Genomic DNA, 276095 nt, shown 5'->3' with positions numbered 1-276095 from the left:
GTTACTTTGAATGGTACCAAAAGGGCTGATCTAACAAGTTTAGAAACTGAACTACTATAACAGACTAGTGTAATTTTTTTTCCACCAAAAGTGAAGCACCACCATTGGTCAGATTATTCTCTTAAAAGCATCAGCTTGTCCCAAGGTCCAGTTCAGCAGATCAAATTTACAGAGGAAAATTTAGCTGAGCAATCAATTAAAACAGTGCATGACTGTCAAAGCAGCCCGGCCTCTAATTTTATCCATCTGAGTTAGAAAAATCCACCTATTTAGTTGGGCATTGTTTGCCTTACTTTTAGAGGCAGCAAGTGGCCTGTAGGGGCACTACAGCTTCTAATTTTCAGTGGCAATTCCAGTTTTCAAGTTGGAACTAACTCACTTCCTTGTTCACCCATTTCAAATTTCCTGAACTCAAAAGTTTCAAACACAGGATGGAACAATGAACTTCAATGAAAACATGGTAAATCCCCCCCAATATACCTGCAAACATGGCAACTCAGGGTTCAACATGCAGACTAGAGAAGCTGGGGATCTAACTACAGACAATCTGATCCGCTGATGACTCCTAAACCACCCCTCAGGAAAAATGATGGAGGACATAAAAAGTTATTTAGGCTTTTTCCCTGCGCAGCAGTGATAAAGCTTCTGTCCATAAAAAGCATCGTAAAATGCCCCTTCCTCTTTGTGAAATTTTGTCTGGGGGAATATTGACGTCTTTAAATAGACAGTCTATGTTAAATAAATATGCTAGACATCTTTGTGCCAGCGTTGCAGGCAAACATGTCCTGTCACATTTGTTTTCTGTGTTGAATAGTTTTTCTTTCATTTGTGACTTGCAGGTCACGCAGCTACCCGTGATTGTCTGATCATACAACAACTATTTCTTGTACCAACAAGCTTGAGGACAAAATGAAATCTGTTGCCACACATGCAACAGATTTCTTTTTTCAATTCTGTCTGACACTACCATCAACTTTTTTCCAACAGACCTTGTGCAGAGTATAAAGACTGAGATATGTTATATGGACAAAATTACTGGACCTCGTTCCCCAAAATCTTTAAATTCAGGTGTTTTCAGTCCCATTGCCACAGCTCAAGCACTGAGACAGGCAGTCTACCTTTAAAAACATTTGTGAAAGAATGGGTTGTTCTAAAGAGCTCGCTGAATTCGAGTGTTGTAACAGCAACAATTCAGTTTGTGAAATATTTTCCCTCTTAGATATTCCACCATTAACTGCAAAATGTAACACACTGCAAAGTGGGCCAAATTAGGCCAGACACAACAGGCTTATAGTTTACTGGTAGAAATATGCATGCTTGAGCTCTAAAAGGATATTCTGAGTCAGGAATACACCTGTATGCTATGAATCAGCTTTAAGGAAATACTGCTTACTGTCAGAGAGCTGCTGCACTAGTTTTTTCTGTTTTGTCAGTAAAACTGTGATTACCGTTTACTACAGATATGACAAAGGTTTGGGTAAAAGTTAAAGCAGCCTCTTATGAAATCTGTCATGAAATGGCTGTGCTGCAGGCAGGATAAGGATCCAGATGCATAACTTGTGAGACAAGAACTCAAAAAAGCTTTAACGCTGGAGTCTTTACATTAAAAAAAAACACAAAAATACTAAACTTCTGGTCTCAGATTTGCTTAAAAACCTTTCATCTAATTAGAAATCCCAGTCTTCAATTAATTCAATACAAAATATTACATAGAGTGCACTATACAGGTCATCGGATGTTCAAGATGGGCTTTACGTCTACCAACAACTGCTCACACTGCCAAACCAATTCACCGGACAATTATATCCACGCTCTTTGGTTCTGTCCACCAGTTCAGAAGTTTTGGCGCGAGATATGTGAAGACTTATCGAAGTGTCTGAAATGTAACATTCCAACTTCCCCCTTAGTGTGTTTGTTGGGCAGCTTAGATAATGTCACTTCAGAAAAGAATATCGCCCATATGGTTTTCACTGCCCTATGCATAGCCAAGAAAACAGTCCTCATGAACTGGAAAAATAAAAATAATCTTAATTCTAACCAATATAGAAATTATCTATTAGATTACATTAGTCTTGATACAGCCTCTGCCACCACATCAGATCAATTGCTCTGGGCTCCTTTGATCAGCTCCATCACCTAGTGGGGGTGGGGGGTCATAGTTTGGTCCCGCCTTCACTGTTGTGATTGGTGTGGGGGTAGGGACAGGCTTAGGGCGTCGGGGGGTTCCCCGGAGGCATCTTCCTTGGGGGGCTCAACCCGGGGTAGCGGTCATGTCCGGTTAGGGGCTCTGTTGGCTCTCCGGTGACTGTTTCCTCGCGGCTGCGTGCAGCGGGGCTAGGGGAGGGTCTGTGCTGACGGACGTGGGTTACTGACCTGGTAGCCTGGCTGCCCCTGGGTGGGTCCGGGATGGGCGTGAGGTTCTGGGGGCGCTCCGTCTCTGGGCTGGGACCCGGACCGGGCCTCGGGGGCTTGGGTCCTGGTTGGTGTGTTGCCGGGGTTGTGGGCGGGTGGGTGCATGGGGGCCCAGCCCTGGAGCAGGGTGCCGCCGGTGCGTCGAACCGCCTGGGGGGCTCTTCAACTGGTGGGGGAGATTGTCACATCTTGCAGGAGCTTTCCTCTCCTCAGGAGCTGCCTCTGTAGGAGGGGGAGATACAGGAGAGGTGGAGGAAGATCTCAGCCTGGGTGTTTATTGTCTTATGTAGTCTGGAAGATGAGTGGATGGTGGGGTGGGTGCAGTTTTCTCTGTGGTGGGGTTGGGTGGACTGTCCCGGGCTCTGTGGGGCCGGGCGGCGCTGCTGCACTGGGCCCCGGTCTGGATGGGCCTGGGCCCCCTTTCCCTGGCGGGTCGCGGAGTATGGGGGTGCCTACTGGGGTCAGCGGGGGAGCTGGCCCCAGGGAGGGGTCACTTGCCCCTCCCTTCCTTCCCTCCCCATCTCCAGCTGCCTCCCTCTTCCCACTCCACCACAACCACCCACACATGCAGGGCCTTGGAGTAGGGGTATGTCACCAGGGTGCAGAGGAGGCTACCCCCCCTCTGTCCCCTTCTGGCTGCCTCTGCCTCAATTTTATCCCACAACTTAGACATTCACATTACTCACACTCTCATTACACATACATATAGGATCTTGGGGGTGGGCACGATACACGGAGTCCAAAGTACCATCAGGGTGTACACCCCACCCCTGGCATCGTTGCCCACCTCTCAATTTTAAATACACGTAGACATTGAGGGCTAGCAGGAGGGACCATGCGCTTACCTGCTGCTCTCTGGCAGGTAGCTCCAAGCCCTCCTGGGTTTTAAATGCACCTTAGAACACACATGCATCAACACTACAATGAGCGGGTGGAGGGAGGTTCGGAGTCTTCTCTCACCCCCGTTCTCTGCGACCTGCTGGAGCAGGGGGGCTAGGACTAGGAGGAGGAGTTGACCGTCCGACTGCGGTCTGGAGTGTGGAGCCTTCCTGCTGCTGCGGAGTCGGGGCGGTCTGCCTCCCCCCACCGCAGGGAAAAGGGAAACACCACCTGGGTCTGGGTGCAGTTCCCCCCTCCAGGGGCGGGGGCACCTAGACCCGGTTTGTAGAGTACGCTTGGGGAGTGTGATCGTGTGTACAACGTCTCTTTATGTCTGTCTCCACGTTGGTTGAGTGTGGAGTAAGTGCATATGAGAGCATGAGGGTGGGAATGGATGTTTGTATCTGTGTGTGCCTGTATGTCTGTGTCTATATGTCAGGTTGGGTGTCAGGCGCCACCTCTCTGGGGACATCTCAGGCCCTCCAGGGTTTGGAGGCCTATCTCCCCCTACCACCACTTTCCCTGCCAGTGGCGGACCCCCTCAGACATCGGTGCGTTGGTGGTTCTTTGTGTCCGGGGATGGGCGTCCAGGTACACACCGGCTCACTCCTTGGCGGCCGCTTATCGGGGCCTGGAGCCTGGGGCTCGCTCGGGCCACTTCGGAGGTGGGGTGCCCCCGGCCTCTCGGCCTGGGGCTCGGTCACTCAGGCACAGCTGGCTGCCGGCGGAGCTCACGGGCGCGTCACTGCAACTCCCCCTGGCTTCTGCTCCGCGGCTGCTGAGTGAGCCCTCATCTGGGACTCTCCTCAGCTCTTTCCGGGACAGTGGCGCAGCTGCCCCTCTGTTGGTCTTCCTTGGTCTCTTGTGTTCTGGGGGCCTCTGGATGTCTGGAGTTTTGATCGCCTCCACACCTGCTTCACGCCCTGGAGGACGGGGCTGTGGCCCCCCCACACCCTCTAGCAGATTATTACATGAAGGAACCTTTTAAAAAAAACAAAAAACAAGCGCGTCCATGCTTACAGGTGTACACACTGGTGATCACACCCACAAACTACACCCTTTTTGGCTCCTACCTCAAAGCACACTGTGTTCTGTTGATCTTATGTGCTGCACAATAATGTTTAACATTTAGTATTTACTGTCATATTCCCATATATCATTGTGATGTTGTTTATTCTATTACTCTTGTTCTCTTCTGCTTGCTTTCTTTTTTCTTTCTCAGCAGGTGATCCAGGTGATTGATATATGCATTTTTTTTTCTCTGCCCGTTCTGTTGGTTTTTGTCTTTTGCCCTTCTCCCCCGTCCCTCTTCTCAGCTGTTTCTCTTTCCCTCTTTCTTTCTCCCCTTCTTTCCCCCAGTCAAGTCTGTCCCGTATTCAGTAAGTGAAAATAAAATAAACAATAAAAGGTGAATCAAATGGACCATTACGGCAAGGCTGGGATGGTCAGTTTGGTAAAGTAAATCCGTTGGGCATCTTTCTTTGCCTTTAGACAACAATTCTGATGGCAAAAGAGCCAAACGGGACAGGCCAAAAAAAACCAAAAAAACCAAAAAAAAAAAAACACAAAAATAAAACGCAAAACAAGGCAGGGCTAGAGCCAGGAATACAAAACTAGGAGGGGGGAGACACAAGGAACAAGGGAGCACACAGCAGAGAGGGAGGGCACAACAATAAACAGAGAGAGAGTCAGACAATAAATACACACCAGATAATTAGGGAAATGAGAAACCCTGGCTGAAACTGCTCAAGGAAAACAAGAAAAAGGAAGCAATACAAAACACGTGACACAAGAGACTATCAAAATGAAACAGGAAATAACACTGAGACAGAGACTCAAAATTACAAACAATCTAATTTCTCTCTTTCTTTTTTTTTACTTCAAGCTTTGGGCTCTAAAATATATCAGCTGATCACGACACTTAAAGGTAGCAGTACAATATATATTCACTTACTTATTTTCACTTACGTGTTCAAAAAAGATTACACAACAGTTAGATCCAGTTGACACACTGGGTGTGGCTGAGCCACGGCTTAGATCAGTCATATCCAGTGTGGCAAACAAATTCTTTAATCAATGCATGTTGAACAGAACTCATGTTATGTTTGTGATTGTGGTTGTTTTGCATAATTATACCATACAAAGCTTGACAGTGAATTGAAATCTGTGTGCTGTCAGCTTAGTGACACCGAAATCAGCTGAAACATTTGATGTCACCTGGTTTGAGGAGGAGTTGGATTGATTTGCCAAACAGGTTATAAGGTACATGACTGGAATGAGTGGCATTCATACATGATTGGTGCAGGGCCATGAAAACGCAACACAGGAAGTCAGGAAAGCATTAGTAACTAAACTCTCTTGCGTTTTGTCTTAATGCAGCTGTGGAAAAATGACATCCAAGAAGAGGGTTCTCCTGAAAGTCGTCCTCCTGGGAGATTCATTGTGAGGTTTTGATATTAATGTATTTTAAATGTAATTTTAAAGTGTGTTACTTCGTCGTTGGCACGAGTTGTTGTTGTTGTGCAATAAGCTGTCGCCAGTCAGAATATTAGCTATGTATCTTGCATGTAAGACTTAGTTAATCCTATTGTTTTATGCACAATTATACCTTAGTTTCTGAAATACTGTTTAAGGGAATGTTTAAAACTACTTAATAAAGGTGGTTTAAGTGTGCATAACAACACAAAGCTGTTTATCAGATATCCACAACTGAGAGCGAAACAAACATTTTTCTTGATTGTCAGAGTTGCTTCCTCGTACCAATCACCGCTCTCTCACTCACGTGGATTATTACGTATTTGCACTGATCAAAGATGAAAATGAATTTACTGAATCTATTCTCTTATTATGGATGGATAATATTACCCTACTCTTGTTTTATTTTCCTTTACCACATGAATACAGACAATATAACCAGCTATACTGCTATACAGACCACATGTTAAAATGGTTGGTGATATGCTTGAAGCAGTCATATTTCAACCTGTCTATACTACATGCTGCTTTTATTTAAACTCAACTTGGAATAGAAATTTAAAAAAGCTTTAACCACATTCATAAATCTGTTGTGCTGCTGTTTCTTTTCTCAGTGTTGGGAAGACCTCCTTAATGAACCAGTATGCCATCAAGAAGTTTAGTAACCAGTACAAAGCCACAATAGGAGCAGACTTCATGACGAAGGAGGTGATGGTTGGAGACCAGGTTGTTGTATTGCAGGTGTGGCATAAAATGTAGATGGACTCTTTGATCATATGAGGACAAATGAAGATTTAATGTTTAAGGCTTCAAGCACAGCTTTATTGAGAAAAGACATTTCCAGGTCCTTAGTAGGACGTTGTTGTTCTGCATTATCTCTAGTCTTGGTGTCCTGGTGCTAACTGCGTTTCTCTTTCATTGCCTAGATCTGGGACACAGCTGGCCAGGAAAGGTATCAGTCTTTGAATGCTGCCTTCTATCGTGGAGCAGACTGCTGTGTGCTGGTTTTTGACTTGACAGCGCAAAAAACCTTCAAATCGCTTGACAACTGGAAGGAAGAGTTTCTGTTCCAGGCCAGCCCTCGAAATCCTGAGAACTTCCCATTTGTGGTGCTAGGCAACAAGATTGACTTGGAAAACAGAGAGGTTGGTATGAGATTCCTGAGACAAAAAGGTCCGGGTTCAGTATGTTTGTTAGAAGGCTGTCTCTGCCATAGCATAGATAACTTTACTTCCCAGTACTGGTATTGAATTTCCTATCAGAAAGAATGCAGGTGCTTTCCAGCTCATGATGGTAAACGAAGTGCTCGTGTTTTAAAAGATTAGCTGATAGATGTATGTTGACTAAAATGAAGACTGATGGGAGTGTTTGTGTTTCTATTAAATTACTGCCTCAAGTGTTATTGACCGACTGTCTAAATCACACTTGATATTATTTAAAAACACTGATGAATGTACCTGAATGAGCAGACATCAGGGGACAGAAATCAACTGACCAGGTAAAACTGTATAACATAACATTTGCCTGTTTTTATATAAGAAAGCAATTAGGATGATCTTTTAGGAAATACTGCTAAATATTATAGTAAGACGGCTGGAGCAGTAAACTTTCTGTTGTGTTAGTAACAATGTGATGACTGTTTACATGCCACAGATATGACTAAGGTAAGGGAAAAGATAAAGCAGCCTCTTATGAAATCAAGGTTGATTTTGTCTCTCAAGTCTATTTATAAATGGATAAGATTTAAAGATAAACTTTCAAGACTCTCACATATTTTTTGTGAAAAAACACTATTTTTTTCTGATATGTTTCATAAATGAAAGCAGAGTAAAACCTTTTCTAGTGTCTGTCAATCAAAGCAAGGAAGGAAAGTCCAAAGCACTGAGTGCGGTAGGGTTGGAAGAGCCAGATCTTCTCATTCAATTTAATTATTTCTCTGTTAAACCTTCTCTTAGTTTTAAAATGTATGCTAAGCTGTAGGTCCATCTTGCATGCCATGTCAGCCTGAGCAGGGACAATAGAGCGAGTTCCAGCATTGGTGGGAGTTTAAACTAAAGAAACTGAGGCTGACACAGATATTAGGTTGCAGTGATTGGAGCTGATAAGCTCTCGTTCTGCTACTGTAGGTGCACAGGTGTCTCCTGTGGAAATATTCACCCAGTTCGAGTGTTTTCTGAGAACAGAACTCAAACCTTTTTCACTGAATTCAAGTGCATAGAGGTTTCGCTGCACTGGCCTCAGCATGTGTGAGCCATAATGCTGCAGTGTGAATTTACAGATAAGTCCCCGGAAGCTTGTTCTGCCTTTTCTGCTGAGTACGGTCTGGTTTATAAAAAGCTCAGACACCATCCTTCTGCCTGACGCCTACTGATGGTGTTTTAGAAGTCTCAGATAAACAGCTGGTCAAAGCTACGATCATTTTACCAGAGAGAAGAGAAACTTGAACTGCTGGTGCTCTGCATCTAACGCTACTGACGTGTGATGTTTATTTGGCTGCCACTTTGGATGTGTGACAATAATTGTGACTACATAATGTCAAGGGTCAAGATTTCAACATCCTAGTCACACAGCCCTAAAGACTGGTTAGTGACCCTCTGGCAACTTCTGGTCCTGAGGGCTACATGTACATCCTTCAGGACATGGAGCTACATGTGTATCCGCTGACCAAAAACCTCCTTGAAATTGTTTCAGTTGCTAACAGATTGCAAATACTAGGAAGCTCTCCAAAGGACAACAAAAAACTGGAAATGGGCATGGCAACATGTTGGTTAAACTTTAGTGAATACAAAGGACCTATAGAAATTCTGCATCTTTAAACTAAGATAAAAGCCCAAAGATAAACAATACAGCTGGTTTGTGGAGATTACTGCACAAAGTTTTTGTGGGATAGGAACCTCCCATCACATGGTGCCTCTTGCTGTTTGCAGTCTTGCGTCACAAATCCAGTCAGTGTATATTGGTTTTTCAGCTGCTGCTGAAGAAAAAGCTCAGGGAGCTCTTTACTCATACTCTCTGGAGAGGAGGGTGTGTTTGATCATTTTACATCTCTCATTCTTTTGTATAGTAATCAACTGCTAAGTTTTATTTTGTTTATTTATTTTGTTTTTATTTTGATAGCAGTTTGTCCATCTTTTAGTTTAATTAACAATTAAAAGAAAATATATTTCTGCTCTTAAAAGTGCCTCCTTCACTATTTTTCTGCCTCAACACTTCTTCTTGCTTTTTCCGTGTCCGCTGGACGTCTCAGGGGACATAACAGATGTGTGAGAAAGGAGAAATTACAATACTGAGCAGAGGGAGTAAAGGCTATGGCTATTGGCTAAAGGCTATTGTATGGGATAAATAAAGATGTTTGTTTCTTGCTATTTGTACATAGCTTAATAAACTAGTGTTTTAAACATAGCTGATGTCCATAAAGTGTCACAAAGTAATCTCAAAGTTTAGAAATTTGTCAGTCTATTGGTAGACAAATTGTCTATAAAGGCAGATAGTTTAGCACTTAGGCTAACTGACCTAGTTGTGGGCCCACAACTAAAGATAAGAAGATAAGAATAGTGAGTGATGTAGTTTCTATCTGTACTTTTGACTTAAACATTGGATCATACTTTATGATCAGTTAATACAGAAAACGGAGCATTTACAAAGTGTCCACACTGTTCTGACAAATCTGCAGCAACCGTGTGATTGTGTCAAATCAGAATGAGCCAGAATCTCGGAGGAATATTTCCAGCACTTTGTTGTTATAAAGAGATAAGGCAGTTCTGAAAGCAAACAGGGGTCCAGCCTGACACCATCCAGTGAGTATAATTTAGATGATTATTAATGATATTCTATATCCACAGGTGACCACCAAAAGGGCTCAAGCCTGGTGCCAAAGTAAGAACAACATCCCCTACTTTGAGACCAGTGCGAAAGACGCCACAAATCTAGAACAGGCATTCCAGACAATTGCAAGTAACACACTCAAACAGGTGAGTTACAGTTTTATGGAATTAGGGGAAAAAATGTTGGTTTTGGAATATATTGTGGCATTGTGTGACCATTGACTTTTCAAAACTCTGTTGGCTTTTTTTTTCAGGTCTCACAGGGGACAGATGTGGAGTTGTATCATGACTTCCCAGAGCCCATAGTATTTGGAGAGAATGATGAATCTAAGTCTTCAGCAAAAAGATGCAGCTGCTAAGGGAAAACTTTAACCATCTTCTCTCTTAACTTTTTGGAAACACACTGTCACCTTGGTTACATCACCTCCAGGGAATGGAAACAGCCTACTGTTCTCCCTCCTCCATGCCATTGTTTATTCCATCAACACTACCCTTCACACAATGTGCTGCACATGGAAGGGCCCCCTCTATCTTTATAGACAAATTAATACACATTTCTAGCATCTCTCGCAGGAATCTTGGGGTAACCTTTGACCGATTTTTCACTTTGAATGCTTGCATTAAATCTCTGGTTCATCTTTGCTTCTATCACTTTAAATCGATTAAGAAATTGAGTTAAACTCCACTGTGTCATGCTCTGAACTGGACTGAATATTTTTCATGTCTTTACTTCATTGGGTTTAAGTTTCTCATTTGTTTTGATGGTTATTATCTTAACAAGACTTCCTTGGAACTTTGAAGCTTGCACGACTGACAAACTCTTGTAAATACTCACATATCACACTGTTGCTAATTCAGCTGAACTGACTCCCGATGAACTTCCATGTACATTTTAAGATTTTTATTTTATTTGATTCGTTTTGATTTATTTTGATAATAAACAAGCATCAGTGTACATCAGTGAACTTTTGCATCCATATATCTCCAGCATGTCCCAGAGGTCATGTGATCAGGGCTTGCTGGCTCTGCAGCATACAAAGATAGAGATAGAGTACAAAAGACATCTCTCCCTCTGAGCCTGAGATCTGTGGACTTGGTGGATTAGTTTTTAAAACTTAGATTTATAAACTTGTTTTGGAGTAATTTTTTTGCTCTCATGTTTTAGTATTTTGTTGTTAAAATTTTTGATATTTATCTTAAAAGATCCTATATACATTTTTTTTTTTTGCTATATTTTAAACATGGTCTTTAACGCTATTTAGCATTGTTTTAACATGGGAGACTGTCAGGTTTGACTTGCTTTACAAGACACCATCTAGTGGCTATTAGAGGAACTGCAATTTTGGCACTTCTGCTTTAGCTAGAGGTGTTTAGCGTTCATCCTTCCACAAAAACCACTACTACTCTTCCTGCTTAAACTTTTTTTTGATAACTCAAAATACAATTTTGCCACACTTTTTCGTATATCACTTAAACGTATATCACGTATCATATTAAAACGTGATGATCATGATCTTATCATTAATGATCATGCTGTGAGTGGTTCTATTTGTTGACTCCCACATTAAGGGTGGTGGGACTGGATATCGGGGCCTTTCTATCACCGTGTTAACAAAAGTAATATAGTCAGTCCAGTGACACACTGATACATATATTTTCATGCTTTTTATTTCAGTGTAGTCATAATACTCCTGAACTCAAACTCTTTCATTTGCCGGTGAATAATAGGAATTTGCACTATTAATGACTGTTTTTGAGCCTCCTTGACCTTAGGATGGATTTTAATGTAATGTACTTGCATTTGGAGTTTTTCTACTGACCACTCAGAGCACTTTAGACTAAAAGTCACATTTTAACCAAACATTTCTGCAGTGTTTTATTCTATACAATTCAAGCACTTCTCACATCCACAGCCACTTTAGAATCACCAACTAACCTAAAAAGCATGTCTTTGGACTGTGGGAGGAAGCCGGTACAGGCACAGTGAGCACATGCAAACTCCACACAAGTAATATTGCCACCACCTGTGAATTGTGATGGATAGTGAGATAGATGAGCTACTACGTCACTTACGTTCTCGCTTTTTAGTGGCAGATGTGGCCACTTGGGATAAATTCACTTCTGGCAAAAAACTCCAATTCACACACCTACGGTCATTTTAGAGTTGAACATTAGCCTAATCCCACACATGTCTTTGGACTGTATGCAGTTACCTGGAAAGAATACTGAAACTCAACAGAGAAAGGCTCTAGGCCCTTCTTGTTATGAGGCAACAGTGCTAATCACTGCATCACCAAGCCTGTGAAGATGAATTTTCTGTCTCTATTTAGCTCAGTGACAGATTGGTAACCTGTCCCTCCTGCCACCATGAATTGGATAATCAGATGAAATTGGATGGATGGGTGCAAAACACTAAAAAGTTAGAAAAATAGCAATAGCTATTCCTCCTAACTTTATAGAAAAAATGGAAATCACCCAGAATAACTGCTAACATGTTGGAATGGCCTTATACAACAGAACAATGCATCCTGTTGCAGACAGGCCTCGCTCACATAAAAGCATTTCTTTTTATCCATGTTCAAAATAAGCATAGGGCTTACTAAAGTGTGTGTCACTGAGCAGTACCATGCAGTACTGTGTATTACCAGAACTCTCAAACTCTGAAAAAATAGAATTGGAAAGGAATCAAATGAGCATCTGGTATTCTTGTTCTGCTTTCCAGGCAAAGCAAGAATACCGGAAAAAGCAGTAATAGCCGCAGGCTCTTCAGGCGTTACTGACAACTGCAAAAGCTGCATTCCAGTTAGGTAAGCAATTATAGCTGCTTTACTGGAATGACTTACCATTTAAGGAAACTAAAATACTAGCTGGGATTAAATTCTAATTTGTCAAAGGTTTGACAGCGTTTCTAGTAGATAATGGCAGATGGTGTGAGCATAAATTGAGGCAATTTAGGATTTGAACAAACAGCTTGTAGTACAAGGGGTCAGACAGAGAACCGGAAGGGGCATGTATGGAGGTGTGGTCCCACTCCTGAAGATATATCATCTCCATTTCCATTTCACATTACGGTGCATTATAATGTTGGTAGACGTTAATTAGCTACAACAGACACTCACTTTGCTTTCCTTTTTAACGTAATAGTTTCGATATACACGAAAACCTGAAAGGTGTGGTTTGTTGTGTTAACTAATTATCGTGGAATGTTCAGATTTGCAAATTGATGATGATTACTCTCAAGTCATGACAAACAGCTCATGATACACTTCTACATAAGTAATGCTACACTTCCTTTATAAATTATAAGTATTATTATCGATACTGGTATCAGCCATACTGGCCCTGTATTTGCTTGGTTACAGATCGACAGTATCATCACAGCGGCGGCAGCAGCGGATAATTTCCGGAATATTCACAGAAGAGACTCCGTTAGTGCAGCTACTTCCGCCTTTAGCCGCCTCTCCTGACACTGAGAAATGGTAAGAGAAATTAGACATATGTGCTTATGAAACGACATAACTGAATAGTCGTACATATTCGGCGTTGTGGGTTTTGGGTTTGTAGCCGTTCGTTAACGGAAAATGCACCCATAAACGGATTTTGTTACTCCCCATTTGTGACACTTAGAGTAGCTAGGTGACCGGGATTGCTAACAGGCTAATTTTAGCCAGCTAGTTTTCTTGCTAAAAGAAAAGGCAGATTGCTGTTTGGTTATAGCTCATGCTGATGGTGTGAACAGATAGGTCCTTACTCTGTAGTAATATTAATTGTTAAATAGCGTACAGTGCTGTCTGCGGTGTTGAAAAGGGAGGGTTGCATCTGGCGAGCTAGTTGTCACAGCTGACCTGATGTAATGTTTGATAAGGAGAGATTTAGGGTGGAGGTGCTGCACCCTCTGGAGCTTATGTAAAAAAAAAAATAATTCTATTGCTAAGCCATGTTGCATATTTGAATAAAAGCTTTTAACATTTTTATTTGTCTTACTGACTTTTGTAGGGCATGTGGCAACACTCACCGAACACTTTTTAGGCACACTTTGCTAGTACGTTTTGCTTCAGGTGTGCCTTGAATGTTAATAGCACAGATTGAACAAGGTGCATTCATCACAGATTTTGGGCCATTTTGGCACGATGGCATCACACAGTTGCTGCAGGTTTGTTGATTGCATGTTCTTGATCCAAGCCTTCTATTACACCGCATCAGAAAGGTGCTCTACTGGATTCATATCTGATCTCTCATCATGTTCACAAAACCAGTTTGAGATGTTTTGAGCTAGGAAACATGGTGTCTTATCCTGCTCGAAGCAGTCATCAGAAGATGGGTACAATGTATACAACAATACCTGGGTACTCTCTGTGGGATTTAAATGGTGCTCAGTTGGTGACAAGAGAATATTCTCATGCCATCACGCCACCAATGACACCAGGCTGGATGGATCCATGCTCTCATGTAGTTTACCTCAAATGTTGATGTTACCATCTGACTGTTGAAACTGTCAGCAGCAATTGAGACTGATCAGACGGTAAAGCTTTTCCAGTCTACCGTTGTCCAATTTTGGAGAAGGTTTTTTGTTTTGTTTCCTTTTTTTTGTTTTGTTTTTTTAGTTGTTGCCTTCCTATTAGCTTGAAGCACTGTGGCCAGTCACCTGACCTGTGGCATCAGCAAAGCATTTTCACCCAGAGAACTGCGGCTCACTGTATATTTCTTTTCCTTTTTTTTTTTTTTTTTTTGGGACCATTTTCTGTAAACCCTAGAGATGGATGTGTGGGGAAATCTCAGTCAGTCAGCAGTTTCTGAAATACTCACTTAAAACCTCCTTTCTTCCCCACTCAGATGCTCAGTTTGAACTTGAGCAAATTGCTCGACCAGGTCCACATGACTAAATGCACTGAGTTGCTGCCATGGGACTTGCTAATTAAATATTTCCATTAACAAGGAGCTAAACAGGTGTACCTAATAAAGTGACCAATGAGTGTATGCTGCATTGTGATATTGATGACTTTGATTTATGGATGTGATCAGAGGATAAAGTGAACAAAGTCATTACCATTTTTTGGCAGTTAAAAAATATACAATATAAAATAAAATAAAAACATGTTTGATGAGGATCCCTTAAGTGTCATCAAACAGTATGTATCTCATTATGGGCTAACTCGCCAACTGAAAATCCTACTTTGGTTTTCAACTGGGTTTAGATCTGGTGAGTGCAAATGCCATAACATATGACTCACATCATTTTTAATACTGAGCAAACAATTCAGCCCTTTCATGCTCTTTGGATGGAGCCACAGTCATCCCCGAAAACCCCGACCATGTTAGGAATGTTTTCTTGGTGTACACATACATATGGTTAAAGATGACTCGCTTGACCACATCCATTCTAATCTCTCACAATTTATTTCTAATAAGGGGTGAAATTCTCATTAACCCTACTATAACATCTGTCTGTCACATCACATTGTCATCCCCAACAGGAAGTTGCTAAATTGCAGTTGCTGACAACTTCCTTTTGGGGATGTTTTTACAGTAGATTTAAATAAATCTCCTGTCGTCCATGTGCCAAAAATGAATCAGTGTCACTCAGAGCTACCTGCGTTACAACAGCTGCATGTATTATGTTGGTTTCCCCCTTATTGATTGAGATTTTATATATCTTCTACACCAGCATCAGTAGTGGGTTTCTTGGTGGTTTCTTTCTCCTGTTATGGATACCTTTATCTTGGTGTTAATGACAGGACTGTATTTTGACTTGACATACCTTTTGAACATAAGCAAGTATTGCAAGCAGGAGAAATTGTATGAAACACTCATGACCTCTCATTGTCCAGTCACACTTGGCTGTACCTGGGAATAGACAGACATGGTTAAGAAAATATTCTCTTGTTTTTTTTTTTCTTCGATTTTCACTCTCAGACAGCAACGTTGCGCCCGTATCTCAACGCTGTGCGTGCCACACTGCAGGCCGCCCTCTGCCTGGAGAATTTCTCCTCACAAGTGGTGGAGAGACACAACAAGCCAGAAGTGGAAGTGAGGTGAGCCTAGCAACAGCGTAAAACTTGAAGGAGTTTAACATCACAATGCCTACGGATCTATAGTGTTTATAGTCTGCGTGTGTGTTTCTCTGGTTCTTTTTAGGAGCAGTAAAGAGTTGCTCCTCCAGCCTGTAATCATCAGCCGTAATGACAAGGAGAAGGTTTTGATCGAAGGCTCCATCAACTCTGTCAGAGTCAGCATCGCTGTCAAGCAGGTGAGTGCAGACCCTGACTTACACCAGATGTTAGTAATTAACACACTCATGTAAACGTCACAGCTGTTTGTAATTCCCATTATTATTTTTAATTAATTAACTAATTTGTTCTAGGCCGATGAGATTGAGAAGATTCTGTGCCACAAGTTCATGCGCTTCATGATGATGAGAGCAGAGAACTTCTTCATCCTGAGGAGGAAACCAGTGGAGGTAAGTGGCCTTGGAAAATGCATCAGTCACACTTAGATGGTTCCTATTAGAGGTGTTGGGCATTTTGTTGCCATTGACAATAATTATAATATTTAAAAAATGAAAAAAACTGTTTTAAATTCTGCAGCTTTCTACACATATTTTATTATAATTCATTTGCCAAAAGAAACCAAAGACAACATCAAATTTAACCCGCATCGTTATTATTGTTATTATTACTAATAATGATATTATCATCAGTACATACAGTACATCAGTATTGTTTAGTCAGAGGATTTTAGTCAGTTGGTAGGTGGTTGCTGGGCAACATGGTGCCATTATGTCATTCATAATTTTGTGTATATAAATGAGATGTTAGTATTGTGAAATTAAACTGATGCAATGCCTATAACATGTTATAGGTGCATAAATGCCACAAATGGGTCATTTAGCACATGATAAATGTGCAAAAATACAGAAAATCGTATGATAGGTCATTGCACAGACTGTCCTGTAATTATGAAAGATAATGTTTTCTTAATTTACTGTGAGCTTTCCTGTCATTTAATTGTTTATCTTTTCGTTAAGTATTTTTATGTAGTATGTAAGGGGTGGGCAGTGTTCAAGAGGAAAATTAAAAATAAAAACTTTTATGAACCTTCAACATTATTAAACACAAAAACTTTATATAGTTATGTAGGTAGCGACATGTTCTTAAAAGTTGTTTTAGGTTAAAATAGCAGCTGCCCTTTTACCTCCAGTGTTTTCCACAAATAAAAGATAAAGTTTAGTTGCAAATAACAAGCTCATTGATTCAAGTATTGAGAGTTATATTACTTTTTGAACTCAACAGCATTCAGTTCAAGTGAATGTGGTGATGAGATCACCGTTAACATTACTGTTCTCTTTAATTTCACAGGGCTATGACATCAGCTTTCTCATCACCAATTTCCACACAGAACAGATGTACAAGCACAAGCTAGTGGACTTTGTCATTCATTTCATGGAGGAAATTGACAAGGAGATTAGTGAAATGAAGCTGTCTGTCAACGCCAGGGCTCGCATCGTCGCTGAGGAGTTCCTCAAAAATGTGAGTTTCAGTAATTCTTTCACGTGCAAAACTTTAAATAAAGATGACCAAGAGTTAAAATATGATTTTCATTGCTTTTTGTTCTTCTGTTGCAGTTCTGAGACCGAAGAAACTCGGAAAAATGCATTCCTTTTGCAATCTTGGCCGTCACTGTGGAGCGTTCACATCAGAGGAGACAAACTATGATCAGCCAATAAAAGCTGAGCTACATAAGACGTACAGTAATGATGTACAGGCCAATGAGCTTTTAGCCTTTAAACTTTAATTCCCTCTGTGCTCAGAAATGTTGGTGGTTGTACATAATGAAGATTTACGTGTGAAACATTCATTTCTGCCTTGAACATAACGAGTCAGGGCAGGTCCTTAAAAAGAGTTATCAATATTCATGAGCACAGGCTAATATGGATCTTTTTTTTTTCCAGATAATTTAATTTTTTTAAATATATAGACAATATATATATATACTATATGCATATTAATTTCCTGTTTTGTTACAACAGACTTCAACCCATGAATGCAATCAATTGGATAATGATTCTTGCTGTAGTTCACAAGTACACAGACGAGTCTGTCGTCGATGAAACAAGAATACATTTGCTGGCAATGAAGACGAATAAAAAACCCAGTCTGCTTTGTATTTTCTGTGATTTCTGTTCAGTCTTTAAACACAACTCCAGTTTTCTTTACAAGAAACATTCAAATTTATTGAGGTCTAACAGCTGGAAACACAAAAGGCATTTTGGGTTATTTTTCCCCCCAGTATAGTAATATAAGCCATTACCCCACAAAAAGTATAATACACATGTTTTTACACACAAATTTAACAAACATGCACCTACAGTTTTCACAGTTTTATGTTATAATCTTTTTCATTTGTGAAGGTTGGAGTGATTTAAAATGCTTTATGTAACAGCCTTTGAACGTTTAGTCTTATATACAAAGCTATTTGTATATAAGATTACAACAATGGAAGCGCTTCATTTCGTATTTTTAGCATATCAGCTTACGTTTTTGAGAAAACACGCTGCATGCATTTAATATCTCAACCCCCCCATAATGTTTTTTCAGGAGGGGGGGGTTGCTCGCTGTTAAATCTCTGGAATGATTTCATTTATAACACAGCGCGGTCACGGCACGTTTTTCCATTTAGTTAAAAAAAAAAAAAAAAGAAACGTTAACAGCCAAGAAAAGGAAAACACTTAAGAAGCAATTTGTGATTAGTGTCCTCGATCTTTTTCTGGTGTTTTTTTTCCTTCTCTTTCTTCATATAAAAACACCTTCAGAAACGAACAACAGGCCCATATGGCAGTATACAATGCCCACTATACAGTAAATATTAATATAATCATGGAGACAATGATTAAAGTTAATATTTTTGCACCTTTAACAAGGTCCACATATAAAACAAAAATCACATCTGCCTTTTGTTGCCCCCCAAAGAGAGTCAAGCTCTTTGCGATTAAAATAAATGTATAAAATGGAGGACATTTAAAGAAAGTGCTTTACAGTGAGAGTGTAAAAAGATGTCTCTGAGACAGGCAAAAAGCTGCCTCATTCAGCAGCTGAGCAGCACCGTGAAGGCTGTTCAGAAATCCTAAAAAAAAACAGTCAGATGAGGTCTCGGCTGGAACAGGAAGTGGAGGAGGTTAGAAGTGAGCAGGGACTGTCTGCAGAGCGTCTTCAGTGCTGCGCTGCACATTCACATTCTGGAAGAGGGACGAGAGGAAAAAACTGAGTTACATTTAGTTTTACATTAATTCACCTGTTCATTAATTACCTGATTTCCATATTCAGTATAAGAATGAGCCATTGTCTCATGAGGTGGTACTAGCAGACCTTGTGAGTGCAGCTACAGTGATTCTTAATGATGACATTAAAGAAAAAGAAAAAAAAAATCTGTTTAAACTGTTGATTTCAAATAATTAAAACATATTCCAGAGGCCTTTAGCGGTACGAAAGTCAAACAGATTTTTAATGTGTGTTAAAAGGGCATTACAGAAGCTAGCATTTAATTTTCAAGTATTGATACACAGCTTAATTATTGATAACTTATTCCGTTTCACACTCGAGCACGACTGATGTCAGATTTGTTAATACTGATATTTGGTTATTTAAAAACCTAATATTCATGTACACTGACAGATACTTTTGTAATGTGTAGTTATTTATTCAGCCCGGCTACTCAGATCCGCTGGTTGTTATTTGTGGCCTTCCAAATGTGTGTTGCTAACTGGGAAGCTGCAGAGTGCCCTCTGGTGGAGAAACCATGCATAAATTATACCACAGCAACACTCAATTTTAATTTTTCAGCTGTTATAAACATCAGTGTTAACACATCGCCAAACGGCTAATATCAGCCGCTGATCAGACATCTACCCACACCCCACTGACATGTATGACTTGAAGTCAGTTTTCTGCGTTAAGTGTAATCACTTTGTGTAATTTAGCTTTGACAAAATAAACACTTTGACCAAAATAGTGTGAGAAACAAACATATTTATTTTTATCTAGATTTTTATGTGTACAATGTGCAAGACTCAACACAGTTGAGAAGAAATGATGTTACATTCAATTACCGTAATTGTCGGGCTATAAGCCGCTACTTTTTGCACAAGCTTTGAACCCTGCGGCTTTTAGTCAGGTGCGGCTTTTCTATAGATTGTCCATGATTTTTGTGATATCGTAAGACGATTTGTTTTGTTTGTTCCGCTGTTGTACGGCACTACGTTGCCTGGCGGAAGGATCGGGGTTCAAGAGTGGTATGTTGGTCACATGTCCATCCGCCAGGCAACATAGTGCCGTACAAGTAGCGCGAAAAACAAACTTCAAAGTAGCGCTACGCGTTCAGCGGGAGTCGTGGATGACGAGCGGCGATAAACTTGCGAAAAGCAAGTTGTGCTCAACTCCACCGGTGGATTCTGACAGCGTGGAAAAGTGTGAAAACATCCACGATCACCAACGGATTTCGAAGGGCTGGACTGCTGCATGATGAAGAGGAGGACACCGCCACGGCCCTTCAGAGGGTGTTCAACTCTGACACTGACAATGACAATGAGGATTTCTTTGGTTTTGAAAGTGACAACGAAGGAAAGAAGCTGAGAGTGGATGACGAAGCCATCCTGATCCTGTTCGTATCCGACACTGGAGAAGAGGACTTTGGTGGTTTTAGAGCGCAGGAAGATGGTGGTGAATGACTGACTTTTCTTCTTGTTAAAGCCGTGTCACTGCACCTGAGCCTAAAAGGTAGTCCGAATCTATTTTTCTGGTGTGCTGTAGGTTATTGTTATGTAATACATTTGTTACTCATTTATGAAGCACAGCACATGTGCAAATATGTACCCATAACTTGTTTTTCAAAATATTAATAAAAGGGGTGTGTCTCCAAACAGCCATCTCTTTCCTGACAATTCCCTTTGTGCATATTCTCTTACATATGATAAGTCAATATTGAAACACCTGCGGCTTTTGGTCAGGTGCGGCTAATGTATGTACAAAACAGGATTTTCCCCTGATTTTAGCTTGTGCGGCTAATATTCAGGTGCGCTTTGTAGTCCGGGAAATACGGTAAATCAGTCTTTTTGTATCCAGCAGCAAGTTAACATTAATGCTGATTTTTTGTAAAACAACTTATTGGTTCTATTGGAGGTTTGACATGTTCACTTTGGTAGCACAGACACAAAGCCTAGATCGCAATAGTGAAACTGAATCATTTTAGAAACAGCAACAATGTTGAGATTTAAAGCAACAGTCTCCATCACATAGTTAAGAAAACAAGCTACATTATGCATAAAATACACGTCTATAAATAATGAATGTAAATACAAATCAGCCACAATCAGAAATTAATTAATTTTTTTGAAATGCCATTAAAACAACTTAAAAACACTGAAGGAGTGCCCCTGTTATTTTTCCTCATTGTGTTCACACATATGCTACATATTTAAACTTAAGACAATAACACAGGATGGGTCGACTTCAGTCAGTGAGACCACTGCAGTAAACAGAATCAATGCTGAGGTGTACGAGTTCACTTGTGTTCAGTAAAATTACACATCAACCAGAACTGAAAACATTATGTGCTGAGAAAGTAGATTTAAAACAAAGTTTAAAATGTACTTCACAGCATAAAACGTGCAATTTCTGTTCTTTTTTTTTTTTTGACTAGCATACATATACCCTTTACTCACTCTGACAATATCAACCACCTGCCTAACTCCAAGCACAACGTCTCACACAACCACAATCTAACACAAAGCTATTGGTACATGTTCATGAGCGCACACATTTAGTTATCCTAAAACAGCCATCTGAGCATGCAGCTCTTACTCAGATGGCAAACCTGAGGAAAAAATCAAAGTCATAGCTGATGAGAAAAGAGGTAGAAATGTCAATAATAAGCGACTTCACAGTTGTTTTGTCAGGGATCACTGGAGGATGGACAGTGAACGTGTGACTGAAAGTTTACAATCGCTGTGCGAAGAAGAAACAGACGGATTAGTACTGACTGCTAGGCCTGCTCAGGAGTGAGAGCTACAGTAAATGTTGGAATAGGTGTTGTGCCTCTTGAGAGACCAAAGGTCTGTAATATGAAACAGGACTGGTTAACCCTTGTTTTCTCTACTACGAAGGTGGTTCACTTCTTATCGGAATACATCCTCCTGAGAACCGAGGAAAAATTCCTCTTCCCACTGAAGTTTTGGAGCTAAAAGCAGAGATATCAATGGAAAGCCCAGGATGTCCTCTGTTTAGTACGTCAGGATTAGGGATGGGTATCGAAAACCGGTTCTTGTTGAGAACCGGTTCCCACTGTTTCAATTCCTTGGAATTGTTTGCCATTTTTGAAAACGATTCCCTTATCGATTCCAGTCGCCCCGAATGATGTCACCACGTTGCGGAGCGTCATTTACCTGGCAGGAAACACAGCACCCAAGCGGCTCAAACGCTCAAAAGTTTGGTTATAACTTTACGAGAACGGATGACAACAGGGCAACTTGCAATACTTGCAAAGTAGATACTTCATTTAAGGGAGGAAACACTACGAATATGCAAAAGCATTTGCTCACAAAACACACGATAACCTTAAGTGAATGTCGTGTTTTTAAATTGCGCTCCACACTCGTGAATCTCAACCCAGCAGCAGCGGTAACGTTTGTACGTCCTCTCCCGTTAATGCGGCAGGTAAATAATCAACTAACAGTGCATATTATGTTAGTGCGATCTGCCTTATTACAAAACTTGCCATTACTGTGCATTTAGGTGACCATGATGAGAGAGACAGACCGAGTCTGGCTGGCGCTCGCTGGCAGTTGTCGCTGCAGTCTACCGGTAGCGTCTCCTTTCAGGCCAGGATAGACGAACGTCACAGAGCAGTGACTAAGTTTGTGGTAAAAGGCTTGAACCCATTTGCCACAGCAGATGCCCCCGATTTTTGGTAAGTGAATGTGTTTAATTGTAGGCAGGAACATTCTTATATTATATTCTTATTATATTATATTATATTCTTGTGTAATTGCTACAGAAGAATATTTATTTTATTATTTTACATTTACAATTTTTTTCCTGGGGACCCTGTGACACCCCATTGAAGAGCCGTAGGCTGTGGATCTCTTAAGATCTCACTGTTGGGTTTGTAAGGCCATGTTACTTCTAAATTTCTATCTTGTTCAAAGAGAAGATGTAAAACAAAGTTCTAAGCTAATCGACCTTAGTGTTCTCCTTTTTTAAAAAGAATCGATAAAGAATCGAATCGTTAAACAGAATCGAAAATGGAATCGGAATCGTGAAAATCTTATCAATACCCATCCCTAGTCAGGATTTATTAGCATAGCTCAAATAAATCAAAAGATATAGACCAAAAACAAACATCCTTTACAGAGGACATAAATGAATAGGCTTGTTCTCAGCAGGATATCGCCACGGTAACCTGTGCTCTGAGATTAGATATCAGCAGATACAAAATTACAGCCAACTGACAGATCAATTCTCTGGATTCTCCATTCAGATCCCTCAGACCCCTGTTTGTACTGTGAAATGAGCATCAGCAATACATACAGACACAAATTTATTCTAAACCCTAAAACCTTATACTGAATCTGCACACAGACTAACCCAAACTTTAAATTCTGTTTTTATATGAATTCTTTTCTCTAAAGAGTGTGAAACACCACTGAGTCCGCAGCTTAGAGAATCTAAACATTTGTAATAATGTTGCCTGAGTATCATTTGTTTCATTGAATATTATTTGTTGTCGTGGTTCCTATGTATACAGTGTGAGGGAGCCTCCTGACTGAGTTGTGGGTCACAGGGTAAAAATGCAGTGAGGTCAAAGGTCTGAGTGCTGCTGGTGACACCTACCTCTGGTCTGTCTCTTTGTGTGTTTACAGCATCCACGCTTAAACAGAAAGACTCCACTTCACATCCTGCATAAGAGCAAACAGTAGTTACTTATAATACAGAAATGTTCCTTTTTAAATATACTAAATAAATATAATATTATGTTCACGCCCACTGGCAAGCCATTTTTAATATCTTAGGTGTTTTATTTTGATAAACATTTTCACAATATTTATCTTAAAGTTTACATCTAACTGCTTTTGATACAAGTTAATACAAGCTGAAATTTTGTTTCCACTGATACAACAAGAATAGAATTTAAGGACTCATGCATAACTGTGAATGTGTTAGAAGCTTTTTAATTTACAGAACTTACCGTAAGCCACTGGTGTCAACTTCAGTACTGTGTGCAAAGGGCACTTAAGATAAGGCAACTCATCTGTGGTGACAGAAAGTTATAGTAAGTTTCAGGTTCAGACTTTAAAAAGCATACTCTGATGGTAAAGTAAAAAAAACTTCAAACTACCTACTTTGAGTCCTTCTTACCTGCAGTCTTGTCCAGGAAATATGCAAGAACACAGCGCAAGACTGCCTGGTGACAAATCACCAAAACGTTCTCCTGTCTCTCCAACTCCATGATCACAGGCTCCAGCCGCTGAACCAGGTCTTCATATGACTGAATGAGGTTCGCAGATCAGTCACACTCTCAACTGTTTTTAAAACTCAAACAACCAAAAAACAACTAAAAAAATCCTTAAAAAATAAGTTTTATGCTCACCTCTCCTTTCGGATAGCGGTACCGGTATTTGTCTTGGTCTCTCAGGGCAAACTCCAGAGGGTAACGCTCTTGGATTTCCTCGTACATCATCTCCTCACACACGCCCTGTGGAAAGAGAGGAGGAAACATGTTCAGCATTTACGCAAATGTTTCCACAGAGGCTTTTGCACAGAAGTAAGGAAAACTTGAAGTGGACATACAGCGTCGATTTCATTGAGAGATTTCCACTGTTCGTACGACACTCCAAGGATCTCCGCGGTCTGGATTGTCCTCTTCATCTGGCTCGTCCACACTTTAAGATTTTTGATGTTTTGCTCCTGGAGGAAATTCCTCAGACGTTTGGCAAACTGGACAGCAAGAGAGCACCACAGAAGGATGCATTAGATCAACTCGGTGATTTGAAACATATGTGCTGCCATATTTTCTCTACATGCACAGACACTGACCTCTTTTCCTCTGTCAGACAAGCCCGAGTCTCCTCCGATGCGTCCTTTGATGTTGAGGTCGCTCTCACCGTGGCGACAGAGGTAGATGGAGCGCGGTGTGATGTGGATGTTCATCAAGTAGTAGACAATTCGGCTTTGGACGTGGTCAACGACACGGTTCACCAGGTAACGACGGCCCACGTCCATTATCTTTATGTAGGACAGATCCCTGAAACGAGACGCTCTGTTAATCACCTGTGAGCTTGAACTGATTTCATCCACTCTACTGATGGGTCACACTGTGAGAGGGTAGGGCTATCCTAAAATTTGACCCTCTCATGTAACTGCAGCCATGACCTAACTAGCAGATGTGCAGCTGATAAAGACAGAAACCCGCTCCATTGTGAAAAGAAGCAAAACAAGCCCAGATACAAGATGGAGGTAAAATGTGCAAAATGCAAAAAAATTAAATAACTCTAGCTCCATTTGTTTTCATGACTGAAAGGAGAACTGCATCCCTGTGTCAGAGCCTACTGTTCAACATCTACATACATCAAACCTAATGTTTAACTCATGTTGCAAGAAATCCAGCTGAAAATCCAGCGCTTTCATGTTTTGTATGTCGTCACCTGTCGAGAACCTCATCCAGAGGCTGGTAGGATGACTCATAACACTTTATTCTCTTCATGAAGTCCTTGATGGCCTCATCTGAGTTGCAGTCAATGTAGTCTGGGTTTCCCAGCTTAACTTGCTACAAAGAGGAAACACAAGGAGAGGATTTGAGCAGACGAAACAAGGAAGGGGAAGTTTGCTGCCTCATGCTGACTCTCTCTGTCTTGGTCTGCAACCTCAGTGAAGTCCTTCGTAATTAGTTTAAAGTCTAAGCTTGGTTCAAGACTCATTCGCAACAACTAAACAACCATTCAGGCGAGCATCCTTGTTTTCTGAGTCCCATCCACACCTCGATCATGATGTGTGTTTTCAAAAACACCAAGACAGCAGCACTCTAAAAAGCTCAACACGAAGCTTCAAAACTGGACTTCACTAACCAACTGGTGATGCTACAGCAGCTACATCCATCTTTCATATAAAGTCTATGTCTGCAACTCAGTTCTGATGAACTTTAAAGCTAAATTTTCTCTTGATTTTTATTTTGGACTCAGCAGCCAATGTTTGGGGAAGTATATCAGAAATTTTAAAAAGTCCTGTTTTGATTCTACTGGATTCAATGAAAGGAGACAAAGCTTACCACTATATTTTGGGCAATGACCTCTGGGTCTTCACACACAGACTCCACGAAAAATACCTGAAATGACAAGAAAATACAGCTAACTTTGAGGTAGCCAATCCAAATTTAAAAAAAAAGAAAAAGAGAGTACCATCTTGCTTTAAACATACCTTGTATCCATTCTGCTCAGCAAACATGATGATGGTCCTTCTTCTGTCTCTTGTTGTATTAGTGGCATCAAAGACCTGAAACAACATGGAAAAACAAGCGTTATGCAGCCGTTCTATATGCTTCTGTGTTCTAGGATTACAGCAGACGTCAGGGACAGAATCAAGGACTCACCGCAACCTGTCCTCCTTCGACGCTCAGGTACTGCCGTACATCATTAAGAGCTGACAAAGCACACTGACTGTGGAAAGACACGAGAGATTTTTACATTTCAGATTTGTACTGGGATTATTCTAGGTCTTTGTTGCATTCTTTTTTACATCGTGAAAGAAAAATGTATTATTTTATACATGAAACCAAGCTGTAGCGGTTAATCCATGTGCCAACAATAGCTGAAAGCTACCAGGTTTTCAATCTGACCGATCAACCCAGCAGGTAATTTCACAGCTGAGCTCTCCTCTCTTCAACACATGGGTGAAGTCTGGTGGAATGGTTGGAATGAAACTTTGCATGACATCCAGAAAACCATGTGCAGACTCACCGTCTGATTTTTAGGCCTTCTTCATTGTCTGGACGGAAAAACTCAAAGGATTTGTAGATTTTCAGGCACTCCCTCCGGTACTGGCCAACATTGAACTCTGTTGAGAGACGGCTGTCATGTTTACACAGAGCAATGTTGGTTGTCACTTTATGCATGATTTTAAGGAAGTGGCTCCTACCTTTCGTTGGCACGCCTATCCAGTTTAAGTAGCGTGTGAGCTTCTTTGAAATGTAGGTTTTCCCTCGGGCTGGAAGTCCAACTGTCACAATGAGGGTCGGGCAGTTTGTCATGCACACTGACAGAGACGGAGAGACAAAAGAACCTAAATTTGAAAGCTTTTCACGTATTTAATTTGGTGATCAACAATAATTCACACCAATTAGTCTAGAGGGCTTTTTTGGAGAAAAAAAACCCCCTTTTTGTAACAGTTATATGCACTGCTACAGAATAAAGATGAGGTAAAACAATGAGACTGCTTAAAAATGCAAGCCACGTGCTTCAGACTAAAATCCTTCATGTGCATTTTATATTCGCCGGGCTCTATGAGAGCTGGGGGCCAGCTCCGACATGTCTGAGACAGGCCGAGATCAAGAAAAAATGACAATTAAAAGTGCAGCTAAAAACAAGGCTGTGAGGAGCACATAAATTCAGACAGCAGAACAGAAGCCTACATGTTTCCTTAATAGCTAACCAGCAGCACATGCTGATTAATTAGGTGGGAAAATGCCAGGTTTGTGCTCTGCAGTCGCAACAACTCAGACTTGGCTGAAATTCAGCTGGACCACCACAAAGGTCTGCTTGTTACAGCCCCAAACAAGTGTTTAAATTAAAGACTTAAACTAGCAATTTCCGTTTTTCTTCTGTTACTAATTACTTTTTTGCTGTTATTTGTTTGTATAGTAAAAAAAAACAAAAACAAACCTGCTTATGCAAAAAAAGAAACATCCATAGGAATATCTTTAAGTACTGAGACAGTCCCACACATCAAATACATTTGAGATAAGGAAATTTAGACTGATGTCTAAGGAGACTCATGCAGCATAATATTATTACATGGTCACTGATGTGTGTTATGCCAAAACGGGACTGGACTAGCTATAGCTTTTTTAACTAAAACTAAAAACAGCTCTGGGGAAGGCAGACAATGACTCAGCAAAAAAAAAAAAAAATTAAAAAAAAAAAAGAAAAGAAAAGTGAGAGAGAAAATCAGACACAAAACCAAGCACCCGGGTCACATTACAGGACAGCTGCCCAGTAACATAAGGAGTAGACCTGTGTAATCGGATGCTAAGCTGATTCAGAATCCCACTCCCTGCATGTGATGTCAGGAGAAATATGGACCAGACAAGATGCGCCTGATGCAACATTACCGAGCACGCAACATCTCAACCAGCCGTGCGTAATGTGATAAGTTCAAGCACAAATCTGACCATTAAACGTGCAAAACAGAACAAAAATGAGAGAGACCAGAGACGAGATCATATCCACAGATGAGTGAAATCGCATCTCCGACACACATCCTTTGCGCACTTGACGACCTGCTGCATCTTACCACGTCTATGAGCGATGTGGCCGTTTTTGCACGGCATCCAGATCTTCCTGAGCGGGTTCTGGGTGAGCTCCCGCGGGTAACCCTCCACCATAAACTCTTGATTGTCTATCATCCTGGTTGCTGGGTCATTTACGTTACCCTCCTGAAAACAAACTGAGGCGGTGGGCTTCAGCCTGGCACTGAAATTCTGCAGGGGGGTAGATGTTATATATCAGCTGAGGAACAGCAGTTTCCCCATTACCGTAAGGACTGGATACTGAGCGCAACGGAAAGCGAGGGAGGGAAGAAAACAAAATGTCCCGGTACAGGTTGTAACGATACTTCAGTCGTCTTTTCCCCCATGTTAGCGTGAATTAATGTATTTACATATTTCACGTGACAGTATTATCCCAGGTGCTTACATAAAAACTCCCACCATGATTTTGCGTATGGAAGTCTGATTAAGAGCCCCAACTGAGTTTGAAGAATTCAAATGCAATTGTGTTAATAACAGACAAAATACTCCAAAGACATTATAATGTTTACCCAAATAATACTCAATCAAGCAAATACTCAATTCACTCCAGGGTCATATAAAGTTCAATGCTTTTATTGACCATTTTGTGTTTTAAAGTCTTGTGAAGCATTTTTCTTAGCGTCTTGTGTTGAAAATATCACAAGCATCCACCATCTGTAAAATAAATAAATGAATAAATAAAAATAAAAATCCACGAAAACGCGACTGTTTACAAGTTACCGTAATGACTCGTGAACTACGTACGTACGATTCGAAGACGCTAAGTGAAAAACAAGTTTTAGGCGTTCACATGAAGCACACATGGGCAGTGAATGCAGCAAGAAATTGAGCCAATCAGAAATGGAACGAGAGGCCCAGCAGCCAATAGCAGAGGCGCATTGGCAGGAAAGAAGGGCATGCGGACTACTGGGAGCTCAGCTCAACATCATCGTGAAAACCATGGAAGCCTCAGCTTTACACGACCCAGTCACGGGCCTCACTGATCACACATGCTTCATGTGGCAAAAGTTGCCAGCAAAGTAAGATACAGCAGAAACTCCCGTCTGACAGATGTAAATATTTTTTTAAACAAAAAATGAAACTGGTTAATAAACACGAATATAGTGTATAGTATAGTATTAGTGTTTGACAAATTATAGTAGTTTATTTTTACCGTTATATAAAATGATATAAGAAAAGCCTAGGGGTTTCTGAATAAAAACGATAAAAATAAAATAAAAAGCGGGGAGAATAACAATAACTATCCTCATTTTTACTTTTTAAACACACATTTACAAATAGCTTTAAAGTCTGTCAAAAAACATGTATTTACCACCCCAACATATAGTAGTACATAAACACGATTCAAGCATAAGTGATTACTTAGCCAAACGTAACAGGCCAAGGATTTAAGGAAATGGTAACCTGTGAAAAACTAGTTCTCAGCAGTCGTTTTAAACAAAACATTGATTCAGCCAAACTGATATAAAGAGGAAGGCTTTTCCAAAGTTTAAGCCCCACAACTTCCAAAGTGTAGTCGCCTCTGGATTTAAAATAAGAGCGTGAAAGAGTTAAACAAGAGAGGCCGACGGTTGGAATAAGGCCTTAGCAGCTTTGCGTATTTAAGCAGGAGCTTGGTTTTTTACTGAGTGACAGTAAAGACTGAGCTTGACAAGAATGAGCTTGAAGACAGGAAAATAATTCCAAGATTAGCTGAGGATTTGATGTTTCTGGCCAATGCGTTGACCGACCGCAAACAGAGTCGAACACAAGCACCTCAGTTTTGCCAGACAATTTAAAGCCATCAATTAAGTGGTGAAACAGTCACTGAGGTAGGGTTTGCAGCTGAGCTGTGTAACATTACCATAGCTACAGTAAGAAATACCACAAAAGGCACTAAGTAGATGGCCCGGGGTAACATATACAGCAACAGTCCAATACTCATATGTCCACTTCAGCTCAGTGCTAACACAGAGACAGACATTATTGTGTTATACTGAAAAATAAGTGTGTTGTCTTAAAAACACAAATACTTTAAAAAGCTACAGCAATTATGTAACAATGTAACAAATTCCTGTTCAAATAGGATAAGTTTATATTCTCATCAGATCGAAGTCATCACATCTAAAATGCATCTAAACCAAGAGCTCGGGTCTGAGGAGGATAACTTACATGGACATGGACCAACACATCGTCACATTTCTCTCTGTTTCTCAAAAAAAAGCAGATTAATTTTCTGTTAGGTAGGTGTGAATCAGTTATTTGCTCCCACTTGTAGTAAAGTCTACCATGCATCATAAATAAACTGAAAATAAGTTGGGTAAAAGTCAAAGTCAGAAGCCACAATGTGCTTGCTTGACAGTTTTTATGTCTCAAACAATAAATGGGAACCTGTGAGAAAATGCAGACGGCAGCACAAACCTGCAGAGGCAGGAAAAGATCAATCCTGCAGCCCCAGATTAAACTCAGTGACAAATTTAGATGAACAGAAGACTCAAATTGCACTTTTAAGTAATAAGTGAGTCATGTCAGTTCAATAACATCCTGTAATCATCGTTTATCCTCAATGCTGACAAGCCCAAACATAATACCAAGGTTCTGACACCAGAGGGCGCTGTGCTTCACCAAAGCAGGCCCTACAATGAGGACAAATCTGTAAGGAGACGTTTATAGTGTCACCAGAGGTCATTAGGCAAAAGGTCAGCAGGCAGGAGTGTCTGAGAGATGTATGAATATTTGGTATATGTACAAGTTCTAAGTCTACTCCTCTGCTTTCATAATTTCTTCCACAAAAAACATCTCAGAAGATCTCTAAGTGAAAAGTATCTGGATTTGAAACTCTGTTCATGTGGGCTGCAGACGAGAGCAGATGGCAGTCCTGTTTCTGGGCCACTATGATCCTACTTTCCCTAAATATAGGCTTTGACCCGCAGCATCATTTAGAGGAATATGTAACAGATTCCAATCTAATGTGGGCCAAAGTTCACCCCGAATTTACACAACCAGTGCCAAACAGCAGCCTTTATAACCCATATTTCACGTGGATTGCTTTGGTTTGAGAACACTTTCTTTCTGTCTTCTTGCTCGAAGCAGCTTGTTTGAGATGGCTTTGAAATCTGTTAAATACACATGAAACCGTCCTGCAAACCGAATATGATCCAAATTAAGAGTGATGGAATAAAGATGACCTGGCCTATTTTCAATCCCTGCGGCTGAGGCATTCCCTGATTTCTTTCCTCCCTCAGATAGACTCCAACACCACCATCTTTGGACTTGCTGGGTAGTCGTTGTTCTGCTCTGTAGCTCGTGGTGAGCTTGCAGATTCTGGTTAGAGTTTCCCCTCCTGCACCAGCACAACAAGGACTGTTATAGATATCTGCAATCCAACACGGTGGAGTCTGAGTTGGTCTGCAGGCAGATGCACTGGAGGGGTAGCTCAAGGTTATCAAGTACCACCATGACAATAAGGAAAAGCTGATTGGGAGTAACAGACATTTTAAAAATACAAAACACTCATATTTAGCACCTTGAAATGTTGACGACCACTGAGGAGTTACCTTATGTCACTGGATGTGTGTTGTGCATCAAGCATCATACAGAAGAAAAATGATGTTCACTCCATAACCGAATATCATTGTAGGCCCGGTTATTTTACCTCTACACATCAGGACCTCGCTTCCTGCTGACCATGTAAAAAACACGCATTCATTAGAGAACATGACATTGTAGATGAAATTGATCCCAGGCTGTCCCAATGGTTTCACTGTTTAAGAGGTAAGCTGGAAATTCTCAATAACCATTATCAAATTCCTGTTCGGGTACTTTTACTCAGTGTTTGCCCTTCTGGCTCATTTTAGACTGTAGGAAATTGGCAACAAGATAATCCTAAAAAGACAGAGTTTGATTTTCGGACTCATCTGAAAGGATTTGTCTACACTGCTGAGTGATAATGCCTGAAGCTGTCAAGCTATTAAAAGTCTGTGGTCTTGTCTGCTTTATTAAGCATTTGATTCCATTTTGACTCCGATAAAGGACTGAAAAATCACACGAAATGTTGCTCACAATTTCCTGTGTTCAAGGTGATTGAAATTCCTTTTCAATCACCTTTAAGCCAGCAAAAATCAGCAAATCTTCACAGCAGAGAAGCTAAAAATAGAGCCTTTTTATTGTTTCTGCTTTTCAAATATGCTGCCAATGTGCTGCTTTTGTCAATTAACACAGATTAAAAGAGTAATATCTTTGTAACTAATCTGTATGAATGGTGTGACCCAGAATCATTTTGTCGGTTCATACTTAATTAAATAGTGTGCAGAACAGAGGAGACGTTTCATCCGGGGGTGATTAACAAAGACCAAGTAAGGCACATCAAAAACACCTCCAACGACCTTGAGGTTGAATTCTCTCACATGCAAAAACAGCAGCTAGATTAGAGCACTGTGGAGCTGCACACTCAGTGCATAAACATGACACAGCCTCAGCCTGCATCAAGCCTTCGCTGCAAGTCTGTGTGAGCGGGTGAACTTTCACCTAGATATAGAGCAGACGGAGAGAGGGAGGGCAGGAGGGAGAGGGAAGTGCAGGGACAGTGAGACCAAGCCTTTAAGAAGGGACTAGAGGGATTTAGAGCCACAATCTGGAGGATATGAAAATGTCCAAATATAAAGATTTTTTTATGGTATTTTATTACAGAGAGAAGGATGGTGAAAGAAGGCGGTCTTATTGCAGCGTCTGAGGCAGCCTCTGAGCCCCAGAGATAAATATCCTGCGGGAGTTACAGCTATTGTGGCTAAACATAATGATATAATCTGTTAAGACTCTGCTGCACATGCTGGAACATATTCCTAGCCAATCTGCAGTTATAACCACATATTGGTGCTCATGACTAAGACAACTCAGTGCCTTTCCAACCCTCCACTCTGAGTAGCAGTGATTATTGTTAAACAGCAAGGGCAGCTTAATATGCACATCAGCTGCCATCGCCACACTAAACAGCCCCCTCAGTATAAACAGATCAGCTGCACACAGATAGACTGACTCCAGTATGATTTTCCTGTTTTTCTGCCCAGCCCCACCTCTCTCTGTGTACTCTGTGTCTATGCATAATAAGGACAGCCAGTGAAGCACGTCTCCTCACCAGTGCAGCCTGAGCTCTGCTCATCCCTCGTACACCTGCCACAGCAGCTCAGCCTGCACACATTTAAACCTCCGTGACCACAGCTGCGAAAAAGAACGGCAGGAAATCTGTGTACCTGCCTGCATGGTGTCTTATGCAACGTTAAACAGACTCATCGGGATACGTGACTAATAGAATTACATAAGAGCCTGTTCCTATAGTAAATATAAACGTTGTATTATATGGGACATAGCATTAGAACTAGGCCAAGTGCCGCTGTTATGCACAAGTGCAAACGAGTAATGGAGGAACAAGAACAGCAAGCAGAAGTAAACAGAGTAGTAAGCAGTGAGTGACAAAACCTGAGCGTCTGTTTAGACTTTGAAATCTCTTTTAGTCCTTGTGCACCATCCCCTGCTGCACAGCACGTGTTAATAAAATGACTTCACAGGAGGTGCTTTTGGAAATCATCGAGTTACTGCTAATAAAGATCCACACGTCTCTGAGACCCTGGTGTAACAGCAAGAGTGACGTTTTCTTATAACTGGTTAATGGATTACAAACTTATGAAGCCACGTGGGAGAGGACAAAGCTACCCGGAGGTCATAGTGAATGCAAGAAGAGCCAGACGTTCTCCTTTTACCAGTATGCTCATAATTATCTCCTAACCATCAACTTTTTCAAGTTTGAGCAGTGCCAGATCAACGGCCAGCTCCAGAAATGTATCAGATATTCCCGAATCACAGCCCAGGCAGTAATAGGGATGAGTCTGGGGCGTGATGTTTGACACATAACTACTATGACCCTGTGATAACAGTGTTTACAAGTCTCTGCTCTCCTTCCCATGGCTGTCAGCTGCGTGCAGCTAGCTAAGCAACAGCTGCAGCGACTCTGCAGGAAGCTGCTGCCAAAGCGCTTAAAAAGTAACAAAAATCCATTATTTACTGCAACACATCTGAAAGCAGTCGTCTTTTACACATTTCCTAGGCTTGCCCCGCAGTCTGCCTCTCTCATTTGCACGGCTGAAAGCGCTGACAGCTCCGGAGCAAGCCTACGTGACACACACTTGTTTACTTCATCCGCCCGTTAGCCCAGCTGCTCGCGTACAGCACACTCTGTACTCCGTGCCAGCGAAGACTCGCGGCAACGTCACGTACAAAGGAGCAAATAACGAAAAATAAAAGACAGGACTCAGCGTCCTACCTGGCCTCTCCTGCGCGTTTCGTAGAGCGTAGGAGCCTCTCATGATCCCCGTTTTAAAAGCCTCTTTTTCCAAGCTTGGTGAGCGCAATACGCTTAGAGCAGCTCGGCCACTCAAATGAATGAAGCGACTCAGTCTGCGGGAGCGTGCGCACACCCACCTCTCTGCGTTAGCGCTCATCCACTTTCATCCCCACCTCTCCACGAAAAAAGACTTCTAAGAATGCCTTAACCCCATTTCATTTTCTTCTTTTGAGATTTAGAAATATAGTATCATGGGGGAGGCGGGGGGTCATTAGAAACACCGCTTCACATTGGTTTAAATATCTGTTTGCATGAGGTTATTCCCAAATCTCCTTTTTTAAAACACTGGTCCACAAATAGCACATGAAAAGCATCTAAAACAAAAAGTTAAGATCACTGAAAAGAACAGAGGGGGTTTTACCTTTGCGATTGACTGAATTACTTACCACACTCACCTGTTTGTCGACTTTGACCTTGGCCTTTACACTGTTTATGTCTGGATAAGTAAAGTCAGATTTTACTGAATTGTAAGCAAACTGAGAGCAGGCAGTGCTGTTATAGTACAGGACAACAGAGCTTCCATATCTTGTCTATAATGCATGCTCCACTTTGTTTATTCTTTAGGTTCCACCATAGGTGTATATTAAAGCACTTAAAAAATACATAAAACATTGCACCCCACAGAAATCTGAATTTTTAAAAACATAAACATTACAGTCATGACAAATGTTATACAGAAGACAAGTAAAACATACACTTTCAGCTAGATTTCCAGAAAAGAAACTAAAGCAAAAGAGTGGTTAAAAATTCATCTGTTTCTTCACTTATCTTTATATTGCTGTAGGCTACATTTAAGGAAGCTGGGATTTACGTTGGGAAGTGAAAATCTGGCCCTTCGTTATCTAATTTAGTGACATCTATGACTCTAAACTAAGACTTAGCATACTGTACTGATATGATGGCATTTTAGATTTTTTTAAATGCACAATGTGGCTTTTCATTTTATCACATTGCCTTATGGCAATTTAATCTGACCACTGCTTTGTTTGACAATCAAAGCCAAAAAGCCGCATCTTTAACTACATTTACAGTACAAGCTGACTTCCAAGATCTCTTAAAAGAGTCCGTCATTGGTTAGTATTAGGAATAGTAACAGTAGGTTCTCCATCTTCGCTGTTGCTTTGCTGAAGCATCCGTTTTTCTTTGAACGCTTCTCTCAGTGCAGCCAGGATTAAGTCGCCTGTCTCTGTTGATTTTCGGGAGCCAGCCTAACAGCACAAAACACAAAAGTTTGTTCAGCCCACCCACTGTGTACAAGTATGGATGCTCAATTAAATCTTTTCCTCTTACATTTTTGAAACTTGCACTCTTTCTGATCCTCTCTGCAGCAGCTGGCAGAGGGGGAGCTGGAGAGAAAGGAATCGGAGTGTTTGTCTGACTCTTGTCTACCGTGTCCATGTCCTTTGGTGTTTGTTGAAAAGTGTTGCTGTCTTTGATGGAAGGGACCGGTGGCAACGGGCCCTTCTTCAGATAGATGGAAGCCCCTGCAGATCTTGGCAGTGTCTGAGAGATTGGGCCTATGTGCATATGACAGAACACTATCTTAAAAACATACACAATAGTATTTTTCCTGAAACTGAAACGTAAATAAATATTTGCACATTCTAATAAACTTTACGGGATATAGTACCTCTGTTTCTCAGCTCTCTCTGCACAGCCTTCAGCCCTCCAAACTTGTTGATGATGCAGTCAACAGCTTCGGCAACGTCTTTGCCTTTCAAGTCTTCTTCAGTGAGTTTGGCCTGCATCAACAGCCTCCTCATAGCCGGGTCAAGATCCTTAAACTTCACCAAGCAGACACATTACAGGGAGTCATTTATCATGCTATTATTAATGACTAATAACAGCTTAACAGTTACCCCATTAACAATTCACTGTAGAGTTTGACATACAGAACTTGAAGCTGGGGGAGCTGCCGTGGAAGATGTGTCCATAGGGAGATCTTTCTCCCCATTCAAACTGTGCAATGGCTCAATTCTAAAGAGAACAAAAAAAACATGAAACTGTGAACCACCTCTTTAACGCTCTTTCCTTCACTCTAAAGACACAAAGTGGTGCTATCTTTCTCACCCCAAATCATCAGCAGGTAGTTCCCTCGTTGAACTGCCCACTGCTGTCATTTCAATCATGCTGGTCATCTTTTCTGTAAATAAAAAGGTTGTGTTAAAATACGAGACAGGGCTGAGCCTTTGAGAGCATTTATACGTGTAGATGTTTGTTGTTATTCTAACCACAAGCAGCCTCCACGGTATGATGAAACTCCTCTGCCTCAGTCTCATTTGCAAAGTTGACGCCTACCTGGTAGTCCTGCGAAAACACAGCAAATCTACCCAAATCCAACCTAAAAGTGGCACTCTGATAATCATAAGGCACGCACCGATGCCAAAAAAGGATCACTTACATCTGCGGGGAAAGTATGGAAGAAAGCACGCGCTGCAGTGTACTTGAATGGAATGTACATTTCCTGCTCCCACAGTAACTTGGCACGCTGTGTTTCAGAATGAGAGGAGTTGTTAGAGTTGCACAAGGAAAAGCACAGGCGCACCCATCTGGATGAGTCTTCCTATTGTTGCTGATGGAAACCTCAAAGTAGAGGAAACACTTCAAGCTGCCCCGTGCTGTGCCATGTTGGAAGCAGCGTGCACGTTTCAGCGTATGTGCTAGTTTGAGTGGTTGGAGTGAATGTGAGCAGTAATGATGTTCTTTTTACCTTGACGCAGTATAAGCGCAGGAAATAGGAATGCATGGACGAATCCTCAATGAGGCACACCACACCGCATTCTAAGCGACTCCAGCTTGGCCTCTCCCCTGGTGTACTTATGGCCTGTAGTATCTGTGCTACTGTAGATTTCATCAGCTGAAATAGACAGTAGTGGTCCAAAGTGCATCAATACATGATGTGCAATTTATTAAGTTATCGTACAAGGCACAGGCATGTTTATGTTGGTGTTAAATTTTAGAAAATGCCAATTTAATGCAACTTCCTGGTGTCTTTGTGTAAATGTCTCTTCAGTAATGATCTTGTGTAGTTAGCTTTGGTTTGTTTTTCTGATATTTTGCATTAACCCTGTCCTTAAGACACTGTGTGCCCGTCCTCCTACACAATCACTTCTTTAATGAGAAACATCCGATTTAAAAAAAAGAAATCATTTACTTTCGAAACCAGCTCACGTTTCCTGACTGACAGTAACCCTTTGAGTCATTCTAGTTTCATTTTACAGCAAAGATGCTGCTCCTCAGAGACTGATGACCTCTTTTCCATTTAACTTCTTTCTGTTGCCTCAATTAAGTAATAGTGGACTACTTTTAAGCAATCCTGTAGTTTAACTACATTTTGTAATACCTTTCTGGTTGTTCGACTACATTCAATTTTGCGTGGTGATTCAAATAGAGTAGCTATTGGTTTTTAAATAGTTTTTGTGCACTGAAATGACGAGACATGCAGAGGAGGGATAGTGGCTATATTAGACAGGATGCTAAAGATAGAGCTGCCATGCAGGAGGGGAAAAGGAAGCTCTCAGAGATGCACTGAGCACTTCTTCACTCCACTGACCTCTTTTCACTGCCCACGTGTTTATATTACCACTGCAGCATGCCATTGCCTTTTTGTCTTCTCTCTCCCTTAGTCTGTGTTTTGTCCTGCCTCCCTACAAGCTCTTTTCTTTTCTCTTCTCTTACCTCTCAACCCCCAGCTGGTCATGACAGATGGCTTTCCCTCTCTGAGCCTGGTTCTGCTCGAGGTTTCATTCTGTCAAAAGTACATTTTTTTCTTCTCCATGTTGCAAAATGCGTGCTCATATGGGGTTGCTTGATTTGTGGGGTTTTCCGTAATACTGTAGGGTCTTTAATTTACAATTTAAAGCACCCCGGGGCAACTGTTGTTGTGATTTGGGGCAATATAAATACACCTAAACTGAACTGAATACTGTAATATAGTGTAATTTGACCTGCGTTACACCTCTCTTCCTCTAACCCTGCAAAGGCCCAGGCAATGTATACATCAGGCAGATAACCATACACACTTGACCTATGTGTAGTGCATGTGAAAAGTGGTGGAAGCTGCTTACTGTCTGCAGAATGCAAAATCCAAACCTCAGCCCTATAGATTTACCACTGCCTTAGGCAAATCCATGACAATGATTACCGCCACTAATAAAACATTTGTTTTTATTTGAGAGCTAATGCACTTGAGTAGAGACTTTGTCTTCTTTCAGATCATCACCACAGCTGATCTATCATTCTCCTCATCTGTCACAACAACGCTCTGCATGTCCTTCTTCACTACATCCATGAAGCTTCTCTACAGTCTTTCTCTTTTCTTCCTGCCTGGCAGCTCCACTGTCTACCGTCTCTCCTGTGCATGTGTCCAAACCATCTCTGCCTTGTTTCTCTAACCTTTTCTCCATTCTGGTCACTCCCAATGAAAGTTTAAGCATCCTCAGCTCTGCCACCTTCTTCTCCACTTCCTGTTTTTTTGTTTGTTCCACTTTCTCCACACCGCACATAATAGCAGGTCTAAGTCCCATATTGTAAACCTTTCTTTGCACTGCTAGCTATCCTGCTGTCACAAATCTCTCACCCCGTTTGTCTCCACCCACTCTACCCTGCCTGCACTCTTTAGTCTTCTTAAGCTGTACTAATCAACATGTCTTTCCTTTTCTTTTAATGAAACCAAACCTGGAACCTTGCACTTTTTCAGTGGCATTTAATGTGTCAGTTCATGTATATTAGAGTTTCTGTCGATTTTTGTTGTGATTTGAATGTTTTAGCATTATAAATTGTTATAATTGTCTTTCATTGTGGTGGAGGCATGTGGGTTTGGCTCAGCGACAGGGGAGGGGTGGAGCACGGGCTAGGCATTGTATAATTATGTCTCTTGTACTTGTGCAGTAGTACACTTGGGCCAGGTGTGTGGAGTGAGTATGGACGGGCAGTTGGTGAGGTTGTGTTAGCAGGTGAGTGAACTTAACGTTGTTTGGAAAGACAATTTTATTGTGAAAGCAAACACAAGTAATAAAGGAAGGAAGCACCATAAAAGAACCATCTGTACGTGTCTCAGGCAATCCACAATGGCAGTGACATGCTGCATCATAAATTACTGTCAGTAGTTTGTACTTCAAAATGCACTTTCAAAGCAGCTTTTTCTCACCACAGGCAAGTCAGCCTCATCCATACCACATAAAACATGGAATAACAAGACTGCAGACTACAGGGAGTGCAGAATTATTAGGCAAGTTGTATTTTTGAGGGATAATTTTATTATTGAACAACAACCATGTTCTCAATGAACCCAAAAAACTCATTAATCTCAAAGCTGAATGTTTTTGGAAGTAGTTTTTAGTTTGTTTTTAGTTTTAGCTATTTTAGGGGGATATCTGTGTGTGCAGGTGACTATTACTGTGCATAATTATTAGGCAACTTAACAAAAAACAAATATATACCCATTTCAATTATTTATTTTTACCAGTGAAACCAATATAACATCTCCACATTCACAAATATACATTTCTGACATTCAAAAACAAAACAAAAACAAATCAGCGACCAATATAGCCACCTTTCTTTGCAAGGACACTCAAAAGCCTGCCATCCATGGATTCTGTCAGTGTTTTGATCTGTTCACCATCAACATTGCGTGCAGCAGCAACCACAGCCTCCCAGACACTGTTCAGAGAGGTGTACTGTTGTCCCTCCTTGTAAATCTCACATTTGATGATGGACCACAGGTTCTCAATGGGGTTCAGATCAGGTGAACAAGGAGGCCATGTCATTAGTTTTTCTTCTTTTATACCCTTTCTTGCCAGCCACGCTGTGGAGTACTTGGACACGTGTGATGGAGCATTGTCCTGCATGAAAATCATGTTTTTCTTGAAGGATGCAGACTTCTTCCTGTACCACTGCTTGAAGAAGGTGTCTTCCAGAAACTGGCAGTAGGACTGGGAGTTGAGCTTGACTCCATCCTCAACCCGAAAAGGCCCCACAAGCTCATCTTTGATGATACCAGCCCAAACCAGTACTCCACCTCCACGTGGATCATGGCTCAAGAGTTGGGAGTTCGCCTTGTAATCGGAAGGTTGCTGGTTCGAGCCCCGGCTCGGACAGTCTCGGTCGTTGTGTCCTTGGGCAAGACACTTCACCCGTTGCCTACTGGTGGTGGTCAGAGGGCCCGGTGGCGCCAGTGTCCGGCAGCCTCGCCTCTGTCAGTGCGCCCCAGGGTGGCTGTGGCTACAATGTAGCTTGCCATCACCAGTGTGTGAATGTGTGTGTGAATGGGTGGATGACTGGATATGTAAAGCGCTTTGGGGTCCTTAGAGACTAGTAAAAGCGCTATATAAATACAGGCCATTACCATTTACCTTGCTGGCGTCTGAGTTGGACTGGAGCTCTCTGCCCTTTACCAATCCAGCCACGGGCCCATCCATCTGGCCCATCAAGACTCACTCTCATTTCATCAGTCCATAAAACCTTAGAAAAATCAGTCTTGAGATATTTCTTGGCCCAGTCTTGACGTTTCAGCTTGTGTGCCTTGTTCAGTGGTGGTCGTCTTTCAGCCTTTCTTACCTTGGCCATGTCTCTGAGTATTGCACACCTTGTGCTTTTGGGCACTCCAGTGATGTTGCAGCTCTGAAATATGGCCAAACTGGTGGCAAGTGGCATCTTGGCAGCTGCACGCTTGACTTTTCTCAGTTCATGGGCAGTTATTTGGCGCCTTGGTTTTTCCACACGCTTCTTGCGACCCTGTTGACTATTTTGAATGAAACGCTTGATTGTTCGATGATCACGCTTCAGAAGCTTTGCAATTTTGAGACTGCTGCATCCCTCTGCAAGATATCTCACTATTTTTGACTTTTCTGAGCCTGTCAAGTCCTTCTTTTGACCCATTTTGCCAAAGGAAAGGACGTTGCCTAATAATTATGCACACCTGATATAGGGTGTTGATGTAATTAGACCACACCCCTTCTCATTACAGAGATGCACATCACCTAATATGCTTAATTGGTAGTAGGCTTTCGAGCCTATACAGCTTGGAGTAAGACAACATGCATGAAGAGGATGATGTGGACAAAATACTCATTTGCCTAATAATAGTGCACTCCCTGTATAAGAAATTAATCAAGATATCTAATGTTCTCTGTTGTGCTGATGACACAGTTACATCTGTCTAGAATGTGTTAGTCAGGCTATACTGGCCCTCCTGGATCTGGATGTGTGTTCTTCACACTACAAATTTTCAGTTTAACATATTTCAGTTTTATCTACTGAGTGCCAGTTCACAACACCAGGCGCAATGCAGTTTGTGTGCATATAAACACAGGATACCATATAAGAACTTTATAGTGCCCTAAAAAGGGGTCATTAACCATTTACATGCCACTATAAAGGATGTATTTGTGAACTCTGGAAGTTAACCCTAGAATTTTGTTGGAGGATATAAAAGAATGTATTTTCTTCACTTTTGTGATTTTTTTTTCTCCATTTAGTATTTTTATGTTGCCAGTCACATGGCCATCTATGGCTGCACCATGAAGACGATGTCTTTCCTATCAGTGTCTCTGTTCTGGGTCTGCTCTGTGTCTTTTTTTCCCAAATTGTTTCTTCTTGGTAGTGATAATGTCAGTGTAACGTAATGAACTGGGAGAGCCTGTTTGTGCATAGCCTAATTTGATCTACACCAGAGAGAGCCGGCACAGTGCCTCTGTGTTTCACAACAGAAATGTTTTGGCCAGAACGAACACAGCCTCTACTCTCTAAGCAAAAGAAAACAGAGGGAAGGTAACAAATACACCACAGAATTTAAAATTTAATTAAATAACTGTCTAAAGCCCTAACACTGAAAAAAAATTAAAAATGCCTCATTTATTTACTGCGGAGTGGTATTTAAATAATATTTAAATATTGTGGTTGATGCTCTGGGAACACAACGGTTCCAGACAAAACAAGCATCTGAGACTGCGGATGACAAGATTAGGCTAAATGTAAAACTAAAACAGCTCTAACACATGGCCCATTCATACACCAGGCTCCTTCTGATAGCAGCAGATGATAACATGAAAACAAGTGTGAGCATGAAATGATTCAGAGACATACATCATAGCACATCGAGCTACTACAGTAATATTATCATCATGTAGAATTTAACAGATGGTGGGGATGTGTTTTACCCTCTTAAAACACATTCAATTTTCTCAGCCTTGTTATTTATTTTTCCATCATATTTTTCAGCTGTTTTCATACAAATTAATAAAGTGTACCTTACACTGCGGCTCCAGCAGACCGATGAGGACGCCTTTCTCACGGATCGTCAGGAGGTCACTTATAACCTGACTTCCAGTAATCAGAGACAGAGCCATCACAGAGACTCCTGTTTTCCTCGCCTTACCTCAACCCTCTTAATCTCGCCTTTCCTCCTGTTCCAGATGCGTCTTCTTTGGACCTGTCCTGAACACACCACTTCCTGATCCTAACCATAGTTTGAATGGTAACGTTTCCATTACAGCATGTCATCATGCAAATTTATGGACGCCATGTATCCACTCAGTTTCGAGTAACCAAACGCAAATCAAATATACACAGTCACATTGACTTTACACAGTACTTCCTCTGTTATTGCTTAGTCATCAGAGTTCATGGGAAATGACTTGAAACCAGCTGACCTCTGCAATCACACTGACGCAGCCGGCAATGACGGCAGCTTTAGCCTGAGCGCCACTCATTCCCCCCAAGCCAGAGGTCACAAACACACGCCCCCTCAGATCATCAGAGCCCAGGTACCTTCGGCCGGCATTCAGTACCGTCAGCTGCAAAAAAGGACCACTAATACAAATCTAAAACAGGCACTACAGCGTGCATTAATACATTTTTGTGTGAGGGACTTTCAGACTGTGTTGTGTGCATCTGTTTGTAATTATTACAAACCATAGTTCCATGAACAATCCCTTGAGGCCCAATGTAACAATAGCTGTCTGCCGTCATTTGACCGTACCTGAAAATGCACAGCAAAGACCAAAGAGACCACACTTGGCATCTCCAGACAAAAAAAGCAAGTAGCTATAATGGACCTTGAGGACTTACATTGATACACCCAGCGCAAACATCTTCTCATACTGATCTCTGGAGGAGTAATTTGGAATAACCTGATGCAAGCAAAAGAAAAACATGTGAATGCGTCACTTATCTCTTCATATGACATTACTGAGCTAAATGCCTGATTCGCCGTTACCATGCCGTTGGTGATGATGGCGCGAGGTGAGGAAGGCAGACTGGGGAAAAGGCCCATGGGGTGACCGCTGTACATAACCAGAGTTTGTTCCTCTGTCATCTCGCTCAGGTAATGCATCACGAGGCGGAACTGCACCCACACAAATGCAAAACTTAAAAGGGATACACTGTGATCAGAGACGTGCAAATGATCATGTTAACTCAGGCCATACCTGGGCCCAGTTACTGAACACCTGTCCGTTCCCTCCATAGGTGACAAGCTCTTGAGGAAACTGAAGGATGAAGAACGAATTCTTTGTTATTCACATCAAACACATAAATTATACAGAAAACCTGACATTTTATTCAGTAGGCTTAGCCTTGTTAACCTGTGCTTACCTGAGCAACTGCTGGATCCAGGTTGTTCATAATCATTAGCATCATAGCGGCTGCTTGACGTGTGTGACATGGGTACTGATCTATGGGGTAAGCTCTTAGGAAGCAGAAGGAAATTCATGTTACTTGTAAAATGGGGGGAAAAAATCAACAAAATCCCACTTTGAAGTTGAAATGCAGTTTAAATATAAGATATATTTATATCAAATCAAATCAAATCAAATCACTTTTATTGTCACATCACATGTGCAGGCACACTGGCACAGCACATGCGAGTGAAATTCTTGTGTGCGAGCCCCACAAGCAACAGAGATGTGCAAACACAACAACACAAACGAGCAAAATACAAGAATGGCCAACCTGAAACTAATAAATATATGTACAATATATAATAGTGTATGCATTTCTGGATGTGTATACTAAATATTTTCCTACGTGTGTGTGTGTGTGTGTGTGTGTGTATACACATTTTTACAAATTAAATAGTAAAAAAATAAAATAAAATAATAATAATAATAATAAAATATATAAAATATACAGAGTTGAATATGTGCAAAACAAGTGGCATTTATATACAGTGTGGAGTGCATAATGTTGAAGTTCCAGTAGTGAAGCTGAGGTGTCTATGACGTGTTCAGCAGTCTGATGGCCTGATGGAAAAAGCTGTCTCTCAGTCTGCTGGTACGGGACCGGATGCTGCAGAACCTCCTTCCTGATGGAAGCAGTCTGAACAGTTTATGGCTGGCGTGACTGGAGTCCTTGATGATCCTCCCCGCTTTCCTCAGGCACCGCTTCCTGTAGATGTCTTGGAGGGAGGGAAGCTCACCTCCAATTATCCGTTCAGAGCACCGCACTACTCGCTGGAGAGCTTTGCAGTTGTAGGCGGTGCTGTTGCCATACCAGGTGGTGATGCATCCAGTGAGGATGCTCTCAATGGCACAGCGATAGAAGGTCCTGAGGATGCGGGGGCTCATGCCGAATCTTTTCAGTCTCCTGAGAAAGAAGAGGCGCTGCTGCGCCTTCTTCACTGTTTTGTTTGTGTGTACTGACCACGTAAGATCCTCAGCCAGGTGTACGCCAAGGAACCGGAAGCTGCTCACTCTCTCCACAGCAGCGCCGTTGATGGTGATGGGGGTGTGTACTTCTCTGCACCTCCGGAAGTCCACTATCAACTCCTTTGTCTTTGCGACGTTGAGGGTGAGATGGTTGTCTTGACACCAGTGGGTCAGGGCGCTGACCTCCTCCCTGTAAGCCGTCTCATCACCGTTGGTGATAAGACCCACCACTGTAGTGTCGTCCGCAAACTTCACAATGATGTTGGAGCTGTTAGTGGCTGTGCAGTCGTAGGTGTAGAGTGAGTACAGGAGAGGGCTCAGTACACACCCCTGTGGAGCACCAGTGTTCAGTGTGATGGGGGATGAGGTGATGCTGCCCAGTCTGACCACCTGGCGTCTGTCAGACAGGAAGCTTAGGATCCAGCTGCAGAGGGAGCTGCTCAGTCCTAGATCCTGCAGTTTCCTGTCCAGCTTCGAGGGAACGATGGTATTGAATGCTGAGCTGTAATCTACAAACAGCATCCTCACATACGTGTCTCTCTTCTCCAGGTGTGACAGGGCAGTGTGTAGTGTCAGGGCTATGGCATCATCAGTGGACCTGTTGTGGCGGTATGCAAACTGTAGAGGGTCCAGTGAGTCGGGTAGTGCAGAGCAGATGAAGTCCCTGACCAGCTTCTCGAAGCATTTGCTTACGATGGGGGTCAGGGCTACAGGTCGCCAGTCGTTCAATGAGGAGATGGTGGAGGATTTGGGTACAGGGACGATGGTGGCCATTTTGAAGCAGGCTGGGACTACAGACAGAGAGAGGGAAAGGTTGAAGATGTGCGTGAACACTCCAGCCAGCTGAGCCGCGCATGACCTGAGGACGCGGCCGGGAATCCCGTCCGGACCAGTAGCTTTGCGTGCGTTCACCTTCCTGAAGCACCTCCGCACATCCTCCTCAGACACAGTGTGCGCACTGACGTCATCCGCGGTGCGCACACTGTCCGGTCTCATGGTGTTCGCTGTGTCGAATCTAGCGTAGAATACGTTTAGATCCTCACACAGAGAGGCCGTGGTCTGCGGTGTGCTGGTTTTCCCTCTAAAGTCTGTGATCGTGTTTAGTCCCTGCCACATACTCCGAGGGTTGTCAAACTGTTGTTCCACCCTGTCCCTGTACTCACGTTTGGCTGCTTTGATCGTCTTCCGGAGTTGGTAATGTGCGTGTTTGTAGTCCGATGTGTTCGCGGAGGCAAAGGCGGTGTTCCGTGCCGCCAGTGCCGCGCGAACATCTCCGTTAATCCAGGGTTTTTGATTTGGGAAGGATTTGACTGTTCTGGATGGGACGACATCTTCCACGCATTTCCTGATAAATCCACAGACTGAGTCTGTGTATTCATCAATGTCTCTGGCGGCCACGTGAAACATTTCCCAGTCCGCGTGATCAAAACAGTCCCGCAGCGCAGACTCCGATTGGTCCGTCCAACAGTGCACCGCCCTCCGGGTTGGAGCTTCCTGTTTCAGCTTCTGCCTGTAGGCGGGCAGGAGCAGGATGGAGCAGCATTGATTGGCCGAATGGGGCGCGGGGGAGGGCTTTGTACGCATCCCGGAAAGAGGTGTAACAGTGATCGAGTTGCCGGTTTCCACGTGTGTTGAAAAGGATGTGTTGATGGAGTTTTGGTGAGACTTTCTTCAGGTTTCCCTTATTAAAGTCTCCGGCTGTGATAAACGCTGCCTCTGGGTGTGCGGTTTCCTCGCTGCTGATCGCGCTGTACAGTTCCCTGAGTGCACGGTCAGTGTCGGCTTGTGGGGGAATGTAAACAGCCGTAATAATCACTGCTGTAAATTCCCTCGGTAGCCAGAATGGCCGGCACTTAATCATCAGGTACTCCAGGTCCGGTGAGCAGAAGGATTTGACCGGGTGCACGTTCGCATAATCACACCAGCTGTTGTTGATCATGAAACACACACCACCGCCTCTGCTTTTCCCAGTAAGATCCTGTGACCTATTATAGTGGTCTCTCAGTTTCATACTGTTATAGTCTTTTTTAGATTTTTTAAATCTTTTCTTCTTCTTTGTTTTCTCTGTTCTACCTGTTCTGCCTAAAGATTCCAATGACCGTAATTCTGAGCACCTGTTTTAAATCTTTATATAAAAATTATGTAAAAAATGTGAATGCACGCCCACACTGGTAAGTGCCTGTATAGCTCAGCCCATATATTAGTAGATTAATACATTTTAAAAGTATTACAAAGTGCAACTGTTTGCCTTCTATTAGTTGTAACACTCACAGAAAGATTCTTCAGTGTTAAATATCTAAATAGAATAGGAATATTGGCTGTCCTTGGTGAGCCTTACCTCATCCGTAATGTGGGACAGAAGCGGTACATGTATATGTGCCCATACTGCCGCAGCTCTTGAGCAAATTCAGGTGCGAGCGTTGCATGGTGGGAGGGGGGGAAATAACGCAGTGCATTTCTCAGCGCCAGCTAGAGGAAAGATGCATTTAGAGGACGTTAGTCAAGAAACGTAAATGTTCAGAAGACATGATTAGATCTCTTTCTGCTCCCCGGTCTTCTCGTGTAACTTAGAGATAAGATAAGATAAGATAGAACTTTATTAATCCCTCGGGTGGGTTCCTCTGGGAAATTCGACTTCCAAAAAAAGCACAGCAACGACCAAAGTTACAGTTACAGAACTGTTATATATATATATACACACACACACACACACACACACACACACACATATATAAATACAGAGACAAATATAAATAAAATATACAAAGGGGATAAATAGAATAAATAGGAATAAAAAATAAAAATACAAGTGAATTGCACATTTCAAGTATTGAGTCTATTGCACTGTTGACTATTTACAAAAAGTATTGCACAAGGTATTGTACAGTGAGGTGCAGAGGCACTACAGCTTAGTTGTTCCCCCCTCCTTTGTCCTCCTGTTTCCCCTCCCTCTCCCCTCCAGAGAGGAGTTAAACAGTCTGATGGCGTGTGGGACAAAGGAGTTTTTAAGTCTGTTAGTTCTTGTCTTGGGGAGAAGCAACCTGTCACTGAACAGACTCTTCTGGTTGTTTATGGCCGTGTGCAGAGGATGCCCAGCATTGTCCATAATGTCCATCAGTTTCTTTAATGTCCTTTTCTCTGCCACTGTCACCAGAGTGTCCAGCTTCATGCCGACCACAGAGCTAGCCCTCCTGATCAGTTTCTCCAGCCTGGATGAGTCCTTCTTTGCTGTGCTGCTCCCCCAGCACACCACAGCATAGAAAAGTACTCCAGCAACCACTGACTGGTAAAACATCCTCAGGAGCTTCCTGCAGATGTTAAAAGACCTCAGCCTCCTGAGGAAGTACAGTCGGCTTTGGGCTTTTTTATACAGGTGCTCTGTGTTGCATGACCAGTCCAGTTTATTGTCCATCCACAGCCCGAGGTACTTGTACTTGTTGACCACCTCCACCTCCTCCCCCTCTATCTGAACTGGCAGTGGACCTTCTCTGGACCTCCCGAAGTCCACAACCAGTTCCTTAGTCTTTGAGGTGTTGAGTTGCAGGTGGTTTGTGTGACTCCATGCGACAAAGTTCCTCACCAGACTTCTGTACTCCTCTTCCTGATCATCCCAGATACACCCCATGATGGCCGTGTCGTCTGCAAACTCTGAATATGGCATAATTCAGAGTTGTAGCAGAAGTCAGAGGTGTACAGGGTGAAGAGAAGAGGGGACAGCACAGTTCCCTGTGGTGCTCCTGTGCTGCTGACCACAGTGTCAGACGTGATGTCCTTCAGCCTGACGTACTGTGGTCTGTCGGTGAGGTAGTCGGAGATCCAAGCCACCAGGCAGGGGTCCACCTCCATCCTGTTCAGTTTTTCCTGAAGCATACAGGGCCGGATGGTATTAAAGGCACTGGAAAAGTCAAGAAACAGGATCCTGACCGTGCCTTTTCCCCCATCCAGGTGTGAGTGGGCTCTGTGTAGGAGGTACAGGATGGCATCCTCCACTCCGACACCCACCTTGTATGCAAACTGTAGTGGGTCCTGGGCATGTTGTACCTGTGGTCGGAGGAGGTTGAGGAAGAGCCGCTCTAGAGTCTTCATAAGATGTGACGTCAGTGCCACTGGTCGGAAGTCATTCAGCTCATTGGGCCGGTTCTTTTTGGGGACCGGGACGATGCAGGATGTCTTCCATAGGGCGGGCACTCTCCCCAGTCGCAGACTGAGGTTGAAGACTCGTTGTAGCGGCTCCCCAAGTTCAGCAGCACACGCCTTAAGCATCCTAGGACACACCTTGTCTGGGCCTGCTGCCTTTCTGGGGCGAAGCTTCCTCAGTTGCCTCCTGACCTGATCCACTGTGACACTGGGAGATGTTTGGGAGGAGGGGAGGGGGGGAGATGTCTTGCTGCTGAGAGAGGGATTGGAGGAGGGGGGTGTCATGGTGTCAGGAAGGGGGGGAAGCGAGGGAGGCAGGAGAGTGGGGAGAGGCATTATTAAGCATCTCTGTGTTTTTCTTTAAATTATTCACTCACTTAGTGGAGGACTTTTGAGAATAATCAATTTTTAGGAAAGGGCATGATCCAGGAGAGGTGACGCAATAGGACAGAGGACACAAATGCACTTTCCCATCAGACATATTTAGAGAAGCCCAATTATGTGACATGATAGTGCAGCTCTGTTTGGATAATATCCAAAAGTTTCCTGTGCACAAATTGTAGTGTCACCGCTTTTAATGTTGGTCACGTCTTTTAAATCTGAATTATCATCATTAGTGCTTAACATTAACTAAAACTATGACAAAAACTATGGCAGGATATACCTGTGCTACTCACGGACTTATTTCTTGGTGGTAAAACTCCTACAAACTGTGCGAGAATATAGTTTTGCAATCCATTTACTCACCCGCTCCTCTTCTGCGGTGAGGTTGGGAGTCCGAATAGGTGCATGTGGCACATTTGGATATCTTCCCCGGTTAGGGGGCAGCGGGTTGAGGGGCAAACCGCTGCATATCTCCTTCAAAGTAGACATGCTGTATTAGATATTTGCTATGACACACCTGATCAGAAACCTATAGACAAAGGTAAGACTGGAACCTGACAGTAGCTCTAACGATCCCCTGTGGAGAGAAAGAATTCAAGGGAGGGAGAAACATTTGAGGGCAATCGCTCTTTGGCTGACTGTCCCATTGGCTCTTTGGTCATCTTTGCCCTTCACAATGCACCAATGGTACACCACGACTAGAAGAGGTTGTTTGGCAATTATTGATCCCTCGCGGAGTTTGAAGCAGCACATGCTTGAGTAGACAAACACTTACTGAGACCTCTGGCCCCTGACGCTTGCACATGTAACTGAGTTACACAAAAGTGTGCGTCACAACTTACCGAAACCTTTTAGACAGCACAGTGACTGTGCAGAATCATCATATAAATGTTGCTCCCCATTAACAAAACCACGAGTGCAACTAAATACCGCAGTTTCACTGAGAACAGGAAACTACAGGCACGATGTCAGTTTTCAAAGATGGTGGGTACACTGACTTACTGTTTATGGTTCTTTAACCTGATGTACTGATGTCAGGGGTAGACATTTGTTCAAACACAAGTAAGAGAAATGAGACAACTGCAGACCGACTCAGAGTGTAATTAGAAAACGTGCGCACGGGTGAATGTCTCTGAGAAGACAAAACACACCGAGCACAGGCTGCTTGCTTTATTTATAAGGCAAAAATGGGTTACATAGTACTTCCTCTTTTAACTGTCAGGGAAGAGGTTAAACATTAAATCAGCTTATCTGATCTTTCACACACTGGAATAAGAATACAGAAGTATATCATGCTTTATCTGACATCACAGACACTGAAGTAAAGAATGCATCATTATATCATGCTGTCAAACATCTCAGACACTGAGGTAAGGAATACATCATGTTTTCCTTTAACAATAGACTTGGTTAGGTGATTCTTCAACAATAGGCTTGGTTATGTGAAAATATATGAACACACAAAATATAAGGCATACTTGGTTAGAATATAAGGCACACTTGATTATATTGTATTATAGAGATTTGGTTATAATGTATAATGTAGAAAATCTCTAACAACTGATATATTATCAATACACAATATAATATCTTATGTTGTACACCAGTATGTTTTTTGAGTGAAAATTCAATGTCGGTAAGCAAACACGTGATGAGTAACATTGTTCATTTTCCCATCGTTAATGATGTAAACCTGCAATACGATGTGTACAGTCAACAATATCTCACAAACCAGAGATTTGTAATTGATTTTATTATAAAACTTTTAACAATATTGTCATATCCACTTCAAGTCAAGTCAGTCACTCCTGTGCGGCACACACACGGTTCATTTCAGCTTAGATGAGGTAAATTTTTCAGGTCTGGTTATAAAAAAAAATGCAGTCTTACTGGACAGAGAGTGCAAAGACACAAATAAACAGCTCATAAACAAAAACAAGTTGTAGTCATTTCCTCAGTTTGTGCTTCATACCTTGTAAAGCTGGCAACTTTTCAATAATGTTACTAACATAAACTTTTGAGACAAATTTGATATAAGTAACATTTGTGTAACAATGTAAAAGACAGAAAATTAAGACAATATACTGTTTACACTCTCTGATGGTTAATCACACAGCAGACAAATGTTCATCCTGAGACACGAAGAAAAAGAGCCAAACGTAACATCATGTGCTGAGAAAGTAGATTTAAAACAAAGTTTAAAATGTACTTCACAGCATAAAACGTGCAATTTCTGTTCTTTTTTTTTTTTTTGACTAGCATACATATACCCTTTACTCACTCTGACAATATCAACCACCTGCCTAACTCCAAGCACAACGTCTCACACAACCACAATCTAACACAAAGCTATTGGTACATGTTCATGAGCGCACACATTTAGTTATCCTAAAACAGCCATCTGAGCATGCAGCTCTTACTCAGATGGCAAACCTGAGGAAAAAATCAAAGTCATAGCTGATGAGAAAAGAGGTAGAAATGTCAATAATAAGCGACTTCACAGTTGTTTTGATTGCTGTCAGGGATCACTGGAGGATGGACAGTGAACGTGTGACTGAAAGTTTACAATCGCTGTGCGAAGAAGAAACAGACGGATTAGTACTGACTGCTAGGCCTGCTCAGGAGTGAGAGCTACAGTAAATGTTGGAATAGGTGTTGTGCCTCTTGAGAGACCAAAGGTCTGTAATATGAAACAGGACTGGTTAACCCTTGTTTTCTCTACTACGAAGGTGGTTCACTTCTTATCGGAATACATCCTCCTGAGAACCGAGGAAAAATTCCTCTTCCCACTGAAGTTTTGGAGCTAAAAGCAGAGATATCAATGGAAAGCCCAGGATGTCCTCTGTTTAGTACGTCAGGATTAGGGATGGGTATCGAAAACCGGTTCTTGTTGAGAACCGGTTCCCACTGTTTCAATTCCTTGGAATTGTTTGCCATTTTTGAAAACGATTCCCTTATCGATTCCAGTCGCCCCGAATGACGTCGCCCCGAATGACGTCACCACGTTGCGGAGCGTCATTTACCTGGCAGGAAACACAGCACCCAAGCGGCTCAAACGCTCAAAAGTTTGGTTATAACTTTACGAGAACGGATGACAACAGGGCAACTTGCAATACTTGCAAAGTAGATACTTCATTTAAGGGAGGAAACACTACGAATATGCAAAAGCATTTGCTCACAAAACACACGATAACCTTAAGTGAATGTCGTGTTTTTAAATTGCGCTCCACACTCGTGAATCTCAACCCAGCAGCAGCGGTAACGTTTGTACGTCCTCTCCCGTTAATGCGGCAGGTAAATAATCAACTAACAGTGCATATTATGTTAGTGCGATCTGCCTTATTACAAAACCTGCCATTACTGTGCATTTAGGTGACCATGATGAGAGAGACAGACCGAGTCTGGCTGGCGCTCGCTGGCAGTTGTCGCTGCAGTCTACCGGTAGCGTCTCCTTTCAGGCCAGGATAGACGAACGTCACAGAGCAGTGACTAAGTTTGTGGTAAAAGGCTTGAACCCATTTGCCACAGCAGATGCCCCCGATTTTTGGTAAGTGAATGTGTTTAATTGTAGGCAGGAACATTCTTATATTATATTCTTATTATATTATATTATATTCTTGTGTAATTGCTACAGAAGAATATTTATTTTATTATTTTACATTTACAATTTTTTTCCTGGGGACCCTGTGACACCCCATTGAAGAGCCGTAGGCTGTGGATCTCTTAAGATCTCACTGTTGGGTTTGTAAGGCCATGTTACTTCTAAATTTCTATCTTGTTCAAAGAGAAGATGTAAAACAAAGTTCTAAGCTAATCGACCTTAGTGTTCTCCTTTTTTAAAAAGAATCGATAAAGAATCGAATCGTTAAACAGAATCGAAAATGGAATCGGAATCGTGAAAATCTTATCAATACCCATCCCTAGTCAGGATTTATTAGCATAGCTCAAATAAATCAAAAGATATAGACCAAAAACAAACATCCTTTACAGAGGACATAAATGAATAGGCTTGTTCTCAGCAGGATATCGCCACGGTAACCTGTGCTCTGAGATTAGATATCAGCAGATACAAAATTACAGCCAACTGACAGATCAATTCTCTGGATTCTCCATTCAGATCCCTCAGACCCCTGTTTGTACTGTGAAATGAGCATCAGCAATACATACAGACACAAATTTATTCTAAACCCTAAAACCTTATACTGAATCTGCACACAGACTAACCCAAACTTTAAATTCTGTTTTTATATGAATTCTTTTCTCTAAAGAGTGTGAAACACCACTGAGTCCGCAGCTTAGAGAATCTAAACATTTGTAATAATGTTGCCTGAGTATCATTTGTTTCATTGAATATTATTTGTTGTCGTGGTTCCTATGTATACAGTGTGAGGGAGCCTCCTGACTGAGTTGTGGGTCACAGGGTAAAAATGCAGTGAGGTCAAAGGTCTGAGTGCTGCTGGTGACACCTACCTCTGGTCTGTCTCTTTGTGTGTTTACAGCATCCACGCTTAAACAGAAAGACTCCACTTCACATCCTGCATAAGAGCAAACAGTAGTTACTTATAATACAGAAATGTTCCTTTTTAAATATACTAAATAAATATAATATTATGTTCACGCCCACTGGCAAGCCATTTTTAATATCTTAGGTGTTTTATTTTGATAAACATTTTCACAATATTTATCTTAAAGTTTACATCTAACTGCTTTTGATACAAGTTAATACAAGCTGAAATTTTGTTTCCACTGATACAACAAGAATAGAATTTAAGGACTCATGCATAACTGTGAATGTGTTAGAAGCTTTTTAATTTACAGAACTTACCGTAAGCCACTGGTGTCAACTTCAGTACTGTGTGCAAAGGGCACTTAAGATAAGGCAACTCATCTGTGGTGACAGAAAGTTATAGTAAGTTTCAGGTTCAGACTTTAAAAAGCATACTCTGATGGTAAAGTAAAAAAAACTTCAAACTACCTACTTTGAGTCCTTCTTACCTGCAGTCTTGTCCAGGAAATATGCAAGAACACAGCGCAAGACTGCCTGGTGACAAATCACCAAAACGTTCTCCTGTCTCTCCAACTCCATGATCACAGGCTCCAGCCGCTGAACCAGGTCTTCATATGACTGAATGAGGTTCGCAGATCAGTCACACTCTCAACTGTTTTTAAAACTCAAACAACCAAAAAACAACTAAAAAAATCCTTAAAAAATAAGTTTTATGCTCACCTCTCCTTTCGGATAGCGGTACCGGTATTTGTCTTGGTCTCTCAGGGCAAACTCCAGAGGGTAACGCTCTTGGATTTCCTCGTACATCATCTCCTCACACACGCCCTGTGGAAAGAGAGGAGGAAACATGTTCAGCATTTACGCAAATGTTTCCACAGAGGCTTTTGCACAGAAGTAAGGAAAACTTGAAGTGGACATACAGCGTCGATTTCATTGAGAGATTTCCACTGTTCGTACGACACTCCAAGGATCTCCGCGGTCTGGATTGTCCTCTTCATCTGGCTCGTCCACACTTTAAGATTTTTGATGTTTTGCTCCTGGAGGAAATTCCTCAGACGTTTGGCAAACTGGACAGCAAGAGAGCACCACAGAAGGATGCATTAGATCAACTCGGTGATTTGAAACATATGTGCTGCCATATTTTCTCTACATGCACAGACACTGACCTCTTTTCCTCTGTCAGACAAGCCCGAGTCTCCTCCGATGTGTCCTTTGATGTTGAGGTCGCTCTCACCGTGGCGACAGAGGTAGATGGAGCGCGGTGTGATGTGGATGTTCATCAAGTAGGAGACAATTCGGCTTTGGACGTGGTCAACGACACGGTTCACCAGGTAACGACGGCCCACGTCCATTATCTTTATGTAGGACAGATCCCTGAAACGAGACGCTCTGTTAATCACCTGTGAGCTTGAACTGATTTCATCCACTCTACTGATGGGTCACACTGTGAGAGGGTAGGGCTATCCTAAAATTTGACCCTCTCATGTAACTGCAGCCATGACCTAACTAGCAGATGTGCAGCTGATAAAGACAGAAACCCGCTCCATTGTGAAAAGAAGCAAAACAAGACCAGATACAAGATGGAGGTAAAATGTGCAAAATGCAAAAAAATTAAATAACTCTAGCTCCATTTGTTTTCATGACTGAAAGGAGAACTGCATCCCTGTTTCAGAGCCTACTGTTCAACATCTACATACATCAAACCTAATGTTTAACTCATGTTGCAAGAAATCCAGCTGAAAATCCAGCGCTTTCATGTTTTGTATGTCGTCACCTGTCGAGAACCTCATCCAGAGGCTGGTAGGATGACTCATAACACTTTATTCTCTTCATGAAGTCCTTGATGGCCTCATCTGAGTTGCAGTCAATGTAGTCTGGGTTTCCCAGCTTAACTTGCTACAAAGAGGAAACACAAGGAGAGGATTTGAGCAGACGAAACAAGGAAGGGGAAGTTTGCTGCCTCATGCTGACTCTCTCTGTCTTGGTCTGCAACCTCAGTGAAGTCCTTCGTAATTAGTTTAAAGTCTAAGCTTGGTTCAAGACTCATTCGCAACAACTAAACAACCATTCAGGCGAGCATCCTTGTTTTCTGAGTCCCATCCACACCTCGATCATGATGTGTGTTTTCAAAAACACCAAGACAGCAGCACTCTAAAAAGCTCAACACGAAGCTTCAAAACTGGACTTCACTAACCAACTGGTGATGCTACAGCAGCTACATCCATCTTTCATATAAAGTCTATGTCTGCAACTCAGTTCTGATGAACTTTAAAGCTAAATTTTCTCTTGATTTTTATTTTGGACTCAGCAGCCAATGTTTGGGGAAGTATATCAGAAATTTTAAAAGTCCTGTTTTGATTCTACTGGATTCAATGAAAGGAGACAAAGCTTACCACTATATTTTGGGCAATGACCTCTGGGTCTTCACACACAGACTCCACGAAAAATACCTGAAATGACAAGAAAATACAGCTAACTTTGAGGTAGCCAATCCAAATTTAAAAAAAAAGAAAAAGAGAGTACCATCTTGCTTTAAACATACCTTGTATCCATTCTGCTCAGCAAACATGATGATGGTCCTTCTTCTGTCTCTTGTTGTATTAGTGGCATCAAAGACCTGAAACAACATGGAAAAACAAGCATTATGCAGCCGTTCTATATGCTTCTGTGTTCTAGGATTACAGCAGACGTCAGGGACAGAATCAAGGACTCACCGCAACCTGTCCTCCTTCGACGCTCAGGTACTGCCGTACATCATTAAGAGCTAACAAAGCGCACTGACTGTGGAAAGACACGAGAGATTTTTACATTTCAGATTTGTACTGGGATTATTCTAGGTCTTTGTTGCATTCTTTTTTACATCGTGAAAGAAAAATGTATTATTTTATACATGAAACCAAGCTGTAGCGGTTAATCCATGTGCCAACAATAGCTGAAAGCTACCAGGTTTTCAATCTGACCGATCAACCCAGCAGGTAATTTCACAGCTGAGCTCTCCTCTCTTCAACACATGGGTGAAGTCTGGTGGAATGGTTGGAATGAAACTTTGCATGACATCCAGAAAACCATGTGCAGACTCACCGTCTGATTTTTAGGCCTTCTTCATTGTCTGGACGGAAAAACTCAAAGGATTTGTAGATTTTCAGGCACTCCCTCCGGTACTGGCCAACATTGAACTCTGTTGAGAGACGGCTGTCATGTTTACACAGAGCAATGTTGGTTGTCACTTTATGCATGATTTTAAGGAAGTGGCTCCTACCTTTCGTTGGCACGCCTATCCAGTTTAAGTAGCGTGTGAGCTTCTTTGAAATGTAGGTTTTCCCTCGGGCTGGAAGTCCAACTGTCACAATGAGGGTCGGGCAGTTTGTCATGCACACTGACAGAGACGGAGAGACAAAAGAACCTAAATTTGAAAGCTTTTCACGTATTTAATTTGGTGATCAACAATAATTCACACCAATTAGTCTAGAGGGCTTTTTTGGAGAAAAAAAAACCCCTTTTTGTAACAGTTATATGCACTGCTACAGAATAAAGATGAGGTAAAACAATGAAACTGCTTAAAAATGCAAGCCACGTGCTTCAGACTAAAATCCTTCATGTGCATTTTATATTCGCTGGGCTCTATGAGAGCTGGGGGCCAGCTCCGACATGTCTGAGACAGGCCGAGATCAAGAAAAAATTACAATTAAAAGTGCAGCTAAAAACAAGGCTGTGAGGAGCACATAAATTCAGACAGCAGAACAGAAGCCTACATGTTTCCTTAATAGCTAACCAGCAGCACATGAGTCATTCCTACTATTCGGTGCCATTTCAGTGTGATCACTCTTCATCAAAAAATACAAAATTTTGAATTATTTTAACATTTCATCTAAAAGAGGGATTTTCAACCTATAAGAAAAATGTATTGGTCCAGCTAAGGATATTATATTATAATATTTTTTTAAATCAAAGTCTTTACCCATGACGTGCCAAATGTCCACCCTGTTACAGGACATTCAATTTTCTATTAATAACTGTTTTGAATACACAGTTATAGTAATATTTACATTTTCTAAAAGCTACAATGTCCCTTTTTAAAATCTGCAAGGAAATTTCATGTTACAGTGCATAGCAATAACAGGGGTGACGGTAACAGGGGGGAGATTTTATGCTAAACTTAGCCATTACTACTAGTATGATGAACAACAAGCTAGTACATGGTGACCACTAAGAACCATTTTTAACATGTTTCTTAGCCATATTATAAAAATTACAAAAAAAAAATTGTTTCCACTATTAATAAGCGTAACAGGTTGGACGTGTTATGCTTTGCCACATTACAAAATCTTGCTAAAACATTGAAAAAAGGGTTGATTAAAGAGTGGTACTTACTCGTCTTCTTCTTGAAAGTTTTCCCTCCAAAATATGTTACATCCGGGAGTGTCATGTGACTAAAAGAATAATCAGGAGATGTGTTCTATGGAATTCTTATCAGAGTAACAGGGGTGACAGTTGATTCAGGGACACAACATTTTTTAAAGATTTTAAGTATTAAACATGCATTAATAATAAAAAAGAACATTTGATGAGGAACATTAGAAATAAGCCAATCCAGAAATGATGAAAAATTTAGATTTTTTTTTTTTTTTAAGTTATATTTGTAACTGAAGTCGAGCAAGCATGACTGGGGACATAGTACTTTAGTGACTTGTGCTAAAATAAAAGTAATTTACTTTTAATGTATTTATCCTGTGTATATATCAATGTGTTCTATGGTAGAGGGGGGTTAAACATACAAGAAAATGGTTTAGAAATAAGCATTAGACAAGTTTTACACTAAATATACCATATTATGTCATTAGGACTCAAATGGCACCGAATAGTAAGAATGACCCACATGCTGATTAATTAGGTGGGAAAATGCCAGGTTTGTGCTCTGCAGTCGCAACAACTCAGACTTGGCTGAAATTCAGCTGGACCACCACAAAGGTCTGCTTGTTACAGCCCCAAACAAGTGTTTAAATTAAAGACTTAAACTAGCAATTTCCGTTTTTCTTCTGTTACTAATTACTTTTTTGCTGTTATTTGTTTGTATAGTAAAAAAAAACAAAAACAAACCTGCTTATGCAAAAAAAGAAACATCCATAGGAATATCTTTAAGTACTGAGACAGTCCCACACATCAAATACATTTGAGATAAGGAAATTTAGACTGATGTCTAAGGAGACTCATGCAGCATAATATTATTACATGGTCACTGATGTGTGTTATGCCAAAACGGGACTGGACTAGCTATAGCTTTTTTAACTAAAACTAAAAACAGCTCTGGGGAAGGCAGACAATGACTCAGCAAAAAAAAAAAAATTAAAAAAAAAAAGAAAAGAAAAGAAAAGTGAGAGAGAAAATCAGACACAAAACCAAGCACCCGGGTCACATTACAGGACAGCTGCCCAGTGTTACACCTACAAGATAAACTAACATAAGGAGTAGACCTGTGTAATCGGATGCTAAGCTGATTCAGAATCCCACTCCCTGCATGTGATGTCAGGAGAAATATGGACCAGACAAGATGCGCCTGATGCAACATTACCGAGCACGCAACATCTCAACCAGCCGTGCGTAATGTGATAAGTTCAAGCACAAATCTGACCATTAAACGTGCAAAACAGAACAAAAATGAGAGAGACCAGAGACGAGATCATATCCACAGATGAGTGAAATCGCATCTCCGACACACATCCTTTGCGCACTTGACGACCTGCTGCATCTTACTTTTTTTTTTTTTTAAACTTTATTTAAAGTAAACAAGTTTACATATAAAATGCACATACACATACAATTACATATACAAAACCATGAGCACATACAAAGGGGAGAAACAAGGAGGAAAATCTAGCATCTGAGTCCACACAACGCTCACAAAACTTGCTGCATCTTACCGCGTCTATCAGCGATGTGGCTGTTTTTGCACGGCATCCAGATCTTCCTGAGCGGGTTCTGGGTGAGCTCCCGCGGGTAACCCTCCACCATAAACTCTTGACTGTCTATCATCCTGGTTGTTGGGTCATTTACGTTACCCTCCTGAAAACAAACTGAGGCGGTGGGCTTCAGCCTGGCACTGAAATTCTGCAGGGGGGTAGATGTTATATATCAGCTGAGGAACAGCAGTTTCCCCATCACCGTAAGGACTGGATACTGAGCGCAACGGAAAGCGAGGGAGGGAAGAAAACAAAATGTCCCGGTACAGGTTGTAACGATACTTCAGTCGTCTTTTCCCCCATGTTAGCGTGAATTAATGTATTTACATATTTCACGTGACAGTATTATCCCAGGTGCTTACATAAAAACTCCCACCATGATTTTGCGTATGGAAGTCTGATTAAGAGCCCCAACTGAGTTTGAAGAATTCAAATGCAATTGTGTTAATAACAGACAAAATACTCCAAAGACATTATAATGTTTACCCAAATAATACTCAATCAAGCAAATACTCAATTCACTCCAGGGTCATATAAAGTTCAATGCTTTTATTGACCATTTTGTGTTTTAAAGTCTTGTGAAGCATTTTTCTTAGCGTCTTGTGTTGAAAATATCACAAGCATCCACCATCTGTAAAATAAATAAATGAATAAATAAAAATAAAAATCCACGAAAACGCGACTGTTTACAAGTTACCGTAATGACTCGTGAACTACGTACGTACGATTCGAAGACGCTAAGTGAAAAACAAGTTTTATGCGTTCACATGAAGCACACATGGGCAGTGAATGCAGCAAGAAATTGAGCCAATCAGAAATGGAACGAGAGGCCCAGCAGCCAATAGCAGAGGCGCATTGGCAGGAAAGAAGGGCATGCGGACTACTGGGAGCTCAGCTCAACATCATCGTGAAAACCATGGAAGCCTCAGCTTTACACGACCCAGTCACGGGCCTCACTGATCACACATGCTTCATGTGGCAAAAGTTGCCAGCAAAGTAAGATACAGCAGAAACTCCCGTCTGATAGATGTAAATATTTTTTTAAACAAAAAATGAAACTGGTTAATAAACACGAATATAGTGTATAGTATAGTATTAGTGTTTGACAAATTATAGTAGTTTATTTTTACTGTTATATAAAATGATATAAGAAAAGCCTAGGGGTTTCTGAATAAAAACGATAAAAATAAAATAAAAAGCGGGGAGAATAACAATAACTATCCTCATTTTTACTTTTTAAACACACATTTACAAATAGCTTTAAAGTCTGTCAAAAAACATGTATTTACCACCCCAACATATAGTAGTACATAAACACGATTCAAGCATAAGTGATTACTTAGCCAAACGTAACAGGCCAAGGATTTAAGGAAATGGTAACCTGTGAAAAACTAGTTCTCAGCAGTCGTTTTAAACAAAACATTGATTCAGCCAAACTGATATAAAGAGGAAGGCTTTTCCAAAGTTTAAGCCCCACAACTTCCAAAGTGTAGTCGCCTCTGGATTTAAAATAAGAGCGTGAAAGAGTTAAACAAGAGAGGCCGACGGTTGGAATAAGGCCTTAGCAGCTTTGCGTATTTAGGCAGGAGCCTGGTTTTTTACTGAGTGACAGTAAAGACTGAGCTTGACAAGAATGAGCTTGAAGACAGGAAAATAATTCCAAGATTAGCTGAGGATTTGATGTTTCTGGCCAATGCGTTGACCGACCGCAAACAGAGTCGAACACAAGCACCTCAGTTTTGCCAGACAATTTAAAGCCATCAATTAAGTGGTGAAACAGTCACTGAGGTAGGGTTTGCAGCTGAGCTGTGTAACATTACCATAGCTACAGTAAGAAATACCACAAAAGGCACTAAGTAGATGGCCCGGGGTAACATATACAGCAACAGTCCAATACTCATATGTCCACTTCAGCTCAGTGCTAACACAGAGACAGACATTATTGTGTTATACTGAAAAATAAGTGTGTTGTCTTAAAAACACAAATACTTTAAAAAGCTACAGCAATTATGTAACAATGTAACAAATTCCTGTTCAAATAGGATAAGTTTATATTCTCATCAGATCGAAGTCATCACATCTAAAATGCATCTAAACCAAGAGCTCGGGTCTGAGGAGGATAACTTACATGGACATGGACCAACACATCGTCACATTTCTCTCTGTTTCTCAAAAAAAAGCAGATTAATTTTCTGTTAGGTAGGTGTGAATCAGTTATTTGCTCCCACTTGTAGTAAAGTCTACCATGCATCATAAATAAACTGAAAATAAGTTGGGTAAAAGTCAAAGTCAGAAGCCACAATGTGCTTGCTTGACAGTTTTTATGTCTCAAACAATAAATGGGAACCTGTGAGAAAATGCAGACGGCAGCACAAACCTGCAGAGGCAGGAAAAGATCAATCCTGCAGCCCCAGATTAAACTCAGTGACAAATTTAGATGAACAGAAGACTCAAATTGCACTTTTAAGTAATAAGTGAGTCATGTCAGTTCAATAACATCCTGTAATCATCGTTTATCCTCAATGCTGACAAGCCCAAACATAATACCAAGGTTCTGACACCAGAGGGCGCTGTGCTTCACCAAAGCAGGCCCTACAATGAGGACAAATCAAATCAAATCAAATCACTTTTATTGTCACATCACATGTGCAGGCACACTGGCACAGCACATGCGAGTGAAATTCTTGTGTGCGAGCCCCACAAGCAACAGAGATGTGCAAACACAACAACACAAACGAGCAAAATACAAGAATGGCCAACCTGAAACTAATAAATATATGTACAATATATAATAGTATATGCATTTCTGGATGTGTATACTAAATATTTTCCTACGTGTGTGTGTGTGTGTGTGTGTGTGTGTGTGTGTGTGTGTGTGTGTGTGTGTATACACATTTTTACAAATTAAATAGTAAAAAAAAAAAAAATAATAATAATAATAATAATAATAAAATATATAAAATATACAGAGTTGAATATGTGCAAAACAAGTGGCATTTATATACAGTGTGGAGTGCATAATGTTAAAGTTCCAGTAGTGGAGGTGAGGTGTCTATGACGTGTTCAGCAGTCTGATGGCCTGATGGAAAAAGCTGTCTCTCAGTCTGCTGGTACGGGACCGGATGCTGCAGAACCTCCTTCCTGATGGAAGCAGTCTGAACAGTTTATGGCTGGGGTGACTGGAGACTGGAGACAAATCTGTAAGGAGACGTTTATAGTGTCACCAGAGGTCATTAGGCAAAAGGTCAGCAGGCAGGAGTGTCTGAGAGCAGTCAGCATGTCAGTAGCACTAATCCCATCAGCCTTTCACTTCAGGGCTTCAGGAAATCAACAGACATGCTCAAACATTTGGCTTTCTAAGCAAATAAAAGCACTCAAGCATGCATGCTACAGCCTAGGGAGGCTTTTAGGGACAGTAAAAGTTATTCTTCAATCACTCAGAGTCTGAGTTCTTGGAAAGTTTGTGTCAGTTTAATCTGTTGAATGGCACAAACAACACAAGTGACATATCTGATAAATGTAAATTATAAATGAATAACAAATACATAATGTCCAGTAACGACTATATAAATTAGTCTTTAAATTCATCCTGCTAAAATACAGCATCTAATGACCTGCAATGACCCGAGACATTTGACCTTTTCAATATAATCCTTAACAAACTCTTTGTATGTATGTATGAATATTTGGTATATGTACAAGTTCTAAGTCTACTCCTCTGCTTTCATAATTTCTTCCACAAAAAACATCTCAGAAGATCTCTAAGTGAAAAGTATCTGGATTTGAAACTCTGTTCATGTGGGCTGCAGACGAGAGCATATGGCAGTCCTGTTTCTGGGCCACTATGATCCTACTTTCCCTAAATATAGGCTTTGACCCGCAGCATCATTTAGAGGAATATGTAACAGATTCCAATCTAATGTGGGCCAAAGTTCACCCCGAATTTACACAACCAGTGCCAAACAGCAGCCTTTATAACCCATATTTCACGTGGATTGCTTTGGTTTGAGAACACTTTCTTTCTGTCTTCTTGCTCGAAGCAGCTTGTTTGAGATGGCTTTGAAATCTGTTAAATACACATGAAACCGTCCTGCAAACCGAATATGATCCAAATTAAGAGTGATGGAATAAAGATGACCTGGCCTATTTTCAATCCCTGCGGCTGAGGCATTCCCTGATTTCTTTCCTCCCTCAGATAGACTCCAACACCACCATCTTTGGACTTGCTGGGTAGTCGTTGTTCTGCTCTGTAGCTCGTGGTGAGCTTGCAGATTCTGGTTAGAGTTTCCCCTCCTGCACCAGCACAACAAGGACTGTTATAGATATCTGCAATCCAACACGGTAGAGTCTGAGTTGGTCTGCAGGCAGATGCACTGGAGGGGTAGCTCAAGGTTATCAAGTACCACCATGACAATAAGGAAAAGCTGATTGGGAGTAACAGACATTTTAAAAATACAAAACACTCATATTTAGCACCTTGAAATGTTGACGACCACTGAGGAGTTACCTTATGTCACTGGATGTGTGTTGTGCATCAAGCATCATACAGAAGAAAAATGATGTTCACTCCATAACCGAATATCATTGTAGGCCCGGTTATTTTACCTCTACACATCAGGACCTCGCTTCCTGCTGACCATGTAAAAAACACGCATTCATTAGAGAACATGACATTGTAGATGAAATTGATCCCAGGCTGTCCCAATGGTTTCACTGTTTAAGAGGTAAGCTGGAAATTCTCAATAACCATTATCAAATTCCTGTTCGGGTACTTTTACTCAGTGTTTGCCCTTCTGGCTCATTTTAGACTGTAGGAAATTGGCAACAAGATAATCCTAAAAAGACAGAGTTTGATTTTCGGACTCATCTGAAAGGATTTGTCTACACTGCTGAGTGATAATGCCTGAAGCTGTCAAGCTATTAAAAGTCTGTGGTCTTGTCTGCTTTATTAAGCATTTGATTCCATTTTGACTCCGATAAAGGACTGAAAAATCACACGAAATGTTGCTCACAATTTCCTGTGTTCAAGGTGATTGAAATTCCTTTTCAATCACCTTTAAGCCAGCAAAAATCAGCAAATCTTCACAGCAGAGAAGCTAAAAATAGAGCCTTTTTATTGTTTCTGCTTTTCAAATATGCTGCCAATGTGCTGCTTTTGTCAATTAACACAGATTAAAAGAGTAATATCTTTGTAACTAATCTGTATGAATGGTGTGACCCAGAATCATTTTGTCGGTTCATACTTAATTAAATAGTGTGCAGAACAGAGGAGACGTTTCATCCGGGGGTGATTAACAAAGACCAAGTAAGGGCAGCAAGGGCAGCTTAATATGCACATCAGCTGCCATCGCCACACTAAACAGCCCCCTCAGTATAAACAGATCAGCTGCACACAGATAGACTGACTCCAGTATGATTTTCCTGTTTTTCTGCCCAGCCCCACCTCTCTCTGTGTACTCTGTGTCTATGCATAATAAGGACAGCCAGTGAAGCACGTCTCCTCACCAGTGCAGCCTGAGCTCTGCTCATCCCTCGTACACCTGCCACAGCAGCTCAGCCTGCACACATTTAAACCTCCGTGACCACAGCTGCGAAAAAGAACGGCAGGAAATCTGTGTACCTGCCTGCATGGTGTCTTATGCAACGTTAAACAGACTCATCGGGATACGTGACTAATAGAATTACATAAGAGCCTGTTCCTATAGTAAATATAAACGTTGTATTATATGGGACATAGCATTAGAACTAGGCCAAGTGCCGCCGTTATGCACAAGTGCAAACGAGTAATGGAGGAACAAGAACAGCAAGCAGAAGTAAACAGAGTAGTAAGCAGTGAGTGACAAAACCTGAGCGTCTGTTTAGACTTTGAAATCTCTTTTAGTCCTTGTGCACCATCCCCTGCTGCACAGCACGTGTTAATAAAATGACTTCACAGGAGGTGCTTTTGGAAATCATCGAGTTACTGCTAATAAAGATCCACACGTCTCTGAGACCCTGGTGTAACAGCAAGAGTGACGTTTTCTTATAACTGGTTAATGGATTACAAACTTATGAAGCCACGTGGGAGAGGACAAAGCTACCCGGAGGTCATAGTGAATGCAAGAAGAGCCAGAAGTTCTCCTTTTACCAGTATGCTCATAATTATCTCCTAACCATCAACTTTTTCAAGTTTGAGCAGTGCCAGATCAACGGCCAGCTCCAGAAATGTATCAGATATTCCCGAATCACAGCCCAGGCAGTAATAGGGATGAGTCTGGGGCGTGATGTTTGACACATAACTACTATGACCCTGTGATAACAGTGTTTACAAGTCTCTGCTCTCCTTCCCATGGCTGTCAGCTGCGTGCAGCTAGCTAAGCAACAGCTGCAGCGACTCTGCAGGAAGCTGCTGCCAAAGCGCTTAAAAAGTAACAAAAATCCATTATTTACTGCAACACATCTGAAAGCAGTCGTCTTTTACACATTTCCTAGGCTTGCCCCGCAGTCTGCCTCTCTCATTTGCACGGCTGAAAGCGCTGACAGCTCCGGAGCAAGCCTACGTGACACACACTTGTTTACTTCATCCGCCCGTTAGCCCAGCTGCTCGCGTACAGCACACTCTGTACTCCGTGCCAGCGAAGACTCGCGGCAACGTCACGTACAAAGGAGCAAATAACGAAAAATAAAAGACAGGACTCAGCGTCCTACCTGGCCTCTCCTGCGCGTTTCGTAGAGTGTAGGAGCCTCTCATGATCCCCGTTTTAAAAGCCTCTTTTTCCAAGCTTGGTGAGCGCAGTACGCTTAGAGCAGCTCGGCCACTCAAATGAATGAAGCGACTCAGTCTGCGGGAGCGTGCGCACACCCACCTCTCTGCGTTAGCGCTCATCCACTTTCATCCCCACCTCTCCACGAAAAAAGACTTCTAAGAATGCCTTAACCCCATTTCATTTTCTTCTTTTGAGATTTAGAAATATAGTATCATGGGGGAGGCGGGGGGTCATTAGAAACACCGCTTCACATTGGTTTAAATATCTGTTTGCATGAGGTTATTCCCAAATCTCCTTTTTTAAAACACTGGTCCACAAATAGCACATGAAAAGCATCTAAAACAAAAAGTTAAGATCACTGAAAAGAACAGAGGGGGTTTTACCTTTGCGATTGACTGAATTACTTACCACACTCACCTGTTTGTCGACTTTGACCTTGGCCTTTACACTGTTTATGTCTGGATAAGTAAAGTCAGATTTTACTGAATTGTAAGCAAACTGAGAGCAGGCAGTGCTGTTATAGTACAGGACAACAGAGCTTCCATATCTTGTCTATAATGCATGCTCCACTTTGTTTATTCTTTAGGTTCCACCATAGGTGTATATTAAAGCACTTAAAAAATACATAAAACATTGCACCCCACAGAAATCTGAATTTTTAAAAACATAAACATTACAGTCATGACAAATGTTATACAGAAGACAAGTAAAACATACACTTTCAGCTAGATTTCCAGAAAAGAAACTAAAGCAAAAGAGTGGTTAAAAATTCATCTGTTTCTTCACTTATCTTTATATTGCTGTAGGCTACATTTAAGGAAGCTGGGATTTACGTTGGGAAGTGAAAATCTGGCCCTTCGTTATCTAATTTAGTGACATCTATGACTCTAAACTAAGACTTAGCATACTGTACTGATATGATGGCATTTTAGATTTTTTTAAATGCACAATGTGGCTTTTCATTTTATCACATTGCCTTATGGCAATTTAATCTGACCACTGCTTTGTTTGACAATCAAAGCCAAAAAGCCGCATCTTTAACTACATTTACAGTACAAGCTGACTTCCAAGATCTCTTAAAAGAGTCCGTCATTGGTTAGTATTAGGAATAGTAACAGTAGGTTCTCCATCTTCGCTGTTGCTTTGCTGAAGCATCCGTTTTTCTTTGAACGCTTCTCTCAGTGCAGCCAGGATTAAGTCGCCTGTCTCTGTTGATTTTCGGGAGCCAGCCTAACAGCACAAAACACAAAAGTTTGTTCAGCCCACCCACTGTGTACAAGTATGGATGCTCATTTAAATCTTTTCCTCTTACATTTTTGAAACTTGCACTCTTTCTGATCCTCTCTGCAGGAGCTGGCAGAGGGGGAGCTGGAGAGAAAGGAATCGGAGTGTTTGTCTGACTCTTGTCTACCGTGTCCATGTCCTTTGGTGTTTGTTGAAAAGTGTTGCTGTCTTTGATGGAAGGGACCGGTGGCAACGGGCCCTTCTTCAGATAGATGGAAGCCCCTGCAGATCTTGGCAGTGTCTGAGAGATTGGGCCTATGTGCATATGACAGAACACTATCTTAAAAACATACACAATAGTATTTTTCCTGAAACTGAAACGTAAATAAATATTTGCACATTCTAATAAACTTTACGGGATATAGTACCTCTGTTTCTCAGCTCTCTCTGCACAGCCTTCAGCCCTCCAAACTTGTTGATGATGCAGTCAACAGCTTCGGCAACGTCTTTGCCTTTCAAGTCTTCTTCAGTGAGTTTGGCCTGCATCAACAGCCTCCTCATAGCCGGGTCAAGATCCTTACACTTCACCAAGCAGACACATTACAGGGAGTCATTTATCATGCTATTATTAATGACTAATAACAGCTTAACAGTTACCCCATTAACAATTCACTGTAGAGTTTGACATACAGAACTTGAAGCTGGGGGAGCTGCCGTGGAAGATGTGTCCATAGGGAGATCTTTCTCCCTATTCAAACTGTGCAATGGCTCAATTCTAAAGAGAACAAAAAAACACGAAACTGTGAACCACCTCTTTAACGCTCTTTCCTTCACTCTAAAGACACAAAGTGGTGCTATCTTTCTCACCCCAAATCATCAGCAGGTAGTTCCCTCGTTGAACTGCCCACTGCTGTCATTTCAATCATGCTGGTCATCTTTTCTGTAAATAAAAAGGTTGTGTTAAAATACGAGACAGGGCTGAGCCTTTGAGAGCATTTATACGTGTAGATGTTTGTTGTTATTCTAACCACAAGCAGCCTCCACGGTATGATGAAACTCCTCTGCCTCAGTCTCATTTGCAAAGTTGACGCCTACCTGGTAGTCCTGCGAAAACACAGCAAATCTACCCAAATCCAACCTAAAAGTGGCACTCTGATAATCATAAGGCACGCACCGATGCCAAAAAAGGATCACTTACATCTGCGGGGAAAGTATGGAAGAAAGCACGCGCTGCAGTGTACTTGAAGGGAATGTACATTTCCTGCTCCCACAGTAACTTGGCACGCTGTGTTTCAGAATGAGAGGAGTTGTTAGAGTTGCACAAGGAAAAGCACAGGCGCACCCATCTGGATGAGTCTTCCTATTGTTGCTGATGGAAACCTCAAAGTAGAGGAAACACTTCAAGCTGCCCTGTGCTGTGCCATGTTGGAAGCAGCGTGCACGTTTCAGCGTATGTGCTAGTTTGAGTGGTTGGAGTGAATGTGAGCAGTAATGATGTTCTTTTTACCTTGACGCAGTATAAGCGCAGGAAATAGGAATGCATGGACGAATCCTCAATGAGGCACACCACACCGCATTCTAAGCGACTCCAGCTTGGCCTCTCCCCTGGTGTACTTATGGCCTGTAGTATCTGTGCTACTGTAGATTTCATCAGCTGAAATAGACAGTAGTGGTCCAAAGTGCATCAATACATGATGTGCAATTTATTAAGTTATCGTACAAGGCACAGGCATGTTTATGTTGGTGTTAAATTTTAGAAAATGCCAATTTAATGCAACTTCCTGGTGTCTTTGTGTAAATGTCTCTTCAGTAATGATCTTGTGTAGTTAGCTTTGGTTTGTTTTTCTGATATTTTGCATTAACCCTGTCCTTAAGACACTGTGTGCCCGTCCTCCTACACAATCACTTCTTTAATGAGTAACATCCGATTTTAAAAAAAGAAATCATTTACTTTCGAAACCAGCTCACGTTTCCTGACTGACAGTAACCCTTTGAGTCATTCTAGTTTCATTTTACAGCAAAGATGCTGCTCCTCAGAGACTGATGACCTCTTTTCCATTTAACTTCTTTCTGTTGCCTCAATTAAGTAATAGTGGACTACTTTTAAGCAATCCTGTAGTTTAACTACATTTTGTAATACCTTTCTGGTTGTTCGACTACATTCAATTTTGCGTGGTGATTCAAATAGAGTAGCTATTGTTTTTTAAATAGTTTTTGTGCACTGAAATGACGAGACATGCAGAGGAGGGATAGTGGCTATATTAGACAAAGGATGCTAAAGATAGAGCTGCCATGCAGGAGGGGAAAAGGAAGCTCTCAGAGATGCACTGAGCACTTCTTCACTCCACTGACCTCTTTTCACTGCCCACGTGTTTATATTACCACTGCAGCATGCCATTGCCTTTTTGTCTTCTCTCTCCCTTAGTCTGTGTTTTGTCCTGCCTCCCTACAATCTCTTTTCTTTTCTCTTCTCTTACCTCTCAACCCCCAGCTGGTCATGACAGATGGCTTTCCCTCTCTGAGCCTGGTTCTGCTCGAGGTTTCATTCTGTCAAAAGTACATTTTTTTCTTCTCCATGTTGCAAAATGCGTGCTCATATGGGGTTGCTTGATTTGTGGGGTTTTCCGTAATACTGTAGGGTCTTTAATTTACAATTTAAAGCACCCCGGGGCAACTGTTGTTGTGATTTGGGGCAATATAAATACACCTAAACTGAACTGAATACTGTAATATAGTGTAATTTGACCTGCGTTACACCTCTCTTCCTCTAACCCTGCAAAGGCCCAGGCAATGTATACATCAGGCAGATAACCATACACACTTGACCTATGTGTAGTGCATGTGAAAAGTGGTGGAAGCTGCTTACTGTCTGCAGAATGCAAAATCCAAACCTCAGCCCTATAGATTTACCACTGCCTTAGGCAAATCCATGACAATGATTACCGCCACTAATAAAACATTTGTTTTTATTTGAGAGCTAATGCACTTGAGTAGAGACTTTGTCTTCTTTCAGATCATCACCACAGCTGATCTATCATTCTCCTCATCTGTCACAACAACGCTCTGCATGTCCTTCTTCACTACATCCATGAAGCTTCTCTACAGTCTTTCTCTTTTCTTCCTGCCTGGCAGCTCCACTGTCTACCGTCTCTCCTGTGCATGTGTCCAAACCATCTCTGCCTTGTTTCTCTAACCTTTTCTCCATTCTGGTCACTCCCAATGAAAGTTTAAGCATCCTCAGCTCTGCCACCTTCTTCTCCACTTCCTGTTTTTTTGTTTGTTCCACTTTCTCCACACCGCACATAATAGCAGGTCTAAGTCCCATATTGTAAACCTTTCTTTGCACTGCTAGCTATCCTGCTGTCACAAATCTCTCACCCCGTTCGTCTCCACCCACTCTACCCTGCCTGCACTCTTTAGTCTTCTTAAGCTGTACTAATCAACATGTCTTTCCTTTTCTTTTAATGAAACCAAACCTGGAACCTTGCACTTTTTCAGTGGCATTTAATGTGTCAGTTCATGTATATTAGAGTTTCTGTCGATTTTTGTTGTGATTTGAATGTTTTAGCATTATAAATTGTTATAATTGTCTTTCATTGTGGTGGAGGCATGTGGGTTTGGCTCAGCGACAGGGGAGGGGTGGAGCACGGGCTAGGCATTGTATAATTATGTCTCTTGTACTTGTGCAGTAGTACACTTGGGCCAGGTGTGTGGAGTGAGTATGGACGGGCAGTTGGTGAGGTTGTGTTAGCAGGTGAGTGAACTTAACGTTGTTTGGAAAGACAATTTTATTGTGAAAGCAAACACAAGTAATAAAGGAAGGAAGCACCATAAAAGAACCATCTGTACGTGTCTCAGGCAATCCACAATGGCAGTGACATGCTGCATCATAAATTACTGTCAGTAGTTTGTACTTCAAAATGCACTTTCAAAGCAGCTTTTTCTCACCACAGGCAAGTCAGCCTCATCCATACCACATAAAACATGGAATAACAAGACTGCAGACTACAGGGAGTGCAGAATTATTAGGCAAGTTGTATTTTTGAGGGATAATTTTATTATTGAACAACAACCATGTTCTCAATGAACCCAAAAAACTCATTAATCTCAAAGCTGAATGTTTTTGGAAGTAGTTTTTAGTTTTAGCTATTTTAGGGGGATATCTGTGTGTGCAGGTGACTATTACTGTGCATAATTATTAGGCAACTTAACAAAAAACAAATATATACCCATTTCAATTATTTATTTTTACCAGTGAAACCAATATAACATCTCCACATTCACAAATATACATTTCTGACATTCAAAAACAAAACAAAAACAAATCAGCGACCAATATAGCTACCTTTCTTTGCAAGGACACTCAAAAGCCTGCCATCCATGGATTCTGTCAGTGTTTTGATCTGTTCACCATCAACATTGCGTGCAGCAGCAACCACAGCCTCCCAGACACTGTTCAGAGAGGTGTACTGTTTTCCCTCCTTGTAAATCTCACATTTGATGATGGACCACAGGTTCTCAATGGGGTTCAGATCAGGTGAACAAGGAGGCCATGTCATTAGTTTTTCTTCTTTTATACCCTTTCTTGCCAGCCACGCTGTGGAGTACTTGGACGCGTGTGATGGAGCATTGTCCTGCATGAAAATCATGTTTTTCTTGAAGGATGCAGACTTCTTCCTGTACCACTGCTTGAAGAAGGTGTCTTCCAGAAACTGGCAGTAGGACTGGGAGTTGAGCTTGACTCCATCCTCAACCCGAAAAGGCCCCACAAGCTCATCTTTGATGATACCAGCCCAAACCAGTACTCCACCTCCACGTGGATCATGGCTCAAGAGTTGGGAGTTTGCCTTGTAATCGGAAGGTTGCTGGTTCGAGCTCCGGCTCGGACAGTCTCGGTCGTTGTGTCCTTGGGCAAGACACTTCACCCGTTGCCTACTAGTGGTGGTCAGAGGGCCCGGTGGCGCCAGTGTCCGGCAGCCTCGCCTCTGTCAGTGCGCCCCAGGGTGGCTGTGGCTACAATGTAGCTTGCCATCACCAGTGTGTGAATGGGTGGATGACTGGATGTGTAAAGCGCTTTGGGGTCCTTAGAGACTAGTAAAAGCGCTATATAAATACAGGCCATTACCATTTACCTTGCTGGCGTCTGAGTCGGACTGGAGCTCTCTGCCCTTTACCAATCCAGCCACGGGCCCATCCATCTGGCCCATCAAGACTCACTCTCATTGCATCAGTCCATAAAACCTTAGAAAAATCAGTCTTGATATATTTCTTGGCCCAGTCTTGACGTTTCAGCTTGTGTGCCTTGTTCAGTGGTGGTCGTCTTTCAGCCTTTCTTACCTTGGCCATGTCTCTGAGTATTGCACACCTTGTGCTTTTGGGCACTCCAGTGATGTTGCAGCTCTGAAATATGGCCAAACTGGTGGCAAGTGCCATCTTGGCAGCTGCACGCTTGACTTTTCTCAGTTCATGGGCAGTTATTTTGCGCCTTGGTTTTTCCACACGCTTCTTGCGACCCTGTTGACTATTTTGAATGAAACGCTTGATTGTTCGATGATCACGCTTCAGAAGCTTTGCAATTTTGAGACTGCTGCATCCCTCTGCAAGATATCTCACTATTTTTGACTTTTCTGAGCCTGTCAAGTCCTTCTTTTGACCCATTTTGCCAAAGGAAAGGACGTTGCCTAATAATTATGCACACCTGATATAGGGTGTTGATGTAATTAGACCACACCCCTTCTCATTACAGAGATGCACATCACCTAATATGCTTAATTGGTAGTAGGCTTTCGAGCCTATACAGCTTGGAGTAAGACAACATGCATGAAGAGGATGATGTGGACAAAATACTCATTTGCCTAATAATAGTGCACTCCCTGTATAAGAAATTAATCAAGATATCTAATGTTCTCTGTTGTGCTGATGACACAGTTACATCTGTCTAGAATGTGTTAGTCAGGCTATACTGGCCCTCCTGGATCTGGATGTGTGTTCTTCACACTACAAATTTTCAGTTTAACATATTTCAGTTTTATCTACTGAGTGCCAGTTCACAACACCAGGCGCAATGCAGTTTGTGTGCATATAAACACAGGATACCATATAAGAACTTTATAGTGCCCTAAAAAGGGGTCATTAACCATTTACATGCCACTATAAAGGATGTATTTGTGAACTCTGGAAGTTAACCCTAGAATTTTGTTGGAGGATATAAAAGAATGTATTTTCTTCACTTTTGTGATTTTTTTTTCTCCATTTAGTATTTTTATGTTGCCAGTCACATGGCCATCTATGGCTGCACCATGAAGACGATGTCTTTCCTATCAGTGTCTCTGTTCTGGGTCTGCTCTGTGTCTTTTTTTCCCAAATTGTTTCTTCTTGGTAGTGATAATGTCAGTGTAACGTAATGAACTGGGAGAGCCTGTTTGTGCATAGCCTAATTTGATCTACACCAGAGAGAGCCGGCACAGTGCCTCTGTGTTTCACAACAGAAATGTTTTGGCCAGAACGAACACAGCCTCTACTCTCTAAGCAAAAGAAAACAGAGGGAAGGTAACAAATACACCACAGAATTTAAAATTTAATTAAATAACTGTCTAAAGCCCTAACACTGAAAAAAAATTAAAAATGCCTCATTTATTTACTGCGGAGTGGTATTTAAATAATATTTAAATATTGTGGTTGATGCTCTGGGAACACAACGGTTCCAGACAAAACAAGCATCTGAGACTGCGGATGACAAGATTAGGCTAAATGTAAAACTAAAACAGCTCTAACACATGGCCCATTCATACACCAGGCTCCTTCTGATAGCAGCAGATGATAACATGAAAACAAGTGTGAGCATGAAATGATTCAGAGACATACATCATAGCACATCGAGCTACTACAGTAATATTATCATCATGTAGAATTTAACAGATGGTGGGGATGTGTTTTACCCTCTTAAAACACATTCAATTTTCTCAGCCTTGTTATTTATTTTTCCATCATATTTTTCAGCTGTTTTCATACAAATTAATAAAGTGTACCTTACACTGCGGCTCCAGCAGACCGATGAGGACGCCTTTCTCACGGATCGTCAGGAGGTCACTTATAACCTGACTTCCAGTAATCAGAGACAGAGCCATCACAGAGACTCCTGTTTTCCTCGCCTTACCTCAACCCTCTTAATCTCGCCTTTCCTCCTGTTCCAGATGCGTCTTCTTTGGACCTGTCCTGAACACACCACTTCCTGATCCTAACCATAGTTTGAATGGTAACGTTTCCATTACAGCATGTCATCATGCAAATTTATGGACGCCATGTATCCACTCAGTTTCGAGTAACCAAATGATTGAGGGTGCATACTCAAAGGTCATTTGTACAATCATCAGTGAAACAAAGGAGTACTTATTAGCCATATGTGGGATGAAGTGTAAATAAAGTCGTTTTTAAGGAAGGCAGTTCCCTGTTCTGGTTGGGCCACAACTTTTAAAGACAAACACAAAACTAAACACCTATATTCATACATTTGCTTAAGTTCTGTACCCAAGGAAATTATTTTAATTTCCCTGAATATTTACATTTCCATGTTGCTTTAAATCCACGACCCTTCCAGTGGAAAAATATTGACTGCACTGCATGAGATCAGGGTTTCACATAGAAATCCCAGTAGAAGGCATTCAAATCTGACATTGTTTAAGATTCAGTAGTTAGTATAATTATGTTCTCTAATGGTTTTTTGTGTACATGAAACATCCAAGTCCAAATTAGAGAGCTTGTGTTTTGGTTTTGCACACTTTAGAGTGAAAAAGTGAACAACGTTTATCTTGAAGTCAAGTACAACGGGAAACACTAACGGCTTGTTAAAGAAAGACATTTCAAGCAAGCGGAAATGTTTGGCAAGATTAATAACGAGCATGAACCATGTTAACACCTTCACTTCTCAAGGTTTATTTGTCCCTTGACAGCGCAGTGACATAACCACGTAAACAGTTGTGACTTGTAAAGAGGAATTAGTTGTATGTTATCTTGCCTAAGTGACTATCTTTTATGGCTTCCATATATCGTCTTTCATTGGTTACAGAGAGGAAAATCAGTTCCTAATGCTTATACAAAGTCTCTAAGGTTAAAGCTTTTTCTTGTTTTACTCACAATCAGAATAAATGTAAAGTTTCCAAGTCTCTTAGTGTTCTGTATAAAATGAGCTGCCATGTAAAATGTGACAGGACACCAATGTAAAAGATAAAAAACAACATTTTATTTCACTTTAAGTAGTGAGAGTTAAAAATAAATGGCATTCTTTAAAGTGAGTGCAGGAACACAAAGAACGAGTAAAGTACAACAATTGATATGTGGATGGAAAATGTTGCTACTCTGGTTTTAATGCTACTTTTCTTCCGTGATCATGTCACCATGTTCTTCAGAAAACAATACTTCTCTCTGACTGTTACACACTCCTGATCCATCTCCATCCCTTCTGTCAGCTTCCTCCACGCCGTCAGCTCCCGGAGGAACGGGCCTCTTGCGTCTCTTCAGCAGAGGGTTGTTGGATGTATCCAAGTCTTTGATCTTCACCTGGTCGTAGTCTACGCGCATCGTGGCCAGGGCACTGGTCATTTCCTCCTGTTGGAAGACACAGTTTGTGCTTTAAATCTGAGATAATGCTCTACTGCCATCTTGTGGCCAGATTCTGAAGTAAATACAATTCTCACCTTTACATCTTCCCATAGTTCCTTGTCCTCTGTCAAAACCTGAGAGGTGTACAAAGGTGTTTGAGGGACCACCATGGATTGCTGTTAAATAAAAACATTCACATCAGCGTGTGCACTGGGAGAAAACACAGAGGTGAACGGGCACACGTGTTAACTCACACTAATCCAAGGATGGTTCATGAATTGTCCAATGGTCATCCTCTCGCTGGGGTCTGTCTTCAGTAACTGAATGATGAGCTGTTTGGCTGCAGGTAACAATAAGAAACACAGTCAAGCAATCCAACAGGGCAACGTGCATGTGGAATAAAGATATGTTTATGGGTTTATCTCAGTTGTTATGTTGCAAAAGCTCTAAAGCTCTGAGAAGTGTTATGTTTTCAATTCTTCAGTGATTGGAAACTGGAAACGAGAACTAATGTAAAAGAACAAAAAAAAATCCTCTTCACTCAAGAGAACAAAAAGATACACACAGTCAACACCATGGGAAGTTTAAACATACAGAGATCTAGTGTTGCAAACCATGAGGTTCCTATTACAGCGGAAAGTTTATGCAGGTCATTTCCACTCTCTCTGTTAAGCACATGATTATGTTGTTAGAGCGTGCGAGGATTAAAGTGAGGCTGAACGCTGAAGCGCCGTGGCACAGTAATTTACACTTTGTGGACCAATAGCATATTCATTTAGAGCCTCTCTTTACTTGCATTTTATTTCACAGCAGTGCGAGTATTGTTTAGTTATTCTGTTAGTCTGACCTTCCTCAGAAACGTCTGCCCACTCTGGGTTCGGAAACTCATATTGGCCCAACCTGATCCTCTGTTTCATGCCTGGAGAGATGGCCTGGCTTGTGTTTGAGTAGAATGGAGGAAACCCACAGAGTCTAAAGAAGAGAAGGGAAGGGAAGATAAGAGAACTTCACACTTTCTTAATTTTGCACTATGCAGAATTGATTTTTAGTCATTAGTATTGCTAATTAGAGAGGCACAAGATACTCACAGGATGTACATGATTACACCCAAAGACCACATGTCACATGATTTGTCGTATTTCTCTGGCCCAAGCACTTCTGGCGCTGAATGGGCAAACAGATACAACACGATAATGTGGGCAGAGTCACACAAAAATGTCAATCATATGCAGACACACATGGAGACAGTAATAAATAAATAAAATAAAACAAATTTTGACTCTAATACTGACAAATACGCAGTGCACCTGAAACTCCTGCAATCACATTTCTCTGGACACTCACCAACATAATACGGAGTGTAACATGGAGTTTGCAGGGAGTTGTGTAGCGTCATCTCCTTAGCAAAGCCAAAGTCAGTCAGCTTTAGAGTAGCGTTGCTCTCTTTAGTTGTGTAGAGCAAGTTTTCAGGCTGTGGTGAGAATAACAAACAAGAAAAAACTCTTTAATCTGACTGTGTTTTATAAAATCTTTTCTTTTATTTCTTTTATTAACTGTGTAAATGATTTCCAGGGCACAGCGTACTGCTGCATCTCACTAATACGCACGCAGTGGCCTTTTTCAGTGCATCAACTTTACACTAAAGTTAGATTGGTCTGTCACCCTCATCTTATTACATATGTACACTTGACATTGTATTTAAAACTCTGGGTATGCATCATTTTGCTGTGTGGAGGGTTAACTTTTTAATGCAATGTGGCATATTTTAACCAGACTTGCGGTCTTCAGCAGCTTCTGAAAGAACAGCGTTACAGTACCTTTACATCTCTGTGAGCAATGTCCATGTGGTGGAGGTATTCTATGGCCATGCCAATGTCATGCATGATCTCCGACACCTCTGATTGGAGGATATGAGAGACATGGTAGCACAGATTGCAATGCAGAAACCATTAAATGAAACTGTTAAATGTGAACTCGAACCCACCTCTCTCTGTGAAAGCCTGGTCCCCTCTGGCCTGAATGCGACTGAACAGTTCCCCTCCCTCCATGCTGAGACAAGATTAACAAAGAGATCAGAACTGGGGCAGTGAGGGTACTCTTGGCAATCACGGTTTTATAACAAAGCAAGTCATTGTGCTGACTATTAACTGCTCAGGCGGGTTCAGTCTTGAGGGTTTTTGTTTGACCACCATTTCTTAGACTTGTATGGATTCAATTATTATTATTATTAGCTATTTATATTCATTTTATTTTATTACTTCTTTTGTTGCGTCCACTTTGAGTTTTAGTTGAACTGTTTTAACAAGTTAAAATTTAACAGGAAGCAAAATAACAACACAAAGGAATAATACACATGCTCACATAAACTCACATTTTTTAATTTTGGCTGTTTGTACGAATAATCACACTCAAACCACTCTTCAGTGAACTTATAATGAGTTGTCAAAATTGTGGAGTGTTTAAAACACCATTGATTAATCAGTGAAATGAGAAAATGATTAGGGGAGATTGTGGCTCAAGAGTTGGGAGTTCGCCTTGTAATTGGAAGGTTGCCGGTTCGAGCCAGGGTTGGCTCGGTCGTTGTGTCCTTGGGCAAGACACTTCACCCGTTGCCTACTGGTGGTGGTCAGAGGGCCCGGTGGCGCCAGTGTCCGGCAGCCTCGCCTCTGTCAGTGCGCCCCAAGGTGGCTGTGGCTACAATGTAGCTTGCCATCACCAGTGTGTGAATCACATGTGTGAAGTGCTTTGGGGTCCTTAGGGACTAGTAAAGCGCTATACAAATACAGGCCATTTACCATTTATTTACTTTGAAAAGTCTGTTGATTAAATCAGATTCACAAACTGTTCTCCAATATCTGTAAAAGCCATTTTTAAGCAACTGCTTTTACTTTAAGGTGCCAAAAAACAGTGTGTTCATTCTCACCATTCCATAACAATGAGGAGACATTTCTTCCCATGGTGAATGTTCTCATAGAGGCTGAGTATCCGTACAATGTGGGGACCTCCGGAAGCTCGCCAGTGCAGCTCAACCTCCCGTCGAGCTTTGGGAGTGTCGTAGAGAATCTGTTGAACGTGACAAAATGTTCTAAACGTTATAATGAAATGCTTTAAAATGCAAATCAGTGTTCAAGGCAGGCAAAATTAAAGGCATTAAATTACCGCTGTTTGCTGAGCAGTTATTCCAGACGGAGCAATAAAAGTCAGGATTTTAAAGCTGCACTCAGCACACATATCCCAACAGCTGTGACAATGCAAGCTGAGTGCCGAAGGAGGAAGGTAACACATCAACATACATTGCCACTCACACAATACCACTTATTTCATCACCTCCAAAGAAAAGACGTGGAGGAGCTGGAGTGATTGCCCTTCCTGCCTAATTCTATAAGGATTTCCTGCAATCCCATAGCCAGCTGTTTATTTAATTAACACCAGTTCCTTGGGAGTTGCATTAGGAATTACATCCTGCGTGAAAATCTGCCAAATCAAACATGAGGAGCAACCCAATCTGGCGACAGCCTTGTGAATAAGAGAGCAGCTAAAAGTAGTTTTAGAGCTGCATTTCTCCAAACACATAAGCTTTTGTGGGCTCAACATTGCTGCATGGATGAGTGAAAAATGCGGGATTTTTTTTTTCCTTTTTATATGTCAGAGACACTGGTATAAAGTTTTAACAGAGAAGCTCATTGTCCACATAACAACATCACAACAGTAAAAGCTGTGCAGCAGCATCACAGACAGCATACAACAGCGTGTGAGACACAACTACTGTCTGGGTAGTTCAAAAGGCAAATCTGCTTCAGGTTACTCCTCCATCCATCCCTGGTTCATGTGTATCATATCATTCTAAGAAATTTGAAGCTGCCGCACATTAAAGTTTACATCAAATCCTGAAGATAAAACGACATTAGGATATTTGCACAGATTTCCAGTCACCATTACACGGTGCAGACCACAGCAACTGTGGGGAAATGAATAATTGATGGCTGTTCTCTTTCTTTCCAGCGACAACAACAAAATAAAGCAGCAGGCACAGTCACAAACCTTGAGCGCACATTTCTCTCCTGTTTTCTTGCAGTAACACTCCAGTACTTTGCCATTGATTCCCAGGCCAAGGACCTGAGATGTTATTTTGTAGTCATCGGTCACCGCGTTTCTCCTGAACTCCAGTTTGAAGTAAGCAGGTGGCTGGAGGTCAGTCAGGCCGCTGCCCAAGTTGGAGTCGCTGTTGGTCGCTGTCCCGTGCTGCGCGGTAATAGGATTTACCGACTGCTCCTCCTGGTAATGATCCATTTTTTCTCTAAAAGCCGACGGTGGCGCAGAAAAGAAAATGTCACCAGGCTCTGCCGCATAAAATACCCAGTGTCATCTTAGCTCATCCACATATATCCAGACGACTTTCGTACTTACTTACAACACGTCACGATCCATTCTTTTTATGGCTGAAGAAAAAAATGAGGCAATCTAAAATTTAAAAAAAGAATCCTCGATGTGCAGAAAAGGGAGGGGAATAAGCACCGTTATACTGTCACGGACTTCAAACGACTTCAGCAATTGGCTGGGTAAATGTAGAGGTTATAAAAACACAACAAGTGGGGGGAAAAATCTCGGCAAAAAATCTGGTACCTTTGCCTGGTCCTCATCACTGTTATCTGTCTCTTCCTGCAAGGCACACCAACCTCTCCAATTCCCTTACGTCAGCGCGACGAGGCTCAAATTCATGGACCATTCACAGTTTTCTTAAAGGAACAATCCCGCGTTAAGACGCACGGCAGGATCTCAGCAGACAGAGCAAAGACCTGTAGTAAGTACGCGACCATTCGCCTTCGAGAGTGCAACAAAACGGAACTCGGATCCTCAAGATCCGAGTTCCGTGTATATATATATATATATATATATATATATATATATATATATATATATATATATATATATATATATAAACACACAAAGCTATGAGCAGTGCAAAGTGAAGAAATGTTCAGGGCAGAATCCATATTGTCTTTTTTTATGTGCTATCAACTGTGACCAACTTGGCCTTGGCTCGAACATCAGTCGTTTAACTCTTACTGCAGAGAACTGCAGCTCTTCTTACTTTACATCCTGTATGGCACATGAAATATAGGACTTGGCATTTTAATTACTTGATAGTAATAGCAGGTTCAGTACACACAAATAACACAGGTTTTATAATGTATACAAGTTCGAAAATAAAGAATACATGCATTTAAAATATATGAAACACCGTAGCAACCTGATAGAGTTTTGTTTTAGAAATTGCCACTGTATATAGATTTATTACCTAGTGCAGTACTGACAAATATTTGCAGGCTTTCTGCGTATTCAGATGTCTTTGTGGTATGAATGTGGTATGATAAGTCTGTTATGTAAAATTTGAACCGATGGATAAGTTTTGTGGCTGGTTTTTTACACAGCTTGCTGGTTTTGCCTTGCTGCTTAGCCCTGCAGGGCACGATCCAGCACATGCTCGTCCTGCACAGGAAAGGGCATGGTGACATGCAACTGCCTGTTCTCCTCCATGGTGCGCTGGATGGTCTCGTAAGCGTTTGAATTTCCAGACCAACAGCGACGAGCCACCTGCAACACACAGAAACACACAGATAGCAGCAGGACAATTATCATCTGCAGACTGTGAAGTGAGGCTGTAAGCTGCTTCGCATTCAGCTATCTCACCCCATTGGAGACATCCCAGTTGAGCATCAGACGGGCACGCTTTGCTGCCTCGTCTGAGCCGTCCAGCACCAAACCAAATCCTCCATTAATGACTTCACCCCTGTAAATGGGAGGCAGTTATAATCACCCTGATTTAAATTTGTATTAATACATAAATATGGCTTTGGCAAACTGTTGTAGTCAGACTTACCAGCCAACACCACCTCCATTGTGCAGGGCTACCCATGTGGCACCTCTGAATGCATCACCAACAAAGTTCTGAACTGCCATGTCTGCAACAGGTACACGCTGTGAGCTGTGAGCGGACTTTTTTATTACTGCTCAAGTATTTATGGATTATATGAATGTGGAAATACAAGAATGATGAGAATATGAAAAAAGGCTTTATGTCACCAAAGTTATACGTTTGTGGGCCAAGCCACAACTTTCAGCCACAACAGTTTTCATATCAGCAGTAGTCAAGGAGATTTAGTTTTGTTTTTTTTAAAGACACAATTCGGTTTCAGTACCGCCCATGAAGCAAAGCACAGAGCATTTTTCTTTGATACTGGTTTCCTGCAGAGGCACTGAAACTCTCTAAACCAGTAATGGGTCATACGCTCTGTTATAAAGCTGCATCTGTTACCACAATGTGCTGCCTGGAAGTGAGCTTTAAAATATTTTAAGTCTCCCATTCTTGCATTCAGAATGCCTTTAAGGAACTGACTTGTGTCATGGGACACTTGTGTGTGGCAGGTTGAGTGCGGACTCAAATGCAGGACTCGGCAGACAGACTTGAACTAAAAAACTCAGCTTTATCAGCCGGCAAGTGGCAGGCCAATAAAACAGGCAGGGCAGAGCTGGAACAAACTACCTAAAATAACTAACACTGCTGGACTGATAGGAGAATACACAACACGAGGGGAGATCACAACAACAAACTAAAGAAAAAGAGGGGCTTAAATACACACATGAGGTAATCAGGAGGATGGAACACACCAGGGAACACAGGTGAACTAAATCTGACTAACGAGACAGGAGAAGCAAAACTGAACATGCACACAGGAGACAGGGGACTCCAACAAAATAAAGAAGGAAGTAACACACACTGAGACTTAATTATTTGATCTGGCCCACTTAAGATGACTTAAGCTCAAAGTGGGCTGTATGTGGCCTGTGATGTAAAATGAGTTCAATGTATTAAGCTTCAAATTTCAGTTGTATTCAGCTGTAGTGAGTGTACCACGTACCTGCGCAGAAGACAGAACCATCATACACATTAGAAGTCTCTCTGAAGGGGCTGTCTGTGCCACTAACGTCATGATGGTCTCTGCTAATAACCACTGGCGCCTGAACAAGAGTAACAACAAAGACACTACTGAGACTACACTCAAAACTGAACATCAAGCCTCATGATCACCTCAGCAGACAGTTTATCCTCTTACTGAAACGTTTCCATCAGCAACAGCCTGGTTGATCGCCAAAGCAATGGAGACTCTTCCTTTCTGGTCAGAGTACAGGATTCTGGCTTGTGATCCTACAACCTAAACAACAAAAAAAAACAATACATGAAGCATATGGGCATTCTTGTTGTATTATTATTTATTTATTACCTGTGTAATTTACATTGAAATATCCAGTGGGTGGATTGTTTTAGTAGGGAGCTTACCATTTTATGTTTTCCAGCCTCTCTAATCCAGTGAATGTTGTCATTGTACTGTTGTTTCACACGATCAGGTACATTGGCGCTCATTTCCTCCAGGACAGTAGCGGCAATGTTGTCAGTTACAGCGAGATCTCTGGGGTCGCCAGATGTGCACACCCAGCGAAATGGCCCAAAGCCCAATGAGAAAATATCCCTGGGTAAAGGCATATGAAATGAGATCAAAAATATTGCACACAAGCTTATTCACACATCTCATTAAAGGGTTTAGTCACAGTATGGCAGGCTTTACAACATGTTTAAACTTAGTGAAGTTTAGTTCATGATGCTCACCCCATGATGTGCTGCACATAAGAAGGGTAACGGAACTCTGTTGCTCCTCCACCAACTTTTTGAACCTCTGCACCTGTAAATCAAAAGACAGTATTCCTCGTTATTAGTCTATAATTAACTGCATGATAATGGAGTTCTCTGTGTTTGTTAAATTACCTACCAGCTCTTTGAGCCTCCAGGAGGAAAGCATTACCGTAGTCCCAGAAGTGCATGCCTGCATCAGCTAGCTTGTTGATAGCCTTTATTTGTCTTCGGAGGCTGTGATAGCATTTAAAACACATTTCTTCAGCTTAATAGAGAGACATATAAAAACAACAGCACAACAATAAGCTTTGTTAAGCTCTGTGATTAATTTAACCTTTCTTGGACCACGTTGCGGAAACGGTCAGGATCAGTAGACATGAACTGGTTGGCCTGATGGAAACTGAGCTGGACTGGATAGTAACCACCATTATATGGGTTGTGAAGCGAGGTCTGGTCTGAACCCAGATCTACCAGGAGCTCGCCTGTCCTCTCAAACTCCAGCAGGATTCTCTCCCTGTTTAGAAAGAGCAGACTATGACTAAGACCTCAAGGGAACAACAACAACAAAAACTGTCTCCTTCACTGCAGCTGCAGCTGTAGACCTGAGTTTTATAGTGTAAACGTATCCTGTCTGACTCACCACAAGTCTACAACATTGCCATGGTATCCCAGACTGAGGGGAGTCTTGGCGCTCTTAGCCTCTCTGTAAGAAACAAAGTAGTAATTAGTGACTTTCACAGCTGAGAGATTTACCTGTGGAATCCTTCTAACATTGGATCACCATGCTACTTGTATGTTTATGGGGTTTGTTGTAATGTATGAAACATTTTACCACCTCTAATCCACACAAGGTTAAAAGTATACATACAGGCGCAAACACCCGCACTGATATTTGGTTAAATGTCCCTTCGTTGAACAAAGTCTCAACAAAGAGAACATGCTCGAGTGAATCCTGCAAGCTAGTACAGGCAGTCAGCTGGATATGCACTGCTTCATCCACAACCAGTCTCCTTACATCGAAAACCACCTTTAAGGGCCACCTTTTCAATCTCTGATGTAGTAAATCATTTCAAACGAGAGCAGTCTGACTGAACCTTTGATAAAGACTTTTAATCCAATGTTCTCAGTTACCTTATGCGTTTAATGCACTGATCCAAGCTGCTAGTGACCTCCATTAGCCAACCCTGCTCATGTCTCTTTCTCAGAGGAGCCTCATCCACCTAAACGCAAATCAAATATACACAGTCACATTGACTTTACACAGTACTTCCTCTGTTATTGCTTAGTCATCAGAGTTCATGGGAAATGACTTGAAACCAGCTGACCTCTGCAATCACACTGACGCAGCCGGCAATGACGGCAGCTTTAGCCTGAGCGCCACTCATTCCCCCCAAGCCAGAGGTCACAAACACACGCCCCCTCAGATCATCAGAGCCCAGGTACCTCCGGCCGGCATTCAGTACCGTCAGCTGCAAAAAAGGACCACTAATACAAATCTAAAACAGGCACTACAGCGTGCATTAATACATTTTTGTGTGAGGGACTTTCAGACTGTGTTGTGTGCATCTGTTTGTAATTATTACAAACCATAGTTCCATGAACAATCCCTTGAGGCCCAATGTAACAGTAGCTGCCTGCCGTCATTTGACCGTACCTGAAAATGCACAGCAAAGACCAAAGAGACCACACTTGGCATCTCCAGACAAAAAAAGCAAGTAGCTATAATGGACCTTGAGGACTTACATTGATACACCCAGCGCAAACATCTTCTCATACTGATCTCTGGAGGAGTAATTTGGAATAACCTGATGCAAGCAAAAGAAAAACATGTGAATGCGTCACTTATCTCTTCATATGACATTACTGAGCTAAATGCCTGATTCGCCGTTACCATGCCGTTGGTGATGATGGCGCGAGGTGAGGAAGGCAGACTGGGGAAAAGGCCCATGGGGTGACCGCTGTACATAACCAGAGTTTGTTCCTCTGTCATCTCGCTCAGGTAATGCATCACGAGGCGGAACTGCACCCACACAAATGCAAAACTTAAAAGGGATACACTGTGATCAGAGACGTGCAAATGATCATGTTAACTCAGGCCATACCTGGGCCCAGTTACTGAACACCTGTCCGTTCCCTCCATAGGTGACAAGCTCTTGAGGAAACTGAAGGATGAAGAACGAATTCTTTGTTATTCACATCAAACACATAAATTATACAGAAAACCTGACATTTTATTCAGTAGGCTTAGCCTTGTTAACCTGTGCTTACCTGAGCAACTGCTGGATCCAGGTTGTTCATAATCATTAGCATCATAGCGGCTGCTTGACGTGTGTGACATGGGTACTGATCTATGGGGTAAGCTCTTAGGAAGCAGAAGGAAATTCATGTTACTTGTAAAATGGGGGGAAAAAATCAACAAAATCCCACTTTGAAGTTGAAATGCAGTTTAAATATAAGATATATTTATATTATAGTGGTCTCTCAGTTTCATACTGTTATAGTCTTTTTTAGATTTTTTAAATCTTTTCTTCTTCTTTGTTTTCTCTGTTCTACCTGTTCTGCCTAAAGATTCCAATGACCGTAATTCTGAGCACCTGTTTTAAATCTTTATATAAAAATTATGTAAAAAATGTGAATGCACGCCCACACTGGTAAGTGCCTGTATAGCTCAGCCCATATATTAGTAGATTAATACATTTTAAAAGTATTACAAAGTGCAACTGTTTGCCTTCTATTAGTTGTAACACTCACAGAAAGATTCTTCAGTGTTAAATATCTAAATAGAATAGGAATATTGGCTGTCCTTGGTGAGCCTTACCTCATCCGTAATGTGGGACAGAAGCGGTACATGTATATGTGCCCATACTGCCGCAGCTCTTGAGCAAATTCAGGTGCGAGCGTTGCATGGTGGGAGGGGGGGAAATAACGCAGTGCATTTCTCAGCGCCAGCTAGAGGAAAGATGCATTTAGAGGACGTTAGTCAAGAAACGTAAATGTTCAGAAGACATGATTAGATCTCTTTCTGCTCCCCGGTCTTCTCGTGTAACTTATTAAGCATCTCTGTGTTTTTCTTTAAATTATTCACTCACTTAGTGGAGGACTTTTGAGAATAATCAATTTTTAGGAAAGGGCATGATCCAGGAGAGGTGACGCAATAGGACAGAGGACACAAATGCACTTTCCCATCAGACATATTTAGAGAAGCCCAATTATGTGACGTGATAGTGCAGCTCTGTTTGGATAATATCCAAAAGTTTCCTGTGCACAAATTGTAGTGTCACCGCTTTTAATGTTGGTCACGTCTTTTAAATCTGAATTATCATCATTAGTGCTTAACATTAACTAAAACTATGACAAAAACTATGGCAGGATATACCTGTGCTACTCACGGACTTATTTCTTGGTGGTAAAACTCCTACAAACTGTGCGAGAATATAGTTTTGCAATCCATTTACTCACCCGCTCCTCTTCTGCGGTGAGGTTGGGAGTCCGAATAGGTGCATGTGGCACATCTGGATATCTTCCCCGGTTAGGGGGCAGCGGGTTGAGGGGCAAACCGCTGCATATCTCCTTCAAAGTAGACATGCTGTATTAGATATTTGCTATGACACACCTGATCAGAAACCTATAGACAAAGGTAAGACTGGAACCTGACAGTAGCTCTAACGATCCCCTGTGGAGAGAAAGAATTCAAGGGAGGGAGAAACATTTGAGGGCAATCGCTCTTTGGCTGACTGTCCCATTGGCTCTTTGGTCGACTTTGCCCTTCACAATGCACCAATGGTACACCACGACTAGAAGAGGTTGTTTGGCAATTATTGATCCCTCGCGGAGTTTGAAGCAGCACATGCTTGAGTAGACAAACACTTACTGAGACCTCTGGCCCCTGACGCTTGCACATGTAACTGAGTTACACAAAAGTGTGCGTCACAACTTACCGAAACCTTTTAGACAGCACAGTGACTGTGCAGAATCATCATATAAATGTTGCTCCCCATTAACAAAACCACGAGTGCAACTAAATACCGCAGTTTCACTGAGAACAGGAAACTACAGGCACGATGTCAGTTTTCAAAGATGGTGGGTACACTGACTTACTGTTTATGGTTCTTTAACCTGATGTACTGATATATTATCAATACACAATATAATATCTTATGTTGTACACCAGTATGTTTTTTGAGTGAAAATTCAATGTCGGTAAGCAAACACGTGATGAGTAACATTGTTCATTTTCCCATCGTTAATGATGTAAACCTGCAATACGATGTGTACAGTCAACAATATCTCACAAACCAGAGATTTGTAATTGATTTTATTATAAAACTTTTAACAATATTGTCATATCCACTTCAAGTCAAGTCAGTCACTCCTGTGCGGCACACACACGGTTCATTTCAGCTTAGATGAGGTAAATTTTTCAGGTCTGGTTATAAAAAAAAATGCAGTCTTACTGGACAGAGAGTGCAAAGACACAAATAAACAGCTCATAAACAAAAACAAGTTGTAGTCATTTCCTCAGTTTGTGCTTCATACCTTGTAAAGCTGGCAACTTTTCAATAATGTTACTAACATAAACTTTTGAGACAAATTTGATATAAGTAACATTTGTGTAACAATGTAAAAGACAGAAAATTAAGACAATATACTGTTTACACTCTCTGATGGTTAATCACACAGCAGACAAATGTTCATCCTGAGACACGAAGAAAAAGAGCCAAACGTATACACACAGTGCACTGTGTGGGTGTAGGAAGCTTGGTCCTTAATTAGCACTCAGCTGAAGATTATTTACAACCATTATGGATGAGCACAGTGGCAGGATTAAACAACTTCACAAACCTTTTTTTCTTTTGTGCATTAAATCGCTTTGCTGGCAAAGTTTGTAAATGAAACTGAAATAAAAGTTTTATCTGCTACAGCATGCAAACAGTATCTGCTCTGTAGCCATTTTCCTTTAAGAACAAATCAGAAACCAGTGGAGGGAAAATCTTAAATACTTTTTGATATTAAGGTGGCAGCGTTTGCTTCCATCCAGCCAATCAAATTACTTTAAATTAACTCATAATAATCTGTAATCTCTGCTGCGTGTTTCCTCACTTTGTCTATCCAGCTTCCACACAGCCCAAAGCATAACAGCCATTTCTGATCATTTACAAATGAGCTATGAAAAAAAACTGTCGATAGTAAAAATAAACTAATGACAAATAATGAAAAAATATCTCTGCATTATTTTTGCTCAATAAAGGGATGATTAATTATGTCATGTATGGATACTGAGCGTCACTGTTGCTGCGGAGACTCATTATTAGCTCTCTGTGTTGGCCTGTTTGGTATCAGAGTCCTGATCTGAGGCAGATGTTGAGCTTTCATCCAGCGCATCTGTGGATTCAGAGTCTTTTGGGGTGTCGCTGGGTGATTTGTCATCTTCTTGTGGATAGAGCTCTGGGTAACGCTGCATGCACTCCTGCATAGACCTGAACTGCTCCAGGCAGTCAGAGCCCTTCACCTCCTCCTTACTATAGTGGAAACAAGAGAAGGCGTCCTTAAATTCAGTCCCACAGGGACCACTGGCCATCCCACCCAGGCAGGGGCAGTTCCAATTAATCTCCCCATTGGGAAGAATTAAGCCTGGGACGAGAGAGGAGAATACAGAATAAATAACTTGTAATTGTGCAACTTCACCAAAGCTTTCTTTACCGTTTCTCACCTCTCTCCTCAAATGGGTCATTGGGGTCTTCCTCCACGAGCTCCGCAGTGCTGGGTGCTGCATGATCCTCTTTGGTGGCAAAGATGATCGTGTCTTTACCTGTTGTGTGAAATAGAGCATTTTAAATAAATCATCAGGAAGGTATCAAAACTTTTTCCTGTCGTTGGGGGGTTTTTTTTGGCCATATATAAGTCAAAATTTTGAATTGAACATCTCAAAATTTCCACTTATTAAATGGAATTTTTACGAGATAACATGAAATGCCGGCTTACTTATGAAACGAGCTTCCACAGGAGATGATTGGTGGAGTTATTATTTTGTTAACACACTTAAAACAATGCTCAGCAATTCTTAACAGACTCTCTGAAGTGAAGATTTGCTGCTTTCTTTCTTTTTTGTGTTTTGTTTGTTGGTGTTTTATACAATTTTCTTGGAATCATTTAACAGCCAATAAAAGATTATTTGAAGTTATCACTCAAAGCACTTCAAACTAAATCCCAGGATTTTTTTCCAAGGACTTAAGAGCTTTATCTGGCATTGAGTCTTCCGAAGTATACAGAGAAAACCCCATAGACACAGCAAAAACATGAAGACGAAGATAAACACTCTTCCGGGGTAAGCTGAGAAAATCTCTGTCTGTCTGTCCTTCTCCCAATCTGTGATGTGTCTTCTCTGCTATCTGTTATTCAAGTTCCATCAGCATTGTGTTCTAGCACGCTATACAATGAAACTGTGTTCTCTGACACACATCTGTTCCCACAGTACGTGTTTACTGGTTGATATGAATGGGGAAATGTATAAAACAGGCTCAGCGGGACTGCCCTGGCAAGCACTCGCATACACTATTACTCTGTACTGCTTTTCCTCCCTTGTAAGTGAATAAACATAAAAGAGATTAAACTGACTTTGATTAAAACAGAGACATGAAGAGGGGTCATTATATCATAAAGGCACCTGAGCTGCCATTTCAGTGAGTGTGCAAACAAGCTTGCAATAAGCTAGTTTCATTTAGTTAAGTTCACATAAATTTAATACTGATAAATAGAAAAGGTAGTTACGAGCGTTTAACAGTTGTGATTATACACAGTTATATAATAAAGAATGTTCTCTTCCCACCTTTAAATGAAACATATTTGTGTGATGATAATTATTATTATTATGTGTGATTATAAACTCTTATCTCCAAGAACGAGTGTGCACTCTCCCTGTTCTCTGAAACATTAACTAAGGATTAATAAGCCACGTAATCATAGTTTATACATTACGAATTCAGCTGTAGTTCATTATTTATTATAGGCACTTTCCCCCCACTAAATAACTAAACTTAATCTACAGCATAGCCAATAAGGGCTGTGTAGTGTAAAAGCATCTTAAAACCACACTTGGTGTGACGAATTACTTAATCTACTACCATGACAGTCCAAATACTTTCACACACACCTTAAACTATAACTAGACTAGAAGTGACTTTCTAACGTGCTAATATTAGTCACTTTAATAATTACGGTATGTTGCAGGCCTGGTGGACTGTAGCACGTTCTGGTCAAGGTTAAACTCTGACGGCCACAGGTGGCAGGCACTGTTGCCCTCTCAGGATAACTGTCCTAGCTCAGATCCTATGAGGGAGCTTCTTAATCCACCTTATTATTACACCAAGATTCATTTTTCATTCAGACTCAACTAAGCTTTAGAGAGTAGCTTTGCAGAAAAGTTAGCCCATGCTTACCTTCCTGTCTGACCGAACTCATCTCTTCACGCCGAAGCACATTAACTTCCTCCTCTTGACTCCTTGAAACAGATGGCAGTTCACTGATGGTTGCGCCTTTTACTGACACACAATGCAACAAACGCAAATATCACAGCATCGCAAGTTTTAATCCATCCTTCGGAAGCTGTTTCACAACTATCCTTGCCAGAACGTGGTTACTCTTCTTCTCCGAAAGTGTTGCTGGGATCGTTTACGCCACGGTGCGCGTTGCTGCCTCCTGGAGTTCGTAATAGAAATATCCTCTTCATCTTGTGTTTGGACCACACTTTATTTCTGCGAAATTACATAAAATGTTATGCGCTTAATTATTGAATATTATTCAAGTAATTACAGGTAGTTTGGTACACATTAAAGCTTTTGTCCCTAAAGTTCGGTTGTATTACAAATCAATTAACGTCACTGAAAATAAGGGAATGAAGAGACAATATTACATCTTCTACTTTTTTAATGTTAATTACACACTCATATGTTAAACATATGAGTGTGTAATCAATATAAAATGATAAAATAGAGATTACAAAAAGAGCTTTCAAAAAATGTTTATTTTTGGAGTAAATATATTGTGAGTTATAATCACAGGTGTTAATGCACACTGAGGGAAAAATATAATTCAGCAAACTGTTTCACGCATGACATGAACAATACAGGGATGGCCAGTCGTAATACCAGTTATTCTGGTATCTAATTAAAAAAGAAATCCATTTGCTTTGCCCAAACCAAACACCTGCTGTTCCTGAATAATACATTGTACAAAATTAAAAATAATACTACTAATTAAAGATCATTACAAAAAAATTAATGAACAAATTACTGCATTAGCATTCACCATTGCTCAATTCCTCTTTAATGGGGAAAAAGAGGAAATATCTGAAATATCTATTGAATAACTGATGCCCTGTGTCCAACAAATCACTTCCTTTGTCAAAATAACTTTTTCAGATCTTTAATGCTTAGCAAATACGTTATACTTCTCCCACAATCAAAGCTGTGGTATAGACTTTTATTTATTTTATTTTAATTTTTTTTAAGTTAACTAATTTATATTAGATTATATTTCATTTAAATTTATGTGTAATGTTGATGCAAATTGAATAAAAGAAAAAAAAACCCAGACAAATAAAAAATTTTAGTCGCAAATGTCATAAAAATGCTGAATGCACAAATGCTGAAAGAGAAGGAACAACAGGAAGCAATACACCAGGAGATGCAACGTAAGCTCCACGATGTGAAAACAATGCATGTTGAGAAAAAAAATGAAGGGTTGCAAACAAAGTTTGATGAAGCACTCCATCGAAAAATAAAAATGCTGAAAGAAAAGGAACAGCAGGACTCAATACACCAACAAATGACGTCTAAGCTTCAAGATTTGGAAGCAATACACCAGCAGATGCAGTGCAAGCTTCAGGTTACTGAGAAAAATAATGGAAGTTTGTGCGTAATGTTTGGTAAAGTGTTGAAAAGAAATACAGAAGTGGTTAAAAAGAAAGAACAGCAGGAGGTTATCCACCAGCACATGCTGTGCAGGCTCCAAACCATGGAAGCATTACATCATCAGATGCTGTACAAGCTTCACATCACGGAAAAAAATAATGAAGGCTTACACGTAATGTTTAATGAAGCACTGAGACGAAACACAGAAATGTTGAAAGACAAGGAGCAAATGAAGCAATGTGCAAACAAATACAGGGCAAACTTCAAGACATGGAAGCAATTCAGCAAAAGCTCCAGAGCAAGCTTCAAGTCACCGAAGGTTTACACATAATGTTTTACTAAGCAGTGAGAATTAATACTGAATACTGAAATGCTTAAAGAGAAAGGAGAAACAGGAGCTATACACCAAGAGACTATGTGCAAACTTCAAGTATCAGAGAAAAATAATGAAGGTTTGCGTGTTCGATAAAGCACTCCAAAGAAATATGCAAATGCTTTAGAAGAAGGAACAATAGGAAGCAGTTCACCAACAGATGCAGTGCAAACTCAAAGACACAGAAAGAAAATGGAAGCATTACAAGAAATATTCGATAAAGAACTCAAAGAAAACTCAGACCTGCTAAAAGAGAAGGAAAAACTCCAGAAACCCAGAGAGAGATGCAGTATATTCTTTAAGACTTTGAAACATAAAATACAGAGTTGTGAGTATTAATAAAGGACAAAAACACTGAACTCAAGGAAGAGAAAGAGCAGCTTGAGAAGATATGCAGAGAAATAGAGCCAAATCCAAGAAGTGGTGACCAAAAACACCCAATTACAAGCACTCTACAGCAAAGTCCATTACGCAAACACCAAAATGCAAGAGTAAAAGCAACGACAGGAGAAAAATCTCAAAGACATACAGTCTTTATTTCAAGAACTACAGAAGAGACATGAAGAGTTAAAAGCCATCTATCACAAATAACAACAAAGAAACAAGGACATGCATGAGGCAAACGAAGAACTGCAGGAGAAAAACAAAGCCCTGCGAGAAAAGCAAAAGGAAAACCAGGAAACATTAGAAGAACTGGAGAGAAGGTGGAAGGTCAAGATGACATGCAGACGTTCAAACCAAGTATCGAAATGGAGAAGAACTGTGATGAAAATGACTTTGAAAATGGCATGGATGTTGGTGCAACAAGGTTGGTGCGCAGTCATTTGAATATTGCCTTAAGCAGCTTAGCGAACCAAACCCGAGATAACACCATTTTTCTTAAACCGCTGTTATGCTAAAGCAGGATTAGTTCAAGTTTCTTAATTTAATGACAACTATAATCAATTCTTATGGAAGCACACTTTCAAAAAAAAAAACCTTAAAATTTCTTTTTGAACAATTGTTCAAAATCGGACTTATCTACGTCTTACAAATATCAAAGTCCGATGTAAAGCTTTGCAGGCACTTGAATGTCCTACTTAGTATTATTCTCTAACAAAACCACATTATTTCATCATGTTTTTATACTGTCTGTTTTCCTCTTTGTGTAATACTTTGGCGGTTTATGTGCAAAGACCAGAAACTCAAACTGAAACCACAGGTTTAATTCTGACAGGGTCCTGCGGGCTGATCTGTAAACCACCAGACAGTAAAGCCATCATTTGTTAACAAATACACCAAAATATGGGAACTAAATCCACAATATTGTGGTGACATAAACATCACAAAAACCTCCCCAGATTCACCTGTTGTATAAAAAGGACATCCCAAGCAAATAGTTAAAAGTCAGTCTTTTTCCACAAAATGTTTTATTGAGAATGTTTTTTGTACAAGTTTGTTCTGAAATGCAATTATTTTTACATATTCAAAGACTTTATCTTACACTTAAGACAAATCCAAGTTATTTAATATATGGCATATGTACAGTCTGTTTGGAAAAGTTATTATTGAAAGTACACAAAGCAGACAACTAAAAACAAAACAAGACATAAGACTGCATGATGTGGGTAACAAGAGTCAATGAAAGCTGTCATTTAATACTGAAGCTCCCCGGGAATGCCTTAAATTAAAAACGAGTTTTGAATGTTTCCCAGAGGTTGGAACCCAATGTGAGCTCCATCTCTTCTTCTCGGAGGACCCTGACCCAATAAACACTTCAGTGCAGTGTCCCGATCAGAAACATACACACTCCTCGACTCTGACAGTTCACCTCCTGGTTTACACCATTAACTGACTGGCAGGTTAACTAAAAAAAAAAAATTAAATAAAGCTGAAAGTAAAAGTAGGAGATAACACTAAGCACACTGAAGACAGATGACCGTCACCATCCAAATCAAGTATGCCTGCATACCAAAGCATTTGTCAGTCCAGAAGGGGGGAGGGACTCCTGCAGGAAGCCTATAGATGAATATAGGAAGCTTTAATCACGTTTAATCAGGTAGAAACATGGATAAAGCACAGCCAAATGTCTTTCTTTGCACCATTTTGGAAGGTCTGTGGGGAAAACAAATGGAGTGAAGAGTCAGCATATTGTCCCAGCACCTCACAGTACCCGATTTCAGCGGAGACTCCTGAAGGTTCCTCAAACGTCCTAAAAAAATTGCAGTGCCGATGATGCAGGGGCTTCTCATGGCTGTAAAATAAACGTGGGTTTTGTGGTGCTAAAAAAAGTTGGGTCAAAAGCAAGAGCACGATGGCTAGAAGAATAGGCCTTCAAAGCTCCCTACTTCACTCTGTTCTTTCACAAATATTTCAAAGTACTGGTAGATAATGGTGACGGCCAGCAGGATACCAGTGCCAGAGCCAATGGCTCCAAGGAAGTCTGCCATCACTGACAAACCACCGATACACAGTCCACCAAAGGCAGCAGCAGTGGGAATGTATCTAAAATGAAAACAGAGAAATTAAGGAAATTACACACCCTGTGTTTTTTTGTTGAAAATGCAATCTGTAGTAAGGATGATAGCATTCACATATACGGCTTAAGAAAAAAGAAGAAGAAAGAAAGGGAATACGCAATCAGTTTAACATAAAGACACAAAGTCAGTTAAAATTAATAAATATCACCCTGTCAATTTAGAAAGCACAAGCCATTGTGAACTCATTTCATCTACTGTGGTGTAAATGAAAGTGACAACAAATGCACTGGAGACAACAATAATAATTCCTCCAAAAGGGAATGATTGTAGTCACCAAAACCTTTCACAGAGTTTTTACTAGTGTCTTTTTTGTTCACTGCTGGCAACATGAGACAATTCAAGTTCCAGCTCTTCCTGGATGGCACATTGAAAAGTGCCGCTGCACCTACCACAGTCTCAAGAGTGTGGAGGAAATAGTAGGAGAAGATCATCAATTCAGCAATAGGAGCTGTATCTGCTCCAGCACTGCCAGAGCCCTACAAAACGACCTATCCTCCAACCCTCCATGTGCATTATTCCAACTAAAGTGTCAGATACAGACTCGACAAGTGTTACACAAAGGCCGCAATCCTTTAGTGGAACCTGTGCCAACAGACTGGCACCATGCAGTTTGACTGGCATTCCCCCAGAGAAAACCAGAGCTGGCAGGTTCGCCACTGGCGCCCTATTTTCTTCAGTGATGAAAGGAAGGAAGTTCACCTCATGTGAGCATGTGAAAGACAGACGTTCATGCTTCCTATCCCTGACTTTGTGTTATACACTGATGATCATGTTCCCTTACATTTTTGAGAAGTGTACACTCACTTAACTAAGTAGTGCTTAAAAGAGCAGTTTAGCAAAAAGTGTGGGTTGGCATTATTTATATGTAGGAAATGTGAAAAGCAGTTATATGGAGGCTGTGTCTGGATGAACTCATGACATAACCTCCTGAACCAGAGCATTGCATAACAAACACTTGAAACACAAAATTGTTCTGTATATTTTGGGAAGCTGGCGAAAATCTAGAAGGTCAACAGGTGTAACAGATCTTGTATTTTACCTGTTAAGCTCATGGACCATTGAGGTCTCTCTGTGTCCCCTCATCACCATCTGCTGCTCCTTCAGCTGTTTTGCAACCTGCATGACAGGAAATGGAATAGAGCTCTAAGAACGAGTTTTCTTGAAACAATGTCATAACACAACCTACTAGAAAGCAGTAATAACTTACATCTTTTGCAGAGGAGCCTGATACTTCAATCCAGGTTTTGGAGAAAAAGGCACATGAACCAAGCATGAAGATGATGTAGATTACTGCGTGGACTGGGTCCTCCAGAACAGAGCCAAATGATTCAGGTGGAGAGAAGTAGTAACAGAGTCCCCCGACTGGGTAAGCACGGGCCGGGCCACCAGAGGATGTGTCCTGGGAAAACGGGAACAAAACGTACTCCATCAGTCACTAATGTTAACATGATAATGAGTTGTCAGACTCCGGTACAATCTTTCCACAATTTTATTTTGTTTCCTTTTATCAATAACCAAAAATATCCAAGAATAGGCTTGTCCTGGCACACAGGTGTGAATGTCATGGTAAGCTTACATAAATGCAGCTTGTGTAGTTAGAAAAATATGGTTAAAAAACAAAACAAAACTGACTGTTTGAGAGGAGGTAGTTTTTATAAAGAAGATGGATCGCCAAACCATTAGCAGAGGCATTTATTTTTGGGTTGTTAGGTGTTGGGTCTTTTTGCACTTTAAATAAGGCATTTTGCAGGTCAACACACTAACAAACTGAACTGAAGAATCTATAAAACACAAACATGTACTCACAGACCACGTTCCGAGCAGATTAACCAGGAAATTGCCACTGAAGCGTGTGGAGAGCATCTGGGAGATCACATACAAGTTGGAGACCAATGCAGACTGCAGGATGATGGGAATGTTGGAAGTATAAAAGAGCTTGATGGGGTAGGTGTTGTACTGTCCACGGTAACGAGCTGACTTGATTGGCAGATCCACCCTGAATCCCTGTGAGAGAAGAGATTAATTCATCACACTGATTTATTTTTATTTTTTTAAATACACGTTTTAAATCTCAAGTGGGTTAGTGTGAAGTCAGACAAAAGAAAAGAAAAGCAACCGACCTGAAAGTATATCACTACAGCAAAAACAAAGACTGTAGCAATCAGGTTCATGAGGTTGGGCAGGTTCTGTCTGTAGAAGGCCTCTCTCAGAGCACGCACTTTGTCAGTCCTTGTGGCAAGCAAATGGAAAAGAGCAATGATCGCACCCTCAAACTCCGTGCCTGGAAACACAGAAAAAAACCCTCTCAAATTAGAAACCTCGTTTTGGATTGCAAAGATGCAACATGGTTTTTTTAAATTATTATTTAATTTAAAAAAAAATCACTTTGTAAAAACCAATTATTGGTTCCTTACCTCTTCCAGTGTTCACAGTAGTGGGACTGAAGGCCTTCCACACAATCGTTTCACAGATGTTGGTAGCAATGAACAAGGAAATGCCTGAACCAAGACCATAGCCCTTTTGGAGCAACTCATCCAGCAGCAGCACAATCAGCCCAGCCACAAACAGCTAGAGAGAAACGTAACAGTTCGAGTCATATGAGATTGCTATGGAGATTTGCCATGTTTGGAAAGTTTTGAGTATCGACTCCAACAAACACATTACGTCTTCTGTTTTTACATTTAAAATTAATAAAAAATTATGTAGGCTTGTGGAATGAAAGATTAATAAAAAAAATAATACTGACAGCAGATGGGATACATTCAAAAATTTTACTCCACTTCGTTCTCACATTCACAAGATTATAAGAAGCTGTGGTGACAGCAAAACCCCCTCAGCTCACAACCCCAGCAGGTTGTGAGCTGAGCAGAATAAATGAAAAAGAAATGATTTCAATTGATTCATTTTTTTTGAAAATTACTGCATCTATACCTGTTGTTACGTCATCAATGAGTATAACAGTTACCCTAAATGATAAATAAAGCTGAAAATAACTGAAATTTAATTATGTTTCCTAGCCCAAAGAGTTCTTTAAAGTACCAGTAGCGTCATCTCAGTAACAGAAAGTACAGCGTATGTGTGCTTTAGGTTGAGAGCGTGAAAGTAACATCTCCTTGGGAGTATATTTATACTCACAGGTTTAAAACTATTACCAACTAATAACAATTTAAAAAAGGCTGATTTTAATCAAAGGGTTTTCACTGGTATTCTTTGAGTGTTTATGAAAAGGTAGCAGACAAGGCTTTGGGAAAAGACAAGCTGGAAAAAAAAATCTCCATTGCCTCAGCCTTTTGTAAAGAGATTAGAATTTTGTATTGCTGTATAATCAACTACTAATCACACAACTCTAATATGAATGCTGAACCAGACCTTGTACTTAGTTACCCTGTATTTGACAGAGTAACTAATGAAACCTCTCTCTGAAATGCGCCTCGTGCACTTCTTTAATTGTGATGTCAACATTAAGTTTAATAAGAATGACATTGAATAAACAGTAATGCCAGTGTAAGGGACATGTCTGTAATAATAACGTTCATAAAAACAAAAACAACATTGTTGGAAACTCTGAGGAACCAAACAATTAATAATTAATTAATAAAACAATTTATTTAATTTATATTTATATACATGTCCTTAGGGCTGCTCAATTAATCGAATTTTAATCACGATTACGATCTGGGCTTTCAACGATCATTAAAAATGACTGAGCCGATTATTAGACCCTCCCTCATGCTTTACTCTCGCGCTGCTCCGTGTGGTAAGTCAAGCGCACCGCTCTCCATTTCGAACACGCGTCACAACAATTAAGAGGACCCGAGGGAAGCTCGGAAAGCTAAGCAGAAGTTATTTGGAGAGGAGAGTGACTGCCGTTGGTTGAAAAGAGGTTAAAAAAAAACAACTTCAGTGGTGTGGAAACATTATGGGTTGGCGGAGTTAGACGTGGATCAAGTAGACAGTGTGTAAACTTTGCTACGATGTAGTAGCTGCACCACAGAGCAACACTGCAAAGTTGACTAAACATAGATGTTTACATTTTTCATTTATTTCTTATATTGCAAACATTTGCACTGTTATCAGTATTTGCACACTATTTTATATTATTTTTTAAAGTCATTATTCAATACATTGTTATTGTTAACCCTTTAAAGCCGGTCAGAGCAGCACACTCCGTTTTGCGTAACTATTTTTAAATCCCTGTAGAACCTGAACCGCTAAGCTAGCGCAATAATTTGTTTTGCATATGAAACCGGAGGAGTTGTACTTACATCTTATGCCATCAGCTTGTCCTCAGTCACGGTTTCCTTCCACATAAAGCTTTGCAAAAATTGCATAAAAAGCGCTTGCAGGAACAAAAACATAATATTCCAGAAACACGCTTTGCCGATCCATCAGCTGTTCCTAACACTTCCCACTTTGAAAAAGACGTCAACTCGAACTATCGCATTTCCTGCCCGAAACCGGAAGTGATGTCATTTTTGCGGAAAATGTAGTTTTTTACTTGTAGGCCTTAAGTAAAAAACTATACTATACTATACTTATACTAGTGTTTTTATAAGTCATGTTTGACTCTATACTTTTCTGAATAGTTGCTGGGATGCTTAGAACTCGAATTGCACAGCTGGAAATAGTTTATTTTGATGCACGTGCTGTTTTCTTTGCAAATTTGCATCATAGGATTTTTTTTTTGTTTTTCCTGCAGTATATAAAAATTGCTGTATCTCCAAAATAAAACTATGAAGACACTCAAAATAAATTTCCTGTTGTTGTAAACTATTTTTTGCAACTTTTTTGTATTTAAAGTTTTGAGGGATAAACCTCTTACATTTCTCCAAGTAGAAATATATGTAAACAAAACAAAAACGATTTTCAATTTTTTTGTAGTTTATTGCACTTGTTTGCAATTAATGTAGTTACTATGGACTTAATGCATACATATTATTAAAATATGGGCTATAACAGTTGTATTGATGTATAGCAACTTGAAATGCTCCCACAAATGGCACTACAGCATGTACAAAAAAAAAATATAAGCTCTGGCGGACTTGGTTCTATGGTAGGTCTTAAAGGGTTAAATAAATATCGTCAAATAATCGTGATCTCAATTTCAGTGAAAATAATCGTGATTATCATTTTTGCCATAATCGAGCAGCCCTACATGTCCTGACATTACACAGTTCAGGTATGTTTGCAGATATTCATCCTGTTCTCACCTGAATGATGATCAGCAGACAGATCCCTGCACCCATCTCTGACGGATCTCCGTACATGCCAGTCATCACATACACAATAGCCTGTCCAATGGTGATGATCATGCCAAACACTGAAGAAAATAAATAAATAAATAAAAAAAATCAGAGGTCAGAGACCCTAAAGTCTTGATAGGCAATTTCAAACTACTTCAAACCAGCACCTGAGCAGAGATTACATACATTTTTGTGCTCCATTAAAAAGCGCTCTGTCCTTTGGAGTGTCTCCAACTTCGATGATCTTAGCTCCAGCAAGCAGCTGCATGATCAGGCCTGAGGTGACAATTGGCGAGATACCCAGCTCCATCAAAGTACCTAGAAGAAAATGTTCAAGTTAGACCCCAGAAAACAGCAGACATATATCTAACTTATACACAAATATATTAAAAAGTATATACCTCTGTTTGAGGCCAGAATGACTCTCATCCAGTAGAAAGGATCTGCAGAGTCTGAGGACATTATGCCAAACAGGGGAATCTGAAAAGCAACATATTGCATTTACAGTCGAGTCTTAATTGGCTGCATGAAGTGTTATAATTGTGTGTCCCCTGAATTCACTGACTTCAGCTTGATACTTTGACTATTATGTAAGAAACATTCCTGTAACAGACAACTTAATGTAATAATAACATTGTAATAATTTATGCTAAGTTTTTTTTTACTTATTTAAGCTGTTGAGGTTTTTTCCCCTATTAAAAACAGAATAAAAATGTAAATACACAAACTAAACAACAGTGAGACTCACCTGGCAGCACACCAGAAAGATGAAAAGAGTGATAGCAGTCCATAACACCTTCTCTCTGAACTGGATCTAATGGTTGAGCAAATGTAATAAGTTTAAAACGAGGGGAGGGGGGTAAAAAAATTAAAGCAAACACAATATAAAGCTTACTGATTGCTAATTGTTTATTTAGAACTATGAAAACAAAGGGGAGGTATTTAAAAACACACATACCTTTCTTTCGGGTTTTTGGATCTCTGGCAGCACAGCACAGAAAGGCTTTATCACCTCCAAGAATTTGACTGAAAACAAACAAACAAAGAAACAAACATGAGTAAAAAGGTGATCATATCTGGTTATCATCAGCGGGACGTGGTAATGAATGGGGGGCGGACTTTACAGACAAATGTGAATGTACCAACAATGTACCTGGAGTAAAGCAAAGCTTTGAAAAAAAAAAATCAGTTTCCTGTTGTTATGTCAGATCTTTACAGTACCTCTACAACCTACATGTTTCTAGTAATGCAAGGCAGGAAACAGGAACAGCGGACTCACAAAAAACAGAGCGTCTTATGCGTCGTCATCACTAGACTGTCAATGTCTTTGAATGAGTGGCTAACAAGTTAGCGTAAAGGTCTCGAAATTAAGCCACTCACCGTATCGCTTTTAAAGGATATCTACAGACTAGAAAACTAGTTTGCCAAAATATCACCTAGTTATTAAGCTAAACCCTACAACTACTTCTCATTAGAAATATTTTCATAACAGGGAAAAAACCATTTATCAACCAGGAAGCTAGCGACTAAATGCTAGCTGCATGCGATCAACGCCAGTTGCTAGTTACCGTTAGCTAACTAAGTTGTCAAAAACACATAAAACACTGTTTCAGTTTTGCTCCTCGTTTTTTGCAGATCACAGTCTTAAAAATCATGTGCCAAAGTGAAACTTACTGCCCATGATGTCCCAACTGGTCTCTTTGTACGGTTCTTCACAGTGGAAATGAGACCAGCTTGAGCCTGAGTAACTGAGCCACCGGGAGGAAAAGGAGGCGACACGTCATCACTACAGACACGAAGACCAGCGATTTAAAGAGACAGCGACCTTTTAACTGAACATCACATATCACAGTTGCAATACAAAGAAACGAAGAACAAATATGAAAAGCTACATTTTAATAGACCTACTTTAATTTTTGACATACTTGTGTAAAGCAAACAACCCCGGAGCCTGACAGTCCCAGAGAAACAGAGGGACAATATTTTTCAGCTGCTACTACTGCAGTTAAAGTTACAAATCGTAAAATATCGCCACTTGATGTCAATAGATTGCAGAGTGCAGTCAAATGAATTTGTTGCCTGTGTCATGCGCGCTGATTCTGATGTCACGTCTTGTGTCCTGTCCACTGGGCAGTCCAGCACCTCTCGATTTTTGTAACCTGGCGCACTGTGCCGCAGCTTGGTTGAAGTAACAAGTGTACAATCGTGTCAGATTTTATTGCCATTTTAGTGGAGTTGTTGGAAAAGTTGGAAAATGTTACAACAACAAAAAACGTTAGACAACATCTTGGCTTTGACCTTTTTCCTCTGGCATAACCAGCCAGGCTTGTAACCAACCAGTTGGACATGTCTAATCTGCTGACAGTGAGTAATTGCAACAATAATGGGAATAAATAAGCATGTTTATGCATATTTTCACGTGTAACAGTTCAGTTCAGGAAATAAATCTTGATGTGATGAGGAAGAAAATGTTTTTTTAAATAGATGCTAGTTGCATTGTCTCTTTCCTTTGCATTTTTGATTCTTTGGTTAAAGACTTTCAGTGAAGCAGTGGTAGAAGACGGTCAGCAGCTCCTTCTTCAGGTCCATTTTTCTGAGGATTCTCAGAAAGTGGAGACGCTGTTGGGCCTTCTTCAAAACCGCAGAGGTGTTTGAGCTCCATTGGAGGTCTGTGTCTATGTGCACACCCAGGAACTTGAAACTGGACACCCTTTCCACACACTCCCCGTTGATGCTGACAGGCTGCAGCTCAAACTTCCTGCTTCTGAAGTCGACTACCAGTTCTTCTGTCTTGGTGGTATTGAGGTCCAGGTTGTTGTCTACACACCAATCTGTCAGCCTCTGAACCTCAGCTCTGTATGCCGTCTCATCTCCCCCTGAGATGAGCCCCACCACGGTGGTATCATCTGCAAACTTAATGACTGCGTTGTCTGGGTGGGAACTAACACAGTCATGTGTGTACAGAGTGTACAGTAGAGGACTCAGTCAGTACACAGCCTTGTGGAGAGCCGGTGTTAAGGCTGAGGGGTGAGGAAAGATGAGGCCCCACTCTAACTCTCTGTACACGGTCTGACAGGAAGTCTCTGATCCAGCGGCAGGTGGTAGAAGGAAGTCCAATATCCAGCAGTTTAACTATTAGTCTGTCTGGGAGTATCGTATTTAAAGCAGAGCTAAAGTCAACAAAGAGCAGCCTGGCATAACGCCCTTGTTGTTCCAGGTGAGAGATAGTGGTGTGGAGCGTTGTAGCAATGGCATCTTCAGTTGGTCTGCTAGCTCTGTGTGCGAACTGGAGCGGGTTGAGTGTGGGTGGCAGGCAGGACATGATGTGATGTTGGACCAGTTTCTTGAAGCACTTCATTATAACAGGGGTTAGAGCAACTGGTCGGTAGTCGTTGAGGCTGCTAATGTTGGTATGCTTTGGCAGTGGGACAATTGTGGCTGACTTTAGGATGCAGGACTGGGAGAGTGAAGTGTTGAAGATCTTAGTGACGACCCCAGCCAGCTGGTCTGCACATTCTTTTAGAACCCTTCCGGTCCCCCCGTCTGGACCTGCGGCCTTCCTGGGGTTCACTGCCCTCAGTGTGCACCTCATCTCATATTCCTGCACCACGAGGCTTTGGCTGCTGCTGCTGTCCGATTTAGCAGTTTAACACTCAAAAGAGGCTATTTCATAATTACTTATTTTATTCTGAGGGTATATAATACAAAGTACTACAATATTAAGCATTAACTTCATCATAAACTGTACAAAATATTACTATTTTGCTTAAAATCGACCTGACTACTTGTTCCTCCACTGCTGAAACATGACTTTCTCCACCAGAGGGCAGCGCTGACCAGAGGCAAAAATGTAGCTCAGGCAATACAGGGTTGTCAAGAAAGTGATACTGCTCCTTTTGAGTTTCACTTTCAACAAAGGCAAAATAATATACACAAAGGAGTTTACAGAATAACCAGAGCAGTTGATAGTGTCAGTAAAGGCAAAACAATAGGCCAGCATCAGTATTAACAATGATGAATAAGATTAATATATCTGCTCTTTCTTTTTAAGTGGTGTGCAATGACGTCAGCATATACAAGGGTTCCACTATTTATGCTTTGATTTGATGCTCCTGGTTTAGATACAAATAGCATTTAAAGGTAACAACATTACGTAATTAAAGTGGCGATTTGTTGCAACCGCAAACAAGGTTTTGATCTACATGGAGGTGAAACACATAGTAACTTCGAGGATGTTCTTGTTTCTTCTAGTCATTTCTTTTTTTAATTCCACATTTTCCAGATCAGTTTAAAGAGGACCTATTATACCAATTCCCCATTCTTAGACTGGGCTTTAGTGCAGCCTCTTAACACCAACTGTCTAAAACTACTCTCACTTTAAATGAGAGGCAACCCTCCCTGCAACTTTAACTTTCTCCTGATTGGCTGCCTCTCACAAACACAAGATTTGACCAGGACTTTTATATACTGCAAGACTGTCAGATCCATCCATCCATTTTCTCTTTCACTTATTTGGGGCTGGGTTGCAGAGGCTAAGCAGAGAGGTCCAGACCTCCCACTCCTTAGCCACTTCCTCTAGCTTATCCACGGGGACATTGAGGTGTTTCCAGGCCTGCCAAGCAATATAATCTCTCCAGTGTGTGTCCTGGGTCTGCACTAGGGCCTCCTTCCAGTGGGACATGCCCAAGACACCTTACCCAGGAGGCACCCAGGAGGTACCCTAATCAAATACCTAAACCACCTCTTTCAGCATTGAGGAGTAGCACACAATATCATAGTACATTGTCAGATCTCAGAATTATTCATACATTTTATTTAATTCTAAAAAGAAGATATTAGTGTCTTGAACAAAAATTTTTGAACTAGTGCCCCAAAACATTATATGAATTGTAAACGTGACTTGTGACATGGTCACTGTGAACGCAAATACTCAAGCTGAACAAAAACACATGCAAAGAAAAGTTCCTTGGCAGCTGGTGTTGCACAAGAGTCTTTGATTTCATTGAAATATGAGCATGAAGGAATTTTGAGTTCCTTGGACTGATACTGGTGGATGTTTGTTCTCCTTCCTTTTTGTCTCACATTCATCTCATTCCTTGTTTTGTTCCTGGAGGCCCGCCCTCCTCTCATGCAAGTCTGCCAGTTAATTCACCTCCATGATCAAGGAACTGACCTCCCAGCCCATTGTTCATTCAGTGGTGCTAGTTTCAGTCATTGTGCAATGTACTGTTTATAAGGTTGGGGAAACGTTTCTCCCACTGCAAACGCTACGTCCAGATGAACAGAATCAACCTTTAGGGATTTACTTACCTGGATGGTTGAGCATGCATCAAGACATTAATTTACCTGCCATCAAAAACCAGGACACTCTTGGGTCTGGGTTCTGTTTCCCCCTCTGGGGGCGAGGGTACCTGGACCCGGGGTATAGAGTACGCTTGGGGAGTGTGATCATGTATACAGCGTCCCTTTATGTCTGTCTCCACGTCGGTTGAGTGTGAAGTACATATGAGAGCATGAGGGTGGGAATGGATGTTTGTGTCTGTGTGTGCCTGTATGTCTGTGTCTATATGTCAGGTTGGGTATCAGACGCCACCTCTCTGGGGACATCTCGGGCCCTCCAAGGTTTGGAGGCCTATCTCCACCCACCACCACTTCCCCTGCCGGTGGCGGACTCCCTCAGGTATCGGTGCGTTGGTGGTTCTTTGTATCTGGGGGTGGGTGTCCGGGTACACACCGGCTCACTCCTTGGCGGCCGCTTATTGGGGCTCGCTCGGGCCACTTTGGAGGTGGGGTGCCCCCGGCCTCTCGGCCTGGGGCTCGGTCACTCAGGCACAGCTGGCTGCCGGCGGAGCTCACGGGCGCGTCACTGCAACTCCCCCTGGCTTCTGCTCCGCGGCTGCTGAATGAGCTCTCATCTGGGACTCTCCTCAGCTCTTACTGGGACAGTGGCGCGGCTGCCCCTCTGTGGGTCTTCCTTGGTCTCTTGTGTTCTGGGTGCCTCTGGATGTCTGGAGTTTTGATCTCCTCCATACCTGCTTGATACCATAGAGGACAGGGCTGTGGCTCCCCACACTCTCTAGCAGATCATTACATGGAGAAACCTTTGGAATGCAAGCATGCTGATCCACACAGGTATGCACACAGGTGTACACATGGGTATTCACAGATGCGGACTACAGCTTTCTTGGCTGCTGCCTCAAAGCACACTGTGCGCTGTCTATCTTGCGTGCTGCACAATATCGTTTATTATTTAGTAACTATTGATATCTATGACTAGCTAGTTTATTGTGATGGTGCTTTTTTTTTTTTTTTTTTTTTTATGTTGCTCTTTGTTGTTTGCTGTCTCCCCTGTTTTTTTTTGTTTTTCTTTCTCTCCATACAGGTGACCCAGGAGTTTTTTTTTTTTTTTTTCTCTCTTCCCCCCCTTCTCACCGTCTCTTCTCCCCTTTGGTTTTCTTTCTTCCTCTCCCCCTCTTTCTTTCATTCTTTCCCCCTGTCCTATTAAAAAAAAAAAAAAAAAAAAAAGGATGACAAAGGATGAACTGAAGCTCCGCCATCACGTGATGTCACATGCTGCTGTTTCTGATGTCACTTCCAAAAAAAAAAAAACCAGGACACTCACAGCATACAGACATCAAAAGATCCACATTTTTCTCTAATTTAAATGAATTTGTGTGTGTTTGAACTGACTTGCATGTTTGTGTGTGTAAAACAGATGGTCACACTAATAGCTGACTGTGAGAGAGATAGAGTTAGTCGCCAGAGGATTTATAAGGCCACATGCTGATGTTCTGTGCCTGTACCCCACGGATTGTCTGTCAGTAAGGAGAAGCTTGTTGAGGAGAACTTGCTGAAGCTTGTTTAGCCAGCATACTGGTTTATTATGCTGTAAACCCTCTACATACTGATTTAAATTTGGGTTCATCCACTTGCTCTAAAGTTAGCCAAGCCTTCACTGCTCAGAATAAACAGGCTGTGTCTCAGGCAAAGGCCTGATCTGAACTCTTGGTGACCCACAGACTGCTAACATATAGTATTTCACTAGGTCTGTTTAAAATGTAACTGCTACATATACGGTACTAACGTCAGTGTGTTATAACTGGTTGATTTAAATTGTTCCTGTAATCCGCTGCACTGATCCAGCACACAGAAGAACGCCATGTCCTCGACCCTAAACTCCAGGCTAGATAAACCCTAGTGACCAAAGAGCACTAGCTCCTCTCTGAAGGAAATTTCCTACGTAGTCTTAAGAGGGTTGACGAAAAATAATTAAAGCTGGTAGCAAGAGCATAATCTTGGAGAAGTTCTGAAAACCAATTAAAAGGATTAAAGAGCTATACACGGAGATGAGAAGCTCTGTGAAGCAATGCAGTTAACACAGCAAACACAGCAGTGCTTTGAGCTAAATACCAACAAAAACAATGCTGACTTTTAGTTCAGTGTGTTAGCATGCCATGATAATTATCACTGAAAACAAAGCACAGGATTGTAAATAGTTTTGCGTCAAACACTGTCATTAACTTAGTGCCATCACATTATTATATGTTGTGTTATGGTGGGAAAAATCGCATGTTAAACCTGATAAACATGATCCACAAAGCAACAGGAATGTCCAGGAGTTGTTGTTATGTATGTCAATTTTCTGGTCCACTAAAATCTGCAAGATACAAAACATAGGACTCATGAACATCTGTAGAAAATTTCCTAGTGATTGATCCAATAACACAAGAAATTTGTGTCTGAAACACCTACTGCTGCCGTTTGGTCACACTCACTTTACAAATAGAGATCACAGAGTTTAAGGAGCATATATAAATATGTCTTTGGGTCTCTTATTTAGCAATAAAACTTTGTAAATAATGGCACATTTAAATGTCAGTGTAACAAAATGGGGACAGAGTCGTTGTGTATTTTCTCTTTTTTTGCTTCTGTCCTCTTAATCTCATTGGGCCTGCAGGAAGACTAGCAACCACTGTTGTGGAAGCTAATGGGGTTCCTTATAAATAAACAAATAAACAGCAGCTGTACTCAGTTCAGCCTCATTGTACCCGTCTTATGTAACCTGTTCAAAGGTTCTTCCACATCTTTACTCTGAACATAAACACGACCTTGACAGCCACTGAGCAGAACTGCTTAGGTTACTTTTTAATAAAAAAATCATTATGAAGTGTCTAAAAAAACCACTGTGGATGTTAATAATACTGTAAGGATACATCTAAATCTCTTGGAGATAAAAACAAGACAACCAACTGAGGAAAAATTGATTTATCTGGTCAGAACATATAACATGTTTTTGAAAAGCACAATTAAAAAAAAAAGCAATGTAGAAGATTTTAAAATCAAGACAGCCAGTGCTCCTTGAAACTATTGCCATAGTTCACTTATATATACTTTAAAGGTTTTTTGCTGACATCATTATGCTGTAAATGTATGGGCGTGTTCATCATAGAAACATCCTGCCTTCACCTCCTCCACCCACATACTTGCTCATTATATTCATTATAATCCATCCCTCCATGAGAAATGCAGTTATTCCATGGAAAGAGTTACCCAGCAGAAAACCAAAAAACAGTCCCACTGACCAGGGAATGTGTTGTAACTGACAATCCAGAACTTAACCACACAGGAGTTAATCATCTTTAACAGGGCTGTAGTCATCACGCTTAATCCAGATTATTGAGTTGAACACTCAATGCCTTCTCTAGTACTTGTCTCATCTTGTCTGGGATATTTTAAGCATACAGAGTCATACAGTCCACTTGGATTTTGCTTCGGGGAGAATGAGTGTACCTGTACAGTATTAGGGTTGTGCGTGGGTTTTTGTTTTTGTTTGTTTTTTTACTTGACAAAAAGGATTTCTGTTTTAGAGTGCACACAAAGGATTCACTCAGTCTTGCCCCCAAATCACATCTTAACATGCTTCAGCCGTCATATAAAGAAAATTCATCTTCACAGTGGATATCTGCAAGTTTGAGTTTGTCAACTACAGTTACATCTAATAAATCAGGCCAAAAGGTAGTCAGAACCACACAGAGGTCCCATACCACATAAAATGCCACATAAAGCCTTATAGATTATTTATGAACAAAATACTTCATGTTTATTAACAGTTGTAAGTTACAGATGAGTAACAAATTGAAAGAAACACCTGGATTTAGATATATCAGATTAGTATAGCCCTAAAAGTTACAGTGATCCCATCTGTTGCAGTTTGCAGTTTGGATACACTGCCCTCGATACAAGAAAAGGTCACCACAAATGAGTTTAGATGAGCAGTGCCCTCCTGTTCTGATGCCAAAACACCAAATGAAGGAATTTCTTTTGAAAAAATGGCACTCATTTAAGAAACTTAAACAATCCATACCATAGACTTTCTACAGGCTAATGGTGGTCTGACACATTACACACTATGTTCACTTCTGCTTTAATCCATTAAGTCTGTAGTCTGCATTAGAATAAGAAACAGACAGCACAAAGTAATTGCACAGACAACAGACTGTGGATTAAGTAATATAAATAAATGTTCAAATTGATGTTGATGTCCTGACACAACCCTGAGAACAGACAACAGTCTGTGAAAATAAGGACTTACACAACCCCAGTCCCATTTTTGTTCAGTCTCACAGACATTCCTTTGTCCTTCAGTTCCTTAACAAACTGTGACTTACACGACCCTTGAGATCATTTCAACCCGCCTACCTGCTTGGATAAAGTTATACATTTCATCAAGTGTTTATTAATTAACCAGGACCAAAAGTTAAAGAAGTGATAAGACAGAGCAAGCAGAGTTATAGCACAGCTATCAAGTGACTGTGACCCCACTTGCTTGATATGAAAATGGGACAAGAACTGGCAGAGCAGAGTGTGTTCAGCTTTATAGGATCATAAATTGACAGTCAACCATAATTTTATTCCTAATGGTGGCGAAGCCTTATCTGACCAGTATGTTATGTACGGTTCAAGGAGGGTTGCATAACATACTGTGATGTCATAAAAAACTATGACATGTGTGTGGTTTATCCACAGCAGTTTGAGTTCTTTTATAAAAAACACATGCGCCTGCTGAGACAATCTTATTTGTACTTATTTTGTGCTTTTGAATGTGGTAAAACACTTTGCTTCCTCAGCATTTACCATTTTCTAAATTGCCTTTGGACATTTCTTAAGTTCTCAGCACTAAAGATGCATTTCCCAAAATAGCTCATATACATGCAACAGTTAACTTGCAAAAGGCTGTAACAGTTTTTGTCAGTTGCTTTGGCTCATTTTAATTTTGAAGTTTCCAACATTAAAGATGCATATGTCAAGACAAAGGTGTTTTTTTTTTTTGGTCAACCAATGAGTTATTCTCACCAAATTGACAAGTTGCATTGAGCCTATATAAAGCAGGGTATTGAAAATGTTTCAGTGCTTTGTCATAATGACTAGCAGTTTTCATTTACTTTGAATGCATGCTGTATCTGACTATTCTTTTATTTGGAGTATAGTTGACTGCTATTGTGTCTAAAAGTGAATTTTCCAGAAAAGCTTATTTCAGTATCACATGTGTAACTTGGACAAAACAATTTTATTTTCCCTTCAATGTTCATACAACACAGTACAATACAGTAAACACAGGAAACTGAAGAATTTCACAGCACTGTACAAATCACTATCAATAAACAAAAAGTACTTTGGAAACAAAGTATAATCTGCTAAACAGTGTTTGCACACTGATCAAGGGGGTCCTGCTCTTGTGCCCTGTGGATTTTTTAAGAGATGAAGGGGGTTTTATTCTGCACGGTTTTACTGGCAATCTGCACTGTTCCACTCACAAGCAAGTAAAGTCACATATGTACGTACATGCTTGTGTATAATTCGGAGTGCCATGATATGCACATGTGATACAAGACATGAACATGTGTGTCAGTCACATACTGATGGTAGCAAATACTACCATCAGTATGCGACTGGTCTCATGCTTTCATACATGTATGAAACAACGTTTGAATTAATTTGATTGAAAACACTAATGAAATGTTGGAGAGTATTAAGATGAGTGAAAGATATGTAGTTCTGACTGATTAAAAAAAAAACAGTTTTGATGAGTATTGCAATTGAGATGAGAAATGGATCAGCACAATAAAAAAAACTTCAACAGTGAAGTAACAATAGCAACAATAGCAGTATGTACAAACAGACAAAGGCTATTGTGGGTGTAGAGATATGTTCCTGATGTGAGAACTGCATCAAAGTGATTGAGATAAAAAATAACAACTGCAGGCCAATATCTATGTTGTATGTTTTAGCAGATTCTTGAAAAATTTATCAGTGAACAATTAAAAGATTTTTTAGATGAAAATTCTATTCAACAATAATTGCTGCTATTAACATGAAAATTGAGCCTGTTAATGAGATGGATTAAATAAAATGCTGTTTCATTCTTTTTCTTAATTTGTAAATGTTTCTGACACAGTTGCTTAACAGACGTCACAATATTGGCCAGAACAGTGTATTTACTTTGCTTGGTCTTCATCCTCTTTCCCCCCCTGTAGACAAAGAAGTTGCTCAGGGCTTTATATTAGAACCGCTGACTGTCTCTCTATATGCAGATATATGAAGCGCTGCGACGCAGTTATTTGTTGTTCGTCACTAATACAAATCCTCGAATTTCTGCAGCCTGTCTTTGATGTTGATCGGTCCCATTTAACTCAGCTTGAGTTCGTGTTAAATGCAGGCAATTGCAAATTCATGTTATTTTGAAATGGCAAAGCCATCGAAACTTCCTCTAATCAAAACCAATCAAAGGGTTGAACTGATATGGTCACAACATAGACAGTAAGTACTTTGGTATCTTTATAGATTAGAACTTGTTACTTAAAATTCACGTTAAAAAGCTCAAACATAAATTATGTTTCTCTATTAGGAGTAAATCTGATACCTTTGCTTTATATGAATGCACCTGATCTTTACCTAAGGTGGTTAGTTACGGTATTTCATTGTGCTTTACACAATGAAATGCATAAGCTTTATAGTTCTTATGTATTGCTTGCTATGGAGATTCTGTACATCTGTACATTACTGCCAGGTCTCTCTAGAATAAGAGGTTTTAAACACAATCCTTTTAATATATATTTACAACTTAAATAATCTGCAAGGAAAAATCTCTGTAATAGGTACTGGCAGTATACTATGCATTTTTCCATCTTCACCTTAAATCTTGAATTCTTCTTGTAGTATAATGTTGCACTTCTACCCAAAGGCTTTGTAGAACACTGGAATAATACAAGGTACACTGGAGGTATGCAAACAGTAATTTCACTCATGCTATTCATATCTCTGCTGGGCTTTACTGCTGATAAATTAGCGGTGAAAGGTAAAGAAATCTTTGTTCTCCAAGCCATATTTCATCTTAAGGCTTTCAAGTTTCATACATTAATCATTTTGTAAAATAGCACCTGGGGCAAAGAAACCTTTCTCTGTCCACTGTCTGAAGACACCATCCTGCTTTTCTGCTTATTTCTGTGCTTTTTTGAAATAGTACACTATTCTCTGTTGTTGCTGGAGGGAGGAGTAGAGTGCATGTGCCATATAGCATTCAAATCCAGTTTTGGTAGTTTGTTTCGCTGAGAAGCAACTTCTTTTGTGAAGAATAAGACAGTGTTTGCAACAAAATGCCTTTCAAAGTCATTCAAGCACACAGAGCTGGACTGACACACAATCAGATAAGAACATTTATAACCCTTGAACAGTAAAAGCTGTAATAGCACATACAGGTCTGTCAGATATGCACTGCAGTTTTCCTTGCACCAAATAAACACAAACACTTATGTGTTTATCTTCACGTATGCAAAGAGAGCTGCATTCATGCATTATTAGAGTATGATTAATAACACATCTTACATAAGAACAAGTGCTTTCCTACATCCTTGGCCTGAATAGGTCTCCTTAGCCTACTTTGATCTAGTAACCTTCAACCTGATCACATTTATTACAAAGCTGTTGGTACAAAGCTTCTAATTTGTGTCTTTCCATGTCATGCTCCATGTCATGTCATCACAGCAAAACAGTTTGACTCATCCCCAAAATGCAAAAAGTTAAAAAATATAGCAAATCAAAGTATCCACTCTGAGTTCTTTGCTGATTACATATGCTTTTTCAGCTTCATCACAAAACCCATATAAACAACCAGCAGTATATTCCAATGAGGAGAAAAACATTAATCCAAATCTGTTTTGCAGCAGGCAGCACATGAGCAGCGGATGTGAAGTTATTTTTAGATCTGAAACGAGAAAATTATAATCTCTTTCCTCTCATGCCTCCTACTATCATCGCCCCTAAACTGACTGCATCTCTGTTTACCTTCCTGAGTTGATGTTTACTGAACCGAATCCCCTAACATAGTGGGCAGGGCCAAAAGATCAGAAGTCAACTGATAAAACAAATGTCAAAACAATATATTGTTGATAAGAAATCCATCCATCCATCCATCTTCTGCTGCTTGTCGAACCTTTCTAGTGGGACACTAAACTGTTGCCAAGCCAGCCGAATGACAGACTCTTCCCAGTGTGTCCTGGATCTTCCCTGAGATCTCCTCCAGGTAGGATATGCCAAATCCCCTTACCTTAAAGAAACCCAAAAAGTGCCACTGTCAGATGCCAAAACTACCTCAACTGGTTTCTTTCGATATGGAGCAGTATGAGCCCCTCACGACCATACTCCTTGCTTAACTTCTAAGGCTCAGCCCAAACATCCTACTGAGGAAGACCAATTCTGCTGCTGGCATTCATGATCTCATTCATTCAGTCATTACGTAAAGCCTGTGGTAAACTGAGAGCTTTTATGCTTGACTCTCTCTTTACCACAACAGGCAGCTTCCGTTGACACCACACCAATTTGTTTGTCAGTCTCTTTCTCTACTCTCCCCCCACTCTTGAACAAGACCCCAAATAATGAAGCTTCTCCACTTGGGACAGAAATTCCTCTCTAATTTGGAGTGGGCACTCCACCATTTTCCAGCTGATATGGGATTAATACATTATGTTAAACCTTTCTCAAAACCACAACTAATGCCAAAACCTGACATGCACCCTCAATGCAACCCTCAATCACTCCTAGACATTTCTGGCTATTTCTTCCACTGCTGCCATTTTTCTAGGTAACAGATCATTTCTAAGAGAGAAACTTCACTGCTAACTAGTGCTTTGGCCATGAAATTGCAGAGCACTACAGTTGCACCCTGCACAAAGATACATGCACTGATAGCTGCTCGTGGATGCTACATCATTAGCTCAACTTAAATTCATTATGGGCTGCGGTTTAGTGGTAACAACTTCAAACTCAGCTAAAAACTGCAAGTTGGAGGCCACTGCTTGACGAAGCCTAAAGAACCACATCTTCTGCAAAAAGCAGAGAGGTGATCCTGAGGCCTCCAAGGCCAGACACTGTCACACCCCTTGGTTGCAACTAGAATTTCTGTCCATAAACAGAATTTTAACTACAACTAAAGAAGGGAGAGGAATGTTGCACACAAAGTAGGATAATGTGGGTCAATTGGAGGCTTTGAGTCCAACCAGTTGTAAATGAAGCTAAGCTTGATGAGTGGTCGTGGCATCAGATGATTTGCATGACTGACTTTCTGTTTCATTTCTCTTGTAATTAGAACTGCTTCCTCTCAGCAGGTATTTCTGTTCCTCATTTCTGGTCACAGGCTTCTCCAACCTTAATTCTAATTTAAAGTCACATCTTATTTCGCACACACAAACGCGAGAATGGAAGAACCTGTTCACCATATTTACTTTTCCAACATGGAAAGATAAATAAGAAATCCTAATAGATTAAACCATCTCTTCGTGTTAACTTTCTCCACCCATTTCACATCAGGTTGTTGCAAGGTTAAAACCAGTACCTGCTATACGTCGATACAAAGTTGTTCTGTCACATTTCATTCAACCCTTCCAGCAGGTGTGTCAAAATTCTAGCCATACTTTCCTCACTCTTTTCCAGCACTAGAAAGCTGATTAGGCAGACTACAAAGCTGCCAGCTTTAACAGGCAACACATTTCACTGTGGAGCTTAGGGTACATACAGTATGTTAGAAAATACTAATCTGAGCTGCTGGCAACACCTTCTCATTCTTCCTGCTTATCACTATGGAACTGTTATTGAATAGAAGTTTGTAATCTGAGCTTTGTGCAGATCAGTCACCAATGTCACCGCCAAAGAGCAACTGTGCCAAAAACCTCAACTAAACTGCTTAATAATGAACTCTGTAACAACAGTGACGCATGCAGCGTAAGCAATCTTTGTGTTTTTGCCGTACCAAGCAAACTTGCGAAAGGAAAGGAAAAGAAAAACCCAAAGCCAGTTCTCAGGGAAGCTTTCTGTGTCAGGGTGGCCAATTAATTTTCCCAAGAAGCTAGATGAGAATTTAGCATTGTTGTTGAGGGCTGCACCACTAAGCTGAACTCAATTTTGCTTTATTTATTGCCACTTGGAAAAAATCATTGCCCACCCCCACAGATTAATTCTGTCTAAACAGAGGGTGTCTGATATTTTCATACTTGTACTATAGTAATGGTTTTTATGCTGAAACCTTTATCAGAATGAGGATGAGGTTCATCACTCACATCACATCACGATTAAGGCAGGAGTGGTTTAATCTTTCCCTATATTCGAGCTTAACAACTAAATTGAGCTTTCATAAAATCCCAGACTTCTTCAGAGAAAAAACATTTGTCTCTGTGTGGTCAAAAAGCAATCCTATGTTCACAATTTCACACCTTTAGTGAACTCTCTTAGGAAAAATGATCCTTTGAAGTTCAACTTGCGCACAAAAACTGTTTGTCATTTGTCAACATGGTCTCAACTCAAAATAATTGTTTGCTTTGTGAAGGTTAATGTTTTTATGCTACATTAACACTGCACTTTATTTAGTTACGTTTACACTTTCAAGTATGAAAACATGCTTTTTCTTTGAAACAACGACTCCTTTCTTTTTGTACTATACAGCATTAAGGAGAGATGTTACTTTCATAAAAGAAAGCATTGTTTGTACCTGCCTAATATGAACAATGGATAATGGATGGAAAAACTCATAGTATCAGGTGCAAAAAAAAAGATGCATGTTTTCCACACCATTGATTCCTTATTTTACAGTTTTACAGCAGGTCTAGTTTCAGCATTGTGATATTTGATCTTTTCCCCATTCTAGCAGTTCCAGTTCAGCAAATGACTCTTACTGATAATTATGAGTCACGTCTTCCTCAATCTTTGACAGCCTTAGGTGTATTGAAGTGCAGCTTCAAGTTTGATTCATTCACACTGGAACATTAAGTGCACTATGAAAACATCCAATACCTCACACATGACCTCACTTGTGATCTAAATATGATGTCTCCAGTTCAAATGCAGATGATAGTCAACACAAACAATTTCATTTCAGGTTGTTGTTTTTTTTTTTGTTTTTTTTTTATTTTTAAATATAGCGCCAAATCACAATAGTCACTTCAAGGTGATTAAAACTGTACAGTAAACACCGTGGAGTAATACAGAGAAAACCCAGCAATCAGATGACCCCTACCACCCCATGAGAAAGGCCTTGGCAACAGTGAGAAGGAAAACGTCCCTTTTAACAGGAAGAAACCTCAGGCAGAACCAGACTCATGGAGAGGCAGCCATCTGCTGATCAGGGGAGGGACACAGAACATAAGACAGACTTCAGGAGAGACAGCCAGAGTTTAATAATAACTAGTGATGAAATTCACAGCAGTGTATAAACACATGCAGTAAAAGGAGGTGACTGAAGAAAACCTTATTGTATCCTGGGAAGTCACCAGCAGCCAAGGCCTATCGCAGCGTAACTAAGGAATCGTTCAGGGTCACCTGATCCAGCTCTAACCACATCCTTTATCGAAAAAGAAAGATTTAATCTTGACACTGGCAGAGGGTGTCTGTGTTCCCAAATCAAAACTGGGAACTGGAAGTACCACTATTAGTCAAAAGTACACAGTTTTTGGCACACATTAGGATCCTCACGATCTATTTCATAACCCATACTTGTTTCTGAAATTCAAACCCCAAACATACTATAAACACAAACCACAGACAATGAATTTTATCTCAATGAATGCCTTTATTTTCAAGATACTGTTAACACACAGTTATATAAGAGAGCTCTTCCAATAACAAAAGAAATCCAAGTCTGTATAAGAAGGACGTAACATTTATAGTGGTAATATGGAATGTACTTGTTTACATTTTTAACAATCCGTTGAAATAAATAGTCTATAGTCTTTTTAGTGTTTTATCAATATATTCTCTTTGTCAAGTCAAATTTTCAGGAATGAAAAAGAGGAAAAAGATAATGACCAGAAAAAAAGGATAATATTCCCTTTCCAAAAAGTCTTTTGTTTATAGGCAATAAGTACAGGGGAACAACTGTTGAAAAAGGCAGATCCCTTCTTATTGAACTAAATAATATTCTTCCACCAAAAAGTGTAAATCCAAGTGCTTACTTGAACACACAAACCATATAAGGGTCTTAATAGACACAAAATGTCCTTATTTGATGCAAGCTTCTCATTTGCTACAAGGCTGCTGACCCAGCCAGCCAAGGTCAGCTTGTTCAATCAGCTTCCCCATGATTGTGTTGTGCTGTTGGGGACCAGCAGTCAAAGCGACATCCCAAGGGGAAAAAAAGTATCACAGGTAAAGCACCACGACAGGTTTCTAGTTACCTACAGCTTCAATGTTCTCTGCCTCAGGCTTTCTCTCTCAGAGAGAACTTAACAATAAAGAACTGTATCTGTACCAGGGGGCGAGAGGAGGGAAGAGAGCCCTAGGATGCTACAGAAGTCTCTGTTGAAGGACCTCTCTCATACTACACTTCTCCTATCATGTGTTACAAAAAAAAAAAAAAAAAAAAAGGAGCAGTCTCTGAAAAGTGCAAAAAGGGCACAGGCAGCCCAATCCTCTGGCAGGTGAGTGAGACCACAGGTACCACCATTGAAACTATCCCCTCACGCAGAGGCGTCCAACGTTCCCACCAAGCAGACCCCTACATAGGCATAGGGATAATGCATCTTGGTGTAGCAGGGTTTCAGCTCAGTGAGCTCATCCCACGCTTAAAATTTAGACCATGCTGACTAAAGTCCAGCCTCAGTCTGCACTGTGATCCTCGAGCTCAGAGATGATTGTGATCAGGTTCTGGAGGCCGAAGATGAACCCACTGTCCTGGCCTTCGTGCACTACGCTGTCTTCTCCATAGTGGCGACAGGTGGTGTGAGCAAAGTCAATCATGCGTACATCCACCACAGGGCTACTAGCCTCTCCTGCGCTGTGGGATGAGCGACTACCGCCACTGTTGCTGCTCCCTCCGGACACACCTGCGCCAACACCCGCAGAGGAGGAGCGAGGGAAACCAAAGGCACCTTCTTCCTCCTCCTCCTCATCAGATGGCTCATCCTCATCACCTTCCTCCCCACCTCTATGTCTAGGTCTAGTGGGAGCCCTGGGAGGGTCGCCATCGTAGATGATGAGCAGGGAGCTAGAGTAGAAGCGGTAAGACTCGCAGGCCTCGAGGGCAGCTTGCATTTCGCGAAGTCTCCGCAACACTGGAGACAGCAGCTCATGACGCAAGCGATGCCCATTGTGGAAAAACTGGTAGAGAGCCTCCTTGAAGCCTGCGAGAGTCAGCTTTCGCCCATGGTATTTATTCATGAACATCAGCTGGCCTGGCTCTGACTGGTACACCTGCAAAGGTCACACAGCAACATAAGCACTACAGCGGCACATAAACAAGTAAATACAAAAACCCCCACACGTATATATGGTTTCATTTATAAATATACTTTACCTGCATGCCACAAAGTCGCACCCCAATAGATGCAGATGTGCTCTGTTGACACTTTCGAATCTGATTGGCTTTCTTTTCCTCTGATGCATCATCTCCATGCTGACGAGTTCCCATCTTCAAGTCTAAGACACACGGTACTCTATAGCGCCATGTAAGGTTTTCTAAAAGGATAAATTCTGTAAAGGGAGAGTCAAGGATCACATGGCAAAAAAAGGGAACACTTCAGCCACTTCAGCAGACACTGAGAATTCTCATATCTTCAAGCATGTGGTAAAAGGATACTGTATTGGTTACGGTGCTTTGCATTCTCCTTCATCCTCTGTAAGTGCTGCTGGTGACATTTGAGACTCCAGGGGTTGTGTTTGATCTGTGACACCACATTGCCTTTTTCCAGGCTAAAGTAAAGTACCTCTGCCTGCTGTTGCATCTCATCACGATTATAACTGCAGAGCAGAGAACGAAGAAAGACATCAGCTTCAGCGCTACAGAGCTTCATAACAATACACGTCTTCAACATGACTCTTATTTCCGTGAAACAGTAAAGGTGCTCTCTTACCTCATAATCTTGTCTTCTTTACGACTGTGTCTACCTCTGTCTTTGCTATAGTTGTCATTCTCAGGGCCCAAAGGGGATTGCTTTTTGTTGCTCCACTTCACCATCTTGCTCTTGGGCTCACAGTCTGTTGAGGGGTCTTTGTTTTCCAGGTCCCCTGATTCGCTGTGGAGGGGGTAGGCGATGAGGCACAAATTCCCTTCCTCATCCTCTTCAAAACTGACTGAAACTACACCTGAGAGAGTGAGTGAGTGAGAGAGAGAGAGAGAAATAGAAGGAGAGGTTTTATCTTCATGTTTGTTACTTTTACAAATTCTCACAATTTGAAAAAGCAATTGCACAAAGAAAACTATATGATCCACCATGAGTAAAAGAGAGAAAATGTAACACTGTAGTAGTTAAAGCATGATAGAGTTTTAAAGTGTCAAATCATAATGATTCAGACACACAGATAAGAATATAGATACTGATATTAAGCAGCAAGTATATCTACATAGTTCATATTTCAAATGCACGGTAGTGTTTATCAAATTGTGTTAATTATTACTAACTGAAGCCCTCAGAGCACAATGTCTGAGGGCTTCAGTTAGTAATAATTAACACAATTTGATAAACTCATGGACTAATGGATGTTTCTGGAAGGCCTTTGATGCCAATGCTAATTTCTGACATGACCCGCAAAAAGCCACCGGGGTCACCCCCCCCCCCCAAAATAAAACTCCCTACAAGGACCTGAGTATTGCAGGCAGAGTGGGGGAGGTGTTGCACTGAGAATAAACATCACAGCTGCAAAGGCCGAAACAGATCAACCACAGACAGGAAGGAGGGAGGGGATGTGGTTGAAACAGTTCAAGAGGAACTGTTTTAGATCTGGATGTAACATCCAAGTTACATGACACAAAACACGATACCAAAACCAAGCAGCAGTAGGAGTCATTACAAATCAGCCACTGAATTAGAAAATTAAATGACAGTTTATTACAATGACCAAAAAACAAACAACAAAAAACAGCCATGCAAATAACATGGCACTGGATTTGGATGTTAAATGGCAGGCCCCGGGATCATGGGTGCCATCCTTCTACACAGGCGGAGGCTTGACTTATGTCATGCGCACTGACGTCATCAGTCTGCAGGAAGCCCCGCCTCTGAAGGAATGTGTGCCTCAGCACTGCACTGTCATTACACCACTGCAGCCAGCAAAGGAACTTATGAGTCACTCCGAGTTTCTTTCAATAAAAAGGCTCATAAATTTGTGATAAACGTATATCAAGTGCGCGATTATTGCGCCCCAGTTGCGCAAATCGAATGTAGTACAGGAGTAGGGCTAAACTGACTTAGACATTATTATTGCTATCAATATCATTTTATTAAGTACAAACGTTCCTGTCCAATCTTTTTTCAGGTCACTGTCGTGACATTAAATTGCAATATAGTATCCTCTACACAACATAAGTGACCCCTAACTTATAAATTTAATCTACATCTGCTCAAAAGTCTTAATGTTTCTAATCCAGTATTCCACTGCAAGATGTCCCTAACATCAGATACTGCTGAGACACATTTATCTACAATCGCGGATAAGGAACCTTACATTCCTTTAGAAGAACACAGCTCTTTCCCCGTCTCTCATCATAATGTGAAATGTAAGACTGGAAAATGCTAGTGGGGTTGAGCATTTGAAGGCCCCAGACGTCTACTATACTATTAGCTCCTCACATCCCATTCCATATCCAGGACCTTTTTATAGCCCCATGCTGCATGGCCGTGGATTCAGTTACCACACATCACGTCAAAAGATCTCTGCCTGAAGATCTCCGTATCAGCATGTACTAGGTGTAATTGTCTGTAGGGGAAACTGTGAGAGACTGAATGCAACCAGGGAACATAGCATTCCTGCTTCAGGTCTGTGTGAGTCTTTATGCGTGTCGTTCCCTGAAACCAGACCTGGAAATCTCCTCAAATGACTTGTAAATTATTACTCTGGTGATCTGCCGCAGTTATTTTAGATTTGCCGTGGCCCGCCAATACGCATCTTGAAACTATAGCTGCCTTAAAAGCGTCACACAGTCAAAGACCTCTGGATACTCTGGCTACTCATTCTCTTGGCAGGAAGTCAAGCCATTAGGTTTGACGCTACTTGAAACCCTGCCTTGCACATGAGGGATATAGCCAGAAAACGGATAGCTGTGTCTGCCAAAGGCTCCAACATGACTGACAATGTAACGTGAGTTATTTTGAAGCCAATGCAATCAGCTTACAAATATTCAACATACATTCTGTAGTGTTGTTGTGTACACAATGCACTTTAAGGTATTGCAACGGCAAATAAGCGCAAAATTTCATGTAATAGAAGTTTTGTTTTTTTGCAATGCAATATTAAAAGCACCCATGAGACTCTTATATAACGCATGCACAGAGGTGAGAAAATTAAAAGATGCATGCTGCTCTAACGGGCAGCTCAATAGTTCATATTTGGGATGCACAGACTCACCTTTATATTGAGGGGTGAACTTCCTCATCTCTGGTGGGAGACTCTTATAGAACTGGTGTTCTCGGGGGATGAGGGGTTTGCAAATTGTCTGTTCCCCAAACCGTAGCACACAAGAGTGGCCCCCCACTTGGTGCACGAACGGCTCAAGCATCACCCCTTTTCCGGGATAAGGAGTCCCTTCCGCCTGCATGAGGGCTTCCAGAGCGGGACTCATCCTCACCCCGCATCGGACAGCTGAGCTGGGGGGGCCCACGTCGTACGGGAGGCAAGAGGCTCGGCCGCTCGTTTGGCTCCCTATCCTCAGGCTGTTTCCTGTTCGCTCACAGGGGGGCGCTGCTGCTCTCCCACTTGACCGAAGCAGTAAAAAACAAAGGGCTGAACAGGAAGGACGACGAAATCCCGTATTCCGATTAGTTTCCTTTCCCGGAGAGCAAATTATAAGGCTCACCGACTAAGCGGTATGTTCGTTGTGCTTGTACATTTAGTAAAAAATGATTATAAAGCTCCTACAAGCTGCCTGAAGAAATTCAAGCAGCGTAAGCAGCGACCACACTCGTCGCCTCCTTTTACCGAAACTGACGGCTAGGCTGATCCGCCTGCTAGGAAACAGCAGAAGCAGTGAGCAAGCCCCACCCTTCTTCCAAAATCACCCAATCAGAAACACGCAGCTGTCGCTGGGAGGAGACGAGATACCTAGGAGAGGATCAAGCAAACAAAGAGGAAGGAGAGAAAACATGGGGGAGGGTAGAACATGAAAAATGCTTCATACAAAACAAAACAGTGGAGATTTTTTTTAAAGTTTGCTGTACTTGAAGGTTTCATCGATGTTTTTGCTTTAGAGATCGGCTACAGTTTTCAAGTCCTGTTATTTTAATTTGCACCAAACATAAGCAGTGAATTTAACACCAAAGCAAGCAGGAAATCCAAATTGTTCTTACACTATACCTCTTTGATTATTTTTTCTTTTCGGGGGGACTTTTTCACATCCCATTGATCAGGGCAAAGGTGTGAAAGGTGTATGAGTGAAATACACAACAAATGAGATGGGTATGAAATCTAGATGTTGCTTGTGTTAATGTCATAAGGGAAGGTGGCTCAGGTGGCTTCACATAAAAAAAGCTCTTATCTTTTTTAGATGAGAATGAGAGCATTTGCCTTAAAGCAGGAGCTCAAGAAGTTAATAACTACTCCCTCATATGGAACAGATCATACAGATCACTTCCTTGTTTACAACTTTCAACTGCACATACCATCCATTAACATGCATGGGTCGTGTGAGGGCTGAAATGTGTGTTGCCAAAACAACATAAGTTCTTATAAATTACCTCAGAAGTACAGTCTTTAAGTTTATACTTAGATGAACACTGGGCTGGCAAAGTGAGACCTAAGTTCAGACCTAAAATAGAGATGCACTGAAAGAAAGACACACACAGTGTCATCATTCATCAGGGATGACCATGTTTCATCAGGTACCAATAACAAAATGGCACACAATCCAGGAAGCCCAGTTTGCATAGCACATTTATCTGTCACTCTGCATCTCCCCAGTGCAGTTTCAGGGAAAGTTGTTTATCCAAATCACGTGCCAAAAAGCCTTTTGCCAGCTCTCTTGCAAAACCATTTCCTTCCGCGACCCCATCTGTTGATTTTACAGAGATAATAATACACACATGAAAACAGCTCTCATGAGCTCAACACCTGGGTTTTGTGTGGCACCCAAGCTGTCTCCAAGCAGTAAACTCAAGTGAATAACTGAGGAGGTACAACTTTTTTTTAAAGTACTTTAACAGTATCAGAGCCATTTATTTACACTGAATACAAACAAATCATGTTACTGTTGATACAGTTTTCACTATCTTGACAGTGTCCCGTCTGTAAAGAACAACATCCTTTTCAATAAAGTGCACATTCCATTAATAATTTCCATTATTCCTTTATGAATTGAACATTTGTCCAAACAGACTCCAGATACAAGAAAGAAGAATGAAAGACCTCTGAAAGAATCTTCTAGTCAAGCTAGCTAATATAACCCGAAAATCCCCTTCAATATCAAAGAGGTCATTGAAAAGCCCCAAAACTTCTTTTTGAGTGTCAGTTAGCCTAATAAGTTTGACTAGTGTACCAGGCCACATCAAGGTGCATGCACTAATCTCTTATGTTCCAGTTCTGTACTGGGATTACACACAAGAGGAAAATATCCCAGAGCCATACAGGGAAGGATTTTAATGGTCAGCACACAGAGAAGGCACCCACTTGTACTTAAAAACTTGAAATTCTTGAAAGCATTATTTATGAAAGAGGAAGAGACCACCTGGCTTGTTATCACCAGATAGCTCCAAAAGAGGCAGGGTGCAAAAATGGCTTATATTTCTAAGTCACAGTGAAATCAAAAAATACAGTGCTACTAACATTAAATGTACACAATTTTTGAGTTCACAAATCTACATAACAGTTGTGATATTACAGCAGATCCAGTCTGAGGATACAACAAATCGTGTGGGTATTTAAACATAATGAGCTGTCAGCTTTCCAACGTAGTCTCCTTAGCCACAAATGATGGATCGGTGTTATGTCAGCTTAGCATGGATCCATGTCTCTGGAAAAGAATGCTTGGTTGTGCCACGGGACCCGCAATCCAGCTGTGAATCAGAGCAGTGATTCAATTTCCTTGAACCTCTCTTCATATATGCACACCACATAATGCTCAAAACCCAGGAATCACTGCAAACTCTGTCCACCATAGATGCAGCAGAAAACTCACTGAACAAAGGCATAAGTATCTTAACCAATGAAAAACAAAAATGGTCTGTTTTAATGCAACAACTTTTAAATTCAGTACTACTTATAAATGGATCGGTCTGATCTTAGTGGCAGGTTCTTAGTGCCATGGTAATACATGTTTACATATAAGCAGTCAAGCAAATTAGTGGTTAACACTGTTACCTGACAGCAAGAAAGTCCTGGATTCTTGCTGTTTGGATTTTGCATGTCCTCCCTGAAACTGCGTGGGTTCTCTCATGTACTCTTGCTTCCTCCCACACTCCAATGCATGGGGTTAGGTTAACTGGTGGTTCTCAGGTGTTGATGTGAAAGTCAGTGGTTGTCTGCTTCTCTGTCTGTGTTAGCTCTGCAACAGATTGGTGATGTGTCCGGGGTGCTTACTGTCTCTCAGCCTATGGCAGCTGAGATTGGGCCCAGCACACCCGTGAAAATCAAAGAAAATGGGTTAATGGATGAATATGGATGGATGGATGGATAGATGGGTGGGTGGGTGGGTGGGTGGATCGAGCCTATATCAATAGAAATAGTGGATTTGTTCAGAGCAATGCAACTTTCAAAGGGTCATAATCAGGTCATAATCAAACCATAATCAGCTCAACTTATAACAGAGAATACACGTACAGCTGAAGGTAGCTACATCTAGAAAATGTGACCTATCTTGTTTTTCCATAGCAAGCTTAGGAAACACTATCCGTCTACAATTGTCTACAATATACCCAGTTTGTTTAATATACTATTCTTTTGTATTCTTACTCAAACTGATGCCAGTCATTTCTTTAAATGGCACTGGTTGGTCACTGGACAGCTACAGCTTAATAATGCAAATGGGCCATAGTTAAAGTAATTTAACTTAAGGAAGTAAAAGCTTAAACAAAATCAGTATGCCACACTGCAGCCTACACTGTGGATGAAAATGAGTGCCATGAAGCTATGCCTTCAGATGAATTTCTTGGGGACATCACAACAGTATTATGCTCCTAATTTGACTTGGTATTTTCCAGTCAGTCTGTAAGGCCTTTTAATCATTCCTGCTCTCGTGAGGAAGTGACACATGGGTGTGCAGGGGAGCTTACCAGCTCTGCCCTGTGTGCTGATAGTGATGAATCCTGTTGGAACTCTGACAGCTAATGCAAAGTCAAGGACAAGCTTGTTTATTCCTGCACTCCCCACTGCCACCCACAATCCTCATATAACTCCTTCAGTGATTCCCTTTGTCTAGAATGGAAAAAGGCGCTAAAATAAAATCAAAGCACCTCTTTGTCAGCTTTTGTGGATCTGTCAATATAATTAATAGCACAGATAATATATATATACAAATGCACAAGTTCCTGGATGGTGATTCCTGGTTAAGAGTAAATAAAATCATAAAGCGTGACACAAGGCAATATTCAGTCACTGAGTCAATAATTCATTGGAATGATAAGAGTTTCTCTGCTGTTGGTGTGTATTTCCTTTTTAAAACTAAAAGATAAGGAAATGCAATAAACTCTCCTAAGTATATAAGAAAAACAATCTTTGGCATGGTGCTTAAATAAGGACAGAAAGTAATATGTGGCCAAAAAAAGTTAGGCTTTACACAGACTGATAGTACTGGGGGTGGAAAAAGGCTTATGTAAATAGTATCTTCTGCCAGTGGTTCTCAGGGGTAAGTTCATTTTAATCATCAGAAATGGTCACAAGAACAACAAAATTGAGACTACACTGAATCAAAATGCCAATGATACAAAATCCCAAGTAATACAAAATCTGAGCTGGCAATGGCCTTGTGTTGATATGACATGTGGTTGCTCAAACTGTAGCGGGCACCTAAGCAACCTGACGGATTTAACAGCATTATCTTCAAATACACTAACACATTCCTCAAGTACATTCCCGGAGCTACATGGAGCCCATTAGACCAAAGTCCTACAGTGGGATGACAAAAGGGGAGAGGCGGTCTGCATAGTTTATCCCCATAAAAGTTCATGTTGCTGATGTCCTCCTCACTGATGATGTTAATGAGCAACATGGACATTCAGTTTTAGAAGTTGGAGGCCACAAATCATTGTGCTTCTGAGTGCTGAAGGTGCGTGCGTATGAGTGACAGTTTAAAATATTAACGTATTGCTTCAAAGAAAGCTACTCGGTGCACTGAGCTATGGCAGCAAAATCCTTTTTAAACTGGTGGAGACAAATGCATGCATTCACCAGATGCCTTGACATCAGATAATTGCAGTGATTAAAGTTGCTGTGTCCTCATCAAGCTGATGTTGAAGATAATGCTATGCTATGAGACGCAGACTTTCATGAGACAATCAGCTAGAGCGTAACGTCCCCCGCCCCCTACCCCCACACCCACAGGAAACATCTTGTCTATTTCTCTTAAGTATAAGGAAAGGTGTGGACAAGCCTGGAATCTCTTGTAAACATGTCATACGTGAGAAACTGTATGGTCAAACAGATCACTGGTAGTGTCAAAGTTTATGGTTCCATCTTTGTATTTGTCATCACTCACGTGCCTGTTTTGGAAATACTGGGACATGTTTATTGCCTCATTGTTATGGCTTAGTTTCTACAGTACGTGCAGCACATCAGTGCTCGGCCTGCAACAGCACGTCACCATGGGAACAGTTTGGAAGGGATGGTGCCCAGAGAATGGAGTAATTTAGGAGAAGATGCAGATTGGTTTTCCAAAGTAGAAGTACTAGTTTTTAAAAGAGAAATTTAAAGGTGTAAATGAAAAGTCAAATAAGGAGTTCACGTTGGACTCACTTATTAATATACATGAACACATAGGACACGTCGACGTCAGGCCCCTTTCGACATCTGTCTGGTGATCTGTTATAGCTCAGCTGACACATTTTTCTCATGTATAAACTGCCAACCAAGCCACTGCCAATACCACCCCTCCTCCCCCACACAACCTTACCCTTGACTCCTAACCTCCAGTAAACAACAACAAGTTAGATTTATACTAACACTGTACACTGATACTAGCTCCTCAAGACCTGGAAAAGAAATTAGGTCAGATTTTTATGCTCCTTGTCCAGGATCCAGGTGGCCAGGTTCTGTCTGCAAGTGGGCTTTGGGTACAAGCCAAGCGGCCGCACCAAGTCTGTTTCACATGATCTGACCCAGACAGTCGCCAGTAGCCCGGCTCCCTCCAGCCCGTGCCCCACATCCTGACTGGCCAACCATCGCATCCAATTTTCGCTAAAGTTAAAGGAAAGTAGGTGTCAGTCTCGGACAAATGGACCAGAATGAATCAGCGCTTGGAGGGAATTATTGAACATCTATAGCTAGGGCAACCTATAACATTTAACACATCCTATCCAGTGCTGCAGAAACCCTTCATCATCCCATAAATCTGCTCTGCACTCACTGCCACCAGCGTTCATTTTGCAGCTTTGTGAAACATAAAATATATGTGATGATGATGATTTTCTGATGATAAAGGTGCAATATTTTTATCTCTATTTTTTATTTTGCACATTCTCTTACTTTTTTCCTTTTTATACCCAGTCACTGGAAAACATTATGGATATTTTTTGTGTCTGAACCCCCCCAATATACTTTCATACGTAAGATTACAAAGCATCCTATCAACACAGCAATCCTTGATGTTTTACTGCTCACTGTATCTGCACTCCAAATCAATGTCAACACCTCCACGATTTAAGAGCATGCTGCATGGCTCATGGTTTCTGATGCACATGCAAAGTCTGATGCACGTGCACAAACACACACACATGCACACAGAGATGCACACAAACAATCACAAAGTATACTTCACTGAAAAACAACAAATCAACTCCTCTTGATGCTAATCGCCAACATGTACATTCAGTACAAGCACTGTGGTCATAAGTTTAAAGCCACCATGCTTCCCAGTGCTGTAAACAGGACAAGTGCAAAACAAAACAAAACAAAACCACACACTGTCCACACTTAATTTGATTTTGTGCTGGTAAAAAAAACTTATTCAGCAGATAAGCAAAGTAATGGGTACTTCTTTGTTTTCATGAAATGCAATTTGAACCTCTATGCATGTTCTATTTTGCTTTCTCAAAACAGCAGCGGAGAGTCACAAATATTAACTGCCCTTGACTTCCAACTAAAATCTGGTCTCATGAATGCATTCTTTGAGGTTTACTATGAAGCTGAGCGAAGTTTCCAACCACGCAAATTAGTCCAAATGATATTATCTGTCTTAAACTGTGCAAACTTGCAGGACTTGTTGTGCTGGGCTCTTCCTGTACCTAACTGTACATTAACAAGTTCCATATAACCCAAGTATGCTGAGGTTGAGTGAAGGAAAAAAAAGCTTCTTAAAAACACCCCCTCGCTCCTCCAGTTCTACACGTGTTACACAAGATGTCACGTGGCTTAGAACCATCAAAATGTAGAACCATAATATTTTGATTTTCATGCACACACACGTGCACACTCAAACACATGAGGCATGATTAGTCTGAGCTCTGACTTGTGCACGCTGAAGAGTCAGCCCCAAAACAAACAGTGCAGGGATACAATTACCATTCAAGGGCTTTCATGAAACTCAAGTTTATTAGGGCACATGGAAATAACTCTTAGTTCAAACTGGAGAGGCATGACTGACTTTTTTCTAGTGGTGGTGAAAAGTGAATTCATAATTGTTTTTCAACTTCAAAAGCCATGTACATGAGTGCTCCTGCCGTGTGCAGTGGCCTCCTCACTACTCTGTGGTGTATACCAGTTTTCTTTTTCCAGGAAAAATGGGGTAAACATCATCTGTTAAAAGTCAAATTCAAGACTCCTCCCACTTGGCTGCACACAGTAAGGTTTTTGTTTTTATTCTGCAGATATAAGGGCTTCTGGAGTTCCCTTGCATACCAGTGGTGTCTGAGCTTGTGCGAGTGTGTGTATGTCTCTGTGTGGCACATGTGTGCATGCCTCTGGGTTTGTGTGCATGTGCAGCTGTACGTGTTTGAGAGGGAAGGAGTGAATATAGGTCCTGTCTTCTCATGCTGTGTTATGTAACAGTCCAGTAAATTCAATCTGTCTGTATCTGAACCCCATGACATTATATTGATACAAAGTGCAGGCTGTCCAGAGGTGGCAGCTCTACGAATTCAAAAACACAGCCATGCTGTTGCAACTAATTTCAGACTTACCATTAAACTGCCTAACCTCTAATTCGTATATGCTGCCCCTGTCAATTCTGACAGTTCAAGCTGGGAGGAGTTTTGAGCATGACTTTGAGCGCATAATGTTTACCTCATTTTTCCTGGAAAAAGAAAGTACATATAGTGGTGAGGACTCGCATACAGGACCTTTGCACTTTCATTTTTCACCACCTCTAAAAAAAGCAAAAACAGGATTTTATTTTTCACTGCATTAAGAAAAGTTTGGACAGCAAGCAGCCTTTGACAATGATGCAAGTCAAATGCATGGCCTCATGTATCAATCCAGTTAAATGTCTTTAGAACTGCAAACTTTGAAAGAATGTGAACCTCCAGAAGTTATCCAACTCCCTAGAAACTAGGAAATAGTTCAATATTTTGGTGGGAAATCCTGGAAGATGTCCTTAAAGGGAGACGCGTCTTAAAGGGAGCTAAAATGTTTCGTTCTAGCTCAAAACAGAGAATTAACTGCAGGGCAAAAAAAGATGATTTTGAGATTCAGAAAGAGATTGTGATGTAGCAGGTTAAGTTCATCAGTCAGCATAAAGGTTTGCTTACATGCCCTATTTTCCCATTTATGTATTCAGTTCTGAATTAAATTTGAAATTTACTCAGTCATGTGATGTACTATAAAACTCTCGATGTTTAGTTAGTGACCTAGCCAGTTTGTACTTCAAAACTGAAGACTGAGTAGCCTGACGACTGTGAGAAACCATCAATACTCTATCACATAGAATGGCTTTAAACTAGGCTACTATTGACTTTGGTGCTGCATCTGCTTTTAGTCCTGAGCACTGAAACACACCAATGCAAAAGCTGAGAGTTGATCTGTTTACAGCACAAACCTACAGCCACAAGAAACTGCTCTTTTGCATGAGTCCATAACGAGTTGCTTAAGACATTGTCCAGATGGTGTTGGCTTTGTGGGGCTCACTGCCAATATCGTTCACATCAGCATGTATTTGAAAGTGCCATCACATCCCTACTTACTCTGGTACAAGTTAGAAAAAAAGAGACCAGGGTTCATATGTTCCCAAGGCTGCTGTCAGAAAAGAGTTACTGTGAAGCACTTTGAGAGCATGCATTCCCAAAAGTCCATCTCTGTTCCAAAAACTGAAGTGCAGTTCTTAGTATTATGTTTCTAAGAACTGAATGTTTTTAGTTTCATATCATAGTCTGAGAGTATATCAGAGGAATAAAGTAAAGTAAATGTTATCTGCCACTGCAGAGCATTTTGCTTAGACATCTCTAATCCTAATTCCAAAATAGTTGGGACACTGTGTAAAATGTAAAAAACAACAAAATGCAAATCTCTGCAAATGTCATAAAATTTCATTCACAATATAGAACATAGAAAACATATCAAATCTTTAAACTGATAAAAGTTTGAATGTGATGACAGCAACGCTTCTTAAAAATGTTACATTGGGGCAACAAAGGTCTGAAAAGTAGGTGGCACTAAAAAGAAATGGCTGGAGAAACATTTAGCAACTAATTACATTTATTGGTAAGAGTTCAGTAACATTACTGGATATAAAGAGAGCTTCTTAGAGAGACAGAGCTTCTCAGAAGTAAAACTAGGCAGAGGTTTAACAACCTGCATCCACAAATTGTGGAACAATTTCTGAATAATGTAAAAGAGTTTCAAAATGTCATCATCTACAGGATATAATATCAACAGATTCTGAGAATTTGAAGAAACGTCTGTATGCAAAGGACATGGCCTTGGCGTTAAGGCCTGCATTAAAAACAGGTATGGTTCTGTCATCAAAAGCACTTCATGGTCTCAGGAAAACTTCTAACACTGGAAATCGATGTCTGTGACCACAGTCTACTGTGCCATCTACAAATTCAGGTCAAAGCTATATCATCAACAGAAATGTTGTTGTTTTCTCCGGGCCAACGTTCATTTAAAATGCACTGTCTGTTCTGTCAGACAAATCAAACTTTAAAATCATTTTTCATAAAAACACTGCATATTGCTTCATTACAACAACATAGCTTCACAGTGGTGCTGAAGGCCACACCTTTTAGCAACTGAAACATCTGGCACATCATTATATTACAAAAATGAAAAAGAGGACCCAGGGCTGTTGCCTCAGACAAGAATTCCTCATTTCTCTGCCAAAATTGTTAGCACACATGCTACACAGATGCTACACAGTGGTAAACATTTCCAGTTTATCTAACAAGCAGCAAAATGTTCCTCTGGCTTTTTCTTTGTAGAACCTAGACTTGTAGTCAAGACTGCCTAAACCAAGACCAAGACAATACCAAAACCAGAGGGTATCGAGACCAAGACAAGACCAAGACCAAGACCATGACAGACCAAGTCAAGACCAAGACAAATTTGAGACGAGACCGAGACAAAAAAGTCTTTAAACTGCAGCCAAATGCTGCTTTGTTTACGGGTGTCAGGCATATTTATGTGTTTTTGCTTTGCACTCGCACAGCCCTCCTCACCACTGTCTACTGTCTCACTCACTTACTGAGAGGACAGACACACGCTGTCGCGTCTCTCACCTTCTCTGTTTTTCACATAATGATATTATCCTATATCCTCGCATGCGATTGGCCACAATATGGAGGGATTGGAGCATAGCTGAGCCACTGTGTGAGAACTGAGCATCGAAAGGAAATTAAGTGAGGAGCCGGCTCTTGCTCAATGGGAGTCGACTCTTCTGATTCACTACAAAGCACTCTCTAAGCACAGCTCTTAGAGCTGAAGCTTTTGCGCATGACACATTATCGAACGTCATGTCATAGATACTGTTGACTCCAAATCTCCCGACCACTATGTCAATCTGAGACAGCAAGACCGAGACATCGAGACCAAGACAAGACCGAGACCAAAGTTTGTCCAGACCAAGACAAGACCAAGACCACGTAAAAGTGGTCTCAAAACCGGTCTCAAGACCAAGACCAGTCTCGAGACATCCAACTCTAGTAGAACCACTTACTGTTCCAGCCCTCTGTTATCCCAACCCAACTTTTTGGAGATGTGTTGGAGCCATCAAATAAAAATGTTTGTTCTTTTTAAGTTTAAACATATTTATGATTTTATGTTCTATTGTGAAAAGAAATGGCTGCATGAGTTTTGCAGATCAGTGCATTCTGTTTTTAGAACAGCCAATTGTATTTCAGATCTCAATGTAAGTTACATGCGCTTAGTAACTTAACTCGAGCTCTTTGCAACATGAATTAGTTTTGTGGAGTGTTACTCTTTCATTTTCAATATTAAACGGTCAGAGCCTACTTTATAACACACTGATTTTAGTTGAAGAAGTAACCCCATGATAGAAGTAAACCTGCAGATTTCAGAGGTATATGTACTGCTGTGTCCTGCAGCAGCATCACACAAAGTTAGATTTCTCTGAACATCCCTGAAAGTGCTGACTCAAAAGCAGTACTTGACTTACCTGAAGTGCGAGTCACTCTTGAAACAAATTGAAACAGGCCAAAAACAGAACTTTGATTAAGGAGAGTGAGTGGCACTTAGGACTTAGCCTCATTGCAAATAGTGGTATCTAAAAAAAGTGGACTGAATGAGAGCTGGCACAACACACATTTTGTATTCACGTGTCACAGTCCTCCCCTATTTTCTAACTACTTGCCAGCCCATCTGCAGTCTGCATGTTGTTGCTCAATAACACATTAGGTTAGTTACTCTGAATCAATCTGTATGCTACAGTGATTGTTCTGCAACACTGCAGTGGCTTTTTTCTGGCCCTGTGTTTTAATGTCACGTTGATATCTAGCCACAGTGAATTGTTCTGTTCATAACTTTAATGGACAGAATACACAGGTGTAGATAAGTGCTCAGTGGTCCTGGGATCAAGTCATTGCTTTATGTAGATGATGTCGTCCTGTTGGCTTCATTGACTGATGACCTTTAGCTTGGGATGGGCTGTTTTCTTTTCAGGCTGCTGCAGCATCTGTAATCTGGGTATCTCTGAGCTCCTGAGCACTTACATATCACTCTAATTGAGGTAAAAACCGAGCCACTGATAAACGTGTTTCCAACCTGGTGCACAAGTTACAAAAATCAACAAGCTAATACAACACCAAAGCACAGTGGGTGTCAATGATGTCATTTTTGGTGCATAGCACTGTTCACAAGCGTGAAAAAAACCAAGTGCTATGAGTATGCATATTTGAAGTGTGGAAATAAGTGATAATAAATAATATAATGAGTTCAATTTACAATCTAAATCAATCTAAGAATCTAAAGAAACAGCTGAGAAACAAAGTCCCTGACATTTATCAGTCAAAGAGTTACAAAGACATTTCTAAGGTTTTGGGCCTTTGGTGAATCACAGCGACAACCATTATCCAGAAACAGAAAACAAAACTTGGAATAGTGGTGTACTTTACCAGCAGTGAACAGCCCACAAACTTTACTCCAAGAGTGCATGGACAACTCATTCAGGAGGTTGCCAAAGAACCCAGAACAACATCTAAAGAACTACAAACCTCACTTAAAGGGAACCCCGGCTAATACCACATATATGTTATTGAAAGCACAGTGCATATTTTAGTGCAAACATGTCTTAATAGCCGGGGTTCCCTTTAAGGTCAGAGTTCATGACTGAGCAATAAGAAAGAGATTGGGCAAAAATGGCATCCATGGGAGAGCTCCAAGGAGAAAATCACTGCTGACTAAAAACGACACAAAGCAAGCAAGCCTCTGTCTGATCTGTCGATGTGCGGTAGAGGAACTCTATAGGGGGCTTTGCTGTCTCCATTCCTGTTCACCTTGTACATCTCAGGCCTTCAGTACAACTTTAACCTGGCACACCTACAGCAATACTCGAATGTTTCTATTGTGGTTGGATTTTTATTGTGGTTGGAGCACAAAGCGCTAGTGGATGATTTTGTGTAGTGGTCTGGGGGGACTCATCTGCTTCTGAGTATGAATAAGGCCAGAGAGAGATGGTGATGACCTGTGTCTTTTATGGCACAAGATGTTGATGTGGTGCACACTGACAACAACTGGAAGACCAACACGGAGGGTGTGTAAGCCCTATTTCCTAAGGAAGCTGAGATCCTCCAACGTGTGCAGCAAAGGGATGATTGAGATCGACTCAACTGAGATCAACTGTTTTTCCATAACAATCCAGCACTGTCCAACGTGCATGGTTGTCGCCATAGCAATGCATCCCAGTGTCTCATGACGTAATTAATATGCAACATGAACACTACAAAAAAGGTGGAGGTCACGGCAAGAGTATACCTGCTGCTTGGTGTGTGGCTTTTCGTCAGACTCGGAAACCGGCGTTGTCTTTTATAGTCATTTTCCTCATTGCCAGGTTTCACAAAAGGCGGTTTTAATTTTTGTGAACGAGATGCTCTTATGACTTATCAAGTGATTCTACTGACCAGCTAATCGGTGGCACTGAGTTTGACAATGTCACATTTTAGTACCTTCTCAGATCACTTCGAACCCTGCAGGTACTAAAAAAAAACCTGGTACCAGGTATGTGGCGAACTGTGCTGAGTCGATCCGACTAGGTACTACTGGGAAAGGGGCTATTGTGACATCACTGTTACAGGTCTTTCAAGCAGTCCTAGAAGTGTGCATATAATACCAAATTCGCATATAATGGCAAACATCCTCTCGGCAATTCTCAATGTCAGCAATGCCAATTAAGATCTAGCCTCAGCTCAGTACACTTACCCAATTACAGGACCTTGTTTCCATTTTCATATCTTGAACTTCCATCTGCAAGTTTTGGAGAGTGCAGCAACTCGCAAATTTCTCCCTTCCTTGGTTTCCATGTGTCTTTAATGTGGGCAGAAGAATTCAAGAATCTGCAAGGTAAAATCTAATTTAAATGGTCTCTTGCTGCAATCCCCATTCGCCTCAGTTTATTCATAGCAGTTAGCTATGATTAGTCACTTATCTAGTGCTATTTAGCGATCATCTTAATTTTGTCTGGAATTTTCTCTTGTCAACACTAAAAAACCCACTAAATTTCAGTTCAGTTCAATACTTGCTTCAGCTAGTCACTCCTTGTTAACAAACTTAAATTCCTTGTCTAATCATTCAGCCCAATCAATTCAACAGCCTGATCATTCACATTCATCTAGTGTTAAATCTGCAGCAATTCTAGCTAAAACGATTGCATTTAACCCTCCGGAGCTTCCTCCTCGTAAACCTTCTAAAATTTCAGTAGGGTCATGTTTTGAATTAACTGCACAGATAAATGCCTTTTTAGTTCTAAGAGTCATGAGGTGCATTTCCTTAACCCTAACCTGTATAAGCCCACTACACTGCAATAATTATCACATTAAAGCTTTTAAGTTTTTCACTACCAAGTTATATGAAGTAGTCAATGTTTATCTGCAGAATTCAGTTGAGGGGTCCCAGCAACTTTATCGGGTAGGTCTGGATTCCAGAAGCCTCTGTATATCGCAGCTTCAGCCTGTGTTCATATCCTCGTTTTAATCAGGAACACCTTGTTTCCGTATATCCTGATAGGATGATATGTTTAGCTTTGATTTTTATATCCACATGAGCCATTTGTACAGAAGTTCTTTCAGTTCAGTACAATGAGCCTTACATAATAATAATAATAATGATACTTTTCTGTTAGTCTGAGAAACATCCATTAGGTAAATCTCTCTTGTTGTTCACATGTTGATTATTGGTTTACTGACCCTTACTAGCCAATTCAAGCTTTCACCTCATCTTAGGCCATCTTATTTCTTAGATGATTTTGCATACCATGTGTGCAGTTTCTAGGCATTTTAAGTATCCTAGATAATCTTAATGAGTTAACCATCTATTAAACTTTAGCTTCCTCCCCTGTTTGGCCATCTGACTCTCTTTACTCAAGCCATTGTTTGTCTTCAAATCATTGCCGACAATCATTTTCTCGTGATTATTCATCCTGGCTCTCCAGTGCGACTTCTATTACTTTCTGCCATTAAAGGTTATCTCGGAAGGTTTGCCATACCTGCTCAATATTTTGATTTGTATGTCCTTTTCTATGTCTTCATATTTCCTCTGTCTTTGGGGTTTTAAACATTTAGCACCATGTTTCAGGGGTACTATTGTCAGTAATAGTTAGAAGGAGTAGCCCACCTGAGTTTCTGCTGTTTCCTGTCCTCCACAGGAATTATTCAAGCATGCTTCTTATAAAGTCAAGCTGGCAATATGTGCATTCTAAAGATGGATCCTCGAAACGACCTGAAATTAGAACTAGTAAATCAGTATCTCCATCTCTGCTGTTTCATGGTGAAATTTCAAGTTCAGCCTCAGCAGCTTTACAAGCCTTTCCATCCCATTTATTTATATAATGCCAAATCACTCAAGTCTAAAACTCTTGGCACATCAGCACATAGCTGGTAGTGGTATCGCGGTCTCTGTCTTTTCTCCTGCTTCGCCAACTCTCAGCCTCATTACAGTCTCTGTGATCTATCCTGGCCAATAGTGGCCTTGAGCCTTAATACAGGCTCTTTTTTCGCCTCTTCCTTTAGCAACTCTCAGTCTTATCGCAGGCGCTCTGCTTTCTCTGCCTTATTGCATGTTCTGGCTTTGTCCCAGCCTTCAGTGGCCTTGAACTTTAAACCAGGTTTTCCTTTCTCTCCTGACCTTTGCCAAACTCTCAGGCCTATTGCAGACCTTCTGCTCTTGCTGCTGTTTTTGCAACTCTCAGCCCATTCAAAGACCCTCTGTTGTCAACTGGCCTTCAGCGGCCCTGAGCCTTAGTGCATGCTCTTCTCTTTTCTGTCTTGCAACTTGCAGCCTTTGGCAGGCTCTCTGCACTCTGCTGTACATCAGCTCCAAGCCTATCAAAGACTCTCCCTCTCTGTTATGCATTTTACGCCTTGCCCTGTGCCATGCATTACTGCCAACATTCATGCATTAATTTCCCTGTAGGTAGGATCTTCCTGCCACGATAAGACTGCTTTCTTTTCCTTGGGAGTCCTGGTGGCTAATCTAAGGTTTATATCACTTCCACATTCCCACACTGTCAAGCTGATTGTGACAATCAAGCTGATTGTCACAATCAGCTTGTCACAATCAGTATGCAGAGTGAAGACTGATTGGCCTTCTTCAGGCCAATCAGTCTTCACTTTGCATACTTTAAATCTCACTGCACATTTGTCATTCTTCCTTGCAGACGCTTTGTGGAATCCACCTCCATCCCATCACTGCCTCTCTCTCCTGGATCAGGTTCCATTCAAGTCTCCACCTGAATAATAATATTGCCCATAAGTTAAATATCTAAATAATATCTGTGACTATTTGCAAACAGGCTTGCAATAACAACCTGAGGTGATAAGTAACCACTGGACTCATGAGTTCACATTGACTAGAAAAAGTAAAAGAAAAAAAAATCCAAAATCACTTAATGTAGTTTAAGTTTTCATTGAGATACTTATATAACATTGGACTGAAAATCAGCTTGTAGGTTTTTATGGTGACCCTTGTGTTACCATAGGCTGCTGTATTATTGTGTATTTTATATCAGTGGTAATGGTGTGTATAGGACACCTGCAAATGGATTAGATCTGACAGACATGATAAAATGCACGATGCACATTTCCAATAATCTTTGTGAGTAGTCTTAGCATAAATTCTGGGGGCTTGGATTAAATCTGTAGCTAAGTGTTTGTGGGTGCCAGCTCTAAGCTGTAGTGCTAGGGCGCTGCAGTGTTTTTCTGCTTATTCTCAAAGCACGTGATGATTGATGCACGTTTCTGCAGAGGCTGTAGCCAAAGAACTACATTTTCCTATCCCTCCATCCCTCCATCCCTCCATCACCCACTCCCTCAAGGTCTCTCTTCCTCTTTCTGCTGATATACAGGACTCCCTCCTTTATCTCCAAAAGTATTTACATAAATTAACATGACTGTTTAAATAGCTCAAAAATCTACCTCTGTCTTCATATCCCTGTATTTTATTGCATAGTATCAAGGTGAGATAATGATAACAAAAAACAAAACAAAACCTTTTTCTCAGTTTTGCAATGTAATGCATTTCAACATTGTTCATTGCATTGCATCACAGATAACCGAAAGCCCAATTTCTTTCTTTAACTACTGTCACTTATAATATTTTTATCATTGAAAGTGGTAGCATCCTCCTACGATTTATTGCAAAACCCACAGCATGGATTACTTCTTTCAAGCATATTCTATCCCATCCCACCTGCGTCTCCCTCTCCACTGCCACCCCTCGCTCTGCTGCAGTGTGGAATTTTCCAACCAGAGCAAGTGCTGCAGTGCCGAGGCTCAGACTGATGGTGTACAGGAAGATGAAAAGGATAGAGGAGGAGGGCAGGGTGAGCGCTACTTAGCACACATCACAAAAAAACTGAGCCATTGTGAGGATAGATCCATCACCTCACCTCCCTACATGAATTCATTGGAAAAATACCAGACACAGAAGCAGCACTGAAGAGTTGGCGAGCACCCACAACATAGGATAATAGATGTGAGCATATTGATGTAAATTGAATAATAAGTATAGCACTATAATTAAAAAAAATGCACAAAAATAGTGCATAATATCCTCATATATATGTGAAAGTAGTTGTAGTTTTCTTCCTTTTTTTATTTATTTATTTTTTTTACTTGCTAACAGGGCCTGCATTTTTTTTTGAATGCTTTTACTTCTGGCAAAATAACTCCATATGCATTTGTCACATATGACAAACCGCTCACAGATTTATATTATGTCATAAAATTCAGCATCACACAGCCGGAGGATGTGCGGTAATTCTCAGCACTGGTTAGATTAGTTGTTAGGGACGACGAGTTCCCATCAACTGATCTGACGAACAGCAAACAGTCAGATACTGCAGCATCTTTGGTGTAAACGTGGAGGAGGTGATTGGAAATGTGTTAATGACAATCTGTGACTGTGACAACGATGCAGCAGTGAGCATTTGAGATAACGTGGCAATGTCTGCAACTCCGGGTATTTAGTGGCTAAATCATAAGGGAAAATTTCTGCTGCAGTCTGTTGGGCCAGTGTTAAAATGATGACGTTGTAAAAGGTAATCAGAGTGGGAAACTGTGTGTGGGTGTGTGTGTGTGGCTACTCTTTAGATTATTGCCCTGCGTCACCAGATGTGTAGAGCATGACATCATTTACCCAGTGGACATCTCCAGTAACCTCTGTGGTGACATTCTCATACTTTCTGTCCTGCACACGACGAGGCATGCACTCACCCCAAAACATTAACTCTGTGCAGTTAACCATTAGATGTATCATTCTCCGATGAGAGACATGGCAGCATACAGGATTCCGGGAAAATAAAATCAACTTATAACAAGTGAATAAGCTGTCAGTGCAGAGATATACGCAAAGAAAAATCAAACCTAGAAGATCACGCAAAACTGAATATGCCAAAAATACAGTTATCAAATACCACTAAAGAAAGGTTATAATCAGCAAAATATCATGTTTTCAACCAAATTCAGTCCAGTTGCAATAGACTGCTGTGGTAGTGGGTATTGCTGAGTAAATGTATCTGTAATTTGCTTACACTTTCAATTTCTTTATAATAACGATATCATTTGTATTTTTTTCAAGCAGCCTTTTAAAAAGTCTCCATCTTTCAAAAAAAAAATCATAAAGATGCCAAATGAATGCCAATATTAACATGTAAACAGGGTTACGTTTAAATTTGTGCCACTCTGTTGCTTCCCAGCCTTCTATGCCTGCACTGTTACCAGTGCTCACATAAAAGAAAGAAAACACTGACTTGTTTGGTAATGGTGGAGCAGGACTACCCACTTTAAAGCAGACAGTGGATGTTATTGCCAGTTCTACCAGCCTGTTGTCTATAAAAGAAAAAGGCAGCTGATAGTGAACCTGTCCAAAAAGCTGAGCATCAGGAGGGGGATAAACATTCCTCACACTGTGGCCTTTATAACCTAATAATGCAACACAGGTAGGTTACACTCATCTACAGAGAGAAAATTGATTTAATATTATTTCTGATTGCAAAGATTTGTAATCTACTTCTTATTAGATGGCATCTTATTCTTATTTTAAGTAAACTAGATTTCAGGGCACAGTGTTGAAAGCTTTGATCCAGTCTGCAGTAGTGTATCCTGCAACATAAACTGGAGCTCAGTGGAATATAAAACCAGTCCATATTAGATTAGAAATGTCAAGGCAACTATTTGGCAACTATTTACAACAACTATTTGGCAAACAGCTAAGCTTACATCACATTAACTGAAAGTTAAAATTTGACATACATGAGATCTATCCAGGAAAACAAATACGCACCAGTGCGGATATGTATGTATGTATGTTTGAGAAAAACCAGCCACTCCCCCTGAGTCATCCTATCATTTGTTGCTCTTTTTCTGTCACTTTCTGATGCCAAAGGAAACTGGACCCAGTGAGCCTCAGTGACAGGAGAAGTTTTATGAGAATCCTGAGAGGTTTGGGACCTGGGCCAGTCTAGGCCACTGCCACAGATGCCAATCATCTGTCCTTGTATGTAAAAAGTCTGGGACACTGTCAAAACAACCACAAAAGAATGGAAGAGTGGAATGAAACTCCAGTTTAATAAGTAAGCAGTAAGAAACTCACATGTTAATTCATACTAACTTAAGAACAAATCCCTATGTTAGCCCTTTACATACACGGCATAAACCATCATTGACATCACCATCTCCTCTAAGCTTTTAATATTATAAAGTGTATTCTTTTCAGTGATGGCTCTACAGCAATGTTATCTTAAGCCCTGGCCTATGTACAGTCCTTTCAGCCTGTCTGACTCAATTTGTCCCATGTAATAATCGCAGGGTTGCATAACACTGACCCGCAAGCCCATCATCACAACTACGAGCGGTAAATCCCAGAGATCAAGAAAGGGTCCATACAAAAGGAGGACAAAAAGAACAATGAAGAGATAGGATGAAACAGAAGAAGTCATGGATGTAAAGCCGTTTGACTGGCAGGCAGCAAAGGGCATTTGGCTCTATTCCCTGAGCACACAGACAGCTGAGAACATTGTGCTCAGACGAAGGGCACTGCCAGAAAAGATAGCAGCTTACACTGTGAAAACAAATGTCAACACAAACTCTCAGTGAACAGCGTTCCCAGTTACCATTTGCTGTCAGGAACACTAAAGTGACAAGGCTTAAGGAAATAAGTCAAGTGGTAATTATGCCGACAGGTAATGCACTGCTGGGATAATGAAATGAGCTGCTTGAGGAGTCAAGAGATTCTCTAAGCTAATCCGTATTTCCCACCTATTCTCCCTGATTGGGTGCATAGTCTTCATAAAAAGCTCTGCCAAAAAAAGCGCTGGGAACTGGGACAGGTTCTCCCAAGGTGTAAGAAAAAGTATGTGAGAAAAATTAGAAATGAGATGGAAAGTTTTACTAAAGCTTCACATGAAGGAATGAAAGACTGGTAAATTAGTGGCTGTGCAGGAGAACATTTTCTGTTAATGAGAACAGCTTAAATATAGCAGCAGAGGAAGAGGAAGTTGAGACAGAATCCCCCAGAGTTTCCAGTCAGCATGTTTTTCATCCGTGGTCCTGATGATGAACTTACGTATATGTCCACAGTATACCATGTTAGACTTGGAGCAGGACATGGGGATCTTGCACTGATTTGTGTTATGATACAAATGATCCACATGCAATAATTTTTAGTAGCCCTAACACAATCTCTGTGCCTGTGTTCACTAAATAAATGATCTGAATGGAGGTGCAGATTTGTAGCACAAACAGAGATTAAGACTGTCGGGGTCATTTTATGCTGTCAAAAATTCCAATCCATTACATCATAACTGCTTTTTAGATAGTTAAATAATGTCTGAAGCCCTTGCCAACGACGCCTCTCTGATGTGAGAAAGTAGCAATTTCAGTAGCTTTCCACTGCAAGCAGAGATTTATCAAATGTGTGGAGGTGAGAAAGTGAGAGTGGTTTGGCTTTTTATCTACATCTTCATTCTGTTTATGCCACTCCTTCCTCCCATTGAGCACACTCAGACCCACATAAGCCAGTGAGTGCTACTCAGACCTTCTCTTACATAAGTGAGATGTCAGGTTTTCAGCCCGTAGTCAACACCCAGCTTTGTTTTGCTTTAATCATGTCAAGACACTTAAGCCAAGCTTGTTGCATTTAATTATTTTATTCAAAAACATCAACACTCTTTGAAGTGTTGATGTTTTTTTTTTCCATGGGTGTGAGTGATTATCCCGTCTAAGTAGAACTTAGCTGACGAGGAAATTTCGGAAGTATCACCACAAGGAGCAAATGTAAGCACAAGCCAAGGGTCAGGAATACTGCTAACATGCCTCCACAGAGATCCTTTCCCTTTTAAAAACGTCCAGTGAATGTTAGTGCTGCACAGTTTGTGACAGATGCACTGAGAAAGATCCTTGATTTTTTTTTTCTTCACAGCCTTGGCTTAGAAAAGAAGAATGAAAATAGCGCTCTGGCAGTGGCTCAGTAATTTTCTGTTCTTTCTACTATGGAGCAATGGAGGATGAGAGATTTTGTGAATAGAATAATTATGTGTAAGACATGTCAGACTGCCTAAATCTAAATACCTGAAGATGATTCTTATGAGAGGGGACTAAAATTAAGAGTAGTTCTAATGGTTATCATACTATATACACAGACAAAAGCGTTTTACAGCAATATTCCATCACATTACATACCTGATGCTAATCCAGACTGGAAGTTATTTCACTTGTCAGCTCCTCTCTCATTGTTCTTAAATAAAGGCATTTTACTGGGACATGCTTTTAACAGAGAAATTTGTTTTTCCATCACCTCCAGCGTAATGCTAACTACTGTTAGCTTGCCTGCAAACACAGATGAATTGCCAGCTGCCTAAAATCACAAAACTAGTTTCAGCTAATTCTCCGAATGGATGGTGTTACATGTTAATTAGCTTCTAACTGGCTTCTTTGTGCAAAATATTTTAAAGTTACATAGTAACCAATGAAAGATTCACACTTTTCATTGCTCAGTAGCTACCCCTCAGCATGCTTACTTGCTAACAGCTTCTGTGCGATGGTCTGGCACTGATCCCGCTTGATAACAGTAATGCTAACAAGATATCTAATATGAAACCTGATCAGTTTTTCTTTTTTGTATCGATATGCAGTATATGTTGGTGGTTTTTTTGTATGCTGTATATGCTGGTTGTTCATTGACCTAAGCTAACATTAGTTTGAAACACTGTTGCAAGGCAGTAAACAAGAGCTAGATAGACATATATCTGTCAAGTCTGTAGATCTCTTTAAAGACATATGCAAATGTTCAGTTTTGTATGTCTGAGTTCTTTCATAATAATTCAATTAAATATACAATTGTTGTAGCCAATCCAACTAAAGCTATAAATTTGTCTGTTTCATCTACCCACCCTGTGACAAGAAAAGTTCAGAATATATTTATAGCGAGCTTAAAATTACAACTCTATGCCCTGGGTACTTTTTTTTGGAGTTGTACTGTAGCTGTAATGGTACAGATGTTTGGTGATATTGCATGTCATTGTGTGTCAGGACTCCTCAGGGAGTACGTGTTTCATTTGTTCATCCTAACCCCTTCACTGTGTGTCCTGAGATCCTGGAATGTGGTAATGCAACACTACACAATCTCGTTGTGTAGACTCAACCAGCTGCTTAACACTTCAGGGCACCTTACACAGTTAACGATCCTGTGTAGGACAACGTGTGTTTCTGCCAGTGAGTGGAAGATAAAATGAGTTCAGAGAGATAATTATACCAACCCTATGGGCTCTTTTGATGCTCTCAAGAGAAACTGTAAGAATAGAATAGAATGATCTCATCACAACCTCGACCTCATTTATTTTCCATCACGTGCGAAAGACGAGAGGACCTCGAGGGTGTTACAATTATCCCACTACTCGGGGTGCCCGTGCTGTCAAGTAGTGATCTTAGCACCAATCTACTTTCAAAGAGACTGGATCGACGTGTAGTCTGCAGTCATCACAGTTGGAATATATTGTGAAGGAGATTAATTTCACTGGATGGAAGTTATATGGAGGACATTCTCTTAACCTATAATAGACGCACAAAATCTAATAATGTTTACTGCAAGAAGAAGTATAAATGAAATATTCGGACTCGACCTAATATTGCCAACTTGTATAGTTTCTTTTTTTGTGTTTAATGAGCCAGGCTTAGCAAACTCCCAGCCAAGTGTCTGCTCCTTTCCCTGCCTCTAGAAAATGTCTGATCTGTGTAAACAGCGGGAAGGGCCGGATTACGCACGACATTAGGTCTACATAAATGCATGTAGAGAGAGGGATGATTGGTAGGCTTGCGAAGATGCGGTTGCTTCACCTGGTGTTTAGAAAAGCTTGCTTCTGCTGAGCTGACAGTCCTGCCACACTGTGACCCAGCAAAGACAATGCCAAATGATGGCCCTGACTCCCTGATGGCCGGAGGTTTTTAAGAGATGACATCCCTGTCTCTGCAAATCCTGCAAACATCACAGTTGGAGCATCATTGGGGTGCGATTATACCAGATTCCCTATCATCAGAGGACTTATAGGAATAATCACTTTGCTGTCAGATGATATATGAGGGTTTTGAATATAATTTTCTTTTTGCTGGAGTCAGGGCTGAGTAAGACTATCTTACAAAGACCTGCACATGTGCCAACGCCCTTGATGTGTTCCCTCTCGATCTGAGCAACAGGGCACAGGTAGAGAAGAACACGTCGATCACGACAGCAGTCACCCCCAGAGCATTGCAACACTAATTGTGGAAGCACTCCTTTAATGTTCATTCCCATTCTATAAATAAAGATTTTCCAATGCACTAGTCAATGGGAATTCTTACCCTGATATAGAAGAGTCACTCCCGCTGTGGTATGTGTCTCACTGGATTGCATTACACTGTTTTCCATCAACAGCTAAGAGAACGGTGAGAAAAGGGGACAACCTGTAAATAATAACATCAAAGGACACCTCCGTACAGTCAAAACAGACACAAAGTTACCTCATACTTTTATTTGCTCTGCAAACATGCATGGCAGGAGTTTGACCTAATGTTCTGTACCTTTCTAGTTTTAGCTCAAGGTTTGTCTATGGCATTCCTACAATTGACATTTTTTTAAGATGAATTACATCTAAGTCAGAAAAACGATAGAAAGCAAAGGAAATTAAAAAATAAAGACAAGGACGTCTTCTTTTTGTTTCATCTGATAGATATTGCTTCTGTTTTGTTTTAAGAAGAATACACTTACATGTCAAATATAACAACAGCTTTCACTCTGTTGACCTTTAATACAAGTCTATTATGGAAACAATCAGTGGACTTTCTGTTTTTTCCCTACTTCAGTGATATAAATACAAAGCATGATTACAAACAGGTCTTCTGCTGATACATCGGAAACAGCTGCACTTACCAACAACTATCCCACTTATTTCTTTATTTAGTGTTTTTTTCATTGACAGGTGTGGTTGAATTGGATGAATGTTACTTTCTAACATCCCTTCTTAGAAAATGAAACATAGAGCAAAATGAAAGGGAGTGTTTACTGCATGCATCGGTGGTCTAGTTTCGTTTTTAGTTTTCCCTTGTGTCTCCAGGTGTTTTCCTTTCCCCTCCTTCATTCTCTGTCTTCCCGTTTCCCAGTCTGTCTGAGTCACCCCTTGTCAGGGTGCCTGTTTCATTATTCATTATTCCCATGTGTGTGTGTGTGTGTGTGTGTGTGTGTGTGTGTGTGTGTGTGTGTGTGTGTGTTGGGGGTGGGGGCAGTTACTCTGTTTTGGGTTTCGATTTTTTTTGTTGTTGCCTGTTTGTGTTTTCTTCTTAAGTCACCCTTTGCACTGAATTTAACACTGAGGTGGAAGATTTCTGTCACAAAGAAATTAACAGGCATGTGATAACTTGAACATACACAAGTTGAAAAATAAATAGATGAACACACACTTAAAAAATCTCTTGTCAGTCCCAAAGGAAACAGCTACCCACAAGGTATTTTCAACAATACCACATAAAAATATACACTACTATTACATTAGAAACACATGATATGGGCCACGGTGGCTGTTAGATGCCATTAAAAACTTTAACAGCCAGATGAGTTTAATGTTTACTTGGCTTGTTTTTTCTCTATATGGAATTGTTACCGTGGCACCATTATAATAGCAGACCCAGGGGTTGAAGTGGGACAATCCAGGCATTCGGTCCCCTTCAAATAATGAGCAATTAATCTGATAGGCAGGTGAATGCATATTTCTGTTCAATTATTCATTTTTGGTGTGATGCAGCCTGGAAGTGACTCCAGTAATGACACGAAGATCATCCTTGCATATGGACTGCGTGGACTCTCGATACGTGCTTTTTTTCTTCTCACCTCTGTGATGCGTTAATGGTGCAGATGTAAAGTTGTGGTCATACTACTTTGGTATATGACCACGAGCATAAACAATTACATTTTTAAATGCAGCTTTTCAAGCAACTCAAAAAATATCAGCAAAGACTCAAACTCTCCCTGAAGAGTTTGTCATAAAATGTGCCTGCTAGCTAAAGGTGCACACACTTCATTTAACGGGGGAGAAAAAGAAGTTCAATACTGACAGAGATAGAAAGATGTAAGAAAGAAAGGCCACGGGAGGAAGAAGAGAGATTGTTTTCAAAGCAGGTGAAATTTGGTAAACTGGAAATTTAAATCTTACTGTCCTAATTTACTTTAAAGTTTTCAAATCGGATCTATAGACAATGTGTTGCTGTTATGTTATGTTGTGTTTTTGTGAAACTAATTGCAGTATACAAATGGGTAGAAAATATGATGTGATTTGATTCACTCAATGAATTTGACATTTTATGCCAGCCTTACAGTATCTAGGTTGTAAAATCAGCCATGCAGCTCATGAAACATCTGCTTATATCTAGTTGAACTCAGGTAGTTAAATCCACAAAGCACGGGTCAGCTGAAATAAATTACTATTTGACTTTTTTCTAAGTGATCCTTTTCCCCCTGTTGAACGTTACAACCGATCTTAAGGTTCCTTAACCTGCCAAATCCCAGGTGTTAGATAATATGTATTAAAGTCTCAAGGTGGATAAGAAAACCCATCACACAACCTGTCCTTTTGCTTTTGTTGTGATAATGGCAATTTTGCATTTGTGGTAACATGAAACAGCTGCTGACTATCTGGAGCAGGTGAGACTTGAACAGGTAGAGACAGGAAGTCAGACTGGCTTTTGTGCATTTGGCTCCATGTCTGTAACTAATAGACAGGCCAGTGTCTGTGCTCAATGATAATGTGTTGAAAGTAACAATATCAGTGACTGGCTCTTTTTCAGTGTCTGTTTTTCCACTTTCTCAGAGGTCAGTCTCTGTGTTACTCTGGGTTAGAAGTCTGATTTCTTACCCAGTGACTTTGTCATTTCTCTTTTTCAGAGGATCTGAGGTCTGGAAAGAGGAAGCACACTGTGGGAGTGGACTGGGTAAGTACAGAAAGTTAGCAAAACAAAGCACTCATCCTGTCCTCTGCCTGCAGTGCTGACATTGAAATTCAACACAAATGCTGAGTAAACATTTAGATTTTTTTTTTTTATAGGGGGAAACGCACGAGTGCAGCGAATAAGGATTCCCAACTGCTTTCATTCAGGTCACCTCTGGGCCAGACTTTTAAAAACTGAACACACTCCTTGTCTTTTTCACACAAGACAGTGGAATCAAATCACAATCTAACAGTTTAAGGTGCTGCAGTGTGTTTTGCTTGCCTTTCACTGCTTACTGGGTCATTTCAAAGAAAGTGGCTTATAGTCCAATTTAATGAGTTACCCTGCAGTGACATGTCCAAAGGTCTTCAGTGAGAAAGGCTAAAGCTGAGTCAGAAATTTCTACATAATACAGTACACATCAAGAGTTTATTTTGTTGTTAATATATAATGACTAATCTGACTAACACATCCACAAGCACACAGACACACACTCACACTTCTACCTGACCATAATTGTCCATAAAGGGTTGAAAAGGGGTGAGTTGCACAGTTTCTGAGTCATCAGTTTGTTCAGTGTGTTATTAAACTCGCAAAAGATTTGCATCCTTGGTCAATACAACGCTGAGGTAAATATGGGTTAGGATACCACTAAACAAGTAGTATATCTTTCTTTTTTTCAGACTGTTCAGGAAGAGCATGGTTTAGCATAAATACCTTTTTTTTTTTACCCAGGCACTTCCTTGTTATATAATGCTCTGTTATATAATAACACTAAAGTTAAATGTTAAAACGCAAACCACTTAACTATTTCCCCCAAAATTCATATGATGCCCTTTTTTGTATCTGTATATCAGAAAAGGGTTGACTTAAACTTGTCAGTTCAGTTCACTGGAGTTTTATTTATATAGTGCCAAGTAACAACAACAGTCATCTCAGGGCACTTTATACGGCAAGTTAAAAACCATATAGCATTAGAGAGAAAACACAAACAATTTGATGACCTTCTATCAGCAAGCGCTTGGCAAAAGTTTGAAGGAAAAACTCCCTTTTACCAGAAAAAAACATCTGGCAAAACCAGTGTAAACAAACAAATACATTTACACAATCCATAAAGAAAGTCTGATTTTAATAGTTCATATTCACTGTTAACTTTTTGAAAATGGAAAAACAATCCTGTAAGCTGGTAAACCTGTTACAAAACATGTTCTGCAAATCAAAATCAAGTACAAACATGAACTCCCTTTTTTTCTTCATGAGCACACAGACACGTGTATTAACAAAAAAGCAAAACAAACCCCCCCCCCCCCCCCCCCACAAAAATGCATTCCTATGTCATGTTTACAGAGCACTGGGTTCAGAGTTTTAAGGGAAAAGTGTGTATAAATAAACTAGCAAAGAAACAAAACCAGTTGAAGCTGAAATGGAAGTGAATGAGTTTAGACTTTGATAGAGCCATTTTTACTGTGTACAAAGGTCAAAAACATGTGGTAGATGGAGAGGAGGCAGTGACAGGAAGCAGGTGCCCAGGGTGTGTGTTTACACTTTTTTAAATGTACCAGAAAGGTGAACTCTTTTTTTTTTTAGGAAAATAAAGAGAGAGGGGAGACCTACAAATTGTAGGAAAAAAGTAAAGGATTCTGTGTGCAGGATATTGTAGGTTTTCCAAGGATTGCCTGATCCTAAATATATGGACATGGTGACTGTGAGAGCTGTCTTTAAGTGATACCTTCATGCACACAGATTAAAAGCTTTTTATCTGGATCCCATTTGAAAACCCAAAATAAGAAACAGTGAAAATGATAAACAAAAGTGACAGAGATCACTACTGTGTTGAAATACTGAAACAAAAAAAATGAGTGGCAGTAAATTCCAGGTATTTAACGTGTAAAGTGATGTCACAGAAGTCACGTGAGCGACTTTCTTTGCATATAGCTGCTGATAATGGCGCACCTTTATACCCTCGACGAGATAACAGGTCCACAGTGTAAGGAGCTGCGTTGGCATGGTCATATTTCTTCATTGTGCGAGATGAAAGATGAAATATCCAGTTTCAGAAATTTCTGAAGACCACACAGATCCTATAGTTACTGAGGAAAGACTGAACACTTTTAAAACTTTTTACAGAGAAGGTAACTGGCTGCACGGAGGTCGGTACATGATCCAAAAAACTAAAAGAAGAAGAAGAAGAAGAAAAAATAGGATGTGTCTATGCACTAAAATCTGTAGACCAAATCTGTAACTTTTTTTAAACTGTCTGTCATGCCATGCTTTTTTTGTTGTTTCTACATTTAGATTGAATTGTACTGCAGAAAAATTCATGATCAGCTTAACCCAAAAATGATTCCCACCTCCTGTTCGTCAAATGAATTGTTCTCCATGCACTGAATAAGTAATGCAGGGATGTGAATATACTATTACATCAATGCATTCCACCAATAGATCCTCAAACACCCTGTACTATGACAAGTTTTATGCCTACCTCTAAAAATATGTCTTTTCTTTCCTTCTTTAATATCCTGTCTTCATGCTTTGCCGTTGAATGGTTGCATACATAAATTCTACATTACCTTGAAAACAATAAATTGTAAGACAGAAATAAGAGATGCTATAATATATATTCTTTGTAGCTGGCCTTTATAGCTCACACCACGAGAAATTTGAAGAAATTTAAGTAAACTTAGTGCCTAAACTGTTGCTTTAAAGCAGACACATTATTCTACAAACTATCTATATGTAGACAGGATGGATAATATTAATTAAAGTTAAGTACACGGGCTTTTCCAGATTCTGAATATTCCCAGGAATGCTGGAAATGAATTACTGTTAATCAAAACAAGTCTGTTATTTGAATGAAATTATCTTTTTTGGCGATAAGCGCTTGTACGCCCCTTGTTTACTGCTCTTTATGAGTTTGAAACTTGCTAAACTAACTGTTAATTGCTTTGAGCTCTGCAAGTAAACACTATGATGTTGAGTGATTTGATGACCAAGACCGCCCTCTAGTGGAAATATCTGCGAATTGCAGTGCTGCTGATTTGCGTCGATGCCTAAACATTAGATTTCATTTGTCGGTCGACACAGGACAGAACAAACCCATGCAGCTGGCACATGAAAAATGTGTTCAGATACTAAGATCGTACACTTTTATGTTAATTTATAACTTGTTAGTATAATTAAATGCTCCAAAACTACTGAATATTATTCAGTTAAAAATGATCCAAACCATAAAACAATTGTTACGGTTCGGCGTTGGCAGTGTATTGTTTTAGGCGTTTTGTTTTGGCGTGACTGTTATGTGTTTCCTGTTTTACTTTGAAAGTCTGTGTTATCTTAGTGTGTTCAGATTACGTTTCCTTGTCTCGTCAGGTCTAATTTGCCCCAGCTGTGTTTCCCTCCTGTGGTCCATTCCCTAATTGCTCCTTCTATGTATTTAAGCCCTGTGTTTCTGTATGTCATGGTCGCGAGCTCCCCCGTGTTGTAAATAGTTTGGTGTTTTGTTGTAAATAAATAGTTTGTTGTAAATAGATTTGTCGATACTTTCGTTTCGGGATTTTGGTGGTGAGCTTTAGTGGGGGTTTTTTGTGTGTGTGTGTTTTTTTTTTTTCCTTTATTTTTACTTTTTTCGTGTTGCACTCCGGTTGCCTAGGCCGGGGTGTAACACAATGCATATTTGTGAAACCTAATATGCTTAAAATAAACAATTTAAACATTTTTATAAAGCTGTGTAGGAGTGAATATGGCATGTGGCTCTTTTGTATGTTTTATGTCGATGAAATGAAAGTTGTTGCTAATACTTAAATATATGCTATGTCATGTTAGGCAAAACGTTACATGATCCACTTTTAGTGGATGCTCATATTTAAATTAAAGTCCTACTAAATAACGCACTGAATGGTCAAAAAGAGGTAAAAAGTCAACACCATTACTGCCGAAACCCGGGATCGAACCAGGGACCTTTAGATCTTCAGTCTAACGCTCTCCCAACTGAGCTATTTCGGCGGTATGTGCTGCAACATCGTAAATCTATACCAAATGGTTTTTTTACCTATGTGACACGTATGAAGTAAATATGTTTGTATGTGAACTTCGTATTCTCTCCCAACAGCTGATAGTTGACGTAAGTAGATAGAGCCATAAAGCTATCTAGAGGACTCAGGTAACGGTAGAATTTCCCTTCAAGCCGCTAGACGTCATAGTCCTGAGCCACAGGGAGCCATAAAGCAGTACGAAAATAAAGGTTTTAATAATACCGCCACTGCTATTACAAAGACAGTGAAAAGAACGAAAAACGACGGAAAAGTTTCAGATAATGTTGCATTTCAGCTGTGATCAGTTACAATTGTTCCAACGTTTGGACACAAGATGGCGCCATTGGCGACCATAACATACTGTTCCCGTTCATTATTATTATTATTATTATTATTATTATTATTATTATTATTATTATTATTATTGTTGCTGTTGCTGTTGCTGCTATGCTGTCTATGGCTCGTGATAAAAATAGCTGCAAAGTAAAACGGATATCCAGCATCGTAATGAGCTTATTCTGTTCATTTTGTTGGTCAAATCACCATAGACTAGATGCATCATCAATTTGGGACTCTACTTCAATCAGGCCAAATAGATTTTTATTTACCTCAGACTGCTCAGCTGGGATGGGGTGGGATTTATATGAAATGAAGGCAATAAAAATAGTACATATTTACTAGGGAAAAAATAAATATATTTAACAAAATAATTGCAGCATATTTTACGTTTACTAGCATGCTGTATTCCAATGCTCTGACATAGCACTGGATTATTTTTCTGCAATTTGTCCTTCACTGTCTTTTTTCATCTAAAGCCCACATTTCTTCATTCTTAAAGTGCTCCTGATACACATCCTACCAGATATTAATTACATTTACTCTTACACACATTAAAGAAGGCCTTTAGAAAAACTGTGTGAGACTTTGTCATAAAATTGTAGTCTGAAGCAGTATTGTGGGACTCCTCTTGGCCTAAAGTAGAAAACCATAAAGCCTGCTAATCTTATCGTTCTACACTTCTCTTTTTTTCCAACAGGGTTCTGCAGTGATGCAGTGCTGTCCCTTTATTAGTCATACAATATCACAATGCCAGTTTCTCTGCCTCCCGTCCCCTCTCTGTTTTCCCCCTAATCTCCCCTCCATTCTGCCTCTCATTCTCTCTCAATCTCTCTCTCCCATTTTTGTCCCTCTGTCATCCCTCAAGGTGACTTTCCTTCCTTCACAGACACTGCAGCTGTTCCTCGCTTTTGTTCTTGAAGGCCTGAGTGTGGATAAGAGATGAGAGAGATGCAGACCGGCAGAATAAAGAGAAGGAGAGCCAAAGAAGAAAATGGAAGTGCGAAAGAGGAGGGGGACTGATGAGATTATCAAGCAGGATGGAGGAATGTACAGTTTTGACTCACTGCTCAAATCAGTAAGGCAACAAACACAAGTGCATGCGTGACGCGCGCAGACCAATTTGTTCTGGTAAAATTAAAAATTAAGTGTCAACATCAAGCGATTGAGCCGCCTTGACAGATGCTTACCTGAATAACAGGTTTCATCTTCATTATTATTGGATATTAGCACAGTTGTCACATGAGAGTGATGCATAGTGAGGGTTCACTACAGTCAGCACTAAATACTGCAAGTATCTGGGACGGAGTTTCTAAATTTAGGAATCAGAGAAACAGGGAGCGGAAACAGGAGATGTCGAAAGGGAGGAACAGCTGAGGGAAAAGAGACAGATTTGGGTAGTGGGGTCCAGAGAAAAAGGGATGGAGGAATTCCCAAGTTGTCCCGATGAATCCAAACAGTTCTCTGTTAAAACTGCAGATAACTGGGTGCAATTATGATAAAGCCCAATCACATTATTCATGTCTTTCTTTCATTTGTCTTAAAAGCTTTTGCTCATAATTAAAGTGACGCAAATGTCATATTTTATTCTTCTCTTTACAGATCACATCCTTGTCAAATGTTAAACAGTCTTGAGATTTGAGAGACATCACTTGAAGTGAAGACTGTTTGACCTTTCAGTATACTTGTCCGCAATAATTCTGAATGATGATCGAGTCTGTCTGTAGTAAAGGTCTTCTTGGTTGTTCGGTTAGAAATCTGTATCATTTCTATATGATTTGCTCGGCTTTGTGTTCACATTTTCCTCTCCTAGCCAAGTACCTCTAACCAATAGAAAGTTTTCTTATATCAAATATTAGAAACGGACTACTATTTGTATGGTTAGTTTTGCGACAGAATGGCAGTTTGTCCGAGGTGTACCTCGCCTCTCGACCTACGACAGCTGGGATAGGCTCCTTTCCCCCCTACAGCTCTGTTAAGGATAAGCTAAGGAGAATTGATGCATGGATGGATACTACTTGAATGGTGCTTTTCTACCATTTCTGAGCAATCAAAGCGCTTTAGACTACAAGTCACATTGACACAGACATCCCTTAAGTGCTTTCTACCTATCACACTCCCTGTTGATGGATAAAGTAGGGTCATCCCGACTGCACTGACCTTTCAGCTGCTAGACGACCTGCACTACCTGCTGAGCCATAACCACTTTTAAAATAACTCGACGCAGACATGTGGGAAAACAGCTTCTCCCGTGTAACTAAATTGGCTAATAATAGCAGTTCAATATTTGAGTGTTGACAAAAACAATCACCTTGGACATGATATGAGTATTGAGTGACACAGATGGACTTTGATCACCTTTTTAATACAGATGCTGTTCTGCTCTATACAATGACACATATTATAAATCTTATACAATACTAATATTTCTCTATACACATGGTCATAAATGTACAGTACAGTGTACACACATACAGTATTAACACAAATTCACTTACATGTATCTTCTCTTTACAGTAACTTTCCAGCTCACCAAGAGTTTATCACAATGGCTGATTTTCTGTCCGGCAGATGATTGTGGCCAAAGTAAAAGATTTTATCATTATTATTATTATTTGGACTAAAACCTAACTCAGACTCTTTATTATTTACATCCCTGAAAAAATGTACATGAATACACAATAATTACTGCCTTCTGTCTGTCTCACAAATAGTGTAAAAGGGGTGAGGATGAAAGAGGAGATAGCCCAAAGCCCTCCGAAGGAGCACTCCAAGTCTTGAGTCCATACAAAGTTAAAAGTTAAACTAACTACTTAGTGGACATAAATCTTTACTTACTGCAACACCCATAATACAACAGTTGATTGAGGGCTGGCTTATTGTTTTTTTTTTTTTGTTTGTTTGTTTCATTTTTTTATTTTTTTTGGTTGTTTTTTTTTTGTCCAACAAGTCTGGGAATTTGACATAAAGCCCTGAGGAGAAAAAGAGACATCAATATTGTGCAACATGTCCAGGACTCAGTCCAGAGGCGGTCTGTCTCTGTGATCATTCAAACCCCTAACCAAAAGCAGTAACTCTGCTAGCCAGAGAAACAAACAGCTAACACAAAGAGGTGTCTCACGTCTGCGGTGATTTCACCATCGTTCTGATCTCTCAAGTTCATCTTGCTTGTTAACCTGCTGTGACTTGAGAGCCTTTTATTATTGAAGTTTTCAGAAAATATTGCCCTTTAATTATCACTTTAAAAGTGAAGTTGATCCTTTTTCAGCAGTATTTTTAGCAGTTTCCTGCCATTTATACATAGTTACATATTCTCTATATCGTTCACTTTTATGTTCAGCTCCCCCCCGTTAATCAGAAGATTTCCTTTTGCCTTTCTGTTAAACATATGTTGAAAGCCAAAAGGTCTTTGTTCACACTCTCTTTGTTCACATCCTATGGGTCATTGCTTTGCTCGTTTATTGCACATAATCAGTGACACACGCACACATTTCTTCATTTACACAACCACGCAGCTTTTGCAAACGCACATGCATACATGCACACTTGCAAACAAACGCTATCATACAAATATTCTCCATAACCGTGGTCATTAAAGTTCATTTTTTCTTAAAAACAAACAAAAAATAAAAACTCATGCCTTTTAGCTTTTGCTTGCACACATTCTTCTAAAACATGGTGTTTATTGAAAATCAGGTCTAAATCAGTTTTTTGTCTTCTTCATTTTTTGCAGTTTCCTGGTTTAGTATGAGCCTGTAAACTTTGAATCTCAATGCTTGCATTTATCTGCCTTTGATTCTCTATATGCAAACAAGTTTACTCGAAGTTGATACATTGTTGTAAACATACAGCAGGACAATCAGCACCATAAGAATACTAATAACTCAATTAAGGCATGAAAAAAATAAAGCAAAGAACGGGAAACAGAGACTTCCATTAATAATTTCGTTTTTGTCACTGAGAATATCTGTGCAGGTAGATATTGATGTGCTTTCACAGATAATGATTAAATATAGATCAATGTGCAATAATTGGATGAGTGTGTGTGTATCTACCTGTGCATATGTACATGCACATGCAAGTTGAAAGTGCACGCAGGAGCAACACTGTACTGTATGTATTCGCGGTTATCTATCCTTTACCCTACATTTGGGGTGGATGTGAGTATTATTAGCAGTCATGGCTATGATGTTGTCATAAAAAGTTTTGACTAGTATTGCCACAGAGACACACTGGCCATCTTGTCAGTCAGAAAGTGGACTAATGACAGCCTTGGTAAGGAGAGCAGACTCTAATAGAGCTCATGTTTCTCCACATCTGTATGTAGCAAGAGGCCAAGAGACTTTCTCCTGACCTTTATATGCTAGCTGGTTGTCAGTTTTCCTCACACCCCATGGATCATTACACTTCATCTATACAATCCATCTCCATTGTCTTGGTAAGATACACATAGTTCTTCAAATTCACACACATATTCATACATCCACACTCTAAAGACCAGCCTCATTCCCTCACTGCCTCTGTGAGGCACCGATCAGTGCCATCACTGCCCTCCACCCGCGATTTGCGATTCTTTCTTTTGCCTCCTCCCTCTACCCAAGAGTTATGAATAACTGTCCCTCCACTAGGAGCTGGGTCCACTTGCAGAAGTGAAACGACCCTTTTCTTAACACGTGTTTTGAGTGCGCGGCGCAGTTTCTGCCTGGTGAAAGCATAGAGCAAAGGATGAAAGATGGTGGTTCCATAAGCCATGGCCAGGAAGCACAGACGGAGCCGCACCAGGCTGTCGCTCGGACCCATACACAGGATTAAAACATTGACTGCAGACAGAGGAGCCCAGCAGCCGAGGAATGTGGATATGATGATTAGGGACATTTTTAGGACGCGACGCTGACGTTCCCGACGGTCCCGGTGCCGCCGCACTGCTCGCCGCAAAGCGATGATGGCAGAAACTGAGGCCTGTACACCCATGGAGGAAGCTGGCAGTGGTGTGTTGGCGTGGGTCTGAGCTGAGGCTGAAGGTGGGGTTGGAGAAACTGGGGTGGCGGGTGTGGTTGCGATGGGGGTGGTCGCTGCAGTGCTGACAGTGGTGACTGTTGCTCCACTGTCAGACATCCCTTGGGGCATGGAGGAGAGTGGCGGGGGTGATGTCGGTGTAGGCGTGGGGGAGGGAATGAGGGAAGGATGACTGAGGTTCTGGTTCTGGTTGGAGGACACTACCTCTGTGGGCAGGCTTAAGTTCTTCTTCCTCTGCCTCCTGCAGCGTATCCTGCAGGTGGAGTCCTTTGCACGGGTACTCCTCATCATGTGAGAGCCGATGCGGATGTTGAGAGCCTGTAGGATCCTGGAGTAAGTGAACAACATAACTGCCACAGCGATAAAGAAGCAGGGCACTTGGAGGAGCAGGTGGTAATACATTGCCAAGCCTGTGTAATACCCCTGCCCTCCAACACAAAGCAATGTCCTGTTCTGCCATACTGGAGGCAGGTGTTGTGAAGGGGATGGAGGTGTAGTTGTGGGTAATAAGGAAGGGAACAGTGAGGAAAAAGTGGTGGTCTGTTCAGTGATGAGCTGAGAGTCATTGTTCTGCCTTTCCAGCTCCTCATGTTCACCATCCTCAGCCCTTGAAGAGAAGAAGTCCCCCTCAAGGAAGGGCAGGAAGAAAACGGCCAGAGACAAGGCCCACACAGTTGCCAAGAGTAGCGCAGCACGTCTGGGGGTCAGCAGACGACTGGCTGGACGCACTGAGATGTCATATCGGTCCAAGCTGATTACTAACACGTTGACTGCCGTAGCCACGCTAGTGAACGTCACACAGGCCTCATGGAAGCAGCAAAGTGTGGCCAGGCTGCTAACTCCATTTTCATTTGCTGGCAGCAGGATCACAGCCACAGTGAGTGGCAGACACAGCACACACACCAGTATGTCGAGCACATGGAGGTTGACTGTGACCAGGTTGCTGACTGAGTCCACCAGGTTGGACTGAGCACAGTACAGCACAAGAACGGTCAGGTTGCTGCTGAAGCCCAACACAAGCTCCAGCATCAGCACAGTGGTCAGAGACACCTGAAAGCCCAGAGGGTAGGGCGTGCTCCAGCCCTCCTCCACGCCCACCTCACTCCCTCCATCCAGCAGGCCTACCCCCTGGCCATCACTGGTCTCCAGGAGGTCACGATAGCCTTCGGTCTCCATTGACGCCGCGGCAGTCCTTTACACATAGCAACAGAGGCCGGCGTACCTGACCATGTTCCCTTCTTCTCTGGCTCAAAGGAGACAGCGATGGAGGAGATGTGGTTGTATCTAAGAAAAATAAAAAGAACAGACATGGAGGAGAAAAGAAAGAGAGACAGAGAGTGATCAAGCAGTTCGGCAGTCAGTTTACTCAAAAATAACGCTGCACAACAAGTACAAGTCAAACTTGTCAAATTTCACAAGCGAGGGGAAGCTACTAGCTGAAGCTACGAGGGAGGTGAAAGTGATCTCGGCAGTCGAGCGGAGTCGTGGGGTGCAGTTCAAGCTGCTGCTGATGACCCATGATGTCTCGCTGGCCTCAACAGTGAAACAACAACATGCTTCATACAGACAGTGGTAACAACTCAGGGAGGATGTGGGGCAGGATGTGTCTCGGGGTGTACGTGAATATACCTATAATCCACATAGTATGCAGAATTAAAAAGAAAAAAAGATTCCCTCATAAACATGAGTGGGCGAATGTTTGATTCATTCTTATGCAACATACATTATGTGGGTCAGAAAGCTGGCTGGATAAAGCATATACAGATAAACAGGAATAAACCAACACACCTGCACCGTCAAGATGTCAGTGACGTACTACGTGTTGTGTCTAACATCTACCTCTACGAGTACCCATTCCTAAGTGATTAACAACCCACCTTGTGAATTTACGACATACCCGTACAAATCCAATAAGTGTCAAGCTTTGTTGTTAAATCATCTTTCTGTTTTTTTGTTTTTTTCACCAGCTATATAAAATCTTCAGCTTCTACTTTCAGGAGCAGAGGTGGCAGGAGCATTGGTAGCAAGGACATTTGCAGTGCATGTCAACATTGCAGGCAGCCAACTGAGGGTGGCAGCAGTTAATAGTTCTCACAGGGAAATGTAACGAAGACGAATAGATCAATGATCCACAGACAGTGGCGCACAAACAATGCTATCAGAGAAAGACCAGCTCCCCTGGCATCCTCTCTCCACACCCCCTCTTTCTCCTTCTCCTTCCTACATCCTCCACATCCCTTTCTACTCTGTTGCCTTTCAGTTTGCTGGCTGACTGCTTTGCATGTACAGCATGTTATTCACGGCTGGTTGAACGCTCTCTTGCATTAGAGGGAATCATACAAAGTGATTAGGTCAAGAGAAGATGCCTTCATGATTTGCTTTAAGGAATTAAAGTATTCCCTCGAGTGTCTGTCTAAAGAGGAGCTACAGATCAGCGGCAGCGCTGACCCAAGCTTTCCTCTGCCACACTTTTTGTTCTCACCCTCTCGTTTGCCCTTTTCTCTTTGTTTTATTTCACAGTTTCCCTCCCATTTGTCATGTGGAAAGCACCTGCAGGCAGAGCAGGACTCAATGCAGAACAGTGGTCTATCTTAATTCGCTAATGGGTTTCATGGGGTTTGCGGTGGTGCTGGAACATTGATTTAAAGCATCATCGATCTGCCAATTTAACAAGCCTGAGGCGAGGGAGCACATAAACACACTTCCTGTCACACCCTCCCAAGTGTACCTGTGGTCTCATTTTGATTTTGAGAGGCCGGATAAAACAGTTATGAGTGACTGTGTTCAATTCCTGTGTTTTAACTACAGTTTAAGATGTTTTCTTTACTTTATCATTATTGCAAGGCAAAGTATCACGCATGGCTCAGGGGACCGAAAGTAAAATGTGGTGTTTCCCACTTTTATTACTGAAGTTTTTATGATTTTTTTTTCAGAATCATAAAAACTGAATCAATTCACAGACCTCATCACAGGAGTGAAACTTTAAAACTAAGTGGGCTTAGATCTTTTAATGTTAGCGATATTGGTTATGTTTGTCTTTGATCAATATGGCGAACAACATGCTGCAACAGAGTGTCATGGAGCTAACACTCGCTTAAACCAATCACAGTGGCAACATTGTCAGCATTGTGCTTTCCAGCACATGTGAGTGTTGTTTAACCGCTGTGGCAAATTAGGGTTGGGAAAGACTTTTAAATCAATAAATGGCTGACAAAAACTGAAAGGTGTAACACAACAGTCACCTGTCACCTAAACTGTATTTTTCACAGACATTGCGACAACAAAACAGAGAATAAAATTATCCACAAGTCAATCTCTTTCAGCAAACACCAGGTCATCATTTTTTACTCTTAACTGTCCTGCCAATAATTACAAGAGGATGACTGTGTAGCGGCCCGGCAAAAAGGCAGACGACATAGCTTTCAACAAGTGCAATTTATCCTTTTCTATGGCTAATGACTCCTGCGACAGAGGATACTTGGGATGAAGCCGTAAGAGTTACAAAGGGACAGAGGCAATAGAGTAGAAAACATCAAAGTTAGCATGTGTTTGCTCCCAGCAAGACAAAATGTCAGAAGGCCTTTATATGAGCAGCTGTGACTTCGACCTGCGGGCACCAAAACTGACAATAACCTAGTTTTTACAGGGACGTGGGGAGAATAAAATTAAAGCAGACAGACGGGTAAACTTTGGGGAGTTTTTATAAAAATCACAGGTGTTTCTGTTCTTTTAGTGAGAACTTAAAACACTAAGGTTCACCTGAGGTTGCTCGTGCAAGTCGTTATCACAGTAACTGAAGAAAGTTGCAAGAATCATCATCATCAATCAATTTATTTCTTTAGTTCTAACAAGTGTTTTGTGTCATTGTGGCATCCTTTTTGCAATCAGTCACAGGGTGTGGGTGTTGTGAGAAAGTGGGTTGTTGGGTTGAGCGAGTTGTGGCAACAGAAGATGGCTGTAAACAAGGGGAAACTTTGCCAGCTGAAATTACATCAACAGTGTGATTGCCAATTTAGACAGGCGGGGGAACGACAGGAAAAACAAACTTAGAGGTACAAATTGTACGATTGCTTGAAAGTTTGAAAAAAGAGGTGAAAGTTAAAGAAAGGAACAGATTTTTGGATTGATTGTAAACCCAACATTAACTGCTAGGATGTCTGTGTATTGTGTTGCATAGATGTCCACTGAAGTTAACCAGCTAGTGCCAGAACCATAAACATAGCCAGCATGACATTACTCGAGCACACACGTAACTGTTAACAACAAGAAAAAAAATGACATAAAATATTAAGAAGATGATAAATAAAATACAGATGTCTGATCACAAAACAATAGGTGAATGTTTTTTGCAATGTCCAAGGCTTGTTTACTTTTTATGTTTCATGTCTTCTTAAAAATCAATCATGTTATTCCCGAAAATTATGCCCATTATTTAAGAAACACCATCTGTGGATAAATTGTTTGGCCATAATAACAAAGATGTGGTACAGTAATTCCCTTTTCCTGTCCATCATTTTAAGACCAAGTTTAATATCGTTAAATTCTAATATGGGTGCTTGATAGTATTTTTCAGAAAACCAATTTTGAAGTGTTATCCAAAAGGTTTGAGTGTAATTACAATCAAAAAACAGATCCTTTGAAGTTTCAATCTCTAAATCCCAAAAAGTACAGGTATTTCTGTTAATGTTGAATCTCTGTCTCAAAGATTAATGTCATTAATGATTTTAAAGTAAGTGGTAGACAGTTATACCAGATACCCTTTCTGGTTTTCAGCTGGGCTTGAACCAGCATCATTTTGATTAACAAAGCAAATACGTAAGCCACTACTGAGCACAACAAAGTGGGCTCAGGCGACGTGGCCCGAGCCCATGGACTCAGAAGGACAGTGCTTACAGAGGAAGACAGAAAGCCATTTCCCTGTATAGAGCTAGCAGTCTTCCTGAAACCACAGCTATCGTCTTCTGGTGGTCTTCAGATCGAATGCAGGGTTAATGCACTTCTGCACTGGCTTAATGTTTGTGCTCCAGAAGCTACGTCAATGTTTTATAGAGTCCATGGCCTGAACATACCCTTGTAGAACACCACTTTGTACTTAAATATGGGACAGTAAGTCAAGTGTCCACTCTGCCCACAATCGAGGGAGGACAAGCGGTTCTGCCTAGAGATAAATTCTTTCCATTGTCTCTGATTTCAACCTTTTGGGCCATCGTTGTGGAGAGCAGGCAGTTGATAAATTAAACAGTAAATACAACAATGTTTGAGAACAGGGTTAAAGAGACAGGGCTGTCTGTCTCTGGTCTGTTTTTCCCTGCGCAACTCTCGTCGCACTTATGCCTCCTTGCACACCACTTACCACATCCTCTCCTCCCAGCCATCATAGTCAAGCCATCAGATCATGCTGTAGCACTGTCTGGCAACACAAACACCAGCTACCCCTACATTAATGCCTTAGAATTAAAGTTTGTCTAAGAAACTTTTTTTTAAGTATTTCTTCAGCCCTGAAACAAAGTATCCCACTTATTACATTTTTAAGGCATGTACAAAATTTTACATTGCAAAACGACTTTGCCTTTAGTGCTAAACCAGGCAAATAAATCTGAGAAGCAATTTTAAAGTTTAATGTAGCAGCACTGTTCAATTCTGCTAAATTGGTTTGGGTAGCCCCATGGGTCTTCTCTTATCAATCACCAGCAGAATTTACAATCATGTACTGAAAGCGAAATACAATGACTGCTTGGTTCGGTGCGGAACTGAATGAGTAGCTGTCATCGGGAGATTTTACTCAGGCTTTACAGATGTTTTCATCACATCTGGTCTCTCATTTACTGTAGCTTGTATGACTCTCTCCAAAACAACAAACTGTGTCCTAGATTTCACAGCTTCCTGGGCCCTGCTGTCGGGGTCGTTATAGGTGTTGGGCAGGAGATGACAAGCTGTCAAGCCTGTTCTCACATTATCAGAGGGTGAATAGTAAAGCAGATCCCGTTAGTGCCAAAAACTTCACTTTCCTCCTTTCTTTTCGAACTTTCCTCCTGCTTTCTGATCTTGCATTCACTCTGCACACAGGTACAAACAAGCTCTCCATGTATTTAATTTGTACTCCTGACAACAAGTTTGCTGCCAGGGGCTTAATTACTTCTTCCCAGCACAAGACAAACAGTCGGCATGCTTGCGTCCCAGGCATCATCTAAAACAACATGGCGTGAGGTGTTTCTTGCCATATTTCTTACTGTGAGAGAGCGAGGAGAAGGAGAAAAATAGATGAAGAAAAGGTTGTATATAAATAATTATAGCAAGAGTACAATACATTGTTCCAATCGCAGCCACCAGGGAGCTGACAAAATCCACTTTGCACAAGTTCAGAGTGAAGCAGTAGCTCAGTAGAAGTCAAGATAAAATTCAGGTTCCAAGTTAATGGCACAGCTCTTTGCCACCTGTGTTTACTCAACCGCTGTTTTTATATTTTTTACTGCTTTCCTTTCATTGAACTTGGCTTCGAGACCCAACTTTGTAAAAACACTATAAAGTCATTTCCATTATGCTACCTCAATTGGTAAAGTCACTTGACATTCACTTCAAAACTAGTAGAACTCCCTGGACATGAACCACACACACATTTTCCTTGCAAGTCTGCAGTGAAGCACAAAGAGTTTATTGAATCTGGTCCTGCGTGTCGTGACCTCAGTCCATCGTGCTGCTGCGTGGCAGGGTATCTGCAGTACCTGCTGCTGCTGAAAGTGCTGATCTGTGCCTAGGATCATGTTCCAATTTTCACCTCAGTCCTAGGCAATATAGAAGTGACAGTGGTTGGTATGTATGAGACTTGGGATGATGGGCCAATTATGTAAAAAAAAACAGAAAGCTTTTAGTGCTCAAACTGCATCTATCTGAGGAAGAAACTAATTTTTACAGAAGACAATATCCACAGAATCTCTGCAGAGAGTTTGTTGTCTTTGGATGATTCATGAATCTGAGTGTTGCTGTAAGTTGGAAAAATAAGACAAAGGTGTCAAAGGCTGAATATGAAGTGGAGGCACTTCAGGATGACAGATATACAGCTCTTTTTTTCCATGCAGTAAGCAGTACTTTTACTGGCACTGTGGATTGATTTAAGTTAGTCAACTTGGTGTCTCCTACTGCAAGAAGTTCTTAAGTTCTCCTGATGGACTTAAATATCTCTTTTAATCTGTTTAAAACTATTTAACTGTGCTGCGTCACATTGGCGACCTGTCCAGGGTGTACTCCACCACTTGCCTTATGGTAGCGAGGATAGACTCCAGCCCTTCCACAGCCCTGATAAGAATAAGTGGATGAGAATGGATGGATGGATATTTAACTGTGACTCTCTCCTCAAGGATGGAGATCGTCAGATTGTCAGTGTTCTTATGTAAGTGTCGAGGCTCTTACCAAAAGCGATGAGAGAAGGAAAATGTTATAATATTAACCTGTACCAAGAGAGCACTGCCTCTGAGTACAAAGATGGAAGCTTCATTGTACTATGGCTTATTTAGGTTCCTATCTACAATATGGAAAAACTGTTATCTCCTTTTCTGATGGATTTTTCCTTGTAAAATGTCAGTACAAAATGGTAAAATGTGAACAAAGGCTTTGTTCTTTGATTCGACAAGACTATCACCAAAAGTTGACATTTAGGGAAGAAAGTAAATCAGTAGGGAGAGTGATAGGACAGGGGAGGAGATAAGGAGGGGGGAAAGTGAATGCAAACAGGATGATGGCGGATGCGGCACGCTGACTCATGGTTTTCTTAGGTATTCCTGATGTCCGCAACAAGACAATCGATCAAAGGCTTAACTTTCCCATGTAATTCATCTCGCAGCACTAAGGGCAAGCAGCCACCAGCTGGGCAGCAACATCCCTGGCAGGCTCCCAGTAAAGCAGCCTGGACAGGCCAGCAATAGATCCAGTTCAGTGAGAGCACCAACCTACCTAATGTGCTCCTCATCAGGACAGCTTTCGGAACTTCGGGAGAAAGGCACACAACAAGATCATTACTGTGTGCTTGTTACAGGTGGAAATATCCACCTGTAACTCAACAACACTTCTCTTAAGTGAGGCCAAACAATCACAAACCCATAAAAATTTCAAAATGGGTTATCATAAATCCTGCCAAGCTTACCAAAGACATACAAGCACACGATGTAGTCCACAATGTATTACTAACTGCCACCCACTGCCAGCCCACGTCTCTGCTTGCTCTCCCTGCCCGTCTGCACTCCACAGATACAGTGAAAGATGGATTGCTATCTGAGGTGAATGACATGTTGTGTGCTTAAGAAACTGCTGAATCCCAGCCACACAAGTGGAGGAGAAAGGTATGGGGGTAGCAGGAGGTAAGATAAAAGCAGGAGGTAGGTGCAGTGAGGGACTGATGGATAGGAGGGAGGCTTAGGGGTGTGCAGATGGATGGTGAGTTGTGTGCTTGCTCGAGGGGAAAGTCTGCTCCCCGCTCACTACCACAATCCATTTCTCCTTTGAATAGTTACACCATCAGCCCCCTACACCATCTAGCTTACAACCAGCACATGGCTCTTTGCTTTTATACGCTACAATATCTTTGTGTAATCCCCCAAGACTTTCAGGACAGACTGTGATTTTTAATATTAAACTAGCTTTATAATGCAACTGTGCAAGGAGCCTCCCATGGATTACACAAATTACATCAGAGACGCATAAAATAACACAACACTAGAATATCCAGACATCTTCTATATGATACATTATTTCTGACAGGGTGCTACCTATAAAGATGCCATGCTAGGCAGGTATGTAATCTATTAGTTCAGCTCTGTATAGAAATAAGACTCTGGTCCCTAAACAGCTCTGGTCCACAGGGTGTGAGACATCATTACCACCTGACAGAACGTTCGATGGATTTCATTTGGCCCCCCCTTTCGTTAAAGATACTCCTCTATATCATCTATCCAGCTCTAAACTGTCAAGCCCATAATTTTGTTATTGCACACACCACCCATCAATAAGCACTAATCAAGGCTGCTGTGCAATCACAGCTTTCTAAAAGAAGCAGCGATTAAAATCAAGTGTGAGAGCTGGTCAAAGCATAAATAAAACACAATAATAACAATAACAATAATAATGATGATGATGACGATGATGAGGTGGAGGAGGAGGCTGTCCACTGCCACATAATGACAGAATGGAAAGGATTAGCAATTATATAAGACAACAAAACAGGATAGATAAATGCCCCTTCATTTCTTATGTGCTCTAAAGTGATTGTGATTAGCAATGTGTCCCTCCACTTTTCCATTTCAGCAGCATTTTCCACCAGGAATAATGGCCAGTCTGAATGGAGTCATCACGCTCAAGTGCTGTGCCCACCTCTCATGATTTATATTGTACTGGAGTGTTGTGAATAAATAGTCAAGTCACAGTGTGAGCTCTGCAGCCACTTTAATGACACTCTGGTAATGCCAAACCAGCAGCTGTGTGATAACAGGCTTAGCGCCACTTATTTAGCACAGAGTAGCTTGAATCCATGTTATTTTACACATATCTACATTGCCACACTAAATGTATCAATTCATAAATGCTCCAAGTCTCAGACAAGCATGAGCTTTTATCCCAGGATGGTGGGATTGGTCTTTCTTCATCCTTTAATAAAAGGGTGACTCTTATTTTATTTATTGCTGAAAACTTGTATCAGATTTACTTACCAAATTATCTAGTACATAACCTGGGGAAACAGTTAGATTATGTCTGCAAACTCAGAAAGAAACATCATCATTTATATCTTAAAGATGACAGGGCTTCGGGCATACATAGCAAACATTTTTGCATTCAAAGTTTTATATCAGGGGTTCATAAATAGTGGACAGTTAAAGATGCTGTTTAGCTGCCTTGGGGGAATCTGGAGTTCCCTAATATTTGGATATTCAGTACGAAATTTCTGTTTTTCTCTGGGAAGGCATCCAACATTGTTTCAACAGAGTAAATCTTGACAAGTGCATTAATTGGGTTTGCACACTTAAGTTTTTCCTCCATCTGGAAAGATTGCTTAACACAGCAGAATAAACAATAGTGTACATGTAAAGAAAAGTATCCCCACACACATGAAGGCTAATTGTGCAAGATTTGAATCAATGATGCAGTGATTGTATTTTTGTTTGTTAACACAAAACAGCAAGTTGGATTGTGGCTCCTTTATTTTCTTTGCATTTGCAAAGAGAGAGATAAGATCTTTTTCACTGTGTTCTGTGGAGTCGTATGCTAAACAAGCATATTTTCATGTTATCAATCCTGGCTAGGCTCAGTTTACTGCACAATAACATCGAATTTGATTAATTCTTTTAGGCTTATCGAAATGTTTTGCATGTTTCCCTGCAATCGTTGGCTCATTAAGGTTGTATCAGTGGAAAAGTATAAAAGCATGAGACCATTGTCGCTCTCTGATTTGTGCATGAGCAGCTTTGTACAAGCAAAAACAGCAACTCGAGCATAACGACACTGCTCCACTGCACTACTAATGGTCAAAATCTCAAAAAAGGGTGTAAAAGAAAGTGACCCACTGAAACTGTGTGTCAGCAACAGAGCAGCTTTTTTTTTAAAATTTATTTATCATTCAAAGCTAATGGGACAATTTTGCACTAATGTAGTGCTCCCAGTCAGATTAAACTAAACCTGGCCTTGCTTTCAATCAGTGGCTCTCTCTGTATACAGAGAGCGAAATCTCTCTATGCACTCTCTCTCTCTCTCTGCTCTTTGAAGCAGATTCACACTCAATGTCCACTCAGTGCCTGAGCTTAGGAGAACTGGGGAGCAGCTCAAGAGGTCCAAAAGCTGAAAATGAAAGAAAAAAAAAGATTTGAAAGCATTTCAGTGCAGTGGAGTAAATCTAAGTGATGATGAAGTTGTCTGCACCAGGTTAAAATGATTGAGCTATCTCACTCTAGAAGGCAATTAAATCTCAATTAATTTCATTCATCTCCTGCAGACAGGACATGATTGGCCAAGAGGGGAAGGATTCACTGTAAGCATCTATATTGATGACATTTAGAAGTTTAATCTGAGAAAGGGAACACAAACACATGCTCAAACATGGTGTACATAACACCATAACTTCTATACACACCTTCAGCCAATGTAGCAGAGGTATATGTACATGTAATTATATTACATCATAAGCAAATATGTTATGTAAGCAAAGCAAAAACAAAAACCTGCAGTGTTAGTATACAGACGGGTGGAATAATGGAGTTCTCTTCCTTGTTGCCTCTGCCTCTCTTTACTTGATAGTCTATTTACACATGCTCACTACATTCTGCTTTTCTAATGATGTATTGTTCCATCCTCACTCTATATTTGCTCTTCGTGTGCTGTGCTTCTACTATCATCCCCCTCATCTGCTTCACCTATCTGTTTTTCTACACTCGCACACATCAAGGAACAGTGTTATTTGGAAATTAGGTTTAGTGTGGATTTTAATTTCACACAGTGACCGGTGGTGCACTGAAAAGAAGGAAGAGCAATCTCAGCCATCATTTATCGCTCTGTGGACAAGGAAGTTAATGGCATTTATTAAGTCTTGAGTTTTCTTTGTTGTGCTATTCCCAAGGCTGCTTTTCTTTAAAAAATATTTTTAATTTCTGACAATTTTATGCACGAATGTGGGCGCATTTATACCTCATGTTCAAAAATAGCACAGAGGTCTGACAGCTTTTATCAATGATTCAGGTTAACCGAAAAAAGGATGTGACCAGTGCAGTGGAAATATTGTTCTAATTAGGAACATACAAATATAGACACTGTTTGATTAATTTAACTACAGATGTCCTTAATTACAGCTGCTTTTAAACCTTGCTGGAGGCTTGGACAGCAGTAAATTAGATTTTCAGTGACTGCAAAGTGATTTTGCACACATCCATCAAAACGTATTCACGACAAACAAGCAAACAAAAATTGAACGTGACACTTAAGTTGTTGAAAGTTTCATTGACAATTAAACACAAATTTGACACATTCCTTACATATAAAAAAGTAAAGGGATATAATAAAACAATCAGTTGTGTTAAAACAAGATTCTGCCAACAGAGAAAATGGGAACTTACTATAGCAAAGGAACAGCTCTCCCATAAATCTTGTGTACTTTTCCCCACACTGATGTTGTCCTGCAGTACCCTTTAATCATCTCCACTTCAGTGTTGATATATAAATCAGCATGTTAGATTATAAGTACTCCATTGGTTATTGCGCTGAAACAAATTATTGCTGCTTTTGACTGTGCTGCGACATCTAGAGTGACATGCGTGATGCGTCCCCACCAGCAGCATCAAAGCTCCTCTATAAATACACGCATAATCGCAAACACATAATGACCCATATGCAAAGCAAACATACAAGCTGCTACTATATAAGAGTGAATGGAAATGGAAAAACAATTAGCCCTTTTGAGACTCACAGCGGGGAATGCAAAAGAAACAGAGCTCTTAAATGAGCACACATGTACAAAAACAAGGTTTTCACTCGTAGTTTTTTGCATGCTTGTACTCCTGATACATGACACTCAACATGAAGCTACATGTGAAATACATTTATCTGTCTTGTGTAACATACAATTTAACAACAGAGAGAGTTCATCTTTTTTGTTATTACAAGACTTTTTAAAAACAGGTTTTATTGTTATGTTCCAAATCAAGTTACTATATATGCATCTTTGTCCAAAAAAGGGTTAAAAGTTACCAAAACTGATATGGTTGTGTTCCTGAAGAGTACTCTTCAAGCCCCTTTTTTAGCTGGATTTTGAATGCGTTTTGTTTATCTTTGTAAAAAAATAAACAGTGACCCCCCTTTTATATGTATTTTTTTCTAGTTAGATTCACTGAGGTAAAAACAATGCCCCAGTATTTTAGGCTGAGCTCAGCAGAAATTGTAATTAGCTGACACATTATTGCAGTATATATAGCGCTAGGTGTTACAAGTGATTACGACATGTCAGAGGGTGTTTGAAAGAGGAATTCAGTGCAATAATGCAGGAGAATGTGAGAAATGAGTGAACAAAAAAGTTCATAAAAATTCTTAATTCATATTAATGAATTAATTAATGCAATAATAAAAAGCTTCCTGCTATGCACAAATATGATGCTATGTAGCAAAATATTTTCCTTCATTTTTATCATGCAGATGACTTCTTGCAAACGGGCAGCACCACTGTAACTACTGGAAAATGTGTTGCTTTGCAGGTGCAAAGTTGTTTGGCAGACAGAAACCTATCTCACAAGACCAGCGTACCAGTGCTCTCCTATTTTATATCTAATGAAGAAGAGAGGAGTGTTTAAAACCGTCCTGCTCCTCACTCAAAGAGACAGTCTGCGGGAAACTATCAACATAATAATGTAGACTTTAAAAAAACATTGCTATTTCCTCCAGGAAATTTAAGGAAGACCAGGGAGCTTAACAGTGAGACATCATCACATTTTTTTTTCTTTTTAAATAAAATCAAAACTCTACAGCACAAACCATCCAGTCATTAATATTGATATTTTTCGCAGGCTTTGATGAAGGGCAGCAGCTCGGCCAAAAATATTATGCTATTAAGCATATATGCATAAATGTAAGATATGTAAATAAATGCAGGAGAGCCTTGATAAACTATCCTTTGAAATCATGATATCAGTGGGTTATGACAGTTGGAGACCAACAAAGCATGTTTAATGTGGAATAATTTTATCTGACTAAAACATTAAACGTCAAAACGTTAGTTTATGCACCGAGTACTCGCTCTTAAAACGATCAAACGGTGCACCTTCACCAAGCGTGGCGCATGCATGTGGCTGAAGCATAACAATCACTGTGGGTCTCTGAAAAATGGGGGACTTGGAGGATGAAAATCATCATCTGATCATATTCAAAAAGAATCAGAGAAAAAGAGCAAAAAACAGCACAGTGACCCCCCCCAAAAAAAAGGAAGAAGAAAAAAAGGTTTGATTTAGATATATTTTTTACTGCAATACAAGAAACTTATTGTCTGCTGTTACTGAACAGAACGATGAAGCCTATCTACACCGTCACAAACTGAATGATTGCTGTCCTGCTGATCACTTTATATTTGAGAGCGAAAAAAAGCGATTAAAAAGATCCCCCTAATGTGCTGTTCTGACACCAGGGTGATTTGTTATTGTTGCCTGTAAGATGCAATAAAACTGTCTTATCCCGCCATAAGAGACCCAGCATTTGTTTTATTTTGCAGTATCCATTTGACAGCCAAAAACCTTTCTAGTCAAATGAGACTAGTATCTTATCCCTAAGATACTAGGAATTAATAAAAGCAAGTCTAATGAGAAAAAGTGCCTTAGACAGATGTTAAACTTACCAGCTTGGTTAATGGGAATTCCCTTTACATCCTACTGCAGGTGTCGGTGCGCTGCGCTTTCTCGAGCACTGGACCCCCGATTCACTCCAGCGCTCTCCAGGACAGCCGGCTGTCAGCCAAAAACGTGACCGGAATAATTTGCCTCCGTTTTGTCATAAATATTACAACGGGAGGGGGGGGGAAACCCTTCACGGCTGCAGATACGGGGCGCAGCCAGTGGCTGCTGTGCGCTCACGAATAAGGTAAGATGAGAGTGTGTCTTGGCGTTTTTCTTAGCCTCCCCCATTCAACAAGGCGCGTTACACCTGTCCACTTTTATTCCGCGGACTTGTACAGCATCCCACGCAAGGACCGGCCAAACGCATGATCATGCGCTAACCGCTCGCTGGAGCGCAGTCGCCGCTCCATCCCAGCGACCAATACGGTGATCTGCAAGCGGAGGGTGGAGGGAGGATGGAAAGGGGGGTTTTCGTTGGAAGGGGTGGAGACAGGGATGCAGGGGGAGCGGTGTGTGTGTGTGTGTGTGTGTGTGTGTGTGTGTGTGTGTGTGTGTGTGTGTGTGTGTGTGTAAGATGGTAGCCTTTCACAAGGACGACCTGAAATTCCTCAAGGATGAGCGCTCTTCTGTAGTAATTCAGTGAGATTTCCCATTCTCCTACCCTCCCTCTCGCAAAACATTAGGCACACTTCACATGTCTCCCTCAAAGGAAAATGACTGGATATATTCTTGACATGATAATATCACTTTGCCCCGCCACCATTGTGAGGAGGCTATTTGAGGGTCTGTCTTGGTTGCACTGGGGGCTGTACAGTGAATGTCTGCACAGCTCATATCAGATTCAGAATTTTCATGTGCATGGTGCTGCTGGTGCAGCTGGTAGATAAGCTGGTTAAAGAACAGATTCATGAAGTTTGACATCATAAATCACACAAGACTGCCATCCACTGTAAGCCACATCCTTCTATCTGCTACACTGTGAACAGTGTGCCATTAGCTCTGTGCAGGGATCAAGGTCACCCACTGATAAATGTGCGACCTTGAGCACAGAGTCGATATAAGGTCCCTTGACAGCGCAGTTCTCATGGCACTGTTTGTTTTAGGGGCTTAAATCACAATGCAAGTATCTGTAACATAATGTGCAAAGGTGGATTTAGATAAAAGGTATGTGCACTTGGCAGTCTCTAAAGGGGAGCTGGGGCAGCTGATGTCAGCTGTTCTTTGTTCATAAACTCCCACAGGGCGAAAAAAACAAACAAACAAAAAACATTAAGGCGCTTTCTCATGTTCAAATGTGTTAGGAAAGCAAAAATAATTACTAAACACACTTTGAATAGTTAAATGCTTCTTGAACCTTTTACACCTGCGTCTGAAATTTCAGCGATGACTCATGTATGCTAGAGGCATACAGATGTAACAGATGGTGGAATCATTTCTGAATGACAAACCTTTAATGTTTCAAAAAAAAAAAACTAATTAGTCATCTGTTGGATCAACATATTCTTTAGAGAAGAGTTTAGTTTTTCTTGTTTGAAAATGTTTAGGTTAGTTTGATTTTATTAGTTTTAGTCATTTCATTCAACAATCAAATACTAAAAATAAGAATATTGCATCAATATATTAATTTACTTTAGTTTTCCAAGTTAACAAAATTGTATCAGATAGTTAACGTTGTTTTTTTTTAAATAACAAGATGTGGATAACAAGATGTATACAGCAAATAAATGGACTGGTTCTTATAAAATACTTTTCTGCCCTGTTTGAGCACTCAAAGTGTTTATTACAAGCGCCATTCACACCAGATTTTTTTCTCTATGCTTAAGTGCTTTCTGTCTAACATTCATACACATTACACACATATGGCTTAATAGACTGGTAAGGAGGGCCAGTCTGTCCTGGACAATTCCCCTGATTACATAGTGGTGGTGGGTGAGAGGAGGATGTTAGCCAATCTCATATCCATTATGAACAACACCTCTCACCCGCTGCATTCGACTGTAGAGGCCCTGAGCAGCTCCTTCAGCTGTAAACTGCAGAGTGCTATCACAGCTCCTTCATGTGCATTACACATATTGAAGTTTTTGCCTTTTAAAAAGATAATTTATACCTTTTTCTTATTTATTTACATTTTTAATGTGTCTAATATATCCCTAATTCACTTTTTCTTGCTGACCATTGTGCTTCTGTAACAACTGAATTTTCCCAGTGTGCAATAAATAAAGTCTATGTTATTCACACTCTGATGAACACTATGGGAGCAGGTTGGGGTTCAGTATATTCCCCAAGCATGATTTGGTATGCACATGCACAGAGGGATCAAACCACCAGCCTTCCAATTACTTCCTGAGCCACAACCACCCCACAAGCGAACCGCAACAGTTCACTTAGCTCACGACAAAGGCTGACCTGACTGACCAAAATGGTTGAAGCTTTGTGCAATGACCTAGTGATCTCATTCCTTTTGGTCTGGGACCAACTGGTAACTGTTAGAAATCATCAAAAATCGCAAATTGATTGTCATTTACATACACAGAAACAAACGTCTTACATTCAATATCGAGGCAGAACCTCGTAGATCTGAAACAGAATTTCAGGAATTCCTCAACAAATAGTGGCACAGTTGCTGCGGGACAGCAAGTGCAAAATGACACGAATGCTCGGTAACACAATAACCACAATACAAATACCTGGCAACCAGCTGAGTTGAGTCACCTATTGCAAAGTGACGTCTATCAGATAAATAGATATCATGTAGAGTCAGTGCAGACTGACTTAGTTTAATTGAAACATGTTGGAAATTGCATTTATCCTTAAATTAAATGGCAATTATTTGCAAACTGTCTGAGAGGGATTTCAGTGTGTCCAAATCAGACCGGGATGGTTCAGACAGAGGCTGCTGTGTTGCAAGCTCAACCTCTGGGTATTCACTTGGTTGCAGCAACTACTTGCAATATGTCACTGAGTGTGAAAAAAATCAGTGCAATCACCAGGCAAGTACAGATTGTTTCTAGTTGCAGTGAGCATGCAGTCTTATTTTTACTCTAGTGTGACTGAGCTTTTAGACAGCTGACTGTGTGTGGCTATTTCCAGATTTTACAAAAGACACCTCATGGTCTCAAAAGAAAAGGGTTGGGACAGTGTCTTTGTTTGTTTGTTTTATTTATTTATTTATTTATTTGCATATTTGGTACCACCCACCACGCCAACCCTACCAAACACATTTAACTTCAGTCCCCTCATTTTTTTCAGTAGCCCACCTTTTCCTTTTCGCTGCACCCAACATTTTACAGGACACCAAAGGCACCCTGTGAGCTCACAGCTGCATCTTCTTTTTTAACAAACAAAAAAGCAGCAAATTGCCCTCGGTAGCAATCTGAATCTCTTGTGAAAACAGTCACATGCGAATGCAAAGCTAGGCAGTGATTACAAGCATCTGCCAAACACCCACATACCATATGCCTGTGTCACTTAGCCAAGGAAAAACAGACACCACACCTAAACATGCACGCACAACTCTAGAAAGCAAAATAAATATAACCATAAGTACCAAACCATAATTTGCATGCTTCTGTTTCCAAGCTGGGATGGGTACAGGCACATGCTCACACTCACATGCAGTGTGGCTCAGACATACTTGGGCCTATACAGCTGTATGATACTATGGCACAACTGCATTTGCCTGCATTCAAGCACCAATCAACTTATATTCTTGTCATTTCCAGGGCAACTAAAGAGTCATTACTATTTTGATCCAGTGTGTACCCCATGATTTCCCATACATCCACCATAGCTTCTCAGAACATTGAGGAAAGGGCTATGATCTTGCTGCATATAGCGGAGCCTTAAGAAGCTTAAACAAAAGCAGAGCATCACCTTGTTTCCAGTTGAGAAACTCAAAACATGAACTCTGGTCCAGCCTATAGAGAATTGCACACATCTCCTTCCTCTATGGAGGAGTCCTTTCCATTCATTTTTAAATGTCAGGTTCAAGACGATAAGACTAAAAATAAACCCTTTCTCTTTGATTTTAAGGGTTGATATCCAAATATGACATTTTTCTCTGATGTGTTAGAGAAAGTTTCCTGTCAGGCCTTTACTGTAGCAGACCTGGAAACATCTCAGGTTGTCTATCTTTGACTAATTATCCCCTGGAATAAGAAGAACAAAAAAAAGCCCCCCAAAACACAAAATGCCTATTTTTGTGAGTAGTTATAATAAGACACAAAATCATTTTAAATGCACATATGCACTAGTTGGTGTGTTTACAGTACTCTCATGTTGTGGACTTTTGAGTACATCCGTGTGTCCTGTCCGACAGCAGGCGGAGCAGCGAGGTGGTCTGCAACCCCATCTGTCCAGTGTAGTTTCAAGGACACTGGCATGAATTCTGGTAAACCTGGAAAAAAGTCAAGACCTGGGGTCTAGCCTAGCTTGAGCATTGATGACTAGTCAACAGAGAAAGTGGGTGGGCCTGGATTACAACTGCCAGACTACAACACATATGCATGATAGATCCTGAAGAGACTATAATAGGAGATGCCTTTTATATTACAACTTTTTTCCTGTAACAAATAATAATACTGTGAGTCTTGTTTTATGGAATTATTTTAGTGAGACTAGATTTACATCAACAAAGTTTTGTAACCAAAAGGTGAAAGATCAAAGGAATAAAATGTTCATAGTTCATAGATAAGAATAGTGTACCAAATATTACCACAATCCATCCAATAGCTGATGAGACATTTTGGTAGGAAGTAAAAAAAAAAAGGTTAGTCTAATGACGGTGCTTGAGGAAAAGTCAAGGAATCAGATGATTCAGTGGATAATAATTACTATAAAAAACATTTCTGGACTCAGATTTATCAGCCTATAGCTATTAATTCATTGAGGGATAGAGGACTGCATTGGGACTAATAAACATTCAAGGAGTGTATGATTATGTGTACAAAACTTTGTAGAACTCTCTTGAGTATTAAGCTAATTCATTTTTAACCATAAACGTCAACATTATGGTGCTCCCAGGGAAATGGTGGAGATTGCAAAAGTTAGAATAATTTATCTGGGAAAATAAAGGTTGGGGGGGGGAAAGTTCACATAGTCAGGTTCATAGTTTGAGTCCGAAGTCAACAAAATTCAACACTCGTGTGTGAATGTGTGTGTGAATGGGTGGATGACTGGATATGTAAAGCGCTTTGGGGTCCTTAGGGACTAGTAAAGCGCTATATAAATACAGGCCATTTACCATTTACCATTTGAGATAGACTCACCAGCCACTTCATTAGGTACACATTGCTAGTAAAGGGTTGGACCCCTTTGGCCTTCAGAACTTCTTTATTTCTTAACAACACAGATTCAATAAGGCACTGGAATAATTTCTCAGAGATTCTGGTCCATATTGAGATGACAGCATCACCCGGTTGCTGCAGATGTGTCAGCTGCACTTCCATGATGCTGATCTCCCATTCTGCTGCATCCCAGAGGTACTCTATTGGATTGCAATCTGTGACTGTGGAACTCATTTGAGTGCAGCTTTGTGACATCAGAAGATGATTACACTGTGGTTGTAAAGGGATGAACAGTGTTTAATAACTATTAAAAACTCTGGAAGTGGTTGTTTTAGCTTGACGTGCTATTTACCACCACAGAAAGTAAAAAGAAAGTAAAATCAAGATAGTAGTATTTTTTTTCAGTATGTGAATACTGAATTTTAAACACACAGAAGAGCTGTTAAAAAATAAGAACACATTTTAGAGATGTTTAGACGCTGACTTACATTCAGACTCAGTTAGGTGTGCCTTTGAAAATCACTGAAACCTAATAGCTGTTCTTATTACAGCAATACTACTAAATTGATGCAGGCAAGCACATAAATATATAAGGACTAGGTGAAATTAACTTTCAGAATGCATAACCTGGTAACTGCATGCATGAGATGGAATATAGAGGCAAAGGAGACACGTGAAAGACAGTTGCATTGTTAAAAAAATAAAAACTGAAGCCAACTGTGGCTTGACAAAATGACCTTGAGCTGAGGTTTGAGAAAAGCTAAAGCCAGGGCGTGGGGGAAGACATAGAGGATTATGGGTGAGGTGGAGTGAGAGTGAGAGCAGATGAAGAGAAATGAAGAGAGAGAAAAGTGAGTGAGAGAAAGAGAAGAGAAGAAAAGCCCCAGAGAAAGTGTTGTAGCTATTTGATAGAAGCCCAGCCAATTACAGTCCTGCATTATGAATGCGGAGAAACAAATGTACCTTTTGCCAGCATAAAGAAGGGGAAGCAGGGCTCAGAGAGGTGTCTCACAAAATGCCACCTCAGAAGAGTGTTTTTATAACCTCATGGAGTATTGCCTAAGGAGGGGGTAGACTGACAGGTTGGTTCACCCTCTCATTAGTGTATCCAGGAAGTAGCCTTGGACCTGCACTGTGGGCCTAATGACTGTGTCACCATGACTGTGTGACCTGCCAGAGCTGGTATTTGGTAGTACTGTAAACTATAATTTTCTTGATGCTGTATTCCCACTGTGAGTCTACTGGCTGCTTCTTTTCAAATAAGTCTAATGGGCTGTGAAATTAGTTTTTATCTCTGCACACAATATGGCTACAGAACAATTCTGGACTATCAAGTCTCCCTAAAGGCCGGGTTTGGAAAATGCATTTTCACTCTAAATTACAGTGCAGCCATTACAAAATACCCAGCTCCTAAGAACTTGCATACGCACAGTGAAGAACGTGCGTAGGCTTCAGTAGCAGAAGCTTGTCTTCTCATTTGATTGGAGGATATTTTTGTCCGGCATACACAAGTGGACACAGGTGTCTGCATGAATACCCATTCACCTGTGCTCCTCTAGTCAAATTCAGTGAAGACATTTGTGGTTTGATTGAACCACAAAGGGACTGTGTGATGGATGGAAGATGAGACGTGCACTGACCTGTCACTTCAATCCCCTCCCGCTTCTACACTTAGACCCTTTCTTTCCTGACCCCCTGCCTGTGCAGTCTGTTCTCCCTGTGCTGCATCTGACATCCACAGTCCTGTCTTCATTCCAGCCTCCTGTTCCTCATCCACACACATTGCCTGTCACTTCCCTCCAATCCTAACTTAGCTAACTTCCCAAGCACCAACAGCAGGCCTTTCTCTATCCCGTCTGCATGCCAATCCTGATTATGAAAATGTCTACACTACTACAAACTGGTGTATATATACACCAGTTTTTATACATGCACATATATATATATAAAAAAATTTTTTTGTTGTTTTTACACCTTAGGGTGCTACTTGCTTCAGCGTGAAAATATTACTTGAAGCCTGCCACATATAATGTGTTGAATAAGAGAGAAGACGCCCCGGAGCCCAGTAATCCAAACTGATACATCCACTCAGACGACTCACATATATCCATCTACACAGACAAGGGAGAAATAATCCTCTGTCTCATCTCATCAGTCTCTATCCTGATTAAATGACAATGTATCTGCATCAGTGTCATCACTTTCTCTGTGTTTGATTGTTGAGTTGTTCCAAGGTCAGGCAATGGGAGCTTTACTTTTAACAAATTTCATTGAATCAATAGGCAATTACTTAGGGATGCAGCAGTGTTAGAGAAGGGAAGTAATGGGCCCAAAGCTTCAGCACAGTTTGGGTGTATGAGCGAGTGCATAGTTCACCTGATTGTTGTGTATGAAACCAAAATGGATTGGCAGAACAACAAACTGAGTATAAACTTGTCATGGTCCTGGGTTTGAGTTTTTATGGACTCTTACTTCTGACTTCAAGTTCTTTTGTATTTTGAGCCTTAGTTCTTTGTTTCAGTTCCTGCTTATTGGCGTTGGCCGAGTGCCTTGTCTTTAGATTACCTTACCCTGGTCTCATCATCCTGATTACAGTCAGCTGTGTCTTGTTAACCAGGCGTTAACAAGCGGCATCTTGTTGTGGCATCTCTGTTGTCTCCCCATTGTGCTCCATGATAGTGTTTGGGTTTTTTTTCTACTCTCATTGTTTTGTAGACTCATCATACATCTAATTAGAAGTTTGTTTTCTGTTACTCAGTCCTGTTTTGGAGTCAAGCCTTAGTGTCCATTTTCCTATAAAACATTGCAAACTATCCAAAATCAAAACTGAAATGTGAGCTGCAGTTGAAGGTTGCAGCAGGATCTCACTGACAAAGAAGTTTTGCAGTTCGGACTTGAGGTTAAATTGAGTCCGAAGTCAACAAAATTCAACACTCGTGTCTGAGAAACTGGGGGTGACATTGCTGGTATCACAAACTGAAGAAGGGGGTGGCTTAATTATTATTCTTTTTAATGCACCACGTTCCTAAGTAAGACATCTCAGTCATACTGGATGCACGTGAACCTCTACGTGTAGGTGTACTTAAAAGTTGCTCACTCTGTAACCTCAAGCTGTGATTTCTACATTTGCTGAGGACATTTTACATTCAGGGAGGCGTTGAATTGAAAAGCTTGATTCAGGTCTGAAAACTGTCATGTTGAAAGGACTGGTTTATTTTGACACGAGAGTGATCAAGTAGCTGAGTGTGCTTAAAGACCGGTGTTCAAATAGGTATTTGCAAAACCTACAAATGTCTATAATCTCTACACTACCTACAGCTTTTAAAAAAGGTATAGGTAGGGGGTCAGGGTTAGGGTATTTGATTTATCAAGTTTAGTATTGGTACATAAAGGAAGAATGTGAGAATCTGCACTGATGTGTTGACAGGTGAAAATTGGTCCAGTAGTAAACTGTTCAAAATATTGATTGTTATTTTTTTGTTTAAAGTGGACTCTTTTCTGTTTTGAAGTGTTTCTTTGTCCCTTCTGAGGGAAATATGATGCCATAGATCCAATCATACTCCAAAGCAGGACATTTTAAAACCAAATTTAGTGTAAGCTGTAGAAATCTAGAAAATCAACGAAAACAAAAGGAAGAGAGTATGTCTATTGTCAAAGTCTGCACCACCTAAAAAAAAGAAAAGAAAAAAGCAATGAATGCTAACTGTTGATTTCACATGGGATTTAAACCCCATGGTCCTGGCTGCTTTCAGCTGCTCCCTTATTCACAAGGGGTCACTTCAGTGGGCACCTGTTAGCTCCACAATGTTTACTTTGGCAGATTTTTATGCCAGATGCCTTTTGTGATGCAACTCCAAAAGGATTTGTGTCCCACTGTAAAAATGTAAAAGTAGAGAAAATTCTAACTACTAAGTTGGCACGATTCAATAGCATTCTGTTTTATCAGCTTTGTTATTGTTGGCTTCACTAAGATTAAGTTCTGGTGACTTCTTTTTCAGTTAATTATAATATGGGGTAACAAGAAAATCAAGTTGTTGTATAGTCAACAACAACAGTAACAAATTGTGAAAAATGTAAAAATCTATTGGATCATGATGCTTTGATAGTTTGTGTTTTCTCAAATTTACATTTACAGTATAAATCAAAATCCTCCACTTAATCCAGTCCACATTTGTTTGGCTCGATTTCATTTGTATCTTAAAGTCTCACACTGCAGCTTTAAGCTTTCACTTGGGGAGCATTTCTTTAAATCTACCATAGATTACCAAGGTCCTGGATATATTTTTTTCCTAAAACCTACATGTAATTTACTGCACGGTAAATGCTTACTTACAATTTTATCTGCAACAAAAATGACAGCTATATAAAAAAGTTATCATCTGATGGCTCACACTGTGGGGCCAAACAGGAGTCCATGCTGCCACACTGCTACACTAACACTATCAGAAATAGGTCTAGGTGTTACACCAGCGCCAGCGAGCAGGAAGTGCCTTACAGGGTCCAATCTTAGTGCCATCTCCCAAATGTTCCAATAACTAACAATTTTCACCACTTTGCTTTCCAGTCAGCTGCAAAATTATAGATTACAGATTTGCTCAGAGTGAAGAGAGGGAAGTGGATCACTGGAGGGGAGAAAGATTGAAGGAAGGAGGTGAAGGATAGGAGAGACACAGTCATGGATAGGGAGAGCTCAGAAACTGAAAACATCTCGGGCCATCGGTAGTTTGAAGATAAACTGAAATAGAGTATGGACCTCTGAATGACAGCAGGGAATGATGAGAAATGGCATATGCTAAATGAGGCTTAAATGCCTCAGGTATCCCCTGAGAGGCTTTTAATAATGCTCAGGCATTGTGACACTCGGCTGGCCCAAGCACATCCTTTCCATAATGAAGAGAATATGCTAATAGCTGACTCATCTGCTGGAGGAAAAATTAAGGAAAGCAAACAACACCTTTGGTGCCCTCTGTTTATTGAGACGATGGACAAGCGAGATGACAAAGTGAGAAAGTAGCGAGGCAGTTTGGAGGGAAGCGACTTTGCAGAAAACTAACAGTTGTCCCGTTCAAAATGAGGCCAAAGTTATCCATTTAGATGCAGCTAGCTTCATTTTTGCAGTTTCACTTTTTGCAACACAACAACATTGAGAACAAAATTCTGGACTGAAAGCCAATAAAGTAGATGAACAGAGATAGGATTGTGTGCAATACCCGTTTCTAATTGAAACTGCTCTGCGTGAATGTTTTCAGTACAGCCAGGATGGCAGAGAAGTTAACCTAAATGCGCAGATCAATAGACTAAATAATAAATGCTTACACTGGCACAACTGTGAGAGCTCAAGTGAAAGACTTGCAGGACAGAAAGAATGTCTGATGCCAAGTCCACACTTCAACTCCAGGAGATAAAATAGATAAAATAAGGGGTCAAAGCATTGAGAGAACCTGCTAGGAGCAGCACACATAAGCTTTGCAGTAATCCCAAGGCACATGTACTTTTCATTTTTCTCCTGACACTTCAGCATGTGCATATAGATGAACAAGAGTATCTGCACCTCGGCAGGAGGACCCACACACAAATGTTTTGCCTGATGAGCAATATGTGCACGCACGTAGGGTAGAAGTAAAGATAGAATTGATATGGATCATATGCTAATATGGCTGAGAGGCTAAAAGTGAGATTGAGCACATTTCTAGCATGTTTCATTGCTATAGCAACAGCCTTTGTACTTGTGGAGGGAAGTGGGTGGCAGAAAAAAGAGCAAGAGTGAGAGTGAGAGGAGTGACAGAGAGAGAAAGAGAGAGACTTTGGCTTGCTTCTCTCTCTTGGCGAGGTTCTACCAATCCAGCTCTATGCCAACTCAAGACCCTGGGGCTTTAGACAGCCAAGGTCACTGAAGAGGAAAAATGAACAACTCCTGAACGTGTTTCTGCGTACTTCTAATCCAAGAGAGGCAATAAAGGGCAGTTCCAGCTCACACAGGCAGAGGGAGCCACTACATGTGCCTAATCATGCCCTACTAGATCCAGCTACACATGAGCAGGAGGATCATATTGTTTCAAAAATACCCTTGAAGGGTCACGATCAAAGACGCATAAACAAAACAGCCATTAAATCCTTACTGTCTTCATACAGAAGGCATTGTTGAAAGAATCCAAGCTTTACAGAGTGAACGCTAAACCAGCAACTCCCGTCTTTACATTTTTACATCAGCTTTACATCACAGCCTCAATGACATTCCTTCATGACTATTGTCCCAGTAGTACTGCTCTGATGGGAATTACTATAGTATATATACAGCTTAGCACATAAATAAAGTGCAATATTAGTTCATATTAAATTATCATTTGCCTACAGCCAAGTTTCAAACCCAAATCTGTGAAGGACAACCTTGAATGCCGAAAATCGGAGCGTCTGTTTGCGTTCAGGGTGAGAGAAGCCTGAGGACCACCAGAGGTAGGAGGGTGAATATGAAATTAGCTATGTTTATTAAAAGTCCCCTTGTTTCATAGAACCACAATTTAGCAGTCAGTCTTCCACATAAGCTCACCCCCCCCCCCCCCCCCACCCCCCACGCTACTCTCTTCACATGTCCTTTCAAAGACTTGTGAGACGGCTCTAAAGGCTTTGGTGCCTTGTGTAAAGCTGGCTGTTACGGCTGCTGAAATCAGCGATGCCTGCTATTTTTAGGATATGTGAAATCTATCTGTAGCACTCCAATCATGAAAAAATTCGCATGGGTGTGTGCCATTCTCTCTCTCTCTCTCTCACACACACACACACACACACACACACCATAGATAAGCAGTTACACAACAGACATAACAAATACGAGGAATTGAGCCAATTTAGAGATAACAAGAGATAACAATAGATATCTATCTATCTATATATACACACACACACACACACACACGTATGTATGTATGTATATATATATATATATATATATACACACACACATATATATATCATTGCTACATGAGGTGTTGAATTTCTGTGACTGTTTTGTCAGATTTGTGCTTGAGTAAAAGAAAGCTTTTTCAAGAATCAGAAAGTAGGTCAGTCAAAAAAAGAGTTGTGTGGATGATGAAACTTAGGTGCTTCTGGCCTGGTACAGGTAACTAACTGACTGAGGGCTCAGAGAGTACTGGTGTCCTTTGAAATGTAAAAGCATTTAAGAACATTTATATTTAACACTAAAAATAGTTACACTGAGAGAAATTGGACCATTTAACTGCTCCAATTTGTGCATTGCAGGGCTTTTCTATATTCAATTTTAAAAGGAGCCTTTGAAATTCTGTAAAAAGAAATCTTACTGAATTCCATTTCTTGCAAATATCTGCTGACTATACATTTGTACATAGTGAAATGATGAATCAGTTTTCAAATTTTTTTGTAAACTTTGAATGTCCTTCAAGGAGCCTGGAGAACTCCTTAAATGACAGGGAAATCCTCCCAAGAGAGTTCAGGCTGTAACAGGCTCAAAACTTTTGCACAGTACTATAAAAATTGAATGGGACTGTGTTGCTCAGTGATATTTTTTTTTCCAAATATTGCTAACAAATCTTCTGCATTTGTTCTTAATTTTATAAAAATGATTGTAAGGCCTTTAATTCTAATTTGGAGTACTTTTGGATACTTAAAAAAATAAGATGATGTGCATCAACCATTTGGAGAAAGCTGTTCCCTGTTACAACATGATCATAAATATCTGTACAGTCCAAAACCTACAAGAAATGTGTTTGTGAGTCTGATGAGGAATTACTAGACTTGCTTGGACAGAGTGGAGACAACTCCAGAGTTTTACTGAAAAAAACTATAGCTACCAAATCTCCGGCACCATACACTGAATGTTGAGCATGAATACTCAGATAAAATGCAAACATCACTCCTAGATGTCTAGATGACAGCGTTTTAACATAGCATTGCAACAGAGTGCATCGTGGTCCATTTGTGCCCTTTTCCACATATTCATCTTTGTATCCACACTCACTTTCAACTAACCCTAACCACGTCCTTGCCAGAGTGTGCATAACTTGTTACAAGCAGTCGCACAACCTCCTGATAAACACACGCAAGCCTAAAGCACGATGCAGGGCAAAGATAACGCCGTAATTTAAGTAAGAGGAAGACGAGATGATGAAGCTGTGTGAGGCCAGCTGGAATGTGATGAAACTGATATGGCATCAGGGAGACTCAAACCAGGGGAAATCAAGCGAGGGCAGAAAGCATGGAGAAACGAAGGGAGGAGGAGCCGTGGCCAACAAGTAGAAAATCCTCTCATTAATAAAATCCACTGATGAAATTAGAACGTGTAATCAGTCACATACACCTCCACACACGCGTGCGCTTCATTTCTTATCTCCCTATCTTCGCCACTAAAAATATTATGTAGTGCATGTCTTTGATTATAAATCTTCTATTCACGAGCAGACACAGATCGTATCAAGAAAGAGAACGTCATCATTATTTAAAGCTCACTGAGACACTTTTAGATTTTAGTTGGGGAAAGGTCATCATTTCTGACTGCAGTATGGAATATGCAAACCTGTTTTCATGCTCTTCAGGTTTAAAGCTAAAAGTGATTCATCGCTAAATGAAAGCATACAACAACTTTGTTTTTAGTCAGACATTTGGTTTATTTGAAATGTTTATTAAAATTGTCCATGACAGAAATGTCTGCACCACACAAAGACACCTTCACAAACTATAAAAATACATTTAAAAATAGCACCTTTTCTCTGGTAAGTAAACAAGCAGGCATTAACAGTAACACAACTCCCCACAAATAATGATAAAAACAGTATGTACAAAATATTGGCAGAATATTGCGCTTGATTCTTCATATTTAACAGATACGATAAAACTATATTCGTAATAATAGTCAAATATATTTGTGCTTGCATAGTTATTTTCATGGAGAGAAGTGCGAGGGGTTATTTGAGGAATCTGTGGGCTGTAGTTTTATTTAACGGTTGCATGGATAACATTAGAAAACTGAAGAAGTAACGTTTGGATCAGCTCTTAAGATGCGCCGCAGGTGAAGACAGGAAATCACCGTTTCTGAAAGCCTGGTGTGAAGGCTGAGGCTAGTTGTATACATTTCATGTTATTTCTTTGTTTTTCAGGGTGTATGTGTTTACATCACGCTATTTAACCTAAATACTCTGTGCTGTTAACATGTAACATATGACGCCATTATCCTTTAATCCTTTAAAGCCATGTTTGATTCATGGGTTTTCAGTCTTCCACGTCATCACTGTGATTTTTTTCTCCCAAAAACTTGACAAATATGAGTTAAGTTAAAACTCGTATATGCAAATCAATATTTATTTTTCATTTTTGTCATTCCATTTTTGGGGGTTTTTTAACTGCTAACTCTAAATTGCCCATAGGTGTGAATGTGGATGTGAATGGTCTGTCTCTATATGTTGGCCCTGCGACAGACTGGTGACCTGTCCAGGGTGTACCCTGCCCCTCTCACCCTATGATAGCTGGGATAGGCTCCGGCCCCCTCGCGACCCTGACAAGGATAAGCGGAAGAGAATGGATGGATGGATTTTCAAAAAACTTTGAATATTTTGGCAATTATTTCAAAGTTTAGGCTTTAAGAGTTTAAAGGCATTTTTTTTAACTACAACCTGTTCATGGTTTTAGTGTTTTAAATCAGTTCACAAAAAATATTGTTTTAGAGATAACAAGAGATAACAACTTTTCAACTTTTTCTTATTTGCTAAATAGCACAGAGCCAGTTAAACAGTGTGTACATAGATGGAAATAGAGTACAACTACACCTGCACCTTATTACACAGCATTGTGTAGTTACCATTAGAGTGAAGTTCATAACAGATGCTGTTTGTCCTGTCGTCTAAAACAAAGTCATTCAGCGTTGCAAAGAAAAATTACATATAGCTTTTTTCCCCTTGTTTTTATTTTGCTTAAATAACGTCATTTATTCCTGTGTATTTTCTCTAAGTTTGAAATGAACTGTGCCTTTTTAGCATTGTATTATAGCGAGAGAGAGACACAATGTTTGCCAATATGTTTACCGTTTACGATCCTCTATTTTTGGTCCTTTTGTGTTTCTATGAAAAGAGCTTGTAAAGGATTGCAGTTTGAAATTTAACACCAGAAAAACAAAATCAGAACAAAAAACAAAACAAACAAAAAAACTAACTTAATGTGAAATATTTAGCAATTTCTTTCAGGTAATAAGTGAAACTGCAAGCATCTTGCAAATGATGAATAATGATTGCAACCTGCAAACAACAGCCTCCCTCAAACAACCTGCAAGTTACTGAAACATACTGAGCTTCACCAAATTGGTAACCTTCCTAAGCAGCAAGATGTTATTCCACTGTACGATGAGTTTGGCAGTTTAGTATCAATACTGTAGCAGCGTTCCACAAGAACTGCACTCAATACTGTGGTATGGTGGAATCGTTAAACTGAGATGTGTTAAAGTCAGGTAAACAAGCAAAAGAAAAAACAGACCTATGAGGCATTGCGGTCTCCCTTTTTAGCAGGGTAAAGTTTGGTTAGGTTAAAAAAACAAAACAACAATAAATAAACAAAAATAAAACCACTGACATTTGACATCATAGTGATCTACAAAAGCCTACCATCCTGTGGCGGAGGACAAGTGGGCCACAATCATCGCGCTCTCTTAAAGGGAGGAGAACCTGCACAAAAGATCAACTGTTAGCCTGCTTGCATTATATACTGGACTTAAACTAGTGTGTCTGTGTCTTGCTTCTATTTGTACCATCAGCCTCCCCAAGACAGGTCTCTTCACACTCCTCCAGGTGAAGGAAACGGTTGTCATTTCCTTCACAGCCGCTGTAGATGAAGGGCCTGCAGGCTTGAGCCTGTCTGTTAAAATACCAGCGCATAGTGTACTTTCCACAGCTTCCCTCATCCATGGGCAGCAAGCACGGGTCTGCTGGAGCTGCAGAACACATGCATACATGTAAAACTTGTGCATATATATAGACACAAAGAAAACAAGACCAAGGCAGCCCAGGCAAACAGGATCAGTGGGAATAAGAAGCAGCAGGAAACAAGATCATGAGATTGTCAAGCCAATCTATTTATTTCAACACTTCTTGTTTCCAAAGCAACATATTAACACTTCTTTGTTTTTGCCTTATTTTGTTGGATGCATGCTTGTCTTAAATAATACTGTATGACACCCTTAAAAAAAACTAAAAACAGACAACAGCAGAGCAGCCAAAGCACCCAGAGACATACACAGAGAGACAGACACCAGATGGCCAGTAGTAAGGATGAATAAATCCCCAAACAGGATGACGAATGAGCTGGTTTACCTTCCCCTTTGACTCTCCTCTTGGACCTGACTGTTCTGGACTTGACTGCTTTCAGATGTGTAACTTTGACTGCTTCCTGACCATCAGCTGTTGCCTGATCGTCAGCACTTGCTGATTTGTTAGGTTCAACTCTGACTGTTTTCTCAGATTTCTTTCTGTCAACCTCACCTGTCGACGCACACACAGACACACCAAAGAAACACAGCAAACAGCACAGACAAGGTCAACAGAAAATTTCTAAACACAATGGTAACAATGATAATGGGGGACAAAGACTGAACAATCCATGTTGTCAACATGACAGGTCACAGGCTCTGGATGGTGTGGGCTTGTAGTAGGCTGTGTGATAAATACTCAAGGGCAATAGAGTCTCATTATGATGAAATAAAAACAAATTGAAAAGCAGGCACATAAGATAAGCTGCTTCACCAGCACAAACTCAATTATGGCTTCAAAGCATAAATTTGGCATGCCTTTTTGGGTTTAACACGTGAAACAGAAAATTGTGTAGCACATATAATACATTTGGCAAAAGTCAGGGTCATAGTTACTGACTAAAAGTGACTTTTTCATAAGTATAATGACAGCCACTATAGTCAAATGAAGATTATTAAATCCCCCTGCGGTCATTTTTATTTGGTGGCGTGGAAGCATAAGGTGCGGAGCACAGCATCAGGGGTTCCTTAAAGGGGATTTATACTTTTGTGCTAATCTCCTGCACTGTAGATATGTCGTAGACCAAAACTTTCTGAATGCCAACTCTATAACCTGATCTGTACCTCACAGTAACTACTGTGACAAAATGGCACTGTCAATGCAGCTACACAATGATGTCAGCTACTCCCCTCATAGCAAAATTGGTATGGCCTGGATCAGGCCCACACAATGTGCTTACACATGGCCCACATACCGCAAAGAATGACGGCCCTTTGGTGGCCCAGATCTGGTTTGCCAGATGTGGCCCACACATGGGCCAGCACAAGGCCAGTTGCAGACACACTGGTGGTCCTGTGCTGGCCCATGTGTGGGCTACCTCTGGCAAACCTGATCTGGGCCACCAAAGGGCCGTCAGTCTTTGCAGTATGTGGGCCATGTGTAATTTGTGTGCAGCCACGGGCCAGTTGCAGACACACTGCTGGCCCTGTGCTGGCCCAGAACAGTTTCAGCTCTGGCCCCAGATGTCAGCCTAATGTGTACCTTAATCAAGCCATGTAATAACAACATGTGCAACCTGCAAAACAATGAAAAAGTAACATGACAAAACCCTGTTCAAACAGTAAATGGACTGATTCTTATATAGCGCTTTTCTAGTCTCCCGGATTACTCAAAGTGCTCTATAGAACATGCCACATTCTCCCAATCCCACACTTTCTCTAAACCGAGTGCTTCCTAACTACACACTTGGAAAAACAGAAGACCAAAATTACAGCGACTATGCCCAGCGATTTGTGATCTCCTTGCTTTTGAAATGGTTGCTTCAAAGATGGGGACTAAGTCTGTGCGTCAAGACAGTAAAATGATAAAAAGACGGAGTTACACTTGTTTTCTATGTTATAACTTCACTGTTCTGACGGACCAAAAACAGCACAAGTGAGAGTAGCCCACAAACCAGCTGTGCCACATACTTTGAACACTGCTTTCATCAACAGTGGATGCTCTCTGCCAGCAGACCCGTTATCCATGAACTGCCAGCAGACCGCGATAATGCTACCACTGCTGAACTATGATTGCAGCTTTAGTCTAACTAATCTTTACTAGTTTGAGTCAAATTGACAATTACATTAAATGTTTGTCTGATATTACGGTGATTAACTGTGATAAACTGGAAACAGTTGCGAACATGTTGCAATCTGATGTAAATGTCTTGCAGTATACATCCTAAAAGGTATTTATTAAGACGTATTCTGGATCTCTATACCAGTTATGATGGTGCAGAATCAAATCACAGCTTAAATTAATGTGCACAGTTTTCTCAGTCTCATGGTTTCTCTTCAGACACAAGTGATGAATTCAAACAGAACACAAACAGTTTAACATGCAAGAAGTAACCAGTTACCACTATTTAATCTGCTGCGCCATTTAACTTTAAGATAATGTCAATGTCAATGTTCAGTGTTCAATGTTCCATGGTCAATTAAATTAAGACAACAAATTTAAAGACACCCTTAGTAGCAAGGGTTTCTAACTACGGGACATGACACACAGGTGCCCCAGTGCATAACTGCAATCCTCCAAGTTGAAATAAAAAGCAGAAGATCTCACTTTTGGAGGCAACTCTTCCAACAGTTTCAAAATTGCCACCCACACACTGGCAGTATGTCTGCTTTCAAGAATTAGACAGTGAGTATTTGCAAACCTTCACCTATCTGTCTGTGAGAGGTTGCAGTAAGTCTGAGTTAGGCCGCTATTGTTTGACAAAACTTTTGAAAACACGTCACCTCCAGTGAGGTGACCTGTGCAATTCTCCTGCAATCTAAACTGGTTGCCACAATTACTTGCAATCGGTCACCAACAACAAAAGAATTCAGTGAAATCATTTGGCAACCACTGACTTTTCCTAGTCACAGAGAGACTGCCATCCTGTTTTTACTATGGTGTAATGGAGGCTTAAAAAACAGACTATGACACTGATTAATTCAGACATAGCATGAGTTGGTGAGATGGGTTTCCAATTGGTTTGCAGGAGCAACTTTAGGCAGAATAGATGCAGTTTAATCACTGTGCTCTCTATGAGGTTTGCCAAGTGAATGCATAGAAAGCTATCAGCTGACACACCATCACTCCATTATATAATGTGGTTATATTCAGTCATGATGGCCAAAAATGTTAATTTATTGCTGAAGCTGAGAAGTTGAAGGATACTGTTCTCTCTTCACCCATGTCTGCGATACTAAAGCATGTTACTTCAGGAAAACACTGGAAATAGTGTAAAACAGAAATTACCATCACTCTGGTTGGCCGAGGGAGACGTGAAGTAGAGCATCTCCTCCAAGGGGTCGTCATAGGATTCGACGGAGTAGACATGCTCGTAGTCTGGGTCATTGGTATTTACCACCATGTGCAGTTCACGGCCTGAAAGAAGAGCAGCATCAGGCAGGATCATCAGAGACATCAATGACAACCTCTAATTTTTTGGACTGAACGAGGCCTGAAAATAACTGACCTCAGTAAAACAAGGCCCATACTCTACCAGTGTATTTTTCTTTATGTAATCAGACGTATATATTATTTTGTCGGTAGAACAGAAATGGAGTTCTCTGTTTTCTTGATGAGAAAACCACCCAAATGCTCAGAGTTCTCCAAATAAAGGACGACCAGTTAAATGTGCTTGTTAGGACAGATACATGGACAGACTGGAAGGAAACACTCACCCTCCTCACCCTTCAGCGCCAATTGTTGCTCTGGTGTAGGCAGAGCCCTGACTGGCGGGTACCGAATGTTCGGACCTGAACCTGGGAGAGCCAGATAGGACAGGGACACCGAGACAGGCACAGGCAGAATTCAGAAAGCAGGAGGGACAGGGAAAATGTTACACAAGGGAGAAAAGGGGGGTTGAAAAAGCAAAATGGTGAAAAAAAAGAGAGGACAGAACATTCTGGTAGTAAAACATAAGCCAACAACAACCCCAAAGTACCAAAAAAATCATTCCACCATTCCAACACAGACACCAGCTTAAAGGATTCATTGAGTTTTTGCAAGACTTTGTCACTGTAGGAAAAGCTCACAAAAACGGGTTTTAATCCTTTAAGGACTCAAGTCAGTGCTATAAAGACTTGTGTCACTCCAGTCAAAAGTGACTGTAAACTAAAACTATTACAGAGTTGTTCAATATTAAACACGCAGCTATTTCTTAGATAATAATACATCAGCTAAACATGAGGTAAATTTTGTGTTGGCCTCAAACTTGCATACTGTATTTATTAACAGCCTGCCTCACCAACACTTATCTCATGCGGGTGCTGCTTCATAACACTGATGTGGTCTTGCATTGATTAAGAGCTTGAGCAACAAACACATTAGTGCAAACTCTGGGAAAGTTTATCAGTGGAGGTTCACATCAGCTTTCATTTGATTCATTTACTTTAGCATATTCCATGTTATTTACTTTTACAGAAATATAATAAATCAGGTATTAAAAATCCCCAAACAGGACAAAAATGAAAGATTTTTTCAAGATTTATCTGAAGAAGCTGAACAAACTTTCAGTAAAATTATTTCGTGAAAACCACTGATATTATTTATACCATCATCTGTTAAAAAAAAAACTTCAGTAAACACCTTGTTGCTCACGGTGGCTTAAGGTGCAGACTTCTAGTATTTTTTTTCCGAGGGACTGAAAAAAAATAGTGCACTGATTTCTGCAATGACCAAATTCCAGCAATTTTTATACATTATCTTATTTTGTATCCTATTATCAGAGACTCAAGATCTCCAATTACACTTGGAGAACAAAATTCAAATGTTAAAAAGAGTTTCATGACCAGGTCTGAACCATTTCTTCATTATTTCTTCCTATTTTTATGCAGGAAAAGGTCTGGAAATGATTGCAAGTGTGGCATTTACATTAGGCAGCAGTGGCCACAATGCACCAAATAGCTCCCAATGCAAATAAAAAAGGGCATGCTTGCAAAAACAAAGAAAATCAATCATCCAGCCACTGTTAGGAGTCTCAGAATAAATAGGTTGGTGCATACTGACAAAAAGAACATACTAGTGGGCTAGACTATTTAAAAGCCAAGCATAGCCACACAAGATAATAGTGATTGATAAGTGCAGGGTCTCATTTATGTTGAAGAAAAACATCGCCACAACATTTAGTTAATTGAAGAATATTCTCCAAGAAATGGGGATATTGTTATCACCGTAAACAGAAGTCTTCACAGGAGAAAATATAGATTCACCAGAAGTTGCAAACCATTTATAAAACTCAACAATAGAAAGGCAAGGTGATGCATGAGCACGAATAGGGTCCAAGGACACTGAGTCATTGTTTATTGATGACATGACAGAAGGGAGAGGCAGCTGGGTGAATTTGGAAGTAGATGTAAAGAGTCAAAAAGAAAGTTTTCAGTCCTCTGATAAGGTAAATGCATCATTACTGGATAAGTAGCAGCAAGGTGCTGATAATCAAATGCACTGTTGTAACTGATCATCAGTAAGTGTGACCACATCTATGAAGGCGTACATTTTGACGTCTGGAGCTTTCAGATGTGTTTTAACACAATGCCACCATCTTCCTATAAGCAAATTCACCCCAGGGTCAAGCATGGCAGCTAAGCTGAACCTGAACAAACCACATACGTAAAAACAGAAAAAAATCGCCGATGTTGGCCATAATACACATTGTCACGTTTGTAGAAAATCAAACACAGCATATCACCAAAAACACCTCATGTCAAGAACGGTGGTGGAGCGCTGATGATTTAGGCTTGTTTTGTGGCCACAGCACCTGGACACGTTACGGTCACTAAGTCAACCACAAGTATTCTAGAACCAAATGTGAGACCATCTGTCCGACAGCTAAAACTTGAGTGTAAGTGAGTCAAATGGTGGGACATTGATCTCAAGCACAGCATAACACCGACAACAGGATAGCAGGAAAAGAAAAGAAGATTTTGCAATGGCCCAGTCAACCTGATTGAAATGCTGTGGTGGGACCTTAACAGCACTGTGCATAAACAGATGCCACAAGCCGCAATGAAGTGAAGCAACACTGTAAAGAAGAGTGAACTGAAAGTCCTTCACAACCAGGCTGCAGACTAGTAAAGTCATACAGAAAACGATTAGTGCTGTTAAAGGTAGTTCTGCAAGTTAGTGAATCATGGCGTGTACTTTCCTGTTCACATTACTGCACATGGAAACATTCACCCATATGCACCAAAGCTGACAGGACGGATTCTCACAGAACAGATGGGCAATGACTCAAAACATACTTTGAACAAAATCCAGGAGTTTTTGAAATTAAACATTGAATATTCTGCAGTGGCTGAGTCAGCAATTGATGTCAACCCAATTTCAGTACTAACTACTTAGCACTAAGTCTGCACTCTAAGCCAGCGGTCCCCACCCCCGGGCCTCGGACCGGTACTGGTCCGTGAGTCATTTGGTACCGGGCCGCGAGAGTTGAGGCTCGGGTGTGAAATGTATGGTTTTCAGGGTTTTTAGCTTTATTTTGTTATCGTTTTTATCATTAACTCGGTTTCCCTGGGTCTTTTCACGTGTGTTAAGAACAAATCTTCTTTTTTTCGGTACTGGTACTAGTTTTATTTTGTTGTATTTATCTGCGACACCTCAAAGGCCGGTCCGTGAAAATATTGTCGGACATAAACCGGTCCGTGGCGCAAAAAAGGTTGGGGACCGCAGCTCTAAGCCTATATTCATCACACGACTAGAACATGTTTTATTTTTTTTAGGTGCCAGTAACCAAAAATGTGGACCTACAGTTGTGGTCAAAAGTTTACATACACTTGTAAAGAATATAATATAATGGCTCTACCGAGTGTCCCGTTATTTCTAAAACTCTAATTTTTCTCTGATAGAGTGATTGGAACAGATACTTCTTTGTCACAAAAAACATTCATGAAGTTTGGTTCTTTAATGACTTTATTATGGGTTAACAGAAAAAAGTGATCACATCTGCTGGGTCAAAAATATACATTCAGCAGTGCTAATATTTGGTTACATGTCCCTTAGCCATTTTCACTTCAATTAGGCGCTTTTGGTAGCCATCCACAAGCTTCTGGTTGAATCTTTGACCACTCCTCTTGACAGAATTAGTGCAGTTCAGTTAAATTTGATGGCTTTCTGACATGGACTTGTTTCTTCAGCATTGTCCACATGTTTTCAATGGGGTTTAAGTCAGGACTTTGGGAAGGCCATTCTAAAACCCTTATTCTAGCCTGACTTAGCCATTCCTTTACCACTTTTGATGTGTGTTTGGGATCATTGTCCTGTTGGAACACCCAACTGTGCCCAAGACCCAACCTTCGTGCTGATGATTTTAGGTTATGTTGAAGAATGTGAAGGTAATCCTCCTTCTTCATTGTCCCATTTACTCTCTGTAAAGCACCAGTTCCATTGGCAGCAAAACAGCCCCACAGCATAATACTCCCACCACCATGCTTGATTGTAGGCATGGTGTTCTTGGGGTTAAAGGCCTCACCTTTTCTCCTCCAAACATATCGCTGGGCATTGTGGCCAAAAAGCTCGATTTTTGTTTCGTCTGACCACAGAACTTTCCTCCAGAAGGTCTTATCTTTGTCCATGTGATCAGCAGCAAACTTCAGTCGAACCTTAAGGTGCCGCTTTTGGAACTAGGGCTTCCTTCTTGCACGGCAGCCTCTCAGTCCATGGAGATGCAAAACACGTATGACTGTGGACAATAACACCTGTGTTCCAGCAGCTTCTAATTCTTGGCAGATCTGCTTTTTGGTGATTCTTGGTTGACTCTTCACCCTCCTGACCAATTTTCTCTCAGCAGCAGGTGATAGCTTGCGTTTTCTTCCTGATCTTGGCAGTGATGAAACAGTGCCATGCACTTTATACTTACAAACAATTGTTTGCACTGTTGCTCTTGGGACATGCAGCTGCTTTGAAATGGCCCCAAGTGACTTTCCTGACTTGTTCAAGTTAATAATTCGCTTTTTCAGATCCATGCTAAGCTCCTTTGACTTTCCCATTGTAGCGTTTGTGGGCGTTTGTATCCAATGAGCCCTATTTAACTGGCCTAAGAGAAGTCAGCAGCTGTAGTCACTCATAATCACTCACAAGAAGTTAAGAGGCCATGCTATGAAGCTCAGTTCACTGACAACTTTGTAAGTCACCAAAATTGCTAATTCATGTTGCTGTATGTATATTTTTGACCCAGCAAATGTGATCACTTTTTTCTGTTAACCCATAATAAAGTCATTAAAGAACCAAACTTCATGAATGTTTTTTGTGACAAAGAAGTATCTGTTCCAATCACTCTATCAGAGAAAAATCAGAGTTTTAGAAATAACGGGACACTCGGTAGAGCCATTATATTATATTCTTTACAAGTGTATGTAAACTTTTGACCACAACTGTACTATCTGCTGCACCTGAGAACACACCATTTATACTGTATATTTGAGTATGTGTATGCTTCCTTGCTAATGTTGCCAGCATATTTTGTTTTTTATCCTTATTTTAGCTAATGTTGTTCACTCACTGCATTGTAGGGAAGTGAAAGAAAGGAAAAGAGGTAATGCACATGGAAACAAGATATAGTCTAAACCTTCATGCAGCCCACTTATTCAGAACGAATGCAGTTGAGGTGCTAAACAAGACAAAATGTACTTTTTGTCTTTAGCAGATACCATGTCACCATCTATCTATAGTGACATATGTGTTACACTATATTACTGTGACTCATGCTAAATCATAGTCCTTCTGTCAGCTTTTTTTTCTGTTGCAGTTGAATGGCTCACTCACCTCCGCACGCTGAGCATCAGACAGATGGACAGGAAGGAAGCACAAAGAGAGGGGAATAATAAAGGTCAGTTTAAACAGTCAAGTATGGTCACTACAGTTTCCAACCGCTCTGATGGAATTATATTTCCTCAAAGTTTAGCCATGGCTGTGACTCATGTGCTGTGATTAACATCTGAAGTTCGACTTGAGGACAACGCTGATATAAATTAGCAAAGGGAGTGCATGTAAGACTCACCACAGTGCTGACTCATCTCTGAGCGAACATACTCTCTGATCTCTTCCTCCTGAACCCAAAATAAGAAAGAAACAGGGCAAAACACACTTAGCAAAGACAACCCCGGTATCCACTCCAAGTAAAACTGTGTGTGTGCGTGCATGTGTATCGTTTGATGTCTTCGGATTACGCCCCTGCGGTAAGGATCAAGCACTGACCGTCATGCCTGCCTCTCCTCTGTCTCCCTTGGCTCCATCTGGGCCCATGTCTCCCTGCAACATGGACAGGTATTAGGACTTATACGACCCACAGAGAGGCTTGCAGCGCATTAATTCATTAAAGTGAGACCAGGTGCTACACATGAAAGAACTTCACAGTCAAAGCGGAAGGTTAAATCAACAATAGTGACTTAAGCTCTTAATACACAGAACTAGTATTTCTTGGGAACCTCTAATAATTAGTGATAACTAATATATGCCAATTCTACAAAACTGTTTGTTCAGCAGTGTTTACTTTATGCTGCTTGCAAAGTAATATAGTTAATCACATTTAGAAAAGTAAAAAAGAAAAGAAGAAGCTGAAGAGGTTTATATGATTAAAATGGCTCATTTTAGCCTGTTTCAATGTGTTTGCTAGGCATGCATAATTCAACTTTTGTGCATATAAATGAGATGTTATTGTCATGAACTTGAAATGATGGGATGCTTTCATAAAGTGTTTTAGCTGCATAAAAGCTAAAATAAAATTGCTAGGTGGTTGCCAGGCATTATAATGTATCATGTTTAATTCAACTTTTGTGGATAACAATTACACGTTACTGTCAGGAAACACAAATGTGATGCTTATAATAAGGTGTTATAAGGTGGATTTTGTTGGTGACCAATTCCTAGAAAGAGTGAGTTCAAATCCAAACATACTGAACTCTTGAAGAATGATTTGAATGAGGAATGACAACATTTATTGCAGCATTCTTCTGTAGGGAACATCAAAAATGGAGGCCAACAGCACAATCAAGAAACAGACAGAGACATGTTTGACAACTGACCGCCTCTCCTCGCTCTCCCGGGATTCCTGGGATACCACGCGGACCAACTGTGGCAGGGCCAATTGGACCTCTCTCCCCCTGACGCACACGCAAAACAACATTAGTATAAAGTACATCCACAGTGGAAAGCATTCACCTAACTACCTTGTCCATTGCCCACATGATAAACAAACGGCATCTGCTTGTCTAGTTTTTATCAGTAAAAGCTGTCATTACCTCAGCCAAGAAGGGTACGTTTTTGGTAGCATTTGCATGCCTCTTTGAGTGTCCTCAATCTGACTATAAATGTGACAGCTTGGATTCTAATAAAACTTTGCAGGTATGTGGAGGTCATGTTAACAATCCATTACAATTTGGCTTACATCTACCAAGGTCTTCAAGGTCAGCTTAAGGATTTATTGTATGATTTATTTATTCTATGATTCTTAGTGTGTGGTGTGTAAGGTCAACATATAGAAACTACCATGTAAAGATCTAAAATGTCAAGTCACATTTGAGCTTTGACCTCTGCTTCAATGCCAATAGTTTGCTCTACAGACCTATTTATAACTATGTTTCTTACTACCACTGTTTCTACTGACAACATTCAGGGATTTAGGACACGATGGTAAATGGACTGATTCTTATATAGCGCTTTTCTACTCTCCCAGAGTACTCAAAACGCCACATTTACCCAGTCACACCCATTCTCACAAGCACTACCTCTATACTGAGTGCTTTCTAACTACACTCACACACATTCATACTCCGATGGATGCATTGGAAAGCAACTTGGGGTTAGTATCTTGCCCAAGGATACTTGGCATGCAGACTGGAGGAGCCTGGGATCGAGGTGTAGTAGGTGACCTGCTCTACCTCCTGAGCTACAGCCACCCTCACCCACGAGATTCCTAAATACTTTGCACCTCTGACATGTTCAAGGTCAAATAAGGTCAAACATTTATAAAATGTATTTTTTCTTTTTATTAATGACCTAATCCTACATAATGACAGCTAGAAACTGAGCTGCCTTGGTGGAGGTTTGATGTCTCTGAGTGGTTCTTGCTGATATTCTATCTCTACTGTGTCTCCGGACAAGAAGCAAGACGAACATTAGTGTGTTGATATACAGGAAAATAACACGACAGGCCTAGACAAGAGTGTCTCAGTTTGAAAAAAAAAAAGCCTCTATCAGAAACATTTGGTTTTGCTCCATTGTCAACAGCTTTTTTTTTTTTTCCTTGATAATAAAGCAGACAAACCAGTCAAGTACAGGGCTCATCAAGCTGTCAATCATCATGAAGCAATACACAGAAACAAAAAAATGTGTCAAGTAAAGAAGAAAAAGTAAGAAAAAAACTAAGCACAATGAAAGAGACAGACAAAAAGAAAGTGTTCTCTATATATAAAGCTTGCATCATATTTTTATGACAAAACTGTCATCATCTTTCATCTTTGTTGGCACCACATTACTCGAGACGCTTGGGTGCAGCTATTTTTTGCAAACAGTGACATAAGTGATACGTTCGTCTATTCTTTCTTCTGTTATACACATTTTTGTTTCTACTGAAAATTCTGCACAGTCACACTTAATGACGTAAAAATGAACTGTGATATAAATAATTAAAAAAAACAAAACATACTAATATCACAGTCCTACATCCTCGTTCATAAAACATGTGGCCAAAGTGTGGAAATAGAAATCATGAAGCCAAAGAAAGAATAGTCACCTTTTGTCCCTGGAGCCCCTCGGGGCCCTTAGCACCGGCTGGCCCTTGTGGGCCGGTCAAGCCGGGGCCTCCATCCGCCCCTCTGGGACCTGGAGGACCAGGTACACCAGGTAAACCCTACGTCAAACACAGAGACTGTTATTTTTATGTTTCTGTTGTTGTGAGGATGAACAGTGGCGCAGAATCTGTAGATTAGGTACATCACATGGCTAAAGGGAGTACTCTAATTTTAGATTTGTATGTTTAATGTGAGAAACTCACCCTTTCACCTTTCTCTCCCTGAGCTCCTTTGGGTCCTGCAATCCCATCAAAACCACGGTCACCCTACATCCACAAAGAAAAATGACTACACTGTGCATTTGCACTGGAATATGGATATGAATATGGAACTTGAGTATGTGAAGAGCACAAACCTTGGGACCAACTAGTCCCTCTTTTCCAGGGATCCCCGGGGCCCCAGAAGGTCCGATGTCCCCCTACAAAACAAATGATGATGACCACTCTTAACAAAGGACACAAAGACATCCACACACCACACAATGACTTATTTCTTCAAATATTAGGCATACCTGTTCACCCTTTCTCCCTGGTAGGCCTGATCTTCCATTGGCACCAGAATTTCCCTGAAAATCGCACACAGCCATTATGCTCCACACCATAAATACAAAGTGCAACCTAACCTAAAGAAATGTAACATGTAACCACGTCACAGCAGCAGAGTAACCACCAAGCAGCTTTAAGTACCATCAGCTTTTAACTAATATTAACATGATGTATTTGGTTAACTCATTATTTAAAAAACAAAAAGAAAACACAAAGCTTCAGAATTATTAAGTATAACTAAACAACTCCTCCGTTCATCTTTACATCTTTATTTCTCTTCTTTCTACCATTTCCCGTTTCTCTGCCTCACAAACTCACCTTTTCTCCCTTGGGTCCATCGCCTCCACAAATTCCCTTGGGTCCTCGGTCACCCTGGAAACACAAAGGTTTTTCACTGACAGACATAAAGATCTTTTGTGAGCCACAAAGTGCAAAAACCAGCAAGGCAGAAAGCCCATCCACTCACACCGTTCATTTACCGAGCACTCACTGTGCACACGAACAAGCACTTTGTGCAGCATATTTCCTACAAAAACAGATATGATGCAGACCTTTGTGCTTTTTCTTTTTTCTCCTTGCAACGGGTATTCAGATAAAAATGTAAAAGTATGTAAAAGCAAATGTGACCAAACAACTGCAGCGCATTCTGAGAACTGCAGTTAATGTCTCAGACTCCCGTAAATCCGCATGTATGCCTCTGATTTCGATTTGATTTCTACAGATGCATATGGAGAACTCGGGTGATCTCCATTTCTAAATGTCTCCTGTTGTTAATGTTGACATCCAGCTTACCGTTTTCACCATCAGCAAAATAGTCTTTTGAAACCACAAGTCACAAATGAGGGGGGACGTCACGGAGAAACCAACATTCACACTTCACGATCATGAGCTTGTGACTTAGGTCAGTTAAGTATACTCTGTATATTCATGTTTAATGTATGGGTTTGGGCACTTGTTGCTGTACCTATCCTGACTTCCTCGGTGCATACTGACAATTTGGAGCAAAAAATATCAAATTTGGATTCCTTACTCCATAAGACCTCTCATCACTGATTTTCAGTGCAGTTCTTGTGTAATCTGGCATACCTCAGTCTGTTTCCCCTCCTTAAGAATGGCTTCTAGACAGCCATCCTTCCACATGAGACCATGTCTGAAGAGGCTTCAGTGAACAGCAGATGGATCGGCTGAAGGGCCATATGCATCTCTCAGACTGTTTGTCAGGTCTTTAAAATTAAATGAATTGCATTTAATTCAATTTAACTTAAAATTTTAAATTGGTTCTTTGATAAATTGTCTGTGATGTGTAGACAGCTTTGGCGCTGGTGCTCTTTTTAGGCTTGAATGATTTATAGGTCAGTGTTAAGTAGCTCAACAAACAAACAAACAAACAAAACAAAAAAACATGCCTTTGAATTGGTAAGGTACAAGGACTGGACAGAAAATTAGTGAAAAAGCCCCCAATGCCCCCCAAAAACTTTTAAAAGCCCCTTTAAAAGCCTAAAGAATTATTGCTCCATACCACTTTAAAATAGGGCAAGAAAAGCTGGATCCTGGGAAACAGAATATAAAGAAATTAAAAGCACCTCAAATCGATTCGTTTCCTTGAGTGAATGTGTTTGATTTGCATCTTTTGTAGGTATTTCACCTGCTGTCTTCATGCTTCTCTTGAAGCCATTTTAATAAAGGTTATAATAAAAGAAAAGCATAGCATGCCTTCACACCCCTGTGTCATCTCCCACTTTGATCTTTGTTTCAAATTGAATTTAAATCCATGAAGTAAGTAAAATAGAAATGGGAATTGAGTCCACCAGGTTGAGTAAAACATCAATTTTCTGCTATCAATCATCATAATAGAAGTTGAAAGTATCTATATGTGTGACACAATTTGCACTAATCCTCTGCAATTGCATCAATTTTATGCTGTTATTCAGTTATGCCTGTCATCACCCATCCCTGAAAAACACTGAAGGGATAAAAACACAAAGAATGAATGAGCACCAGCTCAACCACACACACACACACACACACACACACACACACACACACACAAAATACCTTAACTCCTCTTATTCCCATGTTGCCAGTCTCTCCCTGTTCACCCTTACGCCCTGGCAGTCCATCTTTTCCCAGTAATCCCTAAAAGTCACAAAAAAACCACAAATCACCTCTGCTTTTTTTAACTGATGACAAATCTACACACAGGTAAATAAAGAAGCTGCAGTGTGATGGAAGCTAAACACCGACCGATTCACCAGGTACTCCAGGTTGGCCTGCTTCTCCCTGCAGAGACAAAACAGTAATTACAGCAGTGAAATTACTACACAATCATCATCCATGAGCGGCGTTGCTTGCCTTCTGTCCACCAGGTCCTCTGGCACCTGGGAAACCGGTAGATCCTCGTTCTCCAGGTTCTCCTCTCAAACCCTAATGTTAAGTAGACACATGCACATAAATATAGATATTGATCTTCTTACAGATCAATACAGTAGCATTTTTATTTTGATTTTTTTCTGTGGTAATATCATAATATTTAAATCATTTTAAGGTTGGAATTGATTCCTGTTAAATCCCAAATCAATGTCTAAGCCTGCATGGCCAACACATACACTTCATCAATGATTTTGCATTATGGATCAGTTCTTTAGAGTAAACACAATAAAAATGCACTAAAATTTCTTTAATGCTGAAACATTGTTAACAAAAAAATAGTTAATACAAAAATCTGGCATTATCAACCAAAAATGCCAAATATTTGCTGAATGTAGCCAAACAGGCCTAAAAAATATAATTAAGTAGACAACATATAGGCAGACATACTCAACACTGCTGTAACCCCAAATGGCCACTTAAGACTGCTTCTAAAAGCAAGTCAATCACAATCAAACTGTCCAATTAATTAAAAATAAGGAAAAAAAGATTAGATCGATTAAAACTACTCCTCCATCATGGTAAAATATGTTCATTACAAGGTTTGGCCAGATAGTGCCAGTGGGGTTAACACGTTACCTTTACCTTAGATATTTTTTTGTGCATTTTTAGGCAAATATTTGACAAACATTATGGATTACAGTGCAGATATTTTTACACAACACCCAAGACGAGTCACTGCTGTGAAGTTTTAATGCCCCCTTATTCACGAGGGTTCGCCACAGCAGGTTGCGCCACATGTTTGATTTGGCAGATTGTTTTTCTTTTAACAACGGATGCCCTTCCTGACACAATCCCAAACGGATTTCTTTCTCCTCCCTGAGAAACAAAGGTCGCGAAAGTGTAAACCACTACTCTAATGTCTCTGTAAAGCACTTTGAATCACCTTGTTGTTGAATTGTGCTATACAAATAAACTTGCCTTGCCTTGCCTTACTCTAGTTGTAGTTGTATTTGTATGTTATCAATCTCAGGTATCTCTGTGTGTGACATTGATGCAGCTTTCTAAATATATTTCTAGTGCTGGCTGATAACTCTAAATATTGCCACAAATAAGGCACAAGATGATGTTCACACAACTTCTGCCAAGCAAGTCCATATCTATTATTTACAGTCTATAGTTTCAGTTTCTGAAATGCAGCAGTTCCTTTCATCTAGTCGCCGTAAATTATTTATCTTAACTGACAACAACCTTAATTGATGGGCTGCTTTTCTGACATTATTCAAACCAAACAGTTAATTAATTCATCTTACCACTTCTCCTGGTGGACCTTCTTGACCTTTTACCCCCTTTTCTCCTTGTATACCTTTGGGTCCTCTGTCACCCTAAAAGCAACAACAGTAAAATTCAGAACAAGTTTTTTTTTTAAAAATATTACGCTATCACAACTAAAGTCAATATTTAGCCACAGTAAATGGTGTCATGCATTTGTTGTTCACTGACTGTTTCTCCTTTGTTGCCCTTTTCTCCAGGAGGTCCTCCCACCAGCACAGTGTCCCCCTGTAAGTGATACTACATCTGTAAGAATCTGCTATAAGCCCCAAGCCAAACACACAACGCTTTATCCTTTTGTCTCTTCTTTCACTATGCATCCTGTAATATCACAGGTCATTACCATTGTATGTATTTATACATTCCTCCTGCTCTCAAGGAGCCAAATCTGTTGTAAGAGTTCTTTTTAGTAACAGCCACATCTGAGACATGACTTATTTAGTCCTTTATCCATTCACTGTCTCTGCCGCCTTTACAAATATACACAAATAGACAATCAACAGAGTGAGAGAGTGAGCAGTGGTACTGCTTATTAGATATTAAAATGTACACACCTTCTCTCCTTTGTCACCTTGCGGCCCGCTGTCTCCCTGAAAAGGCATTGCATTCAAGCGTGTCAATTTAATTCACTACTTTACATGAGCAGAAAGCTCAGGGGAAGTAGCTAGGATGATGACAGAAAAAAAAAAAAAAAAAAAAAAAAGAGGACCAGTGGTATTTACCTTCTCTCCCCGAGCCCCACGATTCCCTGGAGGACCCTAATGAACACAAAAGACACACAAACACATTACAAACAGCTTTATAATGAAAAATGACTGTGGATGCTTCTGCCCCATCAAATTGCATTAATGATGTAATGTCACAACTCTGTAGGGTGCACGGTTTAAATAAACAGTGAACATCGGTAGAATAGATTCCTGCTGATCGCGCTTTCTAACTGCAATGCACTGAAAAGCCAAAGACCGACTGACTGAATAATTTACAGTCCAGGAAATGCACTGTGACCTTGTGAAGGGCAGCTTTTCTATAATAACAATAAGACTTTGCTTGTGTTCTTTGCTTCACAGCTCAAAACAGATCGTCCTTTGGTTTAAAAAGAAAATTGAGATCTTTGGTGGACAGGCTCCGTTTGCTCCTGAATAAAGGAAAAACTGGATATTTACAGATGATCCTCTCTCCCCATCCAATCCAGCTCGACCCTCCTCGCCCTAGGACACGACAGACACAAGATGAGCAGAAATACACAATTCTTAATTTCATATATTTTAGGAGAGAAGTTAACAAATCAGTAACGCAGCCACTGTGTCTTACTCTGGGCCCTGGATCTCCTCTTTCACCTCTCGCACCGGGGACGCCAACACCAGTTTCCCCCTGGCAACAGAAAATATATGAATTCAAAAAAAAATCTATACACATTTAAGCTGCTGGAAAATAAAATACTGCATGTGAGAGAATCACCTTGTCTCCTTTGACCCCGTTAGTACCAGGAGATCCCTAGAAAACATATTATTGATCATATAAATCCATATTCAATTTCTTCTTGTCTGTTATGACATCTTCCTCCATCTAAATCAGATCTATTCTTGATTTTGAGATCAATTTAACCCAACAAAAAGGTGATCCAGCTAAAAACAGGTAAAGTACAATTAACAGTCAAGCCTAAACTGGAAGCTCTCAGGAGAAGGTACTTTGTAAATAAAAAAAACAGGAACTTACTGCCAATCCAGGAGGTCCAGGAGGACCAGGGGGACCAACATTTCCTGCACGGCCAGCAAAGCCTTGGAGACCCTGAGAGTGAAAACACAGACAAAGATGTAAAGGTTAAATTAATAATAATAATAATAATAATTCTCTTAGTGGATGAACCAACCCTCTCTCCCGGGGGTCCAGGAGGTCCTGGTTGTCCATTTTCTCCTCTCACACCAGGTGGCCCACTGTCTCCTGTTTTCCCTGCAGGACCTGGAGGACCAGCTGGACCAGGCATCCCTGGATCCCCCTAAAACGCAGTGACATTTTCACCCTCAAGTGAGGTGCGCCTGATACAGCCTGCAATCTGATTGGAAAGATAAAAATATAGATCATCTTTTGCTGCAATGTGTGCTATTACTCACCTTTAAACCTGGAGGCCCAATCCGACCAGGAGGACCTGCAAGTCCTATCCCTTTCTCTCCCTGCAACACACATTTTATCATAGCAGTCACTGTCAGATTGGTTAGACTGCAGGAAAATCGATAAACCAAATGACGAAAGCTCACCTTATCGCCTTTTGGCCCGGGAGATCCCTGTGCCCCCTTAATTAAGTTAAGAAAAAAGAAGAATTATTTATTGTGTTATTTACTTTTTTATATTTGTATCAACAGGAAATTAGTCAAAGTAAAAGAGAAAAATATTAATGAATGAATTGCTGTTTCATAAATTTATTGTGCAGATTTAGAAATATTTCATAAATGTTCCAGTTTCAGGTTGTGAGAACCGTTAATGTGTTTTTTTGAAAACCTCAAAACCAACAAATCATTAAAATCTTGCACATCACAGTCGTCTGGGCAAAGACAGTAAAAACAGGAATAGCAATTTCAATGTCCTTGTGACTAGAAAAAAGCAGTGTTTGCCCCTGATTGCTTTGACATTTTATTTGCATTCAGATGAAAGATTCAGGTGATAGATTGAAAGAAGTTGCAGCAACCAGCTTGTTGCTCTTTGGTTCAGAACCGTTGGCTGACCCCATTCAATTGCAAGGTGCTGCACAGGTCGTGTGGTGGGAAGCAAACTTTCTCCAAATAAATAACATCCAAATGAGACTGACTTCAATCACTCTCAGACACGCTGGAATAGGAATGCAAATAACTGCTGTCCGAGATATCCAGATATGTGAAATCTGAAAGTCAGTTTACAAAAATTTGTAACACGTCTCTTTGCAATATGAGATACAACTCATCTAGTTTCCAGCTGGTTGCATTCTGGTTATATTTCTATATAAAAGCAAGGTTGAAAAGCCTTATGTCATTTTTTTATAGTTAAATTGCCATAGTGGAACAACTACGTCACTATTTTCTGTTTCAGCTCTATGAGGTTCTGTTTAGTAATTACTGCCATGTTCTGTGTAATGTGAATTCCTGTGTATGTAGGCAGCAACAGATAGCAACAGATTTGAGATTTCCACCAATTTATCTCAGTTAATCACTGTATTTTCACAAACAGATGGTGTGTAATTGCTAATTTGACCCCATTCAATCACAAACTGGTAGAAGACCGACTCCATCTTGTTGCTCTTTCGTCACTTTAAAGACAGCAGCTGACTCTGCGTGGTCACAGACCTGGGCTTCAACTTGGAAGGAACAATTTCAAAGCTAACAACAATGCAAACGCATTTACACAAAGTGCAACAATTGTCTCCAGCCTGGGTTTTCTCTAGTGTGACTGTAGCATTAGATACACTGTCTATAGACCAGTGTTTCCCCAATGTGTGGGCTCTAGTGAGCCATAAAGGTGTAGCATAAGAGGTCATTTAGTTGTCTTTTACAATGTTGTAATTTCTTAATAAGTGCTGGCCGTGTACGCTGTTGTTGGGTTTTCTCCTCTTATTACATACACATATGCATATAATATACATTTTATTGTTTTGCTCCAATATTTATCAAGGCATAGAAGACATTTTAAAAATATAAAACTGTTCAAAATTTGATGAATTTTCCCAAAAAATAAAAACAGTGACTTTAATACCATCGACTATAATGGATCACTGGATTTATGTGAAATTACACAAAATTACACACTACTATTGGCATCAGCATTGCAAATCTTCCATAAAAGCATAAACACTATGACTAAGAGTTCATTAAAAAATCTAATATGACTTTTTGAAATCCAGTTGGGCAGTGGAAGTTGATTACTCACATCTTCTCCAGGTTCTCCTGATTCACCAGCTTGTCCCTTGTATGACAACAGACAGCACATTGTGTACCTTCATATTTGTATATGTAAGTGCATCATTATTTTGTCCCATTATCGTACTCACTCTTTCTCCTTTGATGCCAGCAACACCTTTGTCTCCCTTGTTACCCTAAATGACAGCAGTTGTGCATTCAGATATACAATTTTAATGAAAAAGCACTTAACATTTCCAGTCGGTCCCTCTCACTCACTGAGGGGGAGCTTGCAGTTTGGTCAGACTCACCTTTTCACCAATTGGACCTCTCTCTCCAGCTGTGCCTGGCAGCGTTAAACCAGGAGGACCCTGCATCAATCAGAACCAGGAAAGTGCTGTAAGCTGCATTCGTAAATGCTGCTCTATTGCGTCACTTCATGCTGCAGCTACTTCCACATTAATGGCAATAGGAGTGACTCACCCTCTCTCCTTTGGGTCCAGGAGGTCCAGCCACAGCCTGTGTACAGAGTACAGAAGAAGGAGGAAAATAACAGTAATTACCTGCACAGCACGATGTGGGTTGTTGTTCATTAAAAGATGCCAACGTGTACCTAAAAGCTTTGGTATTAAGTATCATATTAGCTTAATCATCTTTGCTTCTAGCTCTCGAAGATTAAGAGCCTGAATGTCTTCAGGACGGACAGCCAACAAATGCACACTCACTGTTTAAGAATAGCACAGCAGACTGTGAAAACATTTGAAAATCTATTCAGCTTCACTGCCAAAAGCCTGCAGATGCAAGTCCAGTGTGTCTTATCACTTGTACACAACAATATTTTAAAGGTAATTTAAGAAAGACTGGATTGTAAGGGACTGATTCAAAAAATGCTTAAATCCAGAAGTTACTTCGTGATAAAATTCTGTTTTTATTTGTGGTGTTCAAACATGTTTCACCACAATGATAAGGAAGAATAAAGGAAGCAAAGTGGAATAAACGAAGCACATTATGGAGTGTGACAGACAAACTACAAAAGTACTGTGCTTCAGAACACAGGCATCGCTTCCTGTTAAAAAGGGAGTTCTTCCTCCCTGCTGTCGTTTGCTTGCTCACCGGAGATCACCAGGTCATTGAGCTTTTCTCTCTCATATCACATTGTTTTTACCTTAAAATATAAAGCAGCTAAAGATCATTCTTGTTGTGAGCTGGACACAAAAAAAACAAAAAAAACAATGTGAAGTAAAACATCTTCACAAATCAGGTGAGGATTATTGCAGGGATTCTCAAAGTTTAGTGACATACTGCCAGTTTGGGAAGGCAGCATGTGCCTGATTGCCGAAGAGGAAAAAGTTGTATGTACTCTTATGTAGTCATTTTTTATTCTGGCTTTTATTTTAATAACCATGATCTTCTTTGAAATTTCTGGTGTTACAGGAAGTCTGGAAATTTCTGTAAGTCAAGCGAGTGAGCGCAACCCTTAAGTGAAGAGTGTGTGTGTGTGTGTGTGTGTGTGTGTGTGTGTGTGTGTGTGTGTGTGTGTGTAGGTGTGACAACAAATGTTGGAGAGAAATCCTGAGCAGATGAACAAGTTGTATATAGCAGGTTATCAGAGTCACTCAAGAAACTGAGTGAATATAACCATTCAGGAAAAAAAATGAAAACAAATCCATTTCATAAGTCGTTTTATTTTTCATGTCTTTCACTAAATGCATCTTCTTCAGTGTTGTCGGGCATCGGAAGTGAACCAGTTCATGGCAACACGGACAATACCGGTGCTTTTTGAATGTTTTCTATACGTTGAAGCTAAAACGCTGAATTACTAATGTTTGCAAAAGCATGCCATAATGTGTCTGTGAAGGTTCTCGGTCAACCAGGTCATCGTAGTCTAAGGAGCTTGGAAAGAAAAGCATCTGGACTTCTTTATGTTTCCTTGAAGATGTTTCACCTCTGAATTCAAGCAACTTAAAGAAATCCAGACGCTTTTCTCTTTTCTCTCCAAGCTCCTTAGACCATGCCATGCTCTTTGTTGACTTTAGCTCTGCTTTCAATACGATACTCCCGGACAGACTAATAGTTAAACTGCTGGAAATCGGACTTCCTTCTATCGCCTGCTGCTGGATCAGAGACTTCCTCTCAGACCGTGTACAGAGAGTTAGAGTGGGGCTCTTCTTTCCTCAGCCCTCAGCCTCAACACCGGCTCTCCACAAGGCTGTGTACTGAGTCCTCTACTGTACACTCTGTACACACATGACTGTGTTAATACCCACCCAGACAGAGTCATCAAGTTTGCAGATGATACCACTGTGGTGGGGCTCATCTCTGGGGAAGATGAGACGGCGTACAGAGCTGAAGTTCAGAGGCTGACAGATTGGTGTGTAGACAACAACCTGGACCTCAATACCACCAAGACAGAAGAACTGGTAGTTGACTTCAGAAGCAGGAAGTCTGAGCTGCAGCCTGTCGGCTAGTGTGTGTAAAGGGTGTCCAGTTTCAAGTTTCTGGGTGTACACATAGACACAGACCTCCAATGGAGCTCTAACACCTCTGCGGTCTTAAAGAAGGCCCAACAGCGTCTCCACTTTCTGAGAATCCTCAGAAAAATGGACCCGAAGAAGGAGCTGCTGACCGTCTTCTACCGCTGCTCCATTGAAAGTGTGCTGACATATTGCATCGGTGTGTGGTTCTCCAGCTGCACCACAGCACACAGAAAGGCACTCCAGAGGGTCATCAACATGGCCCAAAAAAATCCTTGGACATCCTCTTCCCTCCCTGAAGGACCTGTACAGCACTCGCTGTCTCAAGAGGGCACGCAGCATCCTACAGGACGGTACACACCCAGGACACCGGGTGTTTAAGCTGCTGCCGTCTGGCAGGAGGTTCAGGCTGCTGAGGACAAATAGACTCAAGGACAGCTTTTACAACAGAGCAATACCCTGATCAATGCAAACAGCTGACCTGACTGGCTACCTACCTGGACTTTTTTAGGGGGGGGGGTAACAACGGTAAAAACAGTAACAATAATAATATTTATATTTATAACAAGTTGCAATAACAATTAATGTGCAATAATAACAGTGTGCAATACAAATACACTTATTCTTCTTTTTATTATATATAAGTTAATATACTGTGTGTTGTTTGTGTTGCGCTGTGATGTGTCGTATCGGGCCGTGTTGTGTTATATGTAGTGCCGACGTAGGACAGTTTTCCAATTTCATTGTACTACTGTACTATGTATGACTGTGCAATGACAATAAAGAGTTATATTATCTTATCTTATAATGTCTTTTGTTAAAGAAGCTCCAAGTTAATGGGCTTGAAAAGCATGTGGCATTGTAATAGTTTACGTTTGCCTGAATGTTTGCGTCCCGAGATTAAATGAACAGAACCAAATTATGTTTTAAAATATAGGGTAACTCAGAATTTTGAAACACTGCGTTTCAAAAATTGAAAAAACAAGCAGCTGGTATTGTTCTTAAAAACAAATTAGTTAATTCCAGCACTGTAACACACACTTCATTCTAGACTGTACACTATGTTAATGTAAACCCCTTATAAAGGGTGGAAAAATTCAACACCATAACAGCCTGCCATTAAAACAAATCAGATTTGCTGAGACTGAATTGGAGGAAATTCATTACAAAAAGTAACAGTTTAATTAGAGCTTATGCCACAATTAAAACTATTAATGTACACTGTTTTTTCTTTATTAGAAATTTTTAAAAGAATCCATCAAACAATCAGTAATAAAAACTCAAGTCACATTAAAGTGTGGAAAATGTGATAATGTGAGAAGCAGTTAACAGGGAACATTGTGTAAGTGTCCTTCTCTGTCATTTTTAGTTTTCATCTGCAAGAATTTGGCTTAATTTCCATCCTCACTGACAGAATCAACACAAGGAAGCCAAACAATCCCCTTTAACAGATGTCTCCCATCATTCGTTAACAGTATACCAATGTTCATCCAGCACAGCTGTTTGAGCATGATCATTTTTGATTAGGTTTATCATTATATTAGTGGTTAAAATAGAATAAACTACAAGGCACAGCAACTGCCCAACAAGTCAATAATAAACTCCTGGTATACAAAGATGTCTTACTTCACACAGGGTTTCATTTCCCAATCGAAAAACAATAAAACTGTGGAACAAAAATCTATGGATCAATAAAAAAACAAAAACAAATTAACTTTAAAGTGACAGACAGTGCACATAAAAAAGGAATGGCATTTGACCTAACGCATGTGAACCCATCTGTCAGCCACGGTGGTTGTGTTAAAGCCTGGCCTTCAGCATGGAGAGCTGCCAATAGATGTGGCACACTGGAATTCATCAAGGATTTTAATGCTGATGAAAGCAAAAGGATGAATGCAGAGGTATAGGTCTGTGTCATCCATTCAGCTGGAAAACGACTGCAAACATACAATACTTACAATAGGGTCTGGAGACTATCTGTTAATGATTTAATTTATAATGATGAGAACATTTTTGTGCAGGGATGTTTAGTCATATAACAGATTAACACAGCTGACACTTTGCAGAGGAAGCTTGAATTCTTCTATTACCATAAAGTCCCACCATATCCAGTTTATTATAGGAAAGCATAAACTGGAGACACGGCCTACTGTAAAATAAAACACATGGTCTTAGAGAGAAATTAAGATTAAATACTCAAAAAAGACTTTTTTTAACACCCCAGAGATACTGCTTTGTGTTTCACCTATTCGGGAATTAGCGACCACTCCAAACAGCTCAAAATGTCCAAGGTTAGAAGAGCACAGTTGGCCTGACTGTTTAAATATGCAGAGGCAGAAATGTGTTCAGACAGAAATGAGAGCAGGTCCACATTTATCTGGCATTACTCCACAACACAATTTATGATTGCGTTTGACCTCATGAATTACAGTTTCCAGTTCCAACGACCCCAAAATTCTCCAATTGCTCTGACAATATACTGGCTCTCAATCAAACCTTTTCCATATTAAATTCTTAGATTATCCTCATGTGTCACATTGCCAGTCAGCATAATTAAACCATCTCAGCATCATAGCTATCATCTACAAATAAAACAGTAGTACTCCAGTTTCTCTTTAAGAAGAGTGGACTTACAGGGGAACACATCTGGAACCCACTGGGGCTAAGGTTCATGCTTTAAGATGCAGCTGTGGCTAAGATGGTACAGCGGTCATCGAATTATTGGAAAGTTGGTGGATCAGCCTTCCAATGGGTCGACTCCCTGACTTCTCCGGTCCACATGACAAAGTATTGTTGGGGAAGATATTGAACCCTGAGTTCTCGCCATTGGAGAGTGAGATTGTGTCTGAATGTTAGATAAGTACTTAGGCGTAGAAAAAAAAGGTGCTCTGTGAATGAGACTGTGTTCAACCGAGTAGAAACGCATTGTGTAACTACCAGTCCATTTACCATTTACTGCTCCTAAAGAAGGACTCAGAATAGAACCCCTGGTGTCAGATAAAAGCTCTTCAATCTAATAATAACGCTATACTTTTTAAAATTATTACTTCATACAACAAACCATTCTGTAGCTTGGATTATATCCGATAAAAACAACCAAAAAACTAGCTGCATTTTCTGTGTCTCTTAGAAAGATATTGCTCGCTAGACGCAACATCTGCTCACCTTCCCTGGAGGCCCGCTGTCTCCCTGCTCCCCCTTCAGCCCAGCCTGGCCTGGAGGTCCTGCAATGCCCTGAGGAACAAATTACACAATGTTAACACTGAGAAAAAAAAACACTCAATAGTGCTGCCACCGGTGAGCAATATGACATAAACTCAAACCTGCTTTCCTGGTAATCCATGTATTCCTTCTTTGCCAGGCACCCCATCTCTTCCAGGAACACCAGGTTTTCCTGCTTCACCCTGAGGAGCAGAAATGCCTTAGCATATGCAGTGTTTATCACTCTCACACTGAAGATCATTTACTCATTCAAAATCTGAATCGATGCCTGTGTTAAATTCACATCTTTACATCATTGATCAGTTATGGTCTACACAATAAGACTCTAAATAATGCACACAATGCCAGATAAATGAACTTACATCTATTTTGCTTGATTTTCTTATCAAAGTATGCCAGCACTTATTTTCAGGTTATAAAAAAGCACTTCACATTTTAATATATTTAGTCTACAATAGTCAACATATTACACAAATCCAGCAGTGGATGTGTGAGAAAACCAGAAATAATAATGGTAGAAATGTTGATATATCCCCAAAAAAGAAAGAAGGGTCTGATATCCCAAAAAACCCTATGCAGCTCAAGCTGTCAGCAAAATCTTGGTACAGATGTTTTGGCATTTTCAGTTAATCACCTCCCTATTTTCAGCTACAACAAAACTGCCTGAGGGTCAAGACTTTTTTTCACGTTTACATTTCCTCACTGTGTGACACATTGCAGCCGCAGCAGGATTAAGACCAAATACGCACCACCTGCCCTGGCAGTCCCGGAGGCCCCTGTGGACCCTGCAGGGAGAAAAAAATTACAGTGGTACGAAGGAACACATTTTGATACACACCGTGAGATTTTAAATGAATTTCACGAGAAAACATGACAGAATTATTTTCCCCTGCTGAGAAGTTATGATTTGTGGGAACACATACCACAGCTCCTGGGGGACCTGCTGGTCCTGGCAGACCTGTGCTCCCCTGTGCACCAGGAGGACCCTGCAGAGATGAGAAATAAACTCACAGGGTTATCTGTTGTACATCACAACTGTGCACATTGTTATATTATTCGGTCCCGGAGAAATTTAATGCATTTTATATAAGATGTAAAATTTTTTATACCTGTACACCAACACCTGCTTCTCCTTGATTACCCTGTAAAAAAACAAAAAGTTTTATGAGTTTGATAAACAAACAAACAAACAAAAATCTACTTGTTGTACACTAAAGTTTTGATAATGTAGTGAACTCACCTTTACACCGGGTGGACCTGGCAGCCCAGCGGGACCCATGGGACCCTGTTAAAAACACATCATCAACGTTGGTAACTGTTAATAAGAGTCTTTGAATGTGTGTGACATGTTTGTCATACTTACAGTCGGCCCCATAATGCCTGGCTCTCCTGGGTTTCCCTATAAGCAAAGTCACAAAGTCACATAAAAAATTGAACATCTGCACACAGGCCACATGCTAAAGGAATGGGTTTTTTTTTTTACATTTTTAAAAGCTAAATGGCTTTGTTCCTGAGAGTTATGTAAGAATGTCAGCCGTGTCTGTCGGTCGCTAAATATAACTTTCTGCTAGGAGTTTCCATTCACAGCAGTCCCAGTGAGATGATCACTGATACAGAAACAAGCAATTCTGCATTTGACTGCTCCAAAAAACAATCAAATGAGTGAATATTAAACTGTGTACAGATCAGCTAATGAGTTTATGTATTTTTGAGGTGTCTCTTTCAAGTCTTTAACTGTAAGTTAAATGACTACTGGTAGTAGCTTTATATGTAACAAAGTGATGTTTTCATCCAACTCTGAGTAGCAAAATCCAGAGCTGAAAAATGACGCCAAAGGTTAAGCTTATGAAACACAAAACTGAGGCAGGTTCCAAAATTGAGTACATAGACATTTTATATATATATATATATATATATATATATATATATATGTATATATTTTTTTTTTTAACAATGATTAGCAGCTATCTATTAACTGCATTTTATATCCATCAATCCTTAGGTAAAAAATGATCACTTAAAAAGAAAAATCCTAAAACTGAGGCTTCAGATTTAAAGGTTAAAAACCCATACATGTTAAAATGATAAAATGTACAGATAATTTAAAAAAATGGTAGCCTTTAATGCTAATTTTAGTTGTCATAATAATGTAATGAACTCATTTTTTAATATAACTTACTTATTAAAATTTTTATTCAGGCTTAAATAGGCTAAAAGTCTGCCCCAGTGTTTGACGCATGCTTTTACATATACTACCTTTTTTGTACCCATGCAATCTATAGATCATCTTGCTTACCAAGCAAGCTAGCATCAGCTGATAACTTCACCCTCTCATTCAATTCAATTTTATTTATGTAGGTCAAAAATCACAACAACACTCGCTTAAGCTGCTTCATATTGTAAGGTAAAGACCCTACAATAATACTGAGAAAACTCCAGCAAACAGATGAGTAAAAACTTGGAGACAGTGGGAAAGAAAGACTTTGGCTAGATCAATTTTTGTATACAGTCAACTCCCAGGAAGCAAGCAAATAACTTTCATTTTCAAAATGTAGAACTATTCCTTTAGGCAACATATTTATGCATAAATATGTTTAGAAAAATTGAGTACTGAAAAAGGTGCACACTTTTTCTGTACCCAAAAATCTACAACTTGGAATGATAAATACTGTCATATGTACATGTCTCTATAGGAAACATAAAATACAAGCACTTAATTGATGGACAACAGGTAGAACAATACAAACAGATTATCTGAAATGTCAACAAGGAGACATTTGCATGGTAAGCTCTGAAAAATCAGCACTGTGCAAGGGATAAGCAAACAACAGACATCAGGCACAGCTGCATGCATGATAAGCAGATTCGAGCGAATCATCAACCGTACTTTCTGGAGTGCACCCAGTTTAGTATTCCCCACACTACTGTACATAAGAGCTGCGGCTGAGGATGTCAGCCGACTTGCTTTCATCTCGTCTAACAAATTTATGGTATTTTACACATTTAAATTATTTGCTTCAAAATGTAGTCCTTGAGTTTGACATAGATCCTTTTGGACATTTCATGAGGAACAGTTCGAGGTCTGACTCTTATCCCAGACCTCAGCTCCCAGAATCATGATTCTAATAAGAATGAATTAAGATTAAAGAGGTGAAATTTGCCTGGGAGGTACATGACAATGAGTGCATCCCGATGACAGGTTGTGCTCCTGGTGTTAAATCATGCTTTATTTTTTACCCTGCTTGCTTTGTAAGCTATTGCCCATCAGCGTCTTATCAGTTTTGGTCGAATCCTAATTATATCTGATACTACAAGGACAGATTCTCCAAACCTTTTACACCTATTTCCCCAAAAGCTCAAGCATGCCAGCCATCAGCAGAGAACCTACCGGTCTGCCTAGAACTCCTGGGAACCCAGGGAAGCCCTGGAGAAATGACAGACAAAGGAAAGTGGATGACAGGAGGGAGGGGGGGGACAGGTGGGTGGAGAACAGTGACGAAAAAGGGGAAACGAACAACACACACAAAAGGAAATGGACATAGATAAGACGCACACAGGTAGAGAGAGAAAGTTAAAGAGTGAGGCGTTAGTCGCACAGCTGCACGTGGTTATTGCCTAAGGATCTACGAAGCCTCGGCCCAAGAAGGGAAACAGCTCCGTTGGCTTTGAACTTGCAGCCAGCCTGCAGCTTTAACTCTGCAGATCAAGCCTAAAAGAAGCAGACTGTGTTACTGGTTACTCACTGGTTGGCCTCGAGGACCAGCAGGCCCTGTTGAACCCTGCTCAGACACGCAGGGAAGGAAAACAAAAAGTGTGAGGAATATTTTCCTTTATCCTTCCTTGGTTTTACCATGACTGATGATAACCATGACTTACAGAATTTCCCCAAAGTGTGTTTTGGGGAAAAAAGATGAAACTTTAATGTGTTCTTTGTAGAGATGTGGTTCCTACTTGTTACATACTTTGAAAACAATAGATTATAGGCTCATTATGTCTGTGAATGATTATCAGTGATATAAGGAAATACACACACTTACCAAGTCAGCTGAAATTAATGTTTAGAATACATATTTACAAAATCAATGCTATATCGTTTTCACTATGACAATTTGAAAGTACAGTGTTGTAAGAGTCAAGTTAACTTTCAGAAACCTCTGCCACACATCCCGCAGGGAGCAGTCCACTTACCGGTTTCCCATCCTGGCCCGGTTTTCCAGTCTCTCCTGGTGTTCCCTGCAATTGCAAGCCACACATCTGTATGCTGACAAATCTCATAAGAGTATCATAATAGTTTTATATTAGACTGAATAACACTTTCACGCAATTTAGCTGAACATCAACAAATATGAACACAACAGGTCATCTTTACGTTTCAGTTTTGCAAGATAAACAAGAAACAATGTTTTAATTAGTGGGAATTTAAGGAGGCGGAAGAGAAATTTTATTAGCTTTAGACATAGCTTGACTAACTGTTTCCCCATGCTTACAGTCTTTGCACTAAGCTAAGCCAACCAGCAGCCTTCAATAGTGTAATATTTAGTGGACAGATGTTAGGATCACATCTTTTCATCACTGATCTTCCTAACAAGCAGGAGGTGGTAGTCAGAATATTTAAAACACATTTTGAGTTCATGATTAGAGTAACAAAATATTTTAATCAAGGCTCCATTTGAGAGGCAGCTCACCTGTGAGCCATCACGGCCTTTTTCTCCTGGCTCTCCTCTCTCACCTTTATCACCTCGAGGTCCCACGAAACCCTGTAAGGCGCATTCCAATTGTTTATTCATATTAAGACACATACGATGTGACATGACACAAGATGTGTGTAATATGCGTAAATCTTACGCGGTCTCCTTTAGGTCCTGACGGTCCTGTAGCACCAGGTTCTCCCTTCAACCCAGATACTCCAGGAGGGCCTCTAGCCCCAGGAGACCCAACCAGGACTGAGTCAGCAGATTCTCCCTATAAACCATAATCACATACATATGTGTATCCTTTTTTTATTCTACATTTACTAAATATCTTATCACAACAATAACTAAAACTATTTTACCTTTTGACCTGGCGGGCCAGCTGGTCCTGTTAATCCATCCCGACCCTGAGAAACAGAACAAACTATCAGTTAACTACAAGAACCAGAAAATTTACTAAAACAAGAAATGAAACCATCAACCTAATAAGAGGACTCACAGAATCTCCTCTGTCACCTTTCTCTCCTCTTTCCCCCTAAAAAACAAATATACAATGTCATCAGTGTGATGCCACAAAAAGAGACCCCATTTGGTTGCCCAACTCTCCTCTCCACCTTATCTCCTGGCCTTCCTGCCTCTCCTAGTTCCCCAGCTCGTCCAGGAAGACCTGGTATCCCTGGCTTGCCAGGCTCCCCAGCAGGCCCCGCAGGTCCCTCTGACCCTCGTTCGACAATGGCTCTTCCTGGAGGCCCCGCTGGTCCCACAGGTCCTCGGTCCCCTGCGTCTCCTTTGCCGCCCCTCTCTCCAGAAAAACCACGAGCACCCTAGGGCAAAACCAGAATAAAAAACGATTTCTCTATCAATTTCATTCGATTAATTACACTCTAAAGAAAAAATCCAAGCAAGATGCTTCATTCTATCTGACTGGAAGTCTTCACATCATTTTGTCTTTTCACTTTAATCCTCGAAGATGCTTAGTCACACTTACATCTGCTCCAGATGGTCCTCTCTGTCCAGGCTCACCCTTATCTCCCTTTTCACCTTTCTCTGAAAGTGTGTCCTTGCTGTCCATAGCCTCCTTCAGATCAGACACCTGTGTGGAGCAGAAATCCAAAACGGAAAAGCTTTATAACTTTCAGCAGCAGATGCCCATCTGCAAAATGTTTTAATCCCCAGATAAAACCAGTCATTTAGAATTCATCCCAGCAGCTCAAAAACTGCTCATAAACAGTGTCACTTTAACCTGCCAGGCATAATTCTAAAATATATAAGCAGGTGTATGTGCATAATAAATGAAAGACTCATGCCTACATTTACTGGACTAAATGAGCTGCTGAAACAAGGCCAGACATAAATGGTATGATGACATTTGCAAGAACAAAGTGGGAAATATAACACTTTGCATACATTTGCAGGAAATGTTCTTCTCTATAAGCTATAACAGAAGCAAGAGTAAGTGCTGATTTTAAGACTGTTTAGATAATTGCATTTTTTCCCCATTATTCCATCCATCCATGCAAGTGAAAGCCAAAAGAAATCATGTTCAAATCTAGTTAGTCATCTGAGGAGTCCACCTACCTGAATACCAAAGCCTGCCAGAGCTTTCTGTACATCCTGGCAGGAAACACGGAGACATTATTAAACCGAGATGTAGAAATGTAAAATACTGACAACTGACAATTACATGACAGACAATGTGCTGATGTCTTACCACTGACGTCCCGGGTTTGCCAGGTGCTCCATCCTCTCCTGGGTCTCCCTAAACATAACAAGATATGAAGGAGTCAAAAAAAAAAAAAAAGTGGACCCTCGATGTCACATTTTCACTGAATGTTTCACTTACAGTTTCACCTTTCAGGCCAGGCAGACCTCGCTCTCCCTGAAAACAAAAAAGAAAAAATGAGAAATACCAATGAGGGTGAGGGGGGAATCGCACTGCAATACCATCACAATAAACTGCACACAATAATAACGGCATCACAGTAAAATGATTCTTAGATCTTTGCAATCTTTCTTTTGTGCAAGAAAAAGTACTCCAGAAATGGAAAAAAAGCAGGGCTTATTTCTTTAGTAATGTAACTTTGGTGTTAGAGTGTGTGTGTGTGTGTGTGTGTGTGTGTGTGTGTGTGTGTGTGTGTGTGTGTGTGTGTGTGTGTGTGTGTGTGTGTGTGTGTGTGAGAGAGAGTTATTATTATTCAGCTTTAATAACATGTTAGTTCAAAGTACTCCAGTTTATACTTGCTAACTAAAAGGTAAGTTAATTGTTCAAAGAGGACTGTGAATGTCATATGCCAACTAAAGAGTCTTGAGGTGTAATGAGTTCTCATAAGAATAGAAGGTGAAAGACTTGACCTGTAGCTGCTGTTACATAGAATCACATTTCCATTCACTTCCTGTTTCAGCTACAGAAGCAGGACACCAGTTAATACAAAAAAGCCCAGAAAAAAAAGAAAAAACATCTCGAAACTACAACTTACTCTGGTTCCTGCAGCTCCAGGGATTCCTGGGACACCCTGAAAGGAAAACGGGGACACAAAAATGAAGACACCCTGGCAGCTAACAAACAGCAACTTGTGTAGATATGACACACATAACTGCTAGTTGTGAATGTTGGTGGCTCATGGTTTGGGGATAACAAGAGCAACATACATAGAATATAGTGGACAGTAATAATTATTTGACTGCCACTTATTTTCTTTAAAAATATATATTTCTCCATTAAATAAGCTAAAAGAATCTAACTAAAAGATGCTCAATTTAGTTTCAGCAGCACCAACAGCGGCAATAAGAATGGTGATGCACACTCACAGGTGTTCCTGGGGGCCCCTGTGGACCTGGGATTGGTGTCGCGTCAGCTCCTTTCACATACACAACCTGAGAAAGGGGAACATCCCGTTTCATTCAAAACGCCAAATTAACTTTGCTATTTTTCACATGTTGGCTTCACTCGCACCTGACCAGGAGGACCAATGCTGCCAGGTAATCCAGGTGCTCCTGGGGGACCAGGGGAGCCTAAAGGCCCAGAAGGACCACGGTCTCCTGTCTCCCCGTCACGGCCCTGAAAAACACATGCTGTTCACAACTGAAATTCACCCCACACACTTTCTTCCTCTTTCACTATAGTAAAGGCTGAACTATAAAATCAAAGCAGGTGGCCGCTGCCACCCCTCCACTGATGTTCTAGAGATAATTAATATGAATTTGCACATGAAACCGGCACTCTGACATTTGGCACCCCTCTGGATTCCACTCAGAAGTCGCTCCACTTAAAGGCTAAGCTAGATCATTAGAGGTGAATTTATATAGCTTCTTCAGAGGAGCCCATTGATTCAGCAGTGAGAGGCTGATGTCAATTTTAGAACAACTATGGCTGACAAATATACAGCTGAAGGGGGAAGTGATCAGGAGAAAAAAAGGATGGAAAGCTGATATGCAATAAAGTCATAACAGTAAGGCAGGGCGATATAAGGCATCTCGATAAGATATATAAAAAACAAACTGACAATACATTTTTGATAAGTAATCATATGAAAGAGGTTTGTGAAAACTGACATCTCTTCCAGCTGCTCCAGCTTCTCCTTTGTCACCCTGTAGATTAGAAATAGACATTAAATACAATCTTCAAAAAGAATGCTGCTAAATTATGGGTTTTCTTGTTTTAATCCCCTCTTTATGTGCACATCATGTAAAAATAAAAACCAATGTCTAATGTACGTACATGTAACATGCAATTTTACATGACAATCGCGTGGCTTGGTTAGCAAACATCGTGCCATGGGTCAAGTAAGATGCCTTTACAGAGTCAAACTGTGGAAATCATGTTGACTAAATCGTATAAAAGAGACACAGACCTTTCTACCATCTTCACCTGGCACGCCATCCTCGCCCTGTGAGTCCAAACAAAATGCATTACAACAAACAGGAACAAAGTGCATAATGGCCAGTCTGCCACGGGAGCACTCAGTGCCTCTGCTTTAGAAACTCACTTAAGCGAACGATTATGCGGCAGAGCCTGAAATAAATGTCCATACTGCTTTTGATCAGTAAATATCATTTACAGAATAAAGGTATAAAAAAGGCCATTACCAATTATACAAGTACATCAAACTATGAGGATATTATATTCAGGAGGTCAGAGTTACCGTTTTGCCAGGTGGTCCAGCTTTGCCATTTTCACCTGCTTTACCCTGACAAATAAAAGTAAAGTTAATTAGAAATTTGGAAGCGGAAGTTCAGTAAAAACATGTATAGGCCTGACAGACAGAACGATGGAACTTTGTGGGAGTCTCTTTTTGAGTAGGATAGAGGGGTACTCACAGGTATCCCTGGATTGCCTGCAGGTCCAACAGGCCCTGGGGGACCCTGCGCCCCTACTAGTCCAGGTAATCCCTGGCAGAAAAAAAACAACAAATAGTCCAAGAGTAGATTTTGCAATGAATTACTAGACACTGTAAAACAGTGCAAAATAGATTTAAATGTGATTTGTTTATTTTCTGAGACGATCACTGTGTAAAAGATTCAGATTCAGAGATGTCATCGCTAGATAGACTTTAATGTGCATGAGCAGCTGCAGAGCTGTTGTACAACTGCCCTGTAAGCCAGGATTTAGATCTTTTAAATAAACCCTAAGTTTCAAAGTTCTGGACTTTTAATAACATTATTATGGTCAATATTGCATAACAGTCTCCTCTGAAAAATGGACTGGCCTGGAGACATCTTTCCCTACAGTCGGCTTACGCAACTCAGCACAGATCTAAAAGCTGTTTTTTTACAGTTTCCACAGTGCCCTCTGCAGGACGCCCACTTCAAGTGCATATGCTCACTAAAATTGAGAATGTCGCAAAATAATGACCCCACAACCCCAAATTGGATGAGCGGAAGAGAACGGATGGATAGATGGATGCTCATTAAAATCAAACTACAGAAGACATTTCCATCATGAATAATCATTTGCACGGTGATCATCTCAGACAATATGAAAAGTACATTTCCTGAAACTATATTAAATACATTTCCAGTGTAAAATGATTAAAACAGAACAATGAATGAAAACCTGAAGGGGCAAACAATTATACCCGTCTACTTAAGTAACAATACAACCAAAAATAATGTGTTTATTTTGTAATGATTGCCTTTTTCACACAATCATCTTCAAAGACAGAGAGAAACAAAACTTACATCCCTCCCTGGATCTCCCTGTTTCCCAGGATCACCCTATAACACAAATAAAAACAAATGCAGTGCATCAGCTACACAGAGACTCTGTGAGTCTTATAGTTTGGTAAAAAATGAGACAAACTGAAATACCCTCTGGCCAGGTGGCCCAGGAGCCCCTGGTTTACCATCAAGACCAGGACGCCCATCTAAGCCAGATGCTCCCCGTTCTCCCTGGTAATGCATCAGTTAAGAGTTAGGAAATCACATGGTTATTACAGTCTGTAAGTTAGCAGTATACACATGTTTCTGCCAGCAGATTCCTACTGGAAATCTGCTGTTTCACTAACAAAACCAGTGGAAGTTTCCTTGCAGCACAATGACAGAACTACACATGTCAGAAGAGAGCAGTAGATGAGATTGTGTGACTCCAAACCTTCTCTCCAGGTGGTCCTCTGTCTCCTGTGTCGCCCTATAAAAATCAACGTGGCATAAATATAGTTGAAAATCAATGAAATTCAGACAGTTAAAGATATGCATTAGAGATAATTGTAATGTAGAGAATGAGAGAAGGAAAGTCCACTCACTCTTGTCCCTGGAGGCCCCCGTTGTCCCTCAGGACCCTTTATAGATGACAGGAAAAGAACAAGAAGTCACATCACTCTTGCATACAAAAATCTACTGAGAACAGGATCTGTGCACATTCAGATTTATATAGGGCAACTTATCAGATGCTATGAATGCATTTAAAAATTGCAAGAATGAGGAACACTCACTCGTAGGCCTGGAGCTCCAGGAGTCCCCGCCTCGCCTTTCGTGCCTTTGCCGCCATGCTCTCCTGGGTCACCAGCATCACCCTGGGAATCACAGTGATGTAATCTGCTGCTATATACTTTTTTTTACCCAGTTACCTTACATTTTTCAGCTATTGGTGTTTATTTAGGATATTTTAACAGGTCAAACGAACATACTTGATTTTGTAAAAAAATAAATAAATAAATAAATTCTCAGTGTCTACATGCACAGAAAAAGCGCTCACCTTTTCTCCTCTCTCTCCTTTCAGCTGGCCCTGGATATCAGCCTGTTGACAAACAAACATGGCAAATGTCACATGGAGCACTGCCTCCTCTGTGTTATCAAAATTGGATTATAAGTAGTTAATTCGGTGTTAAGCTGATTCCTGGAGGCTGTTAAACAGTGTTCTGTGACACTGTTTTTTTACCACTGTTCCTGGTGGTCCTTGGGGCCCTTGAAGTCCCTGGTTGAAGAGAATAAAGTGTGTGAATCCACTAACGGTACATATAAAGACACATCTCCCATTTCCAAAATGAAAATAAGCACCATACCTGTTCTCCCTTCTCTCCTCGTGGTCCAGACGGTCCAGGGCTGCCCTGTGATTGAACACAGATCAATAAAGGTGCTGAGCGGCCGACCTTTTTCACAGCTCCTTCTCTCAAGGTCTCAACAGAATAGTACAAGAGCATACTGAAAAGCTGTCTGCATGATAACACATAAATGAGCGTCTCACATTTCGTCCACTCTCTCCAGGGTCTCCTATGTCTCCTTTCTCGCCTGGTGGCCCTGGCTGACCAGTCTGACCCTGAGTGCAGCATCAATCAAAAGGTCTGTTAAGTGAACTTTCAAATGAGGCAATTTAAAGGTTGCGATTGAAAACTTAACTTTAAAATATGCTTCAAAGAGATTTGTCATACCCTCAGTCCTCTTTCTCCTGGCTTCCCTGGAAGTCCAGACTCACCCTGATGAAAAATTAAAGTAAAAAAAAGAAAATGGCCAAGAGAAAGGATGGAACTACACCTAAATATTCATGACAGAAGGATCCTTTCTTTGTGGATATATATGATGGGGATGATATTCTAGTCAAACAAACATATTATAAAAGGTAAAAAGAAAAAAGAAAGAATGTGAAAGAGCGGATGTTATACTCACAGGAATGCCTTCATCACCCTTCTCTCCTCTCTCCCCCTAAAAAAAACGGGATTAATAATTTATTTGGGTGTGAAGCTCTGTGGCATTAAATTTCAAAATCGACACTAACCCAGTAGAGCATCTGAAGAGAGTACACATGCACAAAAGAAAGGCACTGGACATGTCATGAATACATAAAGGGTACTTGTTTTTACCTCTAAAACGACCATTAGAAAGAGGCGCATGTTGAAAGAAACAGAAGAAGGTTGCTGTTGATTTTTGATTACAGCACTGAGAGCAACATGGACAACCTTAATATCTTAAAACAAAAGTATGGAGTAAAGTGCAACAGTATATGGACACCTACACATTACACCTACAGGAGCTGCTCAGCCATGAAAACCCATACCATGAAGGTCCCGGCACACAGTTATTGTGCTGATGTTAATGCGCAAGGAGGTTTGAAGCTCTGTAACTTTTCGTAGCTGAGTTGCTGTGGTTCCTATATCTTTCTGATTTCAATAATTGATTGTGTTGTATTTTAGGTGATTGTGGAATATCTCGCAGGATAGAAAGTGACTTGTTAAGGTGTGGCCCAATACTTTTATCCATATAATGTACTTCACTGTGTACGGTAAACCAGTGAAAGAATAAAAAGAGTATAAAAGTTTCAGTAGAAGCTATAGTTTCCCATAGAGGCTGGACCATATGGTTGATATTATAATAAGAATATTAATGTGGAACCAGAAAACATTTTCCATATATCATAAATTTAGATTATCAACTGATTATTACACTTATTTTAAGTACAGAAAATGTATGTCAACAGTCCTTTCTAAATATATTTACACTGTGGAGTAAAACTTAAATTATCACTCAAACCTACATCCTATTTGTAAACTCTTGAAAAAAAAACCTGTTGCTTGTCACAGTAAAGGTCAGGTAGTAACTTCATCCAAAACACCGCTCTGACCTGTTTACCGGGAACACCTAGCTTTCCTGGGAATCCTGCGCGTCCATTTTCTCCCCTCTCTCCCGGTTCACCTGGATCTCCCTAACAAACAGTTAAGAGGACCAGATAAACAATCAAGCAGACACTAATAAACAAAAACAACTGAAAGCATTCGCAGCAGGCCTCTCACCTTGGCACCTGGCCTTCCGCTAATACCAGCGGGCCCCTGAGGGAAAAGCATATGTTTATGTACTTTTGCTCTGAGAGGTTTGGGAATGACAACAGGTGGCACAAGGGAATGCTCCATGAATAACTGATGCTTGTGTCAGGAATACATCACGGCAGCTGTAAACAGTGCATCTGTGCCCTTTGTAGCTCTGATAAAGAGAAGTTAGGATGACTTACTCGCTCTCCCGGCTCTCCCTTAGGTCCTGCAACACCTGACCCTCCAGAGCCCGGAGACCCCTTACAGTATAAGAAAAAAAATCAAAAACCATTATGAGGTACGGCAAATGATGAACATTTAAAAGCAATAATTAACATATTTTTCTCACTTTCTCTCCTCTCTGCCCTGGTTCTCCCTTTTCTCCTTTCGAACTCTCAGGGCCAGGTACGCCTCGCTCCCCCTGCGGGTGAAAAGCGGTGGAAGTTACACCCATGAACTCTGAGCGAGCTCCGCTAAAATGAAAAGTTGTAGGAGATGCGATTTTACACATTACCTGTTCTCCTTTCCTCCCTGGGAGACCTTGAACCTGCATGATTTAAATAATTCAATAAAGGCTTGTCATCATACACATAGACTGTCATGAATATTAAGTGTATATCCAAAAAAACGCATGAAGAAATGAATGTATGTGATGATTTTCTCATGTCTGATTGCTCACAGTTCTCCCAGGCTCTCCTCGTGCACCGTCATTTCCCTGGGAACAGACATGTTCACTTGTTCTTTCATCTTTGCTTTGAAATTCATTACACCAGATTATGAAACATTCAACGGCAAAATCACGTTCCTATTGACCCGCTGCCTCTCATATCATTGCACTTAATTATATCTGTCTCACCTTTTCTCCTGGCGGTCCACTGGGTCCTGGTAAACCCTGTTACAAAAAGGAAACACCATTTTGTGAGACTCCTAATGCAGATGATGCAACAAGCATGAAACGGAAAGGCACACAGATGCCATTAGCCAATATAACATAGCAGTCTGTCACTTACTCTTACACCTGCTGGTCCTGGAGGGCCTGGCTTCCCTGAATCTCCCTGAGGAGGCAATTTAATTCAGAAAAGAGTGAAAAAAATCTTTTGAAAGCACAAGATGCTAACCTGTAACTAAGACTACAAACTAAACCAGTACTCACTCTTCCTCCAGTTTCACCAGCTGGTCCTCTCTCCCCCTACAAACATAAAAAGGTTCAAATTCAACACATGCTCTTTCGGTGAAAGTTTCCCTGTATTAAATCAGCACATGCAATCAACAGAGTCTTACTGCCATACCTGAATAACTGAAAACATTACAGACCTTTTTGGGGTGTGCTCGAATACGTGTGGGTAAAACGATGCACAGCATCAGTGGTACCAATCTACTGAGCATCAGTGACATCACTAAGGTGTCTGCTGAGAGGATACTAAAAATCCTTCCCATCTGACAAGTGATAAAATGGCATCATCCATCATAATTCATGACTGTTTCTTTTCTCGGGCTCTTTGATATACAGTATCATTTTATGACCTCGTTACTTATTCATTCATTCAGATTTTTTTTTTGTGAGTAGCATAAAAGGACTCCAGCTGTTACATCATCACGATTATTTTTTTTAAATGAATGTTGAATCTTATAGAAAAGGGGCCCCAAATACTGTGAAAAGTTATCTTGATCCATATAACAGAAAGACGAATAAACAGTGACACAAAGAAAGATTCAGTCTCATGTCATGTGACTCACCCTATCTCCCTGTGATCCAGGCTCACCTGGTTGCCCTCTGTCTCCCTATCAGGAAAGAGAGTGATAGAAGTCATTATTCTTTTGGAAAAATGGCAAAAGTTTATTTTTTTCCCTGCCATCGTCTTACCTTGCTGCCAATTTCTCCTGGAGGCCCACGGGGCCCCTGAAAAACAGAAACAAAATGTTCAACCCTAAATTTATCAGCTCCACTGAGGGGGTTATGAATTTATTTCTGTTTCTAATTACACTGTTTCCTAATTAGCAGGATTTCTCAGCACCCAAACATGGCCATTTAGAAAGCATTTCCTCAAAACTCTCTAACTGTAAGGCACAGAAGCCCTTTTTTCACATGTATTTATTTATCTAAGCCGCCTTCATCATCCTGTCTGTTCTTTCTGATATTTACTGCATAAAATGGATACATCTTCATCATACTGTACTATGAGCCATGCTTTTTAAACACCCATGTGTCTGACCTACCCTGTCCCCAGGTTCCCCATTTTTGCCTGGAGGTCCAGGTTGTCCTTCGGCACTGTCACCCTGAAAAATAATCACAGGCCTGTGAAATAAACACATTGCATCACTCTTAAACCGACTCAATAGGCAACTACCTTCTCCCCTTTTCTGCCCTCAAGTCCTGCAGGTCCTGGAGGACCCCGAGGTCCCTGAAGTCCTGGAATACCCTGATAATACAAAAAGCAATTAGTAAATGCAAAATATGCCTTGCTTGTACACAGAGCCAACCTTCAAAATAATGTGTCAGCACACTGTCTGCGATTGACAGCTCTTACAGGGGAGCCCTTCTCGCCTTTCACTGCCACCCCGCTGCCTACTCCTGGAGGTCCCTGTCAGCAAAAAGAAATAAAAGGTGAGAAATCATTCTGCTCGTGTGGTCCTTCGCAGTGAAAGGACAAGTTGGTGATGGTGTGACTCACCCTCTCTCCTGGGCTTCCCTTGTCTCCCTGTAGAAAAAAGTGGAGGAGGAGAGAGAAAGACAGATTGAGAAAACAACCGGGGGGAGAACGAGGACTCAGAACATTGTTACTCTATAATAGGTTTCCCAAGAGACTGATGTGCGTCATGTGTATGCACACAAACTCACAGGTTGATCTGTAAAAAAACCCCCCAAAAAACAAACAAAGGACGTCTCTGCTGTTTTATGTATTGTTTTATTGCGGTCATAAGCCGCTACTTTTTCCCCCACACTGTGAACACTGCGGCTTATACTGATGTGCGGCTAATGCATATTTTTTGTCATGCGGCCAAAAACATTTTGCCTGGTAACAGTAGACCAATAAAATTGATAAGTAGTATATATACGTATATATTTTTACCGGTTGTTAAGAGACGTTGTAATGTTGTTTGTGCACCGTTCCGTAAAAAAAACACAACATACGCAGCGTAATTTGTGTGTTACCGATACGTACGTATACTTAAAGGTAGCCGTGTTACAGCCGCTGTTTGAGGAAAAAAAGCATTTGCAGTATGTATTTTTGTATGTTACCATAACGTTTATGTTACCATGTTTATGTTACCTTACGGATTAAATTAAACGTTAAAAATCCTCACGTGTAATATTTTTGTGCAGATATCTCATATTACAAGTGAAACGCATACGGCTTAAAATCCGGTGCGGCCTGTACAAGTGCAAAATTGATTCTTTCTAGGATTAGAGCATGCGGCTTTTCATCAGGTGCGCTCTGTAGTCCGGGATTTACGGTACCTTAAAACTAAAGCAGATTGACATAATGCAATGATCTGTTAATAACGCGACATTCTTATAAAATAACTGAAGAATTGGAAACTTTGCTGGGAAAGAGAATAAAGGATGAGATTTTTCTTCATTATTTCCCAGTGGGTCACCACAGCTGATCGATCTGTCCCTTTATCCCCAGCCAGTGACCAGTGAACACTATGATAGACAGGGTAATTCATGTCCAGACTTCAGACTTCGCAAAATCAAACAGCATCAGTCTCTGGGGCGATCGTGGCTCAAGAGTTGGCAGTTTGTCTTGTAATCAGAAGGTTGCCAGTTCAAGCCCCGGCTCGGACAGTCTCGGTCGTTGTGTCCTTGGGCAAGACACTTCACCTGTTGCCTACTGGTGGTGGTCAGAGGGCCCGGTGGCGCCAGTGTCCGGCAGCTTCGCCTCTGTCAGTGCGCCCCAGGGCAGCTGTGGCTACAATGTAGCTGCCATCACCAGTGTGTGAATGTGTGGATGATTGAATGTGTAAAGCGCTTTGGGGTCCTTAGGGACTAGTAAAGCGCTATACAAATACAGGCCATTTAGCATCAGTCTCTGTTATTGAATATGAAAACTGGATTTTTAATACATTAAAAGAAGAAAAAAGACCCGAGACTTTTTAAATATGGAGTGGAAAACTGAAAAGTAGAAACCTGGATAAAAACCTCCAACCAAAGAAAAACTGCCCAAGGATTTCTTTACATATACAGCCAATGATTGATATTCCACTGATGAAATATGCAGGCAGCTCAATACTACCACCATGTGTGACACTCTGACAATAACAGTTTCTTGTTGGAGAAATGCTCCACAGAGTTCATAAACCATATCCAACAGCTGTTTTCCCAGTAGGAATGGAAATAATGGAAAGAACTGAGTGAAAAAACTGTACCCACCCAAGTATATAATGACCAGTATATAATAAGCTTGTATATAAAAACAGAGCAAATATTCATTGCATTTGAAACTGCTGCTGTTTCCTTGTACTTGTAACAGAGCTAAGGGAAACTGACTGGGTAGTTTCAGAATCAGAATCAGAATCAGAAAGGGTTTTATTGCCAAATGTTGAGCAGGTTTACAACATTAGGAAATTGCTGCGGTGCTTAGTGCAAACATACTGTCATAAACGCTTAAATAGATATAAAAATAAAAATAAGAATAAGAATTAAAAGTGCTAAGTAGATAGTTTAAGATACGTTTTAGCACCGATATGGCAGAGAACAAAACTTCTGCACAGAAGTCAACCTGGCGGTCAGTGTTTTGCACTAGGAAAGGATGTGGGCTCATACATACATGAGACATGAGTAAGGGCACTTTAGAAATCTGATGTCAAAAGAATTAACTATGGAAATCTATTTTTCTTAGTAGAAGCGAAACAATGCAGGAGAAAAACCTTGACTGAAAGCCCTGGTGTTCCTGGTATTCCTGGGCGACCATCCTGGCCTCGTGTCCCTGGAACTCCAGGTTCTCCTTTGGTGCCGTCCCTGCCTAGCCGACCTGGTATACCCTTGCCACACAACAAAAACTCAAGTCAGTACATATGAATGATGGATGACCATACAAACCATTTTAACTACACTCTCTTCTACACCTAAGATTTTACAGGTGACACTTTGGCCCACTGTGGGTTTTAGGATTACACTGGCTATTTAAAAGAAGTTAAAGAATGCTGTGAATGTCAACATAAGAAACATCCTGACTGGTTATCTGGTGCTTTTCTTACATCTGTTCCTGGAATGCCTGGTTCTCCTTTCCTCCCTGGAAGACCCCCACCACCAGATGTCACAGAACCTGGTTCACCCTAAAATATCAACAAAGTGCAGTAAACAGTGGAATAATAATACTTCACCTTTTTTCTGAATTGGAAAAAAAAGGTTAAGACGTTTTTAAGCTCACCCTTTCACCTTTATCACCCTTGGGCCCCAGTGGTCCTGGTGTTCCTGGTTCACCCTAGAACAACAGAAAACAAAGGAAACACTGCAGTTCAAACCCGGTCACCAACAACTCTCTGGTACAGGACGGCTGGGGCTACTTACTGGGTTTCCTCTGACACCAGGTAAGCCTTGTGAACCCTGTGCAGTAAAAAAATAATAATAATAAGTAACAGTATTTTATTGACTCGCTGCTAACAAAATCATAAACAGTTAATCTGTGGGTTCCAGTCACTCTACTCACAGGAACACCTGCATTTCCAGGGGCACCTGGTCGCCCTGGTAACCCTGGATTTCCATCAATACCGGGAAAACCCTAAAGAGAACACGGCATATTAGTTTGCTTCTGTTTTGGCTGGTTTGTATGGTTTAGAATGATTTCAGCTACACTTACTCGCTCTCCCTTTTCTCCTTTTACCACTAGCGAAGGGTCAATTGGGACACTTTGGCCTGGTGTTCCTGGACGACCTTCAGGGCCTCTGGGGCCATCTCTCCCAGGCAAACCATCACGACCCTGTATGAAGATTGCTATTGTCAAGAAAGAGCTAGCATGGCGGTGGACTGCAAACCGACATGCAGATTTGCATTAACCATAGGCAGGCTAAAGCAACTTAAACAGCACAACCTGTGTAGAGCTGCCAGTTAACACGTTCAGCTGAGCCAACACTGTTGTGGGCTGATATTGATTTGCTGGATTTGCGACAGAACCAGACTTTGTGGCCTGCCTGGACTGACTTTACACTCAATAACTGGACGCTTGCTAAAATGTCATATCAATATCCATTTGCAGTAACACTGCACTACTGCAATGCCAAACTGAATCATCAAGTTCAGTACAATTAAATGACTCACAGGCTCTCCCTTGCGTCCATCTGCACCATCTCTGCCTCTCTCACCCTGTGGGTTCAAACAAAGGAAACAGCATCTTAAAAGCTGAAGAACAAGACCACTGGAGAAAAAAAAAGTGCAACTTCAGCTCTTCAATACCTTTTCTCCACGTTCTCCCTTGTCACCCTAAAAGAAAATTAAAAAATAACACCAAAGATTTAGAAATTACAATATGAACGGCAACAGAAGAAAGCTCTTGCTTTTATCAGTTACATAATTAACAAGCAATTAATCGGAGCAGCTTACATCAGTCAGTTTGTGGTTATAGGTTATAAAATGTAAAAATACAGCATGACGGTACACAATAACTTACCCGAGGGCACTGAATGGTGCACTCATCTGTATCTTGAGTAGTCTAAAAAACATCAACAGAAACAGCTGAGATTTAGACTTTAATTCTTATCACCGTTAAAATAATCGACACATATTCACTAATGTGAGTGTTACAGATGTTTAAATAGTTACTGGAAAACTAGCTGTTTTGTTTGCCTTCTTCTTTTTTTAAGTACATGTCAGTCCAGATCACACCAAGCTTAACTCCAATTCAAGATTGTAAACAAAATATTTTTTCTGGTTTCTTCCCACCTCTTGCGCTCTGGCAATACCACAGAGCAAGTCGGCTAGATTAGATTGTAGCGTGTTCAGCTGCGCTGGATAGCTTGTATACAAGAGGTTGTTGTTGCCATCTGACACAGCCTGATACAGCTCCACAGTGTCTGCCTGGTCGACACCAACAGCTAGGACTTTCACACCTAGCAAACATGCAAACAGAAAAATCAACAGTATTTGTTTGCAAGGCAGAAAAGATCATGTCTGTAGTGTACTGCAATTGAACAAACTATTTGTGGAATTATTTTGTAAGCATTGTTAATTAATTAAATTGTTTATTAAAATTTGATATGCCAAATACTCGGCATATCTCAGCATGATGTGCAGTGTGTCCGGCTCTGTTCAAGATGCTTTCAGATGTTTCATTCTATTAATGGTTTTCATTTATTTTTAGATTGAACACATGGCTTCCTACATTTTTAGACACACTTTTGTGGTAGATATGTCCCAACTAAACTGTTCCAATTCTGTCAAATATGCTGCCTTCATAGGGACCAGGCAGTAACACCCATCCAAGTTAAAGCAGCTGTCATTCTATTATATTCTGTTAATATTGTGACTTCATGTCAGTGATCCTCTGAAAGAAAACCTGTAGCTTTGAGACTGCTGGCTGCAAGGCTCAGGTCGTCATTGGAACGTTTGTCAGCGATGATGACAACAACACCAGGGACCCTTAGTCTCCGTCCAGCTGATGGGGTCAGGACATATTGTCTGGTGAATGTTACCGCCTCACCTGCAGAGGGTGACAGGCAATATCACAAATGTCATCGCACAAAACAAAGTAGCTGCTCAGATGGCACTCAGTAAGAACATCAAAGGACTGTCAGAAATGATAAGGAGAAAGACAAAAATCCCAACCGATGTTGCTCCCTGGGCTTTCATCAAAGGGTATGGACTGAATCTCTTGAAGAAGGGTGTCAGATCTGGCATGGCGATTGAGCAGGAACCATATTTTGGGTCTAGAACCATATACTACAACCCCAATCTGAAACAGATTTAAAAAAATAGCCCATAAGTAAAAGCTAAAAAAGGACTGGAAAAAAAACAGTTGTGCATTTCCCTGATCTGTTGTGAGACTTTTTTTTGACAAAAAGTACCTGTGTGTTGAGGGCTCCAGTAGTTATGAGAGACTCTGCTGTATTTGTGAGGAATTCACGTAAAGGTCTTGCAAGATTAATACGATCAGTGGACGCAGGTACCAGAAACACCACATCTAGAGACCCAAGCGCACACACTGCAAACAGAGGTGTGTGTCAGGGTTAGTAAGCGATGCATTCTTAAACAAAAGCATATGAAAGAACATGTGTTTGTTTTACCAGGGCGTCCAACTACAGAGCTTTCCCCTCCTAGTCCACTTGCAAAGTTGGGTTGCAGGCTAAATCGATATCGAAGGCCCAAACGCAGCCCGGGCACCTCATAAGAGCTAGATGAAGCAGGCAGCGTGACGGACAAGACTCGACCACTATCTGAGAAATGTGAACAGTGGGATTAAATGAAATGCATAATGTTAACAATGCAAGCATGTAGAAGTTGAAACAAAACAAAAAAGTGAACATGTATACCGCGATGCCTTACCTGATTCTTCTCTCCAACGAAGAATATATCCGGTGGCACCTTGTAAAGGACTCCAGCCTAGCCGCACAGAATCCTGGGTAACCTCTACCACTCGTAAAGTTGTGGTAGGCAATGAAGGCGGGGTATAATCACCAGCTGTGTGCATTCAGATGTAGTCAATTTATCCCCTTTATCAGTCAGTTTTGTACATTTCAACGGTTTTCTGTGAAATTTGAGATTTTGCAGCAAGGCTTCACAGAACCCTGCATATTCCTGAAGGTTTATGTTAGCACCAATCAGTATTTGTGAATTACCTCTAAAACACATTTCCTGCAATTATATCCAAAAGTCAGGACTCACGTGTGGTAACGCTGACAGATACCGGGGCTCCCTCTCTGTTTTGGACTAAAGCCATGACCTGCACCTCATACTGAACTCCAGGGTCCAGCTGGTCTAAATCCACTGCTGTCACATCTCCAGCTACCAGCTGACTCCTCTCTTCACCACCTACAGCAAAACACAGCAAGAGTGAGTGATCTAAGAGAAACAAGCTTTTATAACACCTTAATATCAGAAGAGACAAAAGAAGAAACAAAACCACACACCATCTGTTCTCCTCCAAGACACACGATAAGATGTTGCTCCCTGCATGCCAACCCAGGTGACTCGGACAACCTCTCCGCGGCCCTCCTGGACTTGCAGTGATGTCACAGTCCCAACCGTGGACTGATCTGGTTCTGTGAGTAGGATCAGGAAATACTAAGCATTGTTTACTTTAAAATATTCCAAGTAATCCACACTCACAGCTAGGTTTATGTAAAAAGATACACTTTGCACCTGTTGTTCTGGGTATTTGGCTGATCTAGTGAGATACCTGTTTTGACATCTAGAACTGCAGGAGTCCCTTCTCGAGATCCAGTCAGTGTAGAAACCTGCACTGTGTAAGCCGAATCTGGCTGCAGTCCATCGATAGTGTAGGTAGAAACACTGGCATCAACTTTACGACTAGTTTCGACTCCTGCAGCGAGCAGAATATTGTTTGACACTAACACATTCTTTTATTTATTAATCATGTATGTGGTTCCATGTAAATGCATGCATTTGCTTTTAATGCAAATAATTACAAACCATCATCACGGCGCCACGTGATCTTATACCCAGTTGCCCTCGAGGAAAGTGTCCACGTAATGCGTATTCTCTGAGGCGTGATGTCAAGGACACGAAGTCCAGACAATAACCCACTTTGGGGATTGGTCTGAGTAGCCAGCGTGGCCACCTCTCCAACACGCTGATCAGCAACAGCTGCAACACCAATTATTAGTGCCTCATCTGGCTGCAGGCCTTCTAGGGTGAAGGCCGTGAGCTCCGCTCCCAGAGTACGGGATTGTTCTGCACCTACAAAAGGGAGAACATGGGGTTACAAAAAAAATCTAAATTAATCAAGCTAAAACAGAGAAGAAATCTAAACGATTTTTATATATATATATATATATATATATATATATATATATATATATATATATATATATATATATATGAGATAATATTTATATACATAACACTTACTGTTGCCTTGTCTCCAAGTAACCCTGTACCCCGTTGCTCCGGTAACACCTGTCCAGGTAATTCGAATTCTCCGACTATTTGCATTTATTACTCTCAGATTAGTCACCCTTCCCACAACTTGCTCTGCAATCATTAATAAAATGATTAATAAAATATAGCATCACGGTGCTTTTAAGGAAAAAACTGTGGATAAAGCCTGAACTTCACAGAGGTCCATTCAGGGTCCAAGGTTTTCAAAGATAAAAAACAAACAAACACATCTGCCATTGAGTCAAGTGAATGTGATGATCTTTTTGTTTGTTTGTTTTTTGTTGTTGCTGAAATTGGCAGGTAAAAGAAAGACACAGGAGAATCAGAATGTCAGTAGCTTCCCAAACTCACCTGGTTTGATATTGACAGTCACCGGGTCTCCTTCGTTTTCTCCCACCAGTGCCGTGACACTGACACCATACGAGACCCCCACTATCAGGTCTCTGAGGTCAAGGGTCGTCTGGTTTCCAGGAATGAGTCGTACTTCTTCTGTTTGCGCTGACATGACATGAATCATACAGAAATTTTACCACCAATCATGTTTTTATTCATTTGGCAACAGAAGATATTGATTTGTTTTTCTTTTTAAATGACTAAGTTCAGCGTACAGTCAGTGTTCAAGATGATAACTCTGTACTGTGTGGCTCCGGCTACACCGGTCCAGCCAAGTCTGACAGTGCTGCCCAGATACTCCACCACTCGCAGGTTGGAAACCCTTCCCACTGGCTGTTCCTCTGCAAAATCAAGGGTCAAAGTGATTCTGGCACAATCAGCATGTTTATGACCCATACAGTAAATCCAAAATCAGTTTAGGGTTCAAGGCGGACCTCTGAATGTGGTGGAGACAGGTGTGGCTTCCTCACGACCTTCGAACAGGGTGTACAAGGTGAAGATATATTTTGTGTTTGGTTTCAGGCCTGTGAGCACAGAGTTGGTGGTGCTTCTTGGAAAGGACAGGCTCCGGACAGGGCCTCCTAAAGCACAAAAGAACAGTGAACAGGGATCAACTTTTTCTCACTCTATATATAATATCAGTGCAGTATATGCTTTCTGTTTCTATTTAAAGTTGGGATATAATAGAATACAAAACTAAAGCTGGCAAAGTTGGGAAAAAATCATAAGAATTTATTTTTAAAATTTTGCTTTCATGGTATATGTATGTCTAACCTTCCCCCTCCCTCCACTCCAGCCGATACCCTTGAGAGGACTGAATGAGTCTCCAGGTGAGGCGGATAGAGGAGGGACTGGTGATAGCTGCTCTGAGGACCTGCTGCTCTTGACGCTCTGAGGGGAAAAAATAATACATTATGCAATATGTTTTGAAATGTTTATATGTAAATGGGATGGCTTATTATGTTCTGTAATTGCATCTTCTGTTTAGAATGGCTGCAGACTTTCCATTCAGTATAAATAGTGGGTGACAAACCCACTTTCAAGGTACATTTGCCATACTACAAATTCTGTTCTTGCAGAATTACTACATGCATGGACTCCTGGAGCTTTTTTACTCCACAGTCACTAATTCACACACACATGCGTGCAAACACGCACACACACACACACACACACTAAATAAGAGCAACTTATTGTTTTTGTATCTTGTGCCAGGAGGACTGAAAGACGCTTCTGCACTTAAATAGATGCCCATGATTACTGGACACCTAGTCTACCACGAGAGCTACAGCCACACACAAAGATCTATTCCCAGACACACTTCATATGGTGTCGTGATAGATTATTATAAGACTGAAAGTAACTCCATCGAACATGAAACTTGCCTTCTTTAAAGTTGATACAAGTACAATTTTTATAGCAGTAAATAGGGTAAGTACCAGGCATTTGTTGCGAATCAAATGTACTTGATTAACTGGTCATAAGCAATTGTGAGCACCTTCATAAAAAAAGACGTTCAGGTCTGTTTTAACAGATTCTCACAATCTTCCCAGGACATCCTAACAAATTCAACCACAGGTCAGACTGTGCAATGCTCAGAGAAACTGCAAAAAAAACAAAACCTCAGTCTCTACAGGCCCCAGCTAGCATGTTAAATGAAAGTTTATGACAGTATAATCAGAAAAAGATAGAACAAGTATGGGTTATTTACAAGCATTGCCAGGGGAAAGCCTCTTCTCTCTAAAAAGAACATGGCAGTGTGGCTTAGGTTTGCAAAGTTGCATCTGAACAAGCCACAAGAACTCTGGAGCAGTACAGTGCACCACATTTGGTGACAACCAAACACGGCACATTAGCACAAACACAGAGGTGGAGGGGTGATTTTAGTCTCTTTTGACCAAAAGACCTGGGCACCTTGCAGTCACTGACTCAACCATAATGCCTCTGTAAATCAAAGTATTCTAAAAATAAAAGTCAAATTTGAGGCCATCTGTCCAACAGCTAAATTTGGCCATGCAACAGGACAAACACATCAGCAAAGCAACAACCAAATGTCTGACAAAAGATAATAATCAAGGTGTTGCACATTATTCTTTTTGATATAACTGGATATCTGAGTGGCTACAGAGCAAAAGTGAACATGGACATGCATGCCACTCTTAAACCATTGAAAATCTATCATTTGTACAGCAGCCAGTTGCAGTATGTTAGCCTGCATATGCAAATTTTACACGTTCGTGTCAAAACAGATCTTCGTGGTTGAGGAATCTTTTGTGAAATTGCATTAAAGCTACAGTGTCAAGAAAGCAGTGTAATGATTGACAGCTAAGTAAATCAGAAACAGATTTAATACCACACCTCCGCCCTGAGGCTGTCAACGTAGTGGACAAGAAATCATCACACAGGTCGGCAGCCACGAGACAAACAAACACATTTCTCCAATGCTGTGAATGAGCACAGGACTTTTCTTGTAACTGAGCTGCAACTACATCGATGTGTGTCCGATAAAGGTCCAGAGGTCAAAGAAAAGTTTGATAATGAAAAGGTAACTTGAAGCTTACACACACAACAAAGTGCTTTAAGAGAACATGTTGTATACATCTTAGTCCTCTGATGGCAGAACTGAGCCACAAAAAAGTTTCCAGTTCTCCATTCCCATCACTCCACTGCTCAGTGTTGTGTCCCCACAGTGACTCAAGTAACACTGGTCCAAATGAAGAGACAGCATATGGGAACTGCTCACGAGAGGCAGATGGTGTGTGTGTGTGTGTGTGTGTGTGTGTGTGTGTGTGTGTGTGTGTGTGTGTGTGTGTGTGTAACGAGGGCGTAGGTGTGCTACAAAATGTTCCCCAAACAAAACAGCCCTAAACAGTAACACATGTAGACATTTTAAAATAGAGATAAACCGCAAGGAGGATTTCTATCGCTTTATTTTTCTCCCCATCTTCTTCCTGCTGCTGCACTTGGCAGGACAGGATAGAAGGCAGGAGCAAAATTCAAACAGCATTCTTTATGACAATTAGTTTCTAGAGAAACGGGAAAACTGGAAAGTAGATTGTTGCCCCAACGTACTGTGAGTCACTGATGGGATGAGAACAGAGGAGAAGTTTGGTGGTGTGGCAGACAACTGAAAGCACGCCTACCTATCTTGAATCTGGCCGTTGTTGGAGAGGCCTCTGTGTTTCCCTCGTACAGTGGGATAATAGTAACAATGTACTCAGTATCTGGCTGGACCCCGGACAACGTGTAGAAGTTGATGTCACCACCGACCTCCACGGTCTCTACATCACGACCTAAGTGAACAAAAAACAAAGACAAAGATGTAAAGATATGTGACGCAGTAAATAAATGCTGTTAAAAAAAATGATGTCTGATGTGTCCTTCGACCTGTAAACGGTCCCCAGACCAGACGGTACGCCCTCGCACCGCTGACACCTCGCCATCGCACACGAACACTGCCCTCTGACTCCGTCTCCACTGATAACTGCTGCACAACCTCAAGGCTCACTAGCACAAAAACATAAACAGAGAGACGTGAAGATAATGTTAAATAATGTTAAATAAATACTGAAGGTCAACACAAGGAGACAGTATCACTTAGATCAGGCACTATAATTTATCATTTCTGTGTATTTGTGGCAAACTGTACCACTTATTGTATTTTACCTCCTGACTATGGTCGCTCACATTACAGGAACATTATATAGCAGCGGCAAAAGGATTAACAGCAGGCGAGAGGACGAACTCACGTGTGCGGGCGTTGAGGACAGACGGGGATGCAGAGTTTCGTGGGAACAAGGGGTAGAGGCTGATGACGTACTCTGTGTCGGGCTGAAGTGACTCCAAGGTGACAGATGTGGAGCCTGCAGACAGTGTCCGCTCCAACAGCTGAGCTGCCGGCTGACCTACACAGAGAAGAGCAATTAACTAATAAATGCCCTAAGAGCAATCGCAAATTATACTGTGCGCTATGTTCGAACATTCAGACAGAATGTTTTTGCCTTTAGGGCCTCGCCTGTGCTTGATTAGTCTCGAGCATACTGAGAAAGGCCGTGTGCCTGTGCAGAATGTAGGTGTCTATCTTTGCCTGGTTTCACTGTATTATAAATGTCAAACGGTGCACTGTGAATAGGTAGGAACATCACTCCATGCTGCGCATGCTCACTACAATGCACCCATTGACGTGGCAGTGCAAGATTGACAGGGTGGCTTAGCGTGGCATTCTTCAGAAGAACTGATACTGGCACAGCATGTGGTGAGAGAAAAAGCTTATATGAGCCCTCGGGGCCCACTTTCCTCTCCTGAATCACAGCCTAAGCACCCACCCAGACCTCCTGACACACCCGGGTGCTATAAATGTGAAGACAAAATGACTCACAGTCCATGACATAAGCAAAAGTTTTCTCAGTCTGCCGAGCTTCATGATCAGCGATGATAAAATGTATTTGATATTTTAGGTAATTATAAGGTTATAAACATCCCAGCTGACAGCCAGTGCCTGAGGGAAGTTAGATGTTACCGAAGCTAATGTTGATCACACTGAACACATACTGCTACACACCCTTTGCATGGCCCCTGGATGCCATAAAAAGTAACAGTAATTGACTAGTGTTGACTTCTTTTCCTTTTTTTTCATAATTCTGCCAAGGTTAACATCGTGGCAGGGCTATTCTGACATTATAGGATAAGAACGGATTACCAAAACAGGCAGGAAACAGAACAAATACATGTGTGCCCGACCTTGTGGTCCGTAGGTGATTCTGTAGCCCTGGACAGGAGTTGAAGGTTGATTCCAGCCCAGAGTGAGAGAGAAGAAACCTGCTTGCACCAAGCGCAGACTGGAGACACCTGGCAATGACCCTATGTGAAGAGAAAATGGGCTATTTCATATTGCAAATGGACCGATACTTATCTAGCGCTTGTCTACTTAATCTGAGAACTCAAAGCATTTTCTTATTACAAAGCTAATTCATGTATTGACACTCACACTGATAAAAGTGCTTTTTCCGATTCTTAGCCACTCTTAAACCAACATTCAAATGCTCACACTTTGATTAATGGATGAATCAGAGACAACTGGGGTTCGGTAACTTGCCCAAGGATACTTTGACATTCATAAGTGTTTTGTCAGTCTCTTGTGTCTCTGTTGAGTCGTTCACTTTGTACTCACTGGTCCGTTGCTTGGCAGAAACAGAGTCTCCCACACTGTTGGGGTACTGGGCGATGACAGTCACCAGGTAGTCTGTTCCTGACCTTAAACCTCGTGCAGTGTAGGTCCTCTGATTGGCAGTGACACTATCCTGCAGGTTGGGACAGGGGTGATCTTTGTAAACTGAGACTCCTAAAACACGTGTATGACTGAAAAATAAATCATCACCATCATGCCAAGGTACACAGAAGTGAATGCAATGCTTTGCTCTGCCACACTTTAATTTTTCCTTTTCCTTGAAGAAGATCCACCCATTAGACATGTTTATACTCAGCCTGAACACACATGCTTCTCGAGCAAAGCAGGATTTCGTCTGGCTCGTAAAACTGCAATTAACTGTTTCAGTGTAGGTCACATAAATGCACCTTTGCTCATTCTCTAAAATCCTTCAACACCTGAGGTCACGTTACCTCGACATCAGTGGAAGAAGTCATGGGGTGAAAGAAACGTGCGAAGGAGAATTAGAAGACTCGTTTGGCAGGTGACAGCCATATAAAAACAACAAAGTTCAAAGATGAACCACAAAATGCACATTTTAAAAGAAATATATTATATACTATTAAATGACATAAATCTTCTTTTATTATTTTTTTCCTGCTGAAGAAAAGATCCTGTATAACTCATTTCTTCCTTTGTTTAATAAATCTTTTTGGGACCAGCATAAAATTTAATCCATCAGTCACATCCAATTCAGTGTCAGCTAACCTGATTAAAAAACTAATGATACAATAGAGCTGTAGATGTACAGTAACTAATGCAAATCAATTTATAGTGAATCTTAAACATACTATGATATAAGTAATACACTTTATAATTGTTTAAGCTGTGTTTTACAAAATTCTAAACACATCAGTAGTTTACGGCAATAAATGAAAAATGAACTTAAAATGTAACGTTTATGCAATCTGCTCCACTTGTCAATCATGTTGATAATTTCTTGTGAATCATCAGGTGGTGTGTAAAGGTGTATCCTATACTAAAGGAAATAATAAAGGAAGCACTTCAATCTGATTATTTGGTCGCACCCCTGAACTCACCTGACGCATTTCTGCTATGACTGGTTGACCCAGACCAGTGAGTGGCACGTGCTGGATCACATAGGCACTCACAGGGCCCCCTGCAGGACTCCATCGGAACCTGAGAGAGTCAGACGTCTGGCCTATGAACTGCAGGTTGGATGGACCAACAAACGCCTCTAAGAAGAGAGGAGACACAGTTAAAATCACATGTAGTTTTACAATAATTGTGACAGTTTAATTTCTTTGAATTCTAAAGTTAAATATACCGTCGCTAGCATAATCGCCTCCTGCTTTCGTGCAAACTTGAGAGTTCACAAGAGGAAGCAGCGTGTTCAGCAGTTTGAAGTCCCCAACAAAGAAGGTAAAATCACTGCTGGGTTGGGACGAGATCTGAGCCAGTTCATTCCTGTCTGCGCTCTTTATGCCTGTTAAAAACAAAATAGTTGTCAAAGAAAACAAAGCACTTCACCTGAAGCTCTGGTATAATTCCAGATTATTCAGAATAACTGAGGAAATACTGCAGATAAAACACACACCAACTGCAAAAACATGAACTCCCTGACTGCGCAGCTTCTGTGCTGGCTCGTTCACATTGTCCTGTGACTTCCCATCTGTGATTAGGATCATGATCTGAAAGTTAAAGAGGGTCCATAGATAAAATTAGCTAGAACTGCTACATTGAATAGATAATAATTTATCAATCATAATGGTATAGCTACTCCTTAGACCTTTGGAACATCCCGAACAGAGGCGGGGTTGAAGAAGTTATCAGAGGCAAACTTAAGGCCGTCACCAGTGCGTGTGTTTCCACCTTTATAGTTTATATTTTGGACAGCGTTGACAAGCTCAGTGCCATTCAGGTAGGCAGTCAACGTGAACTCGACTCTGATGATGGAAAAATGTGCATTAATATACAATTGAGCACCTGCCATGTGTTTTTTAGTTGTTTTGTTTTTAATTACTCTCAGTCACCTCGAGGTGTCGCTGTACTGTGCAACACCGAACCGAATCCCTGACTCGCCCACGGAGCTGGCGAATGGCTTTACAATTCCAGCCATAAAGCCCTTAACCTGCAGGAAATTAGGTCGGCCAATACTGGAAGAGCCATCAACCAGGAAAACTATATCTGCAGCTTGTACATTATCACACCTGTCTGATGGACATAAAGGACAAGAATTAGAAACAGCAACATAAAACATTATGTCTGTCAGGGAAGATGTGACAGTAAGGTAAAGTGAAGTTAATTCAAACAAAAGGCATTTTACCCTGAGCTTCAGCATGTTTCACAGAGCACAGCAGGACAGTTACAGTGAAAACCCAACTCCACATCTTCACAACCTGGGACACACAAAGAACAGGTAATATTATCATTAATATCATCTCTAAAAACAGTCTGAACAAATTACAAACTGTATATAGATATTTTAATATCATCTTCATTTCTGTTAACCACTATCTATTAATAGTAAACATCAACACTGAAAATCCGGTTTCTGCTGACTGCCACTTTCTTCTTGTTCAGCTGGATTTCATTAGTCATTTGTTCCATAGCATAATTTGTGGGTAGTTCAATCCAGTAATTTGTCTGCATTTTCTTAGGATTCTAGTCATTGTTCCTGCCTATACCTGTTCTGACCTACCTGACAGCCTTTATTTCTTGTCAGCCTCATTACTTTGAACATGTTTTCCTGTAACACAAACACGTGAGGTCTCTTTTCTTATACCAGTCTGTCCTGCAGTCCAGGTTTTGCACTGCACCAAGAAGCTCTCACACCTGGTGAGAAAGTGTCCAAATACCTACCACCCCATATTACCTCATGGACTATTAATGTTATTCATCATCACTGAAGAGACCACTACACGAACACATTACGTGAACAAGAAGACCTGAAAGAAAGCATTGTGCATGCACTTAGAAATTAGTAACCTTGTATATATGACTGAGTGTTGTTTTAAATATTATAGTGAATGATGACCTCAGAGAAAAACCCCAAAAAACCCTGTAAATCTGAAGAAGAAAAAAAAAGTAAATACTATATATAGCTCCGTTAACTAATACCAACCCTTAAACAACAAGATTTACATGGTATATTTTTAATTTTTTTTACTTGTCATATTCTTGCATGTCTCTCACTAGGTATGGACTCCAAAAAGCAACAGGCTGATCTGTATGAGTCCACCTCTTGCATTCAGCAGTTTCCAGTAAAACAGCTAACGACCACAAAGGGAAAGAACAGTTAAAGATCAACAACACAGAGTGCCGTATTTCACACCCCCAGCTTTTCTTTATATGTTGGGAAGTGAGTTGACATAACTAAACAGCTTAGGTGGATTGTTTCACTATTACCTGTCTCATGCTAGCTCCACTCCGCATGCAGTTTGTGTGTTTGGTGAGTAGGTGCACTCACAGTGAGAGCAGGCAAAGGAGAAGCAAGTGTTACTTCAAATGACAGCAGCAAACAGTGAGCTGAGCCACCCTGGACAATTTGTAATTTTACTCATACAATAGCAATTCAGTAAATGTATATTCTTATATGTTTTAGTTTGTTGCACTTTATTTATTAAAGTAGGAAAAGCAATGTTTAAGTCAAGCCTGATGTTGCTTTAACATAAAAAAGGCATTAAGGTAGCTGCTTAAAAGGTTCAATCTAAGATACAACATGTCAGGTGGAAATTATTAATATTTAATATATTTTATTATGTGACAATATTGCACAGGCTCCTTTAGTTATTGTTAAAGCGTTAAGCAGTTATTGTTGCAAATTCCTTTTAAATATTGTGATATCATTTTGAGGTTATATCACCGACCCCTACCAGAGGCTATCCATCTTTTACATACACTCTACGAACCTCTGTGCATGTTGATCCTAAAAGAATAAAATGCAACCACCCATCCATTTGCTTCCACTTATCCTTGCTGATGATGGAGCCTCTCCCAGCTGTCATGGGGTAGGAGGCAGGGTATACCCTGGACAGATCACCGACCCACGGCACATTCAAACCCACATTCAATTTAGAATCATGCATGCCTTTGAACTGTAAGATGAAGCGTGGGTTACCAGAGGATACCCATGCAGACACAGCGAAAACATGCACACTTCATGCAGAAAGACCACAAACTAACTGGAGCGTTTGAACCCAGAACTTTCAAGCTCACAGCAAGAAAGTCTGCATTCATTCTGTGTCAAACAAAACTTCCCGTTCATGTTTCTAATTTACACAAGAGTTTGAATTTTTTTTTTTTTAACAGCTGTCCTTCTCATTCTCTTCCCTCCACACACACCCTTCACATAACATGCATATTCAGAGCATACATGCTTCTGTACATGTGATCGTGCATCACACACCTTCCATCTTTGCTCAAAGGATAGTGGTCAGAAAAGACTATTTTTTACAGCGAGCATCAGATCCACTCTTAAACTTCACTAGTGTAACTCATGTTGGAGTTTGGCCATAAAAAAGCTTTAACGTATCTTTTCTCCATATTTCTCTTTGGCCACTGTATGTCTGAATGCAGATGGCAGATCCTTACAGCCAATATGCACCATTCTGGAAAAAAATCCAACAGATCCTTGATTCACTTGTAGACCGTCTTGCAGCATTACTATTCTCTACAGTGTATCTCACTGTTATCATGTTTTGGTCATAAGAAATTTCCAATATGATTTTGGTGACAGCTTTTTTTAGGTGAAGAAATTCATTCTGGATGTGGGTGTGGAGTTTTCATGAAAACCTTTGATTCATCTTTGACGCAGTCAGGCACAGCATTAAAGTTACTGAAAATAGTTGACAGATGTTGAGCCAAAGACAGAAACATCAGATCTACTCTGTAGGGATATGGTAGCTAAAGTAAACACACAATATAATGAAGGAAACATGAAAAAAAAAACATTTAAGTGGATCAAACCAATTACATATGTTGGTGGCAGGACAGCATCAGACTGGAGTGATTTTCTGAGCCTGAATGTAAAGAACAGTAACATTGTCTGACATTTGGAGACTTTTATAGCTTGGCATTTTGTTGCAACACTGACCAAAACCAGACTGACTATCAACGAGCTTTGATCAGAGCTAACCCACATGAAAGACACATGCTGCCAAACTTGATAAGACTCACAATAAACAGAAAACTTTTGCAGTACTTTGAGTATCAAAGCTACTTCTTATTTTAACCCTTACCATAAATAGATTATGTTACCTTTTAAATTCATTAGGAAAACAACTATTTTCTAATAATTGGAATTTAAATTAGTCTTAGCCTTGATCTGTCAGAAGCAAGCAGTAACCTCCTAAACCGAAAAATAATAAAGGCTACAGCTTCTTGACTAGCTCCAAAAGACACATAATCAACAGAGAGTGCTATTTTAAAAAGCCCCAAAAAACAGCATTGAAACCCATGTTTAAAAGGTCTACGCATAATTATCCCCTTAGAAAGTGGCTTAAATTTATCGGTGTGGCTGCTTTGATTGATTGGTGGTTCATCCAAATATGGTCACTGGCTGTGAACACAATTAACATTAGAGGCAGCCAAAGCTTCATTAAAGTTGAAGCTTCAATTTTTGCTTTGCTTTTCAGTTTTTATCATGTTGTTTGTTTAGGTAAGTTTATTTATTTATTTATGTTTTGGTATGAAAGTTTTTCAAGATCTGGAATATTAATTTGTCTATGTCTGCCTTACTTAGAAAGTACTTGGGGTAAACTGCTGTTTTAAATGCACTGCATAATTAAAAGTGACTTGACCATTGAGTCGGCAAACAATGGGTGACACCACGGTGTCCACCTTTAATTTACACTCTGTGGTCTGATGGTCACAAACTGCCATTTTGATTTATGACAGAATGTAAACCAGTCATATGATTGGTTAAATAACATACATGTATACTTACTAAATGCAGTTTAAGATCTTGTAGCCGCACCTGAGGTAAGATGTTATATTGAGCTAGCTGGTAAAATTCCACATTGAAAGAAAGCTTTTATTATCATCGGATTGCCACACCCAGCTTCACAGCAGAGGCTTGCTCAGACTTCAAATAATCTAGTTACAGTTTATGTAAAGTCCAACAAAGAGTGCATCAACTTTAAGGTTATTCTTTAACATCTATAACCTCGTTTTGATTCAAATGTGCACTTTTCTAGGGACTTCTGGAGGAAAGTTTGCATTTCACGGTTCCTGATGTGCACACATGTTTAACTGCAGCAACTCTGAAACCACAAATCCCTTCTTAATACCTACTAACACCACCTCTAAAGCTCACTGGTAGATTCTGCTGTAATTATCTACTGTAAATACATCAGGACTCGTGCATTTCTACAATAACACTGCACAGATCTGCTAAATACTGTCCAGTGAAATTATTTTAAAAATGAAAAGAGACAAAAAAAATATTCAAGAATCCAAAGTTAGATAAAAACCATTAAGACACACCACACTGAGTTTTCTAATGTTCAAACACTGCTTGAGGCCAGAAGCTCATAATCACTGATAAATGTTTATTTTTGTCCGAAACACATCCCACATCACACACAGGAAGCTTAATATGTTCCAAATGTAACCCCTCTTTCCCTTTTCAAAAATCAAAGCATCTATTTTGAGGCTCTTACACCTACAAATTTAAATTATGTACCTATAACTCCTACCTTTTATGTTATTTTTTTCACTGTAGGAAATCTATAGAAGTTCTGTTTATTGCTGGTTTTGTAAGCCAAGTTTTGAGACTATAGTCTATATTCCCAGCCTTTTCTGAAGTACAGTGGCTAACTTACCACTTTGTAATGCGATTTAAGATGTCACCAAACACGCCATCTTATGACTAAAAGTTGCACTAAATGTTAAATGGACTACAAACAATGGATTTTTCTTCTTCTTGCTATTCCCACGATACACTCACAAACCCTTTTCTATTTTCAGGCACAAATCTGTTCACATAAAGTCCTGGTAGAAATACTTCCAAGTAATTACTGCCAATTTACAAGCCAATTGTGGGGTGACCTATTTCTGAATGTTTTTTTGATAGATGTTCATCAAGTCTATATTAACAACGTGTCTAGTCTGGCTTCCACACCTGGAATGTGTAAATTATGAACTGGCTTATGGGCATGACCACACCCATGACTAGCCACTTGGCAAATAAACCAATCAAGAGGGTTAAAGGGTCAAAAGCTCAGAAGCTGACTGCTTCTTCTTCTTCATAAACACAAGTCCCCCAAGCCGTCAGACTCCTGAACACTCAGTGACAGGACTGACACACACACCTTCATACACCAAGTTACTTTTTCCACAATGCTCAGTCTTTTGCACTGTCTTGTTCTATCTGGTGTTACACTGTCTTTGTTTTGTTTTTTTGCAATTTTTGCACATTGCACTTTATATAGTCCTGTGTTGATTGTCTGTTATATATTATATGTGGCACCATGGTCTTGGAGGAACATTGTCTCGTTTCACTGTGTACTGTACATGGTTAGAACGACAATAAAGCAACCTGACTTGACTTGAAGTCATTTTTAAAAAGAAAAAGTAATGTGTGCATAACAGCACAGACAGAGGAAGTAAAAGACATTTAAACCTGTGGAAATTGTTTAATACTCATCCTAAAGCTTCTGTTGGAAGTTCGTACAGGAGCTAGACTATGCTTTCTAAAAGCTACACTTTTAGTAGAGATGCCATTCTCCCAGGGGGGCAGCGGGACACAGGCCACTGTGCTGTGACAGAGAGCAGGATTGTGTAAGAGCCAGCATAACATCAGTCTAGGGGACAGAGAGCGACACAAGTGGACAAGGGGATGGAAGGATCAAACGGGGTGGAAATGTCACAGTAAATTACTCAAAGTCTCGAGCTAAAACGCTCAGGATCTTGTGTACTTTGTACCCAAAGGTTGATCTTGGCAACTAGAGACAAGCGCTGCTCCGAGGCCATTAGGGAATTAAAACAAAGAGGGAGGGCTAATGCAGACTTTTTTGACCCCTGAAGTCAAATATATCATCTCCCACTTCCAACAATAATGGTTCCTTTAACCAAACAAAACAAAAACCTTGTAACAGCAACATTTGAATCTTATCCATGACCCCTTGCTGTAACAAGTTTCAAAATAAGCTCCAGTCTTATCCTCCTATTTAAGCATCTCACTAGCTTTGTATTACTATTATCAAAAGCCAGACTGACTGCATCTGAGAAATGACAACATTCAATGAGAAGTTATCCGTCTCATTCAAAAGCATTAATGGACTGAGACAAGTCAAATTCACAGGTTTAATCCAACATAAACACAGAGAAAGAGAAACCTAAGCACGAGTAAAAATGGGCCATTGTTCATAAAATTGTTAAAGCAACTTTCTTTTCCTAAAACCTGAATAGAAAATGCTGGACAATGCACACATTAAGCACACGCGGTAACCAGCAGCAGCAGGCCTTACTTGGGATGACACACTTGGGATGAGTCCAGAGACATCCACTACCACAGTGGCACGCCAAAAAAGTTAACCAAGCATGGTTGCAGCAATGCAGCAAATTAAAAGGAGAGAGAGCGAGAAAGTGGCAGGGTGCATGTGAGGCTGTGAGGAAGACTCTAATCACTCCTTATAAATATTTTCAGGCATTTTTTTTTTCTTTGCTGTTGTCTGAGCCAAACCACAGCAAAGAAAATGATGTCCTCAGAAGTAGTACAGACAGTTGAAACCAATCAAGATACAAAAGGCTGAGGAGGAAACGTAGGAGGGAGATTCTTTCGCAGCATCATGGTGTAATAATGGCCTCTCGCTATAAAAGTTCAGCTGAGGTCAAGATGTTATGAACGTCTAGTTCAACTAATCTAGGGATTTGGGTTCAGAGCAAAATTATGTTCTTTCATTCAAAAGGCAGTGGCGCTTACGATTTATTAAGACTCCTGTGCCTGATTCTCGTTATCATACAGAATACAGAAAAGCCAAGCATTTAAAAACACTTGTAATTATGAGAAGGGTGAAAATTAGGTGATGAATGTTCTGGATGTTCTTGTGCCAAGTGAAGCTTTTTTTTTTTTCTGATGGCAAAGCGATGGGCTTAAAGGGGCGGTGTACTGGCTACAGTTTGGGTAATTCCCCCATTTGCACAGTTGCGCTTACCAGACTGCAAGGTGTGCAGAGTAAGTGAATGCAGTGCACACATGCATAGCATTCTTATATAGACTGTCATTAGTAGTCTTCAGTGTAGAAATGCATGCAAACTGTGCACGAACTGCACCCAAGCACAAGGGCTCCCACAGAACACAGTTTCCACTTATCTTACCTGGGGATCTCTTCTCCTTGCACCCGACTGCAGCCTGCCGCTCCCCACCTTTCCACCTGTGGCATATCCACCAGCCCTGGATCTCCGTGCAGTATTTTGACCACACAGACGAGAATCACAATCCCGGCGTCCAAAATCACAACTTCAAAAAAGGTAAAAAGCAATCCAGTGGAGCTCAAACGCCCAGATCCTGTTGCTGCATCCCGGTGGAGGACCGTCAGATGTGAACGCTATTTCTGAATCCCGAGGCAGCGCTGCTCAGCGTGGGCTGAACTCAAGCAGGAGCAGAACAGTCCAGACTTGCTCGGATGCCTGAAGGGGAGTCCTGAGCTCTCCCTTTCTACTGCCTTTTTTTAACCTCATTCTCTTTTCCTGTCGTCCCTCCCTGCTGCTGACTGAAAAGCAGCCCATGCAACCGTTTACATGTGAACAGTAATCTCGTTACTTCTACCTGGAAAACTTCTGGTCACATGATTTTTATCCTGCTGTAGACCGACTTGGAAAAAGTTATGTGCACCGGTGGTACTATCACAAAACAAAAACAATAGTGACTAGTACTTAATGAAATATTTAGTTTAACTGAAAAATGTGTAACCAATGATCTCAGACTGTACATTAAAACTCCTCAACAAAACAAAAACTGTAATAAAAAACAGCCTTTCTATGCCTGTACTTTGATGTGGTGCTAATGATGCTCAAGGCTAGCTTCTAAACAGCTTCTTAACCAGGGTGCTGCAACTTTATTTCGGGGGTTTGTGGAGTTTGTTTATTATAAAAACAAAGTTAGAAGATTTTAAATGAGGCTTTGCTTAAAAGGAAATGCAGAAGAGTTTCCCAGAAGGCTCCAAAAATAAACATGTAATTATGTCAGGAGTAACATGGATAGGCAAACCCTCATGAAATTTTCTTACAGACACATAGTAATATAACAAATTAGGGATAGCGCAGTAGAAATCATATGTTTATTTTATTTTTCCTATGGGCTTATAAACCTTATTATAACCCTTTCATTCATTTTTAGGCTAGAAATGCTTATTTTACTATAAAAATAATTAAGATTAAAAAAAATACCTATAGGTCAGAGAAACCTGCGACATAATGAAATTCCCACGATATAAATTTAGAGATAAATCTTGTGACACAAGACAGCAAGTGCAACTAGCTTAACAACTGCCTTGTGTGGAAAAAGCATAAACTGTCAACATCATGCAAATTAAGTACCAGTTTCTAAATTTGAGCAAAATAGGATATGGGGTTTGATACCTCACCTTCTCAATGCAAGACTTTGACTCACTTTAGTCCCCTGCAGCTTGATGGACTTCAGTTTGGTCAGTTTACGAAAGGGGGTAAACCCTCTGCTTTGACAGGATACTTCTTTGGTCATTAGCAAGGAAACAGTATGAGTTAAAACTGCAGAGTCTCTGCTCATCAGTATGCACTGGGATATTGGATCAACATTCCTACTTAACCTCAGTGCAGATGCAAATCACAGAAAAGTATTTTTAATTAGAAATGGAGAGGCAGGATTGCCTCATTATCATTTGAGGTTTTAAAAGCATGCTTATCCAGCCACTGTTTTCATCAGCATTTGTCAACAGCTTATCATTTTTTTTAAGTGTTTTCATGTGTGGTTATAGATTATGTGTGACAGGCATAGCTTCTTTGGTAGCAACCGAAGGTTTGGACTGCTTTTTTTTTTCAAGAAACATATCCACAGTTTTTGCTGTAATTGTAGTTCACACTGTAGTTAACGCCATTTGAAACACTTTAAACTGGAAGCAAGAACCTACCAATTTAATCAAAGAAAAAGATTTATGGTAATGAAAGTGTATCCTTCATAATATATGTACCGTTGTTCAATAAAATGAATGCTCTTCTACAGGGAGCTGACAGACACTCCCTGGTTCTGTTACTTCTTGCCAAAAGCCATCACCCTACCAGCCACTCTGAGCCTCTGTAACTCACATCAACACCAAATTAGACTGCTCGGCATTCTTTGCAGGGCAGCTTCCTATTGTTAACTTTTACTAGCGTGCTAGTTATTGTTGCCATAGCAACGACTGCACATCTGCGCTATACCTATTATATTCATGCAGGATTATTCTGACTGTGTGCACTATTTACAGGTAAATTACACTCCTACTCTTAAATGGAAGTGCTGCACTTCATATGTCATATGGTGTTGTGAGTTCTATCTGTTTTTATGATATCTGAAGTGATTAAAGTCCCAGATTAGATTTTTCATGCTCTCTTCCTCTTCTGTTCAGAGGGTACATTTACCACTGAATTAAACCTCAGAGGTTTCTTTTTTTTCCACTTTAAGCGAGAGCCAAAGGCAGACTCTGGTGTAAACAATCAGGCAGGAAGGCAGACAGAAATCTGTGCTAGGCAGATGTGTTGTGTAGCTCTGGATCTTTTGAACCAGCCAGCAAAACTGAAACCATAACCATGCTGCACTAATAAAAACACATTCCAGTACAGAATGTATGTTCTCCTGACAATGCTTTTTTAACCTCTGCTGGTTGGGAACGATTGAGACAAGATGACTTGTGGTTTAAAGTTTGTACTTTGCACATCACCTCGCTGATTTAGTCTCATGTGTATCCTTCAATCATAATCATAACCAAGATACAACAGTAAACAGCCCATGTGGCTTGAATTCAATTCCCAGACCTGCTGAATTCCTTTGGTCAGGGCGGAAGTGAGTAAGACAGTTATCCTGTCCCCAGCTTTTTGGATCATTCTTTCCTGTAGCCAGGAACTGTGGACAGTTATTACAGTAATTATTTCAAATATATGCATTTACTTCAGCTGCAAGAATTAAATTGTGTGAATGTGGCACTGGGTTCTGCTGGAAAACATCTTACTTGTTCAGTAAAACCTAAAAATAGTTTAAGAAAAGAGAGAGTGAATCATATCTTAAGAGAATCATCCGTCTACTCGGTTCTGTTTTCATAGATGTGCGGCCAGGAGAACGTGTCAGTGGAGGGATGTCATGAGAGCTCCGCCATGGATGCAGTGAGTTCAGGAGTTCTCATGGCAGTGTTCAGCCTGGAGACATAATAGGACATAATGAACCCCATATGATTAAAACAAGATCAAGGAGGCAGGGATTGCAGCTTGTAATATTTTAAAAATGAACTTCTTCAAGCAACTTGCTATCAGCAAGTGTGAACATGGTTTGTGGAGGACTGAGTTGGCACTGGTTACTTCATCTCATCTCGGTTTCTGTCATATTCAGAGTCAGTTACTCCATAATAGCCTTGATAATCTGTGGTGCTACTATTTTCTTTACAATTTCTCCACTAAACATTTTTATTTATTTTTTTGTTGTTTTAAAGATTAAGAGAGGTGCGCACAGGTACTGGGTGGTGACGTGTGATGTCTGTTTTCTGTGCTTTTCCTTGTGATTGACACCAGTCTCTCCATTTCCTGTTCTCCCTTTACCCTTCATTTTTTTGCACACGTTGAGGTGATTTACCTGGGTTAGACATTAAAGGAGAGTGCAACGTTTCTTCATGTAGGCACTAATTTTGTTCTCTCACCATTTTAAACAAACCAATCGTGTGAAACGATTTGAGCCTTCCTTTGGTTTTTGTTTGTTGCAGACAGGTCTTAAATCAGACTGGTGAGTGACAAAGAAATGCACCATCTGTGTTTGTTTACCAGACTCAACCAGGCAAAGACAATAGACTGGCCCTCTGAATGGCTTTGGAAAATGTAAAGGAGGACAGAAATTTCGGAATTGTGATGCATTTTCATTAGGTTTAGAGCGTTCCCTCATCATAAAGCTAGCCTTCTTACAACACCAGAGTCGATAAGTAATAGATAAATAGTTAAATGAAAGAAAAGTTCCTGTTTTTTTTTTGCTGTCTATTAAACATCTATCAAAAAAAGTAAAATAAATAATTAAATAGAAAAGTTTCTGTTAATTAACAAAGCAATCTGAGCAATGAGCCACCAGTTTAGCAAATTAATCATTAAGCCCAAAGAGTTTAAGTCATTTACTACAAAAGCATTTCTTCATCATGTACAAAACACTGAGACACATTGTTGAAACTGCACTCAGTATCTTTATATTAAGATATCATAGGGATTAAACATGTAGTTAAGCTTCTTTACACTGACAGAAAGGGGAATTTCACTGGTGTGGCCCACATAGGATCAAAGTGGGCTGGATGTGACCCACAATGTAAAATGAGTTTGACATCCCTGCTTTAAGGTTATCTATACAAACTGCTTTTTCTTCTGTTTGTCTGTACTACAGGACACAACAGAGGAGTGTTTAGTTAAGAATTCACAAACTACTCACCTTGTTTTGGCAAGGAAGGAGGGCGATGAACAGCCAAGCTTCCTCTTAATTCCTTAATCACCTGCAGCTTTCTTCTTAAATACCACACGTCCAGGTGACAAATAGCACAGTGAAATGCTCTCGTAACTAGATTACAGAAGAACGAGAGGTGAGAAGAGAACATAAAGCATGAAGTGTTCTGACAGGTAAAGTATAATTAAAAAGGGAAATTGTCAGATTGGTACATAGCTGTGTCCAGTGTTTGGTGGGGGTGGTTAGCAGCTTAAAGTCAAGATTTAGGTTTGTAAGAAGGTTAGGAGGCTGGGTGATTTTCCTTTTTTCTCTTTTGAAGTTTGAAAGGTTAACGCGATCGTGGTGCATGAAGAAAAGCTATGATGACTAGAAAAATGACATTTCCCCAAAAGTCAGCTGATAATAAGTCGCAGTAAAGTGCTACATAAAAGCTACTCGAGTTCCTGCTCATGCTTGTGAAATAAAGACGTCTGTAGACATTTGTGAATAGAAGCAGTAGCACAGTCAGTGTAATTAATATAATGATTGCACTGACAATTTCACCTCCAACCTCATAGTGTCAAGAATAAAATCTTAACTTTTACTCGTTATTACTTCTTTTTTGAAAATAACATGCATTTAAAAGTAAATTACAGTGTCCATATTTTACAGTACTATTCTGACCAGATGAACACCTTTTTGATCATCTGTTTCCAAACCAGCACACTGTGACTCAAAGCATTTCATTTGCTCTTAGATGTGTCACTGTTGCCTCAAAACAAACGCTGTGTGTTAGGAAACATGCCGTCGCTGCAGAATGCTCTGCTTTGAAAGGCTTCACTTCTTCAGGTCTCTGCTCGGGATGAGTTCCCACTGGCTTGCAGACAGAAGGCAGCAGTTGATGTTAATACCAGGTTTTTTATTAACACTGTGGAAACATGTCTGAACAAACGGATGTAAACAATAGCAGTGTCTTTGATGATTCACCAGTCTGGGCTGGATGTTGATTTCCTCTGTAATAGCACCGATGGGCATTGTCATTCTTGGCTGGAAGATCCAACATGTTTTAAAAGATTTAGAGGCAAAACCTCAGGATTAAATGACTGTCACGTCTTTATTAAAATTAAAAATTAAAAACAAAACGTAAACATAATTGAAAACGAGCAATTATGTGTCTCTTTAATCTTTGTACCAGTCTCTAAGGTATAGAGACAGCTGCTTTTTGTTTTGGAGAAGCTCATCCCTGCATAATTTAATTATAAATCAGAATTTGTGTGTGGTCCCCTTTCAGAGTTTTAAAACACCACTTTACCTTTCCAGCTGTCCCATTACTCTATAACAACAGGGTTCGTGGGGCTTAAACAGAGAGCGTAGACTTCCAAATATCACTGTGATTCACTTTCAGGTCTCCACTGCTCTTCCTGTGAGCGTTCTGTCTGCGTAGGTACATATTAACCCCTCTTGTAGAACTTCTCATGTCTTTTAGGTGAAATACACTGTTCATCACAAGGATTTTTGACCTTTGACTTGAGCAGTAGTGCGCTGGGTCCAACAGTAAACGCTGCTTTGATAAAGCAGTTATTTGAATTGTTTGGAAATACACACTTTGTTTCTCAGAGTTTGATGAGTGGATCAGTGGAATTTTTTCCAGCAGACATCGCAGAAGCACAGCTGGAATTAATAGCAAGGTTCAAGGTTCAAGGCTCTCTATTTGTCACATGCATAGTTATACAAGTATAACACACAGTGAAATGTAACCTGACACGCTCCTCGACATGTGCAAAAATGGGGGTGGGGGGGGTAAAGGAAGAACATTATATATATATATATAGTATATACATTGGGTGAATGTGCAGTAGTAGCAGCAAGCAGGTGAATTCTGTACATTAATAAGAATAGACATCTGACTATTTTACAGAATAGACAATATAAACATATTTAATTATTAATTATTCATTATTATAATAATTATTAATAACTATCCTAAGAGAAAAAAATTCCTAACAATAAGAGGATTTCCTGCAAGCAAGGATTTGGCAACAGTGGGAATGAAGAATTCACTTTTAACAGGAAGTGACCTGGATTCAAACCGCACGATCTGATATCCACGTGTTGGTGTTGTTCCCAGATCATCATACTAAATGTTGTTCCAGGATCAACTTTGCAAGTGACCAATCAGAATGTTGTGACGTCATACTTTTGCGACTTTGGGAAAAACCGGCGTAAAACAAAAAACTGTGCTTAAGCTGCGTGAAACCGCCTCTGTCCGCCGATCAACGGACCCTGACCCTAACCCTAACCGTAACCCTTTAATAAACAGTAAGCAGAATTGATATTGTCCTTGCAATGTTGGAATTTCATAAATGCACGAATGGCTTGGCGCTCAAAAGAATAACGTCACAACAATGTGATTGGTCACTTGCAATGTTGAACCTGGAACAACATTTTCATGATGGTCTGGGAACAACACCAACACGAGGATATCAGATCATCCAGCTGAACCAGGATCAGGGACGGCCTGCAATCAGCTTTGACCAGATTTGGGATAGGTTGGTAAAAAGAAGAGCAAAACACCCACTATGGGAGAAAATCTTCAGTATTAAAGATATAAGAAGACAATCAGAGACTTACAATCAGTGTTGGTCAAGTTACTTGAAAAAAGTAATCAGTAACTAATTACCGATTACTTCCCTAAAAAAGTAATCCCGTTACTTTACTGATTACTTATTTTCAAAAGAAATTAATTACTTAGTTACTTAGTTACTTTTTAAAAACACGATTTACAACCTGAATAGGTGATAAAGCGATAGATCTTTCAGCCCAATTCTACTTTTTCTGCATAATCCATCATACAAAATGTAATCAAAAGGAAAAGACTCTTTTTAAAACTTGTTATATTAGTTTTAATCTTTTAACTTTTTGCATCAAGCAAAAATTTAATTATATGCAACATCCTCTGACTGGAAGAAATTTGTTTAATATTTAAACCTATTTTCTGCACATTCCAGCACATAAAATATTTTTTTGTGTGTGTGTTTACACTCACTCTTTCAAATAGATGCAAGTAAAACACAGCAGAAAATAAATAACATCAAAGACTAGCGGTCCTGTTGCTCTATTTTCACCTGTAAAGCAGGAGTGGGGTAGGCGGAGGTTTACCCTGGTCCAGGTGTGCTGCAGCGGGCAGTGGAAGAATCCGCGAGTTTCTCTGTGAATTTCCCATTACGTCGTAGCGCACTCGGTGCTTGCTTGGAAGTTTAGGGGTTTTTTCGCTGTAAAAAGAAGTTTTCTTCCCACGCACAACGGACACTAATGTTTTTGTCACTTTTTATGGAATCAAACTCAAAATAAGGTCAGTACTTCCACGCTTTTTTTTTTTTTTCCCGATATTTTTATTAAAGTTTTTGCATCGACTTTTACAAAAGACAAATTGAACAATATGCCGTTTTCTTTTTAAAGAACATAAAGCAATATAAGACATACACTCCCACCTCATAATTATAGCAGTACCAGTGGGTGTACAAACAGAAAAAGGAAAAAATCCAATCTAATAATACTAGTAACAAACCCTAGGGTACAAGACAACAGTTCCTGAGTGTACAAGGGAGATGTGGAGAGTATCCAAAACCCCCACCTCCACACAGACACATAAAAACCAAAACACACAAACAAACAAAAAGAAAAAAGAAAAAAGAAAAAAAAGAAAAAAAAAAACCCCACACATGATAAATGGTCAGCTTAGTTATAGGGATAAATCAATTCTGTTAGAGAAAAGAAATATGTATAAAGTAGTTAAATAAATACCATCATAGAACGCAGGCACAATAGAATCCATATACTTAAACTTAGGCCTCTTACTTGAACATAAGATAAGAAAAAATAAAATATGATAGAGTCTGAGCTGGCTAATTGGGAGCATTGCGAGACCGCAAAGTCTGAACATGATCAAAAAAGGGTTGCCAGGTCTTAAAAAATTTGGCCGTAGACCCGCGCAGGGTGAATTTAATCTTTTCGAGTTTGCTAAAATGCAGAACGTCTCTGATCCAGATTTCCCAGGATGGGGCAGAAGGGGACTTCCAACATAGCAATATTCTGCGTCTTGCCAATAAGGTGAGAAATGCGACCAGATCTGCTTGAGGCGTCGGCAAGGCAACTGAATCAGGAAGAACCCCAAACAAAGCAGTTAAGGGCACAGGTTGGAGGGTTAGCTGGATGATCTTAGATAAAATCAAGAAAATATTAATCCAGTATTGTTTGAGGGATGAACATGACCAAAACATATGCATTAAAGAGGCAGGTGTTTGATGACAACGGTCGCAGTCAGGGCTAAGATTGGGGTATATTTGAGCTAGTCTGGCCTTAGTCCAATGTACACGGTGCAGAATCTTACATTGAATCAGCCCATGTTTGGCACAGAATGAGGAGCCATGGACCCGGTAAAGAATTTTATCCCAAGAGTCATCCTGAATCACACACCCCAGATCCTGCTCCCATGCCAATTTAATAGCCGAGATTGAAGAGTTGCCAAAGGAACATATTCTCCCATACAAACAGGAGATCAGGCCCTGTAATGAGGGCGGAGGCAATAGAAGGTTATCAAAGTCATGATAAGAAGGTCTAGATGGGAACTGAGAGGATTTCTCCTTAACAAAACTCCGGATTTGTAAATAGCGAAAAAAGTGACTTTTTGGAAGGCCAAATTTCAATGAGAGCTGTTCAAAGGAGGCAAATGTATTCTGAATGTACAGATCAGAAAAAGACCTGATACCCAAAGAGGCCCACAAATAAAAAGCACCATCAGCTAACGAAGGCTGAAAAGAGGGATTTTTCAAGATGGGTGATTGAAGGGGAAAAAACGTCAACTTAAAATAACGACGAAATTGATACCATATTTTCAAGGTAACTTTGACAATAGAGTTATTATAAGAGCCTGTACTCGAAGGCTGCTTTTGGGCATAAATCAGGGCTGGTAAAGAGGCTGAGACACAGGAAGAAGTCTCCAAACTGAGCCAGGCCGGGGCATTATTCGTGTCTTCCCCCTGTAGCCAATACCTGAGAATACGAATATTACATGCCCAATAATAGAACATAAAGTTTGGTAAAGCCATCCCCCCCATCTTTTTCGGTCTTTGAAGATATGTCTTGCGTATTCTGGGTGTTTTTTGTACTTCCACGCTTTAAACGCTGCACGCTCATACTCTCTCCCGCACTCGATATATGATCCATTGTTGATCTGCACACAGCTGTTGTCACGAACGTTGCACTTGCTTACGTCACTGTCATGAGACATTCTCGCAAAAAAATCACGGTTTTAGTAACGCAGTAACGCAGCGTTCCTACGGGAAAGTAACGGTAATCTAATTACCGTTTTTTGCAATAGTAATCCCTTACTTTACTCGTTACCTGAAAAAAGTAATCAGATTACAGTAACGCGTTATGCCCATCTCTGCTTACAACACAGGTTTCAAAGGAAAAACTAACAGAGCAAAGAAAACTAGAAAACTGGAAGAAAGGACACAAATTAAAGTGGGAAATAAGTACAACTAAAACCACGAGATATAACATGAGGTCCACTAGCCTTTATTGTATTGTATAAATAATTATGAAAAAAATGCTCTTTTAGTGAATTTTGCCTGGGAACTTCTGCGATATAACACTGAGGAGCTGTGGAGGTTGATGTTTTGTGCACACACTGCCTACTGTCACTGTGAAACCTGTGACCTTTCTAAGTAAATGGGACTTCTGCATTTTACAAATTGTACACATATAATTTTCAGAAATCATACATTTATATTTGGAACATATGAAGAAATTTAAATTATAACCTTAGTGAGAAGCAACAAACAAAATCAGATGGTGTTAGTCATGGGTTGGAAATACTGAGGTTTAGTTTAAAGGGTGGGTAATGGTTTAATTGTTCCTAGCTTGATTTCCAGACAGACAGCTGACTAAGCCTCTTCTCACGCGTATTGACTCAAACAAGCATTTTTGTGTGGTCTAACAAACAAATCTGGCTCATCTTAATGTACACGGATAAACACAGCAACACTCAGCCAGTGTTTCGGGATATACTTTTTTTTATTTACAAAATACATCCGCTATTTTCAAATAGCGATTCAATGAGTCATGTGCAGTTTGCAAGGATTTAATGCTTTACTGAGGGTGCATGTGCACTAGGAATAAAATGTGCAGCTGAGATTCTAGTTTAATGCTGACAGAAAGTAGAGGAGCGGTTTCTGTATGTACATGATTTGGGGGTATCATACATCATCTGGAGGCCACATGTTCGATCTTAAAAACCTCCAGAGTAAACTGTGCAACAATTCAAATACATTTGTACCCTTATTGTGACAAATTCATAGGAGTGAATAAGGAAAGTATCACAGTACCACAGCAGGATCCGAGAGGATGGGACATGTGCAGTCTGGTGCAGGGTTGCTTTTAAATAGCACGGTCTGTATGTATTGCACCACCACTAGAGGGAGCCACAGGACAATGACTTCCCAGATCAAGTCATATGAGTGTCGTTAAAGAGGTGGAAGTATTTTAATGTATGCCGTTACAAAAGTCAAACAAACGAAACTCACGTGACAGGAAGTGAACATTTCTAAACCATGTGTAATATATTAGTGTTCTGCAATAACTGGTCCTAAAATTACGTTTTGGCAAAAGCTGTGGATTTTTGTTTGTTTTTAGAGAGCGGTGGCTTCCTCATTGGTATCCTTCTAATGGAAACCAAACTCTATGGACTGTGATTTCTTTTCTAACCCATCCATCCATCTTCTTAAAACTGATCATTTGAAAGGGCTTTATAACAGCTGGTATAAAAGCTATACCAGCTGTTATTAAGCAAGATGTGAGGTACTTTGGACAGGTTGCCTGTCCATCACAGAGCTTATTGTATATGCAAGAAGCAGAAGTAGTGAAGGCAGATGAGTTTAAATACCTGGAGTCAACCATCAAAGGCAAAAGACAGGAACAAGTGCACAAGAGAGGTAAAAAGGAGAGTGCAGGCAGGGTGGAGTAGGTGGAAACCAGTGCCAGTAGTGAGACCTGCAGTGATGTATGATTTGGAGATAGTAGCACTAAGAAGAAGGGGACAGTAGGCCGAGTTAGAGCTGATTTTCATTGGCAGTGACAAGAATGGACAAGAAATGACTAATGTAGAAGAAGAACACCAATGAATGTAGTCAAGCTTCTCAAATCTTCTAGGTTGTTTGATTCCCCGCTTCTAGGGAGAATAGAGATGAACACCTGAACTCTCCGTGATTATTCTTTAACCTTTTAAATCAGTAATTTCTTAATATTTCTTTCTTAAAAATCATAAGTTCAAGCAGTTCCAGATGCTTCCTGTGAGTAATGTCAAAATGCTTTTTTCTTTTAATGACTTGAGCTCATTTGTCTCCATTTAGCTTTTACTGAAATTTGTTGCCTCTTACAGTCACTTGAATATATTCAAAGTCAGCACAGGGAAAGGTTCTCCTTCAGGGCTTGTTGGCAAAAAGCATTTCTAAAGTGTAATTTCCTGTAAACCCAAAAGGCAAATATGATATGAAACAAAGTCAAACATGATACAATATAAGAATCATACTTCCACACCGATAGGTAGTCCCTGAGCTTTTCATTGTGACATGTGCTCATTGTATATATTGTATTGGTGTGGGAATGAAATTGGTACAATTAAAACCAGAATTACATTCTTTCTGTGAAGATGAGACAAAAATGCAGAGTTCTTTAAAACACTACACAAACCATCTTTAAGAACATGCCATGAAGGTAGATGGTCACTAGAGAGCAGCAGAGATTCAGCACTGAGACTTCGAGTCTTTGGGATTAACTCATAATTTTGGTACCATAGTCTTGTGTTGATTACATTTCAGTTTTGCTAGCAATCAAGAGTTGTTACATATTTCAGATGAAGTAAACACAAGTGTAGAGTCGCTCGGCATACAGGTTAAAAGTAACTCTGTAAATGTCAAGGCTCAGTTTACTCACAGAGGATTTAGCTGAAAGTTGAGCTTTTGTTCTAGTACAGAGGAGCAGTAATACTCAGTCCCTGTGACCTTTTGTTTAAACCAACAGACAGATGTTCGATCAGCTGAGGATGAGTTACTGTTTTCTCATCGTGATGCCTTTTGGTGACCTTTCGATGCTTGCCACAGAATTTCAAATCGTCAAAATCATACCACCTTAACAAATTTGAATGTAGTCACATGTGACTGAAATTTCTCTCGGTTGATCCTTCCACCCATATTTATTTATTTCCTTTCATCTTCATGTTCTTCATGTTCAGACCTGTCAGTTTTGTGACACTACAAAAAGTGGAGCAATAATAGAGCAAGGCGTGGAGAGTTCAGATCCCTGCCCATCCTAATGTTTTTGAGAGATTTAGTCTGGGTCTTAATGACTTATTGCTGCATCATTATCCTGCATGTTTGCAGTATTTAGACATACACAGCTGGTAACTAAGCCACTGCTGTGCTTTTATCAGTCATAAATGTTGTGAAAGCAGAGGAATAGATAACCCCCCTTTTTCATACACAGAACACACACCCATTAAGAAGAGTTTCTTTCATTTGTGCTAAATGAGTTTTGTAGTAAATAGCACACAATGATGCTTGAGGAAGAAAAGAAAAAAGGCTTTCTGAGAGTCCTCATAAAGGGTGAGAGGTCCTTTCTTTTCTCAAAGCCCTACTGAATAGACTGCTGCCTGCTCTCTCTTTTTGGACATAATGAAATACAGTAGACTTCCCCTGCAGCCCTTTCAGCCCTGTTGGACACACACACTCACACACACACACTTGGCCATTTTTCCATCATTTCAGAAACCATTACATTGACTTATGTTCGTTTCCTGGAAACGCACTCTAACATGAATCTCAACTACTGCTTGCCTAACTGTGCCCATGATTGTAATCTTAAAATGTTTTAGGATTTTTGTTTGGACTCCATAAGGAAGACATGTCCCCATAAGGAGATATAGTAAATAGTCTAGGTTTCCACACTGAAGGAAATACATGTATCATACACACAAGTGTGCACACGATGTGCAGTGGACATTTCCAACAATGGAAATTGTAATCACACTAGAAAATTTATGAGTGGACAAATGTGTATTAAACAAAGCTGAGTGATAGTGGCACAGTGTGTATAATGCTTTGAGGCTTTGATACCCGCTCAAGTTGATGACTTCTGTTATTTACACATGACGAGGAGTCTGAAAGTTGAATCCTTGTACTAGTGATGTATGTTATAGTTCATAAAACAGTTTTTTTTAAGCAAGTACTGACAAGCATCATTTGTATGCCACTCAAAAATGCAGGTTTCAAACTCAGATGAATTCAGACACTCTTCATCAGTGCCACTTTTCATGTGACAAAGGGATTAATCTGAATAGATTTAAAAACAGAAATGCTTTTGATTGATTAGATGTTGGTATGTGTCTAAATGCACCAGAAAATTATCGAAGCCAGCTGCTCCAATGGTTTTCTTTTAATTTCCAGTTTTAAAATGTGGTCTCTGACTGGTTTTCAGGCTCTCTGAATTAAACGATGCGGTGTCAGGTTCTTGAAAAGATTTTTAGGTGTATCAGCTTTTCACCGCTGGCAGTTTATTTATTTGTTTATTTACCAAGTACCAATTTCTATTTTCTCCCAATTTATTTGAGACATAAGAAAACTGCTCCGATCTGTTCATGGCTCTTTGTCTGTAACCTATGATATAATGAATTATAATACATTGAATCGTGGTGTTTTTCATAACGCTGTAAACATTGGGAGAGAAATGCAAAAAAATGCTTTTGTGCTCAAATACTTGAAAAAATATATGACTATAAAGAGTTCTATAAAGAAACGCTTCTCATGCGTCTGATATTTTACAGTGCAGATGAAGAGAGTAAGGCTGGGTTTGCTGTATATCTGTAGCCCTGGTGGGCTGACATGTGATGACAGAAGACTGGCAGCCTCCTCCATCTGGCCTCGCTCTTGGAAGCAGTCTGGTTCACCTATCTGTGTGTGTCTGAAACCCTGGCTCTTGGCTGACTGCCCTACGACCATAAATTACTGTGTTCGTGATCGTATGCTTCCAGTGTGTTTGTGTCGCAACAGTTGTGTCTGTGCCCATTCATATGTGTGTTTGTGTTTCTGGCTTTAAATTTATCCTCAGGTGTTGCTGAGAAATTTCCCAACTATAATAAGTCACGATGTTGTGGATGCGCATGCACAGATCATCCTCACCACAAACTTATATATTCAAAGAGAATTCCAGGAAGAGTCATTTAATGCGTCACAGTTTCAGTGTGTGTGTCTGTGCTTGTCTGAGGTGAATTAACAACTCCAGTCATGTTCACACCATCCCCACCTCTTTCTCTCTGGTTTCTTTATCCTCTTTTTTTTTTTTTTACCTCCTGCCTGTTCTTCCATCTGCTCAGGGGTCTGTGTTGGTTGTGTGTTTAAGGCTATTCTTACTGGGCAAACATGCTCCATTTTCTTGAGAGAGGTTTTGTCACTTTGTCAGAGCTCCTCACATTCACCCTCACACACATTCAAGCACATGTCCAAACAAAAACTTCAAACATGCTCAAATACAACATTTGCTCAGCTAAGTTAGGCAACTGTATTCAGCATTTTTTAAACCAACAGTGGCTTAAAACACCTACTACTATGAAAAATGGGTGACTTGTAGTGACAAATCAGTACATGACTGTGCAGTTTCCCTCAGCCCTAAGGGGTTTTAGCATTTTTCAGCTAGCTGATTTAGCTTCTACTCTCATTACTGCCATTCCCAATACCAAAAAAACAGACAGATGAAGTCAGTGACCAGCTGGTGGATGTGAAGCAGTATTTAGTCAAGTCATTAACACACACAAGTCCATTACTATTCAAAAGTCTTGAACCACCGATTGTGCTGGAAAACTGAGAAACAGGTTTAGTAATTCATTAAAACCAAATCAGAAATACAATATCTAGACCCTTTCCAAAAAATTTGAATATCAGGGAAAAAAATATTTGTCTTCAAAACGTTAAACTTTCAGAAATTATCGATTCAGGGCCCACAACTTAAATTATTTCAAGTACTTAGTTGTTTATTTGTACATAATTTGGGCTTCCAGCTTATAAAACCCACGAAAACAGGAATTCAAAAAAATTAGAATATGGTGAAGACATCAGCCCAAATTTTACAGGGCATGAATGTTTTAAACTGAGTGTCACACACAACTCATCTACTAAACTCAAAGCACCTGCACAGGTTTTCCCAGGTGTCATTAAATTGCTTCACTTTGATTCAATTGTCTCAGTTAGGTTCAATATGGGGAAGACTGCATACTTGACAACTGGCCAGAAGAGCATCACTGATACCCTCCATAGGATGGGTAAGCCACAAATGTTCATAGCTAAGGAGGCTGGCTGCTCACAGAGTGTTGTGTCCAAGCATATCAATGGAAAGTCTAGTGGAAGGGCAAAATGTGGCAGGAGAAGGTGCACCAGCAGAAGGATCTATGGGGTATTATCAAGGGGAAAATGAGGTCCAACAGACCCAAAAACAAAGAAGAGCTGACAGCAAGCATCAAAGAAATCTGGGCTTCCAAAACTCCCAGGCAATGCCACAGGCTGATTGCCTCAATGCCACAGCGCATCGGGGCGATGATTAAAGCAAAGGGATTTCCCAAACAAGTATTGTAGATTGACATATTGTTTTGAAAGTACCACATTTTGATTGATTTGATGTGAATTTCTTCTTTTTTTTCTGCAAAAACTGAGTAACATGTAACATGTAAAGTAAATGGTGATGTCTTCACAGTATTCTAATCTTTTGAATTCCTGCTTTCATGGGTTTTATGAGCTGGAAGCGCAGATTGAAATGTGTCCCATTGTTTGTTTTTCTATACAGGTATGCTTTTACTGCACTGCCAGTGTGTTTGCCTTGTCAATTAGATTTCCAGATGGTATTGCATGGTGGATAAAAATCTAATGGTAATTTCCTGTATTCATAATTTTATGATTTTTGACAAGATCTCCAACACCACTGGCTGAAATGCAGCCCAAACCATGACAGAGCCTTGTTTGCCTGCTTTATGACTGACTTCTTGATCGCCACATGGTGTCTAAACACTACAGGCCTTGGCTTACTTATTATTGTTATTGGAACCTGCTCTGCTATGTAGCTTCATCAAAGTCTAATTGCCAGATGGTTTATCACTCAAACTTTATATATAAATAGAGCAGCATGACGGTGTTGTGGTTACCACTGTTGCCTCACAGCAAGAAGGTCTTGAGTTTGACTCCACCACCTGGCTGGGGTCTTTCTGTGTTCTCTCCTTTTTCTCCGTGGATTCTCTCCTGGTACCCTGGCTTGCTCCCACACTCCAAAAAGTTCACATGGTTGTCTGTCGCTCTGCATTTGCCCTTCGATAGACCCCCACCCCCCGACCCTGACAAGGATAAGTGGAAGAGAATGTTTAGATATATTACGTGTTCACTTATTGAAATAATCATAATTAATTAATTAATTAGTAACAGTAAGAAAGTGTAAAATATACTGAAAATTTTATTCACTCTTTAATATGTCAGGATCTTTTACTCTATAGAGTTATGAGGTGAGACACAGTGCAAGCAGTCTGGTATCTCTGCCTATTAGAAGTACTGACACAGAGACACAAACGGACAGGATAAGAGCGATCTCTTCCCCTCACGAGCTATATTTTGTAAACTTTGTACCACTGTGAGTCTGTATATATAGAGAGAAGCCTTTGAAACTGTCCTGATGCATCCAGCAGCTGCTTGACCTGCCACTGATATTGGTGGGTTCTCATGGCGTGTTGTCTTTGTGTTGGGGTCCTGGGCCTGGCACCCATCACACACAGGAAACAGGCCCTGGCCCTGAGCTGCACATTAAACACACAGGAAATACACACAGGAAACCATGTCTCAATTCTTCGTGCAAGACTCGCACACTCCTCCATCCTGCACTCCTCTCCTCCAGAGAAGGGCTGGCCGCCAGAGCCCTGCTGCACACTCAGCTGACAACCTGTCTAATTTCTCTGCAGTGTGTGCAGTCTGCTGCAACCCAATCACCCCACATCCTCCACATCCCCCGCAACTGACTCAGATCCACCATGACCCCTCCAACCAAAACTGTTTTTTTTACAAAGTAGAAGGTAGGACAAAGGTCACAACACTTTTCTGCACACAGAATTGTTGCAATTAAATTATACTTCCATAAATGCTCTTTTGCATTTTCATGCACTTAGACACCCTAATGTTTTTATCATAATCAGAAAAATGAGAGATGCTGACCCTTTTTTTTTTTTTTTTTGCCTGTCCCATTTGGTTCTTTAGCCATCAGAATTGTTGTCTGAAGACCAACAAGGATACCCAATGGATTTACTTTGCCAAATGGATCATCGTGGCATTGCCGTATTGGTCCATTTGGTCAATCTTTGTTTTTATTATTTATTATATTTTATTTTCAGATGTTACAGATGGGACAGACATGAGTGACGGATAGGAAAGGGAGAAAGAAAGAGGAAGGAAAGGAAAAACAGAAGGGGAGAGGGACAGTGAGAAAGGGGGGGAGAAAAAAAATAAAAATCTCCTGGATCACCTGTTGAGAGAAGAATAGAAAACAAGCAGAAAAAAAAAACAAAGCAACATACTAAACACAACACCATCGCATTAATCTAGCTAAGTGTAAACAGCAGTAAATACTAAATATTCAATGTTGTTGTGCAGCACGCAGGACAGATGTGCTTCGAAGTAGCAGCCAAGAAAGGTGTAATTTGGGTCTACGAGCAGTGAACACCCGTGTGCATACCTGTGTGGATCAGCGCGCTTGCATTCCAAAGGTTTCTCCATGTAATGATCTGCTAGGGAGTGTGTGGGGGGGCCACAGCCCCGTCCTCCGGGGTGTGAAGCGGGTATGGAGGAGATCAAAACTCCAGACATCCAGAGGCCCCCAGAACACAAGAGACCAAGGAAGACCAACAGAGGGGCAGCCGCGCCACTGTTCCAGTAAGAGCTGAGGAGAGTCCCAGATGAGGGCTCACTCAGCAGCCGCGGAGCAGAAGCCAGGGGGAGTTGCAGTGACGCGCCCGTGAGCTCCGCCGGCCCCCAGCTGTGCCTGAGTGACCGAGCCCCAGGCCGAGAGGCCGGGGGCACCCAACCTCCGAAGGGGCCCAAGCGAGCCCTAGGCTCCAGGCCCCGATAAGCGGCCGCCAAGGAGTGAGCCGGTGTGTACCTGGACGCCCACCCCCAGACACAAAGAACCACCAACGCACCGACACCTGAGGGAGTCCGCCACCGGCAGGGGAAGTGGTGGTGGGCGGAGATAGGCCTCCAAACCTTGGAGGGCCTGAGGTGTCCCCAGAGAGGTGGCGTCTGATACCCAACCTGACATATAGACACAGACATACAGGCACACACAGATACAAACATCCATTCCCCCCCCCCCCCCCCCCCCATGCTCTCATATGCACTCACTCCACACTCAACCAACGTGGAGACAGACATAAAGAGACGCTGTACACACAATCACACTCCCCAAGCGTACTCTACAAACCGGGTCTAGGTACCCTTGCCCCTGGAGGGGGGAACTGCACCCAGACCCAGGTGGTGTTACCCTTTTCCCTGCGGTGGGGAGAGGCAGACCACCCCGACTCCGTAGCAGCAGGGAGGCCCCACACCCCAGACCGCAGTCGGACGGCCAACTCCTCCTAGCCCTCCCGCTCCAGCAGGCCGCAGAGAACGGGGGTGGGAGAAGACTCCAAACCTCACTCCACCCGCTCATTGTAGTGTTGATGCATGTGTGTTCTAAGGTGCAATTAAAACCCAGGAGGGCATGGAGCTACCTGCCAAGGAGCAGCAGGTAAGCGCATGATGCTGACCCTTTTCTGTAAATGCATTTCAGTTTATGCAGCTTAGGTTTGACAAGCTACTGTATTTCCCATCCACACCCCCAATTCTCCCATGGTCCTTCTTTTTCCTGGTGACTGCCATGTCAGGGAAAAGCTTGCTCTGATTCATGAATCTGAGACTATTTAAAGTCAAATTCAATTAAGAAAGAAAGTAAAGTGATAAATGAATTGAGGAATTTTAAAAACAAAACAAAAAAAGCTTGTCTCCAGCATGCACTGGGCAGTTCTCTGCTCATTACAGGGAAACAACACCGTATTGAAGTTGATCTGTATAAGTGTCAAAATAGTGCTTGATGGAGTTACCACAATGGGCTCTGCTGCCAGTGACGCTGACCTTATTTAATACACAGTGATTCCAAAATCCAGGGTAAATAGAGCCAAGAAAGAGTCACTCATGCAAATACCCTGAGAATGAATCTTTCTTGTCTGCCCTCCCACGGCAGCTAAGCTCCAGCCATCATTAAGTCTTTAGAAGCTATAAAGACTGTATCTGTTTACTGTTGATTAATCAACATCATGTTTGGCTCTGCCGCTTTGGAATGAGCTGTCGTCTTTGTAATAACTATTTCATTCTCATGCCAAACACCCAAGAGACTCTTCATCAAACTGGGATGAATGTATTTGTGGATTTATAATAGTAACGTAACTTTTCCTTCTTGTGTTTTTTTGGGGGGTTATCGGTTAATATCTCTGTATAACCGCTGTATTCATTTGCTGTAGCTGTCATGCATCAGCACCATCCAAACTACCCAAAAGGTGCTCTGAATGTTTTTAGCAAATGTTTGTTTTAAAACCCCAAATAACTAACAGGCAGAAAATGTTACTTACATCCATGCCCACATCCCGGAAGTGCTCTGTTGGCCTGAAATCTGATGACTATGGAGGTCATTTGAGTACAGTTTAAGAAACCAGCTGATCATTTAAGCTTTAGGACATTAGGCATTATAGCAGTCATCAGAACATGGGTGACAAAACAATACTCAAGCAGGTTGTGGTGTTTAAATGATGCTCAATTTGTGCTAACAGGCCTAAAGTATGCTAAGAAACACTGCAGCAAAAACTGAGATTCATCAGACCAGGCAATATTTTTCCAATCTTCTGTTGTCCCTGAGCCTGTGCAAATTGTACCCTTAGTTTCTCAGGCATCATAAGGCTTTTTCACCCACAGAAGTATCACTCACTGGATATTTTGCTCTTAGAGAAAAAAAATCCCAGTATGAAATACTCAGACCTGCCTGTCGGACAGTTTCCCTTGACCATTTCTACATGTCTAAATACACAGAACTGCTGCCATGTGACTGACTGGTTAGATATCTACGGCCGGTGAGTAAAAAATACCATCAGGTTTCACATAATTGGTTAGCCAACAATAATCAATCCAAGAACAAGTATGTAATGGGAACCCAGGGTAAAGCACTTTGGATAATGTTCATTTTCACAAGACCACCATCAGGCGAAAACTGGACAACAAATAGTGTGTATGGCAGGGCTGCAAAGAGTGGGCCCTGTTCTCCAAAAAGAACACTGCGACCCATCTGCATTTTGTTAAAGATCACAGAGACAAACCACAAGGCTGTTTGAACAATGTTGAGTGTCAGAATGAGCCTAAAATAGAGCTTTTGTTTTAAGTAAAACGAGTTCTGTTTGGAGAAAGGAAAACACTGCATTCCAGGATACCAATCCCATCCAAGCTGTGAAACGTGATGGAAGCATCATGGTTTGGGACTGTTTTGCTGCATTTGGCCTATCATCACTACAGGAGCAATAAAGTTTGAATTATACTAGCAAATATTAAAAGAAATTTTCAGGACATCTGTTCTTGATCTAAATTCCAAGATAAGTGTGTCATGCAACAAAACAGCCCTCAGAAAACAAGTCTTTCTACCAAAGAATTTCAAGAGAAAAATACCATTAATGCTTTGTAATTCCTGACCTTAATCAAGTGCAAATGTTGTAGAAAACATTTTCTCTTAAATTTTTTCCAAAGACGATCAAACATGACAATAAGTGAAAACGTTTGATTGCATGTTTTGATGCACAAAGGAGTCATAGCACAAAGGTCCACACGTTTGCCTCTTACAGATAATAAATGACTAAAGGTAATCCTTCCACCTCATTTCTTTAATTCTTTTCTCTGAGTCAACTTTTGAAACTTTTGGTGTTTATCAAAAACTCTGGCAAACTTGGAAAATTTCAAGTTTGCCAGCTTTCTTATTACAGCTGTATGCTGCATATTTAGAAGGTAAGAAATGGTGAGTGAAGCTGACCACACGTACAGAAAAGTGGCACTGGTTACTCTTGTGATCAGCGAATGACCCAAAGTCATGAAACAGTCACAATATGCGCACCGGAGTCTTAATTATCTGACGGCCAAAAGATTTCTGTAATTTTAAATTGGTTGACTGAAAGATCTGCCCAGGTCATCCTCCAACATGTAAAGGAACATAATCATACTTCCTGATGATTATATAGTATGTAGTGAATGCTTTTGTAATGCCCAGAATTACTATTATTGAAAATCCTACCTGCTGTGTAAGTGATAAATTTACAGACCTACTGAGCAGGAGATGCTCTTATGTAGATATGAACTTCCCTTTTGAACTATTCATCAAACTACAGTCCTGTTTTGGAGCCTGTCCTCCATCTGGTTTCCATGTCTGGGCTTCCAATGTGGAGCCATCTATCAGTGAGATAGAAGTCTCCTGAATATTTCCTTTCTCTTTCCTCTATTTAAGATATCTCTGTTAGTGTTTCTGTCTCCAGCTCGTCTCTGAAGTCTTCTTTTGCTGCTCTTTCTCTGTCACTCATGCAAACAGACTTAAAACAGTATGAGTACACATTATCCTGCTTTCTGGATAAAGCTGAATAGAATATCTAGAATAAATACAATAATGTTCAGGTTGCATCCCCCCCCCCAATGCATACTTTAATAAATGTCCAGAAATTGCCATAGTAATATGCAATGTAATATAAAGGCAATTCAAAGACCAAGCTATGAGCCTGTGAGCAAATATGTCACAGAGCAGTAAACACATGGGGAAGGAGCAGTGATGCAGGAGTTCGGATCATGTTTGTGTGATTCCTTTGAGCTTCCCTTAAAGTAAAACTAGATTGGATTTTAAGGCAAATATTAACCCGTCCATATGTGACACTTTGAGCCATGACTTAATTGAAAACCAACTCCTAGAGTTTCAGGCCTTTCTGCCCTCTTCATCAGCCCCTTGGGGTAGAGTGACCTCTTCCTCTTCAACCTCTGGTGACCTTGTGCCAGGTTTTGAGGGATTGACTGATGCTCACCTGCTTTTCATTTGCAACATATGTCACAAGTACATTCATCATTATATCTTATGTGAAGCTGAGCAGGTTTAGATTTGGTTAGGTTAGATTTGGTTAGGTTTAATACTTTAAGGTTCTGACATAAATCGGAAATGTCAAGAAGCTACAGGGTGTATGTAACTCGATACATGGGACAGTCTGTATTTTCCCCTTCGAGCACCTCAAGGAAGTCTGTGTGTATGCATGACCCCACAGTTTCATGCATAGACAATCAGATAAATGGCAGGTTACCTCCAAGCAGAAGCTCATCATCTGTGCCCGTATTCTGTTACCCGGCACTGACTTACCTGACATGTGTTCTGAGAGCAGGATCCAGATGGAGGCATGACACGTTTGAATAGAAATGGCCATGAGGATCATCAC

At 40.7% G+C, this 276095-nt stretch overlaps 15 protein-coding genes and 1 long non-coding RNA gene across 25 annotated transcripts; 2 read left to right on the top strand and 14 right to left on the bottom strand.

Moving 5' to 3' along the window:
• Window positions 1-5113: 5113 nt before the first annotated feature.
• On the top strand, window positions 5114-10550 carry LOC309706342 (ras-related protein rab7-like). The gene is made up of 7 exons (XM_082532781.1): window positions 5114-5218; window positions 5470-5553; window positions 5671-5733; window positions 6381-6507; window positions 6693-6911; window positions 9609-9737; window positions 9845-10550. The coding sequence occupies exons 3-7, from the start codon at window positions 5681-5683 to the stop codon at window positions 9947-9949; spliced, it is 633 nt and encodes a 210-aa protein (XP_082388907.1). The 5' UTR covers window positions 5114-5218; window positions 5470-5553; window positions 5671-5680; the 3' UTR covers window positions 9950-10550.
• Window positions 10551-12922: 2372 nt separating this feature from the next.
• arpc4 (actin related protein 2/3 complex, subunit 4) lies at window positions 12923-17753 on the top strand. The gene is made up of 6 exons (XM_082532497.1): window positions 12923-13069; window positions 15504-15622; window positions 15726-15837; window positions 15952-16047; window positions 16946-17116; window positions 17212-17753. The coding sequence occupies exons 1-6, from the start codon at window positions 13067-13069 to the stop codon at window positions 17215-17217; spliced, it is 507 nt and encodes a 168-aa protein (XP_082388623.1). The 5' UTR covers window positions 12923-13066; the 3' UTR covers window positions 17218-17753.
• A 40-nt stretch (window positions 17754-17793) lies between these two features.
• Window positions 17794-34537, bottom strand: LOC309706193 (6-phosphofructo-2-kinase/fructose-2,6-bisphosphatase 4-like). Of its 3 annotated transcripts, none has more exons than XM_082532489.1 (14): window positions 34453-34537; window positions 26768-26884; window positions 26590-26686; window positions 26223-26289; window positions 26051-26125; window positions 25902-25958; window positions 25282-25403; window positions 24674-24881; window positions 24428-24574; window positions 24228-24332; window positions 23996-24125; window positions 23826-23888; window positions 23471-23535; window positions 17794-18822 (listed from the first exon to the last, which is right to left on the bottom strand). In XM_082532489.1, exons 1-14 carry the CDS (start codon window positions 34493-34495, stop codon window positions 18763-18765), a joined length of 1356 nt encoding a protein of 451 aa, XP_082388615.1. In that variant the 5' UTR covers window positions 34496-34537; the 3' UTR covers window positions 17794-18762. The 3 variants fall into 3 exon arrangements, with proteins under 3 accessions (XP_082388615.1, XP_082388616.1, XP_082388617.1); XM_082532490.1 differs by lacking the exon at window positions 34453-34537 and adding an exon at window positions 28142-28292; XM_082532491.1 differs by lacking the exon at window positions 34453-34537 and adding an exon at window positions 28057-28131.
• A 212-nt stretch (window positions 34538-34749) lies between these two features.
• LOC309706196 (actin nucleation-promoting factor WAS-like) lies at window positions 34750-42995 on the bottom strand. 3 transcript variants are annotated; one of them, XM_082532496.1, is made up of 9 exons: window positions 42791-42885; window positions 37244-37390; window positions 36935-37021; window positions 36765-36840; window positions 36604-36676; window positions 36426-36510; window positions 36164-36317; window positions 35824-36050; window positions 34750-35741 (listed from the first exon to the last, which is right to left on the bottom strand). In XM_082532496.1, exons 2-9 carry the CDS (start codon window positions 37385-37387, stop codon window positions 35601-35603), a joined length of 987 nt encoding a protein of 328 aa, XP_082388622.1. In that variant the 5' UTR covers window positions 37388-37390; window positions 42791-42885; the 3' UTR covers window positions 34750-35600. The 3 variants fall into 3 exon arrangements, with proteins under 3 accessions (XP_082388622.1, XP_082388621.1, XP_082388620.1); XM_082532495.1 differs by lacking the exon at window positions 42791-42885 and adding an exon at window positions 38929-39110; XM_082532494.1 differs by having other exon boundaries at window positions 35092-35741; window positions 42786-42995.
• Window positions 42996-43147: 152 nt separating this feature from the next.
• LOC309706199 (urocanate hydratase-like) lies at window positions 43148-50578 on the bottom strand. Its single transcript, XM_082532499.1, has 8 exons — window positions 50067-50578; window positions 47521-47651; window positions 44131-44224; window positions 43965-44024; window positions 43754-43882; window positions 43606-43667; window positions 43450-43516; window positions 43148-43331 (listed from the first exon to the last, which is right to left on the bottom strand). Exons 1-8 carry the CDS (start codon window positions 50190-50192, stop codon window positions 43152-43154), a joined length of 849 nt encoding a protein of 282 aa, XP_082388625.1. The 5' UTR covers window positions 50193-50578; the 3' UTR covers window positions 43148-43151.
• An 859-nt stretch (window positions 50579-51437) lies between these two features.
• On the bottom strand, window positions 51438-60818 carry LOC309706194 (6-phosphofructo-2-kinase/fructose-2,6-bisphosphatase 4-like). The gene is made up of 13 exons (XM_082532492.1): window positions 60129-60818; window positions 57470-57586; window positions 57292-57388; window positions 56925-56991; window positions 56753-56827; window positions 56604-56660; window positions 55985-56106; window positions 55377-55584; window positions 55131-55277; window positions 54931-55035; window positions 54699-54828; window positions 54529-54591; window positions 51438-54238 (listed from the first exon to the last, which is right to left on the bottom strand). The coding sequence occupies exons 1-13, from the start codon at window positions 60238-60240 to the stop codon at window positions 54057-54059; spliced, it is 1482 nt and encodes a 493-aa protein (XP_082388618.1). The 5' UTR covers window positions 60241-60818; the 3' UTR covers window positions 51438-54056.
• A 6326-nt stretch (window positions 60819-67144) lies between these two features.
• Window positions 67145-75445, bottom strand: LOC309706035 (actin nucleation-promoting factor WAS-like). 2 transcript variants are annotated; one of them, XM_082532233.1, is made up of 9 exons: window positions 75166-75445; window positions 69645-69791; window positions 69336-69422; window positions 69166-69241; window positions 69005-69077; window positions 68828-68912; window positions 68566-68719; window positions 68226-68452; window positions 67145-68143 (listed from the first exon to the last, which is right to left on the bottom strand). In XM_082532233.1, the coding sequence occupies exons 1-9, from the start codon at window positions 75262-75264 to the stop codon at window positions 68003-68005; spliced, it is 1089 nt and encodes a 362-aa protein (XP_082388359.1). In that variant the 5' UTR covers window positions 75265-75445; the 3' UTR covers window positions 67145-68002. The 2 variants fall into 2 exon arrangements, with proteins under 2 accessions (XP_082388359.1, XP_082388360.1); XM_082532234.1 differs by having other exon boundaries at window positions 67146-68143; window positions 75171-75276.
• Window positions 75446-76045: 600 nt separating this feature from the next.
• On the bottom strand, window positions 76046-81553 carry LOC309706034 (MAP kinase-activated protein kinase 2-like). 3 transcript variants are annotated; one of them, XM_082532230.1, is made up of 11 exons: window positions 81147-81553; window positions 80777-81032; window positions 79659-79798; window positions 78720-78784; window positions 78553-78632; window positions 78080-78206; window positions 77824-77899; window positions 77583-77707; window positions 76990-77075; window positions 76831-76911; window positions 76046-76741 (listed from the first exon to the last, which is right to left on the bottom strand). In XM_082532230.1, the coding sequence occupies exons 1-11, from the start codon at window positions 81161-81163 to the stop codon at window positions 76505-76507; spliced, it is 1290 nt and encodes a 429-aa protein (XP_082388356.1). In that variant the 5' UTR covers window positions 81164-81553; the 3' UTR covers window positions 76046-76504. The 3 variants fall into 3 exon arrangements, with proteins under 3 accessions (XP_082388356.1, XP_082388357.1, XP_082388358.1); XM_082532231.1 differs by having other exon boundaries at window positions 81143-81552; XM_082532232.1 differs by having other exon boundaries at window positions 80777-81075; window positions 81147-81552.
• A 292-nt stretch (window positions 81554-81845) lies between these two features.
• Window positions 81846-88159, bottom strand: uroc1 (urocanate hydratase 1). The gene is made up of 19 exons (XM_082532229.1): window positions 87885-88159; window positions 87244-87374; window positions 86694-86787; window positions 86528-86587; window positions 86317-86445; window positions 86169-86230; window positions 86013-86079; window positions 85751-85894; window positions 85557-85645; window positions 85066-85128; window positions 84760-84939; window positions 84562-84659; window positions 84402-84474; window positions 84075-84264; window positions 83851-83949; window positions 83656-83755; window positions 82617-82698; window positions 82427-82526; window positions 81846-82330 (listed from the first exon to the last, which is right to left on the bottom strand). Exons 1-19 carry the CDS (start codon window positions 88008-88010, stop codon window positions 82190-82192), a joined length of 2028 nt encoding a protein of 675 aa, XP_082388355.1. The 5' UTR covers window positions 88011-88159; the 3' UTR covers window positions 81846-82189.
• Window positions 88160-88723: 564 nt separating this feature from the next.
• LOC309707331 (mitochondrial intermembrane space import and assembly protein 40-B-like) lies at window positions 88724-92115 on the bottom strand. The gene is made up of 3 exons (XM_082534638.1): window positions 91862-92115; window positions 90136-90234; window positions 88724-90056 (listed from the first exon to the last, which is right to left on the bottom strand). Exons 1-3 carry the CDS (start codon window positions 91881-91883, stop codon window positions 89734-89736), a joined length of 444 nt encoding a protein of 147 aa, XP_082390764.1. The 5' UTR covers window positions 91884-92115; the 3' UTR covers window positions 88724-89733.
• A 2971-nt stretch (window positions 92116-95086) lies between these two features.
• LOC309707576 (protein transport protein Sec61 subunit alpha-like 1) lies at window positions 95087-103255 on the bottom strand. Its single transcript, XM_082534987.1, has 12 exons — window positions 103144-103255; window positions 102428-102495; window positions 102218-102283; window positions 101871-101949; window positions 101656-101787; window positions 101437-101546; window positions 98641-98794; window positions 98347-98507; window positions 98033-98230; window positions 97434-97625; window positions 97266-97342; window positions 95087-96191 (listed from the first exon to the last, which is right to left on the bottom strand). Exons 1-12 carry the CDS (start codon window positions 103148-103150, stop codon window positions 96005-96007), a joined length of 1431 nt encoding a protein of 476 aa, XP_082391113.1. The 5' UTR covers window positions 103151-103255; the 3' UTR covers window positions 95087-96004.
• Window positions 103256-118562: 15307 nt separating this feature from the next.
• Window positions 118563-123673, bottom strand: ip6k2b (inositol hexakisphosphate kinase 2b). Its single transcript, XM_082534908.1, has 5 exons — window positions 123352-123673; window positions 120861-121092; window positions 120587-120747; window positions 120305-120480; window positions 118563-120201 (listed from the first exon to the last, which is right to left on the bottom strand). Exons 1-5 carry the CDS (start codon window positions 123563-123565, stop codon window positions 119608-119610), a joined length of 1377 nt encoding a protein of 458 aa, XP_082391034.1. The 5' UTR covers window positions 123566-123673; the 3' UTR covers window positions 118563-119607.
• A 1495-nt stretch (window positions 123674-125168) lies between these two features.
• On the bottom strand, window positions 125169-147176 carry LOC309707540. 2 transcript variants are annotated; one of them, XR_014277010.1, is made up of 4 exons: window positions 147078-147176; window positions 146577-146715; window positions 126295-126533; window positions 125169-125990 (listed from the first exon to the last, which is right to left on the bottom strand). It is a non-coding gene; the product is annotated as an uncharacterized lncRNA (long non-coding RNA). The 2 variants fall into 2 exon arrangements; XR_014277011.1 differs by lacking the exon at window positions 146577-146715.
• Window positions 147177-156421: 9245 nt separating this feature from the next.
• Window positions 156422-173819, bottom strand: LOC309706908 (G-protein coupled receptor 22-like). The gene is made up of 2 exons (XM_082533898.1): window positions 173424-173819; window positions 156422-160360 (listed from the first exon to the last, which is right to left on the bottom strand). Exon 2 carries the CDS (start codon window positions 160250-160252, stop codon window positions 158564-158566), a length of 1689 nt encoding a protein of 562 aa, XP_082390024.1. The 5' UTR covers window positions 160253-160360; window positions 173424-173819; the 3' UTR covers window positions 156422-158563.
• Window positions 173820-188427: 14608 nt separating this feature from the next.
• On the bottom strand, window positions 188428-194171 carry LOC309706198 (uncharacterized protein). The gene is made up of 5 exons (XM_082532498.1): window positions 193405-194171; window positions 192977-193105; window positions 190034-190201; window positions 189472-189654; window positions 188428-189388 (listed from the first exon to the last, which is right to left on the bottom strand). The coding sequence occupies exons 2-5, from the start codon at window positions 193089-193091 to the stop codon at window positions 189360-189362; spliced, it is 495 nt and encodes a 164-aa protein (XP_082388624.1). The 5' UTR covers window positions 193092-193105; window positions 193405-194171; the 3' UTR covers window positions 188428-189359.
• A 4204-nt stretch (window positions 194172-198375) lies between these two features.
• Window positions 198376-253656, bottom strand: col7a1 (collagen, type VII, alpha 1). Of its 2 annotated transcripts, XM_082533113.1 has the most exons (114): window positions 253183-253656; window positions 246188-246260; window positions 245895-246075; window positions 245651-245807; window positions 245459-245552; window positions 245189-245347; window positions 244941-245098; window positions 243865-243994; window positions 243435-243554; window positions 242444-242599; window positions 242082-242201; window positions 241838-241987; window positions 239469-239585; window positions 239129-239275; window positions 238910-239035; window positions 238653-238799; window positions 238272-238394; window positions 237834-238100; window positions 237580-237723; window positions 237311-237442; window positions 237066-237212; window positions 236727-236861; window positions 236468-236617; window positions 236249-236385; window positions 236010-236136; window positions 235741-235884; window positions 235128-235294; window positions 234856-234897; window positions 234642-234668; window positions 234507-234551; window positions 234049-234168; window positions 233899-233970; window positions 233760-233795; window positions 233620-233673; window positions 233447-233524; window positions 233117-233230; window positions 230917-230943; window positions 230773-230826; window positions 230593-230664; window positions 230462-230521; window positions 230109-230144; window positions 229982-230026; window positions 229398-229433; window positions 229255-229299; window positions 229101-229136; window positions 228924-228959; window positions 228759-228791; window positions 228594-228665; window positions 228445-228504; window positions 228230-228265; window positions 228061-228141; window positions 227109-227144; window positions 226874-226918; window positions 226690-226761; window positions 226508-226552; window positions 226384-226419; window positions 226201-226242; window positions 225938-226018; window positions 225749-225784; window positions 225598-225633; window positions 225315-225395; window positions 225186-225221; window positions 224325-224396; window positions 224150-224194; window positions 223859-223894; window positions 223560-223595; window positions 222961-223065; window positions 222816-222881; window positions 222485-222520; window positions 221851-221886; window positions 221719-221766; window positions 221586-221621; window positions 220996-221100; window positions 220622-220831; window positions 220507-220542; window positions 220370-220414; window positions 220162-220278; window positions 220002-220073; window positions 219505-219549; window positions 218705-218740; window positions 216680-216715; window positions 216557-216601; window positions 216426-216458; window positions 216240-216302; window positions 216066-216101; window positions 215418-215498; window positions 215260-215328; window positions 210104-210139; window positions 209932-209991; window positions 209773-209817; window positions 209652-209687; window positions 208013-208048; window positions 207869-207928; window positions 207628-207753; window positions 207474-207545; window positions 207216-207251; window positions 207069-207128; window positions 206921-206965; window positions 206480-206515; window positions 206312-206347; window positions 205929-205985; window positions 205739-205810; window positions 204411-204482; window positions 204303-204338; window positions 204114-204194; window positions 202377-202430; window positions 202025-202078; window positions 201869-201931; window positions 201717-201779; window positions 201456-201572; window positions 199747-199824; window positions 198920-198973; window positions 198723-198771; window positions 198376-198496 (listed from the first exon to the last, which is right to left on the bottom strand). In XM_082533113.1, exons 2-114 carry the CDS (start codon window positions 246249-246251, stop codon window positions 198480-198482), a joined length of 8658 nt encoding a protein of 2885 aa, XP_082389239.1. In that variant the 5' UTR covers window positions 246252-246260; window positions 253183-253656; the 3' UTR covers window positions 198376-198479. The 2 variants fall into 2 exon arrangements, with proteins under 2 accessions (XP_082389239.1, XP_082389238.1); XM_082533112.1 differs by lacking the exons at window positions 198376-198496; window positions 198723-198771; window positions 198920-198973; ... (6 more) ...; window positions 204114-204194; window positions 218705-218740 and adding an exon at window positions 219060-219095 and having other exon boundaries at window positions 204335-204482; window positions 253183-253323.
• Between the last annotated feature and the right edge of the window lie 22439 nt (window positions 253657-276095).

The sequence above is a fragment of the Aulonocara stuartgranti genome (assembly GCF_965226115.1).
Source record: "Aulonocara stuartgranti genome assembly, chromosome: 5".
Lineage (NCBI taxonomy): Eukaryota > Metazoa > Chordata > Actinopteri > Cichliformes > Cichlidae > Aulonocara > Aulonocara stuartgranti.
This window is presented reverse-complemented; position numbering and strand designations above follow the sequence as displayed.

Excerpts from the sequence above, each read along its gene's own strand:
- LOC309706342 (XM_082532781.1), top strand. The coding sequence starts at position 5,681 with ATGACATCCAAGAAGAGGGTTCTCCTGAAAGTCGTCCTCCTGGGAGAT. Across the intron at positions 6,508-6,692 it reads ACCAGGTTGTTGTATTGCAG|ATCTGGGACACAGCTGGCCA; the intron begins GTGTGGCATAAA and ends TTCATTGCCTAG. Across the intron at positions 6,912-9,608 it reads TTGACTTGGAAAACAGAGAG|GTGACCACCAAAAGGGCTCA; the intron begins GTTGGTATGAGA and ends CTATATCCACAG.
- arpc4 (XM_082532497.1), top strand. Across the intron at positions 15,623-15,725 it reads AAGCCAGAAGTGGAAGTGAG|GAGCAGTAAAGAGTTGCTCC; the intron begins GTGAGCCTAGCA and ends GGTTCTTTTTAG. Across the intron at positions 16,048-16,945 it reads TGAGGAGGAAACCAGTGGAG|GGCTATGACATCAGCTTTCT; the intron begins GTAAGTGGCCTT and ends TTAATTTCACAG.
- LOC309706193 (XM_082532490.1), bottom strand. The coding sequence starts at position 28,253 with ATGATAGACAATCAAGAGTTTATGGTGGAGGGTTACCCGCGGGAGCTC. Across the intron at positions 24,126-24,227 it reads ACCGCTATCCGAAAGGAGAG|TCATATGAAGACCTGGTTCA; the intron begins GTGAGCATAAAA and ends AACCTCATTCAG. Across the intron at positions 23,536-23,825 it reads GTTGACACCAGTGGCTTACG|GATGTGAAGTGGAGTCTTTC; the intron begins GTAAGTTCTGTA and ends GCTCTTATGCAG.
- LOC309706196 (XM_082532494.1), bottom strand. The coding sequence starts at position 42,884 with ATGGCTCTGTCTCTGATTACTGGAAGTCAGGTTATAAGTGACCTCCTG. Across the intron at positions 36,841-36,934 it reads TCCATACTTTCCCCGCAGAT|GACTACCAGGTAGGCGTCAA; the intron begins GTAAGTGATCCT and ends GTGTTTTCGCAG. Across the intron at positions 35,742-35,823 it reads AGAGTGCAAGTTTCAAAAAT|GCTGGCTCCCGAAAATCAAC; the intron begins GTAAGAGGAAAA and ends TTGTGCTGTTAG.
- LOC309706199 (XM_082532499.1), bottom strand. The coding sequence starts at position 50,192 with ATGTCTACTTTGAAGGAGATATGCAGCGGTTTGCCCCTCAACCCGCTG. Across the intron at positions 44,225-47,520 it reads TGTCCCACATTACGGATGAG|AGCTTACCCCATAGATCAGT; the intron begins GTAAGGCTCACC and ends CTGCTTCCTAAG. Across the intron at positions 43,668-43,753 it reads CCATCATCACCAACGGCATG|GTTATTCCAAATTACTCCTC; the intron begins GTAACGGCGAAT and ends TGCTTGCATCAG.
- LOC309706194 (XM_082532492.1), bottom strand. The coding sequence starts at position 60,240 with ATGATAGACAGTCAAGAGTTTATGGTGGAGGGTTACCCGCGGGAGCTC. Across the intron at positions 57,587-60,128 it reads CCACATCGCTGATAGACGCG|TGTGCATGACAAACTGCCCG; the intron begins GTAAGATGCAGC and ends CGTCTCTGTCAG. Across the intron at positions 56,828-56,924 it reads TCGAAGGAGGACAGGTTGCG|GTCTTTGATGCCACTAATAC; the intron begins GTGAGTCCTTGA and ends ATGTTGTTTCAG.
- LOC309706035 (XM_082532233.1), bottom strand. The coding sequence starts at position 75,264 with ATGGCTCTGTCTCTGATTACTGGAAGTCAGGTTATAAGTGACCTCCTG. Across the intron at positions 69,792-75,165 it reads TGCTGGAGCCGCAGTGTAAG|CTGATGAAATCTACAGTAGC; the intron begins GTACACTTTATT and ends TGTCTATTTCAG. Across the intron at positions 68,913-69,004 it reads CTACCTGCTGATGATTTGGG|AATTGAGCCATTGCACAGTT; the intron begins GTGAGAAAGATA and ends TGTTCTCTTTAG.
- LOC309706034 (XM_082532230.1), bottom strand. Across the intron at positions 78,785-79,658 it reads CTCCTCATTGTTATGGAATG|CATGGAGGGAGGGGAACTGT; the intron begins GTGAGAATGAAC and ends ATCTTGTCTCAG. Across the intron at positions 77,708-77,823 it reads GGTGTAATCATGTACATCCT|ACTCTGTGGGTTTCCTCCAT; the intron begins GTGAGTATCTTG and ends TCTCTTCTTTAG.
- uroc1 (XM_082532229.1), bottom strand. The coding sequence starts at position 88,010 with ATGTCTACTTTGAAGGAGATATGCAGCGGTTTGCCCCTCAACCCGCTG. Across the intron at positions 86,231-86,316 it reads CCATCATCACCAACGGCATG|GTTATTCCAAATTACTCCTC; the intron begins GTAACGGCGAAT and ends TGCTTGCATCAG. Across the intron at positions 85,646-85,750 it reads GCGTCAGTGTGATTGCAGAG|GTGGATGAGGCTCCTCTGAG; the intron begins GTCAGCTGGTTT and ends ATTTGCGTTTAG.
- LOC309707331 (XM_082534638.1), bottom strand. The coding sequence starts at position 91,883 with ATGAGTTCGGTCAGACAGGAAG. Across the intron at positions 90,235-91,861 it reads GAGTTCGGTCAGACAGGAAG|GTAAAGACACGATCATCTTT; the intron begins GTAAGCATGGGC and ends TTCACACAACAG. Across the intron at positions 90,057-90,135 it reads TGACCCATTTGAGGAGAGAG|GCTTAATTCTTCCCAATGGG; the intron begins GTGAGAAACGGT and ends CTCTCGTCCCAG.
- LOC309707576 (XM_082534987.1), bottom strand. Across the intron at positions 101,950-102,217 it reads TCTTTCTGGTGTGCTGCCAG|ATTCCCCTGTTTGGCATAAT; the intron begins GTGAGTCTCACT and ends GTTGCTTTTCAG. Across the intron at positions 98,508-98,640 it reads TACTGTGAACACTGGAAGAG|GCACGGAGTTTGAGGGTGCG; the intron begins GTAAGGAACCAA and ends CTGTGTTTCCAG.
- ip6k2b (XM_082534908.1), bottom strand. The coding sequence starts at position 123,565 with ATGAGTCCCGCTCTGGAAGCCCTCATGCAGGCGGAAGGGACTCCTTAT. Across the intron at positions 120,748-120,860 it reads AAAGAAGACAAGATTATGAG|TTATAATCGTGATGAGATGC; the intron begins GTAAGAGAGCAC and ends TCTGCTCTGCAG. Across the intron at positions 120,202-120,304 it reads TGCGACTTTGTGGCATGCAG|GTGTACCAGTCAGAGCCAGG; the intron begins GTAAAGTATATT and ends TGACCTTTGCAG.
- LOC309706908 (XM_082533898.1), bottom strand. The coding sequence starts at position 160,252 with ATGGAGACCGAAGGCTATCGTGACCTCCTGGAGACCAGTGATGGCCAG.
- LOC309706198 (XM_082532498.1), bottom strand. The coding sequence starts at position 193,091 with ATGGTGGTAAATACCAATGACCCAGACTACGAGCATGTCTACTCCGTC. Across the intron at positions 190,202-192,976 it reads CTCGGCCAACCAGAGTGATG|GTGAGGTTGACAGAAAGAAA; the intron begins GTAATTTCTGTT and ends GTGCGTCGACAG. Across the intron at positions 189,389-189,471 it reads CTGTCTTGGGGAGGCTGATG|GTTCTCCTCCCTTTAAGAGA; the intron begins GTACAAATAGAA and ends TCTTTTGTGCAG.
- col7a1 (XM_082533113.1), bottom strand. The coding sequence starts at position 246,251 with ATGTGGAGTTGGGTTTTCACTGTAACTGTCCTGCTGTGCTCTGTGAAA. Across the intron at positions 230,027-230,108 it reads CAGGAGAAATTGGCAGCAAG|GGAGACAGAGGGCAACCAGG; the intron begins GTAAGACGATGG and ends CTTTCCTGATAG. Across the intron at positions 201,780-201,868 it reads AGGGACTAGTTGGTCCCAAG|GGTGACCGTGGTTTTGATGG; the intron begins GTTTGTGCTCTT and ends TTGTGGATGTAG.